This window comes from Gymnoscopelus microlampas (genome assembly GCF_963454915.1).
Source record: "Gymnoscopelus microlampas genome assembly, chromosome: 24".
NCBI classification, from domain to species: Eukaryota; Metazoa; Chordata; class Actinopteri; order Myctophiformes; family Myctophidae; genus Gymnoscopelus; species Gymnoscopelus microlampas.
In genome coordinates, this window is record NC_139961.1 from 9,944,800 (window position 1) to 10,233,157 (window position 288,358).

At 41.1% G+C, this 288,358-nt stretch overlaps 11 protein-coding genes and 2 long non-coding RNA genes across 21 annotated transcripts in view; 2 read left to right on the plus strand and 11 right to left on the minus strand.

Annotated features, from left to right (window-relative positions):
• sonb (SON DNA and RNA binding protein b) overlaps nt 1-14,791 on the minus strand; it is a 44,718-nt gene extending 29,927 nt beyond the window's left edge. For 2 of the 4 annotated variants that reach the window (XM_084050549.1, XM_084050552.1), the window contains exons 1-6: nt 14,697-14,791; nt 8,348-8,605; nt 6,035-6,069; nt 5,207-5,388; nt 2,978-3,183; nt 1,125-1,284 (exon numbers count right to left, since the gene is read on the minus strand). In XM_084050549.1, coding sequence (XP_083906675.1) covers nt 1,125-1,284; nt 2,978-3,183; nt 5,207-5,388; nt 6,035-6,069; nt 8,348-8,605; nt 14,697-14,779 — 924 coding nt within the window. In that variant the 5' untranslated portion in view covers nt 14,780-14,791. The remainder of the gene's footprint in view (nt 1-1,124; nt 1,285-2,977; nt 3,184-5,206; nt 5,389-6,034; nt 6,070-8,347; nt 8,606-14,696) is intronic. The other 2 variants (XM_084050550.1, XM_084050551.1) reach the window with 2 other exon arrangements.
• Nucleotides 14,792-23,417: 8,626 nt separating this feature from the next.
• On the minus strand, nt 23,418-30,162 carry LOC311040533 (uncharacterized protein; the record flags this gene model as incomplete). Its single annotated transcript, XM_084050864.1, has 11 exons — nt 30,062-30,162; nt 28,601-28,767; nt 27,791-27,887; nt 27,230-27,277; nt 26,881-27,053; nt 26,713-26,785; nt 26,273-26,536; nt 26,039-26,166; nt 24,806-25,041; nt 24,339-24,524; nt 23,418-23,433 (listed from the first exon to the last, which is right to left on the minus strand). The coding sequence occupies exons 5-11, from the start codon at nt 26,965-26,967 to the stop codon at nt 23,418-23,420; spliced, it is 990 nt and encodes a 329-aa protein (XP_083906990.1). The 5' UTR covers nt 26,968-27,053; nt 27,230-27,277; nt 27,791-27,887; nt 28,601-28,767; nt 30,062-30,162.
• A 5,441-nt stretch (nt 30,163-35,603) lies between these two features.
• LOC311040359 lies at nt 35,604-93,534 on the plus strand. The gene is made up of 3 exons (XR_014600260.1): nt 35,604-35,836; nt 74,018-74,066; nt 93,446-93,534. It is a non-coding gene; the product is annotated as an uncharacterized lncRNA (long non-coding RNA).
• On the minus strand, nt 45,288-61,098 carry LOC311040355 (uncharacterized protein). Of its 3 annotated transcripts, none has more exons than XR_014600258.1 (10): nt 61,000-61,098; nt 58,375-58,595; nt 55,818-55,852; nt 55,109-55,255; nt 53,121-53,309; nt 52,351-52,480; nt 49,489-49,680; nt 47,686-48,061; nt 47,396-47,506; nt 45,288-47,211 (listed from the first exon to the last, which is right to left on the minus strand). XR_014600258.1 is itself a non-coding variant. In XM_084050598.1 (7 exons), exons 3-6 carry the CDS (start codon nt 55,827-55,829, stop codon nt 52,376-52,378), a joined length of 456 nt encoding a protein of 151 aa, XP_083906724.1. In that variant the 5' UTR covers nt 55,830-55,852; nt 58,375-58,595; nt 61,000-61,098; the 3' UTR covers nt 52,183-52,306; nt 52,351-52,375. The 3 variants fall into 3 exon arrangements, 1 of the variants encoding a protein (XP_083906724.1); XR_014600259.1 differs by having other exon boundaries at nt 52,351-52,483; XM_084050598.1 differs by lacking the exons at nt 45,288-47,211; nt 47,396-47,506; nt 47,686-48,061; nt 49,489-49,680 and adding an exon at nt 52,183-52,306 and having other exon boundaries at nt 52,351-52,483.
• On the minus strand, nt 68,537-75,269 carry LOC311040984 (uncharacterized protein; the record flags this gene model as incomplete). Its single annotated transcript, XM_084051422.1, has 5 exons — nt 75,172-75,269; nt 73,775-74,078; nt 71,579-71,857; nt 69,103-69,183; nt 68,537-68,613 (listed from the first exon to the last, which is right to left on the minus strand). The coding sequence occupies exons 2-5, from the start codon at nt 73,854-73,856 to the stop codon at nt 68,537-68,539; spliced, it is 519 nt and encodes a 172-aa protein (XP_083907548.1). The 5' UTR covers nt 73,857-74,078; nt 75,172-75,269.
• Nucleotides 76,761-171,837, minus strand: LOC311040347 (hepatic and glial cell adhesion molecule-like). 2 transcript variants are annotated; one of them, XM_084050577.1, is made up of 12 exons: nt 93,455-93,590; nt 91,878-92,168; nt 89,840-90,106; nt 86,627-86,722; nt 86,223-86,303; nt 84,172-84,198; nt 83,656-83,706; nt 83,311-83,346; nt 82,214-82,267; nt 81,021-81,074; nt 80,154-80,208; nt 76,761-79,904 (listed from the first exon to the last, which is right to left on the minus strand). In XM_084050577.1, exons 1-11 carry the CDS (start codon nt 93,516-93,518, stop codon nt 80,165-80,167), a joined length of 1,065 nt encoding a protein of 354 aa, XP_083906703.1. In that variant the 5' UTR covers nt 93,519-93,590; the 3' UTR covers nt 76,761-79,904; nt 80,154-80,164. The 2 variants fall into 2 exon arrangements, with proteins under 2 accessions (XP_083906703.1, XP_083906704.1); XM_084050578.1 differs by lacking the exons at nt 76,761-79,904; nt 80,154-80,208; nt 91,878-92,168; nt 93,455-93,590 and adding exons at nt 165,883-165,928; nt 169,015-169,268; nt 171,696-171,837 and having other exon boundaries at nt 80,223-81,074.
• Nucleotides 98,150-107,572, minus strand: LOC311040344 (uncharacterized protein). Its single transcript, XM_084050573.1, has 5 exons — nt 107,467-107,572; nt 106,388-106,690; nt 102,845-103,075; nt 102,375-102,485; nt 98,150-101,915 (listed from the first exon to the last, which is right to left on the minus strand). The coding sequence occupies exons 1-5, from the start codon at nt 107,564-107,566 to the stop codon at nt 100,885-100,887; spliced, it is 1,776 nt and encodes a 591-aa protein (XP_083906699.1). The 5' UTR covers nt 107,567-107,572; the 3' UTR covers nt 98,150-100,884.
• On the plus strand, nt 153,442-154,689 carry LOC311040852. The gene is made up of 3 exons (XR_014600331.1): nt 153,442-153,567; nt 154,144-154,191; nt 154,670-154,689. It is a non-coding gene; the product is annotated as an uncharacterized lncRNA (long non-coding RNA).
• A 1,510-nt stretch (nt 171,838-173,347) lies between the features above and the next one.
• LOC311040726 (uncharacterized protein) lies at nt 173,348-181,927 on the minus strand. 3 transcript variants are annotated; one of them, XM_084051077.1, is made up of 6 exons: nt 181,564-181,927; nt 179,932-180,234; nt 178,419-178,510; nt 177,960-178,013; nt 175,758-175,770; nt 173,348-174,868 (listed from the first exon to the last, which is right to left on the minus strand). In XM_084051077.1, the coding sequence occupies exons 1-4, from the start codon at nt 181,634-181,636 to the stop codon at nt 178,005-178,007; spliced, it is 477 nt and encodes a 158-aa protein (XP_083907203.1). In that variant the 5' UTR covers nt 181,637-181,927; the 3' UTR covers nt 173,348-174,868; nt 175,758-175,770; nt 177,960-178,004. The 3 variants fall into 3 exon arrangements, with proteins under 3 accessions (XP_083907203.1, XP_083907201.1, XP_083907202.1); XM_084051075.1 differs by having other exon boundaries at nt 173,348-175,343; nt 175,737-175,770; XM_084051076.1 differs by having other exon boundaries at nt 173,348-175,372; nt 175,737-175,770.
• Nucleotides 181,928-191,037: 9,110 nt separating this feature from the next.
• LOC311040534 (uncharacterized protein) lies at nt 191,038-194,341 on the minus strand (the record flags this gene model as incomplete). Its single annotated transcript, XM_084050865.1, has 5 exons — nt 194,245-194,341; nt 193,183-193,575; nt 192,813-192,893; nt 192,004-192,060; nt 191,038-191,093 (listed from the first exon to the last, which is right to left on the minus strand). The coding sequence occupies exons 1-5, from the start codon at nt 194,324-194,326 to the stop codon at nt 191,038-191,040; spliced, it is 669 nt and encodes a 222-aa protein (XP_083906991.1). The 5' UTR covers nt 194,327-194,341.
• Nucleotides 194,342-224,327: 29,986 nt separating this feature from the next.
• Nucleotides 224,328-232,944, minus strand: LOC311040535 (cell adhesion molecule CEACAM1-like; the record flags this gene model as incomplete). Its single annotated transcript, XM_084050866.1, has 10 exons — nt 232,928-232,944; nt 232,175-232,204; nt 230,844-231,152; nt 229,663-229,989; nt 228,486-228,761; nt 227,839-228,129; nt 227,058-227,342; nt 225,957-226,043; nt 225,376-225,432; nt 224,328-224,416 (listed from the first exon to the last, which is right to left on the minus strand). Exons 3-10 carry the CDS (start codon nt 231,058-231,060, stop codon nt 224,328-224,330), a joined length of 1,629 nt encoding a protein of 542 aa, XP_083906992.1. The 5' UTR covers nt 231,061-231,152; nt 232,175-232,204; nt 232,928-232,944.
• A 1,314-nt stretch (nt 232,945-234,258) lies between these two features.
• Nucleotides 234,259-244,738, minus strand: LOC311040536 (uncharacterized protein; the record flags this gene model as incomplete). The annotated part of the gene is made up of 10 exons (XM_084050867.1): nt 244,713-244,738; nt 242,127-242,204; nt 241,152-241,422; nt 238,967-239,014; nt 238,248-238,295; nt 237,390-237,479; nt 237,142-237,174; nt 236,550-236,852; nt 234,576-234,902; nt 234,259-234,281 (listed from the first exon to the last, which is right to left on the minus strand). Exons 2-10 carry the CDS (start codon nt 242,127-242,129, stop codon nt 234,259-234,261), a joined length of 1,146 nt encoding a protein of 381 aa, XP_083906993.1. The 5' UTR covers nt 242,130-242,204; nt 244,713-244,738.
• Nucleotides 244,739-287,413: 42,675 nt separating this feature from the next.
• Nucleotides 287,414-288,358, minus strand: part of LOC311040855 (gap junction alpha-1 protein-like) — an 8,353-nt gene continuing 7,408 nt past the window's right edge. The window contains exon 6 of the mRNA XM_084051223.1: nt 287,414-288,358. This exon is cut by the window's right edge and continues 1,139 nt beyond it. The gene's annotated coding sequence lies outside the window, so the exon portion shown is untranslated.

A 288,358-nucleotide genomic window follows, 5' to 3' on the forward strand; every position in this document is an offset into this window, starting at 1 on the left:
ATACACTGTATTACATTTTTCATAGATGGCTTCGACAGCACTATCGTCAGTGTAAATTCATGTTTTTTTACACATGACCTTTTCTAATAAGCTGCTGAATTCATGTTGATTTGTATTTTCAGACATTTAACCTCTTAAACCTGCAATACTTAGTAAACTTGGCCTTTGGCGCGTTGTGCTATCACACCAAACCTCTTTGCCGAAAATAGCGGTCCCGGACCCCCTGTTGAAGACCCCTGCAGGAGAGTACATAGGGCTTAAGTGGCTAAGTGGCCTGAGCAGGAACAGTGGAATGTACGGTCAGTTGGCCGGGAGTATTTAAATAATCCGGGCCAGCAGACATCTCTCTCTCTCTCTCTCTCTCATACAGACACTCAGTGACGTCCGTGACTTGCAGAATGTTGACTGGTGAAAAGGTTGACGGGCGTTGCAGTAGCCACGGGGGCAGACAGGACTTAGCAAAGGATTAATTATGAGGATATGACTGGATGAAACAATCATTCAATCAATCAAAGTCTGGGGGAAAAAGATGACAAGGATGTTTATATTGTAGGCTACACTGTCTGTACATCAATGAGGGGAAGACAAAAAAAACATTAGCCCATTTTACCTGAGGCCGGTGTCAAAAAACACCTTCTAAATCCTAAAAGTTTTTAGAAAAACTGATATAGGAAAATCTAAATTGACACGGATGCTTCCTCGGACTGAATGGGCTAGAAAAATTGCATTTCAGGGCGATCGGGTGGCGCAGTGCTAAAGTGCCTGCCCACCACCACGAAGGCTGTGGGTTTGAATCCACCGTGGTGCATCCGGCTTTGTCGAGCGTCTACACGAACACAATTGGCCTGTGTTCTGGGGGAGGGAAGCCGGGCAGGGACGGTGATAATTGCAATTGCATGTAATGCTACGGACTGGGGCGGCACATGATGGACGAAGGCCAACATGTGCCAGTGAGGAGGGGGCTCCTCACTGGTAGGTGAGTCAGTAGGATACAACAGTAGTGACAACACAGACATGTGTGTGGGGAGGAATCACCTGGCATAACGACTATGTTGGGGAGAAAAAGGAGTAAAAAGCACTCACAAAAAAAGAAAACTAGCGCTACAAAAAGGGATGCAGAAAACGACGGCACATACGGTAGATTTGTCCTTATTAGAGCCAGAGCCTCTGTCTCTGGATGGGGAGTGTCTACGGCGAGATGGGGACTGGGTTTTGGATCGAGACCGCCTCCGCCTGGGAGACCTGGACCGACTTCTTCTGGATCTCCTGGCCGACCGCGACCTGCTGGGGAGATAAAGAGTTAAATGGTTAACACACATTTATGTGGTTTCTGTGAACTCTCTCCCATCCCCAAAATGGAATTTGGATATCTATTATGCTTAATAATTCACACCAGCAGTAGCACTTCAGTAGCTTCTGCGTTCTAAGAAAGTGGCAAGGTTCTACACGTTGTTTATGGCGAGGAATAATAATCGCCACTCTCCCCACTGCACAAGTTGAGGAAAGTTCAACTTTGCCGCTGCCGCTGTGTGGCGAGATAGAGCGGTAGCCAATCAGAAGGCATGCTGTGCCTCTGTAGGCGTGGACTAAATGTTGTCAAAGAATTCTGAGATATATGAACATTTAAATTAACTCTCTCTCCAAAGTTGTGTAAGAATTGGGTGAGAGATATAAGAAGGGTATTTACTGCTTGTTGTGACCAGCACAGCTGTACAGATTAGATCTTGTCTGAAGACCTGTTCTGTCTGTCGTTTAGGCCTATATGTTTTTTTCTCTCCTGCACTGCAACTGTATCTATAAATATTTACTTATTTTGTTTTATGCATCCTAATGTAATTTTATAATTGTGTTTCCTTTGATTGATGTTCTGTGTAATGCACATTGAATTGCCTTGTTGTTGAAATGTGCAATACAAAAAAAACTGCCATGCCTATATAAGCTGCGATCACATATTGTTCTGGGAGTCAGACAGACAGGGAGTTCCATTGCAACATGTAAGTTTGACTCCAGTACTTAAATCTCTCATACTTTGAAATCTTTGTTGTGTATTTATCATTTTGTGTACTTATGACTTATGAACACAATACAGATAACAGATTGCTTTGACAATGTACACAATTGACACCGATTGAGATGAATACTGCTTTTAAAACTAGCCGTTGTAGATGTGAAATTAATGTATAGATCGTTAACAAACAAGCTGCCAGAGACTAGCATTGATTGTCTGTACTTCTCCCTACTTGTGAGCTCTCCTGCCGGGAACAGTTGAGCCGCCCAGAGCAGCAGAGCTCTTGCTGGACCACAACTCATTTATTTACGCGGATGTCACGCACACCCGGGACACACCTAATACGGGACACACCTAATAAGCCAGATTCTAGACTGACCGGCCGCTGCTGGTGTGAATTTAGAGTTGTTCCGATATCGGAACAGCTGCTGATAATGCATAAAATCTGGTATCTGCGAGTATGCCAGTCTATACCACCACGTAATTTATCACATGATATTTCATTTACAGTAATATTTTGATTGCTTCAGTTGATGTTGCACACAACTTTTTTATACTCTTACTGTACTATTTACATTATAATTTGTACTAACTTGTAGCTGCACTTTATCAATTAAGAATGGACTTTTTATTTATTCCTATTCCTATCGACCGATACTTAAGTTATGGGTATTGGAATCGTTATCGGGAAGGAAGAAAGTGAAATCAGCTTTGGTTTTTGCTCTCTTGCTCATTTGATTTTCCTATTTTGTCTCATCTGTTTATGAAAGTAGGTAGCTGATAGATGGCACTTTTACTTTAGCGCTAGGTATACTCTTAGTTGCTTGTTTTAGAAGAGAATGCACTTAATACTTCTGGTGATTAGTAGTTTTGTTCCCTACCTATGTTGAATGCACTTATTGTAAGTCACTTTGGATAAAAGTGTCTGCTAAATGACTGTAATGTAATGTTTCACGTGGTTTCTTGCACCTGGATCTGGATCTGGACGCAGTTCGGGACCGCCTGCGGTGCCGCGACCTGGAACGGGAGCGAGTCCTGGACCTGCGGCGCCGCGACCGCGACCTGGAGCGGTGGCCTCTCCTCGCCGAGCGGGAATGGGACCGTGAGCGGGAACGAGAGCGGTGCCTCGCCCGGCCGTCCCTCTCGCCGCCTCCTCCTCCCTTCTTGGAGCCGTCCTGTTCAGGGACAATGTCAACATGTCCATTACTCTCATATAATATAGGGCTGTCTTTCATTTTGTTTCTCTCTCAATCTGTCTTTTTTCTTTCTTTCTTTAACCCATTACGACCTGAGGCAAATGCCTTCTAAAACAGTTTTCAGAAAAACTTTGTGAAACTTTTCCAAATCAAGAATCCCCAAATTATATGTATTTGATTTCTTAATGGCCAAAGTATAGAATATGGCTAAAATCAAAATGCTTTCCCGGTTTTATTATTATCATCATTGTTGTTATTATTATTTGCTTTGTTAACACAGTAGAGGGTTAGGGTAGGAGGGGTAAGGACATGCAACAGTCATGTGGATGACACACTATCCTATCAGAACACTAACCTGTTTTGACCCTATAAATACCCCACCCACAACACACACACACACTCTTGAACTTTCTGTTCTCTGTCTTGTTAAAGCATAGCGAGTACTGCTTAATTATGTTCTACACAACGGCAGGTTGTTACTGTCACTAACCAATGACTTCCTGCCTGTTTTCAGGTCTACACATTGTTTTCGGTGTGGCTCTGCATTAGGCTAGCCATCTGTAAGTGTGTGTGTGTGTGTGTGTGTGTGTGTGTGTGTGTGTGTGTGTGTGTGTGTGTGTGTGTGTGTGTGTGTGTGTGTGTGTGTGTCTTTATACTTCAACAATTTGGAATTGTTTTTAATTGATGAAAAGTCTTTTATTTTACATTTTTGGAATATACTTTTTTTTTTCATGTAGGAAACGAAAGAAAGGGGATATGTACTCGCGACCCATGAAAATGTGTCCGTGCCCCACCCACTGTTTGGGTAACAGTGTCATAGACCAACCCGATCGCCAGAGGAAACGTTCTCATTGAACGTTTTTCAACGTTTCTCAAAATCCGTGCATAGACTACTGGAAAACCACAAATTCCGTGCATAGCCGCCTCGCATCTCCCCCATTGGGACTAAACCATTTCGGAGGCGCACAGTCTCAAGGGAATTGTCGCCGTGTGAAGGACCACGAGCGAGCTAAAGCGAGCGAGTTGCCGTCCTGAACATTGCGACATTCCCTTGAGCCTACTCAGCGCCGTTTGAGTTACGTACCGATAGGCACAGAATCGTACATTTTGTTGTGGGGACTGCTCTACTTCCTGGTTTTTCCGGGTTGCGACTGGTTACGCCCACCGTGGGACTCCCCATACATATGCACGGAATTTGGGGGTTTCTAGGCGACTATGCACGGAATGACGTGCACAAATCCGTGCAATGTATACTAATTCTCTGGCGATCAGGCTGCATAGACATAGACGACTGACGTCATGATGACTTATGTCACAGCCTGGTCACATGTGATTGTCATTACTCCCCGTATTACTCTCCGTAGGAGAGTTTTGTTTTCACTTTCTAAATATGACACACCGATTGGTCAAGCCTCACGTGACACGTGACAATACGGTGAAATATTGTATAAATACATGGCATCACTTTGGCAGTGTCTTTGCCACTGCCAAAGTGAGGTAAGACAGGAACCATCACGAAATGGCTGCATGGCTGATACATAATTGGCAAATAGGACAGATAGGACACTTATATAGACAGGAGGGATATGACACTTACACAGACGGATAGGACACTTACAGTACACAGACAGGACGGATAGGACACTTATACAGACAGGAGGGATAGGACACTTATACAGACAGGACGGATAGGACACTTATACAGACAGGACGGATAGGACACTTATACAGACAAGACGGATAGGACACTTATACAGACGGATAGGACACTTATACAGACAGGACAGGAACAATCACGAAATGGTTGAGAAATGGCGGATACTGTAACAATTGGATAGGACACTTACACAGACAGGACGGATAGGACACTTATATAGACGGGAGGGATAGGACACTTATACAGACAGGACGGATAGGACACTTATACAGATAGAACATTCCCAACATTCCCAACAGCGGAGAGTTGTGCTCCGAGGAGCACTTTTTCTAGTTTATTTTGTACCTGTTTAGGGATGATGTCAGGCAGGGCCTCTCGGTGCCGCGCTGACGAGCCTCCCTCTTTGTGTTTCGACCCCGACTCGGAGTCCGAGTCCGACGAGCTCTTCTCCGCGTCTTTCCTCCTCTTCTTTTTCTTCTTCTTTGCCGAGGCGTGCCCCTTGTGTCGCTTGGACTTGTCATCTTGATCTGGGGGAGAAAAAAAAACAGCCTTTTATTTTCACTTTGTTGTTTTTTCAATGCCTTGGCGGATGAGCACATTTTTCAGTGAACTTGGAAGGTGTAACTCTTATGCCTGAGCCCACTGCACGACCACAAACCAATTCCCAGTACAGAGGATTTGTAGGGTTTATTTTTGTTGACGCACGTGTGCTTCTGTTCTGTCACTAAGTCTTTCTTCCTCTTTATCGGTGCTTCCTATTTCTGGAGAAGGAAGGGAAGTCCGCACACTGTTTCACTGTTTATCTGACCTGATGAAAGACCTGCATGGTTTTTCTAAGAAATGTTCTACTGGGGGCTGAGAAACAGTGTGCTGACTTCCCTTACTTCTGCAATGTAAATATTGTTGTTCAGCAGCTGCAGTATAACCTCAATACACACTGTGCTTGTCCTGAGCCACATCACTTTTGTTGATTCCCCTGCCTTCCAGACACTTCCAGTCCACTGTATGCTAGCTAGAAATAAAGACATTAAGTCAAATGAAGGAGAAAGAGAGAAGAGCATGGGGGGGGGGGGGGGGGGGAGAGAGAGAGATAGAGAGAGAGAGAGAGAGAGAGAGAGAGAGAGAGAGAGAGACTTAAAAGGAGACAGAGAAATACAGTGAAGGCCTCCTTACCTTGTTCCTCATTCACTTGCCCTGGCACGGCCACACTGTAAAGCAAAGGAAACCACAAGCCATCAGTCGGTTTGGCACGTCACTCTGAGAAACATCTACAGTAGCCTCATCATAAAACTACTGCAAAGAAGATGAACACCACTGTGGCTTTAGGAAGTGTGGCCTTTTCTAAGGGACATGTTTTTGTAATATATTTCTATTGTAATCCATCTTGTGCTATAACAGTGAAACAACATTAGAGTCGACTTACTAATCGAAAACACTGAGTGTGCACTGTGTGTGTGTGTGTGTGTGTGTGTGTGTGTGTGTGTGTGTGTGTGTGTGTGTGTGTGTGTGTGTGTGTGTTCAAACTGGTTACTTCCTGATTATGAGGCACGTTCTCAAATCACAAAAACACTGCCACTGGTGATTAAAAACAGACATATTCATAGACGTGCTGAAAGGCCCGTGTTTAGGGGAAATCCAAATAGCTGTTGCTTTCTTATAACCTACAGTAGCACCATGGTTGCACATGCACGCACGGTTGTCATTCAACAGGACGCCAACCCGCAGTGAACCAGTAATGCACGGTTGGATATTTCACGTTGTGCAACTTGTGCAGCTTACATTGTTTTAGTTTTTTTTATGTAATGCTGTGCAATGTCTGAGGGATGCAAAATATGTGCGATCTTGCCGTGTGTTCAAACTCTAAGAATGAATTTGTTCAAGTCGAGAACGGAGACAGCCCAACTGGGGAGAAAAGCATAAAGGAGGTGGGGCAACTGCATGTTGTGGTGTGGGCACCGGTGTGTGGTGCGTGTGTGTGTGTGTGTGTGTGTGTGTGTGTGTGTGTGTGTGTGTGTGTGTGTGTGTGTGTGTGTGTGTGTGTGTGCGTGCGTGCGTGCGTGCGTGCGTGCGTGCGTGCGTGCGTGCGTGCGTGCGTGCGTGCGTGCGTGCGTGCGTGCGTGCGCGTGTGTGACTGTGAGAGAGACGAGCTAATGGCTGCGGCTGCTATTCCTGCAGCCTCTTCTACACTAAAGTTTAAAAGTAATATCAAACATCCAGCAGTGTAATGGCCATTTACTGAACACTAGGTAAGTATTAGCCTATTCGTAAAACAATAAATAAAAACAATACATAAATAAATGATACTCATTAAATCGATTATGAAATTTGGAGACTGCCATGAATATTTGGAAATTAAAATCCCTAATTAAAAGCATAAAGTGTCTTTATACAAGATACTTTATTTAAGTGTTTCAAAAAGCGTTATTTTAATTGTTTTATACGATCTGTGGATCGTTTCTCTTAGCCAGTGGAGCTTTAGTTACCGTGAGCTGTGTTTTCTTTTTCTGTTTTTTTTTCGTTCTTCAAATCATACAATCTCTTAAAATCAGCGTGAGTTTCCTTTTGTTATTAGCGCGGTAGTTCCTGGCCAAACAGGAACCCCGTGGATTTCCGCTTCCATTTCCGGCCAGATTACGTCATTTTCGAGGGAACGTCATGCTCGACGGCGTCCAATAGAAAATATATAAATAAAAGGCTTTCGGGGGTGAAATTCTTGGAGTGGGTGTTGTGAAACATTTGCCACTCACAAAAGATATACAATTTAACTTTAGTTTTACTGAAAACGTTACCTAGTATTACTTTAACTACTTAACAGTAGAGCGGTTATTTAATTCGGCGACCTTGCACACGCATGCACGTGCCGTGGAGGGAAGAATTATAGTATGCCCTCTGGAAAAGCCTAGAACACACCACTAGTATAATCGTTTCATTTATTTTGGTAAAATAATCGCTTTGTTACTCTGTGTGGAGTTTGCATGTTCTCCCCGTGTCTCCTAGGGTAGTTAATACCCTCACAAAAAACATGCAGTAATACTGGTCACTATACTGCCTCCCCCTGGTCAGCCGGGGCGCCTGATGGAGGGGAAGGGAACTGGTTGGAATAATGTGTTCCTTCCACGCGCTACGTCCAACCAGGGAAACTCCCCCCTGTCAGGTGACAAGAAGGTCAGTTGGCTCTCATGCATTGAAGGAGGCATGAGCTCGGCCCTGGCCTCCCTAGGCTGGTGGGGGGAGTGTAGTGCCCAGGATCACTTAGCAAATTGGCACCGGGTGAAAAAAGGGTTACAAAATCGAGGGATAAAAATTATTTAAAATAATCGCTTTGTATAATAATCGTATGTCCATCTTTTATTCAAACTTGTGGCACGAGTAGCCAGACAGAACTAAACGGGATGTTTTTTTATAAACCGGAACACGTGGCTCAAGTTTTAGAATGAATACCACGGACGGAGGAAAGCCTGGCGTGACGCGAGGTTTACATCTCACCTGGACTGATGCTTGGCCCCTCCCCCGTCCGACTCCGCCCCGGACTCTGTGCTGCTCTCCTCCTCGTCCTCCTCCTCGTCCCCGGTCCCCTTCTTCCTCTTTTTCTTCTTCTTCCTCTTCTTGCTTTTGTGTTTCTTGTGCTTCTTGTGTTTGTGCTGTGGCTCGCCGGCTGCCTCTCCTCCCTGGGCGTGTGGCTCAGCGCTGGCTCTCTGCGCTACCTCCCCATCGTCTCCTCTGGGCTCGGGGTCTTCAGCGGGGCTGAAGGGGAGAGAAAACACAAGAATGTATTAAAGGTATTGTAGGCAACATTAAGCCTAAATTTAAAAAATATTTAAATATTTTGCATTTTTTCCTCTCTATCAGCCACTATATAATGATGCTGGGGTCTTTTCCTGCATTGAAACACAGTCCTCTTTCAGAAATCCGTATTTTCCCTACTGTTTATGTTTATGTTATGTTTGTCGGGATGTAAATTAACGCACGCATGTGTGCGTCCGTGCGCGTCCGTGTGAACTTTTTACTTTCGGTTTTAAAACGCTCTCAAACTTATTTTTTGAGGCACAGAATTAACTTTTAAGACAGCGTTTGGATAGAATTTAGTTGTATTGTTTAACTTCATATATGTGGTCAATTTATCAAGAAAGAGCCGATTTAAAAATAAAAATTCAGGGGCGGGCAGTGACTCACATTGTATCCGAATAAAGCAACCTATTTTCGGCATGGCCCGTTTAGAAGTCCCCCCTGCGTCACCCCCTGGTGGTCGGGGAAACGAACTGCTGGAGGGGCGGTGTTTGACAACAGTTTTTTTCTTTGTTTATCTCTGAACTTGCCTACAATCCCTTTAATTAATTCACTTATTTACCTTTGTTTTCTATCTTATAGAACATGGGTCATCAACAGGGTGTGCAGGTCCCATAGGGGGTCCTCAGCATTACAACAGGGGGGCCGCTAAACCTTTGTGTGATAGGAGCATTTTTTTTACACTGACCACTTGAACCCTCGTATCCCTATTCTGAGGGCATCATTAGCCGAAAATAGCAGATCTACAAGCACACAACGCCTCACGCTGCGAGGCGGTGTGTGCTTGGAGTGTGCAAAGAGGTTTGGAGTAGAGGGAAAAAAAGAGATGACAAAGTACAGAGTTAACGGTCAAGTATTGAGGGTTTAAGTGGTTAAATGTCTGAAAATACACATTAACATTTTTGATTTGATTTATTTGAAAAGCCAAAACCACATGGTCACCGCAGTTCGAGGATTACAAAAGAAAGTCCTGACACTTATTTCCGTTGAGGTCCTTTTTAGGGATGGAGCTCGTTAATTTTTATTGATAATGAGCACCTTATCGAACCTGCTTATCGAACCGAGCTTTTATCGAGCCCACTATCGATCTTTTTCTATTGTTAAGAAAAAAGACGTGAGGCGAAAAATTCTGAACAGAACCGGTATCTTTTTTTATTGGCCAGTTGTGACAGTGAGTTTGTGGCTGACCACTATCTAAAATTAAATGAAGATGACAAAAGTAAAAAATATTTTTGCCTATCATTAAAACAACCATTCATATAATGTGCAATAAGTGTTAAATGGCTTTATATTATGAATAGTACTGTAATAATTACTATAAAATCTCCATGTCTCTTCAACTTTTTATAAACAAAAAATGCATAGTTATTTTTTCTATTCTTTTTTCTTTGTTTTAACCAAAATATATCACGTGCACTACATTTTACTAGGGCATTCAAATACAGTACTTTTCTAACAGATAGAAGGCAAGTGACCTTTTTACTTTTGGAAAATAATATTGAAGAAACGGTTAATGTGTGTACTGTCACTTTAAAAGCGCAATGTATACTTCATCGTACGACGGTGTCACGCACCAAACATGGCCGATCTCCAAGCTCACACTGCGTCTGTTCGCACCACGTTGTGAGCTTGTAGATCTGCCATTTTCGGCAACGATAGACTGAGGGACGGACAGCGCTGTTTGGCACAACTTGCAGCTATCAATACACTTTTAGACCAACATGTTTGTGCCAGCGTGGGTGATTAGATTTATTTCTTGATCGCCTCTTGTTTTGATAGTTTAGACATGACGTCATGGGTCGCTACACTCGATAACAGGCTCGACAAGCCTAAAGCTTATCGAAAACCGGGTCTCGATAAATTCATGCCCGGGTATATACTGGACCCGGTTTTCGAGCTCCATCCCTAGTCCTTTTACAATTAACAATCAATACGTTAAAAATTACAATACAATACAAAACACATGTAACTAACGTAACACTACAAAGACACAAGTGACATACACAGTAGAGACACAGTACACATTACTCATTACGCAACAATACAAAAACACAAGTAACATACACAGTACATACATACATACAAACAATACAAGAACACAAGTAACATACACAGTACATACATACATACATACAAACAATACAAGAACACAAGTAAACATACACAGTACATACATACATACAAACAATACAAGAACACAAGTAACATACACAGTACACAAACAAGTGCTACCTTATCTTTCCTAGTCTAAAGACCCTCTATAGGGGAACCTTTTCTAATGGACATGATTTCGTTTTGTATTTAAAAGTCCTCAGATTTGTTGTCAGTTTGACACTGTTTTCGAGGTCATTCCAATGTGTGGCTCCTATGTAAGTAAAAGATTCCGTACCAACCTTACTTTTAAAAGCCGGCTGGCTCACATCTGCTACACTGGCTCTGATGAAAAAATGTTGTACTTCGCTTCTCTGAGTAAAACATGTCTTTAAAAATATGGGGACCTCGCCATACATTATCTTATGAACCATGCTCAATCTGGCCATGGTTACCCTGGATTCTACTGGGAGCCAGTTGAGTTCTCTAAACTGGTTCCTACCTATATGGGATCTGGGTCCTAACCCTAGTATGACTCTGATCAGTCTATTCTGAGCTGACTGTAGCTTTGTTTTGAGGGAATTCATTAAGCCCTCCAACCAAGATGTACATGCAAAATCAAAATGGCACAATAAGAGAATTGGCCACCACCTGTTTTGTCTCCCTATCCAAGTACCTTGCTGTCCTTGCCAGAAATTTAGTCAGCCCGGAGACTTTGCTCAATACCTTGCTGGCCATATTTCGGCCATCTAGGTTACCCTCCAAGATACAACCCAGGTATTTCACCGATGATTTTGCTTCAATGTAGTCCGAATTTAATTTGACCTTGAATTCAGGGCTCTTTCCTAATTTGATTTTAGAGCCAAACAGAATTGATTCTGACTTCCCTGTGTGTAAAGATAACTTGTTATCTATAAGCCAGGAATTAACATTTGTCAATTCCTCACTCAGGGAACTCTCTAGTGTGGATTGTTCCTTATGGGACATCAGCAGAGCAGAGTCATCCGCGTACAAGAACAAATCACAGTTACTGGCGTCTGTCATATCATTCACGTATACTAAAAACAGTGCTGGGCCTAGAATGCTTCCCTGAGGAACACCACATTTCATGATGCTTGAATCAGACAAAACACCATTTACCTCTACCCTCTGTTCGCGGTCCGTCAGGTAGGATTGAAACCATTTGCATGCTGCCCCCAGGGCCTCAAGCTTGTTGAGAAGTCTAATGTGGTTCACCGTGTCGAATGCTCGCCGTAAGTCAAGAGGTACCATTCCACATAGCTTCCCACTATCAACCTCTTTCCTAATTTGTTCAGTTAAGAATAATAAACAACATGAATCCAACACTTTCATGGAAAAGATAATGTGTATACAAACCAACACTGATGACAGTGCTGTCAAACAAGTTTATGAAGCTATCTATTAAATTAAATCTATGAAAAAGTTTAATCTGCAAAACAATTTTATACAATATATAGTGGGGGGGGGGGGGGGGGGGGGGGGTGCCTGCTTCATTTCTCTGTCAGCTATGGGGTCTTTGGCCTGAAAAACTTGAAGACATAGAAGCTGGGACTGTCAACAATACAATAATCAATGGTAAACAGGACATTGATTTGTGTTGGGTGGTCCTATTTGTTTGACTATATTTTAAAAGAAAAAAAGCTGTATTAAATAACTGTCAGTCGGCAATAGACACTGCATGCCCAGACCTTTCAAATTCCTTTTCTGTCATTCATCAAACTTTATATGAGGAGGAGTCGAGGAGACATATTGTCTTTCAATCTCTGGTTTCTGGCATTTTAAACAACTGTTCACTGTCCATGTATTATATCATCATGTCTAGACCTCCAGAACCACATACACAGATCTACAAAGTAAAAGCCTGTGTTCATTCATTTAAAAGCTGCAATCCGGAACTAATTTAACCAATCTGTAAGGCAGAGTATGTTATTACAACATAACTACATCTGCAGTGGTTGCCCTACTCTTCCATTGATAAATAAAATATGCTAAAAACTTAAAATTACACTTTTGTTAACCACTTGAAAGCTAGGATTCTGGGGGGAACATTCGCCAAAGATAGCCAAAGATCTACAAGCTGCGTAACAACGCGTTGTGAGCTTGTAGATCTGCTATTTTTTGCGTAGAGTGAAATAATAGCGCACCAAATGCACTCTTATTTTATATTACAGGTCTGTTTATAATCTCCACGATACGATTATTGTGAGCATTGTTTATCATGATAAATGATAATAACGGTTAATAAAACATCAACTGATGCTCAAACTTGGACATCATGAGATCACGAGTGCAATCTCTCCTGGTACAAGGGAGGCTTTCCTTTTATATGAGCGGTAGATTAGTTTGGTCTACCGTGTTGGGTATACCGGGCCTGTTCGAATCCAGGGTAGTAGGACACAAAACGTATGGATTGCAGCACAGGCGTAATATCTATATGTAACTTTTCCCTGTGTTGTTTACGTAGCAAAACAATAAATACACTGTTTGCCAATCATTTCCATGTATACCAGCAGTTATCAGCCACTGGAGTAGTGTGGTGGTGTTGTTTACCTACAACTACACTGTATTTTCACCGTTTGTTTTGATAGACAGGGATGTTTTTGGTCTCCCAAAACAAACGGTGAAAACACCAAAAACACAGCAAGAGGGCAGTGTGTTTCTGTAGGTAAACACCACGTCAGTCACACTACTCACTTCTGGTATATATTAGGGGGAAATGATTGGTGAAAAATGTATTTATTCTTTAGCTATGCAAAAACAGAGCAAAGTTACCTACTATGCCTTTAAATAGGCATAAAATGCAACCAAATGAACCCTTGCGGGTACACTTGGTTTCATTTGTACACTCTCGGGGGTTAAAGTAACACTCAGTGTTTTAGAGTGCAGCATTTTGTTCGAAATAACATGCAGTTCACTTCAGTAGCAATGCGGGGTGGTCATTATTGTGCAGTGTATTTATTGGACCAGTTTTGGTTTTATGATGCCTAAAACATTGGTTCTCAAAGTGGGGTCCTTGAAAGGTTACCTAAATGTGTTAACTTAATATAGTGTCACAATCGCTTTAACCACTTTTGCCATATTTTATACTTTGGCTATTCAAAAATAGCAGATCTACTAGCAGATCGTGCAAATCTTGGAATAGATAGTATTTATTTTCTGTTTAAGCGAACATTTTAACTCAAACCTTTGCTTTTACTTTTGCTACTTTAAGTATATTTTGATGCCAATGCTTCTGTACTTTTACTCAAGTACATTTTGAATTCCGGACTTTTACTTGTAACAGAGTATTTCTACATTGCTGCATTGATACTTTTACTTATGTAACAAATGAGTACTTTGTTCCACCACTGCAGAGCAACCCTGCGTGACTCCATAGGCTAAACCAGTTGTGCATGATTGGCCAATACGCTTGTGCAAGGACGCGCTGTGATTGGCCAGTAGCCACTTTGAGTGACAGTTGGGGCAAACGCTCTCACCAAAACATTATATACTATTCTGTCCCTATCGGTACACAACTCGAACGGCGCTGAGTCGACTAGCAGACCATTGGCCGGTCGACGCGGGCACTCGCGCCTGGAGGCGCTCGGGCGCGTCTCCTCGGCCTCAAGGTCTGCTGAGTCGGCGCGCCTCCGTCATGGTCCAAAACTATACTTTATCGGCGAAAAAAAAGAGTCCGAGGTTGTTTGAAAAAGGCACTTCCGCGTTGACCACAGAAGGGGGCGTGTTTATAGCACAACTGGTTTAGACTTTGTAATGTCGCAGCAACCCTACACATAGCAGCTCTGATCATTGTTAGCATCGTTAGCACGTCGGCTAACGTTGCATAAAGACGTCTGGACGCATCGTTTCACGCACTAAAATGCTTAATCAAACGCTTTTTTAAAGTAAAGTTATGAACTAACACACATTTAAAGGGTTTAATGTTCCGTCAACGCACCCGTTATCTCCGTGCTGGTCCTCAATCTCTCTTATTTTATTCAGAATAAAATCCTGGAAGATTTGCTCTATGTTGGCCGCCATGTTGTGTGTGTCACCAAGGATACAGACCCGGGTAGCAACACATGCCGTGCGTGTTTGGTTCCATGCTGACTCTGGTTCCTAGCAAGGAAGAATTTCTTTGACCAGATCTGTAGGGGGCGCAGTAGTCTCGCGTGGCCAGACTGTTGCCTCCCACAATTTACAAATCAGAGATTGTGGAATAGTAGTCTGGTGACGCGAGACTAGGGGCGCAGTGGAGTATCTAAAGCATTGTTTTCCTTCCGGTGAAATATTTTATTTTCAGGCCAAAAAGTGTATTTCAGACGTGAGGTGGGGGGCTCAGAGTGTTCCCACTAAGGAAAGTAGGCTTTCAACATCTTAAAACAGTCTTTGTTTTGGGGAGTAGCGTGAGTAGTATTAGTAGTATGTATGTGTTATGGAGAACTCCTTCTAACGCTATGGACCAGAGCTAGGTTGCTAATAGTTAGTTACAGTCATCTATGGTTATTGGTTACACTACAGTCAACTCTATGGTTACAGTAGGTTCCTACTTCCTCCTAGCAGTGCTGCCAGGTTTTGTGAGAGAAACAAGCAACCAGGTCCCATATGAAAACAAGCCCAAAAGAAGCTACTATGGCACTTTAAACATAATACATAGGCTATTTGAAATAGCCGATCTACAAGCTTGTAGATCTGCTATTTTCAACAAGCCCAAATAAGCAACTGCGCTTTAGAAACAAGCCCAAATCATCAAGTTCACTTAAGAAACAAGCCAAAAAAACAACCCGCAACTACCAATATTTAAGAAACTCTACAGAAAATCAAACACAAAGTGACTTATAATAAGCGGACATGGTAACACTGCCTAGTAGTTAGATTCCTGTTCCCTAGCCAGTCAGGATGTGGGTTTATACTGTGTTGCTGACAGCCAGCTGAGCTGCCAGACAAAATACATACTTGACGTAGCATTAATTTCATGTAGAAAAAAAAACATATTCTAACATAATTTAGATCAAATGCTGTAACTTAATTATTGCTGTATTGACAGTATTCTCAACATATTTTGGATTTAGAACAATGTTGAGACACTGATAGCCTACAGACTCTTTTATATGACATATTTCATTACTTATACACTAAACAATATAGAAATAATCCCAAATGTTTGTTGGTTTTGTATGGTTTGAGGAAACTTTTCTCTCAAACCACAAAGGAGCTGGGTGAAGTAAGAATGTGTTCAGTTTCCATGCGTTTTTTGTTGTTCAGACTTGATAAAAACAAACCTGATTCCAGTCTGGATAGGCCACAAATCTAATTATGGGTGCCAGTGTGAACGTAGACAAAGTGTCTTTATATGGATTAAACGTTTTGGGTCATGTCAATTATATTGTTAGGGTTGGATAGACAGTGATAACATTATACTCACTTTTTGTCTGGCCACATATGTAATAATCTGAATGTCCACACATGTAATTGAGGTTACAATAAACTCGGATGCTTTACTGGTGATCACTCGTGCATTACAGAGCATACATTCTGACGTCTAACGCCACTTCCTCTCTGGCTGCCTAGTGACGTCATCATGGTTACTCTTAAAGTGGTACACTACATCCCTTCCTTTCTTTTTAAGAAAAGAAACAAAACAAAACAACTTATCATCAACTGTCTGTGTAGATGACATTTTGAACATTCAAATAATAGCTGTAACTATTTCAAATATAAATGTGTTAGACAATACAGAAACACTGAACATACAGATACTGTTCCCACTTCCTTTTTTTTTTTTACAGTGTGGTCCAGTCTGTTTTACACTTGAAACAACAGTCTCTGTGGCGCTTGTCTGTCAGGCCTCTGAGGGTATCTCCTCATAGCCTGGGGCATATGTCCTGGTTCAACAGGACGTTGTGGATCAACCTGCGAGTCATCATCATCGTCCTCATCACTTTCACTGCCTCCGGTAGGTGTCAGAAGGATTTCAGGTTGGTGTTTCAGGAGTTTAAAGAATGACTGGTTTCGTGTGACAACATGGCCATGTCTCTGGACCGTGACCATAGTGCCTTTCACGGCTATGACTTTGTAGGGCTTGGGGTTAAATGGGGTCACAAGTTTGCCTGTCTTCTGCTGACGTACGAGCACCACATCCCCTTCTCTCAGTGTGTGTTGTGATGCGTTCCTCCTTTTGTCAGCATAAGCCTTCATCTTGTCCTTCTTGTAGCTGTCTGTGTAGCGAAGCACATCATCCTCCCGAGGCAACGGGACAGTGGGGAGCCTGATCGACATGGGACGACCATAGAGCAGGTCAGCTGGGGGCCGATTGGTCGTGAGGTGAGGAGTAGCTCTGTAGTTCCTTAAGAACTTATGCAATTCTTGCTTCCATGGTTTACCTTCTGCCGTTGCTGTGTTGATTGCTTTGGTCAGGGTGCGCATGAATCTTTCGACTTCAGCATTTCCTTGTGGCCAGTAGGGAGTAATCTTCCTGTGATGGAAGCCAAGATATTGTGCAAAGTCTGCGAACTCCTTACTTGAAAACGGGGGGCCATTATCAGATTTCACCTCCAGTGGGATCCCTGCTATAGAGAACACTTTGTCTAGGAGGGGAATTGTTTTGCCTGCAGAGGTGGAAGTTGTAATTTCCACAAAGGGGAATCGGGAGTATTCATCCAGAATGACCAGGAGATAGTCACCTGATGGAAAAGGTCCACAGAAATCCACAGAGACTTTCTGCCACGGTCCTTGCGGGAGCTCTGACATCTGTAGTGGCTGGTGTACTGTCTTAGGAGTGGCTGACTGACAGGGAATGCACTGGGAAATCAGTTCTTTAGCCTGTCTGTCTATCCCAGGGAACCAGACCTTTTCTCTAAGCAGCTGCTTTGTTTTAACAATGCCTTGATGGCCTTCATGTGCAAGAGCGAGGGCTTTGGCCTGTAATGTCTTTGGTATTATCAGTCTATTGCCCCTAAGAAGAAGACAGCCTTCATCAAGAGCAGTAAGCTCATCTCTGACGTTGTGGAATGCTTTGAGGGCTGCTCGATCAGAGTCCAATGGGAAGTCCACATCCAGACTCTCCCAGCTGCCTGAGTGAAGGACTTTGATCAGGTGCTGCAGTAGTGGATCGGTCGCAGTTTCTTTTTTTACTTCCTGAAGAGTCATTGCTTTGGGCACTGCATGTGTTGCAACGAAACGGACATGCATTTCTGTATCCACATCATCTGTGAGCACTGAAAAGCGAAGACATTGTGGATGGCGGGACATGTAGTCGGCTGGATTAGTTTTTCCTGCTTTGTGAATGACCTTGAACTTGTAAGGCTGGAGTCTGAGAGCCCACCTCTCAATCCTGGCTGGCGGCCTAGATTTTGGGTTGTTGAAGATAAGCTCTAGAGGTTTGTGATCTGTGATCATGTTGAAAGGAGCCCCGTACAGATATAGATTAAAATGCTCACAGCTCCAGACTATTGCGAGGGCTTCTCTTTCAGTCTGAGAGTATCGTTGCTCAACTGGCGTGAGTGCCCTGCTTGCGTATGCCACAATGTGTGTTGTCTGTGACTTTTTATCAGTTTGTGCAAGGATTGCACCTAGGCCAACTGGGCTGGCATCCACAATGACATTTGTTTCCCTGCCTTGATGGAAGTAGCTCATCACTGGGTTGTTAACAAGTCTGTCCTTGAGTGTGTTTAGTGCCTCAGTGTGCTTTGCTTCCCAGGACCATTCTGTGTCCTTCTTTGTGAGGTCACGCAGCGGCTGGGTGATTGTAGAGAAATCAGGAATGAAACGCGCACTGTAGTTTGCCATTCCTATTAGGCTGCGTACTTCACTTGGATTCTGAGGGAGCGACATATGTGTGATAGCCTCAATCTTCTTCGGGTCGGGTGAGATGCCATCTTTAGAGAAAATGTAGCCATAGAACTCCAAAGATGTTTTGTGGAACTCACATTTGTCTTTGTTGATAGTCAGATTGTTCTTGTGTAGGCTCTCAAAGACTGCTTCCAAGGAGCGATCATGTTCTTCGGCTGTGGTACCATAGACCAGGATATCATCACTGAAATTTCTGACTCCTGGGATTCCATGGAGTACATTCTGGATTGTGTGTTGGAACACTTCAGCTGCTGATGAAATTCCAAAGATGAGTCTTGTGTATCTTCTCAGTCCGACGTGTGTTGAGAATGTTGTGATGTATCTTGACTCAGGAGCAAGTTCTAGCTGGTGATAGCCTGCATTGAGGTCCAGCTTTGAAAATATTGTTGCACCATTGAGGTCATGCACAATGTCATCCACCGTTGGTGAGATGTGCCGTTCTCTGAGCACAGCAGTGTTGGGCAGACGCATGTCTATACAGATGCGTACCTTTTCTGGGTTCTTGGGCTTTGGCATTGCTACAATGGGGGACACCCATGGGGTAGGGCCTTCTACTTTCTCAATGATGCCTTGGTCCTCCAAGAGCTGCAGTTCCTGTTCCACCTTCTTCCTGATGTGAAAAGGGATGCGGCGGTGTGGTTGTATGACCGGAGCCACACTCTGGTCAATATGAAGCTTGACTTGGAAATCCTTTAACTTTCCAATTCCTTTTGCAATGTCAGGATATTTAAGCATGAGTTGGTCTGCTTTGGACATGGTGGGTTTAATTGAACATACTATCCTTATCAGTCCTAGCTCAGATGCAGTCTTGTACCCGAGCAGGGAGCCGTGGTTGCCTTGCACTATGTAGAACACAGCAGGTGTGGATTTGCCATTGGCAGAGACTTCCGCATGTGCTTTCCCCAGGAGGGGAATTGGTGTCTGTATGCCATATGGGAAAATCTTCTTGGTGCATTGTTCAAGAGTGATGTTTGGCATGGCTTGTTCATAAGCGATTCTATCCAGCAGATTAACTTGGGCACCAGTGTCGATCAGGACATCCACAGGTCTCCCGGCAATCCATATTTGCGTTGTTGGTGGTGGTTCAGATGTGTCTTTAGCTTGTGTGACATAGACATATTCATCATCCGTGCTTGAGTCCGCTGCAGTCATGCGATCAACAGATTCACCTTCATGTGTTTGCATTGTTTTCACTCTTGGTCGTTGAAAGTCTCTTCGTCCGCGTGTCTCTTTCTGTGCTGGTTGGCTACGTTGTTCTGTGTGTTGCTTTGACAGACAACAACGAGCAAAGTGATTGAGCTTACCACATGCCCTGCATTCGAGTCCTCTCGCTGGGCATGCTGACTGACCACCTTGATGTGGGAATGTGCCACCACAGTTCCTGCATGGTGTTTTATCATTTCTCTCTGGTCTGCGGTCAGTCTGTCGTTGATGTGTTGTAGCCCACGTCTTGTTATCTCTAATTGACATTGCTGCGACTTGTTCACAGTCAATTTTGTTTTCAATGCTTGCGGCTTGCATTTCAGATGTTTCAAATGACCTGGCGAGGTCAAGGAGTCCTTTAAGGGTTAGAGCGGCCTCTCTAAGTGCCCTCCTTCTTAAGCGTGATGATGTGCAACTGAGTATGATTTGGGACTTTATTTCCCTGTCCACATCAGCAAATTCACATGTCTGGGCAAGCTGTCTTAATCTTGTGGTATAAGCATCAATTGTTTCGCCTGAGTTTTGCTTTGATTGGCGAAAAACATAGATTTCATATTCCACGTTGTGACTTGGGCGAAAGTAGTCTGTGAGTAGTTTGACAGCTTTGTCATAGTCATCGTCCGCGCCTTTGTCAGTGAATGTCTCAAATATATCCTGTACTTGGTCTCCTGCATAGTACAATAGCATAGCTCTCTTTCTTCGTTTGTTATCAACATTAGCTGCAATCAAGAAAGTGGTAAATCTCCTCATCCATTTTTTCCATGTGATTGCCAGAGCAGCAGGGTCTGCATTTATGTCAAAAGGTGGGAAGGAGGGTAGTTCTGCAGCCATGTTTTGTGCCTTTATGGTAGCTGCGAGTTGTGTGTTTGTTTGTTTGTTTTTTCACACAGAAAAAAAAAAAAGATCCTCTTCTTTTTTTTTTCAAAGTTTTTTTTTTTTTTTTTTTTACATAGTTAGCATTCCCCAGTCATTTCCATTAGCGCAGATCTGGCCTCTTATCAGTGTCATTTCCATTCGGTTTGCAAATGTAGACTATTTTCACAGTTTAGTGACTGTGCACACACAGTAATATGGCATCCAATGTGCTGACTCACGTATCCCTTTGTGCTGCTGTTAGCTTGTTAGCTGCCTTGTTGTTGTTAGCTGTTAGCTTCAAGAGCATCTCTCAGGTTTGAGGGGAAAAACGAAAGCAAAAATCACCGTGGATTCCTTGAGCATTGGAAAGCTGCATCACTCGTCGCCAATGTAATAATCTGAATGTCCACACATGTAATTGAGGTTACAATAAACTCGGATGCTTTACTGGTGATCACTCGTGCATTACAGAGCATACATTCTGACGTCTAACGCCACTTCCTCTCTGGCTGCCTAGTGACGTCATCATGGTTACTCTTAAAGTGGTACACTACAACATACATTCTTGCATCTTGTCCTCATAGGATAAGCCTATAAGCCAAGTAGAGGCACCTGTGGCTCCAGAGATGACTACAATATCTCTGGGAACTTCTAACATAAATACTAAATACTCTAAATTCTAGTTCAGAACCTAAGTGCAGGCTGATTGAACACTTAATGCATAGAGGTTAGTGATAACATAGGAAAAAACAGGTTTGTACGCTTTCAAAAAGGATTACCGTAAAAAGAAGTAACTCAAATAATAATCAGGTTTACTGGATTATTTGCACAGGAGAGACAAGGTGGTACAGTGTCAAAAATATTCTCTACTGGTAATACAAAATGTTCATCATTATAACAGACAGTTTATCTCTTATTAAGCCCACCCCACAATATAATATCAACATGAACAGGGGCAAAGGCTCATCTTGGTGGCACGGTTAGCTGTGCTAAGGCATCATAAACTGTAGCCACAACTTTCATGGGTAAGAAAGAGTAGGCCAGGGAGCAAGGACATCTTATCTTAGCAGTTACAGAACTGTCCCTTCTGAGCAAATACATCATACTTTATGCAATTATCCAAAGTGATACAATACAATAATTATAATCTAATAAACTATCGATTATAAATTATCCATCAGTTAGACAGAAAACATGGTGAGTAATGGGGGGAGGGGGGGAGTGTATGAATTGTGGGGTATCGATCAAAGCCAAGAGTCAGACAGTGGTGGTACAAGCCCAAACATGGGTTTTTATTTAAATGATATGGCACAGAATCACTGCATAAACGGTCAAATCATAATAAAGGTGAGTATCTAGCACTGTGAATAATTGTTTAACAAAAGTTCTTCCCAGGGTTGGGGCTCAGTAGACATCAATCATTCAACAAGGTGCGACACAGATTCAAAGAGGGGGGGGGGGGGGGGGACAGACGCAGTGAGCTCCGCTTCACACCTTCGGCTCAGAGCATTGTTTCTACAGGGAATCACTTGTTTAGAGGGGCCGTCCTCACCCCTTTCAATAGGCCTCGCTCTACCTTTGCATGCGAGGCTTGTGTAAGACCCATACGGTACCTATAACATATAAGAGACAATATTTTAGCGGACTTTTCACTTATCAAACACACAAGCTTTGGAAGTGAAAATTGAAAAAACACATATCCCCCCCAAGCCCGCCGCCTGGGTCGGGGGCTTCAGTTTCCACTTCCTCGTACAACCATAGGCGGATTAGGAAGAAACGGGCCCCTGGGCCGAGACACGCAAAAGGCCCCCCCTCTCGCGAGCGTTATGTATGTTAAAATAACAAACAAATTGTTATAATAAAAAATAACAAACAAATTGTTAAAATATGTTAAAATTGTTAAAATAACAAACAAATTGTTATAATAAAAAATAACAAACAAATGAGCTAAAGTGATTAATACATGTTTTACATCTGCAAAGTAACTAGTAACTAAAGTTTTCAAATAATTGTAGTGGAGTAAAAGTACAATATTTGACTCTGAGATGTAGTGGAGTAAAAGTGTAGACAATTGGAAATACTCCAGTAAAGAAAAAATACCTCATAATTGTACTTAAGTACAGCACTTGTGTAAATTTACTTACTTACTCCACACCACTGATTAGAATGATACAGAAATTATAAATGGAGAAACTAAAAAACAAAAGGCCTTTTATTGGCCGCCACGATATTTGGCCTGTGAAATTAAAAAAAAAAAAAAAAAAAAAAAGTGATGATCCATCCTGCCACACCCATGTGGAGATCCATGTGCATTGTGATTCCACTGGGTTATGTGCAGGCTGGGCACAAGTACTCCTCACTGGTGTCAGGCCTGCCTACACACACCCAGTGGAACCACAATGCACATGATGAGCATTCAATCTGAAAGAAGATGGAAACAATGTTATTCATTTATTTCGTTAGTTAGTTAGTAAGTAACAGAAAGAATGTGCTCTCCATGTAAAAAAACTTTAAAGGTTTCGTACCCAATTATCCACGGATGCGGACCTCCCTGTCCCAGCGCTCACCTCCCCACAGAAGCGACACAGATGTGTCAGGTCATCTATGAAAACATATTTTTGAGTTCAGTGAAGTCTAATTTTTTGGTCTTGGTGAGGCTGATAAACATTTGATTGAAGCTTACCAGACTCCTCCAAAAGCTGCCGTGCAATGTCTTGGCGTACCAGGTCAATGCCTGGCAGGCCCTGCTCCACCCCAGATGTGGCACACATCAGCATCTCCGCGATCTTAAAATACAGGTTAGTTTTAGCAGTGTTTTTTTAGAATGTATTAAATTGTTACTAGGATAGATATTCTAGGCTATATAATCTCACTTTGCACACCAACACCCCACATGATGTTGTATCCGTTTGGCGGGGATGAGGGACAGTCTCACAGGTCCAGTGCGAGATTGTGCCCCTCATCCTCCGCATATAAGCTCTGAAGAAAGAACGAAACCGTTGGTTACTTGTGTATCAGAAGCCATTGAACATACTTGCAATGAAGCACAATAAATCTATGATTTACTTGCCTTGTACTGTTACGGCAATGTTCACAAATATGCATTTGTGCTCATGTGGATACATAACCTTCGGCAGATAGAATACTTTAATACTTCAAAAGCTTAGATGTAAATATAGTTGCATAATTTGCCTGGGTCTTCACATCTCCCATGCTTGCTGTAGTGTCCGTTTAGTGCTGGAATTGGGCCATCTGACAGAAACAGACCATTTGTCCATTAATGGCTATGGCTTTGTTATCTTATATTTAGTCCACTTATCTATTTTTCTTTCAATATTCAAAACTCACTCAGGCTAGGGCCAAAAATAATACAGCAAGCTAGCTGGCAACTTGGTTTTATTGGCAGGTGGCTGATATGACAATTGGTTGCATTTTAAAATATAGGGCACATCAATATTTTCCAAACATGTACGGTAGTTTCTAGAGGTAACCGATTCTAGAAATATTTTAAAAAACGAAGATTTCTGAGTACTAGTACCCTGTTTGAGAAACACGGCACTATAAGGGAGCACCGTTTAGTAATCACATCTTTTAAAAACAAAAAAAATAAAAAATACACAAAAATACTGGTCCATTTTTTACATTAAATTAAAAGAGGCTTTGCCTGTGTGCCTGGTGTTTAGATCTGTACCTGTCAAGCAGGGCCCTGGTTTCGTTCAGATGTTTCTCCAGCTCTGCATGGTCCTGCTGGAGGCTCAAGAGCTCTCCCTTGGTCTTCACCAACACATCTCGGCGAGTCAGTTCCTCTTCCTCCATGGCAGCCAGATCTCCCCGCACCTCCTCCATGTCACCTCTCAGGTCCTTCATTCGCTGGTGGCTGATATGACAATTGGTTGCATTTTAAAATATAGGGCACATCAATATTTTCCAAACATGTACGGTAGTTTCTAGAGGTAACCGATTCTAGAAATATTTTAAAAAACGAAGATTTCTGAGTACTAGTACCCTGTTTGAGAAACACGGCACTATAAGGGAGCACCGTTTAGTAATCACATCTTTTAAAAACAAAAAACAAAAAATATATACAAAAATACTGGTCCATTTTTTACATTAAATTAAAAGAGGGTTTGCCTGTGTGCCTGGTGTTTAGATCTGTACCTGTCAAGCAGGGCCCTGGTTTCGTTCAGATGTTTCTCCAGCTCTGCATGGTCCTGCTGGAGGCTCAAGAGCTCTCCCTTGGTCTTCACCAACACATCTCGGCGAGTCAGTTCCTCTTCCTCCATGGCAGCCAGATCTCCCCGCACCTCCTCCATGTCACCTCTCAGGTCCTTCATTCGCTGGTCGGACTCTGCCTTCTCCTGCTGCAGCAGGAAAGACAGAGAGGCGACAAGGGCCTACAGGAACACAATGACACATTTTAAACCCTTGAACTTAGACCCAATCTATACGCTCACAGTGCGTCAAAGTGAGCTTGTAGATCGAACATTTTCGAAAAATATTTTTATCGTTTCTAAAAATATGTTTTTGTGTGTGCATACAGTATATATGTAGGTATCAGTTATACCCACATATACACACACACACACATACACATATATATATATATATATATATAGTGGCAGTTTACGACCAATTTGACATCAAATTAATACCATCACTTCATCAAAATGATCCAATGTAATCTAATCATCTAAAAGTCACCAGCAATCCGTAGCAATGGCAAAGCAGGGTGGTCAACTGACAGGAAATTGTTGGAAGGAGCGGTTGTACACATTGGTAAATATATTTTAAACAGGTTAGCACCAGTTATGGCCTTTTTGTTCCTTAAGCCGAGATTAAGATAGTTTTGTTTGTTGTAACTATACACATAGCAAGCCCAAGCTGTTTATGATCATTTGAAGTTTTACTGAATGATTAATTATATGCCAGTCACAATGTGTTAATTATATATATATACTGTACACATCTATACTATATATATATATCCTTTCTTTTAGATAATGGTGTTGTCCAGAGGGCTGGTATTTCTCTGCTCCTCTCCTCCCCAGTCTCATAGCTTCATTATTCTGTCTTTTTTCACAATTAATCATTTTCTCCACTCGACTTCTGTTCTGCGTCTGAATCAATTTAGTCTTCTTTTCCTCTTGTTGCTTTAGATCTTGAATGAGCTGTCCTTCATGCATTCATCTTCTCCTTTTATCTCTGTGGTTCTTGCATCCCACGTCTCCCTTTCTAATATCTCTCTTCCTCTTCTATTTGAAACCATGATATCGACCACAATCCTGACATCTGAAACAAGCTATATATTTGTACTTGTATTTGAGGAACAATTATAGATTATATTTAATGATGCGATTTATTCCATTAATATTCTGTTCAGTGACACATTACCTTTTCTTTCTGCAGATCTTGCTGAATACGCAGCTGTTTTTGCTGCTCCTCCCTCCCGACTTCCTGTAGGGTGCTGAGCTCCGTCTCCAGTTCCTCCACTCGCCTCAGGCCCTCGTGCCGTGTCCTGCCTAAAACCAAAGACAGAAAATAAAACACGGAACAAACGCAACTCTAAAATGTATTTGAATCCAAGAAAATAAACTCCACAAAATGTGGCATTGATTCGGTACGCACTCATGGCTTCTTCGTTCTGCAGGCGTCCCTCTGAGAGTTGGCATGTTATGTCTCTCTCTCTCTGTCTCATCTGGACCTTCATGACGCCCATCGCCTCCTCTCTAGATCTCACCTCCACCTCACAACTATTGAGTCTCCCCTCGGTCTCTCTCAAAGTGTGCTGCGAGGCCTGAAGATTTTGCTGGCAAATAGCCAACTCCTCCTCTTTCTGCCTCACAACACTCTCCAGCTCTTCATTTCTGGTAGTTGCTCGTTGGAGGTCCTCTGTGAACAGTAAATTACATTATAGCCCTTGCTATTTTAGTTACAATTTTAGTTAATTTGTGACCAGGTTATGACCTTGCCCATTTTGAAGCCTTTGTAATTTGCTTTGTCATGTACTAATTTTAACTGACAAAATCTTTACAAAAAAGGTAACCTGCTCCGCTGGTAATCCTTACCCAGATCACTGTTTCTGTCCCTGAGCGTTGGGAGCGCAGTTCTAGTGGTCCGCTTCTTTGGTGTGTTAGAGGTCTACGGATGAAATAAAACACACTTCTCATAAGAGGTTTAAATATGTATAAACACAACCAAGGGCGAAGGCGAGTATAGAAGTCAGATAAGCGGACCTGTTGAGACAGTTGTCTCTCCAAGGTGGCCATTTTAGAGGAGAAGGCCGTCCTCTTCCGGACTGCTGTCAACCATTTTGCCTTCATCCTTTTTAACTCTTCCTCGAGGGACTGTAGGCGCTGGTCCTGTTGTTTGCGCTCTTGTACCAAGGAGCGGATCTGGGAGGAAGCGGCTGAAATAGATCAATAGATTTACGGACAAACTAGAGAGAGACCCGTTACTGAACAAACATTCTACAGCAATAGATAGAACAGATACTCGGTCGCCAGATTACTATTAGAATAGAGTTGAGCTTTTAAACAAAAATGGGGTAAATAATACTTGGTTGATGATGTGCAAGTTACTTACCTCCTTCTCCAAGACACTGGTCATTTTTATCTCCGTCGTAACAACGACCTGTGTTTGTCCAAAGAGTGGGATAATTCATATTTCAATGAGAACCATAGAAATAGATTAATTGTATCTCTAATTGGGGTAAATCCAGAGGGGTTTCAGGTATGGGACTCTGGGCTCATCTCAAGATGTTAGAAAATTACAGGTCATTTTGTTTTGCATTTTAAATGCTTGGATGCTTTTTTAATATGATTTTTTGGGGGTTTCTAACCACTTTAGAATTGTTTAACATGAGACCCTGGGTGTGACTAAAAAAACGAAGATCCTAGGAGGGACCAGGGTTAATATGAAAGTTGTCTTCGACAAATATTGATTTTAAAGACCTTTCCAACCAAGTGTTTGGTGTGCCATAGTGATATTGTATGCATGACGGTGCAAAAGTCATCAATGTCTGTCCTGTTACTTTTGCTGACATCGGGGACCAGGTTGGAAAAAAAGAATGTTCTCACTTTTACTTAATGTTATTCTTTGGATTTGTTGACTTGAACACAGTCCACCCACCAAACCACAACTTACTAGGTGATCAACAGACACGGCTCTGCAGACAGGTGTGATGCCGACACTACTTGAGGCTGAGGGTGTTGGTGGTGGTACAGTAGGTCGTCCACTGCAGCTGTAGACAAAGAGATGATAAATTAAATGTCTCATGGAATAAAGCAAAAATAAAACGTCATGAATGAAAATGTAATGATGATGTTTATCATTTTAAACCCATGTTGCTGCTGTTCTACATACAGCCAACAAGTTGAAGAAATCACAGCTTGAGGCTTTAAACTTTGCTTTTATGACATTTCTGAGACCATTCATGTTTATGGAAGATGCTTCTAAACTTGTATTCTATTGCTAGTTTGACCACTTCAAATACTCTTTCATCTTAACATGACCGAAAATAGATGATCTACAAGCTCACAACACGTCGCAGCATGTTGTGAGCTTGTAGATCTGCTATTTTCGGTGAACGACATGCTTTCATAGAAGACATGCTGGCTTCTATGGAATCCAAATGACTGAAATCAGTCGTGGCGACTGAGAGTGAGAACTTTAATGCATGATGTCAAGACATCCAGCTTCCATGGTAGATATCATTTAAGCACTTGAATGTCTTTTTTACCCACCGTCCTTGGTGGGTCGGTTTTAGCAACTCGTGTTTACATGTTTAGGGCAGTGGTTCTGACAGATTCTGCTAGGTCTTGAGAGATTACAGTCCACAAATATGCATTTGTGCTCATGTGGATACATAACCTTCGGCAGATAGAATACTTTAATACTTCAAAAGCTTAGATGTAAATATAGTTGCATAATTTGCATTGATTAAAGTTAACTTACTACAAGTGTGTAGTGCCCGCTTTTGCATACTGCCCCCATTATTATGTCCCATTCCAGGACATCAATCTGCAAGAGTTGATCAACAGAGACCTCTCTGCGGACAGGTGTCATGCTGACACGACTGGAGGCTGAGGCTGAGGGTGTTGGTGGCAGGTCGTCCACTGCAGCTGTAGACAAAGAGATGATAAATTAAATGTCTCATGGAATAAAGCAAAAATAAAACGTCATTAATGAAAATGTAATGATGATGTTTATCATTTTAAACCCATGTTGCTGCTGTTCTACATACAGCCAACAAGTTGAAGAAATCACAGCTTGAGGCTTTAAACTTTGCTTTTATGACATTTCTGAGACCATTCATGTTTATGGAAGATGCTTCTAAACTTGTATTCTATTGCTAGTTTGACCACTTCAAATACTCTTTCATCTTAACATGACCGAAAATAGATGATCTACAAGCTCACAACACGTCGCAGCATGTTGTGAGCTTGTAGATCTGCTATTTTCTGTGAACGACATGCTTTCATAGAAGACATGCTGGCTTCTATGGAATCCAAATGACTGAAATCAGTCGTGGCGACTGAGAGTGAGAACTTTAATGCATGATGTCAAGACATCCAGCTTCCATGGTAGATATCATTTAAGCACTTGAATGTCTTTTTTACCCACCGTCCTTGGTGGGTCGGTTTTAGCAACTCGTGTTTACATGTTTAGGGCAGTGGTTCTGACAGATTCTGCTAGGTCTTGAGAGATTACAGTAACTGTGACATTGTATATTCTACACATCTTGTATGGGGTCAATCTTTTCAGATGGGTGCAGGCCAAAGATTAATTTAGGGGTCCTTGACATGGAAAAGTTTGAGAACCACTGAAGTAGAAGACCCATCATAGCTGGCATCTTTTCTTTTACAGGGTCATCATGGTGGAACCACAGTTTAAAAGAGTTCTACTATATAGGTGGAACGCTGAGCCTACTTATTAGCACTTGGGGCCTAACAACAACAACATGCCAATGTAAGCTGCTAGCCGCCTAAACTGTGGTGTAAAGCAGAGCCAAGGCTATGGTGTAATGTAACTAAGTACATTTACTCAAGTACTGTACTTAGTACAGTATTTTTTACTTTACTGGAATATTTCCATCTACAAGCTCACAATGCCTAGCATTGTAGATCAGCCATCAACATTTGTAGTATACATTTGAAAACTTGAGAACCAATACATTTTGATACCAATACTTTTGTACTTTTGCTCAAGTATTTTTGTTTTATTCCGGACTTTACCTTGTATCTACATTACCGTATTGATACTTTTACTTAAGTACAAAATGTGAGTACTTTTTCCACCACTGCATTATGTTAGCTTAGGAGGGTAACAACACTGGATGTGAGGCTTAGCTGCTACCAAACAGAAAGTAAGCTGCTACTAAACTAAACAACATTACTGAACTAATACTCACCTCACCCACATGGTCATCAAAACGTTTGCCTCTGGCAAAAGACATGGCTAATCAGGTACACGTCTCTGTTTGTAAAATGGAGCCTGTGTTTGATTTCAGCGCAGCGCCAGCTTTTCAAATTGACGTCACACGCGCTTCTAGCCAATGAGCTCCTCGTCAACAGATGACAGCCAGCGTTGCCATGTCTGCTTATTATAAGCGACTTTGGGTTTATTTTTCTGTGAAGTTGCTTGTAAATATTGGTGGTTGGGATGTTTTGGCCTTGTTTCTAAACTGGGCTTGCTTCCAACTTTTTTTGATTACGATCTAAACCAGTGGTTCTCAAATATATGTATGTGTAATAATGTTTCATGTTTCTTTTCATAGACTTGGTTGCTTATTTCTCACAGAATCTGGTGACACTGATGACAGCCTTGAGGAAAGCCTCTCAGCCAATCAGAAAGCCTGGTGATGCGCGGTTAACCAATCACTCCTTCAACTTCTGTTACCAATGATACTAATGAAGGCTCTGTTCCATTCTGGTCAATCAGAGTCAGGGTGCTGATATTGTGCATGCTAGCTCACTGGAAACACTGCTACACCAGACCACCAAACAAGGGACAAAAAGGTGGGTCCAGGGACCCTCATGGTTCCTTAAGGGGTTTCCAAATGGACCCTTACTTGGTTCCATTTGTACACTCTCAGAGTTATGGGGATCGTGAAAATTGAAAAATCTGCGAACCACTGTGCTACACTAAATGGAACAGAGCCTTCATTAGTATCATTGGTAACACCTGTGAAGGAAGTGAAATATATGGCTGTTGTGCATAGAGCCTATTCAAAATTGACTTGTGTAAAAGTACAGGTATCAGTATCAAAATGTACTTATGATACCAAAAGTATAAAGTACTCATTATGCAGAATGTCCCGTTTCACAAGATTTCAAATGAATACATTTGATGCGACACATTGTGAGCTTGTAAATCGGCTATTTTCAAATGAACGAAATGTATATAGATAGGGCTGAAGTGGGTAATGTTATTCTGTACTGTAATTAGTCGTAAATTGAGTAAATTATGCAGTAATATACAATCGTATGTCCAGTAATCTGTACAGTAATAATGTACTGTCAGATCTTCCCTAATCTGTGGACTAATCTATAATCATATGTTCAGTAATCTACAGTCAGATGAAATCTGTAATGTATTCCACAAATATGTGTACAGATCCACTATTAGACAACAGAGAATCATGCGGTAGTTTTAAGATCATTTTCAATCCCACAAATCAAATGCCACTAATATCACCATTTCATGATTTTTTTGTTAGATATTTTTATTTCATGGAAATACAATAATTTCAAATCCTTCACAGGACCATTATTGTTGTACATCTTATAGTCTTTTCTCTTTTTTTGTATTTCAAAACATGGTCACTCATACAACAATATAAACAAAACCTCATGTCACAAATGGAGTCATTGATGACAATAAATTACACTTGCCATGCTAAGGTTTGAAGATGATGCATTGGTACCGTCATTCTTATTTTATTATTTTCTTCTTCATTAGATTAACCCTTAAATGAACAATAAGTTGGACATGTGTGAATAAATATAATAAAAGTACCACTGGAATTACAAAAGAAGCTTTCTTCATTCAAAAATGGAACAGATAAAGGTAGACAAAACCAAGTGGGTGTTTGTAAGTTTTTCCTCTCAAGATTTCACACAATTTTGCTTCATAAGAAAAAAATAGCGACTATTTTTTGCATATTTTGATAACACTGCTAAATCTAAAGCAAAATTCCAACAATACTAAATACTGAATATATTTGGGTTAACTTCCCTTGAGAGGATTTTCTTTTGTTTACTTATTCTTCCTAAAAAGGGACATCATTTCACTTGGGGGAGATTTAAATGTACAGTCAGATTAATTTGCAGGTCTTCTTTCCAGACCAACGTTCATTCACACTCAAAACTGGTTAATCTTGTACAGCATTGTCTTCATACAACCTAGAGGTATTTTCTCAAATGTTTGTTTCTTTGTTTTTACCCTTGAAAAAAAGTAAACACATTTTGCGCAGATGAGGATGTGTCTTTAAAAATGGCAAACAATATCACTGTATTCATGTACAGAATATAAAAAACGTTTCAACAAACTGACAAAAGAGAGAGAGAGAAAGAAAAAAAAGAGCTGATGAGGTTTCCGGTCAGTAGAAGAAGCAAGTATACATAGAGTAGGATGTAAATTAAATTATCAATAATTAAAAACAAGAACAATTACAACACTCAGAACACTTCACTTCTTTGTGAAATTTACAGAGGGGGTGGTACCTAATCAAAGGCAAGAAAACCTGGAAAGCGGGTAATAAAAAAATAAAAAATAAAAGCAAACCAATGAATGACGCTGTTACCTCATTCCTTTGAAAGCAGGGAGGTGTGCTGTGAGGTGATAAGTACTGAAATGTACAGTATCGCTAGAAACACACTGGTTTGAAGTGGTTAAAGGTCTGGGTCATAGCACAAAAATAATGAGGTCTGTACAGAATTCAAACACAGCGATAACATAACATGATTAGAGATGTGCCAACAGAATTCTTTCCTTCCTGATACCAATCCCGATACCTGAACTTGTGTATCAGTTGATAAAAAAAAATGTTAATATAGCATCAGCTTCAGTTTAACCACTTTAACCATACAGTATTTACTGTACATCGGCTATTTGAAAATAGAAGATACATCATTTACAAGCTAAATGATGACTGATGTCCACTATTGACATCAGTCATAAAGGATCACCAGGTAATAATTTAACACTGAATGATATACATTTTCAGAACAATGTGTGTGTCTGGCAAGAGTTGTGAATTAAAATGGATCAAATTGATTAGGAATCGTTTTGAATCGATAATCAATTTTGAATCGAATCATGACCCCAAGAATTAAAATCAAATCGAATTGTGGGATACCAAAACATTCACACCCCTGGGATCGGTGCTTAGACTCTCAATGCAGCATTTTAGGCTGCATCTGAGGTATTTGCAACAGTGGTATCGGAACAATTCTGAACAAAGCACCAAATTATTTGACACCGTATGTAGCTACTGAGCTTTGTAAGCATGTTGTATGTTATGTGTAACTTAAAATCAGTAGAGAAACTTACCAAAATATTTCACAGCAAACAGCAAACCGACAGGGGTGCCCATGAGAGGAAACCCAACTCCAACAGTACTGCCAACAATCGTTCCCACATTTGAAGGCTCAGCCTCTTAGGAGGAAAACATTATTACATTAATGGGTTTCATTTGCAAGTAAACAGTTAATTTCTGCCAGTATGTCTATATACTGTATTATAATTATATTGAATCATGATTTAGGTATATTGTGTATTGCTTGGTTAATTTTCATGTTGTTTTCATAATAAACATTTTCTGCCATTTGTTGACAGTATTATTTGGTTAAATAATGGGGGAAATGTCATAATTTTAAACACGCTCAGGGAGGTGCAATAACATAGTATCAAACTGCATTTCTGGCAGGCCTACGCTGGCTATCTCCTTTTACACATCAGACAACCACACCTGTCGAAGGTTGCATTTTGCATTTCTTACTGCTGCAGCAACCATGCAGTGTCAAACACTTGGAGCTGATATTATTTTCATGACTTACTGAAGATGTCACATTCTGTTCCAACAATGTAATAAAGTTAGTTAGTTCAATGAGAGGTTCACAGGAGACAATACGAATTACCAACACGACATCAAAGTGTCACTCACTGCGCTTCACACAGACACACATGGCCAGATTTATGATGTCTGTGTTAGGAGCCAAAATAATGGTAAAATAAAAAAGAAACAGTGTCCTGTGTACTAGAGCCTAGTTCTTCAGACAAAAGATATGTAACGAGCAGAGCGAGGTGCAACTTAAGTTGCAACCACTTGCAACAGAATCCCCAAAACTGTGGTTTGCAATGTTATAAAAGTGGAGGCTCCACACTAGGGATGGGCAATTAACCAAAACTATATCACGCCATTTTCACTATTTCGTTTTTTTAATAATCTTTCATTAGTCATGATGGAGGCAAAAGTTTGAAATAATCGTGAAATTGATTTGAAGTCGTATCGCCCAGCCATACTCCACACCCAGGCACCGAGCAGGACGTGGACTGGGGTAAACAGCAGAGAGTCACTGACTAAAACATGTACAATGAAAGTCAATGAAAGTCCACATCAAGGCAACTAGCAGAGATAGTTTACCATTTCCATAGCATGTGAACCTATATATTGTTGTATTGTGAACCATATATAAAAATATGAAATCGCCATACGCTCTATTTTCTTTTCTCCTGTTCTCCTCTCTTTTTGCTATTGTTGTTAGCCAACATACATGTACAATTAAAGCAGCACTATGTATCTTTTTGGGGGAATATTTTTGAATTAACAATAAAGTTAATTAAGTTAGCAATACAACTTATACAATTGGGATGGTTGTATTTTGTCTCCCTGCTCTTCTATTGAGACATTTGATCGTGTCATATCTCACATAGACACAGTGACAGGATCTGACAAAAGTTTTGCCCTGATGATCAAGATTCAATTAATCCCCTGAGCAAGCAGGCAGGCTCTATTACAGTACTTCAATTGTAAAAATGTCAGCACTTTCGCAGGAAACCGGGTTCAAATCAGGGGTAGAAGAGGAAAGTTACATAGTGCAGCTTTAAGTATAATAAAGGGTCAAGAGGCGAATTAGACTAATTGATTTAGTCACTTGTAAAAACAAGTGTTAGACTTTTTTTTCGTGTCAATTTGCTGATATATAATAACATGAATAATTACATAATAAAACCCTACTTCTTGATTATTCGATTAACCTACATGAGGATATTGATTCTATTTTTGGTTAATTACCCAGTCCTAAGAGGAGTTGTACACGCTGTTATGAAATATACCCATTCAGCTCCCACAAGGGACCCATATGTCACAAAGTTCCAAACTTCTATTTATAATGACAAGCTGTCATTATTTTAAACCCTCAAGGGGCACCAACTAACTATCTAATTAAAACTAAATAAATCATGGTGAAAGGTGTTGGAGATCAGTGGTGCTTCTAGTTTTTTTTTTAATCACAGCTTGTATTCTAGCGACACGCCCACCAGCATCAGACAGTTGGTGGCAAATGTGATTCACTCTGCTTGCATGTGTCTGCACTCACTGTTATGGTTAAAGTGATAGTTTCCTAATGTTTAATGTACAAACACCTCCTGTTCACAAAGCATAATCTGTTTCACTTTCTATTTTCTTCTTTCATTTATTTCACTCCTAACCTTTCTGAGTCTCTTTCTCCAGTTCACCTTTCACCCCCCCCCCCCCCCCCCCTCTCTCTCTCTTTAGACACATTGTCAATAAAGAATGTTAATTAGAAATCATCCTTCCATTAAGCCTAACCAATTTACATGTTCTCTTCTGAAGACTGGACAGACGCAATGAAAGTTTTTGATATTGTGATAGAAGTACAAGATATAAACATTTATCCTTCACAGGACACAATGCATTCATACTTACTGATGAATTCTGGCTTGTAAGTCTTGCTCTGCACTCGACCGTTTACCTCCACAGAATATATTCCAAGGTCTTCTATGGTCATACTGTGGACGACCAACTTTCCAGTGGCTTTATCCAGTTCTGTGCGCTTTTTATATGTCCCATAGTAATCCACATCATCACCAAAGCCCTGATCCCATTCTGACACCTTATTGGGCCCATGTTTCCACAGGACGCCAGTGATGGGTTCAGTGACAGAGGTAATATCCAATTCAAGCTTTCCTCCCAGTTGTATGTATTTCACTTGCTGGGCTGAGGAGAAAATGATTCCATTCAAATTAAACAGTTAGAGCAGCCAGTAATTATAATAAAGTCTTTAGAAGTAAAATAAATAAAAATAAGAAACTACTGTATACCACCAGTCTAAAAAATAACATAAAATAAAATAAACCAAAACTCAACAATCTCTTCATGACAAAACCCAAAGACCCAACCATAAATACTAGGGGTGTGCCGATATATCGTCCCGCGATATATCGCGATACGTTTTCGCGACGATATGTATCGTTTTGGGGAAACATTTTTTTTTTTTTTTTTTACAATCATAATAATCAGACATGCAAACGGCCCCGAAGTGAAAAGAGTGACAACATGTTTTTTTTTCGGGTCAGGTGTCATACTATTTGGATTCAAAACGGCTATTGTAGCTGAAAAGCTACAAGTTTGCATGTCTGAATAATGCAAAAACAGAATTATTTGTTTGCATTTTCTTTTTTTCTCCTCCATATATTTTCATAATAAAAAAAGTGCGTATCGTATCGTATCGAAATCGTATCGAAGTTGTGAGCCAAATATCGTATCGTATCGTTTCGTGAAATTAGTGTATCGGCACACCCCTAATAAATACAGCAATGTGTGTCTTGTTCAAGTGATAGATAAAGTACTAAACCCCAGTACTTGAGTCAAGGAGGTGATATCCCTGGCAACACCTCAACTACAAGTGATTGCTCAGTCAAATGTGTAGTTGAGTTAAAGAACTGGAGTACTTGCTTTTAAAAATTGTATTCCATAAGTACATGCTTTAAAACAACAAAAAAGCATGTACTTTAACCCCAAAAAATGTAAAAAGTGCAAATTACCAAGTAGTACATTTTCTTTTTAATACCAATGCATTGCTCTATTGACATTTAGACATTTGATTCTGATGTATTTTTCTGAAATAAGCATAAGTAGTTTGTAGAAATAGACTATTTTTTTGTTTAGTTTAAAATTTCTTAGACTTTGTAAATGTTTTCAAGGAATACGATAGTTGTACATACAACTAATTGTGTGTGTGAGTGAGTGTGTGTGTGTGTGTGTGTGTGTGTGTGTGTGTGTGTGTGTGTGTGTGTGTGTGTGTGTGTGTGTGTGTGTGTGTGTGTGTGTGTGTGTGTGTGTGTGTGTGTGTGTGTGTGTGTGGACTTGTATTATTACTTTTGAAGGTCAGATGTCCCCACAAGTATAGTAGAATTTTGAGATGTTCAAAAATAGCAAATCTACAAGGTTGAATAGCCAAAGTATAAAATATGATTATAGTGGTTAAAATGATTGTGACGCTATATTAAATAATTTAGCTGGTACCCCCAAAAGGACCCCTGGGGGTCCCCGGGACCCACTTTGAGAACCAATGATTTAGAGGTTAGCTGTAGGGGTTGGGTTAGAATTATGCCAGATTTATACTTGCGCAACTACTGTAAGCAGTGGTGGACAGTAATGGAGCACATTTACTTGAGTACTGTAATAAAGGGTCCACTCATTTTCAACATTGAACTATGTCATTAAGACACCTTAGAGCTGTTATGTGGAAATAAGAACAAAGTGTTCTGTGTTGCCTAGAACTGGAGAATCGATTGTTGGGGTCATGTGATCAGTGACATCCGGAAGGTGTAATCTTTGGCCACGCCCTCTAGGCTGCTTCATTCACTAGAATGGGGAATTTCACCTCCAGCTGAAACAGCCCGACTTGTAGTAGTTTATAATGGCATGTGGTTATATTATATCACGTTTCACAAGAAATAGTATGTGTAGATAATAGAAATCAATTGGCTGAAAATGCTCTAAAAAAATGTCTTAACTTCGCACTGTTTCAGCTGGAAGTGAGATTCCCCATTCTAGTGAATGAAGCCAACCCCACTGTGTGAAGGACAGAAGCAATTTAGGCAACAGATTAGTTAAACAATATTGACCCAGTCTAGTAAAGGTGTACATACCTCATATAATTACAAATAAAGATAATTATTCATAGATAAGCCCTAAAAAAAAGCCTGTCAACAGAACCTACTGTAGCAAGTTCACACTTTTGAGTGTTACTTGCATAATGTCCTTTAATGTAAACCACAGTTCCTTCTTCTTCTGCTGCGTGTTTTTAAAAGTGTTGCATAGCGAGTGCTGACAACTTCATTTGCTATATCCGTGCCTGTTTTACACAGGTTTTAACAAGAAACATGACGACTGCCATGCTCAACTAAAACGTTTTCAGACTTATCAGGATGAGAAAACAAAGCATAACAACCTTGGGTGGAGAGCAACTGTGGTTCAACAAGACCGATATTTAAATAAGAGAAGGGCAATTTCTCCTATGAAAGCTAACAGGCAGGTGCTCGAGCACTGGTTGGCTGCTATGTGTGCACCTGATGGAAGCACTGCATGCTACACAGGTTACAGGCTAAACTGCATGCTACACAGGTTAAATGTTAAACTGCGTGCTACACAGGGACTACTAGGGAGTCACTCGTAACGTTGGCAAAGAAAATAGTGCTGAATTGTCAGATGTCATAAAAGCTGTGAAGAAGCTGTGAAGAACACACTGCTCCACTTCACCATTCTGAGGTTCGATGGCTTTCACACAGAACAGTGTTGCCTGGCATGTTGAAGTTATGTGTCTAGTCAGGAGTTTTTACTTCTCCAAAACTGCGCAGAGCTGGCTGACAATTTCAATGACGATGTCTGGGTTGTGAACTGAACAGCATTTTAAAGTTCTATGCGAGGCCACGATGCACGCACCATTCACGTTTCTGTATGACAGAATGGAAAGCATTCTAAAAAAATAAGAATATACAGTATGGGGTCCCTGCTTCATTACTCTATCAGCTAAGGGGTCCTTGACCCGAAAAACGTTGAAGACCCCTGATCTACATAAAAGCGGATATACTGTACGTCATCCAGGCGCAAAAACCTATCCATATATCCATCACTTTTTTTAGTTCTTGCTTCAACTCAAAACAAAACACGGTAATGGCGGCAGCAGGAGAAGCACGAGCTGAGTCTGATCAGCAGCTGAATCAGCCTGATAAACCTCCAAGAATTATCTGAAGTCCATGTTATGAAAAACACACACACAGACATTAAAAAAAACGTTTTCAAATGCTTACTATGTTTACCAAAGACAAACTACATCGCTTACAAGGTTCTATAAATTCATTGTGAAAACATTTTCATTAAGTATTTTTATAAGCTTGTGCTTTTATACTTAAGTATATTTAAAAGGGATTACTTTTGTACTTTTACCCAAGTAAATATTTTGACTGAGCTACTATTACTTGTAGTGGAGTAAATTTGACAATTAGTATCTGTACTTTTACTCAAGCACTGGGCTTGAGTACTTCGTCCACCACTGACTGTAAGTATAAATCAGGTTTTAGGGTCAGGGTTAAAAATTCCATTCATAAAATTGCTGTCCTAATAATGTGATGTCCACGCAAGCAGCTGAACCACATTATAACCATCGATTAGATGAGTTGTTAGTAGGGTTGGGATCCAGATCTGGAGGAACCGGATCCAACATTCAGGAACCGTAATGGGTTCCATCACATTTGGAACCGTTTCCGGAACCAGTTTATCACACTGCCAGAGCTGGTATGTGGACACATCTGCTATACAATTACAATACCGGTGGTTTTCAAACTTTTTGATTTCATAACTCTGAGTGTACAAATGTCTTCCATTTGAGAGTTACAGACCTGTAAGGGTCCATTTGGAACCATTTGGAACCCATTTGGAACCATTTGGAACCCCCTCAAGTAACCAGGGTCCCTGGGCCTCACTTTGAGAACCACTACAATAATATGTGTGCAATATTGTATGTATGATTGAATTTGTGTTTATAAAAAATTCTAATGAAGACCAACTTTATATGGACTTTTTAATATTTTGTATTACTTTATATATATTTATATACTAGAGTCTCGGGGGGCTACGCCCCCCGAGACCCCAGCCGCGAACGGGGCTTTGCGTTTGTTGGTCCCTCCGTGTCCCTGTCTCTGTATCCGTGTAGCTGCAGCACAGAGTGGGCAGTATAGATGGGGATTATGGCTGTTAGAGGCATGTACGCGCACGGGGCCCGCGTGGGCGTGTGTATATGGGGGTAGACAAATTGTCTAAGTAACATTTGCAAAAAGGGAAAAAAAAAAAAAAAATTGTAAGAAAGTGTAATGTAAAAGTTACAAAATGATGAAAAATAAGTAGAAGAAATTATATTTTGTATGTTTCGCGGACCACCAGGGGGTCCGCGGACCCCCTGGTGGTCCGCGCGGAAATCGTGGGATGAAAATGTCCAAAAGGAAAAAAATAAAAAATAAAAAAAAATATGAAGGTGGTTGCTTGTTTTTCTGAAAGCTGGCGAATGGCAGCCCTTTAAGTTAAGGTTAGTTGTTGTGATATGCCCCCATAGCCTACTGCTGCAGAGGGTGACTGGGAGGATGTTACATTTTACATTTTCAGCAGAAAATGCGCTCTAGGCCGCGTTTTTTCTTCATGACATGAGGGACAGTGTGAACACACCCTACCCTCTGTGTCTGTGTGTGGTGTGTGTGTGTATGCATGCCGGTGTACATAATGTTCTCTGTGTGTGTGTGTGTGTGTGTGTGTGTGTGTGTGTGTGTGTGTGTGTGTGTGTGTGTGTGTGTGTGTGTGTGTGTGTGTGTGTGTGTGTGTGTGTGTGTGTGTGTGTGTGTGTGTGTGTGTGTGTGTGTGTGCGTGTGCGTGTGTGTGTGCGTGTGTGTGATTCTGTCAGTGTCTATATTACCAATGTGAGACGTTTAACCACTTAAACCCTATAGACTTTGTTGACCCATGTCCCCCATGACTCTATGGTTACTACTGGAGGTCCATTCCTTTTTCCCCCATTTCCCTCCACATCAAATCTATGTTTGTCCCCGAATAAGGATGCAAGGGTCGTGTTTAATGGTCGTGTTTAATGGTTTCTGTGGACAGTTCCAATCCAATCTTATATTTTTGTAATTTACATTATTTATTTATTTTACAATTCAACACTACAAATATCTCAGATCAACCTACTAAATAATGAGCCTCACTTATGGACTTATGGTAAAACAGCTTCTGGATGTTTGTTGTAGGGCAGCAACTATAGATAATTTTAGTGATTAGCGATTATTCTATTGATTACTTTTTTGATTAATCAAATAATAATGTTTTTTTGTATTTAATAAAAAATAATTAAATATTTTAACGAATTGATATGAAATAGATGTTTTTTAATCAGCTAAGTCAATCGCCTGATTAACCACTTGAGCCTATTTTATAGGTAATAGCGAAAATAGCAGACCTGCAATTTTCATAATTGATAGAAAATCAATTAGTTTGATAAACAGTTACAACAAAATAATAATTAGAAAAAGATATACACACACACACACACACACACACACACACACACACACACACACACACACACACACACACACACACACACACACACACACTGCAGTTATGGCTAAGGAAAGCAAGGTTTCATTCTTCATTCATTCAAGACAACTGCAGCATTATCTTTGAATATTTGCATTGTCGGCTACTGTCAATGGCATTGTGCGTTCTCTAACATGTTTTCATCTTGCGCCAATCCAAGTTGGCATGGTGCGCATTTGACACCAGTCTGCGCTATGAGCCAAAAAGAAAAACATATGAATCATTTAGTTGAGCCATGATTTATTATCATCTTATTTACGTCCAGTTTATACTCCACAAGATTATTTCTGACATGCACAAATAAACCGACCGTTTTATTAGAATATGATAAGCTAGTCCTGCACTTCTGTTATTAAATACATGGGCAAAGACGAGTCCAGGATGATGCCCATAGACTTTCTTCAACAGGAGTTGGATGGGATGGCCTAGCGTGTTTAATAAATAAATACATAAATACATTTTGATTGGTCAGAGGTGTAGCAGTCGCCAGCAAGTGTCCGCAAAATTAGACAGCTTCGCGACAATTAAGAGCTGCATTTTCACTCCGCGACACTTCGTCGTTGATGTGAAAGCTTGCATTGACTTTATAAGGTTTTTAAAAAAAGAAAGAAAGAATTCACATGAAAAAATTGCCCCCAGTGAACTTTGGCTTAATCATTGGCCCAGCGGAAACACGCATAGCCATGCTTTCACAGCAACAAACAATGTAAACGTAACCCTACAAAGGACCTTAAATAAAAAATAAATCAACCTTAAACACAGCTAAAAGTAGACATACAGTAGAAAAGTCTCGGAATCCTAAATCCTATACCTAAACGATAAACGCATTTCAGGACCATGGACAGCGACCGCAGGATCTGCATTGTATCGATGCTCGGAATAATGGTTTCTATTTGAGACTACAGTCTGAGTCTTGTATGAGATTACAATATTTAATTATTGATATTTACACGAGTTGGTTCATTATATGACAGACAGGTGAGGTACATGACACAAATTACCTGATGTAAATGGAACAATCAACATACTGTACATGTAGGCAGCCTACTGTACATTAATTGGGGTGCTATGGCCTACTTAGGGTGTGCTAAAATAAAGCACACCAAGCCCCCCTCCCCCCCAACGTTTGGTTTCACTGTTTTCTGCTTTCTGCTTGTGACAAGTGCGCTCTGAAAAAGCTGCTGTCTCCGCGCTAAATAGTAAACGGACACGCATCTATGGGGTTAGGTGAGTCAGTAACTATGGGACGTCTGTCACGACCGTCGACCGTCATGGATGAACCTCAACCTGGGGTTTGCACTTTGTCCATTTTTGGCCTGTACATCTACATAAACGTTCATATTTCAAATATAAAGTGCTTACCCCATGGCCACGGATGTTACAATTGTGTTCGTTCCCTCAGAAGTACCCGTATCTTCCGTATTGTACAGTAAAAAGCATTTTAATCCGATTGGTGGCCATTTTATCCATTTTTTTGGGGCCATATCCTAAAAGTTTGACGCACTGCAATTATTAAAATACATTTAATAAGCGAAGATTCAAATAAATAACCCTCAGAGATGTGTTGTTGATTTTAAACGAGTAGACACACATGAGTATAGGGTGTGTCAATGTTACACATGTTTTAAAGTGACTATAAGTTCTCCTACCTGATGATGTCAGGATGAGTCTAGCTGCTGTCAACATACAAACGAACCATGAAGCTCTGAGGAGACGATCCTTCATGTTGATGATCTATACTCAATACATACCAACAACACAAAACAGGACACAACCACACACTCGTTAATTGCGGACTGGACTGGGGTTCGTTTTGTGTCTCTTCGTGTGTGTGTGTGTGTGTGTGTGTGTGTGTGTGTGTGTGTGTGTGTGTGTGTGTGTGTGTGTGTGTGTGTGTGTGTGTGTGTGTGTGTGTGTGTGTGTGTGTGTGTGTGTGTGTGTGTGTGTGTGTGTGTGTGTGTGTGTGAGAGAGAGAGAGAGAGAGAGAGAGAGAGAGAGAGAGAGAGAGAGAGAGAGAGAGAGAGAGAGAGAGAGAGAGAGAGAGAGAGAGAGAGAGAGAGAGCGAGCGAGCGAGCGAGCGAGCGAGAGATTGATTGATTGATTGATTGATGTACTTTATTTAGTAAGACATGAGAACAACAGTACATGGAAGTACAAATTCACAATACAAGGTCTACTAAACTGGAAGACTCATAAAAGCACTGAGCTTGTTTCAAATGAGTTCCCCATGCACACAAATCATGATGACATATAAGAGACAGACAGATATACACAACTACTATAGAATGTCATACAATCAGTTTACAGGTTACTGGTATGAAGAGTGAGAAATATGTACAAAAGGAGAAGGAGAGAGGGGGGGGGGGGGTAGGGGGGTAGGTTAGGTTAGGACTTAGACAGGGGCCATTTTCCAATTGCAGCCTCCTGAAGGTGTATCTTTAGGGCTGTTTTGAAAGAGAGTAGGGTTTTACACTCCTTTACTCCTTTTGGTAGGGCGTTCCACATTTTTGATGAATAGCATGAGAGAGAGGAAAGGGAACGGAACCATATATTTAGCACCATTTGGTTTAGCTCATAGACAATTCATATTTTTCCTGCCCTGTATAACATTGATTCTCAAAGTGGGGTCCGGGGACCCGACCCCAGGGGTCCTTGAGGGGGTTCCAGGGGGTCCCTAGCTAAATGATGGATAGGAACCAAAAGGACCCTTATGGGTCTGTAACTCTAGTTTAACTCAGAGTTAAATTCACATTGATTTTACGATATAAATTGGGGTCCCAGAGATAGAAATGCCATTAAATGGGGGTCCGTAGCCTAACGCATGTCAAACTGTTGAGAATCACTGCTAGAGCCGTAAAAAATAGTCTTCTCTTATGGGGGTCCCTGGCATATCTTTTCAAATGGGGGTCCGCGGGCTAATAAGTGTCAATTTTGGGGTCCTTGACATTAAGAAGTTTGAGAACCGCTGCTTTATAATAGTGTAGGCTACATGACAGAACATTAAATGATAATATAGATTGATACAGTGAGTGTCCTACAACATGAGGGACATTCAAATCAATAAAGTTGACATGCAGCAGGATGTCATTAGAGGCAGCACAGCTGATAACAAATAAGCCAGAGGTTTTCAAACTGTTTTGAAATTGATATACATTTGGCCGCGGACCCCCATCTGAAAATGTTTTGTGCCAGGGACCCCTGGAGAGAAGATATGTGATCAAAATTCTACAAAATGTTTCAAACACTTTCAAAAATAGCAGATCTACAAGCTCGCAGCACCTCAAGTGAGGCACTGCGACTGTGAGCTTGTAGATCTGCTATTTTATGAATAGCCAACGTATACAATATGGATAAAGGGGTGAACATGTATTAACACCTTTTGCTGGGGACCCCCTGGAACCCCCTCAAGGACCACTGGTTGAGAACGACTGAAATAAGCAACATGAACACAAGCTCATGATTTCGATGAGCTTGCAGATCTGCTATTTTCAAACATTCTATAGTACTTTCACTTTTGGTGCTTTAAGTACATTTTGATACCAATACTTTTGTACTTTTACTCAAGTACATTTTGAATTCTGGACTTTTACTTGTAACAGAGTATTTCTACAATGCAGTAGGCTATTGATACTTTTACATAAGTAAGCATTAATGTGAGTAGTTTTTCCACCACTGGCTATGACACCATCTGAGATCACATCATGCTATGTACTCTATATGTCTTTTATATATGACTGTGTAGATACACCATAGTAGATACGTATATGTATCGTATCGTTATCTTTCAACCGTCGTACTTTTGGCATGGAAGTTGGAACAACACGGAATGGTATTCAAGAGTCCCATCTAGTGTACAGCAGAGGTGCTACAAATGTTCAATCATAACGTGTTTATCAGTATGTTAACCACAGACCCCAGAACAGTTGTGATGTGCTTTGAGGATATTTTCAACATCACTATTACGATACGTTATTAAAATAATAACAATATATTAAATAAATAAGCTGTTTATTTCACAAAATGAACTGGCATTTACACATTAAATTACCAATATGTGTAGAAACTCCTGAGCAAAGACTTCATATTGCGCTATTATTGCGCTATTAAGTTGGGGAGGATTAAGTTAGGCTATTAAGTTAAGATTCAGAATCTCAACAAAAGATGTCACTGTTTAAAGACTGTAGGCTTTTGATTGATTGATAGATTGATTTGAACGGTATGTTAAAAAAAGAGAAATACAAGTACAATTACAATGCATTCACTGAAATAACAAGTCAAGGATAAGAAAACACAGTAACGTCAAATGTGGTCCTTGGTCTAGTACAAACAGACAACAAAGAACAGACATGGATCCATAAGCCCACTCTAGAAATTATACAACGGTGTAGTGTGACCTATACAACCAAGATATTATTAACAGCATAGATACATAAATTAAACAGACAACCGCGCTAATCTGCTACAATATCTAGAAGGTAAGAGCCATGATTTGATGTTTTTCCAAAACAAGTTATGATGCTGCTCTTTATGGGCAATGGTAGCATGTTCCAAATCCAATTAACTGTAGGCTATCTAAAAGAGCATTTACCCATATTCGTTCTGCGGGTACAGATCTGCATGCAATGCTGGCTCTGGTATTATGGGCATGCACGTCACCACTTCTACGAAAGAAATCCAAACATACTCAGGGGCCCTGTGTAGATGTTATGGACCATGTTGAGCTGTTGGACCCACATGCAGCAGCTCAACATTTTTTCTACCCACAAGCTCTCTGGAGGCTAGCCCTAGTGTAATAGCCAGTTCACTTGTGCTTTGTTGCTTTGACTATGCAATCTGTTCTTGTTATGGTGGTCTGACCAACGTTGTAGTCGTATAAGTTTGTTTTGGGTAACCTGCCGTTTCAGACCACCATAACAAGAATAGATTGCATAGTCAAAGCAACAAAGCACAAGTGAACTGGCTAAAAGACATTTGAAAATGACAGGAAAGAGTCAGAGGAGAAAACAGTAAAAATCGGTTGGGGCAGTGTGGGCAGAGTATCAAGGCCACTGTGGCCTCAGGGCAAATACTGTAATTTTTTGAGGGGCAGAAGGCCACACGGATTGGCCACTGAGGCCATGACATTTATGAAATGTCTGCCTTGCAACCATTAAAGTAATAACTATAAGGACACATGGGATTAATGTAATCTTTGTAGGGTAATATCAGTGGATAATATAAATAAAACTGTAAAACACGACGGCACAGCAAATACCAAACTTCCCACAATGTTTCCATATATAAACAAGTATTGATATTGACCATGGTAGCAGCTCTTTCCAAGGTATTATTACTCCAAACCATATGCACATTAGTCTCTAGATGGAAAGACGGGTCCACGCGACATGTACTAGAATGGAAAAATGTCCAAGGGATATATACACCTATCCTGAACCAGAGAATTTAAAGAAATAGAAAATAGCATAACATTTGAAGCAAACAGCATGCAGAGGCAAATCAACACATTAATTAAAATGTGTATTATTAATATTCAAGCACACCTTGACTCTACTTCAGGACAAAAAACAGCAAAAATTCACATCTATGTACTTAGACGCAAGGGTTCCATGCACATAGGCTGAATTATTTTTTCTTGGCTGGAAAAATGGCTCAAGAGGTTCATTTCAACCTTTTCTTACACCTATCCCGAACCCCAAAATCCCAGTATTGGGTTGGGTTAGAATGGTACACCTCCTCTCTGTCCTTCTCCTCTCTATCCTGCTCCTCACTTGCCACCTCCGTGCTGGGACAGCTAGTGTAATGCAGGTTCACCTTCCCTTTGTCGCAAGTGAACTGGACTGATCTTCTGCTAAGGTTTCAGGACTGGGCAGGTCAGTACCACAGGAAGATTTCTCTGTGGTGGTACATAGTTGGAGAATAGATAAAGAAACATTTAGGTTTTTCATTGTTCGCTCCTGCTGCCCCGAAAAGTCCTAGTTGATTTAACATAAATTCAGTTGGATTCTTGAGAACTGAAGTCACTTTTAGAACATTATTTCCTGGATTTCTATATGGTGTATTCACAAAAAAAAACTTACTGTTCCTTCAACACTTGAACCAACCTATGACTATGGCCACCAATAATATGACCAATGTGCCTACGACCGCACCAGCAATCGTTTGCGCGTTGGAGTTTGGAGGTTGATTTCCTGTCAGAGATAAAGACAGAGGTGAGTTTAGTGTTGAGTTCATCTGTTTCCCATCATTCATCTGCACACATCTAAAATGATTTGGTTCACAAATGTGTGGCCCATACAAGTGTGTCCACACACATCACCACCTGACTGTCAAACAGCAATGTTATAATAATCATCTTTGCGGTTCTTACCACACTCCGTAGTGTTAAAGTTAGGTTGTTCCTGACTGACTGGGTTCTTAACCTCACAGGTATGCATGGCCTCCTCTGTGGTGGTAATATTCACATGGCCCCATCTTGGGCGCCGCCTTACCCCTTATCCCTAAACTTATTAGCCATTTTTTACTATTTTTAAAAACCTTTTAAAATAGTTCCACTAGCCGATCTACATCGACACTTTGTGAGCTCGTAGATTGGCTATTTGAAAATGTTTTTCAAAATAGTAAAAAATGGCAAAGAAGTTTAGGGACAATGGGTAAGGCGGCGCCCAAGATTGTGCCCTGGGCTGAGCAGCGGAGAGTTGTCATGGTGTTGTTGGACCGGTCACACGTGATCTCAGGCTTGGATGCTAGAGAGAGAGAGAGAGAGAGAGAGAGAGAGAGAGAGAATACAGGACCAAAGCTGACATTGTTAGAAATAAATACCACTCAAACCCTCCTACACAGTAGATTATATACTTCCAAGCATAACTATAAGCATTGTGAGCTCTGCCATTTGGCTGAATGTTTGCCTATTATGACAGAATATGGATGCTAGGGTTCATGTGGTTAAAGGACCATAACCTTCTAAACAACGTCATTGTCTAGTCTACTCACTGCTGTGGCCATACGTTGTGCATAAACAGCTTCAGTGTGTTTACATTTTGTGCTTCAGACAAGTCATTAAGATGTTAACAAAACAACATGAATAAATTAATCAATCATAGCTTAACAAAAGTAATGGACATTTGAATTTAGTTTGTAAATCAATATTTTCTCCAGGGAATCATTTTAGTTGCACATTTCAAATCAAGCTGTGCTGTAAAATGTTATTACAAAAAGAAAAGTATGCAACAAAATGGTATATATTTATTGTTTTGTGTCTCTGCTGCAGGCAGTTTTCATATCGTATTGACCATGCCAGACCACCGGTATGGTCCTTTAAGAGGCCAGTTTGGGATCTCATGCCTAATACTTCATCGTACATTGGTGTCACAACGCAGCGTTGGCTTGACAGTCTGACTTAAGAGTTAATTTATTTGTATTCCAATTATTGGAACTGGTAGACCCCATCGTAGGGAGGGTATTTTGACATCTAAACATCCCAGTTTAGACAACACAAATCAGTCTAAGAACAGCACTGCTTTCCAAGTCAAAACGTCCCCCATGTACACAAAGCCAGTGTTTAACCACTTGAACCCCAGTGTCCCTATATTGGGGCAAACGTTCGGCAAAAAATACCTGATCTATAATAAGCTCACAAGGTGTTTTCGGTGAAGAGCTTCCGTGTGGACTGTAGATGGAAATACTAACAGTCCTAGTATAGAGCCTTGGGGGACTCCGGTCAAATAAGTATAAATGTATAAATGGATTTTTTTTAAACTCACGACTGAGGCCAACAGCGCGAAGGGAGACACACATACACTAGGGCTGTGTTTCATAAACAAGCTAAATATGTAAAATAATTACGTTTTGGTGGCCATACAGCCAGCCAGTTGAAGAAAATGCAGATTTAGGTTTTAACCTTTTGCTATTACGAAATATACCAGATCATTAGAGTTTTCTGGGAGATTGAACGTGTATTCTATCGCTAGTTTGACTTCAAATACTCTTTAATCTTAAAATAACTAATAATCGAAAATAGGTTATCTACAAGCTTTCAACGTGTGGCAGACGCGCTGCAAGCTTGTAGCTGGCCTATTTTCGGTGAGTGAAATATGATAGTCGTGGCGACTGAGAACTTTAATCCATGTACATAAATTCAAGTGTTTTAAACAGCGCATTCTTCCTAACATACCTGCTCTCTCTTTTGTGTCCTCTGCTTTTTGTTCTTCTCTCCCTGTTTTTGACCCGTTGCTCCGCTGGTCTGTGCTCTGCGGCGGCTCTGTGCTGGCCTCTGTCAGCTCCTTTGTGACCGCAGACAGGGGACCTTTAGAGGAGACTTCAGATGACTGAGCGGACCCGTCTGACGCTGCCTTCTTCTGAGGAGCTGGAGAGAGCAGGACACCAAGGAGTAAATACACAGTAAAGTAATAACTTTTTGTTTTGTTTTCACATCACACAGACAAGAGGTGGGAATGAATGCAAAACAACAACAATATTCAAACAATCTTGAATAAGGAAATCATACATTATAAGGTCCCCCTGCATAAATAAAGGATACATATAAAATTCACCTGGTCTTCAAATTAAACTACTTTGAACAGGGATCTATAAATGTCTGTCTGTCTGTCTGTCTGTCCATCCATGTTGTCTATCTGTCTGTCCATCCATTTCTTCTGTGTCTTATCAAGTGTTTTTATTTTATCCTTTCACACAAAGATTTGGCGGCCCCCCTTTAGTAACTCTGAGGACCCCCTCGGGGTCCTGGACCCCCTGTTGAAGACCCCTGTGCTAGACCATTAGACTCTCTCTCTCTCAGCAACATGCAACTGAGTCCACCCGATGCATACGGAGAAGGCAAAATCATAAAAATCTCCTAAAAGTCTTCTCCCGTGCTTCCTTATTTGTCCAGCAGGTGTCGCCTGGTCTTTCCCTGTGCCTGTCATGCCTCTACGAAGTAGCACCAATTCCAGGAAGAGAAAGCCTGTAATTACTGTTAGCTTGGAATCCCCGTCGATTAGGTCATTGGTAGGCAGGTTTCCAAAAAGTCCGCAGCCCACCAATGAAATGCAGAGTGAGCAGACGGAAATTATGCCATCTTATAATGGGCGTTAGTGAGACTTAGCGATTTAGTCAATTATATATATTTTTAAATCTATCTGAAATGTTCATGTCAATGTTCATTGATGTGTGTTGTGAACACACATTGAAAAAGTAATCTCTGTCTGATGAGTCTGAACTTTGCTCCCTGTCCAAACCCCCTGGTTTGAAGCATTATGGTGCTGCATTGCCAGTGACCTACAGTGAAACATTTGTGTTTTCTGATTCTTCTTTTTTTAAACTGTACTGTACTGAAATTGTTGCAGAAGATGTAATAATATCAGCATAACGGAGGAAACCACAGGACCATGGAGGAACAACGATGACCTAAGCTCTCATCATCATTTGTTTAGAGGACAAAATGCAATGAGAGCTTGAGTGAAAGGAAAGTAACAAGAAGGTATATTGTAGCGAAAGAGGGAACTGGGCTATGAATCTAAATAAATGCAGTCATCACCACTGTTTCCCCTGAAGTTAGAGGAAACGTCTCGTCAGTTCCTGTTAGCTCCGATTCTTGCTAGTTGTTTTTTCTTGTGCTATCGAAAAGGGCCCGGAGTTACACACCGAAATGTGATTTAAGTGAATTGTTACACCCTCATTAAGTACGTGAACAAATTCATATATATTTAAAGCTATTTTGAGCTACATGATAAGCAGCACAGGGGTTGACATTAGGTTAAAAATAAACCTTTCAAGATCACTGGCTTGACCCAGCTTGTAGATTGGCAATTTTCTCTATTCATCATACGGTAAGGCAGGGGTCTTCAACGATTTTCAGGACCCCTTAGCTGAGATAGCGATGAAGATATCCCATACTGTATTGCATTTTATATAGATTTCATAGATGACTTCGACAGCACTATCGTCAGTTTAAATTCATGTTTTTTTTTACACATGACTTTTCTAATAAGCTGTTGAAATCATGTTGATGTGTATGTTCAGACATTTAACCTCTTAAACCCACAATACTTAGTAAACTTGGCCTTTGGCTCGGCCTGCTCTCTTTTCCCTCTACACCAAACCTCTTTGCCGAAAATAGCAGATATGCAAGCCCAAGACGCGCCAGCGTGACGCGTTGTGAGCTTGTAGATCTGCTATTTTTTTAGCAAATGTTCCCCCCTATCACTCAAAGATTTGGAGGCCCCCCTGAAGTAACTCTGAGGACCCCCTATTGAAGACCCCTGCAGGAGAGTATGTAATGCTTAAGGGGCCTGAGCAGGAACAGTGGAATGTACGGTCAGTTGGCCGGGAGTATTTAAATAATGCGTCCGGGCCAGCGGGCCATTTATAACACTCTCTCTCTCTCTCAGTGACGTCCGTGACGTGAAAAGGTTGACGGGCGTTGCAGTAGCCACGGAGACAGACACTTAGCGAAGGACTAATTATGAGGATATGACTGGATGAAACAATCATTCAAAGTCGGGGGGAAATAGACGACGAGGCTGTTCATATTGTAGGCTACACAGGAAGAAAAAAACATTAGCCCATTTTGACCTGAGGCCGATTAAAAAAAACACCTTCTAAATCCTAATAGTTTTCTGAAAAACTGATAAAGCAAAATTGTAAAATGACACGGATGCTCTTCCAGACTGAATGGGTTAGAAAAATAGCTTGGGTGGCGCAGTGCTAAAGTGCCTGTCCACCACCATTATGGGTTCGAATCCACTGTGGTGCATCCGGCTTTGTCGAGCGTCTACACGAACACAATTGGCCCGTGTTCGGGGGGAGGGAAGCCAGGTGGGGACGGTGATAATTGCCATTGCATGTAATCCTACAGACTGGGGCGGCACCTGCTGGGCGGGAGGAGTTGGACGAAGGCCCTGCGTCCTCCCAGTGGGGGCTCCTCACTGGTAGGTGAGTCAGTAGGATACAACACAGACATGTGTGTGGGGAGGAATCACCAGGCATAATGACTAAGTTGGGCAGAAAAAGGGATGCAGAAAACAACGGCACATACGGTAGATTTGTTGGCAGGCCGGTCCTTATTGGAGCCAGAGCCTCTGTCTCTGGATGGGGATGAGGATCGAGACCGCCTCCGCCTGGGACACCTGGACCGACTTCTTCTGGATCTCCTGGCCGACCGCGATCTGCTAGGGAGGTAAAGAGTTAAATGGTTAACACACATTTATACGTTTTTTCTTTTTGTCTCTCTCCCATCCCAAAAATGGAAGTTGGACATTTATTATGCTTAATAATTCACACCAGCAGTAGCATTTTGCTTCCGCGTTCTAAGAAAGTGGCGAGGTTCGACGCATTGTTTATGGCGAGGAATAATCGACACTCTCCCCACCGCACAAGTTGAGAAAAGTTCAACTTTGCCGCTGCCGCTGTGTGGCGAGATAGAGCGGTAGTCAAACCAGAAGGCACGCTGTGCCTCTGTAGGCGTGGACTAGATGTTGTCCAAGAATTATAGATATATGAACATTTAAATTAACTCTCTCTCCAAATTATGTAAGAATTGGGTGAGAGATATACAGTAAGAAGGGTATTTACTACTTGTCGTGACAAGAACAGCTGTACAGATTAGATCTTGTCTGAAGACCTGTTCTGTCTGTTGTGTAGGCCTATTAGACCACTGTCCTAGATTTTTTTTCTATTCAACACTGGTATCATATCAATACACACTGGTAATCTGTATTGACAGATACGCAAGTTATGGGTATTGGAATCGTTATCGGGAAGGAAGAAAGTGAATTCAGCCTTTGGTTTCACGGTGGTTTCTCGCACCTGGATCTGGACGCAGTTCGGGACCGCCTGCGGTGCCGTGACCTGGAACGGGAGCGAGTCCTGGACCTGCAGCGCCGCGACCGCGACCGCGGGCCTCTCCTCAGGGAATGGGACCGCGAGCGGGAACGAGAGCGCTGGCCTCGCCAGGCCGTCCCTCTCGCCGCCTCCTCCTCCCTTCTTGGAGCCGTCCTGTTCAGCAACAATGACAACATGTCCATTACTCTCATATAATATAGGGCGACAGTTTTCTGAAAAACCTTCTCAAACTTTTTCATGTCAAGGATCCCCAAAATGATATATATATTTGATGTTTTAATAGCCAAAGTATAGAATATGGCTAAAAACACAGATGCTTTCCCTGTTTTAATGGGTTAAATCATTGTTGTTGTTGTTGTTGTTGTTGTTTGCTTTGTTCAGACAGTAGAGGGTTAGGGTTAGAGGGGTAAGGACATGCAACACAGGTCATCTCCTGCAATCAAACCAATAATGCTTCAGTCATGTGGCTGACACACTATCCTGTCAGAAAACTAACCTGTTTTGACCCTATAAATACCCCACCCACAACACACACACACACACACACACACACACACACACACACACACACACACACACTCTTGAACTTTCTGTTCCCTGTCTTGTTAAAGCGTAGCGAGTACTGCTTAATTCTGTTGTACACAACGGCAGGTTGTTACCAAGGGGCAAGGCTGAGATATTTACGATGAGGCCGACAAAATGGCCAGAGTGGCGCTGTTTTACCCTGCGCCGACCTGTGAGTTCAGAAAGAATTTATTTTAGCGCAAGTGAATGGGTTTTTTGACAAACTTTAGACTAGATTTTCTTACTGTAATAAAAATTGTCATAAATTCTATATGCTTCCAGTCGCTAGTTTAAAGTCTCCTTTCAATCATCAGGATATGCGTTTTGCTAAATTATGGTTCTATTTATTATAAAATTGACGATAAAGTAGGCTATTCTCTAGGAGGGGCGGGATGATTTGATTGACACGCTACACAACCAATAGCATTCATTCCCCGCCCCCCGCTCTTGATTGACAAGTTACCCAACCAATAATGGTCTGAACTCATTCTGACGCGTATTGAAAGATGGCGGACCTACAGTCTTGCAGCAAAGGCTTCGTTTTCGGTCTGTAGAAAGCAGCGGAGGGGGTTTGTCCATCTCATTTATACAGTCTATGGTTGTTACTGTCACTAACCAATGACTTCCTGCCTGTTTTCAGGTCTACACATTGTTTTCGTTTATTTCATTTTTTGGTTTAAACTTTTTAAAATCTTTTGGAATAATATACTTTTTTTTCATGTAGGAAACGAAGGAAAGGGGATATTTACTCGCAACCCATAAAAATGTGTCCGTGCCCCAAACATAGGGACGCACTGGGTAACAGTGTCATAGACGACTGTCATGATGACTTATGTCACAGTCTGGTCACATGAATTCCAAGATCCATGCGCAGTGATGTTGCTAGATTTTCAATGTAATGGGTCCTGGGACCCAAGGGTGGTCTTTTAGATGGGTCCCAGGGACATTTTATGAGTCCCACAAAAATCACACCCTACGTGGTGCTTACTTTTTCCACCACTGGTCACGGCATCTGCGTCACGTTTCAACTGCGCAGATGGCGTGTGTTACATGCAAACGCGTTACCTAAAGAATTCGGTCTGAGCAGTGAGTGAGCATGCGCAAAATGGCGGCTCCCGTGGATTATTTTATTGTTTATAAAGTAGGATAAAGTAGAACGTGGCCATGCAAAATGGTGGTGTCCCGTGGATTTGTAAAATATTCGCGGTAAAAAAAATATTTTACCGCGATTCTTTAAAATATTTTTCTCTGTTGTTGGTGACAACTCTAGTGCGTCCCATGGACGCCAGGACGGTGTCATGAATGCGTCCTTTCACAATATTGTGCGTCAGAGACGCAGGACGCAGGCCTATGAGCATCTCTGCATGCGATTCCAATTTATTTTGTACCTGTTTAGGGATGATGTCAGGCAGGGCCTCCCTCCTTGTGTTTCGACCCCGACTCGGAGTCAGAGTCCGACGAGCTCTTCTCCGCGTCTTTCCTCCTCTTCTTTGCCGAGGCGTGCCCCTTGTGTCGCTTGGACTTGTCATCTTGATCTGGGGGAGAAAAAAAACAACCTTTTATTTTCACTTTTGTTTTTTCAAAGCCTTGGCAGATGAGCACATTTTTCAGTGAACATGGAAGGTGTAACTCTTATGCCTGAGCCCACTGCACGACCACAAACCAATTCCCAGTACAGAGGATTTGTAGGGTTTATTTTTGTTGACGCACGTGTGCTTCTGTTCTGTCATTAAGTCTTTCTTCCTCTTTATCGGTGCTTCCTATTTCTGGAGAAGGAAGGGAGGTCTGCAACTGTTTCACTGTTTATCTGACCTGATGAAAGACCTGCATGGGTTGAAACGTCACACTTTTTCTAAGAAACGTTCTACTGGAGGTTGAGAAACAGTGTGCTGACTTCCCTCACTTCTGCAGTGTAAATAGTGTTGTTCAGAAGCTGCAGTATAACCTCAATACACACTGTGCTTGTCCTGAGCCACATTACTTTTGTTGATTCCCCTGCCTTCCTGACACTCCCAGAGAGAGAAAGAGCGAGAGGGCGAGAGAGGGCGAGAGAGAGAGAGAGAGAGAGAGAGACACACACAGTGAAGGCCTCCTTACCTTGTTCCTCATTCACTTGCCCTGGCACGGCCGCGCTGTAAAGCAAAGGAAACCACAAGCCATCAGTCGGATTTGACACGTCACTCTGAGAAACATCTAGCCTCATCATAAAACTATACATTCTGCACTTATCAAATATCACACCGTACAAAAAGAAAAAAAACTTGCAGTCTCAAAGTGCGCCATTATTCTATCAAGAAAGACAGTAAGATGAACACCACTGTGGCTTTAGGATGTGTGGCCTTTTCTAAGGGACACATTTTTGTAATATGTTTTTATTGTAATGCATCTTGTGCTATAACAGAGAAACAACATTAGAGTCGACTTACTAATCGAAAACACTGAGAGGGCATTTAGGTGTGTGTGTGTGTGTGTGTGTGTGTGTGTGTGTGTGTGTGTGTGTGTGTGTGTGTGTGTGTGTGTGTGTGTGTGTGTGTGTGTGTGTGTGTGTGTGTGTGTGTGTGTGTGTGTGTGTGTGTTCCAAACTGGTTACTTCCTGATTATGAGGCACGTTCTGAAACCACCAAAACACTGCCACTGGTGATTAAAAACAGACATATTCATAGACGTGCTGAAAAGCCAGTGTTTGGGGGAAATCCAACTAGCTGTTGCTTTCCTTCCTATAACCTACAGTAGCACCATGGTTTCACATGCACGGTTGTCAATCAACAGGACGCCAACCCGCAGTGAACTAGTAATGCACGGTTGGATATTTCACGTTGCGCAGCTTACATGTTTTTTTCTTTTTTTATGTAATGCTGTGCAATGTCTGAGGGATGCAAAATCGTGTGATCTTGTCGTATGTTCAAACTCTCAGTGATACATGAATGAATTTGTTCAAGTTGAGAATGGAGAAAGACTGGGGAGAAAAGCATAAACGAGGTGGGGCAACTGCATGTTGTGGTGTGGGCACCGGTGTGTGGTGCGTGTGCGTGGGTGGGTGGGTGTGTGCGTGTGCGTCTGTGTGTGAGTGTGTGTGTGAGTGAGAGAGAGAGAGAGAGAGAGACATGCAGCTGCTCTTCCTGCAGCCTCTTCTACACTAAAGTTGTGTATGTAATATAATCAAACAGCCAGCAGTGTAATGTCAATTTACTGAACACTAGGTAAGTATTAGCCTAGATTTTGATTGTAACTGAAAAATTCATAAAACAATAAATAAATAAATGATACTCATTAAATCGATTATCAAACATGAAAATCAGGCCCAAACCGTGGCTTGGCAAACCGGGCACCTAGGGTCTCTAAAGTAGCCTGAGAGTGCATCGCGGGTTCAAGACTCTCCCCATCTCTCTCTCCCTATTTCCTGTCCATCTCCACTATACACTATAAATAAAGGCAGAAAAGCCCCAAAAATATATTACAAAAAAAAAAGAAATATGAAAATCAAATTTGAAGACTGCCATGAATATTTGGAAATTAAAATTAAAATCCCTAATTAAAAGCATAAAGTGTCTTTATACAAGACGTTTTTTAATTGACTAATTATGACAGTTATAATGTGCTGTTCCGCTGAGCTTATAATATATTATGAGCACCGACCAACACTTCATGAACCTTGTTATAAGTTATGCATAACTATAATCATTAAAAATGTGTGTTAGGGACAATTTGACAAAATCGATGAGTCTGATTAAGCACCAAAGTATAGTACTTTGTTGTAAAATGGTGGCGTTGAAAATAGCTGATCTACAAGCTTGTAGATTTTGAGCTATTTTCCCATTTTTTATAAAATAATCGTTCATTAATCGTAATCGAGGCAAACGTTTGAAATAACCGTGATGTTGATTTAAAGTCACATGGCCCATTCGCCCAGCCACATCTCACCAAGCCTGGGATCAATACCATGTTGGCTTTTCTGATCCGGTCTGTACTAGCGGAAATAACTTTACGTCATCTCATGACCCGAACCAAGCACGCGTTTTTAATTTGTTTAGTTTGGTATAATCCAGTGGAGTGTTCTATCGTGTTCCGCTATATACGTAGTGTGACCTGCAGAACATTTTCGTAGCCAAGCGTAGCCATCCAAAAAACGCCAGAGAAAGCGTATCTGATACACTGGGGGCAGCAAGAATTCAAGTTCAAATAGCCTTTTTCATGTGATAATATAATGTGGCGCCTCTGATGTGAAAGCTTATGACTATTGTCTTGAGGCGATAATGACCACCAGCCGTTGGGAGTTTTGAAGTAATTCACACATTAACTACTTAACAATAGAGTGGTTATTTCATTCGGCAACTACGCACATGTGCCGTGGAGGGAAGAATTATAGCATGCCCTCCGAAATAAATCTAGAGCACACACCACTGGTATAATCGTTTCATTTCTTTTGGTATAATAATCATTTGGTATGTCCATCTTTTATTCAAACTGGTGGCGTGAGTATCGAGACAAAGCTCATTGATTTGCATCATGTGGGGAACAAAAATCAATGCGACGAAAACCGGAACACACATTATTTTATTTTCCCTTTTTTTTCTAAACCAGATCGCGCGGCTCAGTTGTAGAATGAATACCATCACGGAGTAAAGCCTGCTGTGACCTGAGGTTTACATCTCACCTGGACTGATGCTTGGCCCCTCCCCCGTCCGACTCCGCCCCGGACTCTGTGCTGCTCTCCTCCTCGTCCTCCTCTTCATCCCCGGCCCCCTTCTTCCTCTTTTTCTTCTTCTTCCTCCTCAGCATTACAACAGGGGGGAACCCTAGCATCCCTATTCTGAGGGCAACAAAATAGCCGAAAATAGCAGATCTACAAGCGCACAACTGTAGATCGGCTATTTTCTGCAAAGAGGTTTGGAGTAGAGGGGAAAAAAAGAGAAGACAAAGTACAGAGCTAATGGTCAAGTATTGAGGGTTTAAGTGGTTAAATGTCTGAAAATACACATTAACATGAATCCAACACTTTCATAGAAAAGGTAATAAAATAAAAGATAAACAAACACTGATGACAGTTTAGGAAGCTATCCATGAAATGAAATCTATGAAAAAGTTTAATCTGCAAAACAATTTTATACAATATATAGTGGGTGGGTGTGGTCCCGGGTGGGGTCCCTGCTTAATCTCTCTCTCAGCTAAGGGGTCCTTGGCCTGAAAAACGTTGAAGACATAGAAGCTGGGACTGTCAACAATACAATAATCAATGGTAAACAGGACATTGATTTGTGTTGGGTCCTATATGTTTGACTATATTTTAACAGAAAAAAAGCTGTATTAAATAACTGTGTGTAAGTTGTCAATAGACGCTGCATGCCCAGACCTTTCAAATTCCTTTTCTGTCATTCATCAAACAGTTCACTGTCCATGTTCATTAATCTCATCATCGTGTCTAGACCTCCAGAACCACATACACAGATCTACAAAGTAAAATCCTGTGTCCATTCATTTAAAAGCTGCAATCCGGAACTTATTTAACCAATCTGTAAGGCAGAGTATGTTATTACAATATAACTACATCTGCAGTGGTTGGAGGTGGTTTCACTACTCTTCCATTGATATATAAAATATGCTAAAAACTTAAAATGCCACTTTTGTTAACCACTTGAAAGCCAGGGTTCTGGGGGGAACATTCGGCAAAGATAGCCAAAGATCTACAAGCGGCGTAACAACGCGTTGTTTGCTTGTAGATCTGCTATTTTTTACGTAGAATGAAATAACAAGAGCGCACCAAATGCGCTCTTAACAGGTCCGTTTTAGCAAGTGTAGAGGATTTAAGTGGTACTGAATTTGCAGCTCAACAAAAGCTGATTCATCCTAGTGTATGACGAATGTCACGATAAATTATAATCTCCACGATACGATACGATTATTGTGAGCATGTTTTATCATGATAAATGATAATAACAGTGACATAAACAGTGAATAAAACATCAACTGACGCTCAAACTTGGACATCATGAGATCACAAGTGCAATCTCTCCTGGTACAAGGGAGGCTTGCCTATATGAGCGGTAGATTAGTTTGGTATACCGGGCCTGTTCGAATCCAGAGTAAAGAACACAAAACGTATGGATTGCAGCATCAATATGTAACGTTTCCCTGTGTTTACATGACAAAACAATAAATACACTTTTTGTATACAGTTATCATCAGCCGCCTGGAGTAGTGTTTACCTACAGCAACACTGTAGAAACACATTGCCCTCTAGCTGTATTTTCACCGTTTGTTTTGATAGACAGGGATGTTTTTGGTCTCCAAAAACAAACGGTGAAAACACCAAAAACACAGCAAGAGGGCAGTGTGTTTCTGCAGGTAAACACCACGTCACCACCACACTACTCACTTCTGGTATATAGAGGGAAATGATTGGTTAAAAATGCATGTATTCTTTTGCTATGTAAACACATACAGTTACCTACTTAGCCCCTTTCGGGACCCTGTTTACCTTTTTTGTATTTGGGAAGGCGGTATCCAGGGTCCCTTGTCGCTCAAAGCACTCTCTCTTAAAGTCGCGGGTACCACTGTCTCGTCTCGGGCTAATAGCTCGTCGCTTAGAAGTTGCAGAGATTTCTCAAAGGTACCAAAAAGAGCAATACTAACGCGCGGTTAATCTGCATTAATGCGCTCGGATCGGCGATGCCGTTTAACAGAAAGACCGTTCGCTTGAGGCTTGAGCGACAAGGGACCCTGGATACCGCCTTCCCAAATACAAAAAAAGGTAAACAGGGTCCCGAAAATGCCTATTACCTACTATGCCTTAATAACATGCAGTTCACTTCAGTAGCTATGCGGGGAGGTCATTATTGTGCAGTGTATTTATTTAAAAATCGGTCAAATTGTGCAAATCTTGGAATATATAGTATTTATTTTCTGTTTAAGCGAACATTTTTTTTTTTAACTCAAATCTTTGCTTTTACTTTTGCTACTTTAAGTATATTTTTATGCCAATGCTTCTGTACTTTTACTCAAGTATATTTTGAATTCCGGACTTTCACTTGTAACAGAGTATTTCTACATTGCTGTATTGATACTTTTACTTAAGTAACAAATGAGTACTTGTTCCACCACTGCAGAGCAACCCTACACATAGCAGCTCTGATCATTGTTAGCATCGTTAGCACGTCGGCTAACGTTGCATAAAGACGTCTGGACGCATCGTTTCACGCACTAAATGCTTAATCAAACGCTTTTTAAAAGTAAAGTTATGAACTAGCACACATTTAAAGCGTTTAATGTTCCGTCAACGCACCCGTTATCTCCGTGCTGGTCCTCAATCTCTCTTATTTTATTCAGAATAAAATCCTGGAAGATTTGCTCTATGTTGGCCGCCATGTTGTGTGTGTCACCAAAGATACAGACCCGGGTAGCAAAACATGCCGTGCGTGTTTGGTTCCGTGCTGACTCTGGTTCCTAGCAAGGAAGAATTCCTTTGACCAGATATGTAGGGCATTGGTTCTCAAAGTGGGGTCCGGGGACCCCCAGGGGTCCTTGAGGGAGTTCCAGGGGGTCCCCAGCTAAATGATAGATTAGGAACCAAATGGACCGGGGCCCCTTATGGCTGGGTCTGTAACTCTGAGAGTGTACAAATGTAACCAAATGGACCCGTTATTTGTACACTCTCAGAGTTACATTAACATGGATTGTACAATACAAATTGGGGTCCAAGAGATAGCAATGCCATTAAATGGGGTCCGTAGCCTAATGCATGTCAAAATGGGGGTCCTTGAAATTAAAATGGTTGAGAATCACTGCTAGAGCCGTAAAAAAAAACTTCTCTTATGGGGGTCCCTGGCATATCTTTTCAAATGGGGGTCCGCGGGGCGGGCTAATAAGTGTCAATTTGGGTGTCCTTGACATGAAAAAGTTTTTACGGCTCTAGCTCTAGCAGTGATTCTCAACCACTTTAATTTCAATGACCCCCAGTTTGACATGCATTAGGCTGCGGACCCCATTTAATGGCATTTCTATCTCTGGGACCCATATTGTAAAATCAATGTTAATTTAATTTAAGAGTGTACAAATGGAACCAAATGCATTTGGTTCCATTTGTACGCTTTCAGAGTTACAGACCCATAAGGGTCTATTTGGTTCCTATCCATCATTTAGCTGGGGACACCCTGGAACCCCCTCAAGTACCCCTGGGGGTCCCCGGACCCCACTTTGAGAACCAATGCACTATGAAAACAAGCCCAAAAGAAAGCGACTATGGCACTTTAAATACATTGGCCATTTGAAATAGCCGATCTACAAGCTTGTAGATCAGCTATTTTCAACAACAAGCCCAAATAATCAACTGGACTTAGTTTAGATTAGTTTAGATTTTGAATTATTTCAAGCAATTTTGAGCTGGCTAGTTAGTTTTGTATGCCAGCCCTGCAAAAAGTGAGGACTTGAGGCTGGGGGGCTCCGAGTGTGGGGGGCTCCAACAAACAAGAACAGACAAGAATGATGAGAGTAATAAGACACACCCTCAGACCTAACTGTCATCTGGTTTGAAAGAAAACAGATCTTCAGTTCAGATCTGATCTCCACAGAGCCAGGTGTTCAGGTCAACACAAGCAGTAAATACTTTTAACATAAATACCTTTCCCTCAAGGCCCTCATATCTCATGAACTTTCCCACAACTGCTTATGGAGAGAGGATAATGTTTTGCATATTTGACTTAATTGAAATGTTCACATTCCGAATTATTCGACACTGTTATGAACGCATGCCCTTGTGTAATTTATAAATAGTATTTTTTGTTGCTTTATTGTAGTTCTTAAACTTTGGGGCATATTGCTTACAAAGAGGACTATTCAATTTATACATTTACTTATACCTAATTAAGTGGAGGCAATATCATAGTCACATAGTTCAGTTCTCTCTCTCTCTCTCTCTCTCTCTCTCTCTCTCTCTCTCTCTCTCTCTCTCTCTCTCTCTCTCTCTCTCTCAGACACAGACACAGACATGTGCAGATTCTATAAGCAAGAAGAACGATGAAGGTACATTGTTCTTATCAAGATAATATTTCCCCGGAAGGGAAAAGAATGTGTTACTCCACTGGGCCCTCTACAGATCTGGTCAATGGAATGTTTCTATTGACAGCAAACAAGGACAGACAACAATGATGAGAGTAATAAGCCAAACCCTCTGACCTAAGTGTCATCTAATAACAAGGCGTTTGAAAGAAAACAGAACTTCAGTTCAGATCTGATCTCCAGCTGTTCAGGTCAACATAAATACCTTCACAAAGTGGCCATTGGCAGCCCGGGGGCCACATGCGGCCCCCACCTTCACTTAATGCGGCCCACAGGTTAATATCAGAATACTGATATATTATTGATTTCAGCTGTTACAATTGCAAACATGACCCGCTTTAATTACTTCAGTCGTAGTAGCTTAATGACTGGTATTAAAATTGTCTTTTTTATGTCCAATGTATTTGTCTTTAAGTTCATAAAGTTAACATAAGTATAAGTAAATGCATTTGAAATTAAATACAAATTTTACTTTTCAGGATTCCAATTCAAAAATAGCAAACAAAAAAATTCAGACTTCAGAGCTGGGCAATCTCTAGATCAGGGCCTGGAACTCTCTGCTTAATCGTCAATTAACTTAAATATGGTAGATTTGTTGGCAGGCCGGTCCTTATTGGAGCCAGAGCCTCTGTCTCTGTCTGGGGAGCGTCTATGGCCTGCTGGTGGTCTCCATATTCTTGTAAATCATTCATTCACGAGTGGCTCCATATAGGTGCTTGCTTGGTTCTGTCTTTTCCGGGACTCTAGTTTTATAAAACTAACACGCTGTACCTACTTCCTCCAGGCAGGATGTGGGTTAGTGGGTTGCTGACTCACAGCCAGCTGCCAGACAAAATAAATGTGTTACCGAGTGGCAATAATAGACCTGTAACTTAAACTAATAGCAATATATGCTGTAAAGTAATTATTGCTGTATTTTCTCTCAAAGACACACACACACACACACACACACACACACACACACACACACACACACACACACACACACACACACACACACACACACACACACACACACACACACACACACACACACACACACCTATTTTGAGCCACCTAGCCTACAAAGATCTGATTTACTTATACCTAATTAAGAGGAGGCAATATCATAGTCACATAGTTCAGTTCTCTCTCTCTCTCTCTCTCTCTCTCTCTCTCTCTCTCTCTCTCTCTCTCTCTCTCTCTCTCTCTCTCTCTCTCTCTCTCTCTCTCTCTCTCTCTCTCTCTCTCTCTCTCTCTCTCTCAGACACAGACACAGACATGTGCAGATTCTATAAGCAAGAAGAACGATGAAGGTACATTGTTCTTATCAAGATAATATTTCCCCGGAAGGGAAAAGAATGTGTTACTCCACTGGGCCCTCTACAGATCTGGTCAATGGAATGTTTCTATTGACAGCAAACAAGGACAGACAACAATGATGAGAGTAATAAGCCAAACCCTCTGACCTAAGTGTCATCTAATAACAAGGCGTTTGAAAGAAAACAGAACTTCAGTTCAGATCTGATCATTGGCAGCCCGGGGGCCACATGCGGCCCCCACCTTCACTTAATGCGGCCCACAGGTTAATATCAGAATACTGATATATTATTGATTTCAGCTGTTACAATTGCAAACATGACCCGCTTTAATTACTTCAGTCGTAGTAGCTTAATGACTGGTATTAAAATTGTCTTTTTTATGTCCAATGTATTTGTCTTTAAGTTAATAAAGTTAACATAAGTATAAGTAAATGCATTTGAAATTAAATACAAATTTTACTTTTCAGGATTCCAATTCAAAAATAGCAAACAAAAAAATTCAGACTTCAGAGCTGGGCAATCTCTAGATCAGGGCCTGGAACTCTCTGCTTAATCGTCAATTAACTTAAATATGGTAGATTTGTTGGCAGGCCGGTCCTTATTGGAGCCAGAGCCTCTGTCTCTGTCTGGGGAGCGTCTATGGCCTGCTGGTGGTCTCCATATTCTTGTAAATCATTCATTCACGAGTGGCTCCATATAGGTGCTTGCTTGGTTCTGTCTTTTCCGGGACTCTAGTTTTATAAAACTAACACGCTGTACCTACTTCCTCCAGGCAGGATGTGGGTTAGTGGGTTGCTGACTCACAGCCAGCTGCCAGACAAAATAAATGTGTTACCGAGTGGCAATAATAGACCTGTAACTTAAACTAATAGCAATATATGCTGTAAAGTAATTATTGCTGTATTTTCTCTCAAAGACACACACACACACACACACACACACACACACACACACACACACACACACACACACACACACACACACACACACACACACACACACACACACACACACACACACCTATTTTGAGCCACCTAGCCTACAAAGATCTGTATTTTTGTTATAATGGACTATTACATAATCCATAATGTAATGTTATCATGAAAGCTGGCCTCGAGCAGTGATTCTGTTCTAGCCTGCGGTGCACAATGGGAGCTGGGTGAAGAAGTATTATCTTCATAAGGAGCAAACGTTTTGCATCACGTGTCATGCCAATTATAATGTTAGGGTTGGATAGACCAGTGAGTTGAGTTGTCCAGGGACCCACAGGGTTCCTTGAGGGGGTTCCTATTTAAGTACACTCTCTTGAGTTATTGGGGCCCTTGAAATTAAAGTGTTTGAGAAACACTGGGATAGAGTAGCTCTGGTCCATAGCGTTAGAAGGACTTCTCGAACTCCTTCTAACGCAATGGACCAGAGCTATGGATAGACAGTGTGCAGCCCATAACATTATACTCACTTTCTGTCAACTGGCCATACGTTTAAATCCATTCTTACAAATTGATCACATAGGAACTATGCCAATATGGGTACAACTAGACTGAAAGAACGAGCCCAATCGATGGTCTTGAAGGGCGGAGCCAAACCCAGGCGCTGGATTCCAGCGCCTGGGTTTGGAGCACTCTGATTGGTTAGGAGATAACAAGGTCCTAAGACCAGCGTTCCTGCAAGGTTCTCCCAGGCTTTTTTTCTTTTGGAACAAAAAAAAAGGCATGGGTTTCCGAGGCTAGGGTACAACTGATGACTGCACTATCTCTGGGCACTGCTCTAACTTTGATACTAAATATTTCAGTAAATACTACTAAAACAACACGCTGGAAGAACACTAATGCATAGAGGTTTGACAGATAAATGGGGAGAAATGGACTGAATAGTTCAGCATCAATTGTTTTTTATAAAAATGTATTTAAATTGAGCCACACATACAGTAATAGCAACAACACTTTGACAGATAAGATATTGACAATATTTCTACATGTACATAATGTTGGAATGAGATCTAATGATTGATTGAGCACTTTATTGAAAATTATTTAAAAAGGATGAAAGCAGACACAATGCCCAAACACTTGTTTCCACTCTGGTCCTTTTGGGGAACAAAACAAAAAACAAAACAAGGACACACACACACAAAAAAAAAACACAACACACCTAAAATGAGTGTGTTTCCATATACACACTATTCCAGATAACACATAGGCATACCAGTCCCTGTACATAAAATACACAAATCCCATCAATGAATAATGTCACAAAAATAAGTCCAGTCCTCTTTAAGGACCAATAGAGGAGCCAGAATCAAGTCTGTCAGCAGATACAAAAAGAGTTGATTCTGATCCTAGGTTGCATCTGAGTGACAGTCAATGCTTTTTCACAGAACACCCTCATTGCTTCATCAAACTGTAAATACTGGAAACTGCGAAAGGGTGCTAAAGAAGACTTTAGCCTACATACTGTAACTCCTACAGCCACGACGCTATTATTCCCCTTTGCGTAAATAAAAAATACATTTATATTCAGCCCAATTTATATTTTAAACATGATTGTCTAAGCTATTTCTTTTGCCACAAATCCTTAAAACTATATTTTTGGTAAACCTGGAGCCTCAACTAAACTAACTCTAAAGGTTATTTTACATACAATATATCATAGCAGTAATTAAAATAAAAACAAATATATACAACTGATATAGCAGTAATTAAAATAAAAACAAATATATACAACTGATAATCATACAGAAATAAAACTGCATGTATACAAAATGCATCAAATAATCCATTAACTCATTCGTTTTTTGCAACTCAAGATTACATTTGCAACTCAAGATTACATCATTACAGCTACAGCTCCCCGTTCTGATGTTAGCACAAGGTTGTTAGTGGCATCATTTCCATAAGGCACTTTTTGGACCCAACCCACTGCTTGAGAAAGGAGTTTAGTTACACTTTAAAATACCATGTGCATGCACGCCATTGCACATACACATACATAAACTAATGCATGTATGGGCAGGACAACTTAAACCTGATTCTTTTGAGCACTAGGCCTAGGGGTTTGATGACCTCAGCGCACATGCAGCCCTGACGGCTTACAGCATGCACAAATACTTTCATATGAGAAACAGAACAAAGACATTAACAATATAAACAGTCATGATTGCTATCCAACTCCCTTCATGGAGTGTACATGCATCTTAGAAGGTTCAACACATAAAATATTTTTCTTGCCTGAATATTGTCAGATCTAACTCTGCTGTACAGCTCTAGTCCAAATAGGACTAATATACAACCATAAAGACCACATCTGATTAGCGAGGGTCCAGGATTGCGTGCCTGAAGATCACAGTTTAAGATGCAGCAGCTCAGTGATGGAGCTTAAGGATTTACAATGACGTTACACGCCAGTCCTGCAGTGTGACCACACCATCATGCTGTGGTTACATGTTCTCTGGATGGACACATCTCTGATTCACTAAAAGTGTTTTCTACGACTCCTAAAGGAAACTCCATAAAGCATTGAGTAATAGGAAAAGGCCCTGGATTGCATGGCATCTACACAAGAATGCTATGAATTGCACTTCGTGTCACATGGGCGCCAGGGCCGACCACATTAGAAACGTGAACCTCTATGGAGGCCACACACGGGTCACAGACTGTATCAGAGAGAGGATGAGGCTGACTGGGCACTGCATCAGGTACCCAGAACTGGTGGAGAGCAAACTGGCAGTGTGGGAGCCAACCCAAGGCACAGCCAGGAAGGGAAAGAGGTATACCACCTACGTAGACGCACTGCGGTGCAATAGCAGAGCTAACAAGACTTCAGACCCAGCTCAAGACCCTGATGCAAGACAGGAGGGTGTGGAGGGCAGCAATTCAGGAGTCAACTGTGGCGTAGATAGTTGTGTCTGCTGACGCTGAGTAGAGAGGAAACGATCTGATTCACTTCACGTTGTTGCATTCAAGTTAGGAAGTCAACACCGGCTTCAGGCTCATTTATGTTCAGTTGTTCTGTTGGTTTTGCCATGTGAGGAGACTGTTAGTATGGATATAACGCTCCAAAAAACGTTCAGTGTGTGGCCAATATAATCAAAAGAATATAGTGGCTATTGCTGTCAAAATACATAAGCTAATTAGTTGAAATACCCTACGAGAAGGGGTGTGTACTTCCAGATGTGTTGTCTGGTCTATAAAACACACAACAAGCACCTATGTTTTATGAAAGCTAGTGCTGATGTTCTTTTGATGCCACAATTAGGTGGCTGCGGTAAAATAAGAAATATGTAGGAAATCATTGTAACGTGACTAGTTACTTCTGAACTGTATAGATCGACATTACAGAAGAAAGGTGTGCTTAGTAGAGTGCAAATCTCCACCAGGAGGCATAGCCTAATCATAATAGCTTTGTATGGAGTGACATTTCTACATACAGTCATGACATTCAATAATGAATAAATTATAGAAACCATTAGGACTTGCCTCCATTTCCTCCCCCTGGTTTAGCTCCAACTGTGGCATAGACAGTAGTTGTGTCTGCTGCTGATGCTGAGTAGAGAGGCAAAGACCAGTTTCATAAATCAACACGCTTCAGGCTCATTTATGTTCCATTTTTCTGTTGTTTTTGTCATGTGAGGAGACTATCCAGATATACCAGGCAGTGAAAGGTTATCTCACACTATTGTACAACTAAACTATGTTTGCATTGCTGTGATGTCAGTTGTTGTTGTTTTTTTGTCAGTTCCTGAATGTGGTTAATTTCTTAACCAACCAACAAGAAGAAGAAGAAAAAGAAGAAGACAGTAACACATAAATAAATATAATATAAATTTGCCTGCCAGTTCAGAGTAAAATTGAGATATATTGAGATTACACTGGCTGTTATGCTCATCCCTCATGGATACTATTATTCATTTCATAATGACAATGATAATATTTGATAATTATTATGTGATATTATTATAAATGAGTTGGAGGTTCAACTCCAGACCAAATCACATCACAAACTGCTCAAATAAAGTTCTCAAGCTCACTCACCTTTAGGAGGAAAAAGCCAGCGTTTCAGAGGCCCAGGCAATCTATCCCTCACAGAGACAGGCACCATCTTGTTTAAAGAATCTGAGATTAAATTCAAACACAGCAATAACATAACATGATTAGAGAGTTTAACCACTTTAACCCTATTTACATTTGAAAATATCTGATCAATTATTTGCAAACTAAATCATATTGACATCAGTCATAAAGGATCACCCGGTGATAATTGAACATGGGTAGATATACATTTTCAGAACAATGTTTGTGTACTGGCTAGAGTGAATTAAAATGGATCAAATTGATTGGGAATCGTTTTGTTTTCAATGATCAATTTTGAATCGAATCATGACCCCAAGAATCAAAATCTAATCGAATTGTGGGATGCCAAAAGATTCACACCCCGGGGTTCGGTGCAGCATTTTAGGCTGCATCTGAGGCATTTGCTACAGTGGTATCGGAACAATTCTGAACACAACAAAAGTGATAAGCGCCAAATTATTTGACACTGTATGTAGCTGCTGAGCAGCAACTTTGTAAGCATGTTGTATGTTATGTGTAACTTAAAATCAGTAGAGAAACGTACCATTACATTTCACACCAAACAGCAAAACGAAAGGGATGGCGACGATGACAGCCAACACTCCAATAATAACAACAATCGGTACCGGTGGAGGCACTTAGGAGGAAAACATAATGACATTAATGGGTTTCATTTTCTTTCAAATAAACAGTTAATTTCTGTCTGCATGTCTATACACTGTATGAATTATATTGAATCATGATTTAGGCATATATGCGGTTAGCCGCAAATAAAAGTGTATATTATATTATTATTATTAGGCCTCTAACTTTGTATTTGCCATGTTGAATTGAACAACATCAAACACTTAAATGATATTATGAATTCATCTTCATGACTTACTGTAGATGTCACATTCTGTTCCAACAAGTTAGTTAGATCATTGAGAGGTTCACAGGAGACAACAAGAATTACCAACACATTCTATCAAAGTGTCTTACTCACTGTGCTTCACACACACACGACAAGCTTTATGATGTTCTGTGTTAGAAGCCAAAATAAAAAAAACGGTGTCCTGTAGAGCAAGGGTTCCCAAACTTTTCAGGCTGCGACCCCTCAAAATAATCATATTTGAATTGGGGACCCCCCACCCTGACAAGGACTTGGTTAGTTAGTTTGGTTACTTAGTTTATTTATTAATTTTTCCTTTTAGACACCCTGTATACACTTATACTGTATGTTGGTTTGTTTACTGTTGAGTGAGAAAACAATGTTGCACATTATGCTAATCATCCAGGGACACCCCAAAATAGTTTGGGGACCCCCCTGGGGGTCCTGACCCCCAGGGGGGGTTTGGGAACCATTGCTGTAGAGCCTAGTTCAGAGTAAAGATATGCAACGAGCCGAAATGCAACTTGTAACCACTTGCAACAGAATCCCCAAAACTGTGGTTTGCAATGTTATAAAAGTGGACGCTCCACACTAGGGCTGGGCAATTAACTGAAAACTGTCACAGACAAAAAATGGACAATTGAAGTCCACATCAAGGCAACTATCTGAGATAGTTTACCATTTCCATAGCATGTGAACCAGTTATATAATATTATTATATTGTGTACCGTCACATAAAAATATGAAATCGCCATACGCTCTATTTTCTTTTCTCCTGTTCTCACAGGCAGGTGCGTGCGATAAAAAAGAAAAAAGTGATAGAGGAGGGAGACAACATTCCAATGGCAATCAGCCGGCATGCGCCGATCTACAACGGGGAAATTCGGCCTGCAGTGATCGCTCTGCAATGGTTTCGTCGAGTTGCAAATCATTGGTCTGAACTAAGACACTGATTCATTTTGTCCACCTCGTGGAGTAAAACAATGAAAAAGGTCCTGCACACTGTCTAGTGTTGTCCCGCACACTGAATCCTTAGACCAATTAGATCAAAAACGTTTTCGTGCCAAGGACCCCCAAATTGATATTTATTTGGCCGCGGAGCCCCATCTGAATTTGTTTTTGTGCCAGGGACCCCCTGAAGAGAAGATTTGTGTTAAAAAAATCTAATTTATGCAAAATGTTCCAATACTTTCAAGATTTTAAAAAAATATTAAAACATAGCAGATGTACAAGCTCGCAGCACGGCACAAAGTGACCCGCTGTGAGCCTGTACATCTGCTATTTTTGAACAACCAAATTTTGCTGAAGACCCCCTGGAACCCCCCCAAGGACCTCTGGGGGTCCCGGACCCCACTTTAAGAACCAATGCCTTAGATCAAACATATGTTTGTCCTGATGAAGGTCTAAGGACCAAAACCTTGTTTGGTAAAATTCTAGTCCTAGACTAGTGTGCTGGACCTGGACATTGTTTTAATTTGGACCTTCCTTTTGTCCAACGCACCATAACCTCTTTGGTGGCCATCGGCCCTTTTATCAATGTTACACATTGTGGAGTAGACTACGTACCATAAAACGGGTTGTCTTTGAGATCACTCTGCTCGACACTGAACTTGTTCTTAATTTCACACATGAATTGTTTAGCCTTCTTCCCTTCCTCATTGTTGGAGATAGTCATCTGATTAGAGTCAGAGGACGCCATCCACTCCCTTTTATCTTTCTTCCAGCGATAGGTGACTGGACCTGACTTTGTGACATCCTCGACCCCACCACAGACCAGTGTGCAGCTGGGTAGTTGAGGTCCACATGCCAGTGGCTTGACCTCCACGTTTGGCTTTAGGACATCCTCTGTAGGGGAAAAAGAACAAACAGCTCATAATTACTGGTGATGTTGACACACAACATCACTTGACATTAACAGAGACGAGACAAAACATATCATGGATATTATTATATCACAGATGGATAAAACTGCAGCTCAAGTTAAGACCATAATGTGGGCATGGTTCATTTAGCCAGCATTATTTAACTGTATAGGCGTTGGGCTGGGCGATGTGACTTCAGTTCAAATCAATGCCTTGAATTACCATTAATTAACTTTTTTTTTAAAGTAAAAAATACAGCATCACTAAGTAACTTTTTGGGGGGGAATAAATTAAAATGTTGACCAATCTGTATGGTAGAGTATGTTAATATGATTGTATTTTGTCTCCCTACCTTTCTATTAAGACATTTAGATCGTGTCAAAGGTCATGTCCCACCTAGACGCAGGATCTTGACAAAAATTTAGCAAGCAGGCAGGCTCTATTAGCTCAATGGTAAAACTGTCAGCACTTGCACAGGAAACCGGGTTCAAATCCGGGGTAGAAGAGGAAAGTTACATATAGTGTAGCTTTAAGTATAATACAGGGTTAAGTGGTTAATTAGTGTAATCGAGTCACTTATAAAAACAAATGTAGACTTTTTTCATGTCAATTTGCTGATATAAAATAAAATGAATAATTACATAAATAAAACCCTGCTTCTCTATTAAGTTGATTATTGATTTTATTTTTATTTTTGGTTAATTGCCCTAACAGGGACCCATATGTCACAAAGTTCCATTCTTCTGTTTATAATGACAAGCCGTTATCCTACTATCCTACTATAATTCTAGTAACCTCTGTCTGTAGTGGTGAGTAGGTGAGTACGTGAGTACGTGAAGCTACCCGGTTCTCCTCAGTGGCTGGAGCAATTGCTCTGATTTTGCACACAGCCATTGACCATTACCATCTCAACTTAACTGTGAAGCCCGTTTTTCAATTTCATCAAATCTCAGCTTCTTATTAGCGCTTTTGTGTCAAAGAATGTCGCCATGGTTACGGGGCTGCCCAGCTATGGGACGAACTTCCTCCCGGGTTGCCAGATCATGTGCGCATATCCCCCCACGGATGCGTCGACCGGGTATGGTCTAGTTATTTTAAACCCACCAGGAGCACTAACTAACTATCTCTAAATCATGGTGAAAGGTGTTGGAGATCATGGTGCTTCTAGGGGGATTATATACAGCTGTATTCTAGCGACACACCCACCATCATCAGACAGTTGGTGGCGAATGTGATTCACTCTGCTTGCATGTATCTGCACTCACTGTTATGGTTAAAGTGATAGTTTCCTAATGTTTAATGTACAAACACCTCCTGTTCATCACAAAGGTACTGGAATCTTGGTGAGTAACTGGATATCACGAGAGTCTCAAGACCTATATTCACTATTGGAAAAAATATCACTTTAGTCAAACTGCAATGAGATGGATACCTGTTGTTCTACTATATCATCTGTTGCCAGAAACCCTCACCCCTAACTCTTATTTTATTTATTTACAGTTGACTAATCATCCTTCAGTTTAGAGGGGGGGGGGCAGCATCACATTAAGTAACAGGGACTAAGCATAATCTGTTTCACTTTCTATTTTCTTCTTTCATTTTTTTCACTCCCACCCTTTCTGAGTCTCTTTCTCCACCTTTCACCCCCCCCCCCCCCCCCCCCCTCTCTCTCTCTCTAGCATGTCTAACCTACTCGTCCCGATTTAGACACATTCATTCATCCTTAATCCTTGCAATGTCAATAAAGAATGTTAATTAGAAAACATCCTTCCATTAACCCTAACCACTCAAATTCTAATTTTCTCTTCTGAAGACTGGACAGACATTTTGAAAAATGTGGAAGTAGAAGTACAAGATATAAATATTTATCCTTCTCAGGACACAATGCATTCATACTTACCGATCACTTCAACCGGGTACTTCTTATTCTGCACTCGACCGTTTACCTCCACAGAATATTCTCCACTGTCTTCTATGGTCATACTGTTGATGACCAACTTTCCAGTGGCTTTATCCAGTTCTGTGCGTTTTTTATATGTCCCATAGTAATCCACATCAGGACCAAAGCCCTTATCCCATTCTGCTACCTTATTGGGCCCAATGTTTCCACAGGACGCCAGTGATGGGTGGTGGAGTAACAGAGGTAATATCTGGCACCAGTTGAAGCGTTCTTCCCAGTTGTATGTGTTTCCGTTCTTGCTGGGCTGTGGAGAAAATGATTTCAGTCAAATTAATCAGTTAGAGCAGCCAGTAATTATAATAAAGTGTTAGCAGTATAAAAAAAAGTATCTACTACTGTATACCACCAGTCTAAAAAATAACATCAAATAAAAATACACCAAAACTCAACAATCTCTATGATAAAAACCCCAAAGTCCCATAAATACAGCAATGTGTGTCTTGTTCCAGTGATAGACAAAGTACTAAACCTCAGTACTTGAGTCAAGATATTCCTGGCAACAACTCAACTACAAGTGATTGCTCAGTGAAATGACTTACATTATTACAGTACATTACAATGTACTTAAAGAGTTAAAGAACTGGAGTACTTGCTTTTAAAACTTGTATTCCAAAGTAGGCTACATTCTTTAAAACAATATTAAGTATTAAAAAGTGCAAATTACAAAGCAGTACATTTTCTTTTTAATATCAATGCATTGCTGCATTGGAATTTAGACTGTGTGTGTGTGTGTGTGTGTGTGTGTGTGTGTGTGTGTGTGTGTGTGTGTGTGTGTGTGTGTGTGTGTGTGTGTGTGTGTGTGTGTGTGTGTGTGTGTGTGTGTGTGCGCGCGCGTGTGTGCGTGCATGTGTGTATGAGTCTGTTACTGGTAGCCACTGGCCAGTGGTGGAAAGAGTAATCAAATGTTTTACTTTCAAATGGCCGAAATGTATGGGCTGAAGTGGTTAATGTATGTTTTGTAATACTAATGAAAATCTATAAAGTCACTAGTAACTAAAGTTTTCAAATCATTGTAGTGGAGTAAAAGTACAATATTTTACTCTGAGATCTAGTGGAGACTCCACTGGAGTATTTCCAATTTTCTGTACTCCACTGTGCGTAGAAGTAAAAGTACAGTACTCGAGTAAATGTACTTAGTTACTTTACAACACTACTGGAGTAGGTATTGGCCTACCGTAGGCCAATGATTTATTCTGGCAAACTTGACACACTGCAATTATGAAATACATTTAATAAGCAAAAACCCTCTCAGATGTTGTTGATTTTAAACCAGAAGACACACATGAGTCGGGTGTGTCCATGTTATAAATGGTTTAAAGTGACTGAAGTTCTCCTACCTGATGTCAGGATGAGTCCAGCTGCTGTCAACAGACAGACGCACCATGAAGCTCTGAGGAGACGAACCTTCATGTTGATGATGATCGATAATTAATCATTAATAGCCTACCAACAATACACAACACAACTGAGGTTGTTCTTTTCGTGTCTCTTATAAGAGACACATGAAGCCTTCATGTGAGACCAAGCCTTTTCCCTTTCCGTATTGAAACCAGTGGTGGACAAAATACTATTTTTTTTTTAACTTTAAGTGAAAGTATCAATACTGCATGCAATATAGAAATACAGCTGTTACAAATAAAAGTCCGGAATTGAAAAAATACCCGAGTAAAAGTGTTGGCATCAAAATGTAAACAAAGTACCAAAAGTAAAGTACTCATTATGCAGAATGTGAAGATAGCCGAAATGTATAATAGGCTGAACTTGACCGTGGAGCAACTAAAAAATGTTTTCCTTCCGATGAAATATTTTATTTTCTGGCCCATAAAGTGTATTTTAAACGTGAGGCAGGGGGCTCGGAGTGCTCTCACAGAGAAAATATGCTTTCAACATCTCAACACAGTCTTTGTTTTGGTGAGTAGTAGTATAAAAAGTGTTTTATGTTTTAATAAAGACGAGAGGCTGCGCAGCCTGCGCTGCCGTGGGTGTTCGGGCAACGGCTCGAAAGTAACATAGCGTAAAGGAAAGTGGTTTTCAACTTTTTTCATGCCAAAGACCCTTAAATTGATATACATTTGGCCGCGGACCCCCATCTGAAAATGTTTTGTGCCAGGGACCCCCAGAAGCAAATATTTGAGTTCTAAAAATCTTTAATAAATATATATTCAAAGATTTGCACACTTTTTCAAGATTTTTCAAAAATAGCAGATCTACAAGCTCAGCTGCACTCGGTGTCGCGCTATGAGCTTGTATGCTATTTTTGAATAGCCAAAGCTAAGTGGTTAAAATTATTGTGACGATGTTAAATAATTTTGCATGGGACCCCCTGGTACCCCCCCAAGGACCACTGGTGGTCCGCGGACCACTGGTTGAAAACCACTGCGTTAGGAGAACTCCTTCTAACGCTATGGACCGGACACACACGATTAAACGATATAGAAATAATCACATTTTTGTTGGTTCGTAGCCTATGGTTTGAGAGAACTTTCTCTCAAACCACAAAGGAGCTGGGTGAAGTAAGGACTTGTTCAGACTGGCAGCCCAAATCGATCTAATTTCCTATCCAGATTAGATTCGGATTGGTTTTATGCAGTCTGAACAAGGCCAAGGCATGTGATTCAAATCTGATTTGCAAAAATCAGTTTCCATGTGATTTTTGTTTTTGTTCCGACTTGATAAAACAAACCTGATTCCAATCTGGATAGGCCAAAAATCAAATTATTGGTGCCAGTGTGAACATAAAGCGTCTTTATATGGATTAAACGTTTTGGGTCCTGTAATATCTCTGGGAACTTGTTCTAACATAAATACCAATACTCTAAATTCTACATAAGAGAACTATAAGTGCAGGCTGATTGAACACTTAATGCATAGAGGTTAGACAGAAAACATGGGGAGAAATGGGGAGGGGGTGGGGGTTTTATAAATGTATAAATGTATGAGCCCCACATAATAGCAAGGACACGCACATAGTTATTCATAAAATTCACAATTTTAATGTATACATAAGGTGGCAATAACCAAGTTATATAAGAGTGTGTTTCCATGCACACAATATTCACATTCCAGTCCCTGTACATAAGAATAAACTAAACACACAATACAGTAAATACAGAACCAGGATAACATGTAGACTATAAACAATTCAGCATTTCATCTGTATATCTCTCCTAATCAGAAGGTATTGGGATGTGAATTCTGTGTATTTAAAAAAACTAAACATGTCTTGCGCAACATCATATTGATGTACATGATAATCGAAGCCATTTTTGCCACAAATCCTTATAAAAATATCTCTGCAAAGGCTATTTATATGTACATTACTGTACATAGAATATATCAAAGCAGTAATTAATATAAGAAAATAAGCACATAATCACACAGAAATAAAAAGGCAACATGTATACAAAATTAATCAAATAATATTTTTTTCCAAGGTCATAACTTAAAGCAGCACTATGTAGTGGGGTATCAGTGGCCACTTTGGACACAAATAACATGGCAGCCAACCTGTTTGACTTCATTACCCAAGAGTCTCTGCAAGCATGTCCGGCGAGGACGCGCTGTGATTGGCCAGTCTTCGCTTTGACTGGCAGTTCTGCCCTGCCTTGGCAAAAGCCAGGATGAAACTCACCGTCTCCCCTATACATAGTAATACAGTCAAGCCCCTAGCAGGGACCCCCCTCAGTCTATACATTTATGGAAGGATGATTGTTATTGATTAAACACGTAACTTTATAATTTTGTTTGTTAAAAAGTTACATAGTGCTGCTTTAATGATTACATAATCATTACACCCAACAACACCTCCCTGTTCTGAAGTTCTGAAAAAAACAAAACAAACATGTCTACAAGCAACTATATATGGACCCAACCCACTGCTTGAGAAAGGGGTTTACTTGCACACACACACACACACACACACACACATGTGCTTGCTGATTACCTCTTGATGTTGCTTGACTGACATCTCCCTAACACGCTATGTTAGTTTTGTTGCACCGACCCGTTAGGATGGGAGAACCTGGACCTGATTCTTTTGAGTATTAGGGGTTTGATTACCTCAGGCATGCATAAGGCATGCTCAAAAATGCTTTTATATAAGAGAAAAAATACATTAAACATACGGTATATAAAACATCTTGATTGCGACCTGACTCACATCCTGCAGTGTATCTTAAGGCAGCTCTCCACCGCACCGATATCGGCCCATCTCGGCGTTGGAAAACGTCTCCTGCCGACAACCTGCCTACATATTGTACATAAGCCAGAAACATTGCCCGTCGCACATTTGAACTAGATACCATATTCCCAATCTCAACTTTCAATTCCTATACCAATCGATCAACTCCAAAGCAAAGCTAGCTCAAAAATGCTCTGTTTTTGTTGTGGTTCGAGCTGAGACTGGAGGCTCCAGTGTTGCAAAACAAAACAATCCCAAACAATATTTACAAGCGACTTTACAGGAAAACAAGCCCAAAGTCACTTATAACAAGCAGACCTGGCAACACTGGCAGGCTGTTGCACACCAGCGCTGCCAGCTCTAAAGCATGCGCACAACTATGTGCCGTCGGCCGACAGTTTGTGAGCTGAACTAAAGGCCAACTTTTGGTCTGTTGTAGTCTGAAGTAGTCTGTTTGCTGTCTCCTTTAGGGTTCACGGTTCAGCGAACACAAAAGGCTGAAAAGTTGAAGCACAATCTTTTTCCTGCCTCTTTTCAGATCTATTCTTCTGTACACCTCGAGTACATGTACAATACGACTCTAGTCTATACAATCACGAAGACCACATTTGATAAGCGAGGGTCCAGGCTTGTCCCACCTGAAGTGATGAGGTTTAATGATGACAAATTACATTACACAACAGTCCTAGCCTGGGATCCAGCCTGATTCACTACATTTGGCTGTTTATTTTTCTCACTTTACTTGCTTATCAGTCTGGCCTGCCTCCTATTTGACTCCTATTTCAATTACGTAGGCAATCGAGTTTTACATTGAACAACACTAGTCCCGCCCCCCCTAAAGACCAATCAGAAGCCGTGAGTCGTTTTCACTCGTGCTGTGCACAGAGATAGGAGGATTTCCAGACTGTATAGCGAGTGAGAAAAAGAAATCCGCCAAACGTAGCGAAGCAGTCAGGATCCCAGGCTACGACAGTCCTGCAGTGTGACCAGACCACACCTTGTTTTTCATCATGCTGTGGTTTTATGGTCTCAGAATGGACACCCCTTTGTCTGATTCACTACAAATGCTCTATGACTCAAAAAGAAAACTCCACAAGCAGTCAGAACATCTCCATGGAACGTCTGTGAGTCACGGTGTGAGCAAAATTCTAAACTCACACAAAACCAATCCCTGCCGTCATCTATGCTACCCCCCAAAAAATATATAAAAAAAAAAAAAACATATATACAAAACTGAACACACACTACTTAATAAGTAAGACAAAGACAGTGGTTTTAGCACATACAGATTCAAGGCAGGTACATTATAGCTTCAGAATCTGATTTACGCATTCCTTATGGAAATAATATGGCATTTGCGTTTTCAAATATGATCCTATTGGTGGACTACAAAATGCATCTTCATTGTATGAGAAATGGAAATGGGATGATTAAAACACTGAATATAAGGAATAGTAATCCGTGGATCAATGTTTAAACTATTTTAAATGAAAGTGCTCTAACTACTAAAGCACAGAGGAAAAATATATTTTAATAGGAAGGCTGCTGAAGACAAACTTAGGCCAACAGTGTCAAAGAGTCTGTGTAACAGTCTGTGTGGTCAACCAGTGATGAACAGAGAGTAAAAACGAATGCCGATCAAATGAGTCATTGTGATTCAGCCTCCTTGCAGATGACAAATGATTTGGTCATTTCAACAGTATAACTATCACAATTATGAAAGGCACTGATCCTGATCATTATAGATTTCATAGATTTCTGTAAAAAAAAGGCACTAAAGTAATAGTGAATTCCGTCTGATAAAATGGAAATCAGGAAAATGTTATCCCGAAAATAAGGCTGATGCTGTTCAATTTAACGTCCAATGCAATTCTTGTCACAGGTGATTGTCTAGAATATAGATGAGAGAGAGAGAGAGAGAGAGAGAGAGAGAGAGAGAGAGAGAGAGAGAGAGAGAGAGAGAGAGAGGTAAAATACTGTAATTCTGAACAGGAAAACACAGCAAAATACAAACAAAATTGTCAGAAAGAGAGAGAGGCGGAAGCAAGTGAAAGACAGAGACAAATGAGGAGAAAACACTATTTGAAAATGATTGCTAAAAGTCCTGAAACAGAATAAGAAATAGAGAAACAGACATACCATGTACTGAATCACCCGTTTGATGCCGGACCAGCGGGTTGTACTGGTGGATTTCCTATGATTCACACACACACACACACACACACACACACACACACACACACACACACACACACACACACGTCAGCTATTTCCATGAACAACTGAGAAATACAAATTAATTTAAAAAAGGAAGACATGAATGAAATGTTGTTCCTCATGGAGAAATATCCTTTTAGCAGACCAGTCTCCATGTGGAGAGGTCTGAGCACAGTACAGTCCTCCAAATGCCGGCCTTGCACCAACCGGCTTCTAAATTATTTCACCATCGCAGTCAAGTCGTAATAAAATCAGGATGAGTCGGGGCACGCTCCCGTCACTCAGTCGTTACTCTATCGTTTGGTGTAAGGTGGTAGTTTGAGCCTACGTTACCCCGACATGACGACTCTGATTCCGTTCCGATCGTACAAAACATGTTTGATTTTCTCACAAGTCGAGAAAATTATCACTGGAGTACAATGACGCAAACGTTGTCAACAACCAATAGTTGAGCTCTCTCGAGCATAAACAGGAAGGTAAATATTACCATTGTAGCGCAGAGCAGCGGCGGTGCAATGCTCCATCTCTCCTTCTCTGATACGGTGTAGCGCTACAAACAGCGGCGCCTGTGTGTGTGTGTGTGTGTGTGTGTGTGTGTGTGTGTGTGTGTGTGTGTGTGTGTGTGTGTGTGTGTGTGTGCACGTGCGAGTGCATGTGTGCGAGTGGGGTTTAGTTGAGATGTCCACAAGTTCAGTTCATGTTTACAATAAACATATGTATGTAGTGACCTTTCCACATACAGTCATGACATTGAAGAATGATAGAACGATTGAAACCATTAGGACTTGCCTCCGTTTTCTTCCCTGCCTGCAGATCCATCTGCGAGGCCGACAGCAGGTGTGGCTGCGTAGTAGAGAGGAAAAGATCAGTTTAATTTCACGTTGACACTCAATCGTTTGGTGTAAGGTGGTAGAGTCTGGATCACCCTGATATGACGGCTCCAATTCTGTTCCGATCGTATAAAACATATAAAACACAACAGTTTTATTTTCTCGCAAGTCGTGACAATCATTACTGGAGTACAATGACGCAAACGTTGTCAACAACCAACAGGAAGGTAAATATTACCATAGTAGCGCAGAGCCGTGGCGGTGCAATGCTCCATCTCTCCTTTTCTGATACAGTGTAGCGCTACACACACAGGCACCTTAGTGTGTGTGTGTGTGTGTGTGTGTGTGCGCGCATGTCCGGGTGCATGCGTGCAAGGGGGGTTTAGTTGAGATATCACATGGATATGAAGCATTAACTGACGGCAAGAAAACGCTAACGTTACCTCCGCCAAATTAATTAAATATTTGCCAGATACAGACTGTATTAAATGTGACTGACTATCGTAGAGCCACCTCCCTGATAATATTGCTGGGGCAATTTGTTTATTTTTGGACCACAATTCTTATATGAGACGATTCTAAAATGACCCAATATTATTTTCCATAAAGAAATGACTTCTGTGACCCAGGGGATGAGCGAGTGACGTCAGGACTTCTGTACTCTATTATAGTTATAAAAAACTCATAAATACTCATAATGCTTTGTAGCAATCATCATAACACATTATGAGGCATTCTATTATGCCTCGTAAGATCAGGTATAAATGCATTATAATCTTATTATAACACTGTATACTTACAGCTATAATCACTCACAAGTACTCATAATGCTTTTTAACAATAATCATAACATATTATCAAGTATTTTATAATTACTTGTAAGGTCAGGTATCCTAATACTTCATAATTGCTTGTCACTTACAGACTTTTCTTTTGGAAAGTTCATAGTGTACTCAACACACTGAACACAAGTTACACAACATAACTAACATAAATTGTCAGAGAGAGGGAACAAGAGGGTGAGAGGGAGAGGGGGAAGTGAGTGAAAAAAAAAACACAAATTGAAAATGGTGTATTGAAAAATAGCAGTTAAAATAATAACATAATAATAAACTATAAAGTGCTATAGTAACAGAAGAAAAATAGACATACCAGGTGCTAATTCAATGCTGTTTGTGGTTGGATCAACTTCCTTCAGTAGTGGATCTGTTATTGACACGTACACACACACACACACACACACACACACACACACACACACACACACACACACACACACACACACACACACACACACACACACACACACACACACACACACACACACACACACACACACACACACACACCAAAAAAGTCAGCTATTTCCTTGAACAAATGAGAAGCAGTTCTCTGGGTATGATGTTAAATTGGAGCTCTGCATCCAGCAGAAAAATACAAGTGCATTTTAAAAAGGAAAACACAGATGAAATGTTGTTCCTCAGGGAGGAATGTCCGTTTAACAGACCAGTCTCCATGTGGAGAACCTCCTAACCATGTCTTGAATTCTCTGTATACTGTATGTGCACAGGGCAGATTTGACAAATAACTGAAATATACAAATAAATGACTGATAATGGCAGATGTACAAGCTCAGAACACGGCATTTATGCAATGCGTTGTGAGCTTGTAGATTGGCGATTGTCCCTATTTTTCAAGATATTAATTTATACAGAAGAATGAAAACGGTGAATCTTGACCATAAAACATTAGATTCTGTCAAAAAGTTAGAATATTTAATTATATTATAAACTATATTTAATAAATACCCTTTTTTTGCGTTTTTCCAATGTTGTTTGACACAGAATCAAATGTTTTATGGTCATGATTCACCAGGAGCCTGGGTGGCTTGGTTCCAGGCTTAAAATAATTCATATAAATATTATACACACACACACACACACACACACACACACACACACACACACACACACACACACACCAACAAAAAGTTAGCTATTTCCATGAACAAATGAGAAGCAGTTCTCTGGATATGTTAAATTGGAGCTCTGCGTCCAGCAGAAATACAAGTGAATTTTAAAAAGGAAAACACAGATGAAATGTTGTTCCTCATGGAGGAATGTCCATTTAGCAGACCAGTCTTCAAGTGGAGATCCTCCTTAACATGTCTTGAATTCTCTGTATACTGTATGTGATTAATATTTGACCCAATAAAAGACAGTGTATAGATAGAAATCATTAGGACTTGCCTTTAGTTTCGTCTTCAGTTCCAACTGTAGTTGAGACTGTTGGGTAGAGAGGAGAAGATCAGTTTCACTTCACGTTCACTTTATTAAGGAACGCAGCCATCTCACTGTGACATCGTTCAAATAAGAAATACATAGAAAAACACACCCACTCCTCATGCTCCACTCTACCTGTCTGAGGTGCACTGTCTGAACTTTATATATAGATAATACAGTAGAAAGGTGTGCTTAGTAGAGTGCAAATCTCCTCCAGGAGGCATAGCCTAATCATGATAGATTTGTATGAAGTGACATTTCTGCATACAGTCATCATGACATTCAAGAATGATAGAAACCATTAGGACTTGCCTCCATTTGCGCCCCCTGATGCAGGTGGATCTGTGGGGTCAGTAGTTGTGACTGCGAAGTAGAGAGAGGAAAAGCAAGTTTAATAACGTTTAATAACGTGAAGTTTCACTTCACGTTATTACAGTCAAGTTAGGAAATTAACACCAGCTTCAGGCTAATTTACATTCCATTTTTCCATTAGTTTTGCCATGTGAGGAGACTACCTAGATTTTGGCAGTGAACAAGTGACGGCAGGACTTCGGTACTCTATTATAGTTATAAAAAGTCATAAATACTCATAATGCTTTATATCAATCATAACACACTATAAGGTATTTTATTAACTGTCAGATAAACCAGACATTTTTCATCCATGTATGTATGCCAGATGAAATGTTGTTCCTCATGGAGAAATGTCCTTTTAGCAGACCAACTCTACGTGGGATACCTCCAAAACATGTCTTGAATTCTCTGTATATGGGATGTATATTTTATCAAATAAAATACATTGTATAAATAGAAATCATTAGGACTTGCCTGTAGTTGGATCAGTTACACCTGGACCTAGATGTGTGTGTGTGAAATAAAATGGATATTGTCAATATGTATAATAATTAGATGAAATAACCTAGAAAAAGTGTTACTTCACATTGTTACAGTCAAGATAGGAAATCAACACCAGCTTCGGGCCCATTTAGGTTCCATTGTTCTGTTGGTTTGCCATGTGGGCAGACTATCCTGATATACCAACCAGTTAAGGTTTTTAGAGCTCGCTGTTTTTCATTTTCAGTTAGATCTGGGTTCCCAGATTGAGTAGAAGGTGAACTCACAAACCTAAACAACCACTGTGAGGCATCGCTGCTTTGTTGAAATATGCAACACTGTCATAACTAACAACACCAGTTATTCTCACTTTATAGCAACTCTCTGCCAGTCCTCAGTCAGCAGGCACGGCCATATTAATACTTTGTAGTGCACAGAGCTAGGGGCTGCCACGATCATGACATTTTGCCTCGGCTGGCATTCTGCTACCCAGGCTGGCAGTGAACGAAGGCGATATGGCCAACGGTAACAGGAAGGGTGGGCACCAAAACATTCTGGGCACTAGGGACAACTGGGCACCTTGGAAGAGTGGGCACCAGGGAAATGTGGGCACCAAAAAGAGTGGGCACTACTGGAAATCCAGGCACCAAAATGGTAATACTTTGAAGTATGGCATGCATATTCCTGGAATGCAACTAAAGGAAGACACAGATGAAATGTTAAAATGTCCTTTTAGACGACCAGCGTAGATCTGAGCACAGGACCAGTCCTCCTAAACATGTCTTGAATTCGATTTGAATTTTATCAAATATGAGACATTGTATAGAAACCATTAGGACTTGCCTTTATCTTCTTTATTCTATCTTATAATGAGCATGAGGACCATTTATATGAAGATAGGTTGACAATGGGTGAAGTGGTCCTTTAACTGTATTCAATGTAATGTGTTCAATCGGTGTAGTTTGCGTGATTTCACTCCTTTATATGCACCCGACATGTTAACACATTGACTGCCTGAATTATTTTCACTGCCTATTGTTATTCATGCCAGAGATTTTTCAATGAAAAAAAAAAAAAGTACTCGGGAGCCGAGATACAAAGTTTTAAGTTAACAAGGAAGTGGATGAGAGTAAAGATCTTCGAAAATTCATATCTCCTTGGTCTTTGGGTCAAATTTAAAAAAAAAAAAAGTAAAAAAAAAAAAAAAATCTTTTGAAAAATTATTTTTTTGCTAAAATCGAGTTAACTCGATCTAGGCAGTCAATGTGTTAATAGCATTGTTAGGGCTATCACAATTATGAAATTTTGCTTGACGATTAATTGTCACTCAAATAATTGCGATTAATGATTTAATTTTGTTTCTGTCAGTGAACATTGGAGCTTCAGGAAAAAATAAAACATTTATTTTTGGCTGTTAGGCTTCGTAAACAAAAGTTGCACAGGGCAGATATGATAAAGAACAGACATACCGTATCTAATTACTTTATACTTTAAAAAAAAGATGAGTAGTGAAAATAGCCGGCTCAAAACGCGTGGCATGGTGACGCATTTTGAGCTTGTAGATCTGCTATTTCTACTATTTTTTTTAAATATAAGATTTTTTTTACCCGGAAATGATTTAGACGATTATTTGAAAAATAACTGCTATTATCTAAAATAATTGCGATTAGGCGATTATGTACTAATTGTGACAGGCCTAGTAAGCATTGTCATAGTATTTGCGGGCGAATCATAGTATTGTCAGGATGGGGGGGAGGAGATCATAGTTGACTGGTGCTATAGTGCCCCAGTATGCAGCCCTGTGAGCCTGTGTGTTAATGCGGCCCTGTCATCAGGAAGAATTGATGATTGGAGGTTTATTATGAACACACAGATATCTGGTGTTATGGCTGTTATGCTCATCCCTCATGGATACTATTATTCATTTCATAATGACAATGATATTTGATAATTATAATGTGTTATTAATATAAATGAGTTGGAGGTTCAACTCCAGACCAAATCACATCACAAACTGCTCAAATAAAGTTCTCAAGCTTACTCACCTTTAGGAGGAAAAAGCCAGCTTTTCAGAGGCCCAGGCAATCTATCCCTCACAGAGACAGGCACCATCTTGTTTAAAGAATCTGAGATAAAATTCAAACACAGCAATAACATAACATGATTAGAGAGTTTAACCACTTTAACCCTATTTACATTTGAAAATATCTGATAAATTATTTGCAAACTAAATCATATTGACATCATTCATAAAGGATCACCCGGTGATAATTGAACACGGGTAGATATACATTTTCAGAACAATGTTTGTGTACTGGCTAGAGTGAATTAAAATGGATCAAATTGATTGGGAATCGTTTTGTTTTCAATAATCAATTTTGAATCGAATCATGACCCCAAGAATCAAAATCTAATCGAATTGTGACTTAAAATCAGTAGAGAAACTTACCAATACATTTCACACCAAACAGCAAAACGAAAGGGATGGCGACGATGACAGCCAACACTCCAATAATGAGTCCAACAATCGGTACCGGTGGAGGCACTTAGGAGGAAAACATAATGACATTAATGGGTTTCATTTTCTTTCAAATAAACAGTTAATTTCTGTCTGCATGTCTATAAACTGTATGAATTATATTGAATCATGATTTAGGCATATATGCGGTTAGCCGCAAATAAAAGTGTATATTATATTATTATTATTAGGCATCCAACTTTGTATTTGCCATGTTGAATTGAACAACATCAAACACTTAAATGATATTATGAATTCATCTTCATGACTTACTGTAGATGTCACATTCTGTTCCAACAAGTTAGTTAGATCATTGAGAGGTTCACAGGAGACAACAAGAATTACCAACACATTCTATCAACGTGTCTTACTCACTGTGCTTCACACAGACACACATGCCAAGCTTTATGATGTTCTGTGCTAGAAGCCAAAATTTAAAAAACGGTGTCCCGTAGAGCAAGGGTTCCCAAACTTTTCAGGCTGCGACCCCTCAAAATAATCATATTTGAATTGGGGACCCCCCACCCTGACAAGCACTTGGTTAGTTAGTTTGGTTACTTAGTTTATTTATACATACACATACACTTATACTGTATGTTGGTTTGTTTACTGTTGAGTGAGAAAACAATGTTGCACATTATGCTAATCATCTGGGGACACCCCGAAATAGTTTGGGGACCCCCCTGGGGGTCCTGACCCCCAGTTTGGGAACCATTGCTGTAGAGCCTAGTTCAGAGTAAAGATATGCAACGAGCCAAAATGCAACTTGTAAACAGAATCCCCAAAACTGTGGTTTGCAATGTTATAAAAGTGCACGCTCCACACTAGGGCTGGGCAATTAACTGAAAACTGTCACAGACAAAGAATTGACAATTGAAGTCCACATCAAGGCAACTAGCTGAGATAGTTTACCATTTCCATAGCATGTGAACCTATTATATTATATTGTTATACTGTGTACCGTTACATAAAAATATGAAATAGCCATACGCTCTATTTTCTTTTCTCCTGTTCGCTAGCTCTATTTTTCTCTTTCTCTCCCTCTCTCACAGGCAGGTGCGTGCGATAAAACAGAAAAAAGTGATACAGAGGACGGAGACAACATTGCAATGGCAGATGCGTATGAGCAACGTGTTTGTGGGATCATAAATGTATTGCAACTCTTTGATTGCTATTGGACAAGTATAATCGCTTGCAAGACAATTAGCCAGCATGCGCCGATCTACAACGGGGAAATTCAGACTGCAGCGATCGCTCTGCAATGGTTTCGCCGAGTTGCGAATCATTGGTCTGAACTAAGACACTGATTCATTTTGTCCACCTCGTGGAGTAAAACAATGAAAAAGGTCCTGCGCACTGTCTAGTGTTGTCCCACACACTGGATCCTTAGACCAATGGTTCTCAAACTTTTTCGTGCCAAGGACCCCCAAATTGATGTATATTTGGCCGCGGACCCCCATCTGAATTTGTTTTTATGCCAGGGACCCCTTGAAGAGAAGAGTTTTGTTAAAAAAAATCAAATTCATGCAAAATATTCCATTACTTTTAAGATTCTTTTTCTAAATGTTAAAAAATAGGAGATGTACAAGCTTGCAACATTTATTTATTATTATCATAATTTTTTAAAATATTTTTTTTGTGCTTTTTCTGCCTTTTTATTGATAGGATAGTGGGCTGACAAATGGGGAGAGAGATGGGGGAGTGACGCACAGCAAAGGTCGTTGGGATCGGGAGTCTAACCCGTGAAACGCTGTCAAGCTGGATTATCAGCATTACCAGCATACAGTATGTGGTATGCGCCTGGACCGCTAGGCCAGCGGGCGCCCCTTGCCGGGTATTTTTGAACAGCCAAATTTTGCTGGGGACCCCCCCAAGGACGCCTGGGGGTCCCCGGACCCCACTTTGAGAACCAATGCCTTAGACCAAACATATGTTTGTATATTTTAATACATTATTGAATATAATTATATTTTAACATGTTGAGCTGATATTATGAATTCATCTTCATGACCTACCCATTCTGTCCCAACAACAATGTCATAAAGTTAGTTATTTTATTGAGAGGGTACTACAGGAGACAACTAGAATTACCAAAATGTTCTATCAAATGTTTTCTCCACACACATAACCAGTTTTATGATTTATGTGTAACATATGGTACAAAAGGTCAACACTGTGCTCTGAAAAGCCTAGTTTAGACTAAAGATTTGCAAGTTTGTAAAGGCCACGGTGCAACATTTCCATAGCATGTTAACGTATTACTGTATATTATTTTGTATATTACTGTATATTTTACACTGTTATATATGGAATCGCTATATGGCATATGCTCTCCTTTCTTTTCTCGTGTTTGCGCGCTCTATTTGTCTCTCTCTCGCTTAATTTACGGTCTGTAGAGTCATGGGTGTAACGTTGTCCATACTTTTTACTGTTTATGGCGCCAACCTATAACGGGGCAACGGCGGGTACCACCGAGCCACACCCTGACACTCCCCAAGTCCAACACCAAATGCGGTGGTGAGTGGTGACAGGAGCTTTCTCCACTCTGCTATAACAACATGGAACAGCCTTCCCCCTTCTGTTGCTGGAGACATTACATCAAGTAGTGTTCATGCCTTTAAGAAGAGACTGAGCAAACACCTGCTCAGCATGAGACTGTAATCTCACAAAGCTCAAGGACATTCAATCTTCCAACATTCAGTTCATATATACTCCTGAGTAGCTGCAGATCAGTGATAGGCTGTCTGAATGTCATTCATAAAGCAACTGGGAAAGCATCTGTGTCATTTTAGATTTTAGTTATTCAAAGATAGCAGATATACAAGCTCATAGTGTGTCACTTCGTGCCACACTATGAGCTTGTAGATCTGCTACTTTTGAAAAATCGTGAAAATGTGTTCAAATCTTTGAATATATATATATTTTAAGCAAACATTTCTAAATCAAATCTTTGCTTTTGGGGGTCTCTGGAACAAAATATTTTGAGATGGGGGTCTGCAGCCAAATACATATAATTTTGGGGGTCCTTATGAAAACGCTTGAGCACCACTCATAAAGCAACATAAAACATTTTCAGAAAACTGACTCTGAACTAGGCTTAGGACAGTGATTAAATTCCTACACATCGTGGAGTAAACTACATACCATCATGAAGTGGATTTCGAATGGGCTCACTCTGCATCTCACTGAATGGGTTCTTCATTACACAAGAGAAGGTTTCAGCCTCCCCTTCCTTAGCTTTGGTGATTTTAAACTGTCGAGTCTGGGTAGAGTCTGACACCTCATCTTTCTTCCAGTGATAGGTAACCGGACCTCTCTCTGTGACGTTTCCTTCACAGACCAATGTGCAGTCGATAGAGGCAGGGCTACAAGACAGTGGCTTGACAACCACCTCCGGCTTTGGGACATCCTCTGTTGGGGAAAAAGAATGAATGTGAGTGAAAACAAATCGTTGGCTGTGTGATCTTCCTCAGGTTATGGTTATGACACAGATACACGTAGGAGGAGCGTGCTGATTCTTTTTTTTTTCAACAATTCCCATTCATTTCCTATGGAAGCAGGAGGCAAAGGACAGTCAAACAGTTGAACGCCTCAACCTTATGAAAATGAGAAGTGAATTTCGCTGGGCGGCAGCCAATCAGATTGTGACAGGGTAGCAACAACATAGCAACCATTTCAGCAGTGAGTGACACACAACATCACTTGACATTGACAGAAAGGAGGCAAAACTTCTCATGGATATAAACTGCAGCTTAAGTTAAGAACATACAGTAAAGTGGGTATGTTTCATTTGGGTGTTTCTGTGTGCCAGCATGTTAACTGTATTAGGACTTAGGAGTTAGGGCTGGGCAATATGACTTCAAATCAATGTCACAGATATTTCAAACTTTTGCCTTGCCTACGATTAATGAATGAAAAAAAGGAAAAATAAATCAAGAATAGACAATCTGCAAGCTCACAAACCATTGCATTAAGACACATCGTGAGCTTGTAGATCAGCTATTTTCACTATTTCTGTTTGCCACCATCCATTGTACAATTAAGTATAATACAGGGTTAAACATGGTTAATCCGAGAAATCGATTTAGTAAATCATACAAAATATATTAGATTTTTTTCATGTCCATTTGTTGATATATAATAAAAAATAAATACATTAATAAATAAAACCCTGCTTCTCGGTTATTCTATTAACCTACATGAGCAAGTTTGAGGTGGTTATTAGCTCTATTGTTGGTTAATTGCCCAGCCCTAGTAGGAGCTGTCCAGTCCCCGCTGTTATGAAATAATATACCCACTTCAGCTGTCACCAGGGACCCATCTGTCACAAAGTTCCATTCTTATATTTATAATTCTCAAGCTGCCATTATTTTAAACTCACCAGGAGCAATAACTATCTAATTAAAACTAAATAAATAAATCATGGTGAAAGGTGTTGGAGATCATTGGTGCTTCTAGGGGGTTTAAATATTTAAACAGCTTGTATTCTAGCGACACACCCACCATAATCAGACAGTTGGTGGCGAATGTGATTCACTCTGCTTGCATGTAATCTGCTGCACTCACTGTTATGGTTAAAGTGATAGTTTCCTAATGTTTCATGTACAAACACCTCCTGTTCATCACAAAGGTAATGGAATCTAGGTGAGTAACTGGATAGCACTCAGTCTCAAGCCCTATATTCAATTTTGGAAAAAAATATCACTTTAGTCAAACTGCAATGAGATGGATACCTGTTGTTCTCCTATGCATCTGTTGCCATAAAACCCTAACCCCTAACTCTTTTTTATTTACAGTTACAAATCAGCCATTGCTCATAAAGGGGGGGGGGCATCACAGTATAACAGGGACTAAGCACAATCTGTTTCACTTTCTATTTTCTTCTTTCATTTGTTTCACTCCTTTCCTTTCTGAGTCTCTTTCTCCAGTCCACCCCCCCCCCCCCTCTCTCTCTCTAGCTGTCTAGCATACTGGTCCTACTGATTTAGACACATTCATTCATCCTTAATCCTTGCATTGTCAATAAAGAATGCTAATAAGAAATTATCCTTCCATTAACCCTAACCAATTTACATGTTCTCTTCTGAAGACTGGACAGACGTATTGAAAAATGTTGATATTATGATAGAAGTACAAGACATAAACATTTATCCTTCACAGGACACAATGCATTCATACTTACTGATGAATTCTGGCTTGTAAGTCTTGCTCTGCACTCGACCGTTTACCTCCACAGAATATATTCCAAGGTCTTCTATGGTCATACTGTTGACGACCAACTTTCCAGTGGCTTTAACCAGTTCTGTGCGGTTCTTATATGTCCCATAGTAATCCACCAGAGGACCAAAGCCCTGATCCCATTCTGTCACCTTATTGGGGCCATGTTTCCACAGGACGCCAGTGATGGGACCAGTGACCGAGGTAATATCCAATTCAAGCTTTCCTCCCAGTTGTAAGTATTTCACTTGCTGGGCTGTGGAGAAAATTATTCCATTCAAATTAAGTTAGAGCAGCCAGTAATTATAATAAAGTGTTTAGAAGTAAAATAAATAAAAATAAGTATCTACTGTATACCACCAGTCTAACAAATAATAAAATAAAATAAACCGAAACTCAACAATCTCTTCATGACAAAACCCAAAGACCCAACCATAAATACAGCAATGTGTGTCTTGTTCCAGTGATAGATAAAGTACTAAACCCCAGTACTTGAGTGAGTCAAGATATTTCTGGCAACAACTCAACTACAAGTGATTGCTCAGTCAAATTACTTTACAGTATATTACAATGTACTTAAAGAGTTAAAGAACTGGAGTACTTGCTTTTAACAAATGTATTCCAAAGTACAATGCTTTAAAACAATATTAAGTATTCAAAAGTGCAAATTACAAAGCAGTACATTTTCTTTTTAATATCAATGCATTGCTGCATTGGAATTTCCCCTTTTTCCCCTTGATTAATTTTTCTGAAGCCTGACAGCTCATTCAAGTCAGCTTCAAGAATTGCCTCTTCTCATAAAAGCCTTTGATGCCCCATTAAGGCCCCTGCATCTCCTGCATAATGTATAGTACAACTGGTTGTCGAAGGAACATGGCAGGCCACTAATACAGTATGGTGATGCATGTACAAGGAGATATTATGAGAATTAGTGCGTATAGGCCATACTATTATATCGGCCTGCATACTTACTATGGTTACCCCCCCCCCCCCCCCGCCGCCCTTTTCTCGTTTTTTTATATATTTCCCTCAGTGGGTGCGGTGGGTGTACGCTCACTGTTCAGAGTTATAACGTCATTGTGAGACCAGGGGGAATTTCCAACATCTTCTATGCTAAATTAAATATGCAAGTCAAGTTGTATAGGCTATTTGGAGGAATATTTGACCAATATAATAAATAACCATTCTTCACATTGTGTTATGTATCGAAGAGTATCGGATGGATTCGTTACCATAAACAAATACAGGCGAGAGGCAAGGATAATAATTCGTGTGAATAGCCTGTTACTTGTAGCCACTTATTACTTTGGCAATTGTGACGCACTGCAATAATCACATACATTTAATGAGCAAAGATTAAAATAAATACATCTCATAATGATCAAGATGTGTCGTTGGTTTGGCGAACCAGAACACACACGCACGCGCACACACACACACACACACACACACACACACACACACACACACACACACACACACACACACGAGTTGGGTGTGTCCATTTTTATAAAAGTTTTAAAGAGATAGAAGTTGTTGTACCTGATGTTAGGATGAGTCCAGCTGCGGTCAACAGACAGACGAACCAGAGGAGACGAGCCTTCATGTTTATGATCAATAACTAATCATCAATACAGCCTATACCGCCGACAACAACCACACACACACGATAATGGCGGACTGCGCTGCGATTGTGCTTTGCCGTCTCTTCATGCGAGACCAAGCCTTTTCCCTTTCCGGGACAGGGATTGAAACCGAAAGTAAAGTAAACTAGAATAATAGCTACGCAATATTAATAACAGAACAATAACCCTGTAGTTTAGAACAGTGAAAGCATGTCTGTTAAATCATGAGTCAATGGGAGGATATCAGTGTTGTGTGGATATCAAAGTTAAACTCACAAAAAAACCTAACCCTAACTCAACAAACGTGTAACGCTGTCCTGACATGACCTTATTGCTTGGGTGAGCAGAGCAGAAGCAGTGCTGCTCCTAGCTGTGTTCCGTGAGCTGAAATAAGCTGTGTTCCGTGAGCAGAAATAACGGAGCAGAAAAAAGACTTCCGGTTGACGATCTCTTCAGAATAAGAGTACCCTCTAGAGTAAAAAGAAACCATTGAAAAACGGTTCATTTGCACATTAAAACTATAAATTAAGCATTTAAACGAAGCTAGAAAACACATATTATGTATATTTGTAATAAAAAAAAGTTTTAAACTGTTTTAATAACATTAAAAATGTATCTATTATGGATAAATGCTGTTCACTGGAGTACATAGACTTCACAAATTGGACGCTGGACACGAGACAGCTATTTGCGGGGGCACGTGTGACATACGTACGCGTTCAGGGAGACCCCCTCTACAACGCCACACTCTCCGCTAAGCCAGACAGGTGTATTTGGAAAAGTGGCGGGCCGTCCAGTGAGGTCAGGGGTCAGAAAACGGTCCATTTTCAGTGCATAGACTTCACAAATTGGGCGCTGGACACGAGACAGCTATTTGCGGGGGCACGTGTGACAAGCTCACAATGCGATTTACTATTTAGGCATTTAGGCATTTAGCAGACGCTCTTAATCCAGAGCGATTTACAGTAAGCAAGGTAATACATCAAATGCATAGAAATAGTAATCTAGGATCATATGTAAACCAAGAATCATCAGTCTAACAGCCCCCTATCCCCCCCAAAAAATCTATAATCTCTACATTGAAACTATTCAAACTATAGGATGCCAGGTCAACAATGGCCTGGCATCTGTCTACATAACATGGTATCTAATTACATTTTAGCCTTTGCATAAGCCTGCAAGCCTGCAATGCGTTGCTATCTTCTATTTTTGCACATTTGGCACTGCTGCTACAGATTATCATACATGTTTTAAGAGGTTTATCATACATGCCATTCCATCTGTACTTTCATTTTATTTCTGTTATCTATAATTTTAAAAAGACATTGGTTGTGTTAGCACAGTCTCTGTAGAAACAGCTCCCAACATTTCACTGCTTGTACCTGTATTGAGTAAGTGACAAATAAATCCCTCTTGATTCTTGTTCAGATTAGTTCCAGAGTTCTCTTTGAAAATGTCACACATTTTGAAATGGCTCCACATCCATTACCTGATAGAAGAGAGTTGCAGATTTTCATGGAACTTGGTAGAAATGATCTCTAGGCTGCCCTATAAAAATGGCTTAAGGTCACAATCATAGTCACAGTCAATGTTACATCAGTCTCAGGAACGGAGACAGACACAGAACGAGATGTTGGTGTGTGCCTTTATTAATGGTATTGAAATTTTATACTGATGTCAAACTGGGAAACTGAAATAGAAGCAAGGCTTGTCCATAGCCATGTCTGTTTTGTGGGAGTATCCACACATATCTATCAATAACTGGTCAACGCAACAGTACTGTATACACAGAAGATGCTTTAAAACTTCCTGATGATATTCTGTGGCACTTCCTGGGACTTGCATCCTCTTCCAAAAAGCCAATGAGTTGGTTTGATTTATTATGGAGTCATAAGGAGGTGAAATCAATAGAACTTTTTAAAAGGTATTTTATTTAATTTGATACGTGAAGTCACAGCAGTAGATTGGCTAATTTCAGCATGCAACCAAGTGTAAAATGTAGCATTACGACGCCATCAAGGCCCGCCAAAATACATTTTTGACAACAAAATCAACTGTAGATTTAGTCGACTAAAATCGTATTATATTTAGTCGACTAAAACTACACTAAAACAAACATTTAAGGTGAATAAAATATGACTAAAACTAAATTAAATGTTATTCAAAAGACTATGACTAAAACTAAATAAAAATTAACACTGTGTCACAGTGACATGACAACAACAGGTAACCTCAGTCTGTGATATTAATCTACAATTTTTTGTGTTAAATTGTGACTGTAGCCTGAATGATCAGCGGTCAATTTGAAGCAAGAACAGATTGTTATAATTGTAAGTAAGTAATAGTAAGTGCCACGGCAAATAGCTGTCTCATGTCCAGCATCCAATTTGTGGAGTCTATGCACTGAAAATGGCTGTTTTCTGACCCCTGACCTCACTGGACGGCCCGCCGCTTTTCCAAATACACCTGTCTGGCTTAGCGGAGAGTGTGGCATTGTAGAGGGGGTCTCCCTGAACGCGTACGTATGTCACACGTGCCCCCGCAAATAGCTGTCTCGTGTCCAGCGCCCAATTTGTGAAGTCTATGCACTGAAAATGGACCGTTTTCTGACCCCTGACCTCACTTGACGGCCCGCCACTTTTCCAAATACACCTCTCCCGCTTAGCGGAGAGTGTAGCGTTGTAGAGGGGGTCTCCCTGAACGTGTGCGTATGTCAAAAGTGCTGGCGCCAACAGCCGTCTCCTGTCCAGTGTCCAGTATTGTCTGAAAATGGCACTTTTCTTACCTCAGGCCGCACTGGGCGGCCTGCCCTACAAATGTACTACTATTTCTGTCCTCTATCTTTTTTTATGCTGTGTTTCCATGTTGTATGTATGTTGTTAAATAATATACATTTTTAATGATGTTTTTCTGATTACATTTGTATTTGTATTGTATTTTAGTTTTTAAATAGGTGAGATCAACTTTATAAACCCCAAATTCTTCTTTTTTTTAATCTCACCTGCACTATCTACTATTATTATTTGTAGCATATTTTGTGGTCTCTTTTATCATTGTTTATTTGCTTCTGCAATTAACAATATTATATCATCATCATTTTCCAAGAGTGACCTGGCATTAGTCAGCATTATTACAACAATGGACAAACAATACAAAAACAATACATATATGTAACACACACAAATCAATATCCAGTTAAAGTGCAAAACAGTGCTAAGTGCACATTTAATGGGGGTCAATAGCCAATTTCAAACTGGAACAACCTGGCACTTAGAAGTGATCTAGTATAAGCCTTTTAAAAAGACATACTGTACATCATAAATTTATTTTTTAAATACAATTGTGTCTTTTTTTTTAAACTTGCCACTTAGAAGTGTTTTAGTATGAGCCATTTAAAAGGCATACATAATAAATGTATTTTTAAATTAGATTTGTGTCTTTTAAAAAACATAAAATATTCATAATCTTATTTTGAAGGCAACCGGAAACCTTATTTCTGCTAGCTCGAAACCCGGAAGTCCAATTTCTGCTCACGGAACGGAGCTAATGCTCCTCTGGTCTTGGATCAGTTCACTTTGCAGCTTGCAGACACGGAAACAGTGTGTGCGTGACATGTATGTGTGAGTGTAAACTACCGGATACAGTAGGCGGGCTCTAGGCCGGATCACACCGGTTAATCCCCCCTCTGCTCCTCCGTTAAGTCCGTCTGTCAGTAGTCTCGCGTCACCAGACAACTATTCCACAATCTCTGAATGTCGGAAACATTTGTAAATTGTGGGAGGCAACAGTCTGGTGACGCGAGACTAGTCTGTCAGCAAAACCAAGCCCGGTTCCCGGAACAGCTTGACATGCTGCTGGAATCGAAGCGTCTGATATAACAATGCTATGCACTCTATTTAGGCTAGTGTAGACCAAAAAGTACTCAATTTGTTTTACTTAAGTAAAAGCATCAACACTGCAGTAGAAATACTTCGTTACAAGTAAAAGTCCGGAATTCAAAATGTACTTGAGTAAAAGTACCAAAGTATTGGCAACAAAATGTACTTAGAGTACCAAAAGTAAAAGTACTCATTATGCAGAATGTCCCCATTTGACGTTTTCAAATGTATACAAATCTTTTGAAAATAGCTGAAATATATATATAGGGCTGAAGTGGTTCATGTATGTTTTGTAATAATAATCAAAATGTAGTAACTTAAGTTTTCAAATAGTTGTAGTTGTAGTTGAGTAAAAGTACAATATTTGCCTCTGAGGTGTAGTGGAGTGGAGTAGAAGTAAAAGTAAAATATTTTCCTCTGAGATGTAGTGGAGTAGAAGTAAAAGTATTGGAAATCAGAAATACTCAAGTAAAGTACAAATACCTCAAATTTGTCCTTAAGTACAGTACTTGAGTACATGTACTTAGTTACTTTCCACCATTGACCATCCATAGCTTGTATGGAATGTAATTCAAGTGCCCCATCTAGTGTCCAGCAGAGGTACTACACATACATACACGTTCAATCATATTTTGTGTTAATCAGTTAAATTTTGCAAGGACCCCAGCAGTTTGGATGTGCTTTGAGGATATTTTCAACATCACTAACGATGTGTTATTAAAATAATAATAGTACATGAATTATGCAGTTTATTTCACAAAATGAATTGGCAGTTACAAATTAAATTACCAATATTTGTAGAAACTCCTGAGCAAAGGGTTGGACTAATCAGAGTCAATGGAATCGAAGTTGGGGAGGGGGAGTTAAGGTTTCAGAATCTCAACAAAAGATGCCAGTGTTTAAAGAATGTAGGCTACCGATTGATTTATTTGGACGGTTTGTAAAAAAAGAAAGAAATGCAAGTGCAATACAATGCATTCACTGAAATAATACGTCAATGATAAGAAAACATAATAAAGTAAAATGTGGTCCTTGGTCTAGTAGGCCTACTAACAAACACAAAGAACAGACATCGATCCCTATGCCCACTCTATACAACTCTGTGACCTATACAACTAAGATCTTATTAACAGCATAGATAAATAAATTAAACAGACAACTGGGAACACTATCTAGAAGGTAGGAGCCATGATTTGACGTTTTTCCTAAACAAGTTATGACTAATAATGCCCTTTATGGGCAGTGGTAGCATGTTCCAAATCAAATCAACTGTATCTAAAAGAGCATTTACATTTACCCATATTCTTTCTGTACTTGGGCAGGTACAGACCAGCAATGCAATGCTGGCTCTGGTATTATGGGCATGCACACGTCACCACTTCTAGAAAAGAAATCCACAAAATACTCAGGGGCCTTGTGAGTGTAGATGCTAGTATGGACCATGTTGAGCTGGAGTTAGACAAACCTAGCTGTTGGAAGTGATTTTACCCACGTGCTCTCTGGAGGCTAGCCCTAGTGTAATAGCCAGTTCACTTGTGCTTTGTTGCTTTGACTATGCAATCTGTTCTTGTTATGGTGGTCTAACCAACGTTGTAGTTGTATAAGTTTGTTTTGGGTAACCTGCTGTTTCAGACCACCATAACAAGAATAGATTGCATAGTCAAAGCAACAAAGCACAAGTGAACTGGCTAAAAGACATTTGACACTGACAGGAAAGAGTGAGAGGAGAAAACAGTACAATCGGTTGGGGCAGTGTGGGCAGAGTATCAAGGCCACCGTGGCCTCGGGGCAAATACAGTAAAAATAATTTGAGGGGCAGAAGGCCAAACGGATTGGCCACTGTGGCTATGACATTCATGGCCTCAAAGAAATTGCTGCCTTGCAACCAGTGGTCATCTAATAAGTCCTGTAAAAGTGGCCAGTGCTCTGCCATAGGTGCTTTTGTTTAATAGCACATGGGATTAATGTCATCTTTGTAGTGTAACATCATGGATAACATAAATAAAACTGTAAAACACGACAGCACAAAAAATACCAAAAATACCACAACGTTTCCATAAACAATTATTGATATTGATAATGTTGGCAGCTCTTTCCAAGGTATTATTACCCCAAACCATATGTACATTAGTCTCTAGATGGAAAGAGGGGTCCACACGACATGTACTAGAATGGAAACATGTCCAAGAGATATATCCTATCAACACCTATCCTGAACCAGAACATTTTAAGAAATAGAAAATAGCATAACATTTGAAGCAAACAGCATGCAGAGACAAATCAGCATATTATTCTATACAATTCTGATCCAAGGAATCAATTAAAATGTGTATTATTAATATTCAAGCACTCCTTGACTCTACTTCAGGACAAAAATAATCCACCCTATGTGCATGGAAAGCAAAGCAAAGCAAAGTTTGTTGTTTACCCAGGGCGTCGGACTAAGCACGAAGCTTGTTTCCAGCCGGACCCTGCATGGAAGCCTTGCTCAAGGGCTATTCAGCGGTGATTCATGATTGATGTGATGAATTGGGGAATCGAACTAGGGACTTTCCGGTATCAAGGCCGCCCCTCTAACCACTAGGCCACCGCTGCCACTTGCATGGACCCCTGGTCCATGCACATAGGGTGGATTCTTTATCACTACCTGTTTTTTTCTAGGGTTCATTTGAACTTTTTTTTACACCTATCCCGAACCCCAAAATGCAATGGGATGTAAAGGAAATATTAACTGACCAGTAGTAATATAAGAAGTTGGTCAGACCTAGCCCACCCTCCCATTTGGAACTCAGTAGGTTTTCTTAGTTTAGTTTAGTTTGTATCTGAGAGGGGGTTTAATCCACATAAAGTTAGAAAAATGTTCAAACTGTGTAAAAAAGTGATTTAGGTAAAAATATAAGGATAATCTGAAATAGATATTGAAACCTACTAGTCTTTATAGTCATTTTAACAGAGTGAATACACCCCAAAAGGGAGAAAGGAAGGTTTGACCAGTGTTCCAGGTCCCTCTGTGTAAAATAATGTTGTAACAAGGATAGCTAGGTATGTAAAGTGTTCTTGGTCAACCTTAAACATGAACTGATTGTAGGGCATTTTGCTTAGCCACCTTGTTAACAGGGAATAGTAGACTTTTTAACAGATTTAGTGTGTAGCATAAGAGCTTTTCAAAAGAGGTCTAGGTCCAAGAGGTTAGGAAGACTACTTGTATGTGTTTTGTTATTCTTAGAGTTTTGTGACAAGAGCAAATCAGTGTCAAAATACAATATTCTGTCTATGCATCCTCTACCATAATAGTGTCAACCATTATATACCCTGGAATCTGCAGGTCCTAAATGGTCAGTAGTTGTATGCAGGGATACAGACCCTCAGAGTATCAGTTGGGTTCCACAGTACCGCATGGATTTAGGACTAGGAAGTGTGCATGAAGGGGAGGAAAATGAAACCCTGTTATGTAAACAAGCATGATTTGTCAGCCTGTAGAAGTTTCATCACACTGATCATGGCTTTGGAGAGTTTCTTTGAGTTCAGAGGTGTCCGGGTCACCAGACTGACGTGGAGAAACAGCCTGCTTATGAAGTGAGCCCCGTACGGGTGTTCCAGATGAATTCTCAGGAGGTGTAGTGTTGGTGGAAGCAGAGCCAGGAAGGGCTGAATCTTCACCAGCTGGTGGGGTTTGCCATGGTGACAAAATCTCAGTTTTGGCTGGGTTAGGATGGTACACCTCTCTCTCCTCCATTCTGTCCTCCTCCTCTCTCCCCTCCTCCTTGCTCTCCTCTTCCTCTCTATCCTGCTCCTCACTTGCCACCTCCGTGCTGGGACAGGCGGTGTGTGCGCCTGGCGAGACAGGGACAGATCCATTCTGGCTGTCCTCCGAGGCCGGCCACTGATCAACTGCTGCATCCTCCGTCCCGTTCTGGCGTTCACTCCCTTCAACCCGCGCTACACCCTCGTCTCCACCGGACTCAACTTGAACCTCCCTCGCATCCTCTTTGACTTGACCCTCTTCGCTCATCACCCCCTCCTCTGCACCCTCTTCTCCCGCGTCCACAGCCCTACTACTCCCTCCTTCTTCCCTGCAGTCATCTCTTCCCTCGTCTCCCTCCTCTCCTACCGTTGTGTTCTCTGATGTTGTATCATTGTTGGACACGTGCAGAGAGAGCCTTGGGGGTTTCGGTGGGGGTGCTGACCCTGGGGACACGGGTGACCCCTGAGGGACGTCCCTCATGCCCTCCGGCACTGATGTGTCACATGTGGACGTGTCGTCCCTTGTCTCACTCTCCAGGCACAAGAACGGTGTCCCATTACCTTCGCGTGTCTTTTGTCCATCATTGTCGTTGTCTTTCGTCTGTGGGTTATCGTTGGACGTGTTCGGTAACAATGGTACATGTTCACTAGTGTAAGGCGGGTTCACCTTCCCTTTGTCACTAACAGCAAGTGAACTGGACTGATCTTCTGCTATGGGATCAGGACTGGGCAGGTCAGTACCACTGGAAGATTTCTCTGTAGTGGTACATAGATGGAGAATAGATAAAGAAACATTTAGGTTTTTCATTGTTCGCTCCATGTGTGTGTGTGTGTGTGTCAAATACAAATTGTCCCTGGTATAACTCGGACAGCGTTCGACCGTTCGGTCTCAAACTTGACGTGTGTGACTTGCCAACCCAAACCGCCGGGTTCACGGATTGGCGTCACGTCACATTTGTCCCTAATTGGCTAAATCGACATGTCAGCTTAACTGATTAGCCGAGCTTCGCATAACATTTGTGCTGCATAGCAGTATAAATGGAACATACATGGCCCCAAATAGGCCAGCCCCAAATAGTCCTAGTTGATTTAACATAAATTCAGTTGGATTCTTGAGAACTGAAGTCACGTTTTAGAACATATTATTGCCTGGATTTCTATATAGTTTATTCACAATGGAAATAAAAAACAAAAACAAACAGGAAACATACTTACTGTTCCTAAAACACTTGAACCAAAACACACCTCCTACGACCAATAATATGACCAATGTGCCTACGACCGCACCAGCAATCGTTTGCGCGTTGGAGTTTGGAGGTTGATTTCCTGTCGAAGATAAAGACAGATGTGAGTTTAGTGTTGAGTTCATCTCTGTTTCCCATCATTCATCTGCACACATCTAAAAAGATTCTGTTCACAAATGTGTGGCCCATACAAGTGTGTCCACACACATCACCACTTGACTGTCAAACAGCAAACACATGTTGCAGGATCACAATGGTTAACGCAAATGCCCTTTGTCTTACTGACAGGAATCTGTCTGTCCTTCAATGGGCTCATTATGACAAAGTGTCACCCCAAGCAAGAAAATGAAATCCTACCCGCTCACTCATTGTAAGCCTGTCTGGCTGAAAACGTCTTATATCAGACTCAAATGTTATAATAATCATCCTTGCGGTTCTTACCACACTCCGTAGTAGTGTTAAAGTTACGTTGTTCCCGACTGACTAGGTTCTTAACCTCACAGGTATACACGCCCTCCTCCGTGGTGGTAATAATCATAGACTCTTCCTGTTCCTTGCTCAGGCCGGGCCCTGACCAGCGGTACTGCAGCAGACTGCCCTGGGCTGAGCAGCGGAGAGTTGTCGTGGTGTTGTTGGACCGGTTACACGTGATCTCAGGCTTGGATGCCGGCTCTGCAGAAACATTCACAGAGAGAGAGAGAGAGAGAGAGAGAGAGAGAGAGAGAGAGAGAGAGAGAGAGAGAGAGAGAGAGAGAGAGAGAGAGAGAGAGAGAGAGAGAGAGAGAGAGCGAGAGACATACACACACACAGAGAGAGAGACACACATACACAGACAGACAGACACACATACACAGACAGACAGACAGACAGTAAGTATACAGGACCAACTCTGATAGTTAGAAATAAATACATAACATATTAAACCCTACACAGTACACGTGCATACTGTAAGTGTAACTATAAGCATTGTGAGCTTGTAGATCTGCCATTTCACAGAATGTTGCCTATTATGACATGCCCAGAATATGTATGCTCAGGGGCGGACTTAAGGATCTGGAGGCACCAGGCGAACGGTAGTATGAGGCCCCTGGCACCCCTCCCCAGATTTTGAATAGATGTAATTTCCAGTATTCTGGTGCATTTTGGGAGTTTGATACTTCTATCAGGCTTTACTAACATGGGATCCATTAAAAAGCTAAAAGGTAGGCCTACAGAAACTGAGATTTTTTTTTCATGAGGCCCCCTAACTCTTGAGGCCCCAGGCGGTCGCCTAGCCTTGCCTACAGCTAAGTCCGCTACTGTATGCTAGGGTTCATGTGGTTAGCAGACCATACCCTTGACACACGCTGTCTACTCACAGCTTTGACCATACATTGTGCATAAACTGCTTCAGTTTGTTTACATTTTGTCATTAAGAATAAATTACTCAATCTAACAAGACTGTGTGGTTAATAAGTCATGGACATTTGAATTTAGTTTGTAGAACGATGAGATAGCTGGAAGTTGTCATGGCCATCCCCTCTCACCGCAAGCACAGATTGACATTTATTTGTACTCCAATTATTGAAACAGATAGGTAGGGAGGGTATTGTCTGAACACCCCAATCAAGCAACACAAATCAGTCTTAGAACAGGACTGCTTATAAAGAAATGAATAAAAACATTGTTAATCAGCCAAAATAAAGCACACACAAAAACATTTACAATTGTAACTGAGTAAATGTACTCAATTACATTTGCTTAAGTCAATTATTGAATACATTGTACTTAAGAGTTGCTGTAATGCAACATAGTTTTCACTTTTAGTCGAGCATATTTGTGCAGAAAGAAATAATAATTGTAAGGTAACATTTCAAAATGTTCCGCTTGTTGCTTTTATTGTTGCCCTTTTCTTTTATTCAAATACACGTTTGTTTCATTCTCTCAGAGGGACTTCAGCCAAAGCGGCTGACTAGTATTTGCATTGGTTTTGTCACATGACTCCGTTTCACCAATCAAACGTCGCAAGTCACAGCACACAGAACAACTCCATGCCGGCAGGTGTCGTGAGGTTACACTCATAAGAAGAATGAGTGGACAGACTATATATAGTGGTTATCACACTTTTTCATGTCAATGACCCCCAAATTAATATGGATTTGGCCGCAGACCCCCATCGGAAAATGTTTTGTACCTTGGACCCCCATAGAAGATTTGTTTAGTTAGAATGTAGAATATAGAATAGAATATATAAGAATATATCAAAATTATTCACATTTCTTTCAAGATGTTTTGAAAATAACCAATCTACAAGTAGATCGTCTATTTTCAAATAGCCAATGTATATAGGGTTAAAGTGGTTGAACATTTTGGTGGGGACCCCCTGGAAGCCCTGGGGGTCCACGGACCCCACTTTGAGAACCAGAGGACTTTGCCTGACGTCTGCCTGTTTTTACACTAGTAGGGTGTATGTATTTGTATCACTACTTTTACTTCTATTTGGGTCATTATCATCTTAAAGTACGAATGCTTTTACTTGAGTTCAGTTTGTGTCTACTCTACCCACCTCTGTTGTGTTATTTGCTTCTAAAAGGAGAATATAAACTGTCAGAAGAACTCTCCACAGATACTCAGTACTGTATCTGTTCTGTCAGTAATGTTGACCTTTGACAGACAGACATTATGCAAGACAAAGAGGGGAGGAGAATGAGGAAGGAGAAGAGGGCTGAGAGAGAGAGAGAGAGAGAGAGAGAGAGAGAGAGAGAGAGAGAGAGAGAGAGAGAGAGACGCAGGAGGGAAGGAAGGAATGTAAATTATTAGAGGCAGAGGTAGTGAGATTCCAATCTCACTGTGTCACCTTATCTTTGTGGTTAATCCTACCGATTGAACTTAATTACAGTTGTATTACTTAAACTTTCATGTTTCCACAGGCTACCAGATGATAACCCTGGTCCCTGTGTATCATATTAAATGTGTTTATTTGAAACGGAGCATCTGTCTCTAGTCTAGATGAAGCTCAGTTGTAAAACCTGCTTAGTAGGTTTTTGGCTGCAGAGCTGCATCATAGCCGACTGGGAGAGAGAGGGGAATTCTAGGGGAATTGCGAAGCTTAAATTATGGTTAGAAAAGGGGAACTGAAATCCACAGTGTGTTTTCTCTCAACACTTTCTTATCCAATTAAGACTGGGAACGCATCTGTCCTTTTAGATTTTAACCACTTTAACCTTTATTTTATACTTTGGACTATTAAAAAAATAGCAGATATACAAGCTATTGATCTTGTAGATCTGATATTTTTTTTAAATCATGAAAATGTGTGCAAATCTTTGAATATATATATTTTTAAGCGAACATTTTGTAACTGATATAATGTATAACTAACACAAATGTGGTGTTGTTGGACTACCTGCTCCTCTATTGATAGTTATTCTGTATTCAGGTAGGACTCCTACTGGCTGAAAAGAGGTATTGCATCAAAATCAATGTCTCTTCTAAAACTAGCTGTTACAGTAGTGGTTATCAAAGTGGGGTCCGGGGACCCACAGGGGTCCTTGAGGCGGCTTCAGGGGGTCCCCAGCTAAATTAGTTGAACAACTTTAATACTGTGTATGCATCGGATATTTGAAAATAGCCGCCCTACAAGCTCAAAACACGTCACACGTTGTGAGCTTGTATAGATGCTATTTTCAAACAACTTGAATGTTGTTGAGACATTTTCTCAATATACATGTCGTATGGGGGTCCCTGGCACAAAATATTTTCAGATGGGGGTCCACGGCCAAATACAATACACATTCATTTGGGGCTCCTTGGCACAAATAAGTTAGAGAACCTCTGCCTTATAGCACAGTAGACATTGTGGCCCTTGCAAGGGGGCCCCGGCTGTCCCCCGTGTTATGGATGTTATGTTATAAATTTCAGCTATAACCACATATAAGTCACATTTTGACCCATGTGGCCAGCCAAATTAGTAATAGTAATAAACAAATGGTTCTCAGCACTTACCAAGCACTTCCACCGATTCACTGTAGCGAAGGAGCATCTTATCAATGGTATACTCTATCTCATATAGGCCGCTTAAGTCTGTGGTCAGTCCCCTGATGGTGAGCTCTCCTGTTGCGTTGTTGAGAGTGACTGTGCCGATGAACTTGTTGTATTCTTTGTAAATGGGTTGAGCAGGGTTGCCATCCCACTCCACGGCCTTGTTCTTGTCGTGAGTCCAGAGGATGTCTGTAGGAGTTCCGGTCATCAGAGGTTTCAGAGTAACATCCTGGCCCCTGGAAACGTAGCGAGTTTTGCTGGACCCAGCTGTGCAAAAGATGTATTATTTATAAGATCATTCTTTTAGACTTGCAGGGAATTCAAGCACAGTAGCGCGTGCGCGCGCACAGTCGCACACACACACACACACACACACACACACACACACACACACACACACACACACACACACACACACACACACACACACAGTTGAAGATGTCCCTGCTGAAACTCTCCCCGCAGAGAAAGTATCACCTGGTAAAAGTGAAGCCCCCTCAGACTCACCATCACTGGAAAAAGCACTCACAATTTTGACTTAAGTAAAAGTAAAAGTAAAAGTACAAGCTCACAATTGTGAGCTTGTAGATCTGCTATTTTGAAATGTATAGGGCTGAAGTGGTTAATGTATGTTTTGTAATAATAATCGAAATCTACAAAGTAACTAGTAACTAAAGTTTTCAAATATTTATGGAATAAAAAGTACAATATTTTCCTCTGAGATGTAGTGGAGTAGAAGTGAAATTACTGAAAACAGAAATACTCCAGTAAAGTAAAAATACCTCAAAAGTGTTATCACTCTTGGGAAAGTACAGACCTTTTTATGTACTTACTTACTTTACACCACTGCATAGCTCTGATTCTTAGCCTTGAAGGAGTTCCCCTCCTTCAAGCGTCATGTGAACCATGCGTCATGTACCATGGCTACTGTAAGCCTAGTCCTACTACTACTTTCAGACAGGAGACTGTCATGCTACTGACGCACAATTTCAAGCAGTGAATATCTAGAAAATAATACAGACACTGTGAACGTAGATACTCACCGTTACCGGTTTCTCCAAAAACGGTGATGAAAAGGATGATTGTTACGACGGAAAAGCTTCTATTAGCCATTGCACAGCTGTTGCACCACCACAGTGACATAGCCCATAGTAGTGAAAGTGAAAGTGTTTGATTCACCTGCTGTGGGGGATGAAATGATACTGGCCGCGCCCCCAATTGGGAGGGGTCTCTGCCCCCCCCCCCCAGATTTTTTCAACAGAGGAAAACAGATATCATTTCCAGTATTCTGGTGGATTTTTATCAAAACATCTATCTATCTAACACAGAAGAAAACATTCATTCATATTCATTAAAATAATTCATTCATAAATAGTAGTTCTATTATATTATATAACTATTACTTCACAATCATTCATTTAAAGTAACTTTTCCACAGGTACATTGCGTCCAAAAATAGCCGATCTACAAGCCCACAACGCGTCGCTGTGGCCTTGTAGATCTGCTATTGTTTTCATCATGTTTCTCTTCTTTGTCACTCAGAAAGGACAACTGCTCCGTGTCGCCCTCCTGTGGTCCATCATTACCACTACACCCTGAGCTTTGAGTTGTATTGTGAGACTAAATGCATTAAAAGTGGATAATAGCGCCCTCTGGTGGTGTATCTACTAAGTATATATGTTATAATAATTCATAATAAACCAAAATATATCTCTGCTGTCAGGCAGAAACCAAATATTAACTTTTCAGGAAATGGAACACACACACACACACACACACACACACACACACACACACACACACACACACACACACACACACACACACACACACACACACACACACACACACACACACACACACACACACGTTTATAGAATGTTTCTTCTATGCCCCCGACTCCTGTTGCTTTTCGGCTCACTTTTTTTCAATGCCAAGTGCATTGTTACTAGAATAGAATAGAATACTTATTGGCAACATTTACAAGCAATGCATGTATTCATGCATCCATGATGCATCATACTGTATAAGGGAAGGCCATTTTATTTGTAAAGCACATTTCAACAACAAAGCAATTCTATGTGCTTTACATAAGACATTAAACATACCTTAGAACGAGACATTTGAATTCAGAAAATATTAAGAAAGAGAGGTTAAACACTTACAGTGTCTCCTTCATAGGAAACACCTTGTATCAGGAATTATATCATATTAGGTTTGTACCCTGGCCTCTCCTACTCAGTGTTGTGATTTGCGTTGGAAAAAAGTGCCCCAAAAAGCAACAGGAGTCGGGGGCATAGAAGAAACAATCTATAAACACACATCTATTTGTGAGAGAGACTGTGTGTGTGTGTGTGTGTGTGTGTGTGTGTGTGTGTGTGTGTGTGTGTGTGTGTGTGTGTGTGTGTGTGTGTGTGTGTCATTGAGGTCATGTCAGGACACCGTTTACTTCTCACTTTGTAAGAGTTCAAAAATCATGTTTGTTTTTAGTGAGTTTTCACAACACTGATATCCTCTCATTGACTCATGATTTAACAAACATGGTTTCACTGTTCTAAACTCAGTGGCGTAAAGTAACTAAGTACATTTACTCAAGTACTGTACTTAAGTACAATTTTGATGTATTTTTACTTTGCTGGAGTATTTTCAATTTTCTGTACTTTTACTTCTACTCCACTAGCCTACTCAGAGGCAAATATTGTACTTTTTACTCCACTACAATTATTTGAAAACTTTAGTTACTAGTTACTTCAAACACTTCAGACCTATACATAATACTTTGGCAATTTGAAAATAGCCGATCTAGCTCACAAGGTGTCGCATGGCAACACGTTCTGAGCTTGCAGATCTGCTATTTTCAAAAGATTGTCTGTCACAATTATTACATATAACATATAATACAGATAATCGCAATTACTCAACAAGAATGCCCTCAGGACCCTCTCAGGGGCCCCGATTCAGTCCCTTTTTGACTATGCTTGGACCTCTTGGTACTCCCAACACCTCAGTGTCACTGAAGACTAAGCTTCAAACCTCCCCAAACAAACTGATTCGACTACTTCTCGGACTGGGGCCCATGACCACCTCTCTCCATAATCGTTTCTTTTTGGAAAAATGTTCACTCTTTTTTTAAATAAATTTTTTTATATATTAAATGTCAGTAAATTTTCATATTTCAGTTAGACATTTTCCCAGCGCTATTTTCCCACACAATGACAGTGTGCATCAACCAGCTGTCTCCACACACACACACACACACACACACACACACACACACACACACACACACACACACACACACACACACACACACACACACACACACACACACACACACACACACACACACACACACACACACACACACACACACACACACACACACACACACACACACACTTCAGCTAGTGCAGTCCATGCTGTTGTAGCTCAGTCCGTGTTTAACTAACTATATGCTAGTATGATATACTAACATAACCTCACATGCAGCAACACTTTTATTTTGTGTTGCCCGCTTGAGCATGTCTGTGCCGGAATGTTATGAAGCCTTCCTCTTACAGTACATACAGTAGCTCTGGTCCATAGGTCCAGTTCTAACGTGGTTCTACAGAACTACCAGAAGGCTCTGTATCTCTGGACACTCACATCTCCAATCACAGGCTTAAAGGGATAGTTTACCCTCAGAAACACTTTTTTTCTATGGATTAGTCACCCCATGGAGACGCATTCCTAAGCCAATGATTTGATGACCAGCGGACCGGTAGGCAGCGGTTCCGGTAGGAGACACAAAGGAGACTCTTTGTGTCTCCTACCGGAACCGCTGCCAGTCATGAAATTATTGGCTTAGGAATGCGACAAAAACAAAAATATCGATGAAAAAAAAGTCTCCATCGGGTGACTAATCCATAGAAAGAATGTCATTTTGGAGGTGAATCCCTTTAAAGGGCAAGACCACTTTTGTAGAGTTTTGGGTTGTGTAGTTACCTTGCCATGATCTAACTCCAAAGGTGGACAAGAAATTAAAAATAATTGCTCCATTGATTAGAAATTGTTAACTCAAAATATGCGCCTCATTGACTTACATTGTACAGTAAAACAGCTCTTAAAGTCACTCTTTAAGCAGGTATCAGCAGGAAGTTCACATTTTTATTAAAAAAAAAACAGCACTGGGGTTTTTGATGTTCTATATTGTCTGAATCAGCTTTGTTTGTGTTTGTTTACGTGCTAAAAGAGTGACTTTGAGAGCTGTTTTACCGTACAATGTAAGTCAATGAGGAGCATATTTTGAATTATGAATTTCTAATCAATGGAGCATTTTTTTTTATTTCTTGTCCACCTTTGGAGTTACATCATGGCAAGGTAAATACACAACCCACAGTTTTTCTTCCCACTGTTTGTTTTAAGAACAAAGTCTATCTCCTCACAATAATGTGCGCACCCACCTGAGACACACACACACACACACACACACACACACACACACACACACACACACACACACACACACACACACACACACACACACACACACACACACACACACACACACACACACACACACACACACACACAGGGTCCCACCCCCTGGACAAGTGACGTCCCGTACAAGGACGCCTCTTTTGGTCAAAATACGGGGTGTCCTGTCTAATACGGGACTCTTGGTCTCACATGAAGACAGCAAACAACTAGTCCATTCCGCCATTAACGTTTGTGGTGTGTAGGCTATAGGTTGTGTTGTGTTGCTGATTAGTTAGAGATCATCAACATGAAGGCTCGTCTCCTCAGAGCTTCATGGTTCGTCTGTCTGTTGACAGCGGCTGGACTCATCCTGACATCAGGTAAGAGAAGTCACTTTAAAACAACATGTATATGGTCACACCCTGCTTGTGTGTCTTCTGGTTTTAAACCAACCAATTTCAAAACATCTGACGTTTATTTATTTTAATATTTGCTTAAGAAATTCAGCCCAGTGGAGTAACAAGCAAACAGTGGGTCCCGACGCGGGGTGGACACCACCGGCCCTCAACCCTCCCGCGCGCGCCGCCACTGATAGATTGGTGACTAATTAATTCCAAAGATCAGACTATGAACAATTATGGAAACGCCAATTAAGGCAAAACCTACAGTATACATGGTACGCTTAATATAATAATTAAATCCAGATAGTATAGGCCTGTTCATTGTGCTTGCATAACACATGGTCACCACAAATAAAATAGTTATTGGAACATTAGCCTACATTCAGGGAGATTTGGCCTTTTATAGACAGAATTGTCGGTTCTCTTTGTTTCCTTAATTTTAGAAAATAAAGGAAAATAAATAATAATAATAAATAATAAATAATAAATAAATTTGGACAGAACAGAACACAGAAAACAGCCCAAACTGCACATTTCAGTTGCGTAGGCCTACTGTACAGTTGCGAGGTCGAGAGGAACGACGATTGGTAACAGGCAGCAGAAGCAGGAGCAGCTCAGCAGTGTTGCCAGATTCTGCGAGAGAAATAAGCAACCAGGGGCCCGTTCCACGAAACCTGGATTAGGGATAAACCGGGTTTAACCCGGGTTTAATCGGCTATCCTGGCTTAAATTATCCAGGAAGCGGTTTCACGAAAGCTGAGTTAGCTCGGCAGGTTAACTTAGCCAGTAAACCTGGATATGTTTATCCATGATCCAGTTTCACGAAAGAAAATTGAAGCAATCCTGCCTTAGTTACCATGGCAATTTAGCTGTGAAGTTAGCCTGGTCCGGACCAGGCTAACAGCCAAGCTTTATTAATCCAGTGCCTTGTTCTTCAGTTTTTTGTGAAATAGCTGTTAGTCCAATGACTCCAATCGTAAACCAATGAGTTTTTCCACACTTATTCAAGTCTTATGCGAAAATCGAAGATCTACAAGTCTGGAAAAAAATTGTCTTATGGCGGCCGGGGGTCCACGGGGGTCCCCGTGGCGGCCGGGGGTCCACTGGGGTCCCCGTGGTGGCCGGGGGTCCACGGGGGTCCCCGTGGCGGACCCCCGTGTACCCCCGGCCCCCCGTCGGGGGTCAACTGGGGTCCGGGAGTACACGGGGGGCCGGGTACTCCCAAACCCCCGTTGACCCCCGGCCCCGTGTACCCCTGGACCCCCGTTGACCCCCGTTGACCGGGGACCCCCGGCCGCCAAAAGGGAAGCTTTTCACTTGTAGATCTTCGATTTTAGAAATTAAAAATTAGAAAATTATTCTAAGTGTTTATAATTATAATTCCAATATTCACATAAACTCCTCATGTTTAAGCCTAACTGAATTATATATTTATTGACTTGTATATAAATTAGTTGCATATTTTTGGACAACTTTTGCATTTAATTTGCTAATTCGCTTTCTCTGGATCTATATTTATCGCGGCCGTGTTTCCTTTCTTGCTTATTATACATTTTAATTCCTTGTATGATTCCATGAGCTGCTGCAGTGCTGCTGTTCAGCCACAGAGAAGAACGCCACTCTGGTTTTGGGCTCCATGATTGGTCAAGTTCAAGGACTCTGCTATCGACTTTCATGGTCTTTTATAGGAATAGGTGAACTCACATTCAGCCTGGTTTAACGATCCTGGCTTGACAAAGTCACTCCTTCTCAGCCAGGCTTGGCGTTCGTGGAACTGAATAAACCAGGCTGAACAGCGCAGGCTTGTCAAACCTGGATTTTCCTTTTAAACCAGGATAATTTAATTCCGCTTTCGTGGAATAGACCCCAGGTCTATAGACCAATTATTTGTTTACTAACATTGAGACTGGACGCACAGGTGATCGTTTCATGCAATCAATTCCCAACCTGTTGTTTCGGGGTGCGCTGGTTTCAGCACACCCCAACCCCCTCTTGTGTGTTGGCTAGTGAGGCGCATCCTAGCGAGACCTGATAGAATGGGTTTCAATGCACGCATACTGGTTGCACGCATACTGGTTCTTATCAGTGTGACGTCGTCTGTTAAGGGGTCTATGAAAACTATGCCCAAACAAAGCAACTAGGCTACGGCTGTTTGATAATAGCCAATCTACAAGCTCACAACGTGTCGCGATGCGTTATTGTTTGACTGAGCAATGACTTGTAGACTAGTTGAGTTGTTGCCAGGAATATCTACTGTATACCCTGACTCAAGTAGGGTAGTAGGCTTTAGTACTTTGTCTATCACCGGAACAAGACACACATTGCTGTATTCATGGTTGGGTCTTTTGGGTTTTGTCATGAAGAGATTGTTGAGTTTTGGTTTATTTTATGTTACTTTCTAGACTGGTGGTATACAGTAGATACTTATTCTTTCTTTTTTTGTATTATTTTTTTTTACTGCTAAACACTTTATTATAATTACTGGCTGCTCTAACTGTTTAATTTGACTGAAATCATTTTCTCCACAGCCCAGCAAGAAGACATGACACACATACAACTGGGAGAAACGCTTGAATTGGCTCCAGAGCCAACCTCTGTTAATGAACCCATCACTGGCATCCTGTGGAAACATGGGCCCAATTATGTGGCAGAATGGGATCAGGGCTTTGGTCCTGATGTGGAGTACAAAGGGACATATGTAGACCGCACAAAACTGGATAAAGTCACTGGAAAGTTGGTCGTCAACAGTATGACCATAGAAGACAGTGGAGAATATTCTGTGGAGGTAAACGGTCGAGTGCAGAACAAGAAGTACCCGGTTCTAGTGATCCGTAAGTATGAATGCATTGTGTCCTGTGAAGGATAAATATTTATATCTTGTACTTCTATCATAATATCCACATTTTTAAATGCAATCTGTCAAGTCTTCAAAGAGAAGAGAAAATGTAAATTTGAGTGGTTAGGGTTAATGGAAGGATGTTTTCTAATTAACATTCTTTATTGACAATGTAACGAAGGGGGACACCTTTGGTTACTTTATAAATAATAATACTGGTTGAAGTGGCGGATATGGACTAGATTCCGGTCAGAGAATCAGGGTCTGGAGAAGGGATTTCTTTCCAATAATTTATTCGGTAATGGTGAACATGTATGTGGTCTGAAATGAATAACAATAAAGAAAAACATATTAGCAGTAAGTAACATGATCTCATGCATTTATGATGCAATCACTAATGACAGGCTATCTGCACAGTGTCATAAGGCAAACAATAAACACTCACTCAGTGTAGCAAATATAAACACCAAACTGTCCAAATGTAGTAACACACAGTAGATAAACTGTAAAGTAAATCAATGTCATCATCACAAGTAACAAAATACACCATAAAGGGTTTGCAAGCGAACTGCAGGCAGTAGGGAGCTAAACAGCACTAGCCAAATTAACAGGTGTTGCCAATTAAGCATGTAAAGTTACATAAAGTAATACAGAGTTTCACATATAATATAACTACTATCTTAACACTTAGGACATCAAATAATGTACTCACATAGTTTCATGAACGCACAAATCAAGAATCAAAGAACAGGGAACAGAAACACACTGAGAGAACGTCGTGTCTAACTGCTCCTGCATATGTCAAACACCACACTGACTAAATAGACTGTCAATGGGTAATATCATGTCGGGCCACTAGGCGTCACTGGTGGGCTTTCTTACAGACAATGCAAGGATTAAGGATGAATGAATGTGTCTAAATCTGTAGGACGACCACCTCACTATTGGTGAAGTGTGCTAGACAGACAGAGAGGGAGAGATGGATGGATCAGAGATAAGGGGGGGGGAGGTGAAAGGGGGGGAAGGAGACTCAGTAGGCTAAGTGGAGAAAAAATAATAATAATTATGCCTACTAGGCATAACAGATTATGCCTAGTCCCTGTTACTTACTGTGATGCTGTCCCCCCTTCTAAGCATTGAATAATATGTAAGCTCTAAATCATTGGTTTTAAATGTGGGGTACGGGGACAGCAAAATGGATGACATTTTAACCACTTAATCCATAATCCAATGATTCGCAACGCGACGAAACCATTGCAGAGCGATGCAGAGGAAATTGTCCCTGCATTGCAATCTAAATTGGTAACAGCCCAACTCACCCCCAATCCAACTCACCCCATGAAGACTTGAGAAATATTCGCCCAACTCACCCCAGGGCTCGGCCAACTCACCCCAGGGCCAAAACCCAACTCACCCCAGGACCAAACCCAACTCACCCCAGGACCAAACCAAAATCATCTTCCTATAAAGTGAGCTTGTAGATCGGCTACTTTCAAAATGTCTTATTTTATTTTAAAAACAAATAAAATGAGGGACATCTTCCTATAAAGTCAGCTTGTAGATCGGCTACTTGCAAAATGTCTCATTTTATTTTAAAAACAAATAAAATGAGGGACATCTTCCTATATTTCTCATTTTATTTTAAAAACAAATAAAATGAGGGACATCTTCCTATAAAGTGAGCTTGTAGATCGGCTACTTTCAAAATGTCTCATTTTATTTTAAAAACAAATAAAATGAGGGACATTTGAAATAACATCTAATTATTTAGGTATAACTTTATATCAAAATAGATGTTCAATGTCTACAGTATGAGGGACATTTGAAATAGCATCTAATTATTTAGGTATAACTTTATATCAAAATAGATGTTCAATGTCTACAGTTTACAATTAACAACACTTTCCTATGCATTTCACAGTCCCAAAGTTATGTATATAAGTGGTGAGCTGTGGATTTTTGAACTAAGGGTACTGTATTTTATGACGTCACGTGCGCAGGCATGTGCACATAGCCACTTACTAATACTGTATTCAACATGTGATTATTAATGTATTTATATTTCTTATTATTTTGTTGCATTGTTAATTTGTTGTTTTTATTTTTGTTTCAATTAATCAATTATTTTATTTTCCTTTTAGTTTTATATAAAATCCCTTTACATAGACTCACCCACACATAAGCAGTTAAAATAATCAGACACCTTGTCTTTGTCTTGTCTCAGAGAACTGGGTGCTCTGCTAAGCAATCCCCCTCACACTCTGCAGTGCACATTCAATTCAAGTCCATGGCTTTTCTCCAGTAGCCTAATGTTATGCAAAGCAGCCAGGTAGACGCTATTGAGAATGTCTCGCCACTGACAGCGCGAACCTTCAGAGGCTATTGTTTAAACTTTAAGGTGTTAACGACCGCCGCTGACGGTGAGTGCATGTGGAGCACGCGCGAGCCCCCAGCCCCCACAGTCTCAGAACTAAGGGTACGCCGTACCCGCCCGTACCCCCTAGAGCTCAACCCTGTACTACTATTTATCCAACAGTGGATTAATCACATTGGTGCATTCATTGCATTCATCACTCATGTTTACATTTAAATAATGCAAACAAATACTAACAACGGGGCTAAATTGCCCCGTTGTCGGTCGGCACATGCCGGCTGATTGTGCGATTAAACTTGTCCAATAGCAATCAAAGAGTTGCAACGCATTTCTGATCACACAAACACGTTGCTAATACGAATTTGCCATTGCAATGTTGTATCCCTCCTCTCTCTATCACTTTTTCTTTTTTATCTCACGCACCTGCCTGTGAGAGAAGGAGAGAGCGCAAAAAATAAAGCTAGCGAACAGGAGATAAGAAAATAAGAGTGTATGTCGATTTCATATTTTTATGTAACGGTACACAATATAACAATATAATATAAAAGGTTCACGTGCTATGGAAATGGTAATCTAGCTCTGCTAGTTGCCTTGGTGCACCAGACACAGAGGGTAGGGTGTGTTCATACTGTCCCTCATGTCATGAAGAAAAAGCCCTGCCTAGAGCGCTTTTTCTGCTGAAAATTAAAAATGTAACATCCTCCCAGTCACCCTCTGCAGCAGTAGGCTACGGTACAGGGCACATCACAACTAACCTTAACAATTCCCCCTTAACGGTCCGATTCCTTAATGCTTCTCTCTTAACGATTCCTATATATACATATATATAAAGTAATAAAAAATATTAAAAAGTCTATATAATCATGGTCTTCATTAGAATTTTTGATAAACACAAATTCAATTATACATACAATATTGCACACACATTATTGTAGTGGTTCTCAAAGTGAGTTCAACGTTTTTTGGGTGAAGGACCCCTTTGCTGATAGAGTAATGAAGCAGGGACCCCATACTGTATATTCTTATTTTTTAGAATGCTTTCCATTCTGTCATACAGAAACTTGAATGGCGCGTGCATCGTGGCCTTGCATAGAACTTTAAAATGCTGTTCAGCTCACAACCCAGACATCGTCATTGAAATTGTCAGCCAGCTCTGTGCAGTTTAGGAGAAGTAAAAACCCCTGACTAGACTAGACACATAAGACACATAGTAAAAACCCCTGACTAGACTAGACACATAACTTCAACATGCCAAACAACACTGTTCTGTGTGAAAGCCATGGAACCTCAGAATGGTGAAGTGGAGCAGTTTGTTCTTCACAGCTTCTTCACAGCTTTCATGACATCTGACAATTCAGCACTATTTTCTTTGGCAACGTTACAAGTGACTCCCTAGTCCCTGAGTAGCATGCAGCTTAACATGTAACCTGTGTAGCATGCAGTTTAACATGTAACCTGTGTAGCATGCAGTTTAACATGTAACCTGTGTAGCATGCAGTGCTTCCATCAGGTGCACACATAGCAGCCAACCAGTGCTCGAGCACCTGCCTGTTAGCTTTCATAGGAGAAATTGCCCTTCTCTTATTTAAATATTGGTCTTGTTGAACCACAGTTGCTCTCCACCCTACTCTAATTCAATACAATGTAGGTTGTTATGCTTTGTTTTCTCATCCTGATAAGTCTGAAAACGTTTTAGTTGAGCATGGCAGTCGTCATGTTTCTTGTTAAAACCTGTGTAAAACAGGCACGGAAATAGCAAATGAAGTTGTCAGCACTCGCTATGCAACACTTTTAAAAACACGCAGCAGAAGAAGAAGGAACTGTACAATTTTCAGACATATGTGGGTGTGAAGTGTGGTTCACATATAGGACATTATGCAAGTAACACTCAAAAGTGTGAACTTGCTACAGTAGGTTCTGTTGACAGGCTTTTTTTTATTATGGCTTATCTATGAATCATTAACTAATTATATAAACGACAAGTTACTTCCGCGCGCCGCTGACGCTGTAGCCACAGCTCTGTAATCGAGTAAACACAACGGCGACACAGATCATGTCGCCAACACAGTAGCCACGGCCGACTTTCACAATTTACGGGTGGCGTAGGGCACCTATCATTGCTCACTCCACAGTTTCCACGTCGCTACATAATTTATTACACTCACCACATTTCGGACAAAACGGAAGGTGAATCACTTTCTTACTGTTTAGCGTGCGTGTGACGGTGGCCAGGTTGTCACATGTAACTTGCCACTTCTTTTTAGAATGCTGACACTCTTTACTTTGTCTCAATAATAAATAAATAACAATACACATTAAACTCACAACAATAAAATATCAGTTGCACGGTAAAGTGCGGGGTGCGTAATTACTGTGAGAATAATACTGTTTGTTAGGTACTGCAAGACTACGCCACCTTTTTATTTAAGAGGTAGGGTCCTCTGTAACACTCTTTCTTAGGCTATTCACAGGTTCGAGTTTACCCAGGTAAGTACAATACTTTTAAATGAGAACAACACTTCAACACATATCCCTTGGAGAAAGCTGGACGGAAACAGGTTTGTATAAAAAGGTAATCTATTTTATTAAGCTAATACAGTGGCGTCTATAAGCCATAAAATATTGAAAAGCATAAACAAAATATAACACTAATTCTAAAACCTCAACCTCCTAATGCGCCCACTAACTAACTAAAATACAGGAATACAGACAATCACCAAACACTAAAAACAGACAGGGCTTGTGCAAACTATAGCAAATAAATAATGAATTTAGCGTTAAAGTGCCAACTATTACTGAAGCAGTAAAGTGCCAAGTGCCAATTCAATTGCTATATGTCATATACTCATCACGGTTCAATGCAAAAGGTGGGAATGTCCTTATATGGGGTTTAACTGGAGCGGGGGTTTAGGCCAGGAATCACTGTCTCTTCTTGTCTTCGTGCGTATTGCCTGCAATCATAGAAACTAGAACCAGTTCATCTGTTCAGGTATATTTCACATATGAGGTTTAGGACCGTGGGTTTATAAAGGTAACGTTGCATAGAAGGACACTTACTCGCCCGCCAGACTGTACGTCTGGCTTTGAGGGTGTGAAGCGCGCAACGTTATCGCCACTGGACCTCTCCTCCGTTCCTTGGTTCGTCTGTCTGTCCTCCCCGTCTCTGCTGCTACTGCGCCGTCTGCTCACCGTCCGCTGCTGGTGGCTTGGTACGTGCCGCGATCACTGTATTCCCCACCTCTGCTCCGTGGTATGTCTGCTCCTCCTGTGCACAACCGTCCCTTCTGGCTGTCACTTCCACACTGCCCTGTATGCCTGTCTCTCTGCTGTCCAAGTGGCTCGCGCTCACTTTTGAATAAGGTGGGCCACACCCTACTCCGCCCTCATTCGCTCTGCCACCAGCGTGACCTGGGGACATTGGCCGTCCGCTGTCACAAGGCCAATGTCACACAGCCTATAGGGGAGTCCAATGTCAAGTGGCTCGGGGACCGGGGGGAAATACATTGTCAACCATAAAACATGCAGTGCAGAAATATAGTTAAGAGAATGATGTTTTTAAGTGCGTAATACAGGTTTTTCATCATCAATAAAAAATGTTACAATTTGGTTTCACCCCCCTGCTTTGACCCTGTCACATCCCCCCCCACTTTTCCGTTGCCAGTCCCTGCAACTGTCCCTAATCATGTCCATACCTCTGGGGTGGCTGGCCTATATTTGCTCTTCCCGAGCGCCGTGGCTCATCTGGTGCTCTCGGGACGGAGAGAAACCCATAATACTGCGGCGTTGTTGCTTCTACCTGCTCGGGCTGCACTACAGCTGGGGGGTCCTCGTGGGGCGACCTGGGGGCTACACACACTTTCAACGCATTTCTATGTATGGTCTTTTCTCGCCCCCCCTTCTCGGGTCTGACTCGGTACACCAACCCCGTAGCTCCCACCTGTTCCATCACTGCGTAAGGCTCGGGGTCCCACCACGTACTCAATTTCCCCTGGCCATCTCTCTTCCTATTTCGAATCCACACTCTCTCTCCTGGTAATAGGGGTGTAATACCGGCCCTACGGTCATAAACCTGCTTTCTCCTCTTGGCCGTTTCTCCCATCCTCTCCCCTGCGGTCCTATAAGCTGTCGCCATTCTCTGTTGGTGGTCCTGTACCCAGCCACCCACTCCCATGCGCTCTTGCGCTGACTGCACTCCTAACTGGACATCTATAGGGCGCCTCAAATGTCGGCCAAACATTAAGTAGGCGGGGGCATAACCCGTAGCACTATGGATCGTGTTGTTATAAGCATGAACTAACTCGGGTAAGTGCTCATTCCATCTTCCTTGTTTATCAGTGTCTAGTGATCGCAACATGTTCAGTAATGTCTGATTAAATCTCCACCGTTCCCAGCCGGGTGGTACGGAGTGGTGCGACTTTTTGCAATACCATAAGTCTGACATAAATGGTGCATTAACTCGGACTCGAAGTTGGGGCCTCGATCTGAGTGGAACCGGGCCGGACAGCCGAACGGCTGGATAATATGCGTCCATAACGCACGGACAGTGGTGTGCGCAGTCTGGTCTCGGGTGGCAATAGCCCAACTATAACGGGTGAATAAGTCAGTAGCTACCAGAATGTTTTGCCACGCATCAGCATATACCTAATGTGAGGAAATCAATGGCTATTACTTCTAGTGGATATGAGACTTCAAAGGGTTGTAAGGGGGCCCGAGGCTCTGACCTGTTCCTCTGCAGGCTGCAGGCGACACAACCCTGTTGTAACTGACGCACCGCTCCCTCCATGCCTGGCCAATAGAACCGACGTCGCAGCTGGGCCAAGGTCCTCTCCAACCCAGCATGCGCCGCGGCCGTGTGGATTCCTCTCCATACCTCCTCTCTGCGTGAACCTGGACAAATGATCTGTGAGTATTGTTCTTTGGTATCAGGATCGGTCACCTTCCTATATAACACATGATTTCGTATAATCAGTTTGTTCCACTGGCGTAACAGTTGCCGCGCTCCCCGAGTCCAATTCTTCCTCTCCACCATATTAGGGGCTCTCCCCCGTTCCACGCACCTCTTCACCACCTGCACATCTGGATCCCGATCCTGCGTCTCTCTCCACTCATCCTCCCGGGCTGCTGGCGTCGATTGTACAGCCGCCACATCTACAGGCTGCACTGGGAACCGCGATAGGGCATCAGCGTTGGCGTTGTTTTTGCCCGGTCGATACTTGATGTCAAAAGTAAACGACGCAAGTTGAGCAGCCCACCGTTGTTCCACAGCTCCCAATCTAGCCGTTTGGAGATGCGCAACAGGGTTATTGTCCGTGAATATTGTGAATCGAGCGCCAGTGAGATAATCTTTAAACTTCTCGGTCACGGCCCATTTAAGGGCCAAAAGCTCCAATTTGAACGAGCTATAATTTGCGTCATTCTGCTCGGTCGGGTGGAGACTGCGGCTTGCATAAGCTATTACACGTTCGTGACCGTCTTGGACCTGGGCTAGAACCGCTCCCAACCCACGGCCACTCGCATCAGTGTAAACCACAAAAGGCTGTGTATAATCCGCATACGCTAACACCGGGGCTTGTGTGAGGGCACTCTTTAACGCATCAAACGCCCGCTGGCACTCCGAAGTCCACTCGACTTTACACTGGTGGGATTTTACGTCATTTGGGATTCCTATCAATAAGTTGTTTAAGGGTCGTGCTATAGCAGCAAAAGAGGACACGAAACGCCTATAGTAACCCGCTAGACCTAGAAACGCGCGGACCTCGCGGACCGTTGAGGGTGGTGTCCAGTCCCGCACTGCCACCACTTTCTCCGGATCGGGCCGCACTCCCTCTTTGTCCACGACATGGCCCAGAAATCGCACTTCCCTCCGCAGAAGTTTGCATTTGTCTAACCGCAGCTTCAGTCCATGTCTCCACAGGCGTTGGAAGACGAGCTCGAGGTGCTGTAGATGAGAGGAGAAGTCAGGTGAATATACTATAATGTCATCAAGATATACCAGCAAGGATTCTGTCACCTGACCACTCAGACACTGCTGCATCAGCCTCTGGAACGTCGCGGGCGCATTACAAAGCCCGAACGGCATGCGTTGAAACTCGAACAGGCCCAGCGGGGTCGTAAAGGCGGTCTTCTCCCGGTCCCGGGGATCCATTCCTACTTGCCAATACCCGCTGGCCAGGTCTAACGTGGAGAACCATTGCGCCTTCGTCAGGCTGGTGAGCGTCTCTTCTATCCTGGGTAGGGGGAAGGCGTCCTTGTGCGTCACGGCGTTAAGTTTCCTGTAGTCGACGCAGAACCTCCAGCTGCCATCTTTCTTCTTGACCAGTACGATAGGTGCCGCCCACGGACTGCAACTCTCCTTGATGACTCCCTTCTCCAGCATCTCATTCAGGAGGGTCTTCATCTCCCGGTACATGGAGGGCGGCAACGGCCGGTGTCGCTCTCGTATGGGTGCCGCGTCTCCGGTCGGTATCTGGTGTTGCACGACGTCCGTCCGTCCGAAATCCTCGTCATGGATGGCGAACACCTTCTTCCACCGACACAACATCTCGTGTAACTCTCTCTTCTGCGCCTCCGGCAGGTCATCACGCTCCGTCAACACTTCCATCTCTTCGGGCAGGGTCTTCAGTGGTCCATCATCTTCCACACTGATTACGGCCACTTCCACCTCTCCGTCGGTCCCCAGGGACAGGCTCAGGTCCCTGCCGCCTCGGACATCCGCTTCTTCCACCGGGTACAGCCTCCCCAGCTTCTGGTGGCGGTCCAGGACCAGACTATATGCGTGTGGGTTGCACACTCGTATGGGAACACGTCCGTGGCGCACCGTGACGAGGGCACGGGCCACTCCCAAATCTTTTCCATCCGGCAAGGCTTCCATCAAGGCCTCGTAGTCCGCTCCATTTGGTCCTCTCCAAGCGCGGCCCCAGATCATCACTTCACTCTGCGCGGGGATTCGAATCTTCCGCCGGCCGACCGGCCACACATAACCGATGGACCCATCTTCGTTCGTCACTGCCTCCACCCTCCTACAGGTGGCGAATGCGTCCTTCCACAGCGTCCTTCCCTGCTGACATGGAAACACAGGCCTCCCAGGCCATTTAAAGAGGGCATGCCATACAGCGTTCACGACATTCATCCCAATAATCAGCGGTTGAGTACAATGTTCATCTTTCACGATTACAACTCCTCTCCCTGGGATCTTCATTCCCTCCAGCTCTAGGTCCAATATGGCATAGCCAGTGTACGGTAAGTCAAGACCATTAGCGGCGCGTAATTTAAAAACAAGGGGCCCATTTCCCAACGTTAGGTGTGAGAATTTTTCCTCAAATAAGCTTTGCTGCATTAATGTGACTTGTGACCCAGTATCCAGTAACCCCCTTAAGTGGACTCCTCCCATAGTGATCCCAATAGTCGGACAGTCCCCAATAAACACTTCATTAGCCCTTGATCTGGCGAGTGCGCGCTGCACCCCTGTCTCCCGGACCTCGGCGACAGGGCGTACTAGTTTAAATGATTGGGGTCAGATTTACAAAAGCGAGCAATGTGCCCAGACTGCCTACAGCTCCTACAGATCGGCCTACCTCCCTCATCCCACTCGTTGCGTTGGTACGGCTCCCGGCGTCGTTCAGATGGAGGCGAACCGCGAGGTCGTGTATCGGTGGTGTTGGGTCGAAGGAGCGGTCTGATCTCTTTCATGAGCTCCTGCGTAAACCCCTGCATTTGCGATTTGACGTCTTCCATAATCTCCTGTTTCAGTTTCTCTCTCCATTCAGATTCCTGTGAGGGTGTTGGGATAGAGACAGGTTTAACAGCATGGCACAAGATTTCAGCAGTCCCTTCTCTTCTATGTTCAGTGTCTAGTAGGAAGGCCTCATTTTTTAGGGCGGCGAAGTCTTCTGTGGGGTTTCGACGGGCATATATTCTTAAGGCTTGACCCAGAGGGCCTTCAGACAGTCCTACAAGTAACTGCTCTCGCAGAATGGCATCGGAGGGAGCGGTGTCTGGGTCGAGCCGCCGCAGCCCGCAGAACAACTCTCTAAGCCTCAAAATATAAGCCTGCACACTTTCGCCTGCGCGTTGCGCACAGCCATAGAACAAGGCACGAGCTTGGGAAGCAGAAACAGATGTTTTATACAACGTGTCTAAACATTTAAAGACTTTGGCCACTGTATTGCGATCTTCCTTGTCAATTACACTAATTTGTCGCTTAGCTTCCTCAGTAAGGGTCTGTACTACAAAAGCAACTTTTTTCTCCTCTGTTAAATCCTGAGTGCCCAATAATCCTTTAATCTGTTCTCTCCATTCCCTGTATTTCTCCTCACCTTCTATGCCCGAAAACTTAGGTAGCCACGGTGCCCCTGGATACACTGGCATCATCATCATTACTTTCTTGATTCAACCAAACAAAACAAAACAAAAAGCAGCAAAACAGCAAAATTTCAATACAGTTTCTCTTAGGGATTTTGTGTTGTTCTCTACCCAGTCCTGCCGCGCTACGCCAAATATGTGACGGTGGCCAGGTTGTCACATGTAACTTGCCACTTCTTTTTAGAATGCTGACACTCTTTACTTTGTCTCAATAATAAATAAATAACAATACACATTAAACTCACAACAATAAAATATCAGTTGCACGGTAAAGTGCGGGGTGCGTAATTACTGTGAGAATAATACTGTTTGTTAGGTACTGCAAGACTACGCCACCTTTTTATTTAAGAGGTAGGGTCCTCTGTAACACTCTTTCTTAGGCTATTCACAGGTTCGAGTTTACCCAGGTAAGTACAATACTTTTAAATGAGAACAACACTTCAACACATATCCCTTGGAGAAAGCTGGACGGAAACAGGTTTGTATAAAAAGGTAATCTATTTTATTAAGCTAATACAGTGGCGTCTATAAGCCATAAAATATTGAAAAGCATAAACAAAATATAACACTAATTCTAAAACCTCAACCTCCTAATGCGCCCACTAACTAACTAAAATACAGGAATACAGACAATCACCAAACACTAAAAACAGACAGGGCTTGTGCAAACTATAGCAAATAAATAATGAATTTAGCGTTAAAGTGCCAACTATTACTGAAGCAGTAAAGTGCCAAGTGCCAATTCAATTGCTATATGTCATATACTCATCACGGTTCAATGCAAAAGGTGGGAATGTCCTTATATGGGGTTTAACTGGAGCGGGGGTTTAGGCCAGGAATCACTGTCTCTTCTTGTCTTCGTGCGTATTGCCTGCAATCATAGAAACTAGAACCAGTTCATCTGTTCAGGTATATTTCACATATGAGGTTTAGGACCGTGGGTTTATAAAGGTAACGTTGCATAGAAGGACACTTACTCGCCCGCCAGACTGTACGTCTGGCTTTGAGGGTGTGAAGCGCGCAACGTTATCGCCACTGGACCTCTCCTCCGTTCCTTGGTTCGTCTGTCTGTCCTCCCCGTCTCTGCTGCTACTGCGCCGTCTGCTCACCGTCCGCTGCTGGTGGCTTGGTACGTGCCGCGATCACTGTATTCCCCACCTCTGCTCCGTGGTATGTCTGCTCCTCCTGTGCACAACCGTCCCTTCTGGCTGTCACTTCCACACTGCCCTGTATGCCTGTCTCTCTGCTGTCCAAGTGGCTCGCGCTCACTTTTGAATAAGGTGGGCCACACCCTACTCCGCCCTCATTCGCTCTGCCACCAGCGTGACCTGGGGACATTGGCCGTCCGCTGTCACAAGGCCAATGTCACACAGCCTATAGGGGAGTCCAATGTCAAGTGGCTCGGGGACCGGGGGGAAATACATTGTCAACCATAAAACATGCAGTGCAGAAATATAGTTAAGAGAATGATGTTTTTAAGTGCGTAATACAGGTTTTTCATCATCAATAAAAAATGTTACAATTTGGTTTCACCCCCCTGCTTTGACCCTGTCACATCCCCCCCCACTTTTCCGTTGCCAGTCCCTGCAACTGTCCCTAATCATGTCCATACCTCTGGGGTGGCTGGCCTATATTTGCTCTTCCCGAGCGCCGTGGCTCATCTGGTGCTCTCGGGACGGAGAGAAACCCATAATACTGCGGCGTTGTTGCTTCTACCTGCTCGGGCTGCACTACAGCTGGGGGGTCCTCGTGGGGCGACCTGGGGGCTACACACACTTTCAACGCATTTCTATGTATGGTCTTTTCTCGCCCCCCCTTCTCGGGTCTGACTCGGTACACCAACCCCGTAGCTCCCACCTGTTCCATCACTGCGTAAGGCTCGGGGTCCCACCACGTACTCAATTTCCCCTGGCCATCTCTCTTCCTATTTCGAATCCACACTCTCTCTCCTGGTAATAGGGGTGTAATACCGGCCCTACGGTCATAAACCTGCTTTCTCCTCTTGGCCGTTTCTCCCATCCTCTCCCCTGCGGTCCTATAAGCTGTCGCCATTCTCTGTTGGTGGTCCTGTACCCAGCCACCCACTCCCATGCGCTCTTGCGCTGACTGCACTCCTAACTGGACATCTATAGGGCGCCTCAAATGTCGGCCAAACATTAAGTAGGCGGGGGCATAACCCGTAGCACTATGGATCGTGTTGTTATAAGCATGAACTAACTCGGGTAAGTGCTCATTCCATCTTCCTTGTTTATCAGTGTCTAGTGATCGCAACATGTTCAGTAATGTCTGATTAAATCGTTCCACTCCACCGTTCCCAGCCGGGTGGTACGGAGTGGTGCGACTTTTTGCAATACCATAAGTCTGACATAAATGGTGCATTAACTCGGACTCGAAGTTGGGGCCTCGATCTGAGTGGAACCGGGCCGGACAGCCGAACGGCTGGATAATATGCGTCCATAACGCACGGACAGTGGTGTGCGCAGTCTGGTCTCGGGTGGCAATAGCCCAACTATAACGGGTGAATAAGTCAGTAGCTACCAGAATGTTTTGCCACGCATCAGCAGGCCTACCTAATGTGAGGAAATCAATGGCTATTACTTCTAGTGGATATGAGACTTCAAAGGGTTGTAAGGGGGCCCGAGGCTCTGACCTGTTCCTCTGCAGGCTGCAGGCGACACAACCCTGTTGTAACTGACGCACCGCTCCCTCCATGCCTGGCCAATAGAACCGACGTCGCAGCTGGGCCAAGGTCCTCTCCAACCCAGCATGCGCCGCGGCCGTGTGGATTCCTCTCCATACCTCCTCTCTGCGTGAACCTGGACAAATGATCTGTGAGTATTGTTCTTTGGTATCAGGATCGGTCACCTTCCTATATAACACATGATTTCGTATAATCAGTTTGTTCCACTGGCGTAACAGTTGCCGCGCTCCCCGAGTCCAATTCTTCCTCTCCACCATATTAGGGGCTCTCCCCCGTTCCACGCACCTCTTCACCACCTGCACATCTGGATCCCGATCCTGCGTCTCTCTCCACTCATCCTCCCGGGCTGCTGGCGTCGATTGTACAGCCGCCACATCTACAGGCTGCACTGGGAACCGCGATAGGGCATCAGCGTTGGCGTTGTTTTTGCCCGGTCGATACTTGATGTCAAAAGTAAACGACGCAAGTTGAGCAGCCCACCGTTGTTCCACAGCTCCCAATCTAGCCGTTTGGAGATGCGCAACAGGGTTATTGTCCGTGAATATTGTGAATCGAGCGCCAGTGAGATAATCTTTAAACTTCTCGGTCACGGCCCATTTAAGGGCCAAAAGCTCCAATTTGAACGAGCTATAATTTGCGTCATTCTGCTCGGTCGGGTGGAGACTGCGGCTTGCATAAGCTATTACACGTTCGTGACCGTCTTGGACCTGGGCTAGAACCGCTCCCAACCCACGGCCACTCGCATCAGTGTAAACCACAAAAGGCTGTGTATAATCCGCATACGCTAACACCGGGGCTTGTGTGAGGGCACTCTTTAACGCATCAAACGCCCGCTGGCACTCCGAAGTCCACTCGACTTTACACTGGTGGGATTTTACGTCATTTGGGATTCCTATCAATAAGTTGTTTAAGGGTCGTGCTATAGCAGCAAAAGAGGACACGAAACGCCTATAGTAACCCGCTAGACCTAGAAACGCGCGGACCTCGCGGACCGTTGAGGGTGGTGTCCAGTCCCGCACTGCCACCACTTTCTCCGGATCGGGCCGCACTCCCTCTTTGTCCACGACATGGCCCAGAAATCGCACTTCCCTCCGCAGAAGTTTGCATTTGTCTAACCGCAGCTTCAGTCCATGTCTCCACAGGCGTTGGAAGACGAGCTCGAGGTGCTGTAGATGAGAGGAGAAGTCAGGTGAATATACTATAATGTCATCAAGATATACCAGCAAGGATTCTGTCACCTGACCACTCAGACACTGCTGCATCAGCCTCTGGAACGTCGCGGGCGCATTACAAAGCCCGAACGGCATGCGTTGAAACTCGAACAGGCCCAGCGGGGTCGTAAAGGCGGTCTTCTCCCGGTCCCGGGGATCCATTCCTACTTGCCAATACCCGCTGGCCAGGTCTAACGTGGAGAACCATTGCGCCTTCGTCAGGCTGGTGAGCGTCTCTTCTATCCTGGGTAGGGGGAAGGCGTCCTTGTGCGTCACGGCGTTAAGTTTCCTGTAGTCGACGCAGAACCTCCAGCTGCCATCTTTCTTCTTGACCAGTACGATAGGTGCCGCCCACGGACTGCAACTCTCCTTGATGACTCCCTTCTCCAGCATCTCATTCAGGAGGGTCTTCATCTCCCGGTACATGGAGGGCGGCAACGGCCGGTGTCGCTCTCGTATGGGTGCCGCGTCTCCGGTCGGTATCTGGTGTTGCACGACGTCCGTCCGTCCGAAATCCTCGTCATGGATGGCGAACACCTTCTTCCACCGACACAACATCTCGTGTAACTCTCTCTTCTGCGCCTCCGGCAGGTCATCACGCTCCGTCAACACTTCCATCTCTTCGGGCAGGGTCTTCAGTGGTCCATCATCTTCCACACTGATTACGGCCACTTCCACCTCTCCGTCGGTCCCCAGGGACAGGCTCAGGTCCCTGCCGCCTCGGACATCCGCTTCTTCCACCGGGTACAGCCTCCCCAGCTTCTGGTGGCGGTCCAGGACCAGACTATATGCGTGTGGGTTGCACACTCGTATGGGAACACGTCCGTGGCGCACCGTGACGAGGGCACGGGCCACTCCCAAATCTTTTCCATCCGGCAAGGCTTCCATCAAGGCCTCGTAGTCCGCTCCATTTGGTCCTCTCCAAGCGCGGCCCCAGATCATCACTTCACTCTGCGCGGGGATTCGAATCTTCCGCCGGCCGACCGGCCACACATAACCGATGGACCCATCTTCGTTCGTCACTGCCTCCACCCTCCTACAGGTGGCGAATGCGTCCTTCCACAGCGTCCTTCCCTGCTGACATGGAAACACAGGCCTCCCAGGCCATTTAAAGAGGGCATGCCATACAGCGTTCACGACATTCATCCCAATAATCAGCGGTTGAGTACAATGTTCATCTTTCACGATTACAACTCCTCTCCCTGGGATCTTCATTCCCTCCAGCTCTAGGTCCAATATGGCATAGCCAGTGTACGGTAAGTCAAGACCATTAGCGGCGCGTAATTTAAAAACAAGGGGCCCATTTCCCAACGTTAGGTGTGAGAATTTTTCCTCAAATAAGCTTTGCTGCATTAATGTGACTTGTGACCCAGTATCCAGTAACCCCCTTAAGTGGACTCCTCCCATAGTGATCCCAATAGTCGGACAGTCCCCAATAAACACTTCATTAGCCCTTGATCTGGCGAGTGCGCGCTGCACCCCTGTCTCCCGGACCTCGGCGACAGGGCGTACTAGTTTAAATGATTGGGGTCAGATTTACAAAAGCGAGCAATGTGCCCAGACTGCCTACAGCTCCTACAGATCGGCCTACCTCCCTCATCCCACTCGTTGCGTTGGTACGGCTCCCGGCGTCGTTCAGATGGAGGCGAACCGCGAGGTCGTGTATCGGTGGTGTTGGGTCGAAGGAGCGGTCTGATCTCTTTCATGAGCTCCTGCGTAAACCCCTGCATTTGCGATTTGACGTCTTCCATAATCTCCTGTTTCAGTTTCTCTCTCCATTCAGATTCCTGTGAGGGTGTTGGGATAGAGACAGGTTTAACAGCATGGCACAAGATTTCAGCAGTCCCTTCTCTTCTATGTTCAGTGTCTAGTAGGAAGGCCTCATTTTTTAGGGCGGCGAAGTCTTCTGTGGGGTTTCGACGGGCATATATTCTTAAGGCTTGACCCAGAGGGCCTTCAGACAGTCCTACAAGTAACTGCTCTCGCAGAATGGCATCGGAGGGAGCGGTGTCTGGGTCGAGCCGCCGCAGCCCGCAGAACAACTCTCTAAGCCTCAAAATATAAGCCTGCACACTTTCGCCTGCGCGTTGCGCACAGCCATAGAACAAGGCACGAGCTTGGGAAGCAGAAACAGATGTTTTATACAACGTGTCTAAACATTTAAAGACTTTGGCCACTGTATTGCGATCTTCCTTGTCAATTACACTAATTTGTCGCTTAGCTTCCTCAGTAAGGGTCTGTACTACAAAAGCAACTTTTTTCTCCTCTGTTAAATCCTGAGTGCCCAATAATCCTTTAATCTGTTCTCTCCATTCCCTGTATTTCTCCTCACCTTCTATGCCCGAAAACTTAGGTAGCCACGGTGCCCCTGGATACACTGGCATCATCATCATTACTTTCTTGATTCAACCAAACAAAACAAAACAAAAAGCAGCAAAACAGCAAAATTTCAATACAGTTTCTCTTAGGGATTTTGTGTTGTTCTCTACCCAGTCCTGCCGCGCTACGCCAAATATGTGACGGTGGCCAGGTTGTCACATGTAACTTGCCACTTCTTTTTAGAATGCTGACACTCTTTACTTTGTCTCAATAATAAATAAATAACAATACACATTAAACTCACAACAATAAAATATCAGTTGCACGGTAAAGTGCGGGGTGCGTAATTACTGTGAGAATAATACTGTTTGTTAGGTACTGCAAGACTACGCCACCTTTTTATTTAAGAGGTAGGGTCCTCTGTAACACTCTTTCTTAGGCTATTCACAGGTTCGAGTTTACCCAGGTAAGTACAATACTTTTAAATGAGAACAACACTTCAACACATATCCCTTGGAGAAAGCTGGACGGAAACAGGTTTGTATAAAAAGGTAATCTATTTTATTAAGCTAATACAGTGGCGTCTATAAGCCATAAAATATTGAAAAGCATAAACAAAATATAACACTAATTCTAAAACCTCAACCTCCTAATGCGCCCACTAACTAACTAAAATACAGGAATACAGACAATCACCAAACACTAAAAACAGACAGGGCTTGTGCAAACTATAGCAAATAAATAATGAATTTAGCGTTAAAGTGCCAACTATTACTGAAGCAGTAAAGTGCCAAGTGCCAATTCAATTGCTATATGTCATATACTCATCACGGTTCAATGCAAAAGGTGGGAATGTCCTTATATGGGGTTTAACTGGAGCGGGGGTTTAGGCCAGGAATCACTGTCTCTTCTTGTCTTCGTGCGTATTGCCTGCAATCATAGAAACTAGAACCAGTTCATCTGTTCAGGTATATTTCACATATGAGGTTTAGGACCGTGGGTTTATAAAGGTAACGTTGCATAGAAGGACACTTACTCGCCCGCCAGACTGTACGTCTGGCTTTGAGGGTGTGAAGCGCGCAACGTTATCGCCACTGGACCTCTCCTCCGTTCCTTGGTTCGTCTGTCTGTCCTCCCCGTCTCTGCTGCTACTGCGCCGTCTGCTCACCGTCCGCTGCTGGTGGCTTGGTACGTGCCGCGATCACTGTATTCCCCACCTCTGCTCCGTGGTATGTCTGCTCCTCCTGTGCACAACCGTCCCTTCTGGCTGTCACTTCCACACTGCCCTGTATGCCTGTCTCTCTGCTGTCCAAGTGGCTCGCGCTCACTTTTGAATAAGGTGGGCCACACCCTACTCCGCCCTCATTCGCTCTGCCACCAGCGTGACCTGGGGACATTGGCCGTCCGCTGTCACAAGGCCAATGTCACACAGCCTATAGGGGAGTCCAATGTCAAGTGGCTCGGGGACCGGGGGGAAATACATTGTCAACCATAAAACATGCAGTGCAGAAATATAGTTAAGAGAATGATGTTTTTAAGTGCGTAATACAGGTTTTTCATCATCAATAAAAAATGTTACAATTTGGTTTCACCCCCCTGCTTTGACCCTGTCACATGCGCACCACCGACACCGAACGGCGACGGGTTTCGCCGAAACAACACGAACGGCCGCCATTGAAACTCTGCAGCTCTCTCCGTCGCCAGAAAAACAACAACAGAAGCGCCTCCTTCACCTCCCCTTCACCGTGTCTTCTGCTTCCACGCTCAATTCAGGTGACTACCATGCTAATACATTCACGCTCAACCTCACAATCATACGCTTCTCCGTTTAGTGTTTCATTAGCGCGAGCGTGGAAAACAACTACAGCGCGCACCGTTACTGCATCGGGTAAGGGTAAACATGAGGGTTGCCAGGTTGGCATGCAGGTTTTCTAAAAACAAGCGCCAGAAACAAGCAACCACCTTCATGAAAAAAAAAAAAAACACCGAAGGGGTCCGCAATGTTCCAGGGGGGTCCCCGCGCGTCCCAACACTCCACAGGATGTCCGTGGACCAGCAGGGGGTCCGCGGACCCCCTGTGGACCCCCTGCAACATAATAAATATAATTTCTTCTAATTTTTTTATTTTTTTTTATAACTTTTCCACAGTTTTACTCCGGCGATTTGGCTACCCCAATATACACGCGCCCACGCTGGGCCCCGTGCGCGGCTGGGGTTGAGGGGGGGCGTAGCCCCCCGAAACTCTAGTCATTCATATTTGTAATTATATGAAGTATGTACACTTTTACTAGACTGGGTCTATATTGTTTAACTTGTTGCCTAAATTGCTTTCCTTCACACAGTGGGGGTTGGGGGTCTTTCTTACAATTTATATTTTCTAATAGTATGTTGGATTCATGCATATTTTCAGATATTTAAAACAAAACAAAAAAAGGAAGGATTGGTTAAAAAAAACTGGGTGGCCCCCTTGCAGTGACTCCGAGGACCGCCTAGGGGTCACGGACCCCTGTTGAATAACCATGATGTAGATCCCAGTGGAGAGGGTGTACTGTGAAGAACACAGCGTGTGGACAATTGCATTTTAGAAGGGAAAAGAAGAAGGAAAACAAGAAATGATGACTGACAGTCATATTATACCAGCTGCATGCTTTATTTTTTCTCTCTCTCTCTCTCTCTCTCTCTGTCTGTGTGTGTGTGTGTGTGTGTGTGTGTGTGTGTGTGTGTGTGTGTGTGTGTGTGTGTGTGTGTGTGTGTGTGTGTGTGTGTGTGTGTGTGTGTGTGTGTGTGTGTGTGTGTGTGTGTGTGTGTGTGTGTGTGTGTGTGTGTGTGTGTGTGCTGTGTGTGTGTGCTGTGTATACGCGGCTTGTTTTCATAGACCTGGTTGCTGATTTGTCTCGCAGAATCTGGCAACACCTGGGATGTTGTTGAACCGGAATTGGTTGAATTTGGCGGAAGTACCGCCCCAGGAAATGACGTTGATGCTTTACAAATCTGTTAACATTCTCCGTGAATGAAACGAGTGTTGTGATTGGTCAAAAAATATCGTTTCCGGGGGAAACGGAAATCCTGTCCACTCAGGACTTCCTAGACACTCGCTGCTTTAGGTCTTCTTTTCGCAGATGAGTGAGGCTGGGACCGAGGTTAACTAAGTAGAGGCGAGAGGCGTGTCTAGTAGCCATGGCTTGGGAGGACGTGACCGCCCGTTCAGAGTATGGGAAAGTATTCCATTGGCCCAATGTACTTTGCAATAAAAAATGTAAAAGCAAGTATTCCAGCTCTTTAACTCAAGTACAAATTTGACTAAGCAATCACTTGTTGTTGAGTTGTTGCCAGGAATATCTATACCTTCACTAAAGTACTGGGGTTTAGTACTTTATCTATCACCGGAACAAGACACACATTTCTGTATTTATGGTTGGGTCTTTTGGGTTTTGTCATGAAGAGATTGTTGAGTTTTGGTTTATTTTACTGCTTTATTATAATTACTGGCTGCTCTAACTGTTTAATTTGAAATCATTTTCTCCACAGCCCAGCAAGATGTGAAATACATACAACTGGGAGGAACGCTGGAATTGGTGCCAGATATTACCTCTGTTACTCCACCACCCATCACTGGCGTCCTGTTACTTACTGTGATGCCCCCCCCCCCCTTCTAAGCAGTGGATGATTTGGAAACTGTAAATAAATAAGAGTTAGGTGTTAGGGTTTTCTGGCAACAGATGCATAGGAGAACAACATGTATCCATCTCATTGCAGTTTTACAAAAGTGTTTTTTCCCCCCCCAAATTTGAATATAGGGCTTGAGACTGAATGATATCCAGTTACTCAACAAATTCAATTACCTGTGATGAACGTGAGGTGTTTTTATACATTAAACATTAGGAAACTATCACTTTAACCATAACAGTGAGTGCAGCAGATTACATGCAAGCAGAGTGAATCACATGCCCCACCAACTGTCTGATGCTGGTGGGCGTGTCGCTAGAATACAAGCTGTTTAAATGTTTAAACCCCCTAGAAGCACAATGATCTCCAAAACCTTTCACCATGATTTATTTCGTTTTAATGAGATAGTTATTGCTCCTGGTGGGTTTAAAATAATGACAGCTTGTGAATTATAAACAGAAGTTTGGAACTTTGTGACATATGGGTCCCTGGTGGCAGCAGAAGTGGATATATTTCATAACAGCGTGGACTGGACAACTCCTATTAGGACTGGGTAATTAAACAAAAATAGAATCAATAACCGACTTAATCTCGCTCATGTAGGTTATTCGAATAATCAAGTTAACATAATGCTGGCACACAGAAACACCTGAATGAAACCTACGTATATCATTCTGTGCCCTAACCATAACCTGAGGAAGATCACACAGCCAACATGATTTGTTGTCACACACATTCATTCTTTTTCCCCAACAGAGGCTGTCCCAAAGCCGGAGGTGGGTGTCAAGCCACTGTCTTGTAGCCCTGCCTCTTACAACTGCACATTGGTCTGTGGAGGAGACGTCACAGACAGAGGTCCGGTTACCTATCGCTGGAAGAAAGATGAGGAATGGATGGTGTTTGATTCTCCCCAGACTCCGGCACATCACATTAAAATCATCAAAGCTGAGCAAGGGAAGGCTAAAACATTCTCTTGTGTAATGAAGAACCCATTCAGTGAGATGCAGAGTGAGCCCATTGAAAACCCATTTCATGATGGTATGTAGTTTACTCCACGATGTGTAGGAATTTAATCACTGTCCTATGCAATAAAAAATGTAAAAGCAAGTATTCCAGTTCTTTAACTCAAGTACAAATTTGACTAAGCAATCACTTGTTGAGTTGTTGCCAGGAATATCTATACCTTCACTAAAGTACTGGTGTTTAGTACTTTATCTATCACCGGAACAAGACACACATTTCTGTATTTATGGTTGGGTCTTTTGGGTTTTGTCATGAAGAGATTGTTGAGTTTTGGTTTATTTTACTGCTTTATTATAATTACTGGCTGCTCTAACTGTTTAATTTGAAATCATTTTCTCCACAGCCCAGCAAGATGTGAAATACATACAACTGGGAGGAACGCTGGAATTGGTGCCAGATATTACCTCTGTTACTCCACCACCCATCACTGGCGTCCTGTGGAAACATGGGCCCAATAAGGTAGTAGAATGGGATCAGGGCTTTGGTCCTGATATGGATTCCTATGGGATATTTAAAAAACGCACAGAACTGGATAAAGCCACTGGAAAGTTGGTCGTCAACAGTCTGACCATAGAAGACCATGGAGAATATTCTGTGGAGGTAAACGGTCGAGTGCAGAACAAGAAGTACCCGGTTGAAGTGATCAGTAAGTATGAATGCATTGTGTCCTGTGAAGGATAAATGTTTATATCTTGTACTGCTATCATAATATCAACATTTTTCAATATGTCTGTCCAGTCTTCAGAAGAGAAAATGTAAATTGGTTAGGGTTAATGGAAGGATGTTTTCCAATTAACATTCTTTATTGACATTGCAAGGATTAAGGATGAATGAATGTGCCTAAATCAGTAGGACGAGTAGGCTAGACAGCTAGAGAGAGAGAGGGGGGGGGGGGGGGGTGAAAAGCGGAGAAAGAGACTCAGAAAGGGTGGGAGTGAAAAAAATGAAAGAAAATATAAAGTGAAACAGATTATGCCTAGTCCCTGTTACTTACTGTGATGCCCCCCCCCCTTCTAAGCAGTGGATGATTTGTAAACTGTAAATAAATAAGAGTTAGGTGTTAGGGTTTTCTGGCAACAGATGCATAGGAGAACAACATGTATCCATCTCATTGCAGTTTTACAAAAGTGTTTTTTTTCCCCCCAAATTTGAATATAGGGCTTGAGACTGAATGATATCCAGTTACTCAACAATATTCAATTACCTGTGATGAACGTGAGGTGTTTTTATACATTAAACATTAGGAAACTATCACTTTAACCATAACAGTGAGTGCAGCAGATTACATGCAAGCAGAGTGAATCACATGCGCCACCAACTGTCTGATGCTGGTGGGCGTGTCGCTAGAATACAAGCTGTTTAAATGTTTAAACCCCCTAGAAGCACAATGATCTCCAAAACCTTTCACCATGATTTATTTAGTTTTAGAGATAGTTATTGCTCCTGGTGGGTTTAAAATAATGACAGCTTGTGAATTATAAACAGAAGTTTGGAACTTTGTGACATATGGGTCCCTGGTGGCAGCAGAAGTGGATATATTTCATAACCGCGTGGACTGGACAACTCCTATTAGGACTGGGTAATTAAACAAAAATAGAATCAATAACCGACTTAATCTCGCTCATGTAGGTTATTCGAATAATCAAGTTAACATAATGCTGGCACACAGAAACACCTGAATGAAACCACCACTTTACTGTCTGTTCTTAACTTGAGCTGCCGTTTATATCCATGAAAAGTTGTGCCTCCTTTCTGTCAATGTCAAGTGATGTTGTGTGTCATTCACTGCTGAAATGGTTGCTATGTTGTTGTCACATTGAACAATCTGATTGGCTGCCGCCCAGCTAAATTCACTTCTCATTTGCATAAGGTTGAGGCATTCAACTGTTTGGCTGTCCTTTTCCGCCTGCTTCCATAGAAAATTTATGGGAATCGCTGAAAAACAAAAATCAGTACGCTCCTCCTACGTATATCATTCTGTGCCCTAACCATAACCTGAGGAAGATCACACAGCCAACATGATTTGTTGTCACACACATTCATTCTTTTTCCCCAACAGAGGCTGTCCCAAAGCCGGAGGTGGGTGTCAAGCCACTGTCTTGTAGCCCTGCCTCTTACAACTGCACATTGGTCTGTGGAGGAGACGTCACAGACAGAGGTCCGGTTACCTATCGCTGGAAGAAAGATGAGGAATGGATGGTGTTTGACTCTGCCCAGACTCCTGCGCAGTTTAATATCATCAAAGCTGAGCAAGGGAAGGCTAAAACATTCTCTTGTGTAATGAAGAACCCATTCAGTGAGATGCAGAGTGAGCCCATTGAAAACCCATTTCATGATGGTATGTAGTTTACTCCACGATGTGTAGGAATTTAATCACTGTCCTAAGCCTAGTTCAGAGTCAGTTTTCTGAAAAAAATGTATGTTGCTATATGAGTGGTGCTCAAACGTTTTCATAAGGACCCCCAAAATTATATGTATTTGGCCGCAGACCCCCATCTCAAAATATTTCTAGTGCAGATCAAGGCTTACAAGGTTGAACTGAGTATGAATGCATTGTGTCCTGTGAAGGATAAATGTTTATATCTTGTACAGTACTTCACTATCATAATATCCACATTTTTCAATACTGTACGTCTTTCCAGTCTTTAGAAGAGAAAATGTAAATTGGTATGGTTAGGGTTAATGGAAAGATGTTTTCTAATTAACATTCTTTATTGACATTGCAAGGATTAAGGATGAATGAGTGTCTAAATCAGTAGGACCAGTATATTAGGCAGCTAGGGAGAGGAGAAAGAGACTCAGAAAGGTTGGGAGTGAAAAAAATTAAAGAAGGAATAGAAAGTGAAACTGATTATGCTTAGTCCCTGCGGTTGCAATACGTCGGATTAACGCATGCCTCCCAGTCCCTGCTACTTACTGTGATGCTGCCCCACATCTTTCTAGGCAATGGACAATTTGTTAGCTGTAAATAAATAATACATTTTCTGATTAGGGGTTAGGGTTTTCTTAACAGATGCATAAGAGAACAACAGGTTCTCATTGCAGTTTGACTAAAGTGATATTTTTCCCAATGTTGAATATAGGGCTTGATATCCAGTTGATATCCAGTTACCATTATATCCAATACATATACATTAGTGATGAACAGGAGGTGTTTGTACATTCAACATTGGGAATCACTTTAACCATAACAGTGAGTGCAGATACAGTACATGCAAGCAGTTTTACTTTGCATTCGGCTTGCACTGTTTGATGCTGGTGGGCGTGTCGCTGAAATGCAAGCTGTGATTAAATGAATAATCCCCCTAGAAACACCAATGATCTCCAACACCTTTCACCATGCTTTAATTAGTTTTAATGAGATGGTTAGTTGGTGCTCCTGGTGGGTTTAAAATAATGACAGCTTGTAAATAGAAGAATGGAACTTTGTGACAGATGAGTCCCTGGTGGCAGCTCAAGTGAGTATATTTCATACCAGCATAGGCTGGACAACTCCTGTTAGGACTGGGCAATTAACCAAAAACAGAATCAATAACCGACTTAATCTCGCTCATGTAGGTTAATCGAATAATTGAGGAGCAAGGTTTCAATTATGTAATTATTTATTTTTTTATATACCAGCAAATTGACAAAAAAAAACAATTATTTTTACAAGTGACTAAATCAATTAGTCTAATTAACCACTTAACCCTGTATTATACTGAGTGCTAACATTTTTACAATTGAAGTAATAGAGCCTGCCTGCTTGCTCAGGGGATAAATTGAATCTTGGCCATTAGGTCAAAACTTTTGTCAGATCCTGTGTCTAGGTGAGATATGACCTTTCACACGATCAAATGTCTCAATAGAAGTGCAGGGAGACAAAATACAATCACCCCACCCCAATTGTATAAGTTATATTGCTAACTTCATTAACTGAATTGTTAATTAAAATGAATTCCCCCCAAAAAGATACATAGTGCTGCTTTAATTGTACCTGTATGTTGGCAAACAACAATAGCAAAAAGAGAGAGAGAAAAATAGAGCTAGCGAACAGGAGAAAAGAAAATAGAGCGTATGGCGATTTCATATTTTTATATAACGGTACACAATATGGTAAACTATCTCTGCTAGTTGCCTTGATGTGGACTTTCATTGACTTTCATTGTCCATTTTTTTGGGGTGTGGAGTATGGCCGGCCGGGCGGTACGACTTCAAATCAATTTCCCAATTATTTCAAACTTTTGCCTCCATCATGAGTAATGAGAGATTATTATAAAAACGAAATAGTGAAAATGGCTAATATAGTTTTGGTTAATTGCCCAGCCCTAGTGTGGGGAGAGTCCACTTTTATAGCAAACCACAGTCTACCCTTCTACCTTCTTGTTTCTGCATAGTGGACGCTTGCATGTGCGGGCGCACACACACACACACACACACACACAGCCAGAGAACCACTTTTACTGCTATTTTGCACCATTTACAGTATATCTAGTGAGATGATCTACTGGTCCAAAAATGCCAACACAAAGTTGATGATGAAATTGACCACTTCTGTAACTGCTCACTTCTCGTTTACTTTTTGTAATCAGTCTCCTCCCATAACGTAAACAAAGGCAAGTAGTGCCAAAAATTAAAGCCATGTGCAGTACTGCAAATACTGCCCTATAGATTATCAATCTGGGGCCCTTTAATTTGTATTTATTTTATTGTATTTATTTGATTGACAGATGAGCTTTCACTATTATTATTATGTAGTAGGGCCATGTAAAGCAATGACTACGCCAGCCACACATAGGAGTGAGGGATCCTTTAAACACATTAACCATATACTGTATGTATATATATATACTGTAGATATATAGGACTGAACAAGGTAAGGTTCCCCAGGAAGGTACGGGTTCAGAATTAACAGAACCAGAGGCTGATGTATCGAATGTGTCAAGTTTATTCAACAGTTGGAATAAAATAGTCAGGTTAAAATACAGAAAAGAAGAAAGCGGTTAGTATTAGAGTTCTGCAAAAGGGACTAAACTCAAGAGGCAAAGGGACAATAAGGGTAAGGGCTTCGGGGCCTACTTGGGCCTCTAAACTACGTAAATATACAGAAATTAAACAAATCAAATCCAAATAATGCAAAACCAAAAGAAAATAAAGTAAATAAGTAACCAAAAGCAAATCAGCAAATAAGCAAATCAAAACAAACTACAAATAAGCAAAACCAAAATCATGCAATGCTAATTAATGGCCCAGTATAGCTCTGTCCTCAGTCAACCCCATTGCACTCAGTCTAAATAGTATATTTATATATGGCACGGTGGGAAAAACAGTGATGTTAGTTCAGCTCCTACAAAAATCAAATAAAGCATTAGACCAACCCTCCAACAATTCATCAATTCATTAGGCTCCTATAGCAAGATGACAAAATACAGCAAAATAACAAACATACCCAAATAGTCAATATATGCTCATGGCTCCAATTGATAAAGGCCTGCACAGCCACAGGGTACTGCTGCTCAAAGGACCTGGAGGCTTCTGGAAGTATACAGATATATATTAGTATAATTAACAACAGGCCTAATATTGTCAGCCTATCTAAACTCTTATATATATACTATTGTTACAAGGAGTTATAAACACCTTGTCATTTGTTTCAGATTGTCTTACCGAGAATTAGTCTGTACCCCTCATGCCTCCAGGTCTCTCTCACAAACACTCAAACCAGGCTTCTGGCTAGACAGGAGGCCACAAACCTGGCCACCCCTCTTTATGCACTTTCCTTAAAGGGCCAGTGCTACAATTATTATTATTATTATTTATTTAATTACAAAGAGGGCCGCTGTAATTAACATTCCCGGGCTGACTTTTGTTTCTGAGGAGCTTAAACAGGTCTCTGACTCATCTTCTCTCTCTAGTAGACGACAGTGCCAGTGAAACTGACAAAAAGCAAACTGATGGGAGAACAAATATTAAAAGAGGATTTGAGAAAGAAAACTAAAATCTGCCTTTTGTCAAGGTACAGATTAAAACTTTTTGAGTTTGGATTTGCAATTTTGAATATTGCCTGAGTTATTTAATACCTGAAGGGTTTTTGTATTTAAATTTTGTTTTGTTCCTATGGCTCTTTGTTTTGTTTTTGTTTTAAGAATTGCTCTGTTTAATGCCAGTAGCAATTAGGGGCTGGTGTGTAAGAGCCATAAGAGCCATAAGAACACTGTTTCTGTCCTCTGCTGCAGGCCTCACCATGGTAACTGTTTGATGTTTGTAAGTACATACAGGACATAATGAAAGACATACATATGTATGAACCTAACTTGAATGTGAATGTGGTGTTGAGTCAAAGAAAACTTGAAAACAAATCAATAAAAATATTGAAATACATAAATTAATAAATAAGCTCTTTATTTCACAAAAATACTTTTTTTGCTCAAATAGAAAAAGTGTACTCCGCCAGGCCGGGTTGCCTACCCAGGGCCGGATCCTGGGCCCCTGGGCCTGAGACTGCCTCAGGGGCCCCCACCACCCGTACACCCTTCCCTCCTCTTCTAAGACACAAATGCATGCCGGTGTCAGAACCAGCCAACCCATATCGTCGCTAGATAGACCCACTGCTATGCCGGCTGAGAGTATACACCCATGCCATCCCCATGCCTGTGCAGTCCTGTCATAGCCATATGCATGTATATTAGTTGACCGGAGAGTCCGATTTGCTTATGGGACTCTCAGACTATTTATACTTTTACTCTGCTGTAAATTACAACATTACATGTCTTCATTTTTACATGTCCAAATTGCAGTCTTTGGCATTCCCCAATTTGGTTCCTCAATTGTTGTTTGTCAAACCTTTTGGGCTGACCCCATGTCCAGCTGATCTTTAGTCTAGTTCTCCCATCATCACTTTAAAAGGTAATGCTTTAACCAAACTGAAATGCAGATGTCCTTTGTTAACATAAAACAATCAGTTGTGATTAATTCCACATTTCTATTATAATAAACAATTAATTCCATCACTCATATAAGCATCAGATGTTGTACACTTTTAGTTAGTTGTAGCGATTTTCTTTCTCTAGGTCATTCAAAGTCTGGTCAGATGATGTGGATGAGAGAAGTTCATAGGAAAATACCAGGTGATGTCTCAGTTGTAGCAGCAAAGAAGAGGAGCGATCGATCGGGAAAACATTAAGTCTCAAACAAGCGTCCAAGGTTAACATGTTCTACTTTATTGAAAGACAGACAGTCATATCAATGTGGAACATCCCAATTGAGGCGGTCTCAAATGGACGGTTTAAACTGATCACAATCAAGGAAGCCTCTCTATATGTGTATTGTGATCAGGGGTGCAAAAGTTCATGGTTAGGTGGTTAGCGGAACACGCAGCATCTCAGGCCCACAGACATCCTGTCTGTTAAGGTAGCAGGATGTGCCGTGGTCATCTTCTTCTTGCACAAGCGCTAAAGCCTCTTGTGCGTTGCAGGGTGCAAATGGCCTCCCCGTTGATTTCGCTGGAAGATGAACATCTGGTCCTTGTAGATAACCGTGTTCTTCTGCAAACATGTCAATGTTTCTACACAAATTGCTCAACACTAATTGATTAGACTAAGATAAGAGAGGACGCAAACTTTCTGAAGTTCCCTAAACGCAGAGGACACGAACTTGGTGAAGTTCCCTAAATTTAGTACACTACTACGCTTACAATAAGAAAAGGTGCATGGGCTTTCAGAGACATGTTAAAGGTTGACTAAGGTCACACGCATGCAATATGATAACAGGTGTGTTACTCACACCCATTGTATAATATTCACTACAGTTTCATACTTCAGCAGTATGATCAATAGTGTTTATTGATTGATTGATTGATTGATTGATTGATTGATTGATTGATTGATTGATTGATTGATTGAATACTTTATTAGCAGTTTGCAAAAAAAAGCACAGGAAAGTACAGTTCAATACAAGGTCAGCTAAGAGGATTTAAAACCCAAGAAAGCCTCCAACTCAGGTTTTTTTCTTTTTCGTCTGACTTCGTCATTCTAATCAATGATGGACAAAACAACTATCTCCACATTAATGGTCAAAAACCTCCTAACTGCACTTGTGCTGTATTTGGGTAAAGTGATGATAATATAAGGACATATTCAAGTATCTGACAATGTGTAAAGGTACCAACGTTGATGAGGCTTTATTGTGTTGTTTTAAAAACATGTTTTCTTTTTACATTTTCCCCCCATTTCCTGATAAGTTAATATTTTGGACATAGTTGGTTTCTGCCGGACAGCAGAGATACATTACGCTTCACATTCAAAATAATGGTTTGATTTGATGGCCTTGCAGCCCTGACATTTGACATCAACGGTCAAGTGGCCTTGACCTGAAAATGATGAAGTTCCGGGCCTGGTGTGAGATATGATCTACAAGACAACATTTCAACATGCATTTCAACATGCATGTACCCAGGCTGCAGAGCTGACATGTGGGGAGGAGAAACACACAGACCTGGGGGCTCGTCTCTGGACGCTTGTAACGGAAGAGCCATATATTTTAGGTGATACTGTGCCATACATTTGCCCAATCTGTATTACTTTATTACAATAGTTCCATTTATAGAGTTATACTGAAGTCTGTTTCAGTCAGTCATGTGACCACCTCTGCCACCTCTTCTTTTTTCGTCTTTTTCTTTCTACATAAAAGGCGTTTCCACTTCCTCTTTCCTATAAACAGACCAACAAACACCACATGTTTTATCATTGGTCAGAATCTTATGTTGCAACGTTGGTTGGTTGATCCACAGAGAGGAGGTAATGATTGGTTGATCCACAGAGAGGGGGTAATAATGATTGGTTGATCCACAGAGAGGTTGTGTCTTATGGAGCGTTTGGCTTTCATGTTGAATCTATCAGTTGATGTGAAGCTTCTCAGAGTCACAGAGCAACACATCTCTCTACATCCACCTCTGACCTACGACCTCCACCTGCCTCTCCATCTGACCTACGACCTCCACCTGCCTCCCCATCTGACCTACGACCTCCACCTGCCTCTCCATCTGACCTACGACCTCCACCTACTCTCCTCTCCATCCTCCGTACATCTGATCAAAACACATGGAGACTGTAATATTAAAGGATGTACTGAGTGAACTGTAAATTATGGTTAATTCATATTTTTGTATTAATTAATATACTGTAGAAATACATTAATTTCATACCAAATGTATAACTGATTGTTCAGCACCTTTAAGATTACATCTATAATTATAATAATGAAACATTCATGTGTGATGTTATTTATTCATCTTATTCATACTATCCAGGTATAGAGACCCACTGTGATGCTATTTATTTATCTTATTATTCATACTATCCAGTTATAGAGACCCACTGTGATGCTATTTATTTATCTTATTATTCATACTCTCCAGGTATAGAGACCTACTGTGATGCAAGACAGCATGGAACTCAATGTTATGCAGCTCTGGGAGGAACCGTTGATTTACGACTGGTCAATAACACTGAGACAGGACTTCAATACAAATGGTCAAAAGAGGCAAAAGACGATGTATTCAAGATTAAAAGGAATAACTTTAAGGCTGTAGATAAATACAGACACAGATCATCCTTTGATAACATTAGTGGGACATTTAAGATGAGTGACATCACAAGGAGTGATGAAGCTCAATATGTCCTTGAAATCATTGATGACAAATCAGGAAAGTCCATTGAAACTAAATATCTCCGACTGTCTGTTCAAGGTAAAGTGCTGCTAATAAGAACTGATATACAATAATCAATAATCATTGACAACAACAACAACAACAACAACAACAACAACAAAAACATATTCTAGTATATCTTAGAGACAACATCACTTTTCTATTGTGGTTAAGTTTTGGTTACAGTAGTTTAGTGAAATTTAGTAAAACCTCAGTTATAAACCTTTACTGATTACAGAGTTGGTTCAGTTCTGAGAGAACATCTGGAACATCTGCACTTTCATGTCAGATGTTCATTTAATTCATAATTAATTGCTATGAAAAATTAAAATAAATTATAAACACTAACTATTTTTCCTAATTACATGTAGTAGTAGCAGATATTTTCTGTAAAAGTAGAGACTAGAAGAACTGTGAATAAAATGCATCAACGAAGCAGTAACATGGCAGAAATACAATTACAAATGTGTCTTATACCACATAGGAAGTCCAGTTGCTCTGGACATGATCATATGCTAAATGCAAACTGCATATGTACAATATGTAACAACATGTAAGTGTGACAATGTCACATCTATCAAACTAATGTATTGTCTTTTACTATGTTTTAACTGTGTGTCCTCCAGCTCCGGTGTCTCCTCCTAAGCTGTCCTCTGAGTGTCTGTCCCAAGGACAGATGAGGGTGTCCTGCTCCTGTGAAGGGGACAGTGTCCAGTACAGCTGGACTCTGGATGGACAAACCCCGACAGACAAGCAGCTCCTCTCTGGACATCATGACACACAGACCATCACTGTGACACTGGGTACATCTGGACTCCTGGCCTGCTACGTCAACAATAGTGTTAGCAGAGATGTTGCTTATCAGGACATCAAACATTGTCCAGGTGAGACTGAACATGATTATAACTGATGCTTATATTGCTCCTACAAATGTTGTCCAAACATCACACAAATCGGTACACATATGTCTATAGTCCTGTGATCAACACGGATCTGTCCGATCTTTCATATTCCATCCTGATTGGCTAAGATTGACATCTAAAGTTTGCAGGAGTGGCTCGTTTTGAACGAAATGCCTCAAATCATAAACGCAGCGTCCGATTGCCATGAAAAAATACACACACATTCCCACTAGGCCATGGAAGAAATGCCACCCTTTTTACATTGTCCTGTTTTAGCGACACCAGGAGGCTGATTTTTGCGCGCAAAAAAATAATACAAATTGTGTCCAAACATCATGCAAATCTATAGTCAAGTGATCAAGACAGATCTGTCCAATGTTTTGTAACCTACCTGACATGGCGGAGACCTGTGCTCCAAGGAACACTTTTTCTAGTTTTCTTCTTGCATTTGAATCATGTAAATGAACAACTCATGAGCATGAAAATCGTTAATTAGATTTTCATTTCTATGTTGGTCATATGGTGACCTACAGGATATCAATCAATGATATCCTGTGTTGAACGGGAGGAGTAGGACGAAAGTGCTACGTCCTCCCGGTGGGGGCTCCTCACTTGCAGGTGAGCCAGTACGGTACAGTGACAACACAAAGAAATGTGTGGTGGGGAGGAAATAATTAGCAAACTTGGCATAATGACTATAAATAATGTATTTGCTGTGTTGTGTTATGTTGTATGTGTATGTCTACTTCATGTGGTATCCATTGTGTTGTGTTGTGTTGTGTTGTGTAGATCACAGTGTGCATCTCTACATCCAAGTGGCTGAAATGTGCGTCCTGCTCATGGTGTGTGTTGGATTCTACATTTACTACAAGATGAAGACCCGCCCTCCACCACAAGACCCGCTTTACTGCAACACGGTTGTCATGGTAACTGATTAACTTCTAGGTGTCACTGTTGTTTGGACGGATCTGCACTCTCACTTCTCCCATAGAAAGGCACTGGCATTCACTGACTGCACCCCCCCTCCTTTTTTACTCCCATTTTTGTCTTTGCCAGGCCGAAGGCCATGTGAGAGACTATGTTTTACCGAGACTATGTTTTGCACCCCGTCCGTCCGTCCGTCCGTCCGTCCGTCCGTCCGTCCGTCCGTGTGTGTGTGTGTGTGTGTGTGTGTGCAAAACTTTTTTAAGTTCCCCCTTTTTCTACTCTGTACACATAGTGTTTTATATTTGTTGATGATATTGTGTTTTGGTGTTATTTTTATGTTGATGAATCGAATACATGATAGGACCACAATGGTAACAAGTCCCCTGGACTTTTTTGTGTTATCTGCATTTGTAGATAACAGTAGTAGTTGGTAAGAAATTCAACAGAAGTCAAAGGCTTCATTTGAAGGACATTATGTTTGTTCCAGACTAGTGATTTGATTTCAATGACATGATTCTCATCTCTCTAGACATCAGCTAAAATCTGTAAGAGAACTGATAAGAGACTTGATAAGCCAAAACCTTATTGATTTCTGATTGTCAATAACTTGGGAATGGATTCCGTGAAAGAATCAATTCTCAATCCCCATCCCTACTCAGGGGGTAGAGCGGCTGCTTGGGAAACGGAAGGTTCCCGGTTTGATCCCCGCCTCTCCCTGGGTTAGTGTCGAAGTGTCCTTGAGCAAGAGACTGAACCCCTAACTGTTTCCTTATTTGTGTGTGTGTGTGTGTGTGTGTGTGTGTGTGTGTGTGTGTGTGTGTGTGTGTGTGTGTGTGTGTGTGTGTGTGTGTGTGTGTGTGTGTGTGTGCGCGCGCGCACAAGAGAGAATGGGTGAATGTAATATACATTGTAAAGCCCTTTGTATAAAAGCACTATATGCAACGTTTAGCCTACTGTAAAATTATAGTTTAAAGAACCTTTTACAAAATGACCATGTTTTAAACTCAATGATATTTTATTTGCATACATGATCTCTCTCTCCACAGTATATGTTATCAATAATAATCATGATAAGACAGAGAACTGGGAGAAAGCAGAAGTTGGTTTATGGTTGACGTCTCAGATGTTGACATTTATTTAGCTGTTTCATGCTGTGTTTCTTTTAACGGCTGAATTAACATAAGACATGCGTGAGATAAAAAATACTAGATGACCCTCTGGCTTAAAATTTGTGGCTGAAAGTTAAGAGAATATTTGCAAATACATATTATTGTAATAGGCCTACATTTCATCCCATTTTGAAATTCATGCATATATCATACATTTAACTTGGCCTACATCGATACTGTACGTGTGAGCTTTGTTATCAGATTGTAACCTGACTCCGCACACACATTTTGTTTCACTTTCCGGAGGGAGGGGGGTTTACCAGGCTAATCAGATTGTGCTTTTGCAATAAAACATTTAATACTTCATCATTGAGCATTTGTTTGAAATAACCTCCTTGCATTTATCAGTAGCAATTAGAAGTGTGATGTTTCCCCCTATTGTCTGTTATAGGTATTTCATCTCTGCTTAGTGAGGGTGCATCATCTGTTAAAACCTTTGTTCTTCATAAATTGCCATGAATGTGAATCCATCTGTCAATCCATCAATCAATCAATCAATCAATCAATCAATCAATCATAGCTGCAATGTATGTTACTGGGTATTTGTTATTTATTCAAATCATGGTTATTAGTTATTCTGCCTGGGGTCATTTTAACGTCTGCTCAGGCTTTTGTGTTTACCCCATACAGTTTTTAATTTGCATAATTCAATATTTTGATAGTAGTTTTATTAGACACTTCCTATTAGTGATGCGTGGGCCGACCCGTAGCCCGCAGGTCCCGCGGTCAATATTTTAATCAGTTATTTTTTGGGTGAACTACTCCTTTAAATGGTTGAAAAGATTGGATGAGACGGGGAAGCGTTTCTTTTGACCGCAGCTGAAAAATAAATATGACTGATCGATGCAATCGGCGAGATTATTTGTAAACAAAAAGAGACACGAGTAGTAATAGCCTATGGCCTACACCCACTGACCAAGAAAAGTGGCTTCTGCTGGAATCTCTGTTTGGAACGTGCATTTCCCCCCCAAAAATGCCTCTGTTGATAAACCTGACCCATATTTGCATACTGGGCCCTGATTGGTCCCTCACAACTTCGGCGGGAGAGAAATCCAACTGAGAGGGGCCAGACATAATCTGCCAATCTGCTTTTCAATGGCAGATTCATCTGGAACCAGGCTAAACACTCCTTCCCTCTCTCTGTCGCTCCCTACCTCCCCCCCCCCCCCCCCCCCCCCCCTTTTTCTCTCTCTCTCTCTCTCTCTCTCTCTCTCTCTCTCTCTCGAAAGCAATTGAATGGACTTGCTATAGACTACAGTGTCGAAAAGCAAGTCGGTAGGCTACTTTTTGCGGGTTACAAACAGGCCGGGTCGTTGATTTATATATTTTTGGGGCGGGTTGGGTGGGTTGGGCTCTGTGGCGGGGCGGGTTATGAAAAAATCCTGACTTGCGCATCACCACTTCCTATATAAACCCATTATTACTTCAAAATCCATGTTAACCATGTTAGACTCAAAAACACGTCTGTGCTTCTGGTGACTGATATATTACTTTGTTCTTTGAAAATGAAAAAAACATTACAATAGATTAAATGAATAAGGTTTTTAATGCAAATTTCCAGTAATGTTTTAAAGTGTTTTCCTCTGGGACTTTTGAATAATGTCATATCTTTTTTAGATTATTTCTGTGCTTTAAATTCATAATCAATCAAATAGTAAATGTAACTCCACCTCTACACTTTTACCATTGAGCTAATAGAGCCTGCCCGCTTGCTCAGGGGATGAATTGAATCTTGACCTTCAAAATTCATGTCAGATCCTGTTTCTAGGTGAGACATGACCTTTGACACGATCTAAATGTCTCTATAGAAGAGCAGGGGACAAAATACAACCACTCCAATTATATAAGTGATATTGTATCAACATAATCTACCATACAGATTGTATAAATGATATTGTATTAACATACTCTACCATACAGAGTGGACAAAATTACCTTTTAGGGACCGGGGTTGGTTTTGCTGACAAACAGAACGGTGCAGAGAGGGGATTAACCAGTTTGATCCGGTCTAGAGTCCGCCTACTGTATCCGGTAGTTTGCACACACACACACGCACGCACGCACGCACGCACGCACGCACGCACGCACGCACGCACGCACGCACGCACGCACGCACGCACACACACACACACACACACACACACACACACACACACACACACACACACACACACACACACACACACACACACACACACACACACACACACACACACACACACACACACACACACACACACACACACACACACACACACACACACACACACACACACACTGTTTCCATAACCAGACCCGATCAACAACCTGCAAAGTGAACTGATCCCAGACCAGAGGAGCATCTGCTTCTGCTCTGCTCACCCAAGCAATAAGGTCATGTCAGGACACCGTTTACTTCTCACTTTGTAAGAGTTCAAAAATCATGTTTGTTTTTAGTGAGTTTTCACAACACTGATATCCTCCTATTGACTCATGATTTAACAACCATGGTTTCACTGTTCTAAACTCAGTGGCGTAAAGTAACTAAGTACATTAGTTACATTGATTATTTGAAACTTTAGTTACTAGTTACTTTGTAGATTTTCATTATTACAAAAACACTTCACCTTGGCAATTTGAAAATAGTCGATATACAAGCTCACAACGTGTCTTCTGAGCATGCATATCTGCTATTTTCAAAAGATTGTCACAATTATTACATAAACAACTAATCGCAATTATAGAGATAATCACAATTACTTTGTCATAATTGTTTCCAGGTTGAAAAATGTTCACTTTCTTTTTTGAAATACCTATTTTTATGTAATAAATGTCAGTAATTTCTTTTCATATTTCAGTATTTGACATTTTCCTACACAATGACAGTGCCCATCAACCAGCTGTCTCTCAACTCTTAATCACATACACACACACACACACACACACACACACACACACACACACACACACACACACACACACACACACACACACACACACACACACACACACACACACACACACACACACACACACACACACACACACACACAAACACACACACACACAGATTTCCTTTACACTAGCTGAATCATTAGACTTTGCACTGTTCAGCTTGTTAGTGCAGTCCAGGCTGTTGTAGCTCAGTCCATGTTTAACTAACTATACGCTAGTACTGTATGATATACTAACATAACCTCACATGCAGCAACACCTTTATTGCCCGCTTGAGCATGTCTATTATGAAGCCTCCCGAGTCCCTCTTACATAAAGTAGCTCTGGTCCATATAGGTCCAGGTCTAACGTGGTTCTACAGAGCTACCAGAAGGCTCTGTAGTCTCTGGACTCTTGGGTTGTGTAGTTACCTTGCCATGATGTAACTCCAAAGGTGGACAACAAATTTGAAATAATTGCCCCATTGATTAGAAATTGATAATTCAAAATATAGCAGGAAGTTCACATTTTTATATAAAAAAAAAACAGTACTGGGTTTTGTAATGTTCTATATTGTCTGAATCAGCTTTGTTTGTGTTCGTTTACGTGCTAAAAGAGTGACTTTGAGAGCTGTTTTACCGTACAATGTAAGCAGCGGCGTAACAAGGCAACAGTGGGCCCCGATGCGGGGTGGTCACCGTGGGCCCCCAAATGACTCTGGGACCCAACGCAAAAGCGTTGTCTGTATCCCGCTAGTTACGCATCTGCAGGTAAGTCAATGAGGACCATATTTTGAATTATCAATTTCTAATCAATGGAGCAAATATATATTTTTTCTTGTCCACTTTTGGAGTTACATCATGGCAAGGTAACTACACAACCCAAACCTCTACCAAAGTGGTCTTCTCTTGCCCTTTAACACAGTTGTTCTTCCCACTGTTTGTTTTAAGAACAAAGTCTCCTGTTTCCACACACACAATAATGTGCCCGCCCACCTGAGGAAAAACACACGCACGCGCTTCAGTTGACACAGTGCACGCGTGCACTGTGTCAACTGATCGGCACCCTCAGGGTCCTAGTGCTCTTCGTGTACAGCACACAAACACATAGGCAGGCAGACGCACAGATAAAAATATATTTTATATGCATCTTCCCTTTACCTGGGTCAAGTGACGTCCGTACGGGATGCGCCTCTTTTGGTCAACATACTGGGTATCCTGGCTAATACAGGACTGTTGGTCTCACATGAAGACAGCAAACAACTAGTCCAGTCCGCCATTAACGTTTGTGTGTGTAGGTTGTGTTGTGTTGTGTTGTTGTTTATTAGTTATACATCATCAAGATGAAGGCTCGTCTCCTCAGAGCTTCATGGTTCGTCTGTCTGTTGACAGCAGCTGGACTCATCCTGACATCAGGTAGGAGAAGACACTTTAAAACATTTATAACATGGACACACCCGACTCATGTTGTGTGTCTTCTGGTTTGGAGTATCAACATCCTGTTTGACGGTCATTGTCATTTACACCTTATTATACCTAATTTGTTGTAAATATGACAATGACTTTCAATCCGCTACAAATATTGTACTTTTCGCTGAAAATGTACAAATCTTAAGTACAAATTTGACTGAGCAATCACTTGTAGTTGAGTTGTTGCCAGGAATATCTATACCTTGACTCAACTACTGGGGTTTAGTATTTGTCTTATCACTGGAACAAGACACACATTGCTGTATTTATGGGTCTTTTGGGCTTTGAAGAGATTGTTGTGGTTTATTTTATTTGATATTATTTTTTAGACTGGTGGTGTACAGTAGATGCTTTTTTTTTTTTACTGCTAAACATTTTATTATAATTACTAGCTGCTCTAACTGTTTAATTTGACTGAAATCGTTTTCTCCACAGCCCAGCAAGAAGTGACACACATACAACAGGGAGAAACGCTTAAATTGGATCCAGAGCCAACCTCTGTTTCTATCACTGGCATCCTGTGGAAACTTGGGCCCAACAAGGTAGCAGAATGGGATCAGGGCTTTGGTCCTGATGTGGATTACTATGGGACATATAGAGACCGCACTGAACTGAATAAAGTCACTGGAAAGTTGGTCATCAACAACACGAACACAGAAGACAGTGGAGTATATTCTGTGGGGGTAAACGGTCGACTGCAGAGCAAGACTTGCCTTGTTGAAGTGATGGGTAAGTATGAATTGTGTCCTGTGAAGGATAAATGTTACGGTTCATGTGTTCATGTGTACTTCTAATATTCTATATTTTTAAATGTCATCTGTCAAGTCCTCCGAAGAGAAAATGTAAATTTGAATGGTTAACGCAGCAGTAAGAAATGCTCAATGCAACATTCAACATGGCAAATACAAAGTTGGAGGCCTAATAATAATAATAATAAAAGCCGAAATTGTGTGGTTTACACAAAGGAGATAGCCAGCGTTAGACCTGCCAGAAATGCAGTTTGATACTACTACGTTATTGCACCTCCCTGAGTGTGTTTAAAATGATGACATCTCCCCCATTATTCAACCAAATAACACTCAATGGCAGAGCATGTTCTGCCAAAAAAGAAGAACATGATTATTTTGAAAACAATATGCAAATTAACCAATACACTTTTATGTGTGGCTAACCACATATATGCCTAAATCATGATTCAATATAATTCATACAGTATATAGACATACAGGCTGAGGCAGAAATAAGCTATTTAATTGAAAGCAAATGAAACCCATTAATGTACTGTAATGATGTTTTCCTCCTAAGATTCTTCAATTGTGGGAAAGATACGCAGTTTAGTCAGTTGGCTGTTTGGTAAGTTTCTCTACTGATTTCAAGTTACACATAACATACAACATGCTTACAATGTTCAGAATTGTTCCGATACTACTGTTGCAAATGCCTCAGATGCAGCCTAAAATGCTGCATCGAGAGTCTAAGCACCGAACCCAGGAGTGTGAATGTTTTGGTATCCCACAATTCTTTTAGATTTTGATTCTTGGGGTCATGATTCGATTCAAAATCGATTATCGATTCAAAATCGATTCCCAATCAATTTGATCCATTTTAATTCACAACTCTAGCCATTACACAAACATTGTTCTAAAAATGTATATCATTCTGTGTTCAATTAGGGTTAAAGTGGTTAAACTGACGTGGATGCTATATTAACAAATGTTTTAATCAACTGATACACAAATTCAGGTATCGGTATTGGTATCAGGAAGGAAATAATTCTATCGGTACATATCTAATCATGTTATGTTATCGCTGTGCTTGAATTTAATCTCAGAGCCTTTAAGGAAGGTGGTGCCCGACTTTGTGAGCGGCTGGCTTTTTTCCTGAAGGTGAGTGAGCTTGAGAACTTCATTTGAGCAGTTTGTGATGTGACTTGGTCTGGACCTTTCGACCTCCAACTCATTTATAATAATAACACATTATAATTATCAAATATTTGAAATGAATTATCGAATATTTGAAATTATGAAATTAATAAAATAGTATCCATGAGGGATGAGCAATGAGCATAACAGCCATAACACAAGATGTCCGTGTGTTCATAATCATAATAAACCTCCAATCATCAATTCTTCCTGCTGACAGGGCCGCATTAACACACAGGCTCACAGGACTGCACACCCCGACACACACACACACACACACACACACACACACACACACACACACACACACACACACACACACACACACACACACACACACACACACACAGCGCAACCTTTGTTTACGAAGCCTAAACGCCAAAAAAAAAAAAATGTCATTCTTGATATTCCAATGTTCTCTGACAGAAGCACAATTTAAATCTCTCTCTCTCTCTCTCTCTCTCTCTCTCTCTCTCTCTCTCTCTCTCTCTCTCTCTCTCTCTCTCTCTCTCTCTCTCTCTCTCTCTCTCTCTCTCTCTCTCTCTCTCTCTCTCTCTCTCTCTCTCTCTCTCTCTCTCTCTCTCTCTCTCTCTCTCTATATATATATATATATATATTCTAGACGATCACCCGTGACAAGAATGTTGAATTGCATTGGATGTTAAATTGAACCGGATCGTCAAATAGTAAAATCAACAGGAAGTTAATAAAAAAATAAAATAAAATAACAGTACTGGCTTTGGTGATGTATATTGTCTGAATCAACTTGTTTGCGTTCATTTTTGTTCTAAAAGAGTTGTTGAGTTGAGAGCTGTCAATGAGGAGCATATTTTGAATTATTCATTTCTAATCACTGGAGCATGTATAGACTCAGGGGGGTCCCTGCTAGGGGCTTGACTGTATTACTATGTATAAGGGAGACAGTGAGTTTCATCTTGGCTTTTTATTTATCAAAGAGGACTGGAATGATATTTTAAGGACTTTCTCGAAATCATCCATATAGAGGACTGAAAAATCCGTATATTACCTGATATTACCTGAAATACCGTATATTACCTGAAACAGTAATTTAATACATTGTACTCACATTATGCTATCTTATTTTCTCTTCTCGATTAGTGTGTTTGAGCACCTTACATCCGTTTCTGCTCTGGTTTTTATCCTTTGCAAGCCATTCAGTGAAAGTACTTTGTAAAACTGCTTCTGTTATTTTGAGTGTGTTTGCATGTACATCAATATACATGCCATCCACCTAGGCTTGTAGCCTGACAGCACGTCCCGACGGCCTTTGCTGCGTGTCACTCCAAATCTCTCTCTCCCCATTTCCTGTCAGCCTACTGGGGCATACAAAGCCCACAAATATTTCTAAACAAAAAAAGAATTCACATCCCATTGGGAGAGAGATATACAGATGAAATGCTAAATTGTTTATTGTCTACATTTGATCCTGGGTCTGCATTTACTGTATTGTGTGTTTAGTCTATTCTTATGTACAGGGACTGGAATGTGAATATTGTGTGCATGGAAACACACTCTTATATGTGCGTGTCCTTGCTATCTTGTGTGGCTCATACGTTTATACATTTTATTACACTTTTCCCCCCATTTCTCACCATGATTTCTACCTCTATGCATTAAGTGTTCAATCAGCCTGCACTTAGGTTCTCCTAAGTAGAATTTATTATATTTAGTATTTATGTTAGAACAAGTTCCCAGAGATATTGTAGTCATCTCTTGAGCCACAGGTGCCTCTACTTGGCTTATTATTAGGCCTGTGAAGGTTGACCGATGGCTTGAGGCTCCAAAAAAAGTTGACAAAGTCCAGAATGTAGGTTTGGGTATATCTATTTCTCCCAAACAACAATCACCAAAAGTCCTGTGCAGTAATTGCAGTGCAGGCCTAGGCAAAATTCATAGGTTAACGCCTAACGGTAACCGAATAGGAATCAAAACAAATAAAGACAACAAAACGAAGACTTGGAATGTAAATGTATAACTGCAGACAAAACAACTCTGGCAGTGCTATACCAGGGCAGGCTATACCTTCTAACTAAGGCCCTGCAGCTCTCTCCCCTGACTGTTGTCTGTTGCCAGCCAAACACATACTAAACTTGGCTTGTCCCAACCTGCTCTTTATACCAGGTGGATCCTACCAAGACAATGACCTGTAATTGGTAAACTCAAATAAAGCTACATTATGGGCCATGAGTTACTCACACAATAACATAAGGAATTTACCAACAATTCAAATACATTTCCCAAGCACCAATTAATTCACAAACTTATCAGACTACTCTTAAACATAGACAAAACACCCCTCCTCTCTACAGTACTTGGCACCTCCCAATCAACAGGATTGCCAGTACTGCAGAGGAGAGACAGGTGACAATCACTCATTTAACAGTTTCAAATAATAAATAGAAAAGCTTAAAACCATTGAATTTTCCTTGTGATCTTTATCAATGCACACATGTCCATGATGATTGTCAGGGGCATCACAGGGGGACTGAGTTACTAGGGCCCCAGGTGAGGGGGGCCTAAAAAGAAAAAAAAGAAAAGAAAATCATAGGGGGGCCCACAGTGAATCTTTGTCCCCAGGGCCCAGAATTTGGTGCTACGACCCTGATGATTATAAGAAAACTTGCAATACAGTAACAGAACTAAGACACAACATGCAATACAGTAACAGAACTGAGACACTTCAAAGTTACTGTTCTTGTCTATAGGGCATGGGTTGCCCGTGACAAGGCCTATCCTATGAGGACAAGATGCAGGAATGGATGTAAACTATGTGGCCAGACAAAAAGTGAGTATAATGTTATCGGCCTGCACACTGTCTATCCAACCCTAACAATATAATTTACAAGACCCAAAACGTTTAATCCATATAAAGATACTTTGGCTATGTTCACACTGACACCCATAGATTTTTGGCCTATCCAGATTGGAATCAGGTTTGTTTTATCAAGTCTGAACAACAAAAAACTACAGATGTTTGCTAATCAAATTTGAATCACATGCCTTGGCCTTGTACATACTGCATAAAACCAATCTCACTCTAATCTGGATAGGAAATCAACTGGATTTTGGCTGCCAGTCTGAAGAAGTCCTTACTTCACCCAGCTCCTTTGTGGTATGAGAGAAAGGTTAGGCTCAAACCATACAAAACCAACAAACATTTGGGATTATTTCTATATCGTTTAGTGTATAAGTAATGGAATATGTCATACTGACGCCCAATTTCAAACAGTTCATATCTCGAACATAATACTATTCACAAGTGTCGGTTTCTCCAAAGAAGATGAAGAAAAGGATGATTGTTAATACGACAGGAAAGCTTCCAAAAGCCATCGCACACACACTGCTGTTACACCACAAAGTGGTGACAAAGCCCTGAGTGAAAGTGTTTCATTCAACTGCTGCTGTGGGGCATGAAATGATCGAGATTACCTTTTGGTGGTAGCCTATGGGCAGTGGTGTAAAGTAACTAATTTTTTACTTTACTTGAGTATTTCCAATTTTCAATACTTTTACTTCTACTCCACTACATCTCAGATGCAAATATTGTACGTTTACACCACTACAATTATTTGAAAACTTTAGTTACTAGTTACTTTGTAGATTATTATTACAGAACATGTACCACTTCAGCCCTATTTAAACTTTGGCTCTTTGAGTCGATCTACAAGTCCGGCTTGTAGATCTGCTATTTTCAAAAGATTTTTAATACATTTTATATATGTGATAACTTGTGCAATGACATTCTGCATAATCAGTACTTTTACTTTTAGTACTTTAAGTAAATGTTGATGCCAATACCTTTGTACTTTTACTCAAGTCAATTTTGATCACTGGACTTTTACTTGTAACAGTGTTTCTGCATTGCAGTATTACTTTTACTTAAGTAAAAAAATTGAGTACTTTTTCCACCACTACCTATGGGCTTCCATGAAACAAAAAGGAAAAAGGTCACGTATTCAAGTTGCAATTAAAATGTAATGGGCTTTCCTCTGTTCAAATGAAATCCCCAAATAAAATTGTGTTCAATAGTGTATATTTTGATGTTTTGAACCTCCAAAAATAGCCTAAATTTCAACTTGGATTTGAATTGTTAAATTCAAATTGTTAAAGTTATCACATAGATTCACAAACCTATATGGCCAATTTACAAAACAATCACACTCTTTTCTGGAGGTAAGTGTCCTATCAAAAATCTGTGTTACACTGCAGCCATGAGAAGCCTAATTAGCCTAATGAACAATATTACATGCAGGGCAAACCAAATTTCAGTCAAACATGGTGGAATTTTATTTCTGAATCCAGTAGTCTACCCCCTATCCAGCCGAATACAACATTTTGCAAACTGCAAGAGAAATCCATGATTGATGCTATGAATGAATGATACCCCACCTTTTGAAGAATAGATTCTAAGGCTGAGCAGATTTCACATGTTTGGCAAAGTGTTTCCATTAAACATGACAATAAAATAAATGTTTTCCACTTTGGCTGGTAGGCTACTATAGTTTACACTTTCTCTCACATAGGCTACCAGTAGGCTACCTCTGCTCTCCGGGGTTTGGAGAGCGGAAGCCTGCCCCCATTTGAGAAACACTGTTCTATACTGTAGTAGGCTACATGTATATACCCTGATAATAGGCTACTGCCACAGCCACAGTAGTTATGTAGTTAATGAGTGTGCAACTGTGCATGCATGGACACTTCACAGTTTTAGCCTACATAAAAAATGTGTTTAAAAACATTTGATTATGCCTTTATATAACGGTATGTGAATACACATGACAAAATTTGGCAAAAAGTGTGTGTTGTGTGGTGTGGTGTGGTGTGGTGTGGTGTGGTGTGGTGTGGTGTGGTGTTGTGTTGTGTTTAGTTTAAAATAAAACATGGCTGGTTTATCTGACAGTTCACTGTATAGTCAGTGACATAGTCACTTCAATAGTCTCATCACATGGCAAAACCAATTGAAAAATGACTCTGTGTGGAGTTTGCATGTTCTCCCCGTGTCTCCTAGGGTAGGTAATACCCTCACAAAAACATGTAGTAATCCTGGTTGCTATACCGCCTCCCGCATGACAGCTGGGGCGTCTGATGGAGGGGAAGGGAACTGGTTGGAATAACGTGTTCCTTCCACGCGCTACGTCCTACCGGGGAAACTCCCCCCCCTGTCAGGTGACAAGAAGGTCAGTTGGCTGGCTCTCATGCATTGAAGGAGGCATGAGCTCGGCCCTGGGCTCCCTAGGCTGGTGGGGGTGTAGCGCCCAGGATCACTTAGAAAATTGGCACCGGGTGAAAAAGGGTTACAAAATTGTGGGATAAAAAATAATAATAATAATAAAATAAAATAGCCTAAAGCTGTGTTTATTTCCTAACGTAACAATGTGAAACTGATCTTTTCCTCTCTACTCCACAGCTGCTCTCGACTCCACAGTTCGATCTGCACCAGAGGCAGGAAATAGAGGCAAGTCCTAATGGTTTCTATCATTCTATCATTCTTGAATGTCATGGTGACTTTATGTAGAAATGTCACTTTATACAAAGCTATTATGATTAGGCTATGCCTTCTGGAGGAGATTTTCTCTACTAAGCACACCTTTCTACTGTATTATCTATATATAAAGTTCAGACAGTGCACCTCGGTCTGGAGTGAGGAGTGGGTGTGTTTTTCTATATACATTTCTTATTTGAACGATGTCACAGTGAGGTAGCTGTGTTCTGTAATAAAGTGAAAGTGAAGTGAAACTGATCTTTTCCTCTCTACTCCCACCTGCAGCTGCAACTAAAGAAGAAACTACAGGCATCTATACAATGTCTTTTATTTGATAAAATATGCATCACAGGCTACAGAGAATTCAAGACATGTTTAGGAGGATGCTCATTAAATGAGCATCCTTTGCTGGATTTCCATAAATAGACCTGTTCTCATGAAATGTTCATGAGAATAGGTCTATTTATGGAAATCCAGCAAATAGTACATTATTGTCAACTTTTCACAGTTTGATATGGAACAAACATGGGGCGACCAAATGCAATCATCCCATACCTTATAGGCAGTGGTTTTCAAACCGTTGGTGTCCAAAGCACACCAAAGAGTATGTCAAAATCTCAAGGCACATCTGTATTCATATCTGTGCAAAATAGCATCTATAACTACAAGCACACAACACATTTTCTATATTTATACAAATGTGTGAATAAATAAATACACACATAAATAAATTAAATAAATTAAATGAATTCATGTAATAATAACGTGTGGTTGTCACAAAATCCCAAGGCACATCTGGACTTGTCTTACGGGACACCATAAGGGAAACAATGGTAGAGGGCAGGACTATTCTACATTATTTAATTCAGTTGGACAAGATTTTGAAACAAAGAAATGTAGAAGGTCAGACATTTTCAATAGCCTATTTCTCTGGACTGCGGCGCATATTACAAGCTTGGTTGAGGTATGTATGTGTAATATGTTGCTTCCAGGTATGTCACTATGTCACTGTGCCATCTTATAATAAGCATTAGTGAGGACCATTTACATGAAGATAAGGTTGAAAATGGGTATTGATATGGTAAGAGTTCTGTTAGTGTTAAAAAATAGTTAGATTTAATTGCAGTTAGTTTACAGAGTGTAGTGTTAAGTATTGATAGCATTAAGTGTTGATATAGTGTTAAGTATTGATAGCATTAAGTGCTGATAGTTTACATATCGGTAGCATTAAGTGTTGATAGTTTACGTATTGATAGCATTAAGTGTTGATAGTTTACGTATTGATAGCATTAAGTGTTGATAGTTTACGTATTGATAGAATTAAGTGTTGATAGTTTACGTACTGTATTGATAGCATTAAACATTTAGACCTGAGGCCGATTCTAAAAACGGCTTCTAAAAACTAACCTAAGTTTTCTGAAAACATTCGAATTCTATCTCAAAACATTTATAAAAAAAATATGTTGCTGTATACCATAGCAACAACTAACGAGACACAGAGGTGGCTCCCGGATTTAAGGTATAACAATGTTAGGTATAACAACGTATAGGTTATAACAGGTCTAAATGGGTCAAGTGCTGATAGTGTTAAGAGTGTTGATAGTGTATTGATAGTGCTAAGAGTTGGTTTCTAGGGTACAACAGATGGTTGCTAGGTTAAAACAGTGATTGCTATGGTCCAATAGGTGTTAGGTGCAGGCATGGCTTTCATTGTCAGGTTTACTTTCCAGGGTTGACAGTGACATATTTTCAGTAGAATTTGTGACTGTCAATATACAGATGTTTTTGAAAAGCTATGATATGAAAGACTCTGATGGACACAGAGTAAAAATAACTGACCGATATGATCAAGTGAGACTTCTTTGCAATTCAACCTCCTTGTCAGGGTTGGCCGTCTGGAACGAGAGAGAGAGAGAGAGAGAGAGAGAGAGAGAGAGAGAGAGAGAGAGAGAGAGAGAGAGAGAGAGATGCGGTTAACAATGCAACTCCTACTCCTCACTGAAAGTGGCAGTAATTCCTACAAGTGATTGATGAATACAGACCTTGATTCATTTTCTTAACCAACATTAACAATGCTTTGACAGTAAATCATAAATAAATGTATACATTTGCCTACCAGTTCAGATTAGAATTATAATTTGATGTGTAAGGTGAACTCACAAACCTAAACAACTGCAGGTGTCCATTAAAAAGAGTCTTTCATTGTCAAGATGAGAGAATCGCTTTGTTGAAACATGCAACTCAGTGATTGCTAACACCACCAAGTGTTCTCACTTCATAGCAACTCTCTGCCAGTCGTCACAGTCAGCAAGATGAACTGATGATTGGAGGTTTATTATGAAGACACACATGTGTTATGTTTTTTTGTCATCCCTAATGGATACTATTATTCTTTTCATAATGACGATAATATTTTATAAGTATTATAATAAATTAGTTGGAGGTTCAACTCCAGACCAAGTCCCATCACAAACTGCTAAATAAAGTCTCACCTTCAGGAATCATCCACAGGCACAGGCTCAGACCCACGTGAAGAAAACACCTTCTTTATACGACCTGAGAGGAAATTCAAACACAGTGATAACATAGCATAACAGTACTATAAGGTTTCAGCAGTTGGCTTGTTTGGACACACACACACACACACACACACACACACACACACACACACACACACACACACACACACACACACACACACACACACACACACACACAAAATAATGGCTTATGTGGTTACACAGATGCGTCATTATGCGTTTTTATGGGTTAAAGGCAGTACAGTGTGCAACCAACTGAAAACTAAAACATGACGTTGCTTGTGAAATTGCATGTAAGCTATTTAGCATTGTAAGCATGCTGTATGTTATGTGTAACTTACCATGATATTTCACACCCAGCACCACCACCATCACCAATACGACTGTAAGTATGACACCAACAATAATGCCAACAATCCCTCCCCCAGCTGTATGTCCTTAGGAGAAACAAACACACATTACCATTTATGGATAGCAGATATAGAAGCTCATAGTGTGGCCACTGGCCACGCTATGAGCTTGTATATCTGCTATTTTTGAATAGCCAAAGAAATCTAAAATGACAGAGATGCGTTCCCGGATTTAATGGGTTAAGAGCCAAAATAATTGTCAAAATAACCAGTGCTGACCCTGTAACACAGTGGATCAATGTCTACACATCGTGGAGTAAACAACATACCTTCGTAGAACGGGTTGCTACAGGGATCACTCTGCTCCACACTGAATGGGTTCTTCATTTCACAAAATACGTTTTTAACCCTCCTCCCTTCTTCATCATTGGTGATATTCAAATGTGCAGGGTTCTGTCCAGAGTCAGACACCATCCATTTCCTTTCATCACTCTTCCAGCGATAGGTGACGGGACCTGAATCTGTGATGTCCCCTCCTGCACAGACCAGCATGCAGTTGGTAGAGTGATGGGAACAAGTCAGGGGCTTGACAGCCACCGATGGCTTTGGGACTTTCTCTGTTGGGGGAAAAATAATGAACACAGCTCAGAATGACTAGTGATGTTGTCACCAGACCAGAACCAGTCTGGTGAAAAAAATTTCTATATATGTATTTTTTTTACACTTAGAAGAACATATCCAATACCAGGGGCCAGTTGCACCACCTCACACTAAGTTCAAACTTAGCCTAGTTATAGCTTAAATGGCTTTTAAAAAAGCCAATTAACCCATTTAGCCGGGAAAGGTATCCGTGTCATTTTTAGATTTCTTCGGCTATTCAAAAATAGCAGATATACAAGCTCATAGCTCGGCACAGAGTGCTGCGCTATGAGCTTGTATATCTGCAATTTTATTTTTTCATGTGAAAATTTGTGCAAATCTTTAAATATATATATATATATATATTTCTAAATATATATATTTAAAGATTTTCACACATTTTCATGATTTTTTTTTTTTTAGCAGATCTACAAGCTCATAGCGCGGCACCGAGTGCCACGCTATGAGCTTGTATATCTGCTATTTTTGAATAGCCAAAGAAATCCAAAATGACAGAGATGCGTCCCCAGATTGACTGGATTAAGCTATAACTAGGCTAAGTTTGAATTTAGTGTGAGGTGGTGCAACTGGCCCCTGATGTTTGTTCTATGAATTATATATTCAATTGTTCCTTTTTACTAGTGAAAGTATTACATGTTATAATAGGTCTATCTGTGGGGTTTATAAATAGTGAACCAATGCAAAGTATTAACAAGAGCTTGTGACTAAATCATAACTACATTAGATCCATAGGAACACAAGTTCTTTTTCACATTTCCGGAGAAGTAACGGTTTTGGACATACAAGGTTTCCACCCGACAGAGATGTTATATGAATCATCAGTACCATTTGTGAGGTGTCGCTGTCCTTAATCCTTGCTATCAATAATAATCCTTTCTTTAACCCATTGAGACCTGGAATGCATCTGTGTCACTTTAGATTTCTTTGGCTATTCAAAAATAGCAGATATACAAGCTCATAGGCTAGCGTGGCACCGAGTGCCGCGCTATGAGCTTGTAGATCTGCTATTTTTGAAAAATCTTGAAAAAAAATATTTTAGATTTTTTTTCCAAAAAGCGGTTAGGATTTAGAAAACACTTTTAAGAATCGCCTCAGGTCTTAGGGTGCGCTCCCACCGCACTTTTATTTTACCTCTGGGGCAGAATCTGCCAATGCTTTGTCAAGAGCGGATCTTTCCGCCTGTCGCACAGACCGTGCGTTTATCCGCTCTACACGACTTGTCCATTTGAAGCATAAAACTGCTGGAGGCAGGAGCTGATTTTCCCCCTCTGTCCAATCGGGGAGGGTCCTGAAAGTGAGTGACAGGTGCGTCACTCCCGTTTTTTAGAATCCGCTGGCTGCAAAAAACTGTGGCCGCGCACAACCTGCGTTTAACGCTAGCCGACCTTGTTTTGGTGGGAGCGCGCCCTTAATGGGTTAAACCTAACCCCCAAAATACATACCAATTTTTTTTTCTGCTGAGGACTGAACAGACGTGTATTGAAACGTGTGTATATTATGAATGAATTTGAACACAACCATAACAATTATCCTCCACAGGACACAATTCCAGTGGTGGAAAGTAACTAAGTACTCAAGTACTGTACAATTTTGAGGTATTTGTGCTTTACTTGAGTATTTCCAATTTCCAATACTTTTACTTCTACTCCACTACATCTCAGAGGCAAATATTGTACTTTTACTCCACTGCAATTATTTGAAAACTTTAGTTACTATAGTTGCTTTGTAGATTTTGGATTACTATTACAAAACATACATTAACCACTTCAGCCCTGTATGCATTTCGGCCATTTGAAAATAGCCGATCTAAGTTCACAATGTGTCGCAATGCAACACATTGTGAGCTTGTAGATCTGCTATTTTCTACATTTGAAAACGTGAATGGGACATTCTGCATAATGAGTACTTTTATTTTTGGTACTTTTTGATGCCAATACTTTTACACTTTTAGTACATTTTGAATTCCAGGCTTTTACTTGTAACAGAGTATTTCTACCGTGCAGTATTGATACTTTTACTTAAGCAAAACATTTGAATACTTTTTCCGCCACTGCACAATTCATACTTACTGATCACAGCGACCTTGTAAGTCTTGCTCTGCACTCGACCGTTTACCTCCGCAGAATATTCTCCACTGTCTTCTATGATCATAATGTTGATGATCAACTTTCCAGTGTCTTTACGCAGTTCTGTTCGGTCTCTATATATCCCATAGTAATCCACATCAGGACCAAAGCCTTCATCCCATTCTGCTACCTTATTGGGGCCATGTTTCCACAGGATGCCAGTGATGGGTTCAGTAACAGAGGTAATATCTGGAGCCAATTCAAGGCTTCCTCCCAGTTGTATGTGTTTCACATCTCGCTGACCTGTGTGGAGAAAATTATTTCGGTCAAATGAAACGGTTAAGGGAGTAGTTCACCCAAAATATTACATATTTTTATCAATTACTCACCCCATGAAGCCTTGAATTCATGGAGATTCTTTTCATTTTTGTCACATTCCTGAGCCAATAATTTGATGACGGGGCTGGTCAGTAGGACACCCTTTGATTCTCCATTGACACTCCGCTGGTCATCAAATCATTGGCTTAGGAATACGACAAACATTTAAAAAATCTACATGAATTCAAGGCTTCATGGGGTGAGTAATTGATAGGAAATAAGTATTTTTTTGGGTGAGCTTCTCCTTTAAAGCAGCCAGTAATAAGTAAGTAATTTATTGTGAGTTAACTTTACCTCTATTTCCTCTCAAACACTTGACACACAACACAAACACGACAACACCATGCACTTCCATTTAGAATGGCTAAAAACTCGAGACAAAGTGACTGCTGCACTGCTACTTTCAACATGGAAGGTTTTACAATACAAAACCCCATCATTTCGGTAAAGTCAGCTGAACACACAATTTAGAGTCACATACATACAGTGGTTACCTATTGACGACCTATTGTTACCTGTATGCCACCAGACAGGCAACACTAGGCGGTTTTCACTTCCCAAGGCAAACACAAATGATTTGAAGTGCACAGTAGAATACAGAGAAATGGAAACATGGACCTCTTTACCACTGTTAATGACCAAAGTGACACAGAAATCACTATTCAAAAAGATAGTAAAGAGACACTTGGGAGAATATTTGTTGTAGGATGTTCTAGATTGTTTTTAATGCTTTTTAATAAGTCTTATATGTGTTCTTAATGTATTTTGTATATGGACAAAACATGACAAAAAACAAAACATGCAAAAAACTAAAACCAATCAAAAGCAAAAATAAAATAAACAGACATATGCATTTAATAAAGGCTGCTATCTCAGGAAGGCAAGCATATCCTATGTTCAGTCTGTCCATCTTCCGCCAGTATATCATTATATATCACCATTTTCAATAAAATATATGAATGGTCCCCAGACCTTTTTGAAAGAAAATTAAATCTTCTTTGCATTTCAGGCTATTGGTTATCTTTTCCATAGAAAGACAGGAGGACATTTCTTTTAACCTTATAGTTTTGCAAGAGAGGGTAATTAAACGTTTTGCCAACACATGTTGAGGAGACTTTGTATATGTAGTAGGCTAGATTAACTGGGTAAATTCCAAAAATGAAAAAGCTTTGGATCAAGGTTTAATTTTAAATGTAACATCTTGCAAATCAGATTATTAACCTCTCCTCAAAGTCCTTTATCTTCACACATTCCTAGACACAGTGAGCCAGTGTTCCTCTTGTGTAATTTGACTGGGGTAATACAGGTACACATTAGGCAATTATATTGCAATAACCATGTGCCTAGTATTAACAGATTGGGTTTGGGCAACGATACATCCAGCTTACCATTCATCAGATATTAGTCCTAAATCATTATTCAATATGAAGTTGGTGAATAATTTCTCATTTTTATATGCTTGTGGCGGAAGAGGAATATTCTGAAACAGGTTTAGAAATTTAGGGGAAATATTCATTTTTAGGGTATGCCAATCAATGAAATTGGAAGAGAGCTCCAACAAGCTCCAACGTTCCAAAGAACGATGTCTTAAATGTCTTGAATATCAAGAACAGATTTTATACCCATGTGTGTGTAGATTTTAGTGACATTGAAGTAGGTAGCGTCTTGAATCGGATTGATTCTCTCCTCCCGAAGGTGCAGCCTTCATATTTGCTATTGCAGCTAAAATAATGCAGTATATCTACAATTAATATTACCTTCAGGTGCTAATGGTGACACATCTGTCACAGAGTTCAATCCAGGAATGCATTAATACAATTAATTAATAATTAATACCACAAAATACATTACATGATATGTAGGGTTAATGCAGATGCTTCTAAACACGTATTTTATTGCTAGTTTCACCTTCGGCGAGGCTCTCACAACTACGTTGCACCGCCGATCCAACTCTTATGCCGATATGTGGAGATCTCTGTATCTGTCAGTCCTTGTCCCTTTTATGCCCATATATGGAGATCCCTGATGCCATCAGTACATGCCCATATATGGGTATGCCCCTTTTGTGCCAATATATGGAACTGACTGATATGTTTGCGTCCGATGCCATGACGACACAGCCAAGACAAAGCCATGCAGACCTCTATGGAATCCAATCAGTTTAATCCATTTGTATGACAAGCTGTTTATATTTTTAAACTCACCAGGAGCACAATCTCTCTTAATTGGTACAGAGAAAAGGTTAAAAGGGTGTGCTTCTAGGGGGATTGATATTTTAGGTTTTATTTTAGTGACACGCCTACTGTACCAGCATCAAACAGTTGGTGGTGAATTTGGTTCACTTTGCTTACGTGTATTACGTATCTGCACTGTTATAGTTAAAACCAACTGCAAACTACAAAGAGTCAGGACACCTCGTCTTTACTATATGCACCCGTTAGGTGTCAGAAAAGTTCAGCTTTGGTTTTCTATTTACAGCTATGCATAATAAAATGCACATGCAAATAAAACACTGTTGCTGCTTGTCAATGTTGCTGCTTAACAAAAAGGCTTTTACATTTTAGGTAAAATAGTTAAAATGGCACAGTAATTATTATCTTTTGCATCACAGAAAGTAACATGGACGACACAATCTGTTTCATTTGTCATAAGAAGTACAACACATAACCATAACATTTATCCGACCTTCACAGGACACAGTTCATACTTACTGATCACTTCAACCTTGTAAGTCTTGCTCTGCAGTCGGCCGTTTACCTCCACAGAATATACTCCACTGTCTTCTATGTTCATACTGTTGATGACCAACTTTCCAGTTTCTTTATTCAAGTCAGTGCGGTCTCTATATGTCCCATAGTAATCCACATCAGGACCAAAGCCTTGATCCCATTCTGCTACCTTATTGGGGCCATGTTTCCACAGGATGCCAGTGATGGGTTCAGTAACAGAGGTAATATCTGGATCCAATTCAAGCGTTTCTCCCGGTTGTATGTATTTCACTTCTTGCTGGGCTGTGGAGAAAACGATTTCAGTCAAATTAAACAGTTAGAGCAGCCAGTAATTATAATAAAGTGTTTAAAACAAAAAAAAATGGAAAAAAAATTAAGTATCTATTGTATACCACCAGATGGCTTTTAAAAGCAATTTAAGCTATAACTAGGCTAAGTTTGAACTTGGTGTGAGGTGGTGCAACTGGCTCCTGATGTGGATAGTAGAATGAAGACGTTGTAACAAAAATAGGTAGCTATACCAGACTGAAAATAAAATACAATAAACAAAAACTCAATAACTAAGACCCAACCATACATAAAATGTGTGCAGGGCCCCTAGTGTAAGGAGGTCAAAATGTGACTTTATGGTAGATTAGCTATTTTTACTTTTGTCTGTGCATGTATGAATACAATTCTAGTCAACTGATTTCACGTCTAGGACAAAACAGCATTGTGTACTATGTATTTTGTTTGCATTTCACACGTGAATCAAGGAAAGCACACACAGAAAAACGTAATCCACCACATAGTATGGCCTTCGACATGAGTGACAGCAGCAGCTTGGATCTAGTTGATACAGGACAATTGATCTTTATGGTTAAAGGTAGGGTATGTGATTTTCTTTGTTTAAAATAAGTGTTAAATAGCTCTATATTCAGATAGTACTCATTGCTATAGAGTGTTTGTTCAGTAACAGGAGTCTCCATGTCTCAGTTCTTTATTAAACAGAAAATGCATAAGGTCGGGACACCAATGTTATCCAATAAGCATAGAGAACTCAGACAGGATACAGATAGCTCAGTCAGGATACAGATTAAACAAGTGAAATTGGAAGTGATGACACAAAGAAATGAGCAAACAACATTGGAAGTGGAACACTGTAAAAATGAAGCTGATAAATGGGTAGCCTACTCTTCTGATTGCTGGAGAGACAGGGACACTCCGGTTACTGAACAAACACTATCGCTATGATTACTATCAGACTATCAGAATATAGTGCTTTAACACAGGGGTCTTCAACAGGGGGTCCGGGACCCCTAGGGGGTCCTCAGAGGGGGTCCACCAAATCTTTGTGTGATATGATTTTTTTTTTTTTTTACGTTAACCACTTGAACCCTAGCATCCCTTTTCTGAGGAGAACTTTAGCCAAAAATAGCAGATAGCTCACAGCCATTGTGAGCTTGTAGATCGGCTATTTTAAGGAAAGAGTTATAGGTGTGTAGAGGAGAAAAAGAGCAGCAAAAGTTGATCTGAAACACAATTTTATACAATATAGAGGGGGGTCCCTGCTTCATCTCTCTCTCAGCTAGGGGGTCCTTGGCCTGAAAAAGACCCTTGCTTTAACATTTTAACAAATAACTTTTTGGTTCAACCTGTCACTTACCCTACCTTTAAGTAGACATTACATTTTCTTTGTTTGCACGCAAAATACGTTTTTCATGCCAGAATGTTATATGACGCAAAACGTATTTTGCGGCATTCAGCACATGCACGTGCACACATAGACATCAAAGGGGGCTTGAGCCCCTGCCCTTTTGTCTGTCGGTAAAAAGTGCCCTTGTCTCCTCTGACTGTAAACTGTAGAACCCCCTGCGCCCGTTGGCCGCGCACCTGCAGTAAAGCTTACTTAATTGAGCCCCGTGCCATGCAGTGCTCGCGCAGAATTATAGTTGATTTACAAGCTCACAACGCGTCGCAACGCCAGGCATTGTGAGCTTGTAGATCGGCTATTTTTTGGGTGCGCGATACCGCCCGGCAAACGAAGTCTATTATACACAATCAAAACCTAACTGAGGGCACAACTGAACGCAGTGAATGCACGCAGAACACGGACCAATTGTTTGAGACAGATTAGGTATGTATGGACAAAAAAAGTATATATATAGCTGTTAATTTGAAATTACTTGTCAAGCAGGAGCCTATATATATCTCTCTCTCCCTCTCTCTCTCTCGCTCTCTCTCTCTCTGTGTCAGCACAGCAGCAGTGGTGGGAAAAGTACTCAATTTCTTTACTTAAGTAAAAGTACTCATTATACAGAAGAATAAGTGGCGTCGTTAGGCGGGGGCTTCGGTGGCTATAGCCACCAATGTTTTATCCAAAGGCACCAAAAAACATTATTAAAAAAAGTTTTTTTTTTTTTATATATATATCTATAACCCTAACCTAACCCTACCCCTAACCCTAAAACCGAAATAAAGTAACAAAAAACGGGTAAAAAAGTACCCGAATCCGACGAATATCCGCAAAATTTCGCGCGCGCTTCGCGCGCGCAGGGGGACACATGCACGCGCGCTGCGCGCGCGTGCATTTGTCCGTGCATGTGCCCTTTTGAAATTCCAGCCCCTGCCTCTCCAAATCTCTCTGCACGTCTCTGAGCACCATGGAGAGCGCATTACGTCTAGCGCGCTAGCACAGGCTCAACATAACGTTATGTTTCTACACTGTACCTGATGTCAGGATGAGTCCAGCTGCAGTCAACAGACAGACGAACCACGAAGCTCTGAGGAGACGATCCTTCATGCTGATGATCTATAACTAATCATCAATAGTAGGCCTACATACGAACACAGCAGGGCACAACCACGATCATCATGGCATAATGTAAACAACAGACACTTCTTTGGGGTTTTATATGGCGGTTGGCATCCATAGCACTCCCTACATCAGCGCCACCCAAAGTCCAAACTAGTGTAGTGTAGCCCTGGTCTGAGTTCTCCCTAACGCTCTGCCAGGCGCGCTGCTCTGCTCATAGACCCAACATTACACTGCCGTGCGAGGTCTCCGTCTTTAGTAAAAATAAACAAAACTATTTCGCTACTCACCGAAACAATGGCTGTTTTGTGTTGTTGGAAGTCTATTCTCCAGGGTGGGAAGCCTCTCAGCACCCCACCTTCTCTGTATAATACACTTTTTGGGCAGAAAATGAAATATGTCCGCCAGACGGAAATTATTTGAGTTACTCCACTGCGCCCTCTACAGATCTGGTCAATATGAATTACCATTGACCAGAGGCTGTCCACCCAAAGTGATCCTAACATTCTATTCACCATAGGGGATCACGGCAGTCTATATTATATTAAACCCTATCAGACTCCATTTTCTGAGTTGGTGTGAATGAATCCTTCCATCAGTGGAGCCTACAATGGTGGAAAAAGTACTCAATTGTTTTACTTAAGTAAAAGTATAATAGCCACTTGTAAAAAATAATCTGTTACAAGTACAAGTTCCACATTCAAAATGTACTTAAGTAAAAGTACAAAAGTATTGGCATCACAAAGTACCAAAAGTAAATGTACTCAGAATGTCCAGTTGCACAAGTTTTCAAATGTATGAAAATCTTTTGAAAATAGCAGATCTACAAGCTCACAATGCTTCAAATCGCGACGCACAGTGAGCTTGTAGATCGGCTATTTTCAAATGGCCGAAATGCATATATGGCTGAAGTGGGTAATATGTTTTCTAATAATAATCTAAATCTACAAAGTAAAGTTTTCGAAAAATTGTAGTGGAGTAAAAGTATAATATTTGGCTCTGAGATGTAGTGCAGTAAAAGCACTGAGAATTGGAAATACTCCAGTAAAGTAAAAACTTGAGTAAATGTACTTAGTTTACACACTGGTAGCCTAGCCTGGTAAAGCCCCCCTCCCCTTCATTTCCGGAAGGGGGATGGTTTACCAGGCTACTGGTAGCCAGAGGTGGACAAAGTACTCAACCCCAGTACTTGAGTAAGAGTACAGATACTCCTGCTCAAATTCACTCCACTACAAGTAAAAGTGGCTCAGTCAAAATGTTACTCAAGTAAGAGTAAAAAAGTAATTGCCTTTAAATATACTTAAGTATTCAAAAGTACATGCTTTTAAAAATAACTAAAGTACAAGTAAAAGTAAAAGTCCTTTGAAGTCCTCGACTACCTCTAGCACTGTCCCGTCGGCAGTGGCAATGATGTCCTCTGTGTTAAATACCGATACTTGATCTTCCTTTACATTCTCTGCTATGTTTCTACTGCCAGTAGTTCCCTTACATACTCTGCTGTGTCTGAGACTCAGGTAATGATTCTGATAGTCAGTCATCATGATGGGAGTTACTAGCTTATCAAACAATCAATCAAACTGTATTTATAGAGCACATTTTCACACAACCTTAGTTAACCAAAGTGCTGCACAGGTAAAAGAAAAGCAATACATCAAATCAAAGAACAAAAACACAAAAACAAAAACATGTATAAAACAAATAACATGCGTGCATATAGGAGACAGACATAGAGCGAGATTGTTCATTTACACCTACAGTATGTACACAGATTGTTCATTTACACCTACAGTATGTACACCGAAGGTAGAAAACGTTAGATAGGAGTTAAAATAGGAATATTTAGGAGTGGATGTTGTTAAAAGCCAGAGAGAAGGTGAGTTTTTTGTAAGGACTTAAAAATCTCGATGGACTTAGCAGATCTGATGTGGGCCACCACAAAAGTGTGGTCAGCTTAGTCTTCCTTGGGACAGTGTGAACCCCAGGGCCTCAAAAGAGAATTATTTTCTCATGAGGAAATAACAGGAGTCACACATGAGTGACACATCGCTGACAAAGCTGCACTCAGATCACATTCATTATATTCCAGTTCTTAATGTACTTTGGAGGTAAAGACAATCTATTTGGTACAAATTCTCAGATCCAGGGCCATCAACTGTGACCTTTTTGTCAAGATACAATAATATTCAGCTTCAACGATTAGGACATGGAGCTCACTTTAAACTGCGGCCATCTGTTCTATAAAAAATATTAATAATAATAAATGCATAGAGTAACTGTCATGAAGGGCGTTTTGATTACCGTGATTACACATATTTTTTCATCAGATTATAAGTAACATCTGGTGATTACCTTACATGCTCATTCTGCATGCATACAGTTGACATAGAAAACAGAACATTCTCTCTGTTCAGTGTATGTTTGTGCAGAGACCAGCAGACATTGGCATCAATCCTGTGGGTGCCGGGGAGCCCGAGCACCCAATGAGAAAGCCGAGCACCCACAGGAAATGTGTCGGTCGGATGACTGTTGTGTGATGCTTAGTAACGTGCACAGGATGCACGATGTACCCGCTCTGATACTGTGTGTTATTGTGAACAGATTTCTGTCATTCAAACTCTCTCCCTGTAATCTGCAAAGTCCTTACACCAGTTATGGTTTCATCATCAGCCAATAATCAAATTGTATGACTTGAAATGTAGTTAAAAAAAAGGTCCTTTTGTACACCTACTGGGACATGCGTAGGAGGAGGCAGCCAGTGCATGAGACAGGAAAGAATGGTGATCTGGTCTTCACTTACAGCAAAAAAGTATTTTATTGCAAGTACAATGTTTCCACCTGACATTCATCAGGTATTTCTGAGTAAGGGGTTAAAACTTGGTTGATGTGTGTGTGAATTGTTGTTGAGTACCCTACCCACCCAACATGAATCGGCATCCATGCCTGCAGATGGTGGTTGCAGAGAGGCAGGTGGTTCTTTGTGACCACATCCTCTGTTCTCATGAGAGCAGAGGATGTTTCATATGTACCCACACGCACAACCGTACTTCACCTTGTCAAAACAAGATGGCGTCGACATGCACTCCTGGACCTGAAATGCAATGAAATCTTTCATACACAACACATTTGTAATACTAAATATTTCATACACAACACATTTGTAATACTAAATAGTACGTATGTTAGTATGGAATTTCGGACGCAGCCACCACACATATTTCTTAAAAATAAAAGTATTGCATTCAAAAGATCACTTTAGTCAAATACAAAAGTATTAGCATACAAATACTAAACATGTACTATAAAAATACAAATAAAGTAGCTAGAGTAAAAGTATAATACTCTCTTATCCCATAGCAAAAATGAACGCTGCATAGCCTGGACAGATAAGAGATAAGTGCTCTGGGATTGGTTATTCCAGTGCTAGGCACCAACCAGTCGACCAATGCTGTAACTATTGTCCCAACACTGGTGCCAACTCTGGTCCCCACAATCAACCAATCCTGTAACAATGTCGCTGAGAGAGATTATGGGGCGCCCAGGCCCTCGGCCACCACTAGGTCATGCTGTAAAAAACAGAAATTGAAAAAGATGGCTGTTGAAAACAGAAATAGCAGTTAGAATAAAACATACTAATAAACAATAGACAGCTACTGTATGTAACAGAATAGAAGCAGACCGAATATACTGAATATGTCATTGTTGTTGATGTTTGATGTTGAATCATGTCCTTAGTGGAACTCCTATGATACATACACACGATACGTAAACAAATGTCAGCTATTTCCATGAACAAATTAGAAGCAGTTCTCTGGGCATGATGCTAAATTGAAGCCCTGCGGCCACCACAAATACAAGTGAATTGTAAAGAGTACACTGATGAAATGTTGTTCCTCATGTGTGATGCATATTTTATCAAACATGACACATTATTATTGATAGAAACCTTTAAGACTTACCATACGCTTCTGCCTTTTTACCTCCTGATTCGTCCTGAGTAAAGAAGAAAAGGTGCAGGATTATGCAACAGCTAAAATGTAACTTAGTTAGCATGTTATGTAGACAGATGCCAGGTCATTGTTGGCCTGGCATCCTATAGTGTGTATGGTTTCAATGTAGGCTGATAGGTTCTTGGTTTACGTATGTATTCGTTATTATTAGATTATTGGTTTACTTATGTATTACTTTATTATTAGATTACTATTTTTATGCATTTGATGTATTATGTGTATTATGATGTATTATCTTGTGTCCTTGCTTACTGTAAATCGCTCTGGATTAAGAGCGTCTGCTAAATGCCTAAACTGTAAACTGTTAGGAAATCAACACCTTTTTTAGAGACCAAAGTGCATGGGGACGCTTGACAAGAACAAGCTTGTGTATGTAATGAGAGCCACGCATTCCCATGTGGATCTCAGACTTCATGTAGCCAGCCTGGGACGTTAGTCATCTATGACAGTGGTTCTCAACCTTTCGAGGCTGCGACCCACAAAATAATCATATTTGAACTGGGAACCCCCACCCTGACAAGCACTTGGAATTGTAGGAGTTGAGACATTACATTATTTAGTTTGACTCGGTTCCACAGATAAATATTGTGAAAATAGCAGATCTACAAGCTCACAACGCCACGCAGCCCTGTGAGCTTGTTAAATAAGATATTATTTTCAAATGTTTTGCCTCTTTCCTATATTATTTGACAATTTGGCCAAGGTTTGACCAGTTTTTATAGTACTTATGATGCAGTAATGGTCTTTTTCTTTTTTGAGGTATTATATTAAAAAGGTCTTAAAAGTCCTTAAAATGTCACTTCACTGTCATCTGGGGACGCCCCAAAGTCATGTGGGGACCCCCCGGGGGTCCCGACCCACAGGTTGAGGACCACTGATCTATGACATATCTACAAATATGTATCTATGAGTCATATGATAAACCCCTGCATAGTCACACCATAAAAACTACATGACATCGTTATCATATTATTTTACATCACAGCTTTTTTCTGTTCTGGCCCCACAGTGGTGGAATGAACTCCCCACTGATGTCAGGACAGCAGAGTCACTGCCCATCTTTTGCCGCAGGCTGAAAACCCACCTCTTCACGAAACACCACCTTTCCTCTTCGCCTTGCCTACTTGTTGTTAACTAGTTGTACGAGCTCTTGTTTTATTGGATCTTGTTTATTCGATACATTTATTTGTTTTAGCTCTTGCTCATTTAGGTAGTAGGTAGTAGGTAGTAGGTAGCTGCTATATTGCACTTGTACCTTAGCGCTAGGTATACTCTTAGTTGCTTGTTTTAGAAGAGAATGCACTTAAGACTTCTGGTGATTAGTAGTTTCGTTGCCTAGCTAAGTATGTTGAATGCACTTATTGTAAGTCGCTTTGGATAAAAAAGATAAAATGACTGTAATGTAATGTAATGTACCTTGGAATGTAATAAAACATCCATGAATAAATATAATATACATTTGCCTGCCACTTAAGGTAAGAATTATAATTTCATTTAATTTCATCCTAAACAACCAGTACAGGTGTCCATTAAAAAGTCTTTCATTGTCAAGATGAGAGGATCACACATCATACTCCACTACATTTGCGGAGGCAAATATTGTACTTTTACTCCACTACAATTATTTGAAAACTTCTGGTTACTAGTTACTTTGCAGACATAAATTATGACATTATTATAAAACATACATTAACCACTTTAGCCTGATTTTATACCTAGGTTATTTGAAAATAGCCGATCTACAAGCTCACAACGCGTCGCATCACGACGTGCTGTGAGCTTGTAGATCTGCTATTTTCAAACATTTTAGTACTTTTCTTTTGGTACTTGAAGTACATTTTGATACCAATACTTTTGTAATTTTACTCGAGCAAATTTTTGATTCCGGACTTTTACTTGTAACGGAGTACTTCTACATTGCAGTATTGATACTTTTACTTTTTCCATCACTGCTTTATAGCAACTCTCTGCCAGTCGTCACAGTCAGCTGGATAAACTGATGATTGGAGGTTTATTATGAAGACACACATATCATGTGTTATGGTTGTTATGCTTATCCCTAATGCATACTATTATTATTTTCATAATGACAATAATGTTTTATAATTATTATAATAGATATACTCCAGACCAAGTCACATCACAAACTACTCTAATAAAGTTCTCACTCACCTTCGGGAATCATTCACAGGCACAGACGTTAAGAAAACATCTTCTCTATATGACCTGAGATTAAATACAAACACAGTGATAACATAGCAAAACATAACATAACAGTATTAAGAGGTTTCAGCAGTTGGCTTGTTTGGACACACACACACACACACGCATGCACGCACACACACACGACACAAGCGCGCGCGCGCGCGCGCACACACGCACGCACGCACGCACGCACGCACGCACGCACGCACGCACGCACGCACGCACGCACACACACACACACACACACACACACACACACACACACACACACACACACACACACACACACACACACACACACACACACACACGCATTAAAGGCAGTACAATGCATAACTGACATCAGATTTTAAATTTGCTTGTGAAATTGCATGTAGCTATTGAGCAGTAACTTTGTAAGCATGTTGTATGTTATGCGTAACTTACAATCAGTAGAGGAACTACCACCAAACCAACTACAAGGAGGATGGTACCAACAATGCCTCCAACATTCCCTGGCACGGGTGTAGGGTCAGGTCCTTAGGAGAAAATAATTTAAATTAAAAAATGCATTACTTTTCCGTCATAATGCCCCCCCCCTTCTTATTTCAATTGAAAGGGGCTTTATTGGCACGAGAAACATAGCAGATATACAAGTTCATAGCGCGGCACCGAGTGCAGCGCTATGAGCTTGTAGATCTGCTATTTTTGAAAAATCTTGAATCTTCAAAAGGATTTAGAAAAAGAAATTAAGAATCGCTTCAGGTCTTAATGGGTTAAGGCTAATAGCTCTACTAGAATAAGGAAATGTATAAGCAGAGCCGTGCAACACTTTGGGCCCTATATCTTCCGCCAAATTCCGCTAAATGGCAGCACAATTATCATTGCTATTTTTTGTCCGATGCAGTTGTCATTTTTACGCCCGGTGACCACATTGTTTTAGATAACAAATGATCTGCATTTAGGGTCTATGGGCGTGTTGGTCTCAAGGGGCAGATCAATTATTTCAAGCACTTGATTCTTCATGAATACTATTTAAGGTGCTGGAAGTGATTATTATCATTTTTAACATTTTGTTTTTGTTAAAAAAGTTCAAACGCTATATCCTGATAGTAATCATTGCTATGGAGTGTTTGTTCAGTAACAGGGGTCTCCCCATCTCCCCCACTCTTTGACCCATTAAGACCTGAGGCCAATTCTACAAAATGTCTCCTAAATCCCAACAGTTTTCTGAAAAACATATGTTTCTGTCTCCGTGGTGCTTTAACCTTTTCATGTCAAAGACCCCCAAAATGATATGTATTTGGCCGTGGACCCCCATCTCAAAATATGTTGTTCCAGGGACCCCCCAGAAGCAAAGATTTGAGTTAAAAATGTTCGCTTTAAAAGAATATAAATATATCAATTTGCACACATTTTCTCGATTTTTCAAAAATAGCAGATCTACAAGCTCGTAGCGCGGCACTCGGTGCCGCGCTATGAGCTTGTATATCTGCTATGAATAGCCAAAGTGTAAGATAATGCTTTTTTTTTGCTCAAATCTAAAAGTGATACAGATGCGTTCCAGGTCTAATTAATGGGTTAATAAACAGAGAATACAGATTCAGGTGGGTCACCAATTTCATCCATCACCCTTTATCACATTTAATTTTGTAGTGTTCCAATTCCAATTTTGTCTACTCATTTTGTTTAACCACTTCCAATTGCACTGTTTAGGGCAAAATAGCACTCCAATTTCATCTTCTTTTTAAATTGTGTTAGTTTTTCAGCTACAATCATGCAGCATCGACAGATATTATACATTCATCTTCATAACTTACTTGACATGTCACATTATGTTCCAACAATGTAAGGAGAAAACAAAAATCACATGTAATGTGTTGAAAAATGTGGATATTATGATAGAAGTACAACACAGAATCATAACATTCATTCTCCACGGGACAATGCATATACTTACTTGTGGTCACTTCAACCTTGTAATTCTTGTTCTGCACTCGACCGTTTACCTCCACAGAGTATATTCCACTGTCTTCTATGTTCATATTGTTGATGACCAACTTTCCAGTTTCTTTATTCAAGTCAGTGCGTTTTTTATATATCCCGTAGTAATCCACATCAGGACCAAAGCCGTGATCCCATTCTGCTACCTTATTGGGGCCATGTTTCCACAGGACGCCAGTGATGGTTTCAGTGACAGAATTTTTATCTGGAAGCAATTCAAGGATTCCTCCCTCTTGTATGGATGTCACATCTTGTTGAGCTGTGTGGAGAAAATTATTTCAGTCAAGTTGAATCATTAAAGCAGTCAATATGAGATATAGTAGAATGAACGCTTTAGTAGCAAAAATAAGCATCTCTACCAGGCTAATACGAGAAAAAAAGAAGGAAAAAAAACACAACTCAACAATCTCTACAGCATAGCATAGACATCTTAAAGACAAAACCTTGCATACAGCAGGAGTGAAATATGTGTCATGTTCATTTCTGTATACAACCATATGGAATATGACATGTTAGATCTGTCATGTAAAGCCTCAACCCAAATATATCCTATAATAAACCTATAAAAACCCTAGAGTGGGTCTACGATTGACGTCACAAACACGGACAAGCTCCAGAGGAACGTAATTTTTATTATTTAGTTAATCCCAAATTCAACAAAGCTGCAGGCAGTAACTCATTTCAGTGAACATTGTTATTCTCCTTGAGGTAGGCTATGTGTTTATATGTACTTTTATTCCTTTAAAAGGTCTGCTGGGTCTTGATAAAATATTAAACGGCTGACACTGAGTTATTTTGTTTATTTATTTTTTATCAATACCAGACTTTGGGTGGGGCTAGGGTTTGAATAGTACAAGCTGCAGCTTGTTTGTGCAGCTCCCATGGGTGAAAGGGGGGGTTTTGAACTATAGCCTCATTGTGAGAATAGAGACAATGGGGGGAAATGTCTAAGTCTTCTTCTAAGTTAGTAGCCTAGTAGGTCGGAGATAGCCTTAGATCAAGACTATCGTAGATGTTTTAAATTGATTTTAACATACATTGATTTAATACAGCCCCCCCCACGCCAGTTTGCCCTGGAATTTCACTAGTAAAGCCCGTATTTCTCCAGTCCAAACATGTACAAATGCTAAATATAAGGTGCTTACGCGCTTGCCACCAATGTTAACTAGGTGTCCGGAGTATTTGTGCAATGTATTAGTCCATATTTGTCAATAAATAAGTGTTTTAATCCTGCCTGTGGCCGATTCTGTCTGAAGTTCCCAATGGGCGGTAGTGACGGGGCGCATCCGGTGAAAGCCGGAATTACACTCAATGTAAACAGAACGTAAACGGAGGGAAGTGTCGTTCGGCCATAGAATATGCCAATATGTACTAACACATTGCACAAATACTCCGGACACCCAGTTAACATTTGGGGCAAGCGGCTAAGCACCTTATATTATGCATTTGTACATGTTTGGGGAAATACGGGCTTTACTGGTGACATTTCAGGGCAAAATGGAGGGGGGGGGGGGTATTTTACCATTAATAACATTATATGACTCTGTGTCCATGTTATAAATGTTTAAAGTGACTGAAGTTCTCCTACCTGATGTCAGGATGAGTCCAGCTGCTGTCAACAGACAGACGAACCATGAAGCTCTGAGGGGACGAGCCTTCATGTTGATGATCTATAACTAATCATTAATACATACCAATACAAAACACAACCACACACGCGCACGCGTTAATGGCGGAGTATTTAATCCGTTTCTGGATTCAACAACTTGATAGAAATCGAAATCGAAAGCAATCAAACTAAAGAATAGTCCTGTTGTTTAGAACAGTGAAAACATGTTTGTTAAATAAAATCACGAGTGGTTTCGCATGATATCACTCCAAATATCGCTGAAACAAACATGAGCGAAAACGAGCTGCCTATCGTAGTCTACTGAGGCCTGCCTGTACACACGTTCGCCCCTCCCTCCCGTTTGTATGCGAGAGCTGGCGAAAACTTCTGGGAACTCAGATTAGTACACACGTCACACGGGGTACGGGGGTAGTGACACCAGGGGTCGCAGTTGCTCAACATTTAGAGCAGAACAATCCAGATGTCGTTTCGCTAATAATACCAGTTACTTTTTTGATTGATTTAATACTTTATAACAGTTTGCAAAGACAAGCACAGGGAAGTACAGTCATATATATATATATATATATATATATATATATATATATATATATATATATATATATATATATATATATATATATATATATATATATATATATATATATATAAAATCTCAAGCATGCATGTCCACAGTAAGATGGCATTTTTAAATTGTGAATCCAGTTTCTATATAAAAGTGTGAAGGGAATAGGGTGGTGTCAAAACATTATCACTTACGTTTTAAAAGTTAAATATTGAAAAAAAAAACTACAAAACATTTCAAAGAACAAAGTTCAAGCATATGTGTCCACAGCAAGCTGAATTTGTAAAATTGTGAATCTAGGTGAAAGTATGAAGGAGTTGTGAGGAGCAACATTTCCCCAATGATTTGCATTATAAACTTGCAAAGTTAAATATTTCAAAAACGACAAACCATTTAAGAGATTGATTGATTGATTGATGTACTTTATTTAGTAAGACATGAGAACAGTACATGACAGTACATAACAGTACAAGTACAAATTCGCAATACAAGGTCTACTAAACTGGATAGCTCATTAAGCACTTAGCTTGTTTAAGATGAGATCCCCATGTACACAAATCATGATGACATATAAGAGACAGACAGATATACACACTACTATACAGGATGTCATACAATCAGTTTACAGGTTACTGGTATGAAGGGTGAAAAATATGTACAAAAGAAGAAAGAGAGAGGGGGGTTAGGTTAGGTTGGGACATGGGGTAGGTTAGGACTTGGACAGATTCATGAACAAGCATAACATAAATGTCTATAAATGTTGCAGTTTGAATGGGGTTTCTAGGTGAAAGTATATGTAGATCTAGTCAGTGACCAAAGTTTTTGAGGAGATATAATAATAGTGAGGAGAACATAGGTAATAATAATAATAATAATAATAATAATAATAATAATGATAATACATGATCAATCACCATTACCTAAATGCCACATCTAACAAAACAATAAAATGTATCCAAAAACAACCAAGTTTTTAAATGAGTACATCAAGTTATTCAGTTATTTCCAGTTAATCTCATCTGATATTATCTTATCTTATATTCTTTGTCTGTATACTGAAGAATGTTTTGGTTGAAAAAACGTTGGTGCTAGAAAGTACCAGACCATATAGTATGTTCACTTGGCTGAATAACAAGAACACTAACATACAGAAATGTCTCATGTATTGTGGTTTTCTTTCACTTCTTAGACAAAGCAGAATAACAACACAGACCGAAAAGTACTTTGGAGTTACCATCATAAACTCTGGGCCTTTCGGTTGCAACCATGGCCACTTTGAGTCTGATCCTAAAATCATATTGTATTGTTTTATGAAGTGTTGGCCTTTCCCAAGGTTATCTACATTAAATAGTCAACATTTTGTATTGCCCTGTGTAGTGGACTCTTGTTTTATACTCACATGTGGCCTTATGGTTTTAAGACTCTCAGAGACTTTTCATACGTGAAGAACACCTCATACATTTGACTGTAACTTGACAAAAGTAATTCTAGAAACAAAAGGAAATACACTACACATTGTTTTCATGACACATACACAATTAAACAGTAGGATTTTCATTTTGATTGAAGCTTGTAAAGAGGAAAATAGCCGACTATGTTAATATCATCCCTGGACCATTATTTTGTGCTCCTATAAGTGGTGATTCCTCTCCGGTGATGGTTCCTCTCCGTGGAACCATCACAAATGGTTAACCATCATAGAGAGAGAAAAAGATTATCTTGTGTCTTATTTTGACATGAGAGAATTTAAATACATTGTGGTCAACTTTAACGATATCAAGACATCCATTGTTAAGGTATGATGTCATCAATGTTAATCATTATGGTTGAGTAATCATGTTTCACAACCCTTTGTGGGAGGGAGAACTCTACCAGCAATAAAACAGAGACAGCTTAAGTTCCAGGAGGGCATCCGGACAGCACAAGAAGAAACAGTTGTTTGACTGGAAAGACGAGGTAAAGGAGCGCTGTGCTTAAAATATTGTAAGAGAAAACTAATTAGAGCTCACAACTAACTGCTTGGGGTGCAGGTAAAAATCCATATAATAATTTGTAAAAAATAAATACATGTAAAAACAGGTCAGATAATCTCAGTTGTAGAGGGAACTAGCCTACTGTAGAGGTGCAAAGTACTTTGAAATAGCCTATACATGTATTTTCACCTCATACTGTAGATAACCACTTGATCTCTCGTGTCCTTATTCTAGGGCAAACATTCGGCGAAAATAGCAGATCTACAAGCTCACAACATGTCGCAAAGTGATGCGTTGTGACCTTTAAAATGGCTATAGTGTTGACCCCGGTCATTTATGTATACAATTTAAGTGGTTGTACGGTACAAGTAAATGTTATTCAACTGAAATGAGTGAAGTTTCAGGTAAATTGATTTGTTTTAAATAAATCCATATAAAATCAATTCATTATAAAATAGTAAGCCAAACATGGCATGCTAACAAAGTTTTAAAAGTGCTGAAAGTGTCTCATTTGCCAGGTAGCCTAGTGATGCTGTGTGAATCTATGCTGTGGACTTCCTCAGACCAGGAGACAATGATAAGTGGTCCTGGTCCTGTGTTTGACCATCTCCAATCATCACTGTCCTCAACCTTCACACACAACCGGCTCACACCAAGGTACTGTAGCCCAGTGGTTCTCAAACTTTTTCATGCATTAGCAACCAAGCAAGTCCAGTTCGACCAGGTGAGGTGGGTCAGGTATTAGGGGGTTGAGTGCTAATTCCTACAAACATGACAGCTTTGTGTATATGAATTGAATCAAGCCAGTGTTATAATAATTCCTGGTACAAATGAATATCTATGCCATGGGTGGCATAGATATTTATTTTGACTATTCTCTACTGTAGTATTTGACGCTGGAGTTTCTATAATCTCTGCCATAGTAATTTTTTGGGGAGGTCAAGTAAGTGAATACTATGTCACCTTTCTCCACCAGGACCAGGACTGACGACAGGGAGAGGCAGCTACCATTGCATCTCAGCAGGGAGGATGACACGGAGCAGCTGTCATGTGAGTGGAGCGCCTCGTTTTCCTCGCTAACGTTACGCATCTGGGACGCAGAAGGAGCAGGAAAGCCATCTGGGGAAGACTGTCACCATGAACAGAGATGGAAACAAAGTTCACCTTCCTCATCATCATTCTTGGCATCATCGGCATCTTCGTCACGGCAACCTAAAAACTGTATTGTTTGAAGTTCGTTTGCTGTATTTAAAAAGGACACATGGATTCATGCTATTTATTTGTCTGTCAATGATCCATATAAAAGCAATCATGTTTACATATTTGTTGTTTTCAGAGTAATCATTTCAGAAAAAAGGCTGGCAAATAATTAAAATTTAAGCCATGTTTCAAAAATCTACAAGCTCACAATGCATCACATTTCGACACGTTGGGAGCTTTACTTGTACTGTAGATTGACCACAGGCTATTTTTGAGGGGGGGAAATAAAGACATTTAAACATTTTTGAAAAAACACACATCTATAACATGTTCAGGTTCAAGGTTCTTCTTTAATGTTTCATCTTGTGTACAGGTACATAGTGTGGCTTCCTTCAGGCATTGTAGCATGTCTGAAACAATAATATAGTCAGGGGATATTAGCAGAATATTTTCCAATCTTGGAATAAATTCCTTACCAAAAAGAATCTTCACCAATGTGTTTGCAAAGGTGTCTAGTAACACATCTCACAAAGACTGAAATTCAGTATCCCTAGGAGAATTTTTGACAGCTCCTTAAAGTTGGGGTACCCACCATAACCTTGGTTAAAAATCCCCCCCCAAAAAAAATCAAAATTTAATTCTGTTTTAAGTAGCATGTGAGGTGTCAAACTAGGGTGTTTTTATGATTCTGAATCCATTGCAATCATTTGTTTTGCACCAAAACCAACCACTCCTTGGGCTAAAAACGGCCATAGTCATGACATGACTATACTTTTTGTGTAAAAAGCCCATTGAGATTGGGCCGTTTTTAGCCCAAGGAGTGGTTTTGGTGCAAAACAAATGATTGCAATGGACTCCTGGTGGCGCTATAACAGGCCCATGTGAAAAATTTGAGGCAGAGGTTCTGAATTGGCATCCAGGGAGTGTGTGTGCACAGTTTCGCAGCGACCGGGCCAACGGTGCCAGAGATTAGCTGCTAACACACAGACAGGACACACACACACACGGACACACACACACACACGGACACACACACACACGGACACACGGACGGACGGAGGGTAAAACATACTCTCTCGCCATGCCTTCGGCCTGGCGGAGACAAAAAGACAGTAGGCAATACTATAAGATAATAAAATAGGTCAGTTATATGTACTGTACTATATGCACAGCGTATTATATACACCCATTAGCCATTATATACGTACAACCATCTACACGTGACATGATCGATAGATGGATGTACATGGATGTAAGGTATACCGTATGTACAGAAAAATAGGCAAATTAGAGTAAAAACTGCTGTCTAGTCTTTACTAGAGTTTCTGAACTGTATGTTTGACCGAGTGCGTTTGTCCGAATGTCCGTATGTATGAGCACGGTCTCAACAGCTGCAGCTGATATTTAACATGTACTTAACATGGGTAAAAACACTTAAAAGTTGTTCAAATGAGTAAAAAATACTTGAAAGTAAATAAAGTGAGTCAAAATACTTAAATGTAAATACATTGAGTAAAAATACTTAAAAGTATATAACGAGAGTAAAACACTTCAAAGTAAATAAATTGAGTAAAACTACTTAAAACTAAATAAATTGAATAAAAAAACTTAAAAGTAATTAAAATGAGTAGAAAATACCTTAACGTAATTAAAATGTGTAAAACATTTAAGTAAAAGTACTTAAAAGTCACTAAACTGAGTACAAATTCTTAATAGTAACAAACTTGAGTAAAAATACTTAAAAGTAAGTCAAAAGTAACTAATTTAAGTTGAGTTCCTAGGAGGTGTACTTAGTAGGACATTCTGTAGTCCTTACTACAGTTGCACTGTCCATTAATTGTGTTTCCACCAACTGCTTTCCAACTGTTATACTGTAGTATTTTCTTGTACATACAATACTTATATTATGTTCCTATTATAATTATGTCCCTGCTGGGTAATTACTTACTATCCATTTATACCCTAATACCCATATGTTTGCCTTTGAGTTTACTAACTGGATAATAACGTAGTATTTTCTATTAAATTCAAAATTCAATTATGATACACATTTTATACACATACACAAGATACACAAGAGTTTCAGGCCACTGTGTTTTCATTATATCAAATGTAGTCCTATGTTGCACTGAGAAGAGCAATAGTCACTGAGTTATGGCCATTTGAAGTGTTAAACAAGCGCTGTAACAGCTGCTGTAGGTTTATTGGTGTGACTATTTTCATGCCAGACCCCTAAACAGTGTTTGTGCCAAAAATTGGAAAATATAATTTAAAAAAAACTCAAAATTGTACGCTGGAAACGTCCGCGTGCGTCACAGAAGGGGGCATTCGGTAGGCCAATCAGAGGCAGGTGGGGGCGGGACAACTAGATTTTGAGAAGTCCTGGAAAAGATGTGCTGTGATTGGCCAGTAGTCAACGCGCTGTGATTGGCCAGTGCCCGTGCCCCCCGGAAATATGGTGGCCACCATACGAAACAGGTCGCTCCAACGAACTGCAGAGGCCAATGAGGTATCTAGGTTTCTATATCTATGAGGCTAACACCTAGTACCATTCATATGGCATTCTTGTGTAGACTCCATCCAGGGCCCTTTCCTGTAGTGCTGTGAGGGTCCATGTCTCAGCGAGTGGATGAAGGGGACAAAGGAGAGGAGGTAAGGGAAGGTGTGTCACCTCCTGAGGTTTCCTCCTTTTTCAGACATGTTCTCCTGGACTGAGGAGAGGAGGCTCCTCGTCAGTGGCGTTCGCTGGCCTGGGTCCCGGGGGAGTGTCCTGATCAAATGGTGACGAACATGGAACATAATATATAAATATACATATATACACACATATATACTAGTGTTGATTTTTACAAAAAAAAAATCCCTGTTTTAGTCATAGTCTTTTGAATCAAATTCCATTTAGTTTGTCATATTTTTGTCATTTGAAATGTTTCACAATTAGTCTAGTTTTAGTCGACTAAATATCATAAGATTATAGTCGACTAAATCTAAAGTTGATTTAGTCGACTATAATGTATTTTGGCGATGCCTTGATGGCGTCGTAATGGCTGATTTTACAATTGGTTGCATGCTGAAAATAGCCAATCTACAAGCTCACAACGTGTCGCGGCGCGACGCGCTGTGAGCTTGTAGATCGCCTATTTTCAGAGCGTAACACCCGAGCGCAACCAAACATGAAATGACTTGTCTTTTAGTTCTACTGGATCTCTTCTCCACCAGTCCCTCCCTAACATTTTAGTCTAGTTTTCATTTGTTGACAAAATTGTCAGTATGTTTAGTCTTAGTTTTTGTCATCGCAGCTTAGTTTTTATTTAGTTTTTATTTAGTTTTCATCAGTGAAGTGGTAGTCGACGAACATTTTTCGTCATAGTTTTATGACGAAATCAACACTGATATACACACACACACACACACACACACACACACACAGACACACACACACACACACACACACACACACACACACACACACACACACACACACACACACACACACACACACACACACACACACACACACCTATGTTAAGAGATAAAATGCTTAATAATTGCTTTATTTATAAGAAATAGCAGTTACAATCCTAATATAAGAATAAACTATAGATAAATAGTAACAGAAGAGAAAAAGACATACCATGTCCTGAATCACTGTTGTTTGATTTGGATCAGCTATATTCATTAGTGGAATCTCTATGACACAAACATGCAAGCACACACACAAACGCACGCAAACAAAAGAAAAGTCAGTTATTTCTGTGAACACGAGAAGCAGTTCTCTGGGTATGATGTTAAATTGTAGCTCTGTAATACAAGTGAATTTTAAAATGGAAAACACAGATTAAATGTTCCTTTTAGCAGACCAGTCTCCATGTGGAGGTCTGAGCACAGGACCAGTAGCCTGGTAAACCATCTTGGTCGCGTGAATTCCCATAATTATGTGTCTTCTGGCCCCATGCAGGCACTGGGTGGGCGCTTTGCAGAAACCAAAAAGTGGAAGGGCCAATCAGCGTCTGTCAATCACAGGGCCCTGAGTGCAGACGCTAGATTGTCTCTTCCACTTTTTAGTTTCTGCAAAAAGCCCACACAGCACTTGGGGCCAGACCAGTCTGCAGAAAACACATGGTCTACCAGGCTACAGGACCAGTGGTGGAAAAAGTACTCAAAATTTACTTAAGTAAAAGTATCAATAGTGTTACAAGTAAAAGTGCGGAATGAAAAATGTACTTGAATAAAACTACCAAAGTATTGGTATCAAAATGTACTTAAAGTACCAAAATGAAAAGTACTAAAATGTTTGAAAATAGTAGATCTACAAGCTCACAACGCGTTGCGATGCGACGCGTTGTGAGCTTTTAGATCGGCTATTTTCAAATAGCCTAGTTATAAAATAGGGCTAAAGTGGTCAATGTATGTTTTATAATTAAATGATAATAAATAATTTATATCTGCAAAGTAACTAGTAACTAAAGTTTTCAAATAATTGCAGTCGAGTAAAAGTACAATATTTGCCTCCGAGATGTAGTGGAGTAAAAGTAAAAGTATAGACATTTGGTCCATTCAAGTTAAAGTACCTCAAAATTGTACTTAAGTACAGTACTTGAGTAAATGTACTTCGCTACTTTACACCACTGCTACAGGACCAGTGTGGAATAATCTATGATTATGAAAGATAATTGTGGATTATTATTAATGATATAGTAATGTACTTTATTTCAACTGTCCTGTTGGAATAATTTAATGTCCCTTCAAGTTGAGTCTAGCAAGCCCACTGTAGACCCCCTGCTAAGGAAGCAGCCTCAAAGGGTTCTCCTTGCATACCAAGCGGGGGAAGGTTGTGAGATAAGAAACAATAGGTGGACAGGGCAGAAGGCCAGAGCTAGCCAGCCCTTGTGTGATAAGTAGCAGTACATGACTAAGCGCAAAGCCTTGTGGGTAACCAGAACTTCCTGTTGCTTAAGAACTGCCCTAAAGGCGGACCTTATGTGTGAAGTTGATATAATAGCTTGTCTTGGGAGAAAGCCTTTAGATTCGATTGAGCTGTGCTAGAGTATGGGACCTAGTACAGTTTGCTAACAACTTGGCGAGAGAATGGATGGACTAAAGTAAGTGAGAATTAACTATGTAACGATTATAACTCTGATGTGTTCATAATGGGAAGAGGATTCACGTCATTTAATATTGTTGTTCTCTGTGTTTTGTTTTCTTACAGGTTTAATAACCTAACCGGTCTGTCTAAGTGATGTAACTAACGTCTGTTTATACCATAGCCTGACGCTGACTTAATGAACCAGCGCCAGGTCTATCTGTAACTGACCATGTAACTTATGTATTCGATTTATGTATTATGTGTGATTTAGTGAATAAATATCTAAAAGACAACTGATTTGAGTGATTAGCTTAGAACACCAACCTCTCTCGACCCCCTTTTTCATTGGGCTTTAGCAACCGTAGCCACTGCTCAAGGCAGGAAGTACGTGATTTGCTACAAAAGTGAACAACCAGGCCTCCTAAACATGTCTTCAATTCTCAGCTTTTTTGATGTGAAGCACCCACCCATGTGTTATGAAAGCTCTCTACAACAAATGATGAGTGCTGACGTTGTTTTTGTTGTCACAGCGAGGTGTCAGAGGTCAAATACGTTGAAAAAACATTATAACAGACCTAGTCAGTTCTGCATGTTATAGATAGAAACCTTTAGGACTTGCCTTCATTTCCATCCGCTGATGAAGTCACTTCTGTCTCTTTGCCTCCTGAGTAGAGAAGAAAGGTTCATGTTGTTACAGTCAAGTTAAGAAATCAAAAGCAGCTTCAGACTAGTTTATATACCATTATTCTGTTGGTTTTGCTGTTTGAGGATATAAATATGTTGACAGTGAACTGTCAGATACCAACCACCAAAAGGTCACTTCACATTGTTATAGAGTTTAGGACCGTGCGCGCGCACGCACACACACACACACACACACACACACACACACACACACACACACACACACACACACACACACACACACACACACACACACACACACACATTTTATTGCATATTCCACATTTTATTGCAAGAGTTTTTGAAAATAGCAGATCTACAAGCTCACACCGCGTGAGAGCAGGGCAACGGGCAATGGTAGCGTGGGGAGCACGTGCTCTCTGTGGCTCCATGCTTTAGGCTCCAGTGACACACACATCCCACTCACAGGTAAAGTAAAAAATACTGTGCATCTAGAAAACAAACACATTATACACAACACATTATATACACACCGTTTGTATTAAACACTTGGTTTACCCGTTTGCTAAGATGGCTCCTGTCTGCCTTGGCCTACTGCCAGTGTGCACGAGCAATATGGGGCTTATCGGCACAGTAGTTTGCGAGATTATTCACGCACACACAGACAGACACACACACAGACAGACATACACAGACAGGGGCCAAAGCATCTCTGCGCCTGGCCTTATCAGCCTGGTGGAGATAACAGCACTGCGGGTGCTCATTTAAAACATGATGTCTTTCATTAACAAATTGAAAGAATGACACGTACAGCTCACAGCCTTTTCATAAAGACAATGTTTTATAATTATTATTATTATTATTATTATTATAAATTAATTGAAGGTTCAACTCCATACATAGTGCTAAAATAAAGTTCTAAAACTCACCATCAGGATTAACCCCAGGCTTAGACCCACATGAACCCAACACCTCCTTAAAATGATCTGAAATGAAATTCAAACACATAATAATAACACAATTCAAGTCAGATCACAAGTGTGAATATTATTTGATCTTGGCGTTCAGGTCCTGCTCAGCACATGAGAAGACAACCATTTAAGAGCAGGGATATACACCATAGATTTTCAGGCCGTTATGCAGTCTAAAAATTGAGTCTGATCAGAGCAATGGTCACAGAGTTACGGCCATTTGAATTGTTAAACACTGCTGCAACACTGCTTTAGCACCCCGTATGTAGGTTTTTTGGTGTGAATATTCTCATAGCAGACCCCTGAACAGTGTTTCGGTCAAGTTTGGTGCGAATTTATAAGAACAGGGCACCTGTGGCACCCAGGGGACTTGTCACCGTGACGGGTATGACTATTCTCATGAAAAGTCATCAAATATCTTGAAAAAGTTGAAAGTTGAAAAAAGTTTTTAAAAAAAAGATCTTTAAAAATGTAGTTTTTCTGCGATTATACAAGCTGGCAGGTCATTTTTACCCAAAGACAACACAAGGGTTAAATAGACTGCCAAATTGGTCAGCTGCTTGACACGTCACACATCGCCCACATAGCGGTGCTCATGCGGGGTATAAACCTCTCGAGTGCATCTAACTGAACTACAGCAGTTCACAGGCTATGCATCGTACTTAACATAACAGTGATATGAGGTTTCAGCTGTTGGCTTGTTTGAAGTTCATGCACACACGCACACACACGCACACGCACACCTTTAAATCACAAGAGAAACTTACCACGAAATATCAAACCCAGCATCACCGATACCAATGTTAAAACAACACCAATAATACCTCCAATAGTCTCCAATGTATTTCCTTAAGAGAAAAAACAAAAAAAACAAAAACTATTTCGTTACTGGGTGTAATTTGTCAACAGTTAATTGTCTTTGCAAGGCAGACTATGTCACAGTTTGTTGCAGAGACAACAAGAATTACCAACACGTTTCAGCGTGTTCAAATGTCTTCTTCACTGTGCTCCATAAAGACATACGGTACATGAGACGTTTTATGATTCATTTGTTAGGAGCCATAATACGTCAAAAGGTCAACACTGAGCCCTGTAACACTGATTGCATTTCCAAACATTGTGGAGTAAAGTACATACCTTTTAGATAAAACAAATTGTAAAGGGGATCACTCTGCTCCACACTGACTGGGTTCTTCATTTCACAAAATACATGTTCAACCTTTCTCCCTTCCTCATCGTTGACGATAATGAACTGTTCAGAGCTCTGTCCAGATTCAGACACCATCCATTCCCCTTCATCTTTCTTCCAGCGATAGGTGACAGGACCTGAATCAGGATATGGGACAGGAGGGACAGGAGGGAAAGGACCTGGGACAGGACCTGAGACAGGACCAGGATAGGGGACAGGACCTGAATCAGGATAGGCGACAGGACCTGAATCTGCGATGTTCCCTCGACAGACCAGTGTGCAGTTGGTAGATTGAGGTGAACAAGGTTTCCTGATATCCACAAATGGCTTTGGGACTTTCTCTGTTGGGTGAAAAGAATGAACACAGCTCAGAATTAATGGTGATGTTGTCTCCAGACTGCAGTTAGAACATTTTGATGTTGGCTCAGGCTGTGTGATCATCCCCAGGTTAGGACTAAACCCATAACCAAATTGCAATGAATCGTTTAATGCAATTAAAGGAACTGGACCATCGGGGACTACGAGACAACTAGACCAAGTCCGGAACTTTGTAAGTCGGGAATGCATGCTCCACATGGTTATTAAACATCTGTTGTACAGTACCACTTGTACCCGTTCTCTGAGTACCTAGTGCAGTACCCACTAACATACAACTTATGACGGATGCTCTCTCACGTTATTTGCTACAGACTCAGATTTGCTGCATTCTCCAGATCAGGGACTAACATAATCAGTTTCATTATACCTTACCTTCTTCCATTTTCTCACTCCGTTTCTTGGTCTCTCATAACATGAATCACCATCACTAATTATTGAACTGGTGCCTAAACATAATATGTTTCACTTTATTAACACCTACTCCCTCTCTGATATGAATCATATAACATTAAATGTTAAAATAGGTTGCTTTTAAAATGCAAGTGCACGTTCTATAGTGTTACTAGGCTATAAAATGATAGATGTAGAGTGTTATACTTCTATCATAATGTCCTGGAACATTTCATACTTACTCATCACTGTAATCTTGTGAATATTGTTCTGCAGTCGACCGTTTACCTCCACAGAGTACACTCCACCGTCTTCTATGTTCATGTTGTTGATGATCAACTTTCCAGTTTCTTTATTCAGTTCTGCGCGGTTTCTATAAGTCCCATAGTAATTCACAATATGATTAGGCCCAAAAGTATCAAAGAAGAAATCCATTCCTGCTGGAGCATTGTTCTGATGAGAGTGAACTGATACTGAGTCCCATTCTGCTACATTATTGGGCCCATGTTTCCACAGGATGCCAGTGATGGGTTCAGTAACGGAGTTGGTATCCGGAAGCAATTCAAGGATTCCTCCCAATGGTCTGAATGCCACATTTTCTGTGTAGAGATAATAATAATAAGGGTAATAATAATACTAATAATAATAATAATAATAATAATAATGATTAGGCCTGCAACTTTCTTTTGTTTATTGTTGCATTTTGCTCTATAGCCTTATTCCTTCCAGCTGCAATCATGCAGGGGTGCAACCAACATAATAGAGCTGATATTAAGAATTAATCTTCATGACTTCTGTTCCAACATCGTACTGTAATAAAGTGTGTTACTTATTGAGAGGTCACAGGAGACAAGAATTACCAATACGTTCTTTCAAAAATGTCTTCTTCACTGTACTTAACACACACACATGATCAATTTTATGATTTCTGTGTTAGGAGCCAAAATAACTGTTAAAAGGTCAACATTATGCCCTGTAACACAGTGATACAAATTCTACACTTTGACATACCTATTATATACAATGGGTTGTTAAAGGGATCACTCTGCTTCACACTGATTGAGTTCTTCATTTCACAAAATACATGTTCAACCGTCTTCCCTTCCTCATCGTTGGTGATAAACCAGCTTGCAGGATTCAGTCCAGACTCCATCCATTCTCCTTGATCCTCTTTCCAGCGATAGGTGAATGGGAGAAAAACTTTGCTGTCCCCTTTACAAACCAGGGAGCAGTAGGTAGATTTCAGTGAACAAGGTTCCCAGAGAGCCACTGATGGTTTTGTAACATTTTCTGTTGGGAAAAAAAGAATGAACACAGTTCAGAATTACTGGTGATGTTGGCTCCAGACTGCAGTTAGAACATTTTGATAAGGAAAACACATGTTGGCTGTGTGATCTTCCCCAAGTAACGGTTACGGTGCAGATAGATATCTAAAATGCTCCCCATTACTCTTGCATGCAAAGGACAAGCTATTTTCACTGGGTGGCAGCCAATCACATTGTTGAATGTGACAGAGTAGCAACCACAAGACAAGAGCAACACGACACCCCTTGATACTGACTGAAACGAGACAATATGTTTATCATGGATATTATTCACAGCTGAAAGTCAAACATTAACAGTGCAGAAAAGTTGCAGCAGAATAGACCATTTGTAATGCACTTTTAAAATGTAAGACGTTTAAAGGATCAGATCGTATATTGTCATCACATCTGAAACAATTTTAAATGTAACTGGAACAATCTGAGATCTATGTGAGCATTTTGGACTTCCATTGCTGCCACTCCTTATAGTACGCCGCTTAGGCTGCCGGTAATCAAAATTGACTCACGGCATACTCTCTAGTTTAGACCATTGGTTCTCAAAGTGGGGTCCGGGGACCCCCAGGGGTACTTGAGGGAGTTCCAGGGGGTCCCCATGCTAAATGATAGATAGGCACCAAATTGACCCTTATGTGTATGTAACTCAGAGAGTGTACAAATGGAACCAAATGCACCCTAACGGGTCCATTTGGTTCCATTTGTACACTCTCAGAGTTAAATTAACATTGATTTTCCCATATACATTGTGGTCCCAGAGATAGAAATGCCATTAAATGGGGGTCTGTGTAGCCCTAATGCATGTCAAACTGGGGGTCCTTGAAATTAAAAAGGTTGAGAATCACTGCTAGAGCCGTAAAAATCTTCTCTTATGGGGTCATACTGTATCTGGCATATCTTTTCAAATGGGGGTCCGCGGGCTAATAAGTGTCAATTTGGGGGTCCTTGACATGAAAAAGTTTGAGAACCACTGGTTTAGACCATAGACTGACTGGTAATCATTCTTTGTTAACTTTAGTCAAAGCATATCAATTGCCACCCTGTAGCCCCAAACATGGTAAAGGTTTGGGCAGAATAATAAAGATTGAGTGAAGAGAACATGAATTGTACTCACTTGCTAGCGAGTCCACTAATGAAGCACAATACATCCTCATTATCCCTCACAGGAGGACACAATGTATGCTAACTGGTAACTTCAACCTTGTACATTTTTGTACTAGGTAGTCCGTTTACCTCCACAGTTTACCTCCACCACCTCAGGACATGAAGTGGTGGCACCCTCAGCACCCCTAGTTCCTGCGGAACCCTACTTCACAGAACACAATGCATACTTACTGATCACTTCAACCGTGTACCTCGACCGCCAGTGATCGTTTACCAGCACATCATATGCTCCACTGTCTTCTATGGTCATATTTTTGATGACCAACTTTCCCGTTTCTTTATTCAATTCTGTGCGGTTTCTATATGTCCCATAGTAATTCACATTAGGACCATACTGTTCATTCCATATTGTCACGTTCCATTGACACAGGTCAGAGTCAGACAGTATTCTTTTCCACAGGATGCGATTGATGGGTTCAGTGACAGATTGCACTCGTTGCAGGAACAGGGGAGTATCTGGAAGCAATTCAAGGATTCCGTCCAGTGGTATGGATTCTGTGTGGATAAAATGATTTAAGTTAAGTTGAACAGTTGAAAAGTAGTCAGTAATGAGATAATAGAATGTAGAGTTTAGCAGCAACAAAAACTAAAAAGGGGCAGTCAGCTGCAACGATGCAAGGGAATGATGCAAGTTGGAAATGCATGCCCCACCCCGTTATGGAAACCTGTTGTGCCCATTATCAGAGTACCCGTTGTCCCTGCCTGTTTATCTGTGTCCCTTTTATACCCATATATGGAGATTTCTGTATATGTCTGTGGTCTGTCAGTGTCTTTTTGAGCGGTGTAGCCGCTCCTATAAGTGGGGTTGGGACCCATCCGTAGCGAAAGTATTTATTTCCGTCGCGAAAATTTGTCTTTCGCTGTACTGTGATTGGCTGATTGGCTGTGACGTACTGTGATTGGCTAGCGAGACGCATGATGAAATTAATAACCTATAAATAGCACAACGAAAAATTACTTTTTTTAAAAAGTGAGCTTCCAAAACTTATCATCACTGTTTTGTGCTTTTAAATAACACCGCTCACTTCACACTGGGTGTGATTTTTTATGTCAATATGCAGTTCCGTGTCAGGTATGAAATCATATTGATGATATCAGGGTAATACATAAATGAGGATTTATCAATATTTTTTGGGAGATCCACTGATGCTCCTCCCACTTGGCGCATCACTCCCTCAGGTGTAATATGTACGCCAATTTTTAAATCAATTGGTCCCACATATCGGTCGGATTGGTGGTTCTGAACAACCGGATCTCCATTATGCCTATATAGCCTACTGTATAAGGGCATCACCGGGCACAGCACTCCCTCGGGTCCTCAATGATGTGTGCACCGAGTTTGAAGTCGAGCGGTCAGACTTTCAAGATACGTGAACTATGATGCATACACAGACAGATAGACAGATATTTTGTGCATTTATTGGACGAATAATGTGACAGGTTTATTAGCATCAATATTCGTTCATTCGCAACCTCCTGTGTGGGGACACAAGGTGGTGTGCCACCTGGGGGCGCACCCTCAGCACCCCTAGTTCCTGCGGAACCCTACTTCAGAGGACACAATGCATACTTACTGATCACTTCAATCTCGTACCATGACTGCTGGTGACCGTTTACCTCCACAGAATATCGTCCACTGTCTTCTTTTCAGTCTAGTTGATCAGTTAAAGCAGTTGGTAATGAGACTTAGTAGCATGAAAGGTTTTGTAAAAATATGAATGTCGGACTAAAACTAAACTAAAACAAACCAAAACTCAAACTCAACACTCAATCTTTACAGTAGCACACATTACAGTACCCAACAATACATACAGCAGGAGTAAAATATGTGTCAGTACGCAAACATACTGTATGTGGCTTGCCCCCATTTTGTTTCGCGGATCACTGGCCCCACTCGTCTGGACCCCAGCGAGGCAGACCATTCGGCCCGTTTGGTGAGAACAGACTAGCACCTAATATTATGTTAAGAAGTAGTGAGGCAAAAAACTGTTACAATGAGGGAGGCTACCTGTCTAAAGTGGACTTGAGCCACGAGAGGCACCGCCAAGCGAGCTCAGGCGAGTGAGTCGCTGTGCCGAATGTTGCAAAGTCCGCTTCAGCTGAATCAGCACCGTTCGAGTTACGTCCCAATAGGGACCGAATCGTAAGTCATCGCAATAGATATGATAATCCTTTTCATAATGACAATAATATTGTATACTATTAATATAAATGTGTTGGGGGCTCAAATCCAAACCAAGTAAAATCACAAACTGCTCAAATAAAGATCTCAAACTCACTCACCTTCATAAAAACATGGAGACCATCTAGACCCTCCGTCTTCACCTTCTGGAATTAAATCCAAACACAGTGACAACATAAATTAATAGTGATGTACTGTAACATGACAGTTCTTTCAGCTGTTTTGGGACATGTACATGTACATTATGCATAAACATGCTGTGGCAAACCATGGGAAACAGGGAAAACAGCCAAGCTAATCCAATACAAGGCATGGGATCCCAAGCTCAGGGTGGGGGAGGTGACAGATGGAGTATTCTATCCAGTCCAGGTTTTGCCGCCACTGGGTCAACCCGTTCTCACTCCCAAGGCGTCATATTTTGCCGCTCTGTCAGAGCCTTGAAAGTTCAAGTTTTGACATGGCGACGTCACAAGTTGACAAAAATATGCCTAAACCTAAACCTAACCCTAATCCTAACCCTAACCTAACCAAAACAAGACCAGGAGACCTGGTTCTGCCAGACCCAGAATAAATTCCCATTACTTTATAAGATCAGAGCACTACATCACGCCGGACTTCGCATGACGTGTCAGCCGGTGTCCCTTTTATGCCCATGTATGGAGAAGAAAGGGACAGACCGAGGTCCCTTTTATGCCCATGTATGTAGGCAGTCTTATTTACTTGGATCCTGGGCGACTTTTATACAGCCGGTCTTTTTAGCCCATGTATGGACATTATGGTCGCCCATGTATGGACGAAACGTTGCAGAGCCTCATGTAGGCCAGACCCTGGGTCTGGCAACTATATACCTAACCCTAACCTCACAAAAACTGTGCGGAGAGAGAAATAAATAGTCGATCCCCCGGTAAGATTTGATTACGGGAGGTCGCGAGTACTAGCTAAGCGCTGCTACGGGGTAAACCACAGGGGAGCTGGTCAATACCCTTATTTGAGTAGTGTTTGAAGCTCCAATATGTGCCTTTAGTTTTTGTAGTCTTAGTAGTCCTATAGTGACGCAATAGGGAGTGAAAATGACAGAGCAGCAATAAATGACGCCTATGTGTGAGAATGTGTGGAGTGGGTGCATGACACTGGTCACACCTGAAGCCAATCAGCCAATCGCTTTTTTCAGCCAATCACTTTTTTCACTTTTTTCAAGAATGTTTTTGAAAATAGCAGATCTACAAGCTCACCACGCGTCCGTATTGTGAGCTTGTAGATCTATTATTTTCAAATAGCCGATTCGTATAAATAGGTTTAAAGTGCTCATGTGGCCTTATTGCTTCTTTTGGGCTTGTTTTCATAGATCTGGTTGCTTATTGATCTGGTTGCTTATTTCTCTCGCAAAATGGCAACACTGGTTGGAGGATAAATGCAAAAAAATATTCGGCTGAGGAAAATTGTATTCAACCATCCACCTGAGTAGCATTATTAAAGTGATAATGATGTTAGGAGACGAACAAAAGCTCTCATTCTACACTGCGTTAGACTCAAGATGAGATCAAAGCCTATCTAAGGCGCAGTCACTATCTGACTTTTCTCACTCTACCTAAAATAACAACGTGGTGCAAGACAGTCACAAATACATTAAGAAATTACACAACATGGTCACTGCTGGTGTAAATGATAACTGCGCTGGTTTTAAACTAGCAATTTGCATCATTTTGCATTGAATGTAAGATAGGACCCATAGTAGTCATTGAAGTAAATGTTGGACACATTTTTCAGAATCCACCTATCTTCCGAACATTCCAAAACATGACCAGTTTTAAGGTCAATACTGAGCCATGTAGTGCAGTGATTCAATTTCAACTCATTGTGGAGTAACAAACACGTACTGCTGGATTCGTCTTTGCCGTCCCCCATCGCATCTCCTTCTTCTTCTGAAATGAAATCCAAACACAGTGACAACATACATTAATAGTGATGTACTGTAACATGACAGTGCTTTCAGCTGTTGTTTTTTGGACATATACATGTACATTATGCATAAACAATCTGTGGCAAACCATGGGAAACAGGGAAAACAGCCAAGCTAATCCAATACAAGGGATGGGATCCCACGCTCAGGGTGGGGGAGGTGACAGATGGAGTATTCTATCCAGTCCAGGTTTTGCCGCCACTGGGTCAACCCGTTCTCACTCCCAAGGCGTCAGATTTTGCCGCTCTGCCAGAGCCTTGAAAGTTCAAGTTTTGACATGACGGGACGCCATGGCGACGTCGCATGTTGACAAAACTATGCCTAAACCTAACCCTAATTCTAACCCTAACCTAACCTAACCTAACCAAAAATATACCTAACCCTAACCTCACAAAAACTGTGCGGAGAGAGAAAAAAAAAAGTTGTTCCCCGGGTAAGATTTGATTACGGGAGGTTGCGAGTACTAACTAAGCGCTGCCAAGGGGTAAACCACAGGGGAGCTGGTCAATACCCCAGCTCCAATATGTGCCTTTAGTTTTTGTAGTCTTATAGTAGTCCTATAGTGATGCAATAGAGAGTGAAAATGACAGAGCAGCAATAAATGACGCCTATGTGTGAGAATGTGTGGAGTGGGTGCATGACACTGGTCACACCTGAAGCCAATCAGCCAATCGCTTTTTTCAGCCAATCACTTTTTTTCAGTTTTTTCAAGAATGTTTTTGAAAATAGCAGATCTACAAGCTCACCACGCGTCCGTATTGTGAGCTTGTAGATCTATTATTTTCAAATAGCCGATTTGTATAAATAGGTTTAAAGTGCTCATGTGGCCTTCTTGCTTCTTGTTTTCATAGACCTGGTTGCTTATTTCTCTCCAAAATGGCAACACTGGTTGGAGGAAATGCAAAAAACTATTCGGCTGAGGAAAATTGCATTCAACCATTCACCTGAGCAGCATTATTAAAGTGATAATGATGTTAGGAGACAAACAAAAGCTCTCATTCTACACTGCGTTAGACTCAAGATGAGATCAAAGCCTATCTAAGGCGCAGTCACTATCTGACTTTTCTCACTCTACCTAAAATAACAATGTGATGCAAGACAGTCACAAATACATTAAGAAATTACACAACATGGGCACTGCTGGTGAAAATGATAACTGCACTGGTTTTAAACTAGCAATTTGCACCATTTTGCATTGGGTGTAAGATAGGACCCATAGTCATTGAAGTAAATGTAGGACACATTTTTCAGAATCCACCTATCTTCCAAACATTCCAAAACATGACCAGTTTTTAGGTCAAAACTGAGCAGTGTAGTGCAGTGTATTGCAGTGTAATGCATGTAGTGCAGTGATTCAATTTCTACTCATTGTGGAGTAACACATACCGTCTTTATAGTATTTCGTATAGTATTCAAAGGGATCACTCTGCCTCACACTGACTTCATTCTTCATTTCACAAAAGAATTTAGAAAATTGCTTCAAGTCTTTATAGGTGAGAAGCAACCTTTCAGGATTCCGTTTTGGTGTCTCCCATTCCATGTGGCGATCATGCCAAACTAAACGCCAGCGATAGGTGACCAGACCTGTATCTTTCATAGCATCATATTCTTGGAGGAGACCTGAATATTTATATACGCCACAGACCAGTGAGCAGCACTTAATTGTACGTGAACACCTTTGATCGCTGGTCACCAATGGCTTCGGGACTTTTTCTGTGGGGGGAAAGAATGAACACAGTTCAGATTTATTGCAGGTCTGCAGGTGACATGCTGGGGGGGGGGGGGGGGGGGATTACGACACCCAACAGGAATGATGATTCCATTCCACCCACTTTTTCCTGAGGATTTAGTTTTTCACCTCAGGTATCACTTGCAATGCACCTATTGTTAAAATAAAACTGAGTTCCCCTTACATAAAAACCTATTGGCCATGTTAGATTGATTTAATGTGTGAAAAAATATATTGTTCACAGGACACGCATACTTACTGATAACTTCAACCTTGTAAGTCTGGCTGAGCAGTCCGTCATTTACTTTCACAGAATATTCTCCACTGTCTTCTATGCTCATATTGCTGATGACCAACATTCCAGTTTCTTTATCCAATTCTGTGTGTTCGTTAAATGTCCCGTAGTAATCCACATCAGGACCAAAGCCTTCATACCATCTTGCCACCTTATTGGGGCCATGTTTCCACAAGATGCTTGTGATGGATTTGGGGTTAGTGTCTGGACGCAGTCGAAGGGTTCCTTCTACTTGTATGTATTTCACATCTTGTTGATGTGAAACACTGTGTGGAGCTGTATGGAGAAATGTTTTTTTTTTGTTAAACCTTCCAGTGTGAATGAATAGACACTGATTACATTTGCCTGCCACTTCAGATTAGAATTATAATTTGATGTGGTAGGCCAACTAAAAACGCACATCTCGCACCATCCCGCAACAATAACCTGGAGGAACATGGGTTGAGCGCGGTTGCATGGAGTAAGAGAGAGAAGAGTACAGCAGTCAAAATTAAGTTGAAAACGTCAACGATCAAAGTAGGAGATAACAAAGCAAAAGAAAAAGAAGGTGTGTCATGCTTTACTTTAGCTTGATAGGAACATATATAGGAACATTATGTCTAAATGCAGATGAGGATAATGTAATTTCGCCAAGTAGCAGTGAGTGTGATTAACAGTTGAGTCTCCTCTAATATCCATTCAGTTGAATGGAAAGAATAACTCAGACCGAAGTACTATACAGAGATTTCAAGAATATATTGTTGATGAGAAAATCCCACCAGATGCACCTCTTGCCAATAGAGGGCACCATTTTCTTAAGGGAACAAGCAGTTGGACTATTTCTCGCAAAATGGCAACACTGGTTGGAGGAGATGCAAAAACAATTCGGCTGAGGAAAATTGCAACTTCAACCATCCACCTGAGCAGCATTATTAAAGTGATATTGATGTTAGGAGACAAACAAAAGCTCTCATTCTACACTGCGTTAGACTCAAGATGAGATCAAAGCCTATCTAAGGCGCAGTCACTATCTGACTTTTCTCACTCTACCTAAAATAACAATGTGGTGCAAGACAGTCACAAATACATTAAGAAATTACACAACATGGGCACTGCTGGTGAAAATGATAACTGCCCTGGTTTTAAACTAGCAATTTGCACCATTTTGCATTGGGTGTAAGAGAGGACCCATAGTGGTCATTGAAGTAAATGTTGGACACATTTTTCAGAATCCACCTATCTTCCGAACATTCCAAAACATGACCAGTTTTAAGGTCAATACTGAGCCATGTAGTGCAGTGATTCAATTTCTACTCATTGTGGAGTAACACGTACCGTGACATTTGTCTTTGTCGTACCCCAACACAGCATCTTCTTCTTCTGAAATGAAATCCAAACACAGTGACAACATAAATTAATAGTAGGGTTGCCAACATCCAGAACTGGGGAAACGGGACACATGCACGCGCGCAGCGTGCGTGCATGGGTCCCTCGTGCGCGCGCGTGATTTTTTTCGGGTTTCCCGCGGATAAAGTTACTTTTTTTGTTACTTTATTTCGGTTTTAGGGTTAGGGTTAGGGTTGGGTTAGGGTTATGTGATTTAATTATTTTGGGGGAGCCGTGCCCACCGGAGAAAATCTCACACACACACACACACGCACGCGTGCGAGCACTGTGCCTGCCCTGTCAACTGAGCGGTCCTAGCGTCCTTCGCATACAGCACACAAACACGCAGCCAGACACACTGCATTGTGCGCAAACAGAAATATATATTTTTATTTTTTCCTTTACACCGGAGTCCGGGACAAACAAAGTCCCGTACGGGACACGCCCCTTTTGGCTCAAATACGGGGCGTCCCGGCTAATACGGGACGGTTGGCAACCCTAATTAATAGTGATGTACTGTAACATGACAGCGCTTTCAGCTGTTGGTTTTTGGACATGTACATGTACATTATGCATAAACATGCTGTGGCAAACCATGGGCAACAGGGAGAACAGCCAAGCTAATCCAATACAAGGGATGGGATCCTACGCTCAGGGTGGGGGAGATGACAGATGGAGTATTCTATCCAGTCCAGGTTTTGCGCCACTGGGTCAACCCGTTCTCACTCCCAAGGCGTCATATTTTGCAGCTCTGTCTGAGCCTTGAAAGTTCAAGTTTTGGGGACGCCATGGCGATGTCGCATCTTGACAAAACTATGCCTAAACCTAACCCTAATTCTAACCCTAACCTAACCTAACCAAAAATATACCTAACCCTAACCTCACAAAAACTGTGCGGAGAGAGAAAAAAAATAGTCGTTCCCCTGGTAAGATTTGATTACGCGAACTAAAAACGCACATCTCGCACCCACTATACCGCAACAATAACCTGAAGCAACGTGGGTTGAGCGCTGTTGCAACATGGAAGAGTACAGCAGTCAAAATGAAGTTGAAAAAGTCAACGATCAAAGTAGGAGATACAAACAAACAAAGCAAAAGAAAAAGAAGGTGTGTCATGCATGCTTTACTTTAGCTTGATAGGAACATATTTATCATTATGTCTAAATGCAGATGAGGAAAATGTAATTTTGCCAAGTATTAGTGAGTGTGATTAACAGTTGAGTCTCCTCTAATATCCATCAGTTGAATGGAGAGAATAACTCAGACCGAAGTACTATACAGAGATTTCAAGAATATATTGTTGATGAGAAAATCCCACCAGATGCACCTCTTGCCAGAAGAGGGCGCCATTTTCTTAAGGAAACAAGCAGTTGGAGATAAAATTCTTGTGTACTTCTGACAAGCTTTTATTTTGGGTCCTTTATTTATATTATTCATAAGGTCACTGCCAGAAAGAGTAAGGATGTAGTCCGGTGTGTGTTATTTTCACAGTTTTTACACAGAAGCAGGAATGAATAAATGAAAGCAGTGTTACAAAGAGAACGTATCTATCCATTTTCATACAGGAGTTTTTATTTTTGTCTAAGCACTTGGATGAGGGCACAAGCTCTTACGGTGCTCGTGAGGTGGGTTTTAGAATAAACATTTAGTTTACAAACATTACTCACCTTCAAGATTTCCCGAGTAATTTGGCAAGGAGGCTCTTCGTTGGTCTGCTGAAAGTGTGAGTGCAGAGCTGTGCGGGAGATTAGCTGTGTACACTACACACGCACGCACGCACGCACGCACGCACGCACGCACGCACGCACGCACACACACACACACACACACACACACACACACACACACACACACACACACTACAATGTGACATTTGCTTGTGAAATTGCATGCAGCTGTTGAGTAACTTTGTAAGCATGTATAACTTAAAATAATTAAAGAAACGTTAACTTACCATGAAACATGACACCCTGCATCACCGATATGACTGTAAGGATGACACCAACACTAATACCTACAATAATACCTCCCACAAGTCTTTTTCCTTAGGAGAGAAGGAAAAACATATTTTGTTTTGCACTTTTCCCCAACTTGTTTTTGCAATCTGCAAAATAAATGCTTACCAACAGCTTCACTTCTTCAATGTGTTCATAAAGGTGTCTAGTAATAACACCCCTCAATTAGTTCCGGCTCAATTAGTCCCCCCCCCCACCAATATACCCTCCGGGTACCCCATATTATGACTACCCATGTCTGTGTCCATCGACCATCTATCTATAGATTTGTGTGGTGTGAATTCACTTTTTAAATGTGATAAGTAGTTAGCGCATTAATGTGATCTATAATGTCTTCCTTTTTTCCCCAAACATTGTTTCATGTCTTTTCAATGTTTTGAATAGACAGTAACAGTACAGTTTAGACAGGGAAGTGGTAAAGAGATGGAACAGACATGACATGAGCTGGACTCAAACAACTCAAACAAGAGCATGCAGTCGGTGACTGACTGACTGACTGACTGACTGCACCACCAGTGATTATTATTTCGACAGCAGAGCTGAATCACTGAATGAGGAGTCGTTGTCAGACCCAGGGCACGTGGTCGTGGACTTGGGATTTGAGGCACGTGGATTTGGGATTTGTCAATACAACAATATACTGTACTTACAAATAAGACCTTTAACTTGTTTTAAAGTAGGGGCCATTCACACCAAGTACGATAACTGTAACTATAACAATAATTATGTGAACGTCCTATAAACAGTAGCATAAAACACTCACTGCGCAGTCCACACAGTCCACACACACACACACACACACACACACACACACACACACACACACACACACACACACACACACACACACACACACACACACACACACACACACACACACACACACATTCTTTAAGACCATTTTTAGACCAAATGTAATACTTACTTTTCTTCATGTTTTGTCGAGCTTCTGGCAGCTCAATCCTGGAAGAATCTGAAATAAAACATGTCAGCATATCACTACAATGATAGCACAGTGCTAAAAGCCTCACACACAATGAATTCTACAAGGTGTGTACTAATATTTGTCTATAGTCAGATAACATTAACTGTTGATTAATTATAGAAAATGTAATGAGTGAATTCATGTGGAGTTGTGTCATGATCCCAGGAATCCAGGGAAAGAAAGATTTTGATTGTATGATCTACGGTTCAAGAGTTAGACGACAAATAGCGGCCTGTCATAGCGCCATCATGTGGCTGTTTTGAAATATTTGGCGAGGAGGTTCTTCATTGGTCTACTGGAGGTGTAAGTGCAAAGTTTCACGCCTATCGGTCCAACTGTGCCAGAGATTATTAGTACCTCGCAATCCACGTACGCGCACACGCACGCACGCGCGCGCACACGCACACACACACACACACACACACACACACACACACACACACACACACACACACACACACACACACACACACACACACACACACACACACACACACACACAATTTTGTCATCTGCAATTTTAACAATTTTAAGTTTGTTTTTATGAAAATAAACCTTTTATCTAACATAACTATGGGTACGTTTTGACCAAAAACACCAGCGATGTCACCAAGGTAATTACACAATGTCTGAAGAGGGATCATCAGAGAGATCAATTTCATAGTTTTTAAGACAATTTTAAGACCAAATGTAATACTTCTTCATGCTTTGTTGAGCTTCTGGCGGCTCAATCCTGGAAGAATCTGAAATAATACATGTCAGCATATCACTACAATGACAGCGCACAAGGTGCTAAAAGCCCCACACACAATGAATTCTAGAAGGTTCTAATATTCTAATTCTAATATGTGTCTATTATAGTCAGATAACATTAACTATTGCTTAATTATAGAAAATGTAAGGAGTGAATTTAGACTGAAAACAAGTGGTACATTGTAAGATAAACATGACCATAAAAGTAGAATTTGAATCACAGTGATTTGGCCTATACCTGACTCTAATGTGGAGTTGTGTCATGATCCAAGGAATCCAGGGAGAGAACGTTTTTGATTGTATGATCTACGGTTCAAGAGTTATACGGAAAATAGCGGCCTGTCATAGCGCCATCATACGGCTGTTTTTAAATATTTTGTGAGGAGGTTCTTCCTTTGTCTACTGGAAGTGTGAGTGCAAAGTTTCACTCCCATCGGTCCAACTGTGCCAGAGATTAGAAGTACTGCACAACAGACACACAGACACCCACACACACACACTTTTTTTTTTTTTTTTTTTAACAATCATCGCTTTGACAGGGTCAGGTGAGGGGATGGGGCTATACCCTGATTTTGCCAAGAACAACCATGGCAATTATTATTGGATGCGACCCTTCAGGGGTTGGGGCAACAGTAAATGAGAGTCTAATAAACAAGAGACAGGTGAAGGCAAAGAATGGGGGCGTATACAAACTTGTCTAAATTATATAAGCACAAAAATAACAATAACACAATAATAAACATAAATGTTCAGATCAGACACTTAGCACAGTAAGGGACCTGGATATTGTAGGGGGCACGGGCCCAAAAAAGGTTATGAATCCCTTCTGAGAGGACCACAGTCCGTTGACGTTTGACCTTTCTTTTTAACAGGGCATTTGCCTCGATGGACTCAGTGATGCCATGTGTGTATGTTTTAACCTTTAATTTTTTTTCGGTGTTTAGCTGACCTTTGATCTGAATTTTATTCATTTAGATTTATTGTTACTGTTTTTTTTCCTGTTTTTAACATGTAGCACTTTGAGATTTGTGCGTTGAAAGTGTGTTACAAATAAAATGTATTATTATTATTTTTTAAATGAATTAGCGTTAACATTAACGTATCTACCCTCTCTTCACTTACCTTCGGGTATAAGCCACTTCAGCAGATCATTCCTGTTCATCTTCTTCAGAACATTCACAGTGATCTTAGCTCCGTTATTAGGATAAGCCTGCATGATCAGACTGACGGTGTTTTTCCTGTCAGCAGTCTCCAGGCGGAACTTTGTGAGTGGCTGGAGGCCTTCCAGGTAAACAGGCAGTTGCAGACGCCACTTGAAACTCTGGAACTCATCTTGATCCAGGGCCTCCAGAGATTTCAACATACGATCCTCAAGTGTTTCCATAGTTGATTCCTGGTACACAGTATGTTAACATCTCATTTTCTTAACGCTTTAAGTGAAGACTGGCCACTATAGCTTTTTGAAGTTGTGTATATCAGAAAAAACACATTAAAGATGAGAAAGAAAAAATACTATCAATTACACACCCCATGAAGCCTTGAATTGATGAAGATTTTTTTCCTAAACATTCCTAAATCAATAATTTGATGACCGGCAGTAGGAGACCCAATTGGGTCTCCCACTGAGTCCCCTACTGACCAATGGCCCGGTCATCAAATTATTGGCTTAGGCAGGCGACGAAAAACAAGAACAAGTGTCCATGAATTCAAGGCTTCATCGGTCGTGTAATTGATAGAAAATACGTTTTGTTTTTTTTGGGTGAATTACTCCTCTATAATGTATATTTCTACATTCAATGGTTCACAAAACTATTTGATGTATATTCACTATATCTATTTCATTTCCATATGGACATTGGTCAGTGAAAGCAAAGCCATATAGATGAAAAATAACTGTTACATTAGATCATGGGACACACAATAATTGAGGAGGCTTTTCTGAAGACCATCTGTACATGAGATCTTTGAATTCTCACAAACAGTGTGTTTTACTTACTACACTGCATATCTAACGTGTAATTCAACGTGCCCGACAATGGCCTTCAGGTAGTTTGGTTTGATCATAAACATACCATGTTATGTGTCCTTTATAGCAGTTTGAATGTTGAGAGATTCCACCAAGTGTCCACTAGATGGCAAACCTTAACCACCTGAGAGAGAAGGAATGGCAGAGAGAATAAGGACAAAGTCACTGTGAGAGAAATACAAACAATATGAAAATAAGAATATATATTCTCCTTGAAGACAATTCTGAAACATTAAAACTCTATAAATGTAGAACTAAAAAAAAGGGCATAATCGGACCGTAGGTCTGCGCCAGGCTGGGTAGTCATCCCAGGGCTGTGTCAGTGTCAGTCCCACCTACAAATCTTTGAAGCCAGCTACAGGCACACATTGTATTTTATTTATTAGGCCTTGTGTGGTACGGTTCCTTATCTATCCTCGCTTTTAGAACCAAAGGTTACTGGACATTCAACAAGTTCACACACATTAGATATACCAGTCCACCTATGAACAGTGAACAAGGAAAGACTGCTTTCAATTATTATGTTCCACACAAATGGGACAAACTTCAGAACTCTCTGAAACTGGTTCGACTGGTCTCCATAGACACTTTTAGGGTGCTTCTTAGGACACATTACATAGTAACTGCACCTGTTTCATGTAACCCTATTATTAATCTGTTTTTTTTTTATTTGGTTCAAATGTTTGTTATTGTTTTCATTATATGTATTGTATCTTATAACTGTACTTGTTCTCATGCTGTAAAAGAGAGCTTGCTCTCAATGGGATTCCCTGAATAAATGAAGGAAAACAAAACAAAAGAAAGAAAGACAGTATGGAATATCAAAACATTGTATCCGCAACAAACAATGGCATTTGTAGAATTTGTGGTGCCCCCTATAGGTGCAATTTGAAATCTATTTTGGCTCCGTGTTGCTTAGAGGTCCCTCAATGTGTGGTTCAAATTTGGAGTAGATCATTCTTGATTCAATGGGCCCCTCCTGCAAACTTTGGAGGCAATCATCAAAATGGAATATGAAAGATCTGAATGATGCATTCGTATCACATGACTCCAGGGACAACGTGTACATATTTGGTGTGTTGGGCTGTAACATGTTACAAAGTAATATAGTACTGTAATATCATTACTTTCATGATTCAACACGTTATTAGTAACGAGTAGTGTAACTTATTACAATTGCCAAAACAGTCATATTATTACTGATCCAAGCAATCTTACAGGCAATGCGTTACAATGAACGCAATTAGATCAGCTCACTCTTTCTCCTATGTATAGTTTGTCTTTGAGCAGTGGTGTGTGTCTGCCCAGCTGTGTACAGAAGCCCAGTCAAGCGCCATAGAAGGTTGTCACATCAAAGAATAGACCTACAAGTTATCAACATGTTGTACACATTGTTAGCTTGTAGATCGGTTATTTTTGGAGCATGCACATTCGCAAAATTATGATTGTACGTGCAGGTCAGGGGCAGAAGAAGAAAGGAATACTTTGAACACTTGGAAGTTTATGTCATTCTTTTTTAGCTTGTGTCTGTTAAAGATACAAATGCTGTCCATAGTAAACTTTGTGCGGCCAACGAATCACTATCAACCGCAAAGTATTCAAGCTTGAGTAACACTGTGTGTGTGTGTGTGTGTGTGTGTGTGTGCGTGCGTGCGTGCGTGCGTGCGTGCGTGCGTGCGTGCGTGCGTGCGTGCGTGCGGCCAAAACATACATGAAATGCAACTAGAAATATAGCTGCAAGCAGCGATAATACAGGGCCAGACATGGAAACTAGAGAGAGAGAGAGAGAGAGAGAGAGAGAGAGAGAGAGAGAGAGAGAGAGAGAGAGAGAGAGAGAGAGATAGAGAGAGAGAGATACTGGAGAGAGAGAGAGAGACATGGATGGAAACTGGAGAGAGAGAGAGAGAGAGAGAGAGAGATGGAAACTGGAGAGAGAGACATGGAAACTGGAGAGAGAGAGAGATAGAAACGGAATAGATGAGAGAGAGAGAGAGAGAGAGAGAGAGAGAGAGAGAGAGAGAGAGAGAGAGAGAGAGAGAGCGCCATGGAAACGGAATAGATTGAAGAGAGACATGGAAACGGAATAGATTGATGAGAGAGAGAGATGAAAACAGAATGGATTGATTGGACATCTCAACCTATTGCCATGAACAGGAATCAAACTCTCAACCTTGGGACTAATAGGCTGCAACACTACCTATAGTGCTATAGTTTTGTCCAGGCTGATGTTGTCTGTTGAAGATCATAAACTCTTGCCTTCTGTCATGAACCAAGCCAACACTAAGATCACTCGTTCACAAACAATTTACCAATAGAGAAATTGTATGTCTCCTCGCAACCGAAAACAGTGAAAGCAGCCGATCTACAAGCTCAGAAACACGTTGCTATCTGAAAGGTTTTGAGATTGTAGATCGGCTATTTTCAGAAGGAAGTATGTCATACGTTGAAAAACGTACTCTCAAATATGCATTTCAGGTTATCTTTACCATTTGCACATGTATTCATTGATACAGTCATGTTGTTTGCAATTCAACTTAAATGAAGTCTGCAAGTGAGGCTTGAACTGACGACCTTGAGATTGTGAGGCACTCATTTAAGGGAGACGCCATTGGACCAACAGACAAGGAACTGTGAAAAAGGAGATCACACAGATGATACAGTTTCACGCAAATAGCTGAAAAATCCTGGGTTTAAGTGTTTTTCAAACTGCTCAAAATTGCGGACAATCTAAGGGCGGAGCTTACTGGTCAAAGCGATAGATGTGTTCCTCATGAGTCAAGGCACAAGCGTAAGCAAGTTTCACGACTTTCGGCCAAACGAGGCATGACTTTTGCCTGTTTAAAGTTTGCATTTTCAAAAAATTGCTATAGCGCCCCCCTTTGGCCAATTGGAGTGAGATTGGTTTCAGTGATATTTGGAATGACTATCTACATTTCTGCAAAGTTTCAAAGAAATGTGAGTCTGCATGTATGTGTTAGAGGCAGATGAATAATTTTCATAAAACTGCAATAGTTAAAATCTATGGAATCCTAGGATTTTGGAGCAATCTGCACGAAACGTTTAACACTTGAACTTTGGACCTCTGCCGACATAATGATGGGAGCGGATTTTCCATAAGTGAAAAAATGCAGAAGTTAGGAGCCAATGACTGTTTTTCATATAATTCAAAATGGTGGGAGATCTAAAGGTCAGAGGTCAAAGGTCAGGGGTGAAAGTTGTTCAGCATGAGGAGACGCATATGAGTATCCAAGTTTCATGGCTGTAGGTCAAACAGGGCATGAGTTGTACCTGTTCAAAGTTGGCATTTTCAATTGAGTGCTATAGCGCCACCTTTGGACGAAAGATTGTGAAAATTATTTTTTGATCGTTTTTCATGACCACGCACGCACGCACGCACGCACGCACGCACGCACGCACGCACGCACGCACGCACGCACGCACACACTCACACACACACACACACACACACACACACACACACACACACACACACACACACACACACACACACACACACACACACACACACACACACACACACACAGCTCGGCCTCCAACACCGACAGAGAATAAGGAGCAGCACAAGAAAGCAGTGGTGGAAGAAGTACTCACATTTTGTACTTAAGGAAAAGTACCAATACCGCAATGTAGAAATACTCTGTTACAAATAAAAGTCCGGTATTCAAAATGTACTTAATTTACTTAAAAAGGTACTAAAGTATTCACATTAAAATATAAGTACTTAAGTACTAATTGTGGGCTGAAGTGGTTAATGCATGTTTTGTAATAATAATCAAAATCTACAAATTAACTAGTAACTCAAGCTTTCAAATAATTGTAGTGAAAAAGTACAGTATTTGCCTCTGAGATGTAGTGGAGTAGAAGTAAAAGTACAGAAAATGGGAAATACTCCAGTGAAGTAAAGATACCTCAAAATTGTACTTAAGTACAGTACTTGAGTAAATGTACTTAACCCTGTTTTGAGAGGTGCTATATAAATAAAGTTTTATTATTATGTTTTATTATTACTTAGTTACATTCCACCACTGCAAGAAAGACAACATACACTTTCAAACAAGGCAAGCCCTTGCATGCAGAGTCTGACCGCCAGAACAAATCCCTCCTAATATGGGGTCGTAGTATAAAAAAGGTTTGAGAACCTCCCCATTTTTGTGCAAAAACAATCTCAGAGCACCTCAGTCTCTTTAATAAACAGAAAATAATACAGCGAACCAGGCCCGGACAGGGCCTTTCATTCAGGCCCGGAGTCATACACCCTTCCAGGCCACTCTACCCAAATACTATAGGCTACATGAACACGAACGTGCCTTCCGCCCGCACTCACACACATGCCAGTGCTTCAGACCATAACATCAATTTTGTCTGAGATGTTTCTTGTCAAAAAACAACAAATATACAAACATATACCACACACTGTAGGCCTACAGTAGTAGTCACAACAACACTCACTTCTACTGTACAGTATGTCACAGGAGCAATCCATATGAATTCAACAGTTACAGCATTATTCCTTTCCAGATTGGCAAAGTAATCACCGAAAATCATCATTACATGTACAGTACCAACAGTCACACAAAAGTTCTATATCCAGTCCAGTGCTTTTCTATTCCCTACATAGCCTATTACAACATACCATCAAATCTTGTCAACAAAATGTTTCCCTCAATACAACAGTCACAACAGGACTCCTAAAATAATGCTATACTATGGTATTATGAAAACGTGATTGTTTTATTTTGTCATTAAATTAACTTACCAATAGTCAATATGCCACTACCAATATTGAAGAGTAGAAAAACAGTAAGAATATACGTATACGTATATAGTAGTAGGCCTATGTCAAAAGCAACGTTCAATGTGTGTGTTATTTCAGTAACATTAAAGGTTGACAAAGTCAACTCACTCAACTATATAAGAAACTAGTAGGTTTTATGTTTGTGATGAGAGACATAATACCACAACAAACCACATCTACTAGCACTAAATGGAATAAGCTTTGACAGTAACAAGTAGCCTGATGCCAAGGTTATTTTTTACAACATTCAGCCAGTGGTGGAAAAAGTACTCAATTTGTTTACTTAAGTAAAAGTATCAATACTGCAATGTAGAACTCTTAGGGCGCGCTCTCACCAAAAGTTGGCTGGCCGCTGTTAAACGCAGGTTGTGCGCGGCCACAGTTTTTTGCAGCCAGCGGATTCTAGAAAAACGCTGTGACGCACCTGTCACTCACATTCAAGACCGTCCCCGTAGCCCGCACCGCCACTAGACACTAGCCACTAGACAAAAAAAATGTCTTTGCACTTTCACACTTGGGGTTCGTACATCTACATACACATTCAGATTTAAAATATAAAGTACTTACCCCATGGCCACGGATGTTACAATCATGTACGGACCCTCATAAGTATCCGTATCTTCCGTATTGTTCAATAAAAAGCATTTTAATCCAATCAGTGGTCATTTTCTCCGTATGCTTTCAACTGCGCGACCTTAGCGGTTAAGAGGTGTATTGCACTGTTGGTACATTATAAAATGGCCACCAATCGGATTAAAATGCTTTTTATTGAACAATACGGAAGATACGGGTACTTATGAGGGCCCGTACATGATTGTAAAATCCGTGGCCATGGGGTAAGCACTTTATATTTTAAATCTGAATGTGTATGTAGATGTACGAACCCCAAGTGCACAAATCATAAAGTACTGGGTGAGATGCAACAGCTACAACCAGTTGGTCCACTGAGAGCACCATGTTGCTTCCTGAGTCTTGGGACGGTCCGCCTTCGACTCACCCGATTGGACAGAGGGGGAAAATCAGCTCCTGCCTCCAGCAGTTTTATGCTTCTTCGTGTAGAGCGGATAAACGCAAGGTCTGCGCGATAAGCGGAAAAATCTTGCGTGAATCCACGCATTTGCATTGACAAAGCATTGGCAGATTCTGCCCCAGAGGTAAAATAAAAGTGCGGTGGGAGCGCGCCCTTACAAGTAAAAGTCTGGAATTCAAAATGTACTTGAGTAAAAGTACAAAATGTACTTAAAGTATCAAAAGTAAAAGTACTCATTATGCAGAATGTCCCATTTCAAGTTTTCAAAATATATAAAAATCTTTTGAAAATAGCAGATCTACAAGCTCACAATGCAGCATTGTGAGCTTGTAGATCTGCTATTTTCAAATCGCCGAAATGTATATAGGGCTGAAGTGGGTAGTGTATGTTTTGTAATAATAATCAAAATCTACAAAGTAACTAGTACCTAAAGTTTTCAAATAATTGTAGTGGAGTAAAAGTACAGTATTTGCCTCTGAGATGTAGTGGAGTAGAAGTAAAAGCACAGAAAATTGGAAATACTCCAGTAGAGTAAAAATACCTCAAAAGTGTACTAAAGTACAGTACTTATACTGTATATATGTACAAAGAAAAAAGTTCGGGGAGGGAGGGGGGGGGTTAGTGTGTGTGTGTGTGTGTGTGTGTGTGTGTGTGTGTGTGTGTGTGTGTGTGTGTGTGTGTGTGTGTGTGTGTGTGTGTGTGTGTGTGTGTGTGTGTGTGTGTGTGTGGGGGGGTGCTTAGGTTAAGACTTTGATCGGGGCCATTTTGGAATTGCAGCCTCCTGAAGGTGTTTTTTAAGGGCAGTTTTGAAAGTGAGTAGGGTTTTACACTCCTTTACTCCTATTGAATAATTGTGTGTGTTTGCCAGAGGTGTCGCATTTTGCGTTGTCTGACAGGCTACTCTTTCTTTGCACTCTGTGGTTAGTTAGCCTCTTTTAGTTAGCCTCTTTAACTATTTTGTCTACTTTGGTTATTTGTTTTCATGCAGATATGAAGCTTTGTATGCAGTGTTTTCTGTTGCATATGGAAATATTCTGATAGGAGTAAGGAGGTAAACTAAAAAAACATACAGTCCCTAAAGATGTCAAAGTCAAGATGTCAAAGTCATAATAAAAATATATGTTTTTGTTTTCCTGTTTCCTGAATCTAATACAGTTCTTACCTGTCAAGAGTCCTGTCCTTCCATGGTCCTTGTCTGTAGAGAGTGAGACCGAGTTGCTGTAAACTTTAGACGTTTAGACTGGTTTCCTAAAGAATGTAGGCCTATACATGAAAAAAGAACAACACTGCCCCAGGGGAGATGTTGGCTTTAGGTCACCAGGAGCAGTGGTGTAAAGTAACTAAGTACATTTACTCAAGTACTGTACTTAAGTTCAATTTTGAGGCGCTTTCACTTTACTGGAGTATTTTCCAATTTTCTATACTTTTACTTCTACTCCATTACATCTCAGGGGCAAACATTGTACTTTTACTCCACTACAATTATTTACTTTGTAGATTATTATTACAAAACATACATTAATCGCTTCAGCCCTATATACATTTTGGCCCTTTTGAAAATAGCCGATCTACAGTACAAGCTCACAATGCGTCGCATTGTGAGCTTGTAGATCTACTATTTTCAAAAGATTTTTAGACGTTTTATATATTTGAAAACTTGTGAAATGGGACATTCTGCATAATGAGTACTTTCTACTTTTGGTACTTTAGTACTTTTACTCAAGTAAATCATTAATTCCAGACTTTTACTTGTAACAGAGTACTTCTACATTGCAGTATTTGATACTCTTACTTACGTTAATACATTTGAGTACTTCTTCCACCACTGGTCATCAGGCTGAGGCTGTGAGCCACGTCTGCTACACTCGCACATCAAACACCATGTTGTTCCACATGCACTGGTGGTGCGTGCCTGTGCAAGACTGCATTCCAGTGTGACTGTCAACTGTCAACACAGGCCGATAGGCCTGTGTTGAGAAACAGCTATTGCACTGTAATACAACAAAAGGAAACACAATAGGTACGCATGGCTATTGCAGATTATGAATACTCAAAGAAGCACAGTAGGTTAGACCAGGGGTCTTCAACAGGGGGTCCGGGACCCCTAGGGGGTCCTCAGTGAGAGTTTTTTTAACCTTTAACCACTTTAACCACTTGAACCCTAACATCCCTCTTCTGAGGAGAACTTGAGCCGAAAATAGCAGATCTACAAGCTCACAACGCCTCGCAGCGCGAGGCGTTGTGAGCTTGTAGATCGGCTATTTTTGGCAGAGGTATAGGTGTAGAGGGAAAAAAGAGCAGACCAAGTAAACAGAAAAAGTATAATCTGAAACACAATTGTATACAATATGGAGGGGGTCTCGCTTAATGCTAGGAAGGAGACATAGAACCTTTTTGGTGACTCATGTTTGTGTAGCCTACTGGAATGTTGAGGTTGTGACCTCACTTGCCCACCCAGTCATCTTTTGTTAAGCAATGAGCGATTAATCACCACAGATTATAATCACTTGAACTGACTAGATTTGTACAAGTTTGCACATTATCACTGGGCATTATGCAGAAAGTTCTATTCTCAGTTCCCGTCTTCATCTACTCGTGTGTTGGAGAAACTGCAGTCTCCCCTTATCTCTCAGAAGGAGTTGATTGATCCTCACCCTTTACAATATCTTAACCATTTAAATCCTATATACTGTACTTAGTTGACCAGGGTCCTGTGGTCTTTTCTTTGACCCCTCCTTTTTCCCTCTACATAAAATATCTTCGCTGACGAAAGTCAAAGCCAAAGTCACAATACTTTGCATTGCGACGTGTTGTGAGCTGGTATATCAGCTATTTTCACCGAATGTATACCCCACCATAGGGATGCTACCAGCTCAGTGGCCTTGTGGTTGAATGTCCGCCCTGAAGTTGGGAGGCCACGGTTCAATCCCCCGGCCGGGGCATACCAAAGACTACAAAAAAGGGACCCAATGCCTACCCGCTTGGCACTTAGGGGTTTAATTGAGGGTCCCTGCGATAGTATACTAGCGTCACGTCCAAGGGGTGTCTTGTACATCAAGCTGCCTCATGCTACAGAAACAGGAGATAGGCTCCTGCCCTATCATAGGGGCCTCATGGCTTGGCAAGGCTTACTTACTTATAGGGATGCTAGGATTGAAGTCAAGCCTTCAAAATAGCAAAGTAAAAGGTGTATGCAGACACACAAAAGTCCAGAATAAAAAATGTACTTCAGTAAAAGTACAAAAGTATTGGTATCAACATGTACTTAAAGTACCAAAAGTAAAAGTACAAAAAATGTTCGAAAATAGCAGATCTACAACTCACAACGCGTCGCGATGTGACGCGTTGTGACGCGTTGTGAGCCTGTAGATCAGCTATTTTCAATTAGCCTAGGTATAAAATAGGGCTGAAGTGGTTAATGTATGTTTTATAATGTAATCATTCATATCTGCAAAGTAACTAGTAACTAAAGTTTTCAAATAATTGTAGTAGAGTAAAAGTACAATATTTGCCACTGAGATGTAGTGGAGTAGAAGTAAAAGTATAGAGAATTGAAAATACTCCAGTAAAGTAAAAGCACCTCAAAATTGTACTTGTTACTCTACACCACTGGCGAAACCTACATTTGTGAGGGTTCACTTAAGATCATTACCTGTAGCTTAATTGCAGGCCATGCCTCCACCATTACTAGAGATGACAGACAAAATGTGACAACTCCACAAACCATGTGAAACATGCATGTGTGCATGACATTCTTGTCACTGAGGACTAAGGAATAAATTAACAGCAAGCAGAAATTTGGCTCTGCGCATAACTGTCGTCCCAGGTTTCAAGAAGGTGCATGGCACAACTCTGGGCCTTTCTTTTGCTCCTATTAATAAGTGATGATTCCTCTCCGGTGATGGTTCCTCTCTGTGGAATCATCACAAATGGTTAACCATCATAGAGAGAGAGAGAGAGAGAGAGAGAGAGAGAGAGAGAGAGAGAGAGAGAGAGAGAGAGAGAGAGAGAGAGAGAGAGAGAGAGAGAGAGAGAGAGAGACACAGAGAGGGACAGATAGAGAGAGAGAGAGAGAGAGAGAGAGAGAGAGAGAGAGAGACACACACACACACACACACACACACACACGCACACAGAGAGGGACAGAGAGAGAGAGAGAGAGAGAGAGAGAGAGAGATTATCTTGTGTCAAATCTTATTTTGACATAAGCGAATTGAAAGACATCCATTGTTAAGGTATGATGTCATCAATGTTAATCATTATGGTTGAGTAATCATTGACGTTTATTGCAGTTTGTGGGAGGGAGAACTTTGCCAGCAATACAACTCTTGAACAGAGACAGCTTATTAAGTTCCAGAAGGGCATCCGGACAGCACAAGAAGAAACAGTTGTTTGACTGGAAAGAAAAATGTTGTAAGAGAAAACTAATTAGAGCTCACACCTAACTGCTTGGGGTGCAGGTAAAACAATATATATAATTACTTGTAAAAAAATAAGTCATGTAAAAACAGGTCAGATCTCAGTTTTAGAGGGAACTAACTGTAGAGCTGCAAAGTACTTTGAAATAGCCTGTAAATGTATTTTAACCTCAATGTTACTGAGTATATAACCATTTGAACTCTCGTGTCACTATTCTAGGGCAAACATTCGGCGAAAATAGCAGATCTAGAAGCTCACAACATGTCGCAAAGTGATGTGTTGTGAGCTTTAAATTGACTATTTTCGGCGAGGAGATTTGTTGTAATGTAGAGGGAAAAATGCGCGGACCTACAGCGTTGACCCCGGTCATCTACAAGTAAATGTTATTCAACTGAAATGAGTATAGTTTCAGGTAAATTGAAATAAATTATTAAATAAATCCATATAAAATCAATTCATCATAAAATAGCAAGCCAAACATGGCAGTTTTAAAAGTGCTGAAAGTGTCTCATTTGCCAGGTAGCCTAGTGATGCTGTTTCATCTTGTGTACAGGTACATAGGAGTTAAACTTATTTTTGTTTGGCTTCCTTCAGGCATTGTCAGGGACGTCACGTTTAGGTGGACTATACCCCTTATTTTACACTTTGGCTATTTTTGAAAAATCGTGAAAAACATTTGCAACTGTCAAATGTAAACAAATTTTGTATTTTCAAAATGTTGTGTTTTTTGGGCGGATTTTGTTAGTTTTTTTTCGTGTTTTTGGTTATTTTATTTAGGTTTTAGGGTGAGGGTTAGGTTAATTCATTCTTATTTTTGCCTGATTTTACCGATTTATTATCAAAAGATATATATATATATTATTGTTTTTTTTTTTTGTTTTTTTTTTTTAAGTGGGGGGTATGAAATCACGGATCTATGTGAGTGAGGGTGTCGCGTCGTACGCACAGTGAATGGCCGTGACGCCCCTGGGCATTGTAGCATGTCTGAAACAATAATAGTAATAATAGTAAAGAAAAAAAAGAGAAAACAAGAGCAAAAAAGACAGTAGGCAATACTATAAGATAATAAAATAGGTCAGTTAGATGTACTATGTATATGCACAGCGTATTATATACACCCATTAGCCACTATATACGTACATCCATCTACACGTGACATGATAGATAGATGGATCTACATGGTTGTAAGGTATACAGTATGTACAGAAAAATAGGCAAATTAGAGTAAAAACTGCTGTCTAGTTTTTACTAGAGTTTCTGAACTGTATGTTTGACCGAGTGCGTTTGTCCGAATGTCCGTATGTATGAGCACGGTCTCAACAGCTGCAGCTGATATTTAACATGTACTTAACAGGAGTAAAAATACTTAAATGTAAATACATTGAGTACAAATATTTAAAAGTATATAACGAGAGTAAAACATACTTCAAAGTAAATAAAACAAGTAAAAATACTTAAAACTAAATAAATTGAATAAAAAAACGTAAAAGTAATTACAATGAGTAGAAAATACCTTAAAGTAATTAGAACTTGTAAAAGTAAAAGTACTTAAAAGTCAATATACTGAGTACAAATTCTTAAAAGTAACAAACTTGAGTAAAAATGCTTAAAAGTAATTACAGTAAGTAAAAAGTAACTAATTTATGTTGAGTTCCTAGTAGGTGTACTTAGTAGGACATTCTGTAGTCCTTACTACAGTTGCACTGTCTTAATAAAGGCCATTAATTGTGTTTCCACCAACTGCTTTCCAATTGTTATACTGTAGTATTTTCTTGTACATACAATAGTTGTATTATGTTCCTATTATAATTATGTCCCTGCTGGTTAATTACTTACAATCCATTTATACCCTAATACCCATATGTTTGCCTTTGAGTTTACTAACTGGATAATAACGCAGTATTTTCTATTAAATTCAAAATTCAATTATGATACACATTTTTAAATAAATAAGAGTTTCAGGCCACTGTGTTTTCATCGTATCAAATATAGTCCTATGTTGCACTGAGCAGAGCAATGGTCACTGAGTTATGGCCATTTGAAGTGTTAAACAAGCGCTGCAACACTGCTGTAGGTTTTTTGGTGTGACTATTTTCATGCCAGACCCCTAAACAGTGTTTGTGCCAAGTATGGTGTGGATTGGAGCAACGGTGCACCTTAACAACGTATGGCCCCGGGGGCAAACTGGCAACAGTAAGCTTGTTTGTACAGCGTGGCCCCTTTCTAGCCTGGTAAACCCTCCCGGTCGCGGAATTATGAAAGAAGAAAGTGCTCATTATGCAGAATGTCCCCTTTCACAAGTTTTCAAATGTATGAAAATCTTTTGAAAATAGCCGATCTACAAGCTCACACTGCGTCGCATCGCGACGCATTGTGAGCTTGTAGATCGGCTATTTTCAAATGGCCGAAATGTATATAGGGCTGAAGTGGTTAACGCATGGTTTGTAATAATAATCAAAATCTACAAAGTAACTAGTAACTAAAGTTTCCAAATAATTGTAGAGGAGTAAAAGTACAATATTTGCCTCTGAGATGTAGTGGAGTAGAAGTAAAAGTACTGAAAATTGGAAAATACTCAAGTAAAGTATAAAAAAAAACTCAAAATTGTACATAAATACAGTACTTGAGTAAATGTACTTAGTTACTTCACACCACTGTCTACCAGGCTAACACCTTGTGCCATTCATATGGCATTCTTGTGTAGGCTCCTTCCAGGGCCCTTTCCTGTTGTGCTGTGAGGGTCCATGTCTCAGCGAGTGGATGAAGGGGACAAAGGAGAGGAGGTCAGGGAAGGTGTGTCACCTCCTGAGGTTTCCTCCTTTTTCAGCCCTCAGACTCCTCTCCTGGACTGAGGAGGAGGGGAGGCTCCTCGTCAGTGGCGTTCGCTGGCCTGGGTCCCGGGGGAGTGTCCTGATCAAATGGTGAAGAACATGGAACATAATATATAAATATATATACACGCACGCACGCACGCACGCACGCACGCACGCACGCACACGCACACACACACACACACACACACACACACACACACACACACACACACACACACACACACACACACACAACTATGTTAAGAGATAGAATGCTTAATAAATGCTTTATTTATAAGAAATAGCATGCAGTTAAAAATCATAATATAAGAATAAACAATAGATAAATAGTAACAGAAGAGAAAAAGACTTACCATGTCCTGAATCACTGTTGTTTGATTTGGATCAGCTATATTCATCAGTGGAATCTCTATGACACAAACATGCAAGCACACACACAAACGCACGCAAACAAAAAGTCAGTTATTTCTGTGAACATGAGAAGCAGTTCTCTGGGTATGATGTTAAATTGTAGCTCTGTAATACAAGTGAATTTTAAAATGGAAAACACAGATTAAATGTTGTTCCTCATTGAGAAATTTTCATTTTAGCAGACCAGTCTTCAAGTGGAGGTCTGAGCACAGGACCAGTAGCCTGGTAAAGCATCTCGGTCGCGTTAATTCCCATAATTATGTGTCTTCTGGCCCCATGCAGGCACTGGGTGGGCGCTTTGCAGAAACCAAAAAGTGGAAGGGCCAATTGCGGTTTCTGCAAAAAGCCCACACAGCACTTGGGGCCAGACCAGTCTGCAGAAAACACATGGTCTACCAGGCTACAGGACCAGTGGTGGAAAAAGTACTCAAAAGTTTTACTTAAGTAAAAGTATCATTACTGTAAGTAAAAGTCCGGAATAAAAAAAAATGCTTGAGTAAAAGTATTCGTATCAAAATGTACTTAAAGTACCAAAAGAAAAAGTACTAAAATGTTTGAAAATAGCAGATCTACAAGTAGATCGGCTATTTTCAAATAGCCTAGTTATAAAATAGGGCTAAAGTGGTCAATGTATGTTTTATAATTAAATTATTTATATCGGCAAAGTAACTACCTAGTAACTAAAGTTTTCAAATAATTGTAGTCGAGTAAAGGTACAATATTTGCCTCCGAGATGTAGTGGAGTAAAAGTAAAAGTATAGACAATTAGAAATACTCCATTAAAGTTAAAGTACCTCAAAATTGTACTTAAGTACAGTACTTGAGTAAATGTACTTCGCTATTTTACACCACTGCTACAGGACCAGGCCTCCTAAACATGTCTTCAATTCTCAGCTTTTTTGATGTGAAGTACCCATGTGTTATGAAAGCTCTCTACAACAAATGATGAGTGCTGACGTTGTTTTTGTTGTCACAGCGAGGTGTCAGAGGTCAAATACCTAGAAAAAAACATTATAACAGACCTAGTCAGTTCTGCATGTTATAGATAGAAACCTGTAGGACTTGCCTTCATATCCATCCGATGATGAAGTCACTTCTGTCTCTTTGCCTCCTGAGTAGAGAAGAAAGGTTCATGTTGTTACAGTCAAGTTAGGAAATCAAAAGCAGCTTCAGACTAGCTTATATACCATTATTCTGTTGGTTTTGCTGTTTGAGGATATAAATATGTTGACAGTGAACTGTCAGATACCAACCACGAAAGTTCACTTCACATTGTTAGAGTTTAGGACTACACACGCACGCACGCACGCACACACACACACACACACACACACACACACACACACACACACACACACACACACACACACACACACACACACACACACACACACACACACACACACACACACACACACACACACACACACACGCCTGACTTTCTCTATGAGTGGGAGAGCACAAAGAGAGACACACAAACATATTTTGTGCCAGCCAGGGAGCATTTTGTGGTGTTACAATGTTTTGAAAAATGTTCAAAATATTGCACATTTTATTGCAAGAGTTTTTGAAAATAGCAGATCTACAAGCTAACAACGCGTTCTGCGGGGGGAGAGCAGGGCAACGGGCAATGGTAGCGTGGGGGAGCACGTGCTCTCTGTGGGTCCAGTGACACACACATCACACTCACAGGTAAAGTAAAAAATACTGTGCATCTAGAAAACAAACACATTATACTCAACACAATATATACACACCGTTTGTATTAAACACTTGGTTTACCCGTTTGCTAAGATGGCTCCTGTCTGCCTTGGCTTATATAGACATATACAGACATACACACACAGACAGGGGCCAAAGCATCTCTGTGCCTGGCCTTTACAGCCTAGTGGAGATAACACTGCGGGTGCTCATTTAAAACATGATGTCTTTCATCATTGCCAAATTGAGAGAACGACACGTACAGCTCACAGCCTTTTCACAAAGACAATGTTTTATAATTATTATTATTATAAATTAGTTGAAGGTTCAACTCCATACATAGTGCTAAAATAAAGTTCTAAAACTCACCATCAGGATTAACCACAGGCTTAGACCCACAGGAACAAAACATCTCCTTAAAATGATCTGAAATTAAATTCAAACACATAATAATAACATAATTCCAGTCAGATCACAAGTGTGAATATTATTTGCTCTTGGCGTTCAGGTCCTGCTCAGCACATCAGAAGACAACCATTTATGCAGTCTAAAAATGTAGTCTGATCAGAGCAATGGTCACAGTGTTACAGCTATTTGAATTGTTAAACACTGCTGCAACACTGCTTTAGCACCCTTTATGTGTGCATTATAGTTTTTTTGGTGTGACTATTCTCATGGCAGATCCCTGAACAGGTAGTTCACAGGCTATACATCGTACATAACATAACAGTGATATGAGGTTTCAGCTGTTGGCTTGTTTGAATACATGTACAGACTACTAGTTCATGCACGCACACGCACGCAGGCAGGCAGGCAGGCAGGCAGGCAGGCAGGCAGGCACGCCGCACGCGCACACGCACGCACGCACAAACAAACACACAAACACACACACACACACACACACACACACACACACACACACACACCTTTAAATCACAAGAGAAACTTACCACGAAATATCAAACCCAGCATCACCGATACCAATGTTAAAACAACACCAATAATACCTCCAATAGTCCATGCCATGGATGTATTTCCTTAAGAGAAAAAACAAACAAAAACAAATTTGTTACTGAGTATAATTTGTCAACAGTTAATTGTCTTTGCAAGGCAGACTATGTTTTTGCTCTTGTGTGCGTGTGTGTGTGTACATAATCTCGGACACCGCAGGACCGGTCGGCATCAACTTTTGCATGCACACTCCCAGTAGCTCAAGGAAGTTACTGCACCCCCCAAATGACTTGCCTTGCCTTACAAAATATAAATATATATTTCATGAATGCAGTGTCCGATCGGCCCATTGGCCCCAAAGTTGAATAACACAATGAGGGGCCTCTAAACAATGCAGAGCGCAAAGCAATTTCACTGACACCTTTGTGGGTGCCACAAATGCTACAAATGCCACAGTTTGTTGCAGAAATTACATTTTTTTTGTGTGTCAGTGAGTGTCAACCAGGATTTTGATATTCCATACCGTTTGCCTTTAATTACCTTTCATAATTGAGGGCGGGATCTATTTCTTACAAAAAACACCATTATCTATTTGTTCACTGCAGTATATCATGAACTCTAATCAACCCCAAATTGGAATTGCATGTTAGGGCCACCTCCAAAAGCACTTAAGAAAAGCATTTTGGGCACAGAAAATGTGAAATGCTGAATCATATGTTGTAGAAAAAGCTACCCCCCCCCCAAATGTGATGAGGAGAATTGTAGTTATGCAGCAATGAACTATCATTTCTTCCAGCTGCAACCATAGAGCATCAATGGAGGCATCAGACTGATATTATAAATTCATCTTCATTACTTACTGTACTTGAGCTGTTCCAACAATAATAAAATTAGTTACTTTTACTGACAGGGCACAGGAGACAAGAATTACCAACACGTTTCAGCGTGTTCAAGTGTCTTCTTCACTGTGCTCCATAAAGACATACGGTACATGAGACGTTTTGTGATTAATGTGTTAGGAGCCATAATACATCAAAAGGTCAACATTGAGCCCTGTAACACTGATTGCATTTCCAAACATTGTGGAGTAAAGTACATACCTTTTAGATAAAACAGATTGTCAAGGGGATCGCTCTGCTCCACACTGACTGGGTTCTTCATTTCACAAAATAATTGTTCAACCTTTCTCCCTTCCTCATCGTTGACGATAATCAACTGTTCAAAGCTCTGTCCAGAGTCAGACACCATCCATTCCCCTTCATCTTTCTTCCAGCGATAGTTGACCGGACCTGAATCTGTGATGTTCCCTTCACAGACCAGTGTGCAGTTGGTAGATTGAGGTGAACAAGGTTTCCTGATATCCACCAATGGCTTTGGGACATTCTCTGTTGGGTGAAAAGAACGAACAAAGCTCAGAATGAATGGTGATGTCTCCAGACTGCAGTTAGAACATTTTGATGAGGAAATTACACGTTGGCTCACGTCCCCAGGTTTCACTCCCTTTCTTGGTCTCTCATAATATGAATCACCTTCACTAATTATTGAACTGGTACAGTAAGTAATGATGCCTAAACATAATATGTTTCACTTTATTAACACCCACTCCCTCTCTGATATGAATCGCCATCCCTAATTGTGAGGTAGTCATCCAATTGATTTAGACAGTCATCGTGAATCCTAACATTTCCTCCTGACTGGTCAGATGTGTATTGAAAAAGGTGGTCAGTATGAATGAGTTCCAACACATAACCTTAACATCAAATGTTAAAATAGGTTGCTTTAAAAATGCAAGTGCATGTTCTATAGTGTTACTAGGCTATAGAATGATAGATGTATAATGTTATATTTCTATCATAATATCCTGGAACATTTCATACTTACTCATCACTGTAATCTTGTGAATCTGGTTCTGCAGTCGACCGTTTACCTCCACAGAATATACTCCACTGTCTTCTATGTTCATGTTGTTGATGATCAACTTTCCAGTTTCTTTATTCAGTTCTGTGCGGTTTCTATATGTCCCATAATAATCCATAGTACCATTGAACTGATCCCATTCTGCTACCTTATTGGAGCCATGTTTCCACAGGATGCCAGTGATGGGTTCAGTAACAGAGTTGGTATCTGGAAGCAATTCAAGGATTCCTCCCAATGGTATGAATGCCACATTTTCTGTGGGGAGATAATAATAATAATAATAATAATAATAATAATAATAATAATAAGGGTAATAATAATAATGTAATTAGGCCTGCAACTTTTTTTGTTGATTGCTGCATTTTGCTCTATAGCCTAATTCCTTCCAGCTGCAATCATACAGGGGGGGCAACCAACATAATAGAGCTGATATTATGAATTCATCTTAATGACTTCTGTTCCAACATTGTACTGTAATAAAGTTTGCTACTTATTGAGAGGTCACAGGAGACAACACAAATTACCAACACGTTCTTTCAAAAATGTCTTCTTCATTGTACTTGTACACACACACATGATCAATTTTATGATTTCTGTGTTAGTGTACATACCTCTTATATAAAATGGGTTGTTAAAGGGATCACTCTGCTTCACACTGATTGAGTTCTTCATTTCACAAAATATATGTTCAACCTTCTTCCCTTCCTCATCGTTGGTGATAAACCAGAATGCAGGATTCCGTCCAGACTCCATCCATTCTCCTTGATCCTCTTTCCAACGATGGAGTGGGAGAAAAACTTTGCTGTCCCCTTGACAAACCAGGGAGCAGATGGTAGATTGTGGTGAACAAGGTTCCCCGAGAGCCACTGATGGTTTTGTAACATTTTCTGTTGGGAAAAAGGAATGAACACAGTTCAGAATTACTGGTGATGTTGTCTCCAGACTGCAGCTAGAACATTGTGATAACGATAACACATGTTGGCTTTGTGATCTTCCCCAAGTAACGGTTGCAGTGCTGATAGATATTTAAAATGCTCTATAGATATTTAAAAGTACTCTTGCATGCAAAGGACAAGCAATTTTCACTGGGTGGCAGCCAATCAAATTGTTGAATGTGACAACCACAGAGCAACATGACACCACATATTGACTGAAACGAGACAATATGTTTATCATGGATAAAATGAAAAGTTGGAGCAAAATATACCATTTCTATTGCACTTTTAAAATGTAAGACGTTTAAAGGATCAGATTGTGTATTGTCATCACATCTGAAACAATTTTAAATATAACTGGAACAATCTGATCGAGATCTATGTGAGCATTTTGGACTTCCATTGTTGCTACTCTCTCTGAGTCCTTACAGTACGCCGCTTAGGCTACCGATAATCAAAATAGACTCACGTTATACTCTCTAGTTTAGACCATAGACTGATTAGTAATCATTCTGTGTTAACTTTAGTCTAAACATATTAAATGCCACCCTGTAGCCCCAAACATGATAACGGTTTGGACAGAATAATACAGATTGAGCGAAGAGAACATGAATTGTACTCACTTGCTAGCAAGTCCACTAATGAAGCACAATACATCCTCATTATCCCACACAGGAGGACACAATGCATACTAACTGGTAACTGCAACCTTGTAAATCTTTGTACTAGGTAGTCCGTTTACCTCCACAGTTTACCTCCACCACCACCATGAGGTGGTGTGCCACCTGGGGCACACCCTCAGCACCCCTAGTTCCTGCGGAACCCTAGTTCACAGAACACAATGCATACTTACTGATCACTTCAATCTTGCACCAGTACCTCAGCTGCCAGTTATCGTTTATCTTCACAGAATATTCTCCATTGTCTTCTATGGTCATATTTTTGATGATCAACTCTCCCGTTTCTTTATTCAATTCTGTGCGGTTTCTATATGTTCCATAGTAATTCACATTAGGACCATGCCGTTCATCCCATTCTGCCACCTCCACTTCACACGGTTCTTGTGATATAGTTGTGATCAATTTTGTTCTTTTCCACAGGATGTGATTGATGGGTTCGGTAACAGATTGGAACAGAGTATCTGGAAGCAATTGAAGGATTCCTTCCAGTGGTATGGATTCTGTGTGGATAAAATGATTTAAGTTAAGTTGAACAGTTAAAGTAGTCAGTAATGAAATAATAGTAGAATGTAGAGTTTAGCAGCAACAACAACTAGAAAGGGGCACTCAGCCAGGTGCATATCTCTGCCAGGCTGGGTTGTGGGCAACGCCCTACTCGGCAACGATGCAAGATGGGAATTGGGAATGATGCAAGTTGAAAATGCATGCCCTACCCAGTTATGTAAACCTGTTTTGCCCGTTGTCAGAGTATCCATTGTCCCTGCCTGTTTGTCTGTGTCCCTTTTATACCTATATGGAGATGTCTGTATCTGTCTGTGGTCTTTTTATGCCCATATGCAGTTATGCTCAAATATGGAGTCCCGGCCCATCTATAGCAACAGAACTATGAAATCATATTGATGATATCAGGGTACTCCATAAATGAGGATTTACGTTGTATCAATATTTTTTGGGGGAGATCCACTGATGCTCCTCTCACTTGGCGCATCACTCCCTCAGGTTCTCTGCAATATGCACGCCGATTTTGAAATCGATTGGCGGTTCTGAACAACCGGATCTCCATTATGCCTATATACTGTTTATGGGCATCACCGGGCACGGCACTCCCTCGGGTCCTCAATGATACGTGCACCGAGTTTGAAGTCGAGCGGTCAGATCAAGATACATGAACTACAGATGCACACACAGACAGACAGATATTTTGTGCATTTTGTGACAGATTTATTTAGCATCAATATTCGTTCATTGGCAACCTCTTGTGTGGGAACATGAGGTGGTGTGCCACCTGGGGGCGCACCCTCAACACCCCTAGTTCCTGCGGAACCCTACTTCACAGGACACAATGCATACTTACTGATCACTTCAATCTTGTAACTCGACTGCCGGTGACCGTTTACCTCCACAGAATAATTTCCACGGTCTTCTATGGTCATATTGTTGATGACCAGCTTTCCAGTTTCTTTGTTCAATTCTGTGCGACCTCCATATGTCCCGTTGTAATTCACATTAGGACCAAAGGACGCATCCCATTCTGCAACCTTCTTCTTCTTCATTGTACTGTCAGTGTTCATTGTCCACAGGATGCCAGTGACGGGTTCAAGAACAGACTTAGTATCTGGAAGCAATTCGAGGATCCCTCCCACTAGTGGTGTGTATGGCAGATCTATAGTATGTGGAGAACATTATTTCAGTCTAGTTGATCAGTTAAAGCTGAGTTGGTAATGAGATTTAGTCTGAAGGGTTTTGTAAAAATATGTATGTCAGACTAAAACTCAAACCAAAACTCAAACCAAAACTCAAAAATCTTTACAGTAGCACACATTACAGTAGCACACATTCTCAAAGACCCAAAGATACATACAGCAGGAGTAAAATATGTGTCAGTACACAAACATACCGGATGTCCTGTAATGCAGTTATTACATGCACTCTACATGCTGTATACAGTATACTATTCTAAGGAAGGAGGATGTTTTAGTCCAACTCAACCATTTAGCGTGATTCCTATGAGTGATTCTGAGGTAGCCGGAATGCTCGCCCCAAAACACACTCGCCCCCATTTTGTTTTGCGGAACTCATACCACTTGGTGCGGAACGCTCGCCCCTAGCGAGGCGGACCATTCGGCCCGTTTGGTGAGAACAGACTAGCCCCTAATATTAAGTTTGGAAGTAGTGAGGCAAAAAACTGTTACAACGACGGAGGCGCCCCGTCTGAAGTGGACGTCGCCGAGCGAGCTCAGGCGAGCGAGTCGCTGTGCCGAACGTTGCAAAGTCCGCTTCAGCTGAATCCGCGCCGTTCGAGTTACGTCCCGATAGGGACAGAATCGTGAATTGTAAGTCATCGCTATAGATATTATAATCCTTTTCATAATGACAATAATATTGTGTAACTAGAAAGTACTGTTCCTGAAGAAACAGTGTGGGATCGATAAGAATGTTGATAGTATCACACTAGAAAGTACTGTTCCTGATTAATTCTGTCTTACCTATTTATATTACATATTGTGATGTCACGTGAAGCTTGACAATCCAAAAACGGGCGGAATAATAATAATAACTAGTGAAGATAACATTAGTGTGATCGCTAAAGCGATCCCACAACTACTAATATAAATGTGTTGGGGGCTCAAATCCAGACCAAGTCACATCACAAACTGCTCAAATAAAGTTCTCAAACTCACTCACCTGTATCCAAACACTCCACTAGACAAGGGCCTGAAATGAAATCCAAACACAGTGATAACATATAATAGTGATTTACTGTAAATTTGCACATGTTTTGGACATGTGCATGTACATTATACATAAACATGCTGTGGCAAACCATGGGAAACAGGGAAAACAGCCAAGCTAATCCAATACAGGGATGTTAAAATAATTATTTTTTGATAATAAAATCAGTCAAATCAGGCAAAAATAAGAATTAAATACTTCCTGTAAACACAAACATACTGTGATGACAAAGATCAAGGGTTCCCAAACCTTTCAAGCCACGACCCCCCAAAATAATCATATTTGAACTGCCCCCCCCCCCCCACCACCCCCCAAATAATCATATTTGAAATGGGGACGCCCCCCACCCTGACAAGCACTTTTAGTTTGACTCGGTTTCACAGATAAATATTGTGAAAATGGCTGATCTACAAGCCTGTAGATTGGCTATTTCACAATGTTTGCCTCTTTCTTAGGTAATATTTGACACGTTTTCCAATGTTGTATTCTAAATTGTAACTTTAGAAATGTGCATATAGCCAACCCTGTATACACTTATACTGTACGTTGGTTATTTACTGTTGAGTGAGAAAACAAAGTCGTTTAAGCTAATCATCTGGGGATCCCCCTAAGATCATTTGGAGACCCCGACCCCGACCCCCAGTTTGGCAACCACTGACATAGATAAGACCTTTATGAATATAAATAAATCTTGATTCCATTCACCTGTTGGGCCGCACGATGCTCCAGGATGACCTGATTTTAATTAGGGAGACACAATTGGTCTGTTAGTCTTTAACTCTTTATCCAACTCAAAATGACGGTCAGGCGGTGTATTTCTTGTTTTAAACTTAAACAGTGCATCAAAATATGTATCTGAAAACATTGAAGTGCTGCAGCATTATTTGCTCCCCTCTCTGTCCCTCTCTCCCCCTCAGCTGGTCTCTGATCAGTGCAGTGTGTGTGAGTCCAGCGATCCCATAGCTTGGAGGGAACGGGACCGTTGGCTAACACTGTGAGTGGTTACTAGCCTGGTAAACCCTCCCTCCGGAAATCTCATTTGTAATTTATTTCAGGAGTGAGTCTGGCATGATCGCCCATTCTGCAATTTTGGCTGTGGGCTGGAGTTGGGCGGGAGTAATACCGTTGACTGACAACCCCTTCAGCCAATCAGCACTGTCCCACTTCAGCCAGTGCATTTTTACCACTTCCAGACTAATGTGACGCAACGGGACTTTTGAGACGGCCATGCCCAAAATAGGTTGCCTTATTCGGATACATGTGTGTCACTGCCTTCCCCTGCCGGTTCTCTAAATTTTTATTTCTAAATAGGCTCTGTCATGATTAATTGACCACATATATGAAGTTAAACAACTAAATTCTATCCAAACGATATCTTATAGCCAAGTTAGAGTAAAAAACAGCAGAGGGCGCTGTTTTTCCTTTTCATTTGGCGATGGGTTCCCAGATTGCCCCGATTCAAGTAGTGTTTGAAGCTCCAATACGTATGTTATAGTTTTTGTAGGCTTATGGTAGTCCTATAGTGACGCATTGTTTAAAATGGTGGTTCTCAAATATTTTCATGTCAAGGACCCCCCAAATTATAATGTATTTGTCCACAGACCAGCATCTGAACATATTTTGTGCCAGGGACCGCCGTACCAGATTTCTGTTAAAAAATATTCCACATTTTTCACTTTTTTTCAAGAATGTTTTTGAAAATAGCAGATCTACAAGCTCACAATGCATCCGCGTTGTGAACTTGTAGATCTGTTATTTTCAAATAGCCGATTCGTATATATAGGTTTAAAGTGGTCATGTGGCCTAGTCGCTTCTTTTGGGCTTGTTTTCATAGACCTGGTTGCTTATTTCTCTCGCAAAATGGCAACACTGGTTGGAGGAGATGCAAAAACAATTCGGCTGAGGAAAATTGCATTCAACCATCCACCTGTGCGGCATTAATAAAGTGATAATGATGTTAGGAGACAAACAAAAGCTCCCATTCTACACTGCGTTAAGACTCAAGATGAGATCAAAGCCGATCTAAGGCGCAGTCACTATCTGACTTTTCTCACCTTACCTAAAATAACAATGTGGTGCAAGACAGTCACAAATACATTAAGAAATCACACAACATGGGCACTGCTGGTGAAACTGACAACTGGACTGTCTTTAAACTAGCAATTTGCACCATTTTGCATTGGGTGTAAGATATAGGACCCATAGTCATTGAAGTATGAGTGTCGGGACACATTTTTCCAATGTGTCCAAATACGTATCGTCCGAACATTCCAAAACATGACAAGTTTTATGGTCAATACTGAGCCATGTAGTGCAGTGATTCAATTTCTACTCATTGTGGAGTAACACGTACCGTAGGTAAAACGAAAGGGATCACTCTTCATCACACTGACTTGATTCTTCATTTCACAAATTAATTCAGAAACATGCTCCAAGTCTTTATAGGTGAGAAACAACCTTTCAGGATTCCGTTTGTGTGTCTCCCATTCCGTGGCGATCACGTGGCCATCACGCCGAACTAAACGGCGCCAGCGATAGGTGACCAGACCTGTATCTTTCATTGCATCATATGAAAGTGTATTACGTATATATGTGCGATTGACGCCGCAGACCAGTGAGCAGCAGTTAATTGTAGGTGAACACTCTTGATCGGTGGTCACCAATGGCTTCGGGACTTTTTCTGTGGGGGGGGAAAGAATGAACACAGTTCAGAACTAGAAAATATTGTTCCGTTAAAGAAACAATGTGGGCTCGCTTTAAAGTACTTAAAATAAGTACAAATTCAGTTTGACTTGGTATCTCTGTCTTTGTGTTGTGTGTGAGTGCAGACTTGACTCCGGTTGATCAGATTGGGAGCACCCGTTATCATTCTCCTAATTGTCATCAGTTACACACCTGCTTGCATAGCTGATGGTAGTAAGGGGATGGAAGGAGATTTCGTCCAGAGATTTCGCCCATTTTGCAGAGATTTCGCCCATTTCGCGGAGATTTCGCCCGCTACAGTTAATAATAGATAGTGAAGCTAGCTGGCCGTTTGTGTAAGAGAATGAGAGAGGGTTAGGGTTCGATAAAAGCTCTCTCGCTCTCTCTCTGTGTGTGTGTGTGTGTGTGTGTGTGTGTGTGTGTGTGTGTGTGTGTGTGTGTGTGTGTGTGTGTGTGTGTGTGTGTGTGTGTGTGTGTGTGTGTGTGTGTGTGTGTGTGTGTGTGTGTGTGTGTCTTCCTTTTAAGGACCCCAATTGAAACAAGCCTAGAAGCTTTCTTGTGGTGTTTATCCTTTTAGGTTCTCCTGACCCTAACATTGGGTTCACTATCGTGACCAAGCTGTATGTGTCATTCAAGGGGGCTCTTGCTTCATAATGCCTCGATCAAACCCTCATCCTTACCCTAAGGCCCATGAGGGTGATACAAATGTGAACTCAGTGGGGGGTTAGCATGAGGTGAAGTTCTTGGGGGGTGATTAAAATGTGAACTCAATAAAAACTGTACAGTAGAACAAGTTGTAAACGGAGCTATGCAAATAGGGAAATAGTTAAAGAGAAATTCCCCTCTTAAATAAAGCCATATATAATGAATCTCGCACTACTGATTGATTATATAATTGCAGTGCAGTGGTAATTTCAATAGAATGTATCTAAGCCCCCCTCTCCCTCTCTCATTCTCTCACACAAGGTAATTTCAATAGAATGTATCTAAGCCCCCCTCTCCCTCTCTCATTCTCTCACACAAACGGTGGGTGAAAGCTCTGGGCCCTTTCGCCCGGCCGGACGTTCTCCCAAAAAGTCGGAGATTTCATCCAGGGTGAAAGCTCTAGGCGAAAAGTCTGGTAGTGGGTGAAAGTTCCGCTCAAAACACGGACGAAAGGGATTTGGGGCGAAAGGTCTGGTTACCACGTGTGTGTGTGTGTGTGTGTGTGTGTGTGTGTGTGTGTGTGTGTGTGTGTGTGTGTGTGTGTGTGTTTGAGAGCGGGGTATGGGGTGTAGGGGTGGGGGGAGTTGTTTGGGGTTATGTTGACCAATACACACCATTAGTGTTAAATTGGAGCTTGAAATTGACAAAATTATTGCCATCAAAATCTCACCCATTTACACACACATTCATACACTGATGGCGGCGGAAACCATGCAAGACACCTGCTCACTCTTTAACAGAAAAGATGATTCCATCCCACCCACTTTTTCCTGAGGATTTCGTTTTTCACCTGAGGTATCACTATGCAGCCATTGATCAAATAAAACTGAGTTCCCCTTACATAAAAACCTATTGGCCAAGTTAGATTGATTTAATGTGTGCAAAAATCTATTGTTCACAGGACACAATGCATACTTACTGATAACTTCAACCTTGTAAGTCTTGCTGAGCAGTCGGCCATTTACTTTCACAGAATATACTCCACTGTCTTCTATGATCATATTGCTGATGACCAACATTCCAGTTTCTTTATCCAATTCTGTGTGTTCGTTAAATGTCCCGTAATCCACATCAGGATCTTTATGCCATCCTGCCACCTTATTGGGGCCATTTGCCCACAAGATGCTTGTGATGGATCCGGGGTTAGTGTCTGGACGCAGTCGAAGGGTTCCTTCTACTTGTATGTATTTCACATCTTGTTGATGTGGAATATCGTGTGGAGCTGTGTGGAGAAAATGTTTTTTTTTGTTAAAACCTCCAGTGCAAATGAATAGTCACTGATTACATTTGCCTGCCACTTCAGATTAGAATTATAATTTGTGTGTGTTATTTTCACAGTTTTTGCACAGAGGCAGGAATGAATAAATGGAAGCAGTGTTACAAAGAGAACGCATCTATCCATTTCCGTACATGAGTTTTTATTTTTGTCTAAGCACTTGGCTGAGGGCACAAGCTCTTACAGTGCTTGTGAGGTGGGTTTTAGAACAAACATTTTTATAAACATTACTCACATTCAGGATTTGGCAAGGAGGTTCTTCCTCGGTCTGCTGGTCACACACACACACACACACACACACACACACACACACACACACACACACACACACACACACACACACACACACACACACACACACACACACACACACACACACACACAAACACACACAAAATAGCATGACATTTGCTTGTGAAATTGCATGCAGCTGTTGAGTAACTTTGTAAGCATGTATAACTTAAAATAATTAAAGAAACTTACCATGAAACATGACACCCTGCATCAGCGATATGACTGTAAGGATGACACCAACACTAATACCTACAATAATACCTCCCACAAGTCTTTTTCCTTAGGAGAGAAGGAAAAACATATTTTGGTTTGCACTTTTCCCCAACTTTTTTTGCAATCTGCAAAATAAATGCTTACCAACAGCTTCACTTCTTCAATGTGTTCATAAAGGTGTCTAATAACACCTCTCAATTAGTTCCGAACTCGACTCCTCAGGAAACTTTGTGGGAACCCCAAGAATAAAAATATACCACTCAACAAAAATGAATATGTGAAAATTATGGTGATGGATAGGCCCCCTGAAAAGTAGGCATGGATGATTTTATGGCCAGGGAGTCATGTTTACTAAAAACTAATGGTTGGAATGAATTCAGCACAGGGCGTACCGTCTGAAGCGGACTTCAGCCATGAGAGGCACCGCCAAGCGAGCCGCTGGGCCCGCGATTCGCCTTGCCAAATGTCGCAAAGTCCGCTTCAGCTGACTCAGCGGCGTTCGAGTTACGATAGAGACAGAATCGTATATCTTCATTTTTTCATTTAATTTGTTTTGTAATAACAGTTTTGTAAAGCCTAATTTTATTTTTATTTCAGTAACTGAAAAGTTTCTTTTTTTTTTTTTTTCAATTCAAAATTCTGTTAATTCGTTAGTTGTAGTTAATAATAACCCTGACACGGTCGCACGCACGCACGCACACACACACACACACACACACACACACACACACACACACACACACACACACACACACACACACACACACACACACACACACACACACACACACACACACACACACACACACACACACACACAAATGTAATACTTACTTTTCTTCATGTTTTGTCGAGCTTCTCGCAGCTCAATCCTGGAAGAATCTGAAATAATACAGTACATGTCAGCATATCACTACAATGACAGCACAGTGCTAAAAGCCCCACACACAATTAATTCTAGAGGGTGTGTTCTAATATTTGTCCATAGTCAGATAACATTAACTGTTGATTAATTATAGAAAATGCAATGAGTGAATTCATGTGGAGTTGTGTCATGATCCCAGGAATCCAGGGAAAGAAAGATTTTGATTGTATGATCTACGGTTCAAGAGTTATATGGAAAATAGCGGCCTGTCATAGCGCCATCATGTGGCTGTTTTTAAATATTTGGGGGGAGGTTCTTCATTGGTCTATACTGGAAGTGTGAGTGCAAAGTTTCACGTCCAACTGCGCCAGAGATTAGTAGTACTGCGCACACAGGCGCGCACGCACGCACGCACGCACACACACACACACACACACACACACACACACACACACACACACACACACACACACACACACACACACACACTTGACATTTTGTCATCTGCAATTTGAACAAATTAAAGTTTGTTTTTATGAAAATAAACCTTTTATCTAACATGACTATGGGTACATTTTGACCAAAAACACCAGCGATGTCACCAAGGTAATTACAGAATGTCTGCAGATATCAGAGAGATCAATTTCATAGTTTTTAAGACAATTTTAAGACCAAATGTAATACTTACTTTTCTTCATGCTTTGTTGAGCTTCTGGCGGCTCAATCCTGGAAGAATCTGAAATAATACATGTCAGCATATCACTACAATGACAGCGCACACGGTGCTAAAAGCCCCACACACAATGCATTCTAGAAGGTGTGTTCTAATATGTGTCTATTATAGTCAGATAACATTAACTGTTGCTTAATTATAGAAAATGTAAGGAGTGAATTTAGACTGAAAACAAGTGGTATATTGTAAGATAAACATGACCATAAAAATACATTTTGAATCACAGTGATTTGGCCTATACCTCACTCTATTATGTGGAGTTGTGTAATGATCCAAGGAATCCAGGGAGAGAACGTTTTTAATTGTATGATCTACGGTTCAAGAGTTATACGGCAAATGTCATAGCGCCATCATGCAGCTCTTTTTAAATATTTGGTGAGGAGGTTCTTCCTTTGTCTACTGTGAGTGCAAAGTTTCACTCCCATCGGTCCAACTGTGCCAGAGATTAGAAGTACTGCACATTACACACACACACACACACACACACACACACACACACACACACACACACACACACACACACACACACACACACACACACACACACACACACACACACACTTTTTTTTTACAATCATCGCTTTGACAGGGTCAGGTCAGGGGATGGGGCTCTACCCTAATTTTGCCAAGAACAACCATGGCAATTATTAATGGGAGTTTTTATAACGACAGTTCAACAGAGAGACTGAACGAACTGTCACTCATAACATTCCTCTCCCATCAACCAATTTCCCTATTTGGCTCTGTTCCAATCAGATCAGTTCAGCTCATGACAGTGTCCCTTTAAAACATGCCTCCTCCTTCCCTAACTCTCTCATGCTATCTGTTCAGATCACCCGCCACCTCCCCGACACCGCCCAGCAGCAGGAACCACCAGGAGGCCCTATCTACGGGGGCGGGCTCCAGAGCCCCCTGCCTCATCAGGCAGGATCTGATGTGAGACCACACATCGATTCTCCTTCGATGGGGCCCGCGCCAAATGATAATTCATATTACTGTTCATGTTTACCAAATTACTTATTGTAATAAACATCATTGCATTCATTCTGTGTGGTGTGAAGTCTCTCTTAGGTTGAATTGGAGGCGTCCATTCATGGGTTGGGGCAACAGTAAATGAGAGTCTAATCAACAAGGGACAGGTGAAGGCATTTGAAACCAATCACACCATGTCTAAAGAATGGGGCGTATGCAAACTTGGAGGCTTGTTTAAATTATATCCACAAGTTTCCTAGGGGTTGTGGGCATCACTTCCTGTCGATTTGATTGGATTGGATAGGATTTGATTGGATTTGATTGGATCAAATTGTCAGGAAGTGATGCCCACAACGCCCTAGGAAACTTGTGGATAAGCACAACAATAACAATAACACAATAATAAACATAAATGTTCCGATCAGACACTTAGCATAAACATTAATTGGGTGTGAGGCGTAGTAAGGGACCTGGATATTGTAGGGGGCACTGGCCCAAAAAAGGTTGAGAATCACATGAGCATTACAATCTACAAGAGTGAAAACGGATAAGCATCTGTGTCATTTTATTTTTTTTGCATTGGCAATAAAAAAAATTGCAGATATTCAAGCTCACAGCGCGTCACTTGAAAAAGTTTGAGAACCACAGATTTAGAAGGCACTTGTAGAGTCGGCCTCAGGTCTTAATCATATTACAGCGTCTAAAGGAGCTCCTCAAACCCCCGACCTCCACCCGCTCCCTCCGCCCTAGAAATTCAAACACCCTCGAACCCCACACAACAAAGCTCAGCACCATGGGGGATCGGGCCTTCTGCTCAGCTGCTCCTCGGCTGTGGAATGCCCTCCCTGACCTTCTGAGAGGACCACAGTCCGCTGATGCCTTTAAAAGGGGACTAATGACTTTTCTTTTTAACAAGGCCTTTGCCTAGATGGACTCAGTGATGCCGTGTGTGTTTGTTTTAACTTTTTAAACTTTTTCCGTGTTTAGCTGACCTTTGATCTGAATTTTATTCATTTCACTGTTTTATTATTATTGTTTTTTTCTGTTTTTAACATGTAGCACTTTGAGATTTGTTTCAAATATAAAGTGCGTTACAAATAAAATGTATTATTATTATTTATTAAACGTATTAGCATTAACATAACGTATCTACCCTCTCTTCACTTACCTTCGGGTGCAAAGCACTTCAGCAGATCATTCCTGTTCATCTTCTTCAGAACATTCACAGTGATCTTAGCTCCGTTATTGGGATAAGCCTGCATGATCAGACTGACGGTGTCTTTCCTGTCAGCAGTCTCCAGGCGGAACTTTGTGAGTGGCTGGAGGCCTTCCAGGTAAACAGGCAGTTGCAGGCGCCACTTGAAACTCTGGAACTCATTTTGATCCAGGGCCTCCAGAGATTTCAACATACGATCCTCAAGTGTTTCCATAGTTGATTCCTGGTACACAGTATGTTAACATCTCATTTTCTTAACGCTTTAGGTATGAAGACTGGCCACTATAGCTTTCTGAAGTTGTGTATATCAGAAAAAAACACATTAAAGATGTACCAAGATGTACCTTCACCCAAAAAAAATACTATCAATTACACACCCCATGAAGCCTTGAATTGATGGAGATTCTTTTCCTAAACATTCCTAAACCAATAATTTGATGACTGGCAGAGTCTCGGAGACTCAGTAGGAGACCCAATTGAGTCTCCTACTGACTATGATTATTGGCTTAGGAATGCGACAAAAAACAAAAACAAGTGTCCATGAATTCAAGGCTTTATCAGTCGTGTAATTGATAGAAAATAATCATTTTTTGGGTGAACTACTCCTTTAATGTATATTTCTACATTCAATGGTTCACAAACCTATTTGATGTATATACACTACATCTATTTAATTTACATATGGACATGGTCAGTGAAAGCAAAGCCATATAGATGAAAAATAACTGTTACATTAGATCATGGGACATGATCCTCCGTTACACACAATAACGGAGGAGGCTTTTCTGAAGACCATCTGTACAAACTGATTCATGAGATCTTTGAATTCTCACAAACAGTATGTATTACTTACTACACTGCATATCTACTGTAACGTGTAATTCAACATGCCCGACTTCAGGTAGTTTGGTTTGATCATAAACATACCATGTTATGTGTCCTTTATAGTAGTTTTAATGTTGCGAGATTCCACCAAGTGTCCACTAGATGGCAAACCTTAACCACCTGAGAGAGAAAGAATGGCAGAGAGAATAGGGATAAAGTCACTGTGAGAGAAATACAAACAATATGAAAATAAGAATATATATTCTCCTTGAAGAAAATTCGGAAACATTAAAACTCTATACTAAATGTAGAACTAAAAAAGGGCATCATCGGACCCTATAGCTCTGCGCCAGGCTGGGTAGTCATCCCAGGGCTGTGTCAGTCCCACCTACACGTCTTTGAAGCCAGCTACAGGCACACATTGTATTTTATTAATTAGGCCTTGTGTGGTAAGGTTCCTTTGTATCCACCCTCGCTTTTAGAACCAAAGGTTACTGGACATTCAACACGTTCACACACATTAGATATACCAGTCCAACAGTGAACAAGGAAAGACTGCTTTCAATTATTATGTTCCACACAAATGGAACAAACTTCAGGACTCTCTGAAACTGGTTCGACTGGTCTCCATAGACACTTTTAGGGTGCTTCTTGAGGACACATTACATAGTGACTGCACCTGTTTCATGTAACCCTATTATTAATCTGTTTTAATTTGGTTCAAATGTTTGTTATTGTTTTAATTATATGTATTGTATTTCATAACTGTACTTGTTTTCATGCTGTAATCAGTGTGTCCTTGAAAAAGAGAGCTTGCTCTCAATGGGCTTTCCTGAATAAATGAAGGAAAAGAAAAGAAAAGAAAGAAAGACAGTATGGAATATCAAAACCTTGTATCCGCAACAAACAATGGCATTTGTATAATTTGTGGTGCCCCCTATAGGTGCAATTTGGCTCTGTGTTGCTTAGCGGTCCCTCAATGTGTGGTTCAAATTTGGGGTAGATCATACTTGATTCATTTGGCCCCTCCTGCAAACTTTGGAGGCAATCATCAAAATGGAATATGAAACATTTGAATGATTCATTCGTATCACATGACTACAGGTACAATATGTACATATTTGCAGTGTTGGGCAGTAACATGTTACAAAGTAATATAGTACTGTAATATCATTACTTTCATGACATTCAACACGTTATTAGTAACGAGTAGTGTAACTTATTACAATTGCCAAAACAGTCATATTATTACTGATCCAAGCAAACTTACAGGCATTGCGTTACAATGAACACAATTAGATAAGCTCACTCTTTCTCCTATGTATAGTTTGTCTTTGAGCAGTGGTGTGTGTCTGCCCAGCTGTGTACAGAAGCCCAGTCAAGCGCCATAGAAGGTTGTCACATCAAAGAATAGATCTACAAGCTATCAACATGTTGTACGCATTGTTAGCTTGTAGATCGGTTCTTTTTGAGCATGCACATTCACTAAATTATGATTGTACGTGCAGGTCAGGGGCAGAAGAAGAAAGGAATACTTTGAACACTTGGCAGTATATGTCATTATTTTTTAGCTTGTGTCAGTTAAAGATACAAATGTTGTCCATTGTAAACTTTGTGCGACCAAAGAATGACTTTCAACCAGTGTTGATTTCGTCGACTAAAACTATGACAAAAAGTGTCCACCGACTACCTTTTTTCATTGACGAAAACCAATTAAAAACTAAGCTATGATGACCAAAATTATGACTAAATATATTGACAATTTTGTCAACAAATAAAAACTAGACTAAAATGTTAGGGAGGGACTAGTGGAGAAGAGATCTGGTAGAACTAAAAGACAAGTCATTATATGTTTGGTTGCGCTCGGGTGTTGTGCTCTGAAAATAGCAGATACAAGCTCACAACGCATCGTGGAGCGACGCGTTGTGAGCTTGTGGATCGGCTATTTTCAACATGCAACCAAGTGTACAATCAGCCATTACGACGCCATCGAGGCACCGCCAAAATACATTTTAGTTGGCTAAATTAACTGTAGATTTAGTCGACTAAACCACTGCAATAAAGACAACACACACTTTCACACAAGGCAAGCCCTTGCATGCAGAGTCTGAGGCACACGAACTGACCGCCAAAACAAATCCCTCATAATGTGGGGTCGTAGTATCCACAAGTTTCCTAGGCTGTGTGGGCATCACTTCCTGTCGATTTCATTGGATTTCATTGGATCAAATCGACAGGAAGTGATGCCCACACAGCCTAGGAAACTTGTGGATAAAAATGTTTGAGAACCCCTGGGGGGTAGGGATTACCAAATCCCTCCCCCCTAGTGTGGAAGGCACACCCACACTTTTCCCACAAGGACATTTTCCTGCACCTATGGGTGCTTGGACTGACATGCACGAGGACACTTTTGGCACCTTTGGGTGCGTGCCGTGGACTGCACGTGTGCAATTACACACATGCACATCACATCATGCAACACAACATAATTTGCACATGAAATGACTGCAATGAAAATAAGCCGCTGGCTTTTTTGTGTCCATCCTTTTGATAATGGTGTGACAATGTATGTCATTTTACATATGTTTTGTTATCAATAAAGATGTCAAAGTCAAGATGTCAAGGTCATAATAAAATCAAAAGATGTGTTTTTGGTTTCCTGTTTCCTGAATCTAAAACAGTTCATACCTTACCAAGAGTCCTGTCCGTCCATGGTCCTTGTCTGTAGAGAGTGAGACCGAGTTGCTGTAGACTTGAATAGCATGTAGAGTGTCTGTATCACACAGCATGAGATTACAAGATGATACAGGATCCTGGTTAGACTGTTTCCTATCCACTGATGTAGAAAAAGATTATACATGGGGGAAAAAAAGAAAATATTCTGTGTCAAGGGTAACAGGAAAGGTGGGGACCAAAACATTCTGGGCACTAGGGAAATGTGGGCATTTGGGGGGGAGGGGGGAGTGGGCACGAGGAAGACTGGGCACCGAGAACACTGGGCACTAGGGAAATGTGGACACCTGAAGTCTTAGGATTTTTATTAAACTTTGTCAGTTTCTGAAGTGCTGTTATTTATGACCTGGCGTTCGCCGTTGTTTGACCACGCGCCCGTGTAACACCCGGGATTCAAACTCCAGTCTACCACATGGAAAGCCAACATCACATCCACTACTAGACTAAAGGGAATTACTCATAGCCCAGGGCTGTGGACGTGCACGGTGGTACCGCGTGCAATGAGCAATGCAACACTGCCCCAGGGGAGATATTAGTGAGCCACTCCGCTACACTCGCACATCAAACACTGCGTTGTTTCACATGCAGATGTAGTGGAGACTGCATTCCACATGTCAACTGTCAACACTCAACACGATAGGCTGATAGGCCTATATGCAGTGGTGGAAAAAGTACTCAAATGTTTTACTTAAGTAAAAGTATCAATACTGCCATGTAGAAGTATTTTGTTACAAGTAAAAGTCCGGACTTAAAAATGTACTTGGAAAAAAAAATGTACATAAAGAACCAAAAGTAAAAGTACTCAAATGTTTGAAAATAGCAGATCTACAAGCTCACAACGCGTCACGATGCAAAGCGTTGTGAGCTTGTAGATCGGCTTTTTTTTTTCTAGGTATAAAATAAGGCTAAAGTGGTTAATTTATGTTTTATAATGTAATAATGTATATCTGCAACCAACTTTAGTAACTAGTAACTAAAGTTTTCAAATCATTGTAGTGGAGTAAAAGTACAATATACCTCAGAGATGTAGTGGAGTAGAAGTAAAAGTATAGACAATTGGAAATACTCTAGTAAAGTAAAAGTACCTCAAAATGGTACTTAAGTACAGTACTTGAGTAAATGTACTTAGTTACTTTCCACCACTCCAAGAAAGACAACACACACACTTTCACACACGGCAAGCCCAAGGCAAGTCTGACGCACACGAACTGATCACCAAAACAGGAAAGGTGGGGACCAAAACATTCTGGGCACTAGGGAAATGTGGGCATTTGGAGGGGGGGGGGCACGAGGAAGACTGGGCACCGGGAACACTGGGCAATAGGTAATGTGGGCACCTGAAGTCTTAGGTTTTTTATTACATTTTTTTTTTCTGAAGTGCTGTTATTTATGACCCGACGTTCGCCGTTGTTTGACCACACGCCTGTGTAACACCCGGGATTCAAACTCCCACATGGAAAGCCAACATCACATCCACTAGACTAAAGGAAATTACTCATAGCCCAGGGCTTTGGACGTGCGCTGTGGTACCGCGTGCAATGAGCAATGCCAACACTGCTTTTTTAGGTCATCAGGCTGCCGCTGAGGTTGTGAGCCACTCTGCTACACTCACACATCAAACACTGCGTTGTTCCACATGCACTGTGCAAGACCGCATTCCAGTATGACTGTCTGTCAACTGTCAGCACGGGCCGATAGGCCTGTCTAATGAGAAACAGCTACTACAAGAAAAGGAAACACAACAGGTACGCATGGCTATTGCCGATTATGAATACTCAAAGAAGCACAGGTTAGACATCATCACAGGCAAATAAATGCGAACATAACATCCTGCACACATTATTGAGTCATTTCTAAATTGCGATTACAACATCAAACAAAGTTAACAACTCAAATAATGTTAATAATAATGTATGTGCAACCAAAAGCCCACGTCCTCCTCTGTTGATTATCTAGTCTACAACAGGGCTTGCACTTGAACTCTATAGTTTGAACATTATGTTAAATCTCTCTCAAATCTGCTAGGAAGGAGACATAGAACCTTTTTGGTGACTCATGTTTGTGTAGCCTACTGGAATGTTGAGGTTGTGACCTCACTTGCCCACCCAGTCATCTTTTGTTAAGCAATGAGCGATTAATCACCACAGTTTTCTTCTGAGGTGCTGTGGGCTGTGGTGTAGGGCATGCCATGTGGTGTCTTTTGCATCATCGCGGCCATGTCCAGTCCATGGATAACCACTTGAACTGACTAGATTTGTACAAGTTTGCACATTATCACTGGACATTATGCAAAAGGTTCTATTCTCAGTTCCCACCTCCATCTACTGGTGTGTTGGAGAAACTGCAGTCTCCCCTTATCTCTCAGAAGGAGATGATTGATCCTCACCCTTTACAATACCTTAACCATTTAAATCCTATATACTTAGTTGACCAGGGTCCGGCGGTCTATTCTTTGACCCCTCCTTTTCCCCTCTACATAAAATATCTTCCCTGATGAAAGTCAAAGCCAAAGTCACAATGCTTTGCATTGCGACGTGTTGTGAGCTGGTATATCAGCTATTTTCACCCAATGTATACCCCAGCATAGGGATGCTACCAGCTCAGTGGCCTTGTGGTTGAATGTCCGCCCTGAGGTTGGGAGGCCACGGTTCAATCCCCCGGCCGGGGCATACCAAAGACTACAAAAAAGGGAGCACTTAGGGGTTGAATTGAGGGTCCCTGCGACATACTAGCGTCACGTCCAAGGGGTGTTCTTGTACATCAAGCTGCCTCATGCTACAGAAACAGGAGATAGGCTCCTGCCCTATGGGCCATGGCTCTGCAAGGCTTACTTACTTATAGGGATGCTAGGATTGAAGTATAGCCTTCAAAATAGCAAAGTAAAAGGTGTATGCAGACACACAAAAGTCCAGAATAAAAAATGTACTTGAGTAAAAGTACAAAAGTATTGGTATCAACATGTACTTAAAGTACCATAAGTAAAAGTACTAAAAATGTTCGAAAATAGCCGATCTAGATCGGCTATTTTCAATTAGCCTAGGTATAAAATAGCTAAAGTGGTTAATGTATGTTTTATAATGTAATAATTTATATCTGCAAAGTAACTAGTAACTAAAGTTTTCAAATAATTGTAGTAGAGTAAAAGTACAATATTTGCCACTGAGATGTAGTGGAGTAGAAGTAAAAGTATAGAGAATTGAAAATACCCCAGTAAAGTAAAAGCACCTCAAAATGTATACTTAAGTATAGTACTTGAGTAAATGTACTTAGTAACTTTACACCACTGGCGAAACCTACATTTGTGAGGGTTCACTTAAGATTATTACCTGTAGCTTAATTGCAGGCCATGCCTCCACCACTACTAGACTGAACATGACTTCATAGAGATGACAGACAAAATGTGACAACTCCACAAACCATGTGAAACATGCATGTGTGCATGACATTCTTGTCACTGAGGACTGAGGAATAAATTAAGCAGCAAGCAGAAATTTGTCTCTGTGCATAACTGTCGTCCCAGGTTTCAAGAAGGTGCATGGCACAAGTTAACCATTTCCAGTTAATCTCATCTGATATTATCTTATCTTATATTCTTTGTCTGTATACTGAAGAATGTTTTGGTTGAAAAAACGTTGGTGCTAGAAATATCAGACCATACAGTATGTTGACTTGGCTGAATAACAAGAACACCAACATATGCACAAATGTCTCATGTATTGTGGTTTTCTTTCACTTCTTAGACAAAGTAGAATAACAACACAGACTGAAAAGTACCTTGGAGTTACCATCATAAACTCTGGGCCTATCGGTTGCAACAATGCCCACTTTGAGTCTGATCCTAAAATCATATTTTATTGTTTCATGAAGTTCTTGGCCTTTCCCAAGGTTAGCTACATTAAATAGTTAACATTTTATATTGCCCTGTGTAGTGGACTATTGTTTTATACCCACAGTTGGCCTTATGGTTTTACAGTAAGGCTCTCAGGGACTTTCCATATGTGAAGAACACCACATTTGACTGTGACTTGACAAAAGTAATTCTGTAATTCTAGAAACAAGTGCAAATAAACTACACAGTGTTTTCATGACACATACGAAACAATAGGATTTACATTTTAATTGAAGCTTGTAAAGAGGAAAATGGCCAACTATACTGCTATCATCCCTAGAGAGAGAGAGAGAGAGAGAGAGAGAGAGAATCTTGTGTCAAATCTTATTCTGACATAAGAGAATTGAAAGAAATGGTTGTCAACTTTAAAGATGTCAAGACATCCATTGTTAAGGTATGATGAGGTCATCAATGTTAATCATTATGGTTGAGTAATCATTGACGTTTATTGCAGTTTGTGGGAGGGAGAACTTTGCCAGCAATACAACTCTTGAACAGAGACAGCTTATTAAGTTCCAGGAGGGTATCCGGACAGCACAAGAAGAAACACTTGTTTGACTGGAAAGAAGAGGTAAGGCCTAAATATGTTGTAAGAGAAAACTAATTAGAGCTTACACCTAACTGCTTGGGGTGCAAGTAAAACAATATATATCATTATTTGTAAAATAAAAAATAAAAAAATCAATTCATCATAAAATAGCAAGCCAAACATAGCATGCTAACAAAGTTTTAAAAGTGTTGAAAGTGTCTCATTTGCCAGGTAGCCTAGTGATGCTGTGTGAAGCTATGCTGTGGACTTCCTCAGACCAGGAGACAATGATAAGTGGTCCTGGTCCTGTGTTTGACCATCTCCAATCATCACTGTCCTCAACCTTCACACACAACCGGCTCACACCAAGGTACTGTAGCCTTTTTCATGCATTAGCAACCAAGCAAGTCCAGTTCGACCAGGTGAGGTGGATCAGGTATTAGGGGGTTTGTGTTTGTTAAGGAGCCTAATGGCAGCCTTCTTGAATAGAGAGGCACCATATCTCCTAGGTGCTGAGGTCCATGTGTTGATGCTTCATGGAAATGATGGAAAATCCGAAAGGCTCAGAAGCACACCAATAACTCCACAGCAGCAAAGATGGTTGAATGCTAATTTCTACAAACATGACAGTTACCTTTCTCCACCAGGACCAGGACTGAAGACAGGGAGAAGCAGCTACCATTGCATCTCAGCAGGGAGGATGACACGGAGCAGCTGTCATGTGAGTGGAGCGCCTCGTTTTCCTCGCTAACGTTACGCATCTGGGACGCAGAAGGAGCAGGAAAGCCATCTGGGGAAGACTGTCACCATGAACAGAGACGGAAACAAAGTTCACCTTCCTCATCATTCTTGGCATCATCAGCATCTTCGTCACGGCAACCTAAAAACTGTATTGTTTGAAGTTTGTTTGCTGTATTTATAAAGGACACATGGATTCATGCTATTTATTTGTCTTGCAATGATTTTCCGTACGCAGTACGTCTGCTAAATGAACATTGACTGTCCCCCCTCATATGCATTACAACCGGACTGTGATAATTTATTATTGGTTTCTGTCTTTATTCATTCATCATGCACTTTAAAATATCACCATGCACTTTATACTCCGTGTTGTATTGTTGTATGTTGTGTGTGTGCTACGGGTACATGGGAGCTCCCTAGAAATTTCGTTGTGACAACTGTGTAAGCATTTGTGTGCAATGACAAATAAAAGCCTATTCTATTCTATTCTATTCTATTCTATTCTAATGATCCATATAAAAGCAATCATGTTATTTACATATTTGTTGTTTTCAGAGTAATCATTTCAGAAAAAAGGCTGGCAAAAAAATACCATTTAAGCCCTGTTTAAAAAATCTACAAGCTCACAATGCATCACATTTCGACACGTTGGGGGAGCTTGTAGATTGACTACAGGCTATTTTTGAGGGGGGGGGGGATTTGATAAAAAATAAACTGAACATGTCTATAACATAGACATGTTCAAGGTTCTTCTTTAATGTTTCATCTTGTGTACAGGTACATAGGAGTTAAACTTATTTTTGTTTGGCTTCCTTACAGACATTGCAGCATGTCTGAAACAATAATAGTAATAATAGTAAAGAAAAAGAGAGAGAAAACAAGAGCAAAATAGACAGCAGGCTAACACTATAAGATAATAAAATAGGTCAGTTATATGTACTATGTATATGCACAGCGTATTATATACACCCATTAGCCATTATATACGTACATCCAATCTACATGTGACATGATAGATAGATGGATGTACATGGATCTAGATGGATGCGTGTGTACTGAGACAAGTGGCGCTGATCTAAAAAAAACGCCACCGTGAGAGTGTTATCTGTGTTTATGTGGCACACATTCCAGATGATGTACTTTGTGAACTACATGAAACTATATAGAACCATGGTCCATTTAAAATTGTTCTTTATGTCTATTTGTGGAACCATCAGCGGTTCTAAATAAGCCTTCAGGTTTTACATTTTTAAATCAGTTTAAATCGCCATTATTTTGTTTTGTGTTTTTCTGTAAGACAGAACTAGTCACAAGCATCTGCCATTACAGAAATGTAGCCTTCAATCCAGATCAAATGTATAATAAGGTATATAGAAAAAAGTGCTAAATTAAAAACTGATGTCAAGTTTTTACAAGAGGTTCCAAAGAACTGTATTTTTGCCATGAGGTAGGTTTCCATTTATGTTCTAGTGCTTACTGTGCATTTTCCTAATAATTATTACCATCTGGGTTCCTAGAAGGTGTAGTGGGACATTCTGTACTTACTATACAGTACATTGTTGTTGTTGTTGTTTGGGGGGAGATTGGGGGTCTTGCTATTTCCACCAACCGCTTTCCAATTGTTATGCTGTAGTATTTTCTTGTACATACGATACTTATATTAGGCCTATGTTCCTAATATAATATGTTCCTACTACTGGGAATCATTTATTTGTGTCCTAATAACCATATTTTTGCCTTTGAGTTTACTATCTGGATAATAATATTTACTATGCTGAATTCTTACAGCACTTCTATAATAAATAATTGGATATGCATCATCATATCAAATCTAGATTACATCTACCTACATTGGACTGAGCAGTGGTAGCTGTTTGAAGTGTTAAACACTGCTGTAGCGCCCCCTATGTGTGCAATTTTGTTTTTTTGGCGTGACTACTCTCAAGGCCAGACCCCTGAACAGTGTTTGTGCAAGTGTGGTGTGGATCGGAGCAACGATGCACCTTAACAACGTGTGGCACCTGAGGTTTTTACAACGTAGCCCCTGGCAGCAGTAAGCCGGGAGGTACAACATAGTGGCCCTCAGGGGCCACTGGCAGCAGTATGCTGAGTTGTACAATGTGGCCCCTTAATTGGGCCCCTGACACAGTAAGCTGTGTTGTAGAACGTGGCCCCTGGTGTGGCTATTCTAATGGCAGACCCGTAAACAATTTTTGCTGTGGATTGGAGCAACATTGCTCCTCGCAAGTCTGGACGTTAAATTTGTGAAGTCCACCGTCCACCATTCACCATCCACCATTCAACCTTTATTTATTCTCGAAAGACATTGAGGTTGCCCTCATTTGCAGTGTCGTCGAGACCCACTCTCAATTTTAATATAGGACAGGGGTCTTTTTTCAGGCCAAGGACCCCCTAGCTGAGAGAGAGATGAAGCAGGGACCCAGGCTACTCTATATTGTATAAAATTGTGTTTCAGATTAAAGTTCTTTTTTTACTTAGTCTGCTCTTTTTTCACTCTACAGTACACCTATGCCTCTTTGCCAAGAATAGCCAATCTACAAGCTCTCAACGCCTCGCAGCGCGAGGCGTTGAGAGCTTGTAGATCTGCTATTTTTGTCTAAAGTTCTCCTCAGAAAAGGGATGCTAGGGTTCAAGCGGTTAAGGTAAAAAAATAAAATCCTATCACACAAAGATTTGGCGGACCCCCTATAGTAGCTCTGAGGACCCCCTAGGGGTCCCGGACCCCCTGTTGAAGACCCCTGATATAGGATTACCATCCAATTTCCTGGTGAATAGGCCTACCTGGCAATTAGGGTAGTGTAAAATATAATAAAGGGTTACCCAAAATCTTAGAGCGGGGAATTTCAAAGTGTAATTTAGCTGGGTCAAATGAGTAGTAGCTTGATTTAACTCATGCAAATGTAATTGGTTCAATACAAACATTTTCATGAGCAACTATTAATATTTCAATCTCAGCATTAGGAATATATTTCACAATGTGCAAACAATAACATCAAGTACCTTCGTTTTGGGAGTCCTGACTAGGACAGAATCATTTAAAACATGGGTCAGTTCGGGGGTCTGCAACATGAAGTTTGAAAACTTGTTTCACATTCCCAATACCAGGTTTGTCCACCAGATGGAGTGAGAACACAGTCTTTATAAGACACGTTGAGGTCTACAACAGTACCATGGTAGACAGGATGTTGGCTATGGTTCAAACACACCAGTTACTAAAGTTGGGTACAATATTTCTGGTCATATTGACTGGTCACATTTCCTCTGATCACATTTCCACTTTTGCTTATTTTACCGTTAATTACATGACGTATGAAGCTGTTCCTTAGTGATTAGCCATTAACACAGATAATGTGGGGCTGTTTTGTTTCATTTCCAAATGAAACAGGGCATATGAGTTATTTTACATGTTCATATTTGTCATCTGTTATGTTATTCTTAATGGAATAGACTCAAATTACATGTCACATGTGGAAGGAGTTCTGTGCTACAAGCTCACAATGCTGTCGTATATGACGGAGCATAAATTAGGCATGACTCGTCTGCCTTCGTGTAGCGTAGGCCTACCACAGAGCAGTGTTTTGTTGACCAAGACTAAGACTGAAAGACTAAGACTGAACAATTTCAGATGACTAAAATAGGATTAAAACTAGATGTATTATTCAAAAGACCAGGCCCTATCTTGCTCGCCGCCTTACCCCTTATCCCTAAACTCTTTTGCTATGTTTTACTATTTTGATTTTTTTTTTTAAATATAGTTCAAATAGCCAATCTACAAGCTCTCAACGTGTCTATGTAGATCGATGTAGAAATGTTTTAAAATGTTTTTCAATATAGTAAAATATGGGTAATACGTTAGGGGTAAGACGGGCCAGAAGATTAAGACTAAATCAGAATTTGCTGTCAAAATTAACCCTGGTGCCAGGGTTAATTTGATTGACTAAGAGTCTAAGACTAAGAGTAAAAGACTAAACTATTTCAGAGGACTAAAATAGGACAAAAACTAAGTGATGTGTTATTCAAAAGACTAAGACTAAGACTAAATCAGAATTTGCTGTCAAAATTAACACTGCCCCAGAGCACAGGTAAAAACTAGCTAAATCAGTAGCTATATTATGAGTGGTGGCATCATGGTGCCTACAGTAGCCGGTAACTGCATGGAACGCTCTCCCCAAAACACACTCGCCCCTATTTTGTTCCCAGAACGCTCTCCCTCTGTGGGGGACCACTCGCCCCACTTGGCGCGGAACGCTCGCCCCACCCCCCCAGCGTGGCGGACCACTCGGCCTGCTATGGTGAGAACAGACTACAGTCCCTATTATGAAGTTAAAAAGTAGGCTAATAGGCAAAAAACTGTTACAATGACGGAGAAAACAAACGAGATAGGCGGACAAAAAGTTAAACTTCATATGGATTTGTTATTCGTGTCACTGTAGATAGATGGTGTTTATTTTTCTTGGCAAAATCTTGTTCCCCCTGCTGCATTCAGCGAAAACATTCAGGGAAAACAGCAGATCTACAAGCTCACAAGCTTGGACATTGGACATTTCTTTTGCCGAAGATATTTTGTGTAGTGGGAAAAAAAGGAGCGGATCTAGTGTAGAGCCCTGGGGGACCCCGGTCAAACTAAATATAAGGGTTTATGGTTAACAATCAGTTGGCAGAAGCAATAGCGGTTATAATGACCGGACTCTTTCTATACGCAACTCTGAACTGACCTGCAGGGACCACCAGCGGTCCCACGTCCCCCCCGGTGTTTGTCACTTATTGTGTCCGTGTGAAACCCCGTCCCTGGGGTCCTTATCGCCGGCTACACGTGAACGGGGTTAACAAGGATGGAGTTGATTTGGTCTGGCACTAATATGACTTCAAAGGCAACGGAAAGGAGGAAGGAAGGGGTGTGTGTGCGTGTGTGTGTGTGTGTGTGTGTGTGTGTGTGTGTGTGTGTGTGTGTGTGTGTGTGTGTGTGTGTGTGTGTGTGTGTGTGTGTGTGTGTGTGTGTGTGTGTGTGCGTGCGTGCGTGCGTGCGTGCGTGCGTGCGTGCGTGCGTGTGTGTATGTGTGTGTATGCGCACACATGTTATGTGTGTTCATAACAACAACAACTCTAGTGTCCCTATTCTGGGCATGTGTATATAATGCATATACTGTAGGCGAACATCTGCCGAAAATAGGCCAACATTCTGTAAAAATAGCAGATCTACAAGCTATGCCCTGTGAGCTTGAAGAGCTAATTGATGCACAACAAAGTACACAGGGTTTAAGTTATTTGTCCAAGTGTGAGAACACTTCAGAGGTGACAGTCTTGATAAATGTTGTGTATCGTGTATGAAAATGTTACTCTACATCAGTGTATAAATAAAAGGGTCAGGCACGCTCCCAGATGTTGTGTTTAGCCTTGTGTGCTCTTTGCTTTTTTTGTTGTTGTTATCTACAGTGCATTTCCTATGCTGAAATGACCCAATGTTCTTCTGGGAACAAGTAGCCTAACGTTTTACCATATCTCATGATCTCGTATTCTTTTTTTTTTTTTATCTTAAAAACACTTTGTTCAGATCCATTTCCGGTCGTGAACCTCTCCAATTGTGAGACAAACGAAGGGTTGTCAGAGCACCTAGTTTATAAAGATCATATGACATCTCTTGCCTGCATGCTTTCTCCTGGCCTGCGAGAATAGCGTGATATTATAACACGCCGCTCCTGGCAAAACAGGCTCCTTTAATGGGCAATTTCTGAAATGAACCATTGTTCTTTAAAGGGCAATTTGAAGTGTTAAAATAACATAGAATTCCGACAGCCGATTTTGCAGCGCTTCATTGGCTGGTCACGGCTCGCACTACTGAGACACACAGCTCCACGACATTACCTTTTATTTTTGAATAAACAGACACCATGCTAGACTGGGGAAGAAGAATGTCCCTGTTTTGGGCCTGCATTTTTGGGCCTTTAACCACATTAACCCTGGCATCCCTATTTTGGGCAAATGTTTAAAAAACATTCCACATTTTTCAAAATGTTTATTTTTTAACATCCTCCTAAATTAAAATGGCTACGGTCAGACGGTCCTCTGACGTCACAACACAAGTCACTATGACTCAGTCATAACCATATAAGGAGTTCCCAATGCAGACGCCTATGTGAGTGTGTTGTCAAACCTCAATGTGTCATCATGGCATCAGGCGCATGAGTAGGAACCCAACAACAGTCATGACTTTTAGTTTGATATTAGATTATTTTTAATCCATTTTCTATAGTTATTGAGACCATGCAGGCCAGTGGCCTCATGGTTAAAGTGTCTGACTTTTAGAGACAAGCTGAGAGATCAGGTCTGGGTTAAAACCCCGGCCAAATCATACAAATGACTATACAAATGGTCAGTGGTGGAAACTAACTAAGTATATCTACTCAAGTACTGTACTTAAGTACAATTTTGAGCTACTTTTACTTTACTGGAGTATTTCCAATTTTCTATACTTCTACTCCACTACACTTCAGAGTCAAATATTGTACTTTCTACTCCACTACAATTATTTGAAAACTTTAATTACTAGTTACTTTGTAGATTTGGATTATTATTACAAACACATTAACCACTTCAGCCCCATATATCATCCATTTGAAAATAGCCGATCTACAAGCTCACAATGCGTCGCGATGCAACACATTGTGAGCTTGTAGAACTGCTATCACATTGCGAGCTTGTAGATCTGCTATTCTAAGATTTTATATATTTTTTCTGCACAATGACTTTTACTTTTGGTACTTTAAGTACATTTTGATACCAATACTTTTGTACTTTTACTCAAGCACATTTAGAATTCCAGACTATTACTTGTAACAGAGTATTTCTACATTGCAGTATTGATACTTTGTGAGTACTTTTACCACCACTCTACAAATTACGGTATGTATGCCTCGCTGCTTGGCACGCAGCATCAAGGGTTGGATTAGAGTGAGCTTGTACATCATGTGACATACCATACCAGCGTCGTGTCCAGGGGGTGAACTTGTACATCGGGCTGCCTCACGCTACGGAAACAGAAGATAAGTCCTGGCCTACTGTATGGCTCACAACATTAAGTTCCCAAGGCTACGAAAGTTATTGGTTTGAGAACAACCATTGGAACTCGGCCTACATGCACAGCACACACACACACACACGCACACACTCTCACTTACATACTCCTACAAGAGGTAACTCTAAAAACTATAAAGGAAATGAAGTATTCAAATGATGAAGTTCATTCGGTCACATTCTTCATAGTCATTTTAGAACGTCACAGGCCCAATACCCACCCTTCAGCAGGGTTTTATATTGGGGTCCTCCAAATTGGAACAAAGGACTGTCAGGAACGAAAGGTGTTGTAGGACCCAAAGCGCAGGAACTCAGACACACGCATGCAGGAGATGAGGATCACAAACGTAAGTTTACTTATATAAAGACACATTAACAATGATGACTTACAGAAACACTCTGGTAACTAATACAATAAACTGAACTCATAACAAGACACTTGCAACATAACAGAGGACCTGACACACATCTTATGAAACCAACACTGAACACACTGAAACACACAGTCTTCATAGTCTCAGGAGCTTGTCACCCAACCAGGCTCAGCTGGTCCTCACAGGTGACAGCACTCATGGCAATCAGAGTCTTGGCCTCAGGCAGAGCCTTATAAGAGAGTTCTGACACTAGCATTGACTCCCATTGTAAGAATGGAATACGGAACTATAGCCCATAGTAGCCCGCTTTGAGGCGAGATCAAAGCGTGAAGTTAATCTCTCTTCTACACTCTGGCCTCAGGTAGAAGGGAGAGTGGGAGATTGGCTGAGGGGAAATAGGAGCAGGGCAAGAAAGGGGCAGAGGCACATTCAGTGGCTAAACAGTCACATCATGGACACAACAGGGGGCGGGCTGTGATCGTGACAGAGGACACTAACATTTCTTTTTCTCGTTAAGTGACATACAGATCTGTATAGCATGCGCTGGGGGAACACTCGGGTTCATGGGAAACCAGTGACACTATGGGAGAGATTGAGGTCAAAGACTAAGCGTTTGCAGGGTCACAGAAACCCCTTAGATAGAGTGAGACAGACCAGACACTTAGAGAGAGAGAAAACTAATTATGTGAAGATCTTCACAGAATAAGTTGTATACAATTTTAGGTACTTTTTAGCCCCATCGAGAGACAAATCAGGAGAAAATCTACTTTATTATCGACCTTTCTCTGTCCCAGCAAACGCACTCTTGCGGGATCTATAGCACCAATAAACACTTTGGAGACCATTTGTAGGATTTGTGCATCATTTCGCCTCTAGTGGCTCCAATTGGGATGGTGTATCTTCATAAATTAACCGTCTTTGATTAGGATTGCGCTTCCATTGTAGCCATTCAGTGCTTCTGTTGGTAACAGCTGATTGAGCATGTTACCTCCTCTGGGCTTAGGCAAGACTCTCTATCCCACTGAAGCAACACAGACATAATTTATCTTTTCATAATATCTAGTTGACATACGTATTCCTTTCTTATTGCTGCTTGGTGTTCTGCAATTCTCAATTTGAGGTTTCTCTTCGTTTGGTCTATAAGTCCACATGGACATTACCCATTAACCAGTATCAACAGAACTGTATAAATTGCACTATTTAATGTACTATAAACACATATATAATAAAGTGTTATGACACATCAGTCTATAAGGGTGTATGACTCTGGATATAAACCACCCCTGTAAGGTTTTGTAATTATGTGATGATGACTTATAGGCTAACTTCATAATAACAAACTGCAGTATAACTCATCTATTATAATACTTATGGGAGTTATGAGGCGCAATCGTGGTAAATCACAGGGATTCTGACTGGATAACTTTGTCAAATCTATTTGAAAGACCCAACAGAAACAAACCAGAAGCATCCCAGACAAAGAGTTTGCGATTTATGTAAGTATGAAACATTCATAGTGACTGTGGAATCCAATTTAATTGGAAAGATTGCCTGATCTCTCTCTCTCTCTCTCTCTCTCTCTCTCTCTCTCTCTCTCTCTCTCTCTCTCTCTCTCTCTCTCTCTCTCTCTCTCTCTCTCTCTCTCTCTCTCTCTCTCTCTCTCTCTCTCTCTCTCTCTCTCTCTCTCTCTCTCTCTCTCTCTCTCTCTGTGTATTTGCCCACCCTTCCAAAGAAAGGTCACTCAGCAGAAGCATGTGATCCAGATTATAAGTACAATAGTGTGTGTGTGTGTGTGTGTGTGTGTGTGTGTGTGTGTGTGTGTGTGTGTGTGTGTGTGTGTGTGTGTGTGCGCGTGTGCACACGCGCGCACGTGCATGCGTGCGCTTGCATGAGTGCGCGTGTGTGTGTGTGTGTGTGTATGCGTGCCCTGTTTCTCTACTCCATGGTCTTATGATCTGATTGCTGTAAATAAAAAACAGCCTAAAGTTACTGTATTCCAGTGCAGACCAGTTTTCATGTTTTCGAGATGAAAAGAATGATAAAAATCATTCTCTTCTTGCAGCAGATCTATTCATCAGAGGGTCGTAAATACAACAACACGCTGCGTGTTTGTCTTGTTTGTTTACAACAAATTTATGCAAGAGGAGAGAGAGAGAGGCTGAGGATGAAAGAGAAGGAGAGAAAGTAGCTCGATGTGAGAGAAGGAGGGGGAGATGACGAAGGGGTTGGGAGGGAGGGAGGGAGGGAGGGAGGGAGGGATGGAAAGATTGTGGCAGATGAAGAGGGGAGGATGCAGGGAGGAAGGAAGACAGGGAGGGAAGGAATGCGGAGAGGAAGCAAGGCCGGAGGGAGGATGCTGCTTTTCCAAATGGGCCGTGTCTGAAAGCGCTCTGTCGATGGACTGATGGGAGAAAGTCATCCGGGCTAAAATGACCTCTCTTAATCACGTTCAACCTGGCGCTATTAAGACTAGGAACATTTTTTAAAAGTTTACAAAAGTGTCCTTTTAACCCATCCAGTCCGGGGACGAATCATTTTAGATTTCTTTGGCTATTCAAAAATATTTTTGAGAAAACATTTTTAACTCAAATCTTTGCTTCTGGGGATTCTACAAATGTCTTTGAAATCCTATAACACTTTTTCTTTTTTTAAACATATGTTGCTATATATATATCAGTGGTTCTCAAACTTTTTCATGTCAAAGGACCCCCAAAATGATATGTATTTGGCCACAGACTGCCATCTGAAAATATTTTGTTCCAGGGACTCCCAGATGCAAAAATCTGAGTTAAAATGTATATATATATATTCAAAGATTTGCACAGCAATTTCTTTCCCTCAAAAATAGCAGATCTACCAGCTCATAGAGGGGCACTTGGTGCCGCTCTATGAGCTTGTATAACTGCTATTTTTGAATAGCCAAAAGAAATCTAGAAACACACGAGATGCGTTCCCCGGATTGAATATGTTAAACATATTTTTCACAATGTTGACTTTGGCTTGACCACATAAACCCAAGCTATGCCTATTCTGGGCGTGTCATAATAACAGGGTAAGCGGTCAATAGAGTGCCAAGAAAACTACCATGCCAATTGCAATGCAAAAATGTGCGGAATGAATGATGTCGGCCTGTAGTGGAAAAAAATAAATAGATGCATAATTTGAGCAATCATTGACAGTGAAATTGTCTGTTTGCCATATAGTAGTACATGCAATCTTAATATTTACATGACGACAATGGACCCTTGGGCTTGTTTATCATGTTTATCAACTCATTTATCAGGAGTGCCCTACTGTATATAGCTGGAGCCCTCATCCAGAGCCACTTTGACTGTGCTTGCACTTCATGGTACACTAGCATCGCCAAGCCACCGAAGACAAAATTACAGACGTCCCAAAATAAGCCCTGTGAGATTGCTACACAACTTTAACCCCAGAACTCATCTAATCACAGCTCAGGCTGGATGAAAGAGTATCCCACCTCTCAATGTGATCTGGTATTCAAGACACTCAAAGGAACAGTTGCATTAACGTTAACCTGTCCATTAACGTGTATCACCGGGCAACACTTGTTTGGTTGTCTGCAGTGGTGTTAAGTAACTAAGTACTGTACATTTACCTAAGTACTGTACTTCAGTACAATTTTGAGGTATTTGTACTTTACTGGAGTATTTCCAATTTTCTATACTTTTACTTCTACTCCACTACATCTCAGAGGCAGATATTATACTTTTACTCCACTAAAATGATTTGAAAACTTTAGTTACTAGTTACTTTTTTGTTTTTGATTACTAGAAAACATACATTAACCACTTCAACCCTATACTTTTTGGCCATTTGAAAATAGCAGATCTACAAGCTGACAATGCGTCGCGATGCGACGCATTGTCAGCTTGTAGATCGGCTATTTTCAAAAGATTTGTATACATTTTATACATTTCAAAACTTGTGAAATGGGACATTCTGCCTGATGAGTACTTTCAACTTTTGGTACTTATATTTTGATACCAATACTTTTGTACTTTTACTCAAGTAAATGTTTAATTCTGGACTTTTACTTGTAACAGAGTATTTCCATTGCAGTATTGATACTTGTACTCAAGCAAAAAATTTGAGTACTTTTTCCACCACTGTCTGGTATTCAAGATACTCCATTAACGTGTATCGCCGGCCAGGCATACACACTTGTTTGGTTGTCTGTCTGTTTGTTCCCCTCCCCTCTGCTTTTTGCCCTCTGTCTACCATTCATTGTCAACATCTTTCTGGAAAACATCATGGAAGAAGCGCTCGAAGAAGATCCCCACCTCCATATCCATCGGAGGAAGAACCATCTCCAACCCATCTTCAACCTCCGCATCGACCTTATGGGAAAAAGCGAGGACGAACTCCGGGAACTCACCAGCCGACTGGCAGAGGCGGCGGGAGCATAATGGCATGATGGAGATAAGTGCAGAGAAAAGTAAGATCCTGGTCAACAGCCACAACCATAATATCACCAACAAACATCATAATGAAAGGGGCAAACGCTGGAGGAAGTAAAGGACTTTAAATACCTCCTCGGGTCCTTTGTGAGTGAAGATGGAAGAGATAAAAGCAAGAATTGGCATAGCAACATCAGCCACGACGAGACTGGCCAGTATTTGGAAAAGTAACACCATCAGCTTTCCAGGTGACGGTCAGACTTTACAAGTCACTTGTACTCTCCACCCTACTATATGGCTGTGAGAGCTGGACACTCATAGCGGACACTGAGCGCAGGATACAGTCCTTTGAAAGCAAGTGTTTCAGAAGAATGCTACATATTTCATATAAAGAACACCGGACAAATGAATATGTTAGACAGTTAGTTGCCACCCATGCTGGAGAACAGGAGCCTCTATACTCTCAATAGTAAAACGTCGCAAACTGGCCTGGTATGGTCATCATGTCACAAGACATGCCTCTTCCTACGGGGGACAGTGGAGGGAAAGTTGTGGATGGACAACATCAAGGAGTGGACTGGCTGCAGCTTCCAAACCCTGCTATGCACGGCAGAAGGTCGAGAGCGCTGCGGCTGGAGGTCCCTGACTGCCCAAGCATCCCCTAGGCCATGGGATGAGTGAGTGAGTGAGTATCATTCATTCCCGGCCGGGTCCAGCCCATGCACTCATCACTCCATCATTCAATGCATCAGTCAACTCCGCCTCTCACCACCCGATTGTTTCTCCAGATCATCAGTCCAGCAATCGGCTCCCGGCCCCCCTCTACATAAGACACCTGTGTACCTGCTGCCTGTCTTGTTCCCTCCACTCCACTACGAGACAGTCTAGTCCTGTCGTTTTCAAACAAACCATCATAACCATGACCAGTGGTGGAAAAAGTACTTAAATGTTTTACTTTAGTATAAATACTGCAATGTAGAAGTACTCCGTTACAAAATAGCAGATCTAAAAGCTCACAACGCGTTGCGGTGCGACCCGTTGTGAGCTTGTAGATCGGCTATTTTCAAATAGCCTGGGTATAAAATAGGGCTAAAATGGTTAATGTATGTTTTATAATGTGATCATTTATATCAGTAAAGTAAATAGTAACTAAAGCTTTCAAATACTTGTGGAGTAAAAGTACGAGTAACTAAAGCTTTCAAATACTTGTGGAGTAAAAGTACAATATACTTTGTTACTTTACACCACTGCTATTGAAGATCTGGGCAAAATACCATGGACAGTCAGTTTCTTGAGCAGGAGGAGACACCTTTTTTTTTTTGGCCTCCCGATTGAGCCTCGGACCAGCTGGAGCTGTCACAATTTTATTAATATTTGATTTTTACTACTGGAATCTGGACAAATCTGAACATGAGCCTGTAGTTTGGACCGTTGAAACTACAGACATCTGAACAGAGCCCTGACAATATAACGGCTGTAATCTGTGATAGTGAGTTGGTGAGGTCTTAAGAGGGAGCTAGGGCTGATTATAATGTAGAGATACCTTATTACAGACATGAGGCCTTTTACACAGAACTTTCCTACTAGCTGTCTCTCCTACGCCGTCTCCCTTTCAGCTTTCCTACTGTCTCTCTCTCTCTCTCCTGTCTCCCTCTCAACTTTCCTACCGTCTGTCTCTCTCTCCTGTCTCCCTCTCAGCTCTCCTAATGTCTGTTTCTCTCTCTCCTGTCTCCCTCTCAACTTTCCTACCGTCTGTCTCTCTCTTCTGTCTCCCTCTCAGCTTTCCTACCGTCTGTCTCTCTCTCCTGTCTCCCTCTCAGCTTTCCTAGTGTCTGTCTGTCTGTCTGTCTGTCTGTCTCTCTCTCTCTCCTGTCTCCCTCTCAACTTTCCTACCGTCTGTCTCTCTCTCCTGTCTCCCTCTCAGCTTTCCTACCGTCTGTCTCTCTCTCCTGTCTCCCTCTCAGCTTTCCTAGTGTCTGTCTGTCTGTCTGTCTGTCTGTCTCTCTCTCTCTCCTGTCTCCCTCTCAACTTTCCTACCGTCTGTCTCTCTCTCCTGTCTCCCTCTCAGCTTTCCTAGTGTCTGTCTGTCTGTCTGTCTGTCTGTCTGTCTGTCTGTCTGTCTGTCTCTCTCTCTCCTGTCTCCCTCTCAGCTTTCCTACTGCCTGTCTCTCTCTCCTATGCTGTATCCCTCTCAACCTTCCTACTGTCTGTCGGTCTCTCCTCCACTGTCTCCCTCTCAGCTGTCCTGTGTGTGTGTGTGTGTGTGTGTGTGTGCGTGTGTGTGTGTGTGTGTGTGTGTGTGTGTGTGTGTGTGTGTGTGTGTGTGTGTGCGTGCGTGCGTGCGTGCGTGCGTGCGTGCGTGCGTGCGTGTGTGTGTGTGTGTGTGTGTGTGTGGGGGGGGGGGGGGGGGGGGGGGGGGGGGGGCGGAGGAGGCTGCAGGAATTTTATTTTGCAGAATATATTTAAAACATCTTAAAATAGTGAAAATAGTCAATCCGTTGTGAGCTTATAGAGCGGCTGTTTTTACTACTTTAGTCTGACAAACCTGACGTTTTCTGCCCGACGACAACAATATATATATACTGTATGAGATGCAACAACTCCTTTCTCAGCCAACATAATTAAATTCCTGCAGCCCCCACCCCCCACAGCCCCCACAACCACAAACACCTCACTCTCCCTCACACAGAGTAAATATCCCCACTCACCGCCACGGAATGTAGCAAGCGGTTTCTATGGAGATGCTAGGGCTGCAGTGTATCTCCGGTGTTATTCTAACACAGCTTTAATAGAAACACACTCTTCTGTGCTTTTGTTATGCGTCAGACGCAGAAAAAAGTCATGACTGATGATCACACTTTAGTCAGTTTATGTGTGATGAAAGAGGCTCTTTGTGCATGCATGCATGCCCAAAGATGGCTTAGCGGGTTACACCAACAACCCTGGACCCTCTGCCACACTGTTTCCCAAACGCTGGGTCGGTGACCCATTCTTGGGCCGCGGTCCAGACCCACTTTTATGGGTGGCGAGTAATTATGCCTAATATTTTAGTTTCCGACATTGTGTTTTTTTATTTCAAAAACAATTTTCTTTTTTACTTTCATAAATAAATTTAAAAAATCTGCAGCTAATCTATCTAAATTACAAAAAATGTTTTATTAAGAGGTCAAAATAGCAGATCTACAAGCTCGATAGATCAGCAATTTTGACTATTTGGGTGCAGGCCCCAAGCTAAAAGTGTGGGAACCACTGCTTTACTATACACTCAAATCCTCAGTGTAAATTTAACCCCAGTAGTCCACACGTGGAACCAAACGGACCCAAAATACGGGTCCATTTGGGACCCGTAACATTGAGTATTTGAGCTGTGTGTAGCCTACTAAAGACGAGGGGCGAAAGGCAACAAACTCGGAACGCTTCAACAAAACTAAAAAGAAAAAACCCCAAAACAACTTCAACTATTAAACAGAGAGTAAAGAACAGGCTCATGAAACAAAAAGCCACAAACGTGGGCAGATAAAAAGCCCTGCCAGTAGAGTGATAGACCGTAAACAGCATACTAGTGCAGGGTGGGCTGTTTTCAGATGCTTATCCTGTGCGTCAGTCCCATGCTAATTGGTGTGAGTTGCTTTCACTGGTGACAGACGGCCTCGTCCCTTTAACCCAGTAAGACCGCCGGGATCCCGGGAACGCATCTGTGTCATTTTAAAAAATAGCAGATAACAGCACCGAGTGCCGCGCCATGAGCTTGTGGATCTGCTATTTTTGAAAATGTGTGAAATTGTGTGAAAAACTTTGAACATATGTATTATTTTTTAACTCAAATACAAAATATTTTCAGATGGGGGTCCACGGTCAAATAACTTGACATGAAAAAAGTTTGAGCACCACAGATATTATAGCAACAAGTTTTTTTTTTAAACGTTAGGATTTATAACAGTGATAATTTTGACAGCAAATTGTGATTTAGTCTTCTTAGTCTTTTGAATAACACACCATTTAGTCTTAGTCGACTAAATATCAAAATCTTAGTCTTTTAGTCTTAGTCAACAAAATTAACGCAGATTTTGAAGTTACAATGTTTGCTTTAAAATATATTCAAATATTTGCACAAATTTTCCCGATTAAAGACAAAATAGCAGATCTACAAGCTCATAGCAGCACTCGGTGCCGCACTATGAGCTTATATATATTGTATAACTGCTATTTTTTGAATAGCCAAAGAAATCTAATAATGACACAGATGCGTTCCCGGTCTTAATGGGTTAATTAAATGAAAACCAATGTTCCGCTTATAGAGGAAGTCCTGCAACACCAAGTGAAGAGTACACACGCACACACACACACGCACACGCACACACACACACACACACACACACACACACACACACACACACACACACACACACACACACACACTCAATGACTCCCACGTGCAATGTAAAGATCACCGCAAGTGTGAAACCGGTGGGACCTTATTTATTTGGAATGTCGGGCCCCATGACAACTTTACAATTACAGCTGTACAGTTTGAAGGCATTTAGCAGACACTTTGTAGTGACTTACAGAAAAGCATGATCAGAGCGAACGGCATGAAACCCATGAGCAAGGAACGACATGGTCACGTAAAGTAGAAACGATTCAGTGCAACATTATTGGCATTTGTGTGAACAAGCACACAATAGCCTATAGGCTATCTGTCTATCTAAATAACATATGTGTAAGTATCCAAATGCATAGTAACAATGAAAAAGGAGATGAGAACAAGGAAAGAGGAGTGCAAGGAATTGATGTGGATTCTGAAGAGAGGAGTTTTCAGACTGAGCCCCTCAGTCTGTCCCTTTCTTTTCTTTGTTTTAAAGATTTACTTTGGGGCTTTTATGTCTTTATTGACCTGACAGTAGGCTGACGGGAAATGGGGAGAGAGATGGGGAGTGACATGCAGCAATTAAAGGCCGTCAGGTTCGGGACTCGATCGCCTGGACCTCTACGGCAGTGGTCCAGGCCAGTCTGCCCATTTCTACCCCCTGCCGAGCCAGCACACACACGCACGCACAGGTCACGATGAGGTTCTGGAGGTGTAAGACTCAGGTGCTAAACGATCACGCACAGGCTGGACAGTGAATATGTAAGAGGTTTTACTCTCAAAAACCCCACACTGGGAAATCACAAGGAATCAAGGACTTAGGAATACCAATGAAAACATCGATGACTTGGAAAAAACATGGGACAAGAACTAACCAAATAAAATACAACGACTAACTGACAAGGGACCAAATACACAGGGGCATAAATATAGACATAGACAAAGACTAACTATACACAGGTGAACTCAACAGACAATCAACATTGGGATAGGCTAGGGGACTAAGGGCGGTTTCTCACTATGGTTCCGCGTGCGCACTCCAGACCGCTCCGTTTCCGAGTGCGCTTGGCTGGCCCGCATTCACACTGGCCAAGGCTCTAACGCGCCCGAGAACACTTGCATATATACCCCCGATCCTATAGGTGGCGGCATGCACATAGTGCTTCGCCAGTGGACACAGACGTCATCAACTATGCGACAATGTTTGTGCTGGTCGCGCATAAATATAGGGTTGCCGCTGGGGAGAGAGTCAGGAGCGCACTGAGCGCACAGAAGTCAAGGCACAGACTGCTGTGTTGTTGGCGCGCGTGTTGTTGACAGACAACGGATGCACGCTTATGAGAAACAACACAAATAAAACCTGGTGAAACACAACGCGCAAGATGAGGATACAGGAAACATTCAGTCTAAATGTCCAGTTTGCTAACCTTCACAACAACTACTACTTTTGTATTTGAAACCTTACATTTCTCTAAATATTATAAACTTTCACGACAGCTTAAGTACAAAAATATATCATTTATGAAAAGGCAACTAGCCTACAGTGAAGTCGGACTGAATGACTGAAACCTTGTATTGTGAATTGTACTTCCATGTACTGTTTCTCACAGTGCCGGTGCTAGGTAATTTGGCGCCCTAGGCAATATTTTTCCTGGCGCCCCCCGCCCCCCCGCGCCGCCACCGTTTTCTGCCACAGCGCCACCTAGATTCTGAAAAAAAAAAAAAAAAAAAAGTTTTTTTTGCGCCCCCCCTAGTGGCGCCCTAGGCAACTGCCTACTCTGCCTAATAGGGCGCGCCGGCTCTGGTTTCTCATGTCTTACTAAATAAAGTAACATCTTTTCTTTTTTTACTCTCTTTGTGTGGGGATTATCTGGCACATGTATGTATCTGTTATGAAAGAGAAATTGCATCATGAGTGAAACGGCTATAGTCCATGGGAAACCATAAACCTACGTAGGCCTACATCTAAATGAGTTACCATATTTACTTACAAATTTCAAATTACAAAGCCTTACAAGCTATATATTTCTGGGATGCATAGTAGTTGAAACTCCACAAGATATCCACAAGATATACTATTATATATATATATATATATATATATTGTTGCTGTCATTATATGGCCATGACACGGCCTCTCTTTCTATCTCGCGCTCTCATTCTATTTCTGTATGTAATGTTTTATATAAATAAATAAATAAGTTTTATATATAAATATTGCGGGTTTTAGCGCATCATCCCGCGGGTTCATTTGGTCATTTAATGATTAAATTAACCCGCGGGATGATACTAAATCTTTCATCATCCCGCGGGTTCATTTTATAATTTAATGATGAAATTAACCCACGGGATCCGGCCATGGTTGAACCCCTGTGGATTGATCTGCGACGTGTTTTTGTTGACTGTTTTTGTCGAGTTTATATACCGTCACCTTTTACAAATAGCGGGCCACTTCCGTCAAACGATACGCTTGCTTTCACATTGCAGTGTACCGTCCCCGAGGACGCAAGAATCGCACCCGAGACTACCTCCCGAGGTGGTTTCGGGTACGGAACGGCGATCCGTTTCGGGGAACGATGCGCAACATTCACACTAGCGCGAAACCTTCCAAGCGGTCTCGAGTGCGCACCCAGGACCATAGTGTGAAACCGCTGTAAGAGACACAGGTGGAAACACTGGGAATCACAGAGGACTGGTTAGACAAGACCGGTACGGATAACTAAGCAGACAGGAAACAATTGGAGCAATACTACATAATAAGACACAGAACACCAAGGCAACAAACTACACAGAACTAGAAGACCAAAACAGAACAAGAATACATAGTAAAAGTCCAAAAGTAATTAAACACAGACAAAGTCCAAGGGCTGAGGAACAAACACACACATGCACACACACACACACACACACACACACACACACACACACACACACACACACACACACACACACACACACACACACACACACACACACACACACACACACACACACACACACACACACACACACACACACACACACACACACACACACACACACACACACACACACACGCCCCTGCCCCCTCTACAACAATGGACCACTAAAGTGTGTCATCATTTTTTTGTCACCCAAATAAGGAGTCCAGGGGTACAAAACAGATTGCCATTATTCGTCCTAATATTGACTATTGTACTTTCAAGGACACACAGTAAAGAGGGATAGGGTCACACGGATGGAGGCTGCTCAGAAAGCCCTGAATTGACGTCAACACTGCATGCGTCTTCAAAGCCTGTGATGGCTCTCAGGGATTCCCAGGGCGCTTGGAATCTTTCTAACGTTTGACCCATGTTTCTTTGACCCACATAAAGTGCAATGGATTCTAGTGGAGTTGCTGTCTGTGGCTCACACCGTTATCTATGAGAAGGCTAACCATACTAAAACATTGAAATTAACTTTCCTGGTTTAGGAAATAGCTAAAAGAAATTTGCATTAATAATAGTCTTTATACATCCCCTAATACATAGGTTTGCATGGGTGGAAAAGAGAGGAAAATGAAAAAATGTGAATACATTTTTTTTTTAATGAATACATTTTAATTTGGTCCGATCTGTATGTTAATAAAACATGAATTATACAATTGGGGTGGGTGTATTTTATCTCCCTGCTCTTCTAGACATTTAGATCGTGTCAAAGGTCATGTCTCACCTACCTCATGGTGAAGATTCAATTTATCCCCTGAACAAGCAGGCAGGCTCTATTAGCTCAATTGTAAAAATGTCTGCAATTGTGCAGGAAACCGGCGTTCAAATCCGGGGGAGAAGAGGAAAGTTACATAGTGCTGCTATAAGCCATGGGGGGGGCACAGCCTGAGGCTAAGGCTATTTGGAAGCCCTTGGCATGGAAAGGTTTGGGAACCCCTGTCCTAACACAGCGCACAGAGGAATTTATATCAGGAGGCCCCTGACTAAAATCGTTTAAATATCTTTAGTGAAGTGCCCGCTGTCAAATAAAAGAACACGAAAATTGCAAAAAGGTGCACAGCGAGCGCATTGCAAGAAAGCGAGCAATCATGCGTCACATCTAAAACGCTTATGAGAGCTTACACAGCAAAAATAAATCCCCGCTAATTTAACTCTGAGAGCTTACAAATGGACCCAAATCACCTTTAATGCTCTGAGAGTTAACCACCTAAGCCCTATAAAACAAAACAAAAAACTGCAGAACTAGCTAGCTCACAACGTAAGTGTACTCTGAATCTTTTTTCTTTTACGTTTTGGAAATTCTTCTGCACAAATTAGGGATGCCAGCCAGGGTGACAGTGGTGAAATTAGCACTGAGGATTTTACTGTGTGGAGATTAGGAATAGATCAGTTGGGGTGGGAGGGTAGTGGTGGACAAAGTACAAAGATTTTGTGAGAGAAATAAGCAACCAGGTCTAGAAAAACAAGCCCAAAAGAAGTGACTACGCCACTTTAAACCTACTGTATATATTCTGTATATATATATTATAGCTTGAATCTACAAGCTATATAATATATATATTTGAGAATCACAGGTTTAAATAATAATTACAAAATAAGCAACTACACTTTAGAAACAAGCCTAAAAAACTGCAACCGCCAATATTTACAAGTGACTTTACAGAAAAGCCCAAAGTCGCTGATAATAAGCGGACATGGCAAACCTGACTCAACCCCAGTATGTGAGTCAAAGTATAGATTTGAAATAGGAAGTGATTCAAAATATTTATTCCCTCCTAGAAATGTAGTGAAGTCAAATATTTATCCTTGGGATGTAGTGGAGTGAAAGTCATGGAAGTCAAGTATCCAAAAATACAAATACTCAAGGAAAGTACGAGCTACAAAACTACTCAAGTAAACAAATGTACTGTGTTACTGTCCACCACTGGCTGCGGGGGTGACATTTCTTTGGTGCTGTGTGTGTGTGTGTGTGTGTGTGTGTGTGTGTGTGTGTGTGTGTGTGTGTGTGTGTGTGTGTGTGTGTGTGTGTGTGTGTGTGTGTGTGTGTGTCTGCTACCGAGTCACGTTCACAGGATGTGCGGAGGCCCATACAGCATGTACAGTAGTGTATGACCCTGACAGCAAGTTGTGTCTGCAGTGTGTGTGCACGCACGCACGCACGCACGCGCGTGCTGCACACACACACACACACACACACACACACACACACAGACCGTGAGACATCTCTGGATTTAAGTCAAATTAAAGCCGCAATCCGCTAACCAATCGGTAGAGTGTGATAATGCAGTATTACTCTTTACTCTTCTATTGATAAATATAGACCCTGGTGTTGGGCAGAACTCCTATTGTACTGGTTGACAAGTAGGTTAGCACTGCCTGTAGCTCAGGCACATCTGCTGTGGTTGGAGGTGGTCTCCCTATAATGCTTCCATTAAGACATTTAGACCCTGGTGTTTGGGCAGAACACCATACTCATTGACAAGTAGGTAGTACTGCCTGTAGCTCATAAATATAGCTAGTACATCTGCAGTGGTTGGAGGAGGTGGTCTCCCTTTACTCTTCCATTGAGACATGTATACCTACTCGTTGACAAGCAGTACTGCCTGAAGCCCATAAGCGCAATATTTTGGGCTTTAGTGGTTGTAAAGGTAATCAGAACTTCTGATTCAGAAGGTCACCGGTTGGCCTCTACGTGTCGTGTCCCCCTGAGCAAGACACTTAAACCCCTAACAGCACGGTCCGCATCGTGACCATCTGAGCAGCTAAAACCAAATTTCCCCCCATGGGATTAATGAAGGTCTACCAATCAAAAATCTGGTCTGACCGCTGGTCATCAAATTATTGGCTTAGGAATGCAACAAAAAATATATATATTCATGAAGTCTCCATGCGGTGATTAATCGATTGGAAAAAAACATTTTTGGGGGTGAACTATCCCTTTAAAGAGCGAGAGCAGTTTTGGTTCTTCCAATGCCAGCGGGACAGAGAGCCCTGGGTTCAAGTCCAGGGTATAGAGGACATGGAGCTTACGGATTGTAGCTTTTTAAAAAGTCAAATTCCTCTGCAGTTCCCTTTGGCTGCTGATGTCGCCACTCACAGCCGGTGGTTTGAGCCTGTTCGTGTGTGTGTGTGAGTGAGAGAGAGAGAGAGAGAGAGAGAGAGAGAGAGAGAGAGAGAGAGAGATAGAGAGAGAGAGAGAGAGAGAGAGAGAGAGAGGCAGCGAGGAAGAAGGAATGAACGAGGAGGGCTGGAAAGCAATAACCACTGGTGAACTATTTATAGGCTTCTTCAAGGCTCTTGTCTAAAATTTAGTGTGTGTGTGTGTGTGTGTGTGTGTGTGTGTGTGTGTGTGTGTGTGTGTGTGTGTGTGTGTGTGTGTGTGTGTGTGTGTGTGTGTGTGTGTGTGTGTGTTTCCACCACCCCGACCACTAGCTGTGGTCGGAACAACTCTGGAGACTCAGCGGAAATGTATCCCACAGGGATGAGAGGAGATCCACTGATCTCCTTACCACACTGTTTCATCCCCCTCTCTCTGACTGTCTCTCTCTCGCTCTCTCTCTCTCTCTCTCTCTCTCTCTCTCTCTCTCTCTCTCTCTGTCTTTTCCCCTCTCTGTGTGTCTCTATTCCTATCCCTCTCTCTCTATCTCTCCGTCTGTCTGTCTCCCCCTCTCTTTCTCTGTCTGCCACTCTCCCTCCCTCTTTCTCTCCCTCTCTCCCCCTCTCTTTCTGTCTGTCTGTCTCTCTCCCCCTCTCTTTCTCTGTGTCTCTCTCCCTCTCTTCCTGTGTCTCTCTCCCTCTCTCTTTCTGTCTTGTCTGTCTGTCTCTCTCTCCCTCCCTCTCTCTTTCTCTGTCTGTCACTCAATTTCTCAATTTCTGTCTGTCTGTCTGTCTGTCTGTCCGTCCTTCTGTCTGCTCTCTATGGAGCACTGTCGCCAAACAAATGGAGAAAAGAGAAATTAAATCACCAACATCAAAGTGAATGGCAAACAACAGTAAACATCTGTCTCATGCTTTTGATTGTGGTGAGTGTCTTTAACGACAACAACACAAAAAAGGGAAAGAAAAACAAAGTCACACACTCCTGCGTGCAACAGGAAGAGGAAATAAGCTGTCCCACTCGGGGACAATCGACCCGCACGCACACGCACGCTGACACGCGCGCACACACACACACACACGCACACAGACACACACACACACACACACACACACACACACACACGCACGCACACACACACGCACACGCCAGCTGCGGTACAATGAGAGTTGCAGGACATGTACAGCGTTGCCAGATTTTGCGAGATAAATAAGAAATCAGGTCTGACTATGAGGGGAACAAGCCCAAAGGCCCAACTATAGGCCACATGAGCACTTTAAACCTACGTGCTATTTGAAAATAGACGATCTACAAGTTCACAACAAGTTGCTATGTGACGCGTTGCAAGCTTGTAGATCTGCTATTTTCTAAACAATCTTTTTTTTTTTTTTTTATATATAATTTTTATCCCATGATTTTGTAACCCTTATTTTTCACCCGGTGCCAATTTTCTAAGTGATCCTGGGCACTACACTCCCCTCACCAGCCTAGGGAGGCCAGGGCCGAGCTCATGCCTCCTTCAATGCATGAGAGCCAACTGACCTTCTTGTCACCTGACAGGAGGGAGTTTCCCTGGTTGGACGTAGCGCGTGGAAGGAACACGTTATTCCAACCAGTTCCCTTCCCCTCCATCAGGCGCCCCGGCTGTCATGGGGGAGGAGTTTAGTGACCAGGATTACTACATGTTTTTGTGAGGGTATCAACTACCCTGAGAGACACGGGGAGAACATGCAAACTCCACACAGAGTGGGCCCTTTCGCCAACCCCACCCCGCTATTTTCTAAACAATCTTGAAAGGAAAAAAAGCAGAAACAGAAATCTGGTATGGACAAATAGGCCTCCGTGGACAAATAGGCCTACATATATATTTAGGGGTCCTTGACATGAAAATGTTTTAAACCCACTGGTTTAAACAACATTCCGGAAACAAGCCCACAAATAAGCAACTTACATTTTACAAACAAGCCCCAAAAAAAATCCTGCAACCCGCAGCTAACCAATAACTTACAAAGCAACTTTACAGAAAAACAAGCCCAGAGTCGCGTATAATAAGCAGACATGGCAACCCTGGACATGGATCACACGGCACCATTTCCCGCTACCTATCTATAGCCTTCTGTTTGCAAAACAATGCAGCACACTCCGTCCTGAGAGAGACCCCTCACAGCACTCCCTGTGTGGCCGGCAGACCCCCGCTCAGGGGTCATGGGAGCCGCTCAGGATTATGGGCCCCATGACTCCCTATCACACTTGACCCCGCAATATTTATTCAACACGGAAATCTATACAAGTCAGCCCCTTCCTCTCTCCCCCTAGTTAATTACAATGCAACGTGTTACGATCATCTCAACACTCCTCGTCATGCGACGGTGCCGCGCATCGAAAAGACCTGTCAGCGGGGAGTGTTGGGGCGGGTGGAGTAGGACGAAGGCTCTGCGCCCTCCCGGTGGGGGCTCCTCACTGCAGTGTTGATTTCGGCGGCTAAAACTATAACGAAAAATTATCGTCGACTACCTTTTTTCACTGACGAAAACGAAATAAAAACTAAGCTGCGATGACTAAAACTAAGACTAAATATACTGACAATTTCGTCAACAAATAAAAACTAGACTAAATGTTAGCAGTGGTGGCTTATCCAACGGGCTTGAAAAAAAAGACGAAATTTAGGCGAATTTAGGCGAATGTATTCAAAAGACTATGACTAAAACTAAATAAGAATTTAGAATAAGAATAAGAATTGCTATCACAATCAACACTGCCTCACTGGTAGGTGAATCAGTATGGATACAACAGCAGTGACAAAACAGAAATGTGTGTGGGGAGGAATCAATTGGCATAACAACTAAATTGGGGAGAAAAAGTAAAAGAAATTAAGTATCAGTCCAAAGTATCATAAAATTAAGCTTTGTTTTTCCTTTCAAAACCCCACATGAGAAGTAATTTTAGGAGTCTGTACCTTTGTTAATCTCGTGGGGGAAAGGGGGGAGCTGTTAAAGGTTGCTCAGGGACACATCGACACACACGCGCGCGCGCGCACGCACACGCACACACACACACACACACACACACACACACACACACACACACACACACACACACAAGCGGGCAGGGAGCCCAACCAGTGACCTCCTGATTGCCAAGCGGCCTCTATAGTCTCTGACCAGTGACCACTGAGCTACAACCGCAGATAACTACTGTGGGACTGTGTGTCATTATGAAACTGCATACATTTGAATATTCATCAGCACCATATCTCCCAAAAAACACATTGCTGCAGATATACTGTAAATATTAAACGTTAAAATGTATCTACTAATCAAATTGTGGATTTCATGATCCATCAATGACTTATCTTGATATCCTCCAAATTTGGAAATGTTTTCAGCCCGATCAGAGTCCCAATGACTGAATTATTAAATGAAAGTTAAACATTTAATATAAGTAATTATATCAAGAAATGCATTGCATGAGTAATTCTTAGGTGGCTTGGAATGGATATTCTGTTAGGTGTAATAATGGGTGTTAAAAATCAATTTGCACTGTACAAACTGGAACACTGTCAACTTCAACAGCTACTGTATAATAAAATATGTCTTCACTCCCAGGATCATTGAGTCCGTGTAAGTTTTAACCCATTAAAACCGGGACAGCATCTGTGTCATTTTAGATTGCAGCTATAAATATAGCAACATACGTTTTTCAGGAAACTCTTAGGCTTTAGAACATTGGTTTAGAAGAGTGGTTCTCAAAAATAGCAGATACAAGCTCACAGCGCGGCACAAAGTGACGCGCTGTGAGCTTGTATCCGCTATTTTTGGAACATTTTTGGAACACAAATTTATCAATATCTCAATATCTCAATATCTCAATTTCTCACTATCTCAATTTCTCGCTATCTCAATATCTCAATATCTCAATTTCTCACTATCTCACTATCTCAATATCTCAATATCTCAATATCTCAATATCTCAATTTCTCAATTGACACAAATCTCTTCTGGGGGTGGGTTCCTGGCACAAAACATTTTCAGATGGGGTCTGCAGCCAAATACATATCATTTTGGGGGTCCTTGGCACAAAAAGGTTCGAAAACGAATGATTTGGAAGGCATTTCGTAGAACCGGCCACAGGTCTTAGCGGGCTAAAAGACAATACAATGGCGAGGAACAGGAAGCCCCGGGGCTGAGAGAGGGGATGTTACGTGACACGCGGGTCAGAGACCCAGAGCGTCACCATGCACTGGTGGGACCTTCACCGAACCGCTGAGTCACCACAAGAGCACCTGTGTAACGACACTGTGTTATCACAATCTACCAGCACAAATCTACAAGCTCACAATGGCTGAGTCACCGGAGCACCTGTTAGAACGCCATGTCACACAATGCACAAGCTCACAGCACGTCGCGATTCGACGCGTTCTTATAGATAAGATAATAACGGCTCAGATATATATACAGCGCTTTTCTAAGTACCCAAAGTCGCTTTACATGAAGAAAAGGAAGGAACCGACTTTATGAAGAAAAAAAAACGACGAAAAAGATAAGTGCAAAAAAGTAAAAATGATAAAAGGTTAAGCATGGGTTGGAGTCGAGACATCTTAACTAAACTGGGAAGCTAGCTGGGAAAAGCTATTTTTGACACTGTCGTACAGTTCAACAAAGTATAAATCAGGCTTATTTATGAGTATGAACTTTAACAACAGGATATACTTGAAAGTACACTTAAAATGTCTGTATAGGGTATAGGCCTACTGTGGTGTATACAGACTGTAAATAATACTATCCCTTCAATGTTTAAAGGGATAGTTCACCCCCAAAATGACTTCTTTCTATCGATTAGTCACCCCATGGAGACTTTAATTCATGGATATCTATTTGTTTTTGTCGCATTCCTAAGCCAATAATGTGATGACCGGCAGCGGTTCCGGTAGGAGACACAAAGAGTCTCCTTTGTGTCTCTTACCGGAACGGCTGCCTGCCGGTCTGCTGGTCATGAAATTATTGGCTTAGGAATGCGACAAAAACAAAAAAATATCCATGAATTCAAGTCTCCATGGGGTGACTGAACGATAAAGGGAAAAAAAGTCATTTTGGGGGTGAACTATCTCTTTAATGTTGGGGTCCGCTCATGAGGCGGTGGATCGGATAGGAACGGTGTGTATTCAAACACCACCATGGTCCCATGGCATTGAGCGTTAAACAAAGAGTGTCAGCCCATGGGAAGTGACCACTGTTTTCACTGGATGGCCCCCATTCAGCTCTGGATGGGTTTCCACGGGAAACAGAGACAAAACCAAGCATTTGACGTTTTAAACTCACCCATCAGTCCTTAAGCTGTTTTTAAACAACACAGGATTTATGCACATTGGAAGAGACAAAATATAAACGCACTGTACACGCATAGAAAAAGCTTTTAATTCCTCTATTTATACCCATCTATCTCTGAGCATACAGGGCAAGATAAACAGACATAAAACAGAGGATTTATCAGCATGCGCATGTTGCAACACCCTGCAAGCCTCACCCAACAAATCCACATTCAAATCTAGCCATGCACCTGTACATGCACACAAACTCTCACACGCACGCGCGCGCATTCACTCACTCACTCACTCACAGGGGCCTCGCTGCAACATGATTAAAAATGATCGGACATCTGATAAAAAAATAACGGTCATAGATATTTTAAAGCATTAATGACAAGCAGGTGCGTAAATGCAGCCTAACACTTAGTCTTAGAGCATGATATTTTGGATTGAACTGATTGAACATAATTAGTAATATACACCTTTTATAGCAGGGTCATCTTGCACAAATACATTAATTACTAGCCCTGAAACATGACTGTCATACCATGACAAGCGTCATGTGAACCATGGCTAATTGATTACATACATTACCATTTACGCATTGGGCACATGCAGCGTGCGTAATGGTTTCTCAATATTCCGTTGCGTTTGAACACATTTCCTTCAGAACAACAAACAATCAAAGGGTAGCCTACTGTACAGAAATGGATACTTAGATTAATCATTCATAACGTGGCTCAGCTGGGCCATTAAGGCAATAAATGATAGGCTACTCACAGGATATACTGTAATAGATAGGCAGTCCCTGCGTCTGGTGGTTAGGACAGCTTTTGGGGAACGTTGATGAAGCATGTGGGAATCTTGTAGTCTCCTCATAAAGATATTCCATTCAAGTGGTAACGTTTTAACTTGTCCACCTTTATGATTAACGTCGTGTTTCATCTGGATGCGACAGTGTGGATAGCTTTTGTGAAGCTGTGTTTGTTTGATGATGTTTCATCTTCAAATGCGTGTGCTCTGTGCATTGTTGTTAATTCGTGGTTGGACAACATGCCAACTTTACTCACAAGTGCTGCTCTCTCATTTGAAAGTGTCTGTGACGTATTCTAACTAATGATACAACTTGTTAACCGTGCGGACCCGGCCGGAACTTCCCAGTAACAACAACTCTCCTGTTCCTTCACAATAAAGTGTCTCCCGTTTACCTCCCAATGCTGTGCATTTTACACATGTTATTATTAACAGGAAATAGGTGTAACTTAACAATAAAGTTAGAACTTAACAGCGTGCGTGCGTGCGTGCGTGCGTGCGTGTGTGTGTGTGTGTGTGTGTGTGTGTGTGTGTGTGTGTGTGTGTGAGAGAGAGAGAGAGAGAGATTCATATTTTCGGTCTATGATAAAATATCGGTCAAAACCGGCAATTACCGGTCTACGCGACCTCGCACGCATGCATGCTCATTAACCAAGCAATGATGTTTGCCAACATCGACTGACTCGAAAATCTAAACAAATACTGAAACTAAAAATGAAGGCAATATCAGGAAAAAATATCTGTTTATGCACGAAATGCAGTCCAAAGCTATATGCATAGACAGACCTTTAATCCTAAACCCAATTCAAAATATAAACCCTTGCTCAAACCTTGAACTAACCTTAATTCTCCTAACACTAACCCTGAGTCCCTGACCCGTACTTTATCGTAATCCTCATTCCAAATCCTGTAATTGGCTGAATCAAAGCCCTAGCTGTAGAACAGACCTCTATTGTAGTGAGGACCCACATACTTTCTCATTAGCGAGGGTTATGTTTCTATCCTTGTGAGGACATTTCATAAAGGTCTTCATAAACTCCATCTCTCTCACTCTCACTCTCACACACACGCACACGCACGCACGCCTACACACACACACACACACACACACGCACGCACGCCTACACACACACACACTTGCGCACACACACACACACACACACACGCACGCACGCACGCACGCACGCACGCACGCACGCACACACACACACACACACACACACACACACGCACACACATACTGAACACACAGAACACCCCCCCACACACCCCCACACACACACACACACACACACACACACACACACGTACACACACCCACCCACCCACCCACACACACACACACACACACACACACACACACACACACACACACACACACACACACACACACACACACACACACACACACACACTTTTTTCAAGCATCAGTCTCCACATTTACACAGTAAAACCCCCAGTTGAAATTGAACTCTGAGAGTGTACAAAAGAAACCAAATGGACCCTTCCTTTGTACACTTCTCATAGTAAAACTGGCACGGAGGACTTCATTGTGTGTGTGTATAGTCACATATGGAGGCCCCTGTGGGTCTAGTGCCAGCTGGACAGTCTGCCAACTGCGAGGTTCTGAAACAGGGCCTAGCTTCTTTCTGAGTTTTTGTACCCTTTCACACTCAACATTGCGTCTTACGCAACGCAGCGCCTGTTATGTAATGAAGATAAAAAGCCACCCGCCATTTGGTCTGTGGCGAGAACACGCCAGAGGTTTTTGGTCAGAAACACATTTTCTCGATTAACATTATTGTTTTTTGTTTTTTTTAAACAGGCCTTTCTCCTCTGCTAGACAGTACAGTGGAGAGAAACATAAAAGGTAGGGTACCAGTGGTGGAAAAACTACTAAAATGTTTTACTAAAGTAAAAGTATCAATACTGCAATATAGAAATACTCTGTTACAATTAAAAGTCCAGAATTCAAAATGTACTTGAGTAAAAGAACAAAAGTATTGGCATCAAAATGTGCTTGTAATGTAAAAGTACTCATTATTCAGAAGGTCCCACTTCACAAGTTTTTTTGAGTATAAAAATGTACAAAAATCCTTTGAAAATAGCAGATCTACAAGCTCACAACGTGTCGCATGGCGACGCGTTGTGAGCTTGTATATCGGCTATTTTTAAATAGCCAAAGTTTAAGGGCTGAAGTTGCATTTATGTTTTGTAAGCTAAATCTACAAAGTAACTAACTAACTAAAGTGGTCAAGTAAAAGTAATGGAGTAAAAGTACAATATTTGCCTCTGAGATGTAGTGGAGTAGAAGTAAAAGTATTGGAAATTGGAAATACTCAAGTAAAGTACAAATACCTTAAAATTTTACTTAAGTACAGTACTTGAGTACATGTACTTAGTTACTTTCCACCACTGTAGGGTACAACAGAAGTGTGTGTCACTTCATCCACCTAAAACATGATCAGAAATAGACGTTTTACAAGCTCACGATGCCTCGTGTATATATTACACAAACTTACACATTTTTTGGAGATGTTTTGAAATGGTTGCTTTGAGAGAGTAAAAACGGACCCAACCCGAGCATAAGTGATGGCCTGCAAGCAAGGTCTATGCAGGATGTTTAGACAGACGCTAGTTCATTGTTTACCTGGTATCCTAGTTACTTTGAGGCACTATTGTTCTATTTGCACTCTCTGTGACTATTTACCCTGTCATTTGTTGACTATGGAGTTCATGTCATTTACTCTGATTTAGCACTTGTAAGTCGTCCTGGGCGAGAGCGTCAGTGATCAATGCATACCTAAATTGTACGTGTGTGTGTGTGTGTGTGTGTGTGTGTGTGTGTGTGTGTGTGTGTGTGTGTGTGTGTGTGTGTGTGTGTGTGTGTGTGTGTGTGTGTGTGTGTGTGTGTGTGTGTGTGTGCTTGTGTGATATATTCAATCCAAAGGATGGACTGAACCCATCGGCTGAAACTGCACAACCTCTACTGCAGGGGTCTTCAACAGGGGGTCCGGGACCCCTAGGGGGTCCTCAGAGTTACTACAGGGGGTCCGCCAAATCTTTGTGTGATGTGATTTTTTTTACCTTAACCACTTGAACCCTAGTATCCCTTTTCTGAGGAGAACTTTAGCCAAAAAATAGCAGATCTACAAGCTCACAACGCCTTGCGCTGCGAGGCGTTGTGAGCTTGTAGATCGGCTATTTTTTGGCAAAGAGGTGTTTGGTGTACAGGGAAAAAAGAGCAGACCAAGTAAACAAAAAAAAGTTAAATCTTAAACAAAATTTGTATACAATATAGAGGGGGTCCCTGATTCATCTCTCTCTCAGCTAGGGGGTCCTTGGCCTGAAAACGTTGAAGACCCCTGCTCTACTGTGTTTGACAACGTTGTGCTTAAAGAACGCCACAGCTTTAACAGCACAAGACAGACCTGCACGGTTCCCTGGCCCAACCAGCCTAAACCAGGGGGCTTTGTGTGTCAAAGGAGCACGTGGTGGGGACTGGAGGTCTGTTGCCCTTTCATTCTTTTCACTATTCCCCTGAAAATCTCTCTGACGTCCAAACTGTTTTTCTTTTTTCCTTCTTTCTTTCTTTCTTTCTGTCTTTTTTTAACTCTGCAAGATGAAGCATTGGCTGTTACAGAGCATTTCAGAGTCTGTATGTGTGACTCTGCAAATCCGCCGCCCGACAAAACTCTCTCTCTCTCTCTCTCTCTCTGTTTCTCTCTTTCTCTCTCGCCCTCTCTCTGTCTTCTCCCGCAACACTTGATCTCTCCGCTCTCTCAACCACTCCTCTCCTCTATTCCTCGTTCCTTCTCTCCATCTCTCTCTCTCTCTCCACCCTCTCCAGATGTGGACGCCAGCCCTGTGCCCTGCCAGACATGTGCACACGCACACAGACACACACACACACACATACACATACACACACACATAATACACACGCACGCACGCACGCACGCACGCACGCACGCACGCACGCACGCACGCACGCACGCACGCACGCACACACACACACACACACACACACACACACACACACACACACACACACAGCCCCACACACAGCCCCACACACATGCATGCAGGCACACACACACACACAGCCACAGGGTGGCTCAGTGCCCTCGCTGTCTGCCAGACACATGTTTTTGTTTAGCATAGTGGATAAATAGCTGAGGCAGGCAGGGAGGGTGGAAGGCCTGGCTGGATTTCTGCACTCCATTTTTTACCGTCTCACAGCTGAGTGGGCATGAGGGGGTCCGGGCCACAGTTTGGCACCAGCACACAGCCTGGGCAATAATGTGCTGCCAGCTAACACTAGACTAAAAAGAAACAAGACAATGTTCCCTCCCGTGGTACTTTGTGCCTTTGGAAACGCCATCATGATAATGGCCGTCCCGGAGCCTGTACCATTTAAGCAGAAAGTTTCATGTTTCATGCTATTCTTTCCTCATTAAGTAAACATAAAATAAATGAATAATGTTGAAATTAAATCATGACTCTTGTGACCATGCACTGTGTACACTATGAACCTTTCATGCCCACAACCTTCAGGTCATAGTAATGGTAATATACTTCAGTTTCCTTAAGTTGGTGTTTTTGTTGCTTTATCAGTGGTGCTCAAACCTTTTCATCTCACAGACCCCCGAAATGATGTGTATTTGGCCACGGACCCCTCAGGCTCCATCTCAAAATATTTGGTTCATGGGACCCCCGGAAGCAAGGATTTGAGTTACCAAACTCTACGGGTCCACTTGGTTCCATTTGTACACTCTCAGAGTTACAGACCTGTAAGGGTCCCTTAAGGAAGCCTGAGAGTCCCTGGACCGCACTTTGAGAAATACTGTCTACATCTCTACTCTCTACCCACTCAGCTACGGCTGCCCCAAGTTCAGGCCTATAGGTAAAGCTTCTGGTAATGCTATACACAGTGTTAATTTAACTCTATTGTGTGAGTGTACAAATGATACGTACACCAGATACGTGTCCATTTGGTTGTATTATGTACACTCTCAGAGTTACAAGTGCATGAATTATCATTTTTACTGTGTGAGCTTAGTAAGCTTTTGGGGTGAAACCCCTTAAAGGGATAGTTCACCCAAAACATTTCTTTTTTCTATCGATTAGTCACCCCATGGAGACTTGAATTCATGGATATTTTTCTGTTTTTGTCGCATTCCTAAGCCGGTAGGAGACACAAAGGAGACTCTTTGTGTCTCCTAACAGAACCGCTGCCGGTCATCAAATTATTGGCTAAGGAATGTGACAAAAACATATCCATGAATTCAAGTCTTCATGGGGTGACTAATCGATAGAAAATAAGTAATTTTGGGGGTGAACTATCCCTTTAAAGGACAGACTGAGTGTTGGAGTGCCAGCTGGGAGCTCTGTGTGCGTTGGACAGGAATCGGTGGAACGGTGCTGCAAGTTCGCCGTACTGTGGTCTTACATCTGCAATTAATTTACTGTACGCCCCAAAGTATTTCTCTAATGGTTTCACATATTTATGTTTGGGAAAGCATTTCTGCATTGGCTGGCCATAAAAAGAACCAGGCCAAATTATGTTCCAATGAGTCCAAACATTGTGTATAGGGCTACGGTTTACACTGACTTGAACTTCTATTCGTCTTTTTTTTTTAGAATTTACTACTTATTTTTATAATGACATTGAGGCATACGGAGAGCAGGGGAATGACACAGCAAATAGTGCGGTCACCGGTAGTCGAGGTCCCGTGTAGGCCTAATCGCTGAAGGCATTATGCACCAACAGTAGCCTACAGTATGTCATATAGGCCCTATACCCTAAACCATTCGACTATCAGTTTGCCCTTAAAAGGTATATTTTAAAGGGTGTTTTATAGGTGTGGAGGCAGCACGAAGGTTCGGAGGGTTGGAGTGAAGTACCCTCATTTTCATCTGAGGGGGGTAAAAAATGTCTTTCTTTCTTTGGCCCCTGGTCGTGGAATGACCTCCAGACCAAACTCAAATTGGCTGCTCTAATTCCCTTGAGAAGCTTCAAAAGAATCACCTTAGTTTTATTCACAAACAACTGCACCTGTCCGGAGGTTTACTAGCCTAGCGGTAGGTTCTTGGTTATTTGTATTGGTTGTACACTGTGTGTATTACTATTTCTTGTTTGACTATTGGCTTTTTTCTATTGTGAAAAGTGTATCATTAGGAGTTATCTTATGTATTTGTGATGTATCTTGGATGACTATTTTGTTGTTTGTTTTTGTATTTGTATGTTAAGCTTAGACTGTGTAAATTTAACGCTGCATCTTGGCCAGTTCCCACTTGAAAAAGAGACTGTGTCTCAATGTGTTTTTACTGGTTAAATAAAGGTTAAATAAAAAATCCCAGTTTGATCACGGGCTCCCCCTGTGTTACTGTTGAACTGTGGTGTAAAGTAACTAAGTACATTTACTCAAGTACTGTACTTAAGTATGTAAAGTTTTGGTATTTTTACTTTACCGGAGTATTTCCAATTTTCAGTATACTTCTAGTCCACTACATCTCAGAGGCAAATATTGTACTTTTACTCCACTACAATTTGAAAATGTAAGTTACTAGTTACTTTGTAGATTATAATTGTTATTACAAAACATACAGTAACCACTTCACCCCTATTATATATTTTGGCCATTTGAAAATAGCAGATCTACAGCTCACAATGCGTTGCATTGCGACTCATTGTGAGCTCGTAGATGTGCTATTTTCAAAAGATGTTCTTGAAAACTTGTAAAAACTTGTGAAGTGGGACATTCTGTGTAATGACATGAGTACTTTTACTTTTGGTACTTTAGGCACATTTTGATGCCAATACTTTTGTACTTTTACTCAAGTACATTTTGAATACAGGACTTTTACGTAACAGAGTATTTCTGCATTGCATTATTGATACTTCTATTTAAGTAAAATATTTGAGTACTTTTTCCACCGCTAAGGTTGAAGCAATGCCCTTGAACAAGACACTGAGCGCCTAATTGCTCCAAAAGAGCAGGTTGGTGCCTTGCATGGTTTCCTCCGCCGTTGGTGTGTGAATGGGTGAATGTAATGGACATTGTAAAGTGCTTTGGATAAAGGTGCTACATATAAATGCACCATTTACCCTTGTGCACGTTAATCTAGCTACAAATCACATTAATCAATTGACAACTCCCAGGGTTCTTTACTAGGTCCTTTTCCCCCTCTACCCTCTTCATGGAAAATAGTTGATCTACAGGCTCACAAGCTTGTAAATGCGCTATTCTTGTCAAATCATCCTCCCAGAATAGGAGGGAACGTGTAGTTAATTAATAGACATAATTAACACAAAGTGTATTTTCTACACTATAGCGTATTATGCAGAATTTAGACTCTAGTTGGAGAATGCCGTTGTTTTCAGTCTTTGGAGAATGCTGCTCTAACTGTCTGAATACAATTGGCCAAAAGACTAACCAGCCAAAAAGAGATTCAAGGATATGAACTTTTATGAACATTGTGTATTTAGCACACGCGCACAAACACACACACACGCACACGCACACGCACACGCACACGCACACGTACACGCACACGCACGCACACGCACGCACACACACACACACACACACACACACACACACACACACACACACACACACACACACACACACACACACACACACTTTTTTTTACCCCTCCAAAATTGCTTTATGGAACACCTTGACATTTTGAATAGTCTGCTCTGGTTCTTCTCAAGGGACTTGGCAAAATGTGGAGAAAACATAATCTCTACTGGCTCTTCAGTTATAGCTGAGTAAATAGCATTGCTAAAATTCCTCATTCAGACCAATACAAAGCAGTAAGCACCGTTCTCAGGAAGAGCAACAAGCTAGGCTGTTGTTTACAGGTGGCTATAGCCCTACCAGACCAAGGTTAGCAAGAAGATACAGTACCGCATACAGCAGGTGTCAGCAACAGCAAGTACTGATAGAACTGTGTGAATAATCAAATGTCACAGGTGCGGATAGAAATACGTGGGGTAATCATTTTGTGAAGGCCATGGCCTTGAATGAGGATGTTTAGATAATTAAGAAAAAGACATACTCCCTTTATAAAGGAGCTCAAGGTCTCTATTTAGATATGGAGAGACTTTATGAAACGCATGCCTGTGAAGAACTACCAAGGATAGAAAACATTCTTAAGCTGAGTGTAGATTCTCTATTTTGACATTATAGTATAGTGCTTCTCAAGCGTTTTAATTCAAAGTTTGGTAAGTAAATGTAGGTCACAGACCCCCATAACTCAAGAGAGTTACAGACCTTTTAAGGTTCCATTTAGTTCCAAACTATACTGTTTAGCTGGGGACCCCCTGGAAGCCCTTCAATGGCCCCTGGGGGTCCCTATACCCCACTTTGACAATCACTAGCCTATATGTGGGACTGTCAGATATTGTACATTATTTACAAAATCATATGCCGGGCCAGATGTCATCACTGGCGGGCCAATTTCGGCCCACGAGCCACCTGTTGCCTAACACTGGTATACAAGTGTTAAATAGCTCTATATTCTGATAGTAATCATAGTCCCTGTCTCTCCAGCTCTTTAGTCAACAGAAAATGCATTTTCAGGTTGGGATACTAATTTGATCCAATCAGGAAAGAGTACTTACACAGGATACAGGATAAACAAGTAGAATTCGAAGCGATGACACAAAGAAAGGAGCAGACAAGATTGGAACTGGAACACTATAAAATGTAAGCTGATAAATGGGCACTTTCTCCTTATTGGCTGAAACTAGGCAACCCACCTGTGAAAATGAATTTTCTGTTTATTAAAGAGCTGGACAGACAGGGAGACCCCTGTAACTGAACAAACATTCTATGATTACTATCAGAGCTTTAACCATTCACTTTTAATCAAAAAAACTAACATATCACTTACCCTACTTTTAATTTAAAGAGTGTAAATATAGCACTCTCAAAGTAACAGTAAATTAATTAAATGTTCGCACTGCATTGTATTGCATTGCCTTCTGCCCTCAAATGAAATGTAGGTTTTCAGGTCACTGTGCTCTTGTGCAAGAGGGATTCAACAAACTTGAATCAAATTCAGATTTGGAAACATTCTTTTATGACTTTTGTTGTAGTTTTGTCTGGATTGTGAACTCAAACAGAACGGATAATCCAGTTAGCAGTATAACACAGTCATTCTAAAGATTATCCATACAATAATATTAAACATGAACAAAAGGATTTGCACTGGGTAACTTACAGGGAGAGAAAATTGCTTCCAAACAACAACAGCATTCATTCAAAGTTTATCAGGACAAAATATTACACCAATAAAAATAACAGAAAATAAAAAATGCAAAAGCTCTCCCACATAACTGTATGTTCTAATAAATATATAGGCACTATAGTCAAGCTAATCAATCAAACACTCAAATACTAATTTTGCATCAAAGGACTTCTGATTGTTGTGAATTAAATAAAGTATGGCATTGAAAAACACCAACTCCAAATATATATATATATATATATATATTTTGTGTTTTGGAATGTTACGCGACATCAAGTATTTCCCGTGGTCTCCTGTCAAGAGCCAAATGTTCAACAATAGACCCTTCTCACAGCATATGTAACGTGTAAACGCAGCTGAAGGCAATAACGTTAACTGTGGGTGTTTCATTTAGGTTTTATTGTATTCCTGCATGGACGGCTCCTGTACAGTTAACTTCGTGCCAGGCCGGCACACAGAAACACCTAATTGAATCACACTCTACAATTAACAGTATTACTTGTTAAAAAAGGCCTCTGTGAAAACGGTCTATTGATACAGTCCTCAGAGTCATTGTGAGAACTGGAGCCACTGTGCTCCCTCCATGAGGGAACTCATCGTTCTCGGGACAATGGCTTCAAACAGGAAGTGCAAACTTTGAAAGAAGGAAAAAAAAGAGGAAAAAAAGAACGAAAACAAGATATACCGACACAGCCCATCATTTTCCCATCATGTCAAAAGGCACTTTCGCTTGGAAGTACAGTT

Coding starts and splice junctions, on each gene's coding strand:
- LOC311040355 (XM_084050598.1), bottom strand. Junction 53,310..55,108: donor CTGACATCATCCCTAAACAG/GTACAAAATAAA, acceptor GTTGCTGAACAG/GACGGCTCCAAGAAGGGAGG. Junction 52,484..53,120: donor CGAACTGCGTCCAGATCCAG/GTGCGAGAAACC, acceptor TTACCTCCCTAG/CAGATCGCGGTCGGCCAGGA.
- LOC311040347 (XM_084050577.1), bottom strand. CDS start 93,518: ATGAAGGCTCGTCTCCTCTGGTTCGTCTGTCTGTTGACCGCAGCTGGA. Junction 86,723..89,839: donor TCGAAATCCACTTCATGATG/GTATGTAGTTTA, acceptor TTTCCTCCTAAG/TGCCTCCACCGGTACCGATT. Junction 82,268..83,310: donor AACTGAAGACGAAACTAAAG/GCAAGTCCTAAT, acceptor TGTCAATAACAG/ATCCACTACTGAAGGAAGTT.
- LOC311040344 (XM_084050573.1), bottom strand. CDS start 107,566: ATGTCACTGTGGTGGTGCAACAGCTGTGCAATGGCTAATAGAAGCTTT. Junction 106,691..107,466: donor TTTTGGAGAAACCGGTAACG/GTGAGTATCTAC, acceptor TCTTTTGCACAG/CTGGGTCCAGCAAAACTCGC. Junction 103,076..106,387: donor TGAATCGGTGGAAGTGCTTG/GTAAGTGCTGAG, acceptor ATGTTTCTGCAG/AGCCGGCATCCAAGCCTGAG.
- LOC311040726 (XM_084051077.1), bottom strand. CDS start 181,636: ATGAAGGCTCGTCCCCTCAGAGCTTCATGGTTCGTCTGTCTGTTGACA. Junction 180,235..181,563: donor TGGACTCATCCTGACATCAG/GTAGGAGAACTT, acceptor TTCTCCACACAG/CTCAACAAGATGTGACATCC. Junction 178,511..179,931: donor CAAGGTTGAAGTGACCACAA/GTAAGTATATGC, acceptor TTTTCTCCTAAG/GACCTGACCCTACACCCGTG.